Source organism: Antechinus flavipes, chromosome 2 (assembly GCF_016432865.1).
Source record: "Antechinus flavipes isolate AdamAnt ecotype Samford, QLD, Australia chromosome 2, AdamAnt_v2, whole genome shotgun sequence".
In the NCBI taxonomy this organism is placed as follows: domain Eukaryota; kingdom Metazoa; phylum Chordata; class Mammalia; order Dasyuromorphia; family Dasyuridae; genus Antechinus; species Antechinus flavipes.
In genome coordinates this window covers 579,644,762-579,933,119 of record NC_067399.1, presented here as the reverse complement: position 1 = coordinate 579,933,119, position 288,358 = coordinate 579,644,762, and the positions used below count along the sequence as shown (strand labels likewise).

At 41.0% G+C, this 288,358-nt stretch overlaps 7 protein-coding genes and 1 long non-coding RNA gene across 15 annotated transcripts in view; 6 read left to right on the top strand and 2 right to left on the bottom strand.

Annotated features, from left to right (window-relative positions):
• Positions 1 to 14,127, top strand: part of KCNIP2 (potassium voltage-gated channel interacting protein 2) — a 47,234-nt gene extending 33,107 nt beyond the window's left edge. For 3 of the 5 annotated variants that reach the window (XM_051981269.1, XM_051981272.1, XM_051981271.1), the window contains 7 exons: positions 10,625 to 10,749; positions 11,046 to 11,115; positions 11,408 to 11,478; positions 11,593 to 11,700; positions 11,914 to 12,018; positions 12,236 to 12,298; positions 12,617 to 14,127. In XM_051981269.1, coding sequence (XP_051837229.1) covers positions 10,625 to 10,749; positions 11,046 to 11,115; positions 11,408 to 11,478; positions 11,593 to 11,700; positions 11,914 to 12,018; positions 12,236 to 12,298; positions 12,617 to 12,664 — 590 coding nt within the window. In that variant the 3' untranslated portion in view covers positions 12,665 to 14,127. Of the gene's footprint in view, positions 1 to 4,000; positions 4,119 to 7,507; positions 7,604 to 10,624; positions 10,750 to 11,045; positions 11,116 to 11,407; positions 11,479 to 11,592; positions 11,701 to 11,913; positions 12,019 to 12,235; positions 12,299 to 12,616 lie in introns of those variants that run through there. The other 2 variants (XM_051981270.1, XM_051981273.1) reach the window with 2 other exon arrangements.
• An 11,902-nt stretch (positions 14,128 to 26,029) lies between these two features.
• On the top strand, positions 26,030 to 57,393 carry OGA (O-GlcNAcase). The gene is made up of 16 exons (XM_051981268.1): positions 26,030 to 26,766; positions 30,451 to 30,502; positions 30,801 to 30,898; positions 33,194 to 33,324; positions 38,688 to 38,859; positions 40,097 to 40,195; positions 40,916 to 41,200; positions 44,053 to 44,211; positions 44,908 to 45,518; positions 45,905 to 46,079; positions 49,713 to 49,798; positions 50,800 to 50,904; positions 51,682 to 51,767; positions 52,195 to 52,387; positions 53,468 to 53,627; positions 55,181 to 57,393. The coding sequence occupies exons 1-16, from the start codon at positions 26,553 to 26,555 to the stop codon at positions 55,315 to 55,317; spliced, it is 2,763 nt and encodes a 920-aa protein (XP_051837228.1). The 5' UTR covers positions 26,030 to 26,552; the 3' UTR covers positions 55,318 to 57,393.
• Positions 57,394 to 60,994: 3,601 nt separating this feature from the next.
• Positions 60,995 to 63,346, top strand: NPM3 (nucleophosmin/nucleoplasmin 3). Its single transcript, XM_051981267.1, has 6 exons — positions 60,995 to 61,144; positions 61,490 to 61,575; positions 61,876 to 61,995; positions 62,204 to 62,297; positions 62,735 to 62,846; positions 62,956 to 63,346. The coding sequence occupies exons 1-5, from the start codon at positions 61,021 to 61,023 to the stop codon at positions 62,836 to 62,838; spliced, it is 528 nt and encodes a 175-aa protein (XP_051837227.1). The 5' UTR covers positions 60,995 to 61,020; the 3' UTR covers positions 62,839 to 62,846; positions 62,956 to 63,346.
• A 6,629-nt stretch (positions 63,347 to 69,975) lies between these two features.
• On the top strand, positions 69,976 to 76,889 carry FGF8 (fibroblast growth factor 8). Of its 2 annotated transcripts, XM_051973962.1 has the most exons (7): positions 69,976 to 70,238; positions 70,410 to 70,446; positions 70,522 to 70,591; positions 70,963 to 70,970; positions 72,444 to 72,624; positions 75,165 to 75,271; positions 76,409 to 76,889. In XM_051973962.1, exons 1-7 carry the CDS (start codon positions 70,186 to 70,188, stop codon positions 76,694 to 76,696), a joined length of 744 nt encoding a protein of 247 aa, XP_051829922.1. In that variant the 5' UTR covers positions 69,976 to 70,185; the 3' UTR covers positions 76,697 to 76,889. The 2 variants fall into 2 exon arrangements, with proteins under 2 accessions (XP_051829922.1, XP_051829923.1); XM_051973963.1 differs by lacking the exons at positions 70,522 to 70,591; positions 70,963 to 70,970.
• Positions 76,890 to 109,575: 32,686 nt separating this feature from the next.
• Positions 109,576 to 134,854, bottom strand: LOC127551501 (uncharacterized). The gene is made up of 3 exons (XR_007951111.1): positions 134,773 to 134,854; positions 112,745 to 113,035; positions 109,576 to 110,328 (listed from the first exon to the last, which is right to left on the bottom strand). It is a non-coding gene; the product is annotated as an uncharacterized LOC127551501 (long non-coding RNA).
• On the top strand, positions 134,494 to 252,853 carry FBXW4 (F-box and WD repeat domain containing 4). 2 transcript variants are annotated; one of them, XM_051981264.1, is made up of 9 exons: positions 134,496 to 134,906; positions 146,394 to 146,489; positions 152,065 to 152,250; positions 152,740 to 152,872; positions 162,785 to 162,879; positions 235,415 to 235,480; positions 250,253 to 250,393; positions 251,694 to 251,835; positions 252,046 to 252,853. In XM_051981264.1, exons 1-9 carry the CDS (start codon positions 134,566 to 134,568, stop codon positions 252,160 to 252,162), a joined length of 1,317 nt encoding a protein of 438 aa, XP_051837224.1. In that variant the 5' UTR covers positions 134,496 to 134,565; the 3' UTR covers positions 252,163 to 252,853. The 2 variants fall into 2 exon arrangements, with proteins under 2 accessions (XP_051837225.1, XP_051837224.1); XM_051981265.1 differs by lacking the exon at positions 235,415 to 235,480 and having other exon boundaries at positions 134,494 to 134,906.
• A 943-nt stretch (positions 252,854 to 253,796) lies between these two features.
• Positions 253,797 to 276,800, bottom strand: DPCD (deleted in primary ciliary dyskinesia homolog (mouse)). Its single transcript, XM_051981266.1, has 6 exons — positions 276,685 to 276,800; positions 271,429 to 271,509; positions 265,478 to 265,602; positions 265,109 to 265,242; positions 254,377 to 254,479; positions 253,797 to 254,138 (listed from the first exon to the last, which is right to left on the bottom strand). Exons 1-6 carry the CDS (start codon positions 276,746 to 276,748, stop codon positions 254,034 to 254,036), a joined length of 612 nt encoding a protein of 203 aa, XP_051837226.1. The 5' UTR covers positions 276,749 to 276,800; the 3' UTR covers positions 253,797 to 254,033.
• An 85-nt stretch (positions 276,801 to 276,885) lies between these two features.
• Positions 276,886 to 287,798, top strand: POLL (DNA polymerase lambda). Of its 2 annotated transcripts, XM_051981262.1 has the most exons (9): positions 276,886 to 277,209; positions 278,396 to 278,535; positions 279,263 to 279,557; positions 279,937 to 280,075; positions 280,569 to 280,883; positions 281,660 to 281,833; positions 282,249 to 282,377; positions 285,735 to 285,903; positions 286,241 to 287,798. In XM_051981262.1, the coding sequence occupies exons 1-9, from the start codon at positions 277,178 to 277,180 to the stop codon at positions 286,603 to 286,605; spliced, it is 1,758 nt and encodes a 585-aa protein (XP_051837222.1). In that variant the 5' UTR covers positions 276,886 to 277,177; the 3' UTR covers positions 286,606 to 287,798. The 2 variants fall into 2 exon arrangements, with proteins under 2 accessions (XP_051837222.1, XP_051837223.1); XM_051981263.1 differs by lacking the exon at positions 276,886 to 277,209 and having other exon boundaries at positions 278,437 to 278,535; positions 279,376 to 279,557; positions 286,241 to 287,794.
• The last annotated feature ends 560 nt before the right edge of the window (positions 287,799 to 288,358 follow it).

The window sequence follows — 288,358 nt, the reverse complement described above, 5'->3', positions numbered from 1 at the left end:
ACAGTCCCAGAGGCACTGAGAATGGAAATCATTCCAGATGAACTATGACCAAGGCAAAGTACATCAGAATTAGCATAACTCTTGAGTTATAGAAATTACCTTAGTATTTCTTTTTTTTAATTTTTCATTATTCTAATACATTCAATATTAATAATACTAATATCTAAAACAAAGATAGTTTTCAACATTCACCTTTGCAAAACCTTTTGTTCTAAATTTTTCTCCTCCTCTTTTCCCTCTCCCCTCCCCAAGATAGCAAGCAATCTGATATAAGTCAAACATATGCAATTCTTCTAAGCATAGTTCCATGTTCATCATGCTGTGCAAAGAAAAAACAGATCAAAAGGGAAAAAAATACAAGAAAGAAAAATATATAAACAACAACAAAAAAAAAACTACATCAGTATTTCAATAGACATGAGATCTCTTTGACATGGATCCACTGTGCCATGATATCAGTCACAGCCCATACATGCATCCAATGTGATATTTGATTGTTTTCCCATAACTACATCAGTTTTTAAAATATATACGTGTATATACACATTATAGACATGTATAGATATATGTATGTAAACATATTTATGCATAGATATAAATAACTATATTTCAATATAATTGGTTTTCTTTGTAATCCTATGCATTTTATAAGGTTTAGAATTTTTGCTCTATCTACTTTACATTCCACAAATTCAGAGAAATCATCTGTACAAGTGCAAGGGATGGGGAGTGGAGAAAGGGGGAAAGAAAAGGGAGAGAGATGTGCCTGGCCAGAAGTTCATTTGAAAAAAACCTTAAGCTTTTTAGTAAGCACTACAAACTAAGAAAAGTCAACTGTGTAATAACAACCCAAAAAAGTAATAAAATCGCATTAAGAGAGGCAGAGGACCCAGGCCTGGAGAGTCCACTATCCCACTGGGATAATGCACTGTGGGCTGCTCTGCCTGCCAATAAAGGATTATGTTCAATTTTTGACAGCACAATTTAGGAGGGACATTGATAAATCAAGGACTATTCAGAAGAGACAGATAAAGCAATCATTTGAAGAAATTGGAAATAGAGAAAAGGCAAAAGGATTTGATATCTATTTTAAAGACTGTCCTGTGGAAAATGGATTGTACTACTGTTTCCTGATTCCAGAGGGCAAAACTATTAACAATAGGTGAAGGTTATCAAGAAGCAGATTTGGGGTCCTTCACAGAAGGAAAGATCTCCTAAGCAATCACAGTTATACCAAAGTAGAATGGGGCACCTCTGTAATAATTGCTTCTTCTTCCTGAAACAAAAGCCTGATGGCCATTTGCTGAGTCAATTAGGAGCTAGCATGGTATACAGTAAAAGGAGCACCAGATCTGAAGTCAGGAAAAACCATTATTTGAATCCCATCTCTGACACTTAGCAGTTTTGTAACGAGACTAAGTCTATGGCTTTATTTCTCTAAGCCTCGGTTTTCATCATCTATAAAATGGGAATAGAAATACCTCTGATACTTCCTTACAAGATTGTTAGGATGAAATGGAATGATGTGTATATATATATGTTTGCAAAACATTATACATATATAATTCTTTGCAAACTTTTATGTAATATATAAAATCACTCATTATTAGAGTGAATTCTTATTCAAGTATGGGTTGAACTGGTTAATCTCTGAGATGGCTTCCAACTGTGAGATTCTATGATTCAGTGTGTGGAGGAGTAATGTTGGAGAAGACAAAGCAGTGTAACTGGAAGGCTAAGTAGTGACAGATCATGGATGGCTTCTTATACCAGACTAAGGTGGAAACCAGGTTCTCCCTGACAAGTAGATTTGATAGATGCACATCAGGGGCACACCAAAGAGTTAAATCTATAAATCAATGTTTTCCCCACTGAAGCAACCTAATTTCCTTCCCCCCTCCCACAAAAAAAAAAAAAAAAAACTGGGAGAAAGGAGGCAAAGTAAGGAGATGGGGAGATGGATATTATTCCTTCCCACCCCACCCTCCATCCCTGTCTATAAGACAATAGATTTGGGGGCTGCGATCTCTTGTATAAGAAAAGGGTGACCCCCAGTGGTTTTGGTGAAGAACTACAGCACCCAGAGCTTCAGCCCCTTGGGCAGAAAGCAGGGAGGAGTGGTGGTGATAGTGGTTATTTATTCCTTTCTTCTATAGCCACCCCTTTACCAGTCCTCAACACCTCCAGTTAGATCACCGGAGCAGAATAGGACAAGTTACAACTGCCTCCTGCTTCTTTATTAGCATAGCATCCTTCTGTACCCTGACATTCAATCATCAGGTCCTGTGCTACTCCCACAACATGGTGACCCCTGGCCCTGTGAGTTCACACAGAGAGATCCAGTAAAGGACACAAACTTTACTCAGACTCCCTAGCTCTGTCCAGCACCGTGACACTGCTATGGAGGAGAAACTAGGGTAGGACCCTGTGTTATGTTCTCAGGGAAAATGATTGCCAGGAGCTATATCTTCTATTTGCTGTCACCCTCAAGCTTTGGCTCAATCTCAGGGCCAGATCTCATGATTGACATTATTTTGGGGGGCTATGGTGTTTCTCCTCCTCTCCTCATGAAACTATCCACTCCCTCATGACCTCCACTACACACATATGAGGGAAAGGAGACATCAGAAAAGCTATTTCTTGAAATGATGGAGGAAGCCATCATGGCATGAAACTGGTGGGCTCAGATTTCTCTGTTTAGCTTATTAGTTGGGACCAAAAAAATCCTGGAGATCCAGGCCCTGTGGTCACTGCAGATTCAGATCTCTCCCCACATCCCCTTCCCAGGTATAGGACACAGAGGAGGCCTAAGGAGGTAGTGCCCCAGTCTGCTATCAGGCTGATATCAGTAGCATTGATTTCTGTTGTCAGAGAACAGACAGCTGGGAAATACTTTTCTTTTGCTACCAAAGAGGAATCTGACTCTTGAGAGGGAACAGATATAATGAGCAGATCCAAAGGCCTTGAACTAGCCCCCTCATCACCACCTCTGTCCCCATTTACACAAACATACTTATCCTTTTTCCACATATTCGCAAAGGTGCTCATAGACAAAAAGCTGCCCGTCCTCACCTATGCAGATTTTGTTTTTGTTTATACTTATATCTATACAATATCTAGGACACATATATGGCAGGCATTATAGATATACATACACACCAGCCTCTTATATCACATATTCAGATCCATGTAACTTATATGCACAGACTATAATATCTCTCTTCCCTCTAGTTCTGTTATCTTCCCTGCTCTGCCCTCCATCAATGGACAGCAAAGAGTAGCCACTCCCATCCACACTTAGCCCTCCTCCAATTACCCCTACTATACCTATCAGGCTCCTGCTCCTTCTCCCCATTTCTCTGTCTGTCCATCTTCCTCTCTGGCTCTGTCTTTTATCTATTCTCCTGTCCATCTGTCTGTCTCCCACATTCTTCTGTCTCTTATCTTCTGCTTGTCCTAGCCCTCCATTCTCCATCTTCTCTGTCTCCTATTCTTCTGTACCTTTATATATCCTCCTATCCATGTCTATCCCTCATTTGCCCCTAGTCTCCTATCTGACTCCCTCATTTCTTTTTCTATCTCCGCCCCCCATCTCCCTGTCTTTCTCTAAGATCCTTCCCTACTATCCCATTGCTACCCATTAAAAAGGGGGGGGGGTAGTAGCTGAGATCAGGACTGACTTACTGAGATTCCTCTTGGCTGACAGGATTGGGCCAAAGCACTTCATGCCACAGCACCTTTCCCCGGCAGAGGAAGAGGCCCAGCCTGAGGCTAGGAGACTGGGAGAGGGGGTGGGGTGGGGGGCGGGGGATGAGGAAGGCGGAGGGTGGAAGGAAGGGAGGGAGGGGAGAGAAGCCAGTGGGAGGGTGAGATACAGGGAGAGGGAGAGAGAGAGAGAGAGAGAGAGAGAGAGAGAGAGAGAGAGAGAGAGAGGAGAAAAGGGTAGACAAGGGCAGGCAAAGCAGGGGATAGCAGCTAGGGGGTTCAGAGAAGGGGGCCATGCACTTCCCCCACCATGAATCTAGAGGGGCTGGAGATGGTGGCTGTGCTTGTGGTCCTGGCCCTATTTGTCAAGGTCTTGGAGCAGTTTGGCCTTTTTGAGCCTGTGTCCTTGGAAGGTAACCCAGGAGTCCAAATGGGAGCCAGGAGGGTGAGATGGGTTGGGGGATGGAGAGGCAGGGAGTTGGGTGGTTGTGCTCTGCACTAGTTAACACCACCAATGAACCAAAGACTTCCCTCCTTCCCTCTAATTTGGGTCAAGGAATGAGCTGGGGAGTGAGAGTGGTGTGGAGTTCTTGAGGAAAGATCTGCTTGGGGGGGTATATGAGGAAAATTGCGGGGAGCAAGGCTTAGGCTGCTAGCAGAAGGAATATGGTGAGGGGATTCCTGGGAGGATGAAGTTAATTTCAGTCTTAGTAGGGGAGCTTGAGTTAACATGTCAGAGACCACTAAATTGGCAAGATTGAATTATTACTATATGTAACTGAGTATGATTGTGCTTGTCTAGTATGTATGATTTCTGTGACTATGTATATAACTTTGGGTGTAATTATATATTGTTGTAATTGTATTTGTACCTTACAAGTTATATGTTCCATGGTCTTGATGGTAAATTTTGTAAATCAAACATCCATGGACTTTGGGATATTGAATACATGGGTGTAAGAAGAGAAACAGAAGCTCTGAGCTCTAGTTTGATTGGGGAGGAGGGGGAAAATATTATCTTGGAGGATCTGGATTCAAATTCCACCTGTGACTCTTATTACCTGTGTAATTTTATTCTTGGGCCAATCACTTAATTTCATTGGGTCTCAGTTTCCTTATCTGTAAAATGAAAGGAGGGGGTTGGATTGGATGACTCCTTTGATTCCTCCCAGCTCTAGATATATGTTCCTGTGATCTTTCCTAGTTTCCATGGGGGCAATTCATGGTGGAACTACCCAGTTCCATCTTTCCCAATCCCGGGACGCTCATCCCCCTGAAAGACAGTGACCTTCTAGGCTAAGACATGAGATGGGTGGGAAATCAATTCTCCAAAGACATCTATGGCTCTGGAGAGGAAAGGGGAAGTGATTGAAAGAGCCACAAATCCTCCCTCCCTTTTCATGAAAATCCTTGACCCTGTTCCATAACCAGAATCAGGTTCAACCCTATCCTACCTGCCTTTTTCCTGCAAATGGAATGGAAGCAGAAGGATAAAAACTAGACACAAAGGAGAACTCATAGACTCAAGTGGAGATTAGTGGGGCAAAACACTGAAAGAAGGAAACTGACCTAGAAATCTACGTAAACCCCAGTCATTTAAGTTTGAATCAAGGATCTTGCTATCTGGAGGCAGTGAATAAAGAAGGTTGGCTTCAGATATAATTCTTACCTCTTTTTTTATATTTCTATCAAATTTTATACCTCTCTAAGAACCCAAAGCACATTGATAAAGATAAAGAAAAAGGAAGAGTAAAGGAGAAGAATTGTTCAAATGAAATGGGCAGGGCTGACTAAAGAGATAGACAACTCCAAGACAGGAAAACCTGTGTGTGGAATTAAGAATGAAAGCATTCTAAAAGCTAGATATGGTCCCTGGCTCTTCCAAGATCCATCAGCTCTGTCCCACCTAAAAACCCACTCTCAGAGAGAAAGTAAGAAGAAACTGAGTCCACAAGTTAATGTGAAAGGATAAGAAGACAGAGAGTTTAGGGCTTGCTTCCTTCCTTCCCCATCCCCCACTTCACTCACCCCACTCCCGGAAGGCAGCAGGGAGACCACAGGCTCAATCTGGCCTTGGGGAAACCAGAGCCCCAGCTAATGGAGCCGTGGGCAGAAGGCCAGACCAGTCTATTGATCCTCTGCCCTTGGGAGGGGCAGAGGGGACAGTGACAGGGGCAGCAGAGGCAGTGATAGTATCAATATAGTATCAAACCTAGGTCTGATCCCTGAAAAATAAGAAAATAGTAGGAATCAGTGACTATTTTGTGATTTGCTATATGATTGTGTGTGGCTATGTTTATTAGTCTGTGTTTGTGGTTTTGCGTGTGACTGACCTGGCACTTAAGTGTCTATGTATAACTGTGTATCTTCTACACTTGTGTGTTTGGGAGATGGTATAAAGAGGGCTTTGTACTCATATGGGTGGGTATGGCTATTTGGGCATGTTCAACCGTATCTGTGACTTGGCCTATGGGACTGTGTGGCTGTAGATGTTTCGCCACATATTTCAGGCAATGAAGTTGTGCATCCTTATGCAGCTGAATGATCAAGAAACATTCACTGAGTATCTCTTCCTTCCTCCTGTTTCTCCCTCTATGTCCCTCCCCCCAGTCCTTGGGGAACCACAAGGAGAAGGAGAAGAAGGAGAAGCTAAAGGCTCTACTCTGAAGGGATCCTGGTCTGGGTAGGGAGCCAGTGTTCATACAGGAAAGAAACAACAGATTTTGTAAAGCAGTGTATGAAGAAGACCAAATTGGGGCTCACATGATCAGTGCCACAGGAGTGTGTCATTCTGGGTGTTTGGGTGTCCATGTGTATCTCTGTGTATCTCTCATTCTATGTGTGGCGTACTGTATCACTGTAATTGTCTTTGTCATTACATGTCATCGAGTTTCAATGTTTGTGTGTGATTATGTGTGGGGATTATGTGAGTCTATGAGTCTATAACATTATGTGTCTATCACTGTGTACCAACCTACGCTCACCTCCTTGAGAGCAGAGACCAGGTTTTAGCTATCTTTGTATATTCCTGGGCTTAGTGTGGTGCTTTGCTCATAATTGCACATCTAATAAATGTTGTTGAGTGAATGCATGACTTTCTGTGTTGGTATGTCTGTGTATACCACATGTTCATAGCAAACAGCTCAGATGTGTACTTCCACATGAGAAAAGTTGCCCCTGTGCCTACTGTGATCCCATCCTTTTTGGGAGGGCTGGGAAAATAATTAAATGGGAGGAAGAATTTGGAAATGATATTCGTACTCCCTTCCACTGGGTATCCAGGGAACTTTAGAGGCAGAGGCTATCTAAATTCTTCCCCACTGCAGTGCATCCTCCATTATGTTCCCCTTTCCCCTTTCTCCTCACTCTCTTGCAAAATAAGTTGAATTAGATGATCTCCAAGGCCCTTCCCTGTTCTGTGAAGTTTTGTCTTTGGATCCTTTATTTTTTTAAAATGCCTGAGCTGTTGACTTCAAATAACATATGCCAGTTTGCATGAGATTTGCATATAATTTGCATGCAATTCATTTAATGTTAGACTACAGTGAAATCTTCTGAGTCCAGCCCTTCTTTCCTGAATGTCCCTCAAGTATCCCACAGCCTCGTCATCTTCATCACAGTTCCTCTTTAGCCCTGAGTCCCCCTCCCCCAGACTGCTCCCTTCTATCCCAATGTTTTCCTCAATCTCTCCCTCTGCTTGTGAGTCTCTGAGTCTCTGTGTGAGGCAGGGAGGGGGGCTGGAGTATCTTGGTGTGTGCTGGGGGAGTTAACCTTCTTTCCTTGGGGTCTTCTTTTTTCCCAGGGAACCCACCCAGGCCCACTAAAAAAGCGCTGAAGCAGCGATTCCTCAAACTGCTGCCTTGCTGTGGCCCCCAGGCCCTGCCCTCAGTCAGCGAAAGCAAGTGCCCCGCTCCTCTCCTTCTGTCCTGGGGAGTGGGGGAGGGATGGGGTGGGCAACTGGAGTGTAATGGGGAGATCAATGATGGGAGTCTGGAGAAGAGGTGGGCAGCCCTGACTTTCTTATTGCCTTTGTTACTGCCCCTATCCCACTTCTATTCACCCAGATCCCAGTATCGGGAGCAGTTAGTGGGGCTGAGGATGGGCAAAAAGAGAGAAGAAACAAAACAAAATGTGGGGGCAGGGTCTAGAGCTGCATGTCTCAGGCCTATATCAATGGTATTGAATGCAACCTTGTGATCCACCCCTTTGGCTGTATGCCCTGGTTTGTATGCCTGGGAAACTCTTAAGTCCCTTTTTCTGAGTCTCAATTCCTTGTATTTCTGTATCTCTGTGTGTGGTGTGTGTGTGTGTGTGTTCATTCCTGTTTAGCTGAATCCTTGTGTACATATATCTTTCTGGGTATGTTGTATCAGTGTCTGACTGACTCCTTAAGAGAAGAGACAATGTTTCATTTATTTTTGTATTCCCCAATGCCAATCAGACTCATATGTGTGTGTATGTGTCCTCTATGTGTATCTGTTCCTCTCCATATATCCTCTTGTATATATGTCTGGTTCAATTCAACAAATATTAAGCATCTGCTGCTAATCAAGAGCATTGAGCTCAATCCTGGAGGCCATTAGACAATATATATTATACCTTTCCTCCTTTAGCTTATAACTTAATGGGAAACTGTAACACAATTTGGCAACAACTTAACCCTTCCTCACTGATTTCACAGCAAAGAGAGGGTTAGACTGGAGTTTCCAACCCTATGGAGTGCTGAACACAATAGTCTTCACTTTAATTCACTTTATGGCCACTCACATTATACCATTTCATCTTCCCTTCTAGGACTGTCTTCTGCCATTTTTGTACATATGCAGAGGCCTCTCCATCTCTGAAATAGATTTATTTGCCTCTCTCCTCCATTTATTGAAATCATTTTCCTTCTTGAAGGCTTGGCTCAGATATCATCCACTATCTAATCTCCCCAACTAGAATCAATTCTTTTTTTTTTTTTTTTTTTTTACTGACTCCCTCATGTTACAACACTTAATCCAGATTCAACTCAAATCCAAATCCAACAAATATTAATTGAGCAACTACTATGCATAAAGTATTGAATTAAGTGCTAAAACAAAACTTATTCTCTATTATCAAGGTGCTATAATCTAGTAGAAAGATATAGCAATACACAAATACAGTATAAAATAGTGACAGATGTATTAGAGAGGTTCTATGTAAAGTAATGGATAGAGGTAAGAGAAGAGCTTTAATTTCTGGGGATTGAAAAAAGCTTCTTGAAGGAAATATTTGAATTCAACTTTAAAGATCTGTAGCTCCTAAAGGGTTCAGAATTAGAAATATAGATTTAGGGGTCACCTGCATATTAGAGGTAGTCAGAGTTTTAGAAGTAAATGAGGTTTTAGAATGGAGAATGTAGAGTAAAAAAGAGAATAACAAATCTTCAAGGAACAAGGGACTGGAAAAAGAGCCAATGATGGAGACAAATTAGGAATAGTTCTAAAAAGAGGAACAATAGGAAAATATCTTGTTTTTGGGGCTGAGGGAGAAGAAAAAAACAGAAAGAAGGGACAATTGATAGTGTCAAATGCTGCAGAAGGATGAAGACTAAGAAAAGACCATTGTTTGGGGAGGTAGTGAGGTAGAGTGATAATCAATCAAACCAACAAGCATTTTTTTAAGCCAGGCACTGTGCTGGTTAACTCTGTGTTTTTATGGTTCCTGGTGTATTAATTAACAAGCTTTTGTAGGATGATGTGCCAAGCACTGTACCAGCACAGAAACATGAAGAGTTCAGTGTGTTTTCCTGTCTCTCATGCAAAGGTGTGCATCCTATGATATGTTGTGTTTCTCAATTTGGTATTTATCTTTAATGGAATGTCTATCAGGCTTGTTTGTGGTATCTTGTCTGTGTGCTGTGCTGTCAGAACATGTGTCCAGTCTTATGTATAATATGTATTTTTAACTCTTATCATATGTTAGGTGTGTTTGATGCATTTTTCTTTGTCTGGAGAGTTCTCTGGAACGTACCTGATTTACCATCCTTGCTAGGGTTGGGGGTGGGCAGTTGAAGGGAAGGCTGAAAAAAAAGGGACTTAGAAAAAAGTCCTAGAGGTAGAGATACATCCTTTGAGGTTCAGGACCCATATACAAGGGAATAAGAAGCTTGAATCTGAAGTTGGAATGTGTTAGGGAGGGCCTGGAAGGGAGAGTGAGCTCTGGTTTTTAAACTTGTTGATTCAAGTGAGGGTGAAGAGGCTAACTGGTGGAAATGGATCCAGGGATAGAGGTGGGGGAGATAGAATGGAGAATGGAGAATTCCTACAGGACAAGACTTGACAAACTATTGGGCATAGGAGGAGAGGGAGAGTGAGGAATCTAGAATTCCTCTGGGTTTGGGCACTAGAAGGATGGTGGTGCTCTTAAAAGAAACTGGAAAAAAGTAGGGAAAGGCTTAGAGAGGTGGGAGGTGAGAACAATTATTTTTGTACATGTTAAACTTGAGGTGAATATAGTGGGAAGGGAAGAGGTGAACAGAGGCAATGAGGATGAAGAGAGCTAGAGATGATGTAGTAGAGGGAGGTGCTGATGATAAAGAAGATGAATATGGAATTGGGATATAAGGAAGAGGAAGAAGGAAAAAAAGGGGAAGCAGGGAGGGGGATGAAGATGCGATAGGAGATGAGAAGTTGATCAAGGTAGGTAAAGCAGTATGGGGGAACTGTAGTTCCTCCTCTCTAAGCCTTTGTTTCCTAACGGGGAGGGTGTTTTTGTGGAGTGTGGAGAAAGCCCGTTCCCTGGGACTTGGGCATTTCCCAGAGAGAGAAGGGAAGATTCGTCGTGGTAAGAAAGGGGGAAGATTTAGGGAGAGGAGGACTTCTCAGGGTACTGGGTGGATGCGTCGGAGCCCAGATCTGAGGTGGCGCTGTCCCCCTCCCCCCAACCTCTGCAGATAGCGTAGAGGATGAGTTTGAATTGTCCACTGTGTGTCACCGGCCCGAGGGGCTGGACCAGCTGCAGGAACAGACCAAGTTCACCCGAAAGGAGTTGCAGGTCCTGTACAGGGGCTTCAAGAACGTGAGTGTGGGCGGGCCCAGGGTCGGGGTCTGGTGGGCTGAAGGCGGGGCTCCAAGAAATGGCATGTTTACTGCTGGGGAGGAGAGGGTCGGGCTTGAGACCGAGGGTGGGCGGAGCTGAGCCTCGAGAATTTGAGCTCTTAAAGGGATGATAGAGGCCAGAAGGTTCTGGGAGGAGGCTGTGGGTCCTTCACTCCTGCCTGGAGTGGGAAGGGCCTTCGGACATCCTTGGTGAGGGACTGAAGATGGAGTCCTAACCGCCCCCTCCCAGACTGCTCTCTTTGCTCTTTGTCCCAGGAGTGCCCCAGCGGCATCGTTAACGAGGAGAACTTCAAGCAGATTTATTCCCAATTCTTCCCTCAGGGAGGTGAGAACAAGAATACCAAGAAACCTCCCTTCCCACCCTCTGGGTGTCGCTGGGGGGTAAGTGGGTGGCTTTCTCTCCAATTGTCCATTCTCTTCATCCTCAAAGATCCTCACAGGTGGCACTCTGGACAGGTGGGTATCTGGAGGGAGCTGGGGAGGCTGGAGAGGTCTGATGCTGTCATGGAAGCACATGGAGGGGACTGGAGCTCTTAAGGGAGAGAACTTGAAGGAGAATGTGGAGGAAGCCACTGTCAGAGAAGTGTGCTCACGATCCTTTATTACCCCTCCCCCAGATTCCAGCACTTATGCCACCTTCCTCTTCAATGCCTTTGACACCAATCATGATGGTTCTGTCAGCTTCGAGGTAAGGTGGGGGCAAGGGTAATATTCCAGGGTTCCAAATTCAAGAGCTCACCGCAGAATCAGGGTTGGGAAGATAAAGGATCTCTTGGACTTTTTCTGCCCCCTCCCATTCCAGGATTTTGTGGCTGGTCTGTCAGTGATTCTTCGAGGAACCATAGATGATAGGCTCAATTGGGCCTTTAACCTGTATGACCTCAACAAGGATGGCTTCATCACCAAAGAGGTAAGAAGACCAGGAGAGAGATCACTAGGAAGTTAGGGATTAATAGGAAAGATACAAGAGAAATGTGAAAGCTCAAAAAGTTGAGGAGAGTAGAAGAGGAACTTATAATGGAGAAAGGAACAAAGGGCTAGAAGGGAGGACACTGTCCGACATTATCAAAGGGGGTGAGAGTAAAGACCAGAGAATGAACCTTCCATTTCTCATTTCCTCCAGGAAATGCTGGACATCATGAAGTCCATCTATGACATGATGGGCAAGTATACATATCCTGCCCTTCGGGAGGAGGCACCAAGGGAACACGTGGAGAGCTTCTTCCAGGTGAAAGGGTTAGGTGACAGGCATGGGAGGGGATTGAATGCATTGAGTTGGATGTGGTATCATGGATCAATGTAAAAGATTCCAGATGTTGAGGGATAAGGGAGGACCAAGTCTAGATTGGAGAGAATTAACATGACATTCTATACCCATATCATTGTCTACCCCCCCATCCTCATGTCTCTATCTTGTCACTGACCCTGTTTACGTATCCTTACAGAAGATGGACAGAAACAAGGATGGTGTAGTGACCATTGAAGAGTTCATTGAGTCCTGCCAGAAGGTACAGTCCTAATCCCCCTCTCCTAACTCTCAGTCTCCCTGGGATGATGTAATTCCACTTATCTCCAGATGAGATCCTGAAGGGGAGGTACAGGGTTGGTCTAGATAGGAGCAAAAGAGGGAAGAGCGTGGAACAAGGACACAAGCTTCTTCGCCCTCCAATCCCCTCACCAGTTTCTGTCTCTCCCTCTCTGGATCTGATTGCTGGCTCCATTTCTCCTATCTGGTTCTCTCTCTATGTCTTTGTCCCATCATGTGTCCATGGTAATCTTGTTTTCTCACTCTCTCAATCTATTTCTGTTTCCCTTTCTCCCACTAGGATGAAAACATCATGCGTTCCATGCAGCTCTTTGACAACGTCATCTAACTCAATGTAGAGAAGGGTTGTCGTGTGCCAAGGGAAGCTCCTGAGCCTCCCTGCTCAGATGGACCTCTCTCTTCTTTTCCCAGGTCTATCTCCACACTTACCCCCCCCCATCCTGTGTTTGCAGGAGCCCAGGCTATCCACAGTGATTTCTAGTACACTGTGACTCTTTGAGGTATCTGGGTTTTGAGATAAAAGGGGGTGGGGGTGGAGCTGGGAAACAAGGCAGAATCCTCAAATAGTGTTGGAGATGTCCATATAGTCAGCCTAGGACTCCTATCCGCTCCATATGATGAGAACCCACTGCCCCTACCCTGGAGTTTGATATAGAAATAAAGCTGCTCCCATTCCCATTCCACCTATACAGTAGAAACCAAGAATGCCCCTGCTATGGTGCTTCCCCAAACCAACCAATCTCACAGAGACCTCCCCACTGAGCACTCTCAGAGGAATTTCTAAGAAATCCTACTAGCAAGGAGGACCTTAGACCATAGGCCAGAATCAAAACTAGTCTGAGGTCTTCTGTAGTAGATGTTAAAAATGAGTCCAGAGAATCTCTTAGCTTCCAGCTTCTGAGTCTGAACATGATTGGGAATACTCTGGCTCTTAAAGGAGCTCTGCATGAGAAGATGAGCCTCCTTGGACAGGAGCCCGGGATTCCATATACCTGTGTTGTCTGCCTTGATTTTGTTCTGGGAACCCTCATATATTTTCTCTTCTCCCTGTTTCCTTGTATATGATGGTGGTGGGTGTAAGGCAGAGGAAGCTAGAGATGGCAAAAGGCCTAGGAATGAATAGCCCCCACGCCAGAATTCATTGAGGTCCTTTCATCTCTTACATATCCTGTCCTTCTGTCAGCTTTGCACATTTTAGCAGGACCAACTAGTGGGACCATTCCCTAAGTTCTAGGGGGAACTGCCAGAAACTGGGGAAGAGAGTGAAGGCCCTTCAGAATCTGAGATCCCAGAATGAACACCATCAGTCACAGGATTAAGGATGCCCAAATGCTGTGTGTGGGGGGGATTTCTGGAGCACTATCAGATGGGGGCCCTCACTACTACTGCCTGTCTAAGCCCTCTCCAGCACAGCTCAGCTGCTTCTTCCCCCAGCTCTGCACCTCCTTTTCTCTTTGAGAAGCCAGGGAAGCCCTGATGTTCTCAGCGGAGAACTCTTATTACCCCATCCCACAACTCCTCACCATTCCCCCTTCTGATGGGGGGGTGGGGTGGGCTCTGCAAGCCCAGTCTCAGTGAGGTCTCTACCCTCTGGGTCTCTGCTCCACTTCTAGTGTCTCAACTAGTCCTTGGTAGCTCTACCTTCTCAGAGATCTGAAGGGATGGGGGTTAATAGCCTCCTACCTCCTCTGTCTTGGGCTTGGTTGTGACTGCTTTGCATTTTCAACTCTTGTGTATATTTTGTAAAATAAGGAACCCAGAGAATCCAATAAAACACAATGGCTATGCATAGCCCATTGTCTCCTTTTCTCTGTGTCCCTCCCTATAACACTACTGCCCTCTTTGGTTTATCCTCCTGGAGATACATGGGTGGGCACACATATACACCAATACTAGCTCGCTGGATTATTATTTTCTTTATGTACAACCATCTGAATGGGGGAGTAGAGCAAATACAGAAAGGGAGAAGCAGAGGACTCTGCTGGGAGGAGGTTGGGCAAAGAAAGGTGGTACACAGAGGAGTGAGTATATGTAGTAGCCAGGATGAGCTCCTGGAGAAAGCTACAATGAGGTCTTGTTTATACCATCTCCCCAGGTCTTCTTTTGTCATTCCATTTCTCAGCTTCCCTTTTGTAAAGACAGGAAAACTTTGCCTTCTCATGAAGAGTCTTGTAGGGAAGCCCAGGAATCCTGATAGACAAGACACATTCCAGGGTTCAATAGCTGAAGGTTCAAGTTTATTCCATCTTCACTAGAAGAAAGTGGGGTGGGGATGTAAAATAACGGAAAATTGAAAAGAGCCTAACTAAGGAAAAGTGTGTGTGTGTGTGTGTGTGTGTGTATCTATCACATGTATCTATGTCTCCATTATAAGGGTAATATGGCATGTATCTGAATTCAGTTTAATCATTTATTAAATAGAACTATGTTCAAAGCTCTGTTATGCTCTGAAGGAAATGAAAACACAAATAGTACATGCTTCCTACCTTCATGGGGTTTATAGTTCGATGAGGTAGATATATTATACATAGCTATGATCCAATACAGAACTCATGATAAGTGTTTATGAACTGTACAAAGTGTTTCCTCTTCCATTTTCTTGGGGGGTGAGGTTGGGGCAGAGATGGAGAGCAGTAATAAATAAACTAAAGAGGTAATATTTGACCTGGGCTTTATGAGATAGGTTAGAATGTAAAAGGGAAGATTGGAGAGGAGAATCTGGGGAAGCATAGGGAAACAATATACTTCTGTCTCCTGTACAGCAGCAGAAGAATTAAGGCATGTGCAGATAATTAGGCCAATTTTCATTTAATGGTACTGATTAGTGAACAAGAAAATGATCACCAAGAGCCATGCATGCCTCCATCAAGGAGAGACTTAACTTCATCATGCCTGACTCACTTTGTTTTTATTAAGTTTACTAAACTGGTAGATGGGGGAATATTTGTTAGAGATAGAGATTACTTTGATTTTAAAACAGCATTTGATGATAGAGATTTTCTGCTATTGGTTTAGATATGATGAGATGGATGCAGTCCAATGAGATGGATGCAGAACTGACTGAATCAATCAATCAACAAACATTTATCCAGCATCTCTTCTGAGTCTGACATTTGTATGTACAGGCATTGGGGCAATAGATAAAAAGTAAATAATCCTCTACCTCAAGGAGCTCATATTGTATAATATATATATATGTACACAAATACAAAATTTATTGATTAAAATTTACCTTAAACAAAAAACAAATTTGATTGGGAGGTGGGGTTCCAATAGTTATGGGGATTAGGAAAGGCTGAAAATAAAAGGTTGTACTTGAGAAAATGAATTCTGAAGGAAGGGTAGAGATTCTGAGAGGCAGGGGTTGGGAAGGAGTATATTCCAAGTATTGGGACACAGCCTGGGCAAAAGCATGGAGACTATATTTCTTAAAATGAAATATTATATAAGTGGAACTGAAAAACCAGAACTGATTTACAAATGGAGAATTTGTGAAGGGGAGTAAAGTTTAATAAGCTCAGGAAGGTAAGTCAAATCTAAACCGAAAATCTTTAAATGCTCAAACCAAAGAATTTTTATTTGATCTTAGAGATAATAGAGAAACTTCTGGATCTTCTTGAAAAGGGGAATGACATCATTCTATGTTTTAGAAATCCTGCTTGGGCAACCATATGGAGAAGAATGATGAGGTTGAAAGGTAAGATTATAAGGGGCTGAGAAGTAAGAGGAAGCAGAGACAGAATAATCTAATCATTTGATGTTGCCTGGGAAGCGGTCTCCAATGGAGAACCCCAGGGATCTGTACTGAGCCCTATTTTGTTTTATTTTTACCATTTTTATTTATAACTTAAAGATGTCACATTGGCAGATGACCCAAAGCCAAGAGGAATAACTAACACTTTGGATGATTGATAAGTCAGGATTCAAAAAGATTTTGACAAGTCTAGAACAATGAACTAGATATTAATACAATTAAATTTACACTTGCATTCAAATCAATTCCACCAGTACAAGGTGGGTAAGGAACAGCTAGACAGCAGTTTGTCTGAAAAATATCTGGGGATTTGAGTAGACTATAAGCCCTGCTGACTCGTGTCAGCAATCTGACATGACAACCAAGAATGCTGATGCAATTTTTGGATGCTATGAGAGACATAGCATCCAGGACTGGATAGATTAGAATATCATTGTACTCTGATCTTTTCAGACCATATCTGCAGTGTTTGGTTCTTGACACCAACCAAACATAAACTGGATATGATAAACTGGATTCCATTCAGAGGAGGGCAACTAGAATGAAGAAGGACCTCAATATCATATGAGAACCATATGAAGGAACTGCTGGGATTTAGCGTGCAAAAGGGCAAAATATAATAGCCATTTTCAAACATTTGAGGAAATATGTGGAATCATAATAATTAGTATTTATGTAGTTTTATTTAAGTTTGCAAAGGGCTTTTATATTTAAATCCCAAGACCATCCTGCATAGTTACAATAGTCTGCAAAATTTCTTACGTTGAAAAGAGAATTTAGACCTACACCTCTTAGTCCAAAGGACAGAACCAGGTGCAAGACAAGAACATTAAAAAGAGACAAATATAGGCTTGATGTTAGGAAAACCTTTGACCAATCAGAGCTGGGAAGTGATGGGTTCCTCCCCAACTGGGACTCTTCATAGCACTCATCAGGGATGTTTAAAAGGATATTTACATTTAGGTGTTATTAGGATTCAATGACCACTAAAGTTACTTCTGACTCTGAGTTTCCGTGACTGCATCTGGCTAGAATGTAGAGTATGTGAAAGATTCTTAACAGATTAAGCTGTAAAACTAAGAGACAGATGTGGAAGGATCTATGAAAGAATGCCCACATATTAATATATATACATACATATTCATACATACATACATATATGTACAAATACATATGCAAAGTAAATACAAAGTAATTGGGGGGAGGAAAACTACCAACTGGAAAAATTAGAAAAGGCCTTGTTTGAGCAAAACTTTAAAGAAAACTAAAGGTAGAGGTGAGGGAGTACTCTATTACACCAGTTAAGAGGGCAGCTGAGATGGACATAATAGAACTCAAAGGAACATAAGAGTTATCAGCAGAACTGAAAGGAACAGACTTCCTTTCCTAGAGGAAGAGGAAAGTTTACAGCTTTCAAAAATGAGAATTGAGAAGCTTACTGAGTGGACTAAGTGAGGTCTTTAGCAGCTCAACTGAGGAAAAAAAGGATGCTCCTTCAGGGAATAGTGTTGGGGAAAGACATAGTTGCTGAACTATGACTAGATCTCATGAATCATAGTTCAGAATGTTGACCCTCACTGGTTGAGAACACAGATAATCGTACTTTTACTTCTTAGATGCTTGCTTACATTGGCTCTGGGTTAAACCCATATTCCTAATCTTCCTTTCCTTAAGCGTGTTTACTTTCTATATTAGGCTTTCATTTTTTAAAAAGAAATTTGTTTCTCTAAAATATCATTCATTGTCCATATGTATTTCACTGAGGGATTAAATTGGCCAGAGAGAGAGAGAGGAATAGGTTCTTTAATTTATGGAAATTGGTGCTGGGAACTCCTGCGAAGCAAGAGATATTTTATTGATATGTATTATTATAAAGGAAAGTAAATTAATCTGAACTGTCCTGGACATAAGGTGAATCAAGAGTTTTTTCATATGAGATTTAGTAAGTGAGCAGAAGACAGTCCCTCAGAAGCCATAGCTTCAAGTAACTTTTCTTCCCCCAGTCTTTCCCTTAGGGAGGTTTAAAGAACCCTCTCTTCCTCAAAAGGTGTAGAACTGTGGGTGGTGACAAAGAGAAAGTTAAGCCTGAAAGGAGGAGTTACCCCCACACACACAGAGATAAGAAAGTGATTAGTTCACTTATAAGCTTACAACCTCCTACCCCCAACCAGGCTAGACTTGTACAAGGGTAATTTGGAGGAGGAGGCACTGGCAGTTGGAAGGATTGTGAAATGATTCATGTAGGAGGTGAGACTTAAACTGAGCTTTGGAAGATTTTAAAAACTCTTGAGAGATAGATAGGAGAGAGTATATCCAGACATGAGGGATAACCTGTGCAAAGGTATGAAGAGAAGAGATGGTCAGAAAATCTACTTGACGGGACTGAAGAGTAAGGGAAGCAATGGAAAAGTCAAGTTAAAGCCAGATTGTGAAAGACTTTCAATGGAATTTGTATTTTATCCTAACTGTAATAGGGAAGCTTGTAATTTACTAAGTGAGTGAATAACATAGTCAGACCTATATGTAACTCACAGCTCAAGAAGCCCCAATTAAGGGAAAAGAATGAGAATGGAAGTGACTGAGCAGAGAGGGGAGCATAAGGAAGAGATGTTATGAAGATAATATCAACAGAACTCCATAACAGGGGACCGGGCAAAGGAGAAAGAGACAGGCAGAAAAACAGAGAGAAAGAGACACACACAGAGTGATGATACTTGGGTGCTTAGCCTGCATAACTGAGAGGATAGAGAGATACCCTCAACAATAATAGGGAAATTAGGAAGAGGTGATGCCTTGAGGGGAAAGATAATGAGTTCAGTTTTGGACATGTTGAGTTTAAGATGCCTATGGGAGAAAGTAAGTGGGAGTTGGGAAACAGTCTTAGCACATGCGTGTTTGCACATGTATGAACCAAACTGAATTCATGATGGGTGATGTTGAGAAGGGCAAAGAGATTTTCGTTCAGAAATATGTACAGTGCCACAGAGTGAAAGAGGAGTGGATTTTTTGGCCAAAAGACTGATTGATATGATTCCAGGATTCATTCTGTTTTATAGATGGCAACAAAATGAAAGACATCATAAAGAGGGTATACTGATGCTATACTTGCAAAACCCCAAGAAGTATATATCTCTCGAACAAAAATTATGTTCCCCAGCATTAAGAAGTCAAGAAGGGCAGATAAGACAGCATAATTTTTTAAATCACTGATGAATAATAGTTGTCCACTGCCTTACTATAAAATGGCTGTCTATGAGATTTTTTTATTTTACAAGCACCAGAATTCCATGGAACTAAATTGGTTTCACCACCAGACAACTTTTGATTGGCTGTTTTAAAATTGTGTTTATTAATTCTAATAAAGGAATTATGTAGATTAGGTAGGCTCATGTATTATTATATTTTCTGTGTTTAGTTACAATTCTACCCACAATCAAGTTACTATATTTTTCTATTTCTTTAAAAAGATCTGATTAGACTCAGCATTCAATTAAGTTGGTTAAGTCCAACAAAGTCAATACTCTACACTTCTATCACCTGGAAGATTGTTTTTATTATTTATTTATTTATTCTAGCATCATTTATTAAATAATGAGGAAGCTTACTTAATCGTTTCATGTAACTTTTACCTGTGGAATACTGGGGAGAGAAAATATTGCCCTCACTGCAACATTCCATTAACAAACGTGCTACAACATGTTCAAAAGCAAAGGATTAAGCAAATGCAGGTACTTCCCACTTAAATTTACTAGTTTTCTGTGAAGTAAACTGCTTTGGTTTAATTAACAGCTACCTTTCAAATTCTTCTTGTTCAGTCCTGTTAAACTCTTCAAAATCCCATTTGGGGTTTTCTTGGCAAAAATACTGAAGTAGTTTGCCATCTCCTTCTTCAGCTCATTTTACAGATGAGGAAACTAAGGCAAACAGTGTTAAGTGACTTGCTCGGGGTCATAGGAGAGGCTGGATTTGAACTCTGGAAAATGAGACTTCCTCCCACCAGACTTGGCATTCTATCCACTGCACCATCTAGCTGCCAGAGACATTTTATTGTGTTGTGTAATAATTCTGAGTAAAAAATGTTGCGTCACTAGAAAATTTTCTAGTGTGGGTGATCAAGTGTCAAGTGCACAAATATTCTTGGTTGAGGCTCACAAAAGAGTTCAGCTAGAGAAAGGACTTTTTGTTGAATTGATAAATATGTTTTAAGATAAGTTATACTTGTGGATTGACTTTTAAAATCTACTAAATTTAAAATTTGCTGACACATCATACAGTATTGAATGATACTATTGTTAACTCTTTTGGAGGGTTCGGCTATAAAGATGTACAAGCTGATAATGATGTAATCATAAAGCAACATCACTCTTTTGAATATTTAAAAACTGTTGGTGCAGCTAGGTGGTGCAATGGATTGAACACTAGCCCTGAATTCAGGAGAACCTGAGTTCAAATTTGATCTCAGACACTTAACATTTCTTAGCTGTGTGATCCTGGGCAAGTCACTTAATTCCATTTGCCTCAGCAGGAAAAAAAATGTCTATGGGAAATCCAATTTGAAGCAATAGGCAGTTGAAGATGCAAGATTGGAGGTCATCAGAGAAGTTAGGCCTGTATATTTTGGGGAATGATCAGCATAGTGATATTTTAATTCATAAGAGCTGATGAGGTCACCAAGGGAAATAATATAGAGAAAAAAAAGAGGGACCAGGACAGAACTTTGTGGGACATCTAGTTACCAAATGTGACATGAAGATCCAGCAAAGGAGACTGAAAAAGAGCGGTCAAATAGGTTGGAAGATAATTAAAATTTACCTCTGACCTGAACTAAGAAACTCACAAGAAACAGATCTCCTGTCCAGCCAGGTATGGCTTTTTTTAGTCTTTCAGCCCCAGGATTCTCCTGGCAATGATGCTGTTCTCTGAATAGCATATTCTTATAGAAATTATTTCCCATAAGATCACAGGAGCTCAGTAATTCTTTAATTCACAAGGAACTGTCCTCTTAGGACCATTGGTCACTGACTCATATTAAAGGAAGGAAACAGAAAGCAGAAGCAACATCTAGGGTGGCATATGTCCCTATTAAAACAGGTTACTGGTTGCTATTGGTGGAAAAAAATGGACAAATCCCCACTCTTCCCCTCCAGAAACCTAAGATAGACAAAGTGCTAGAAAAGAATCCCTAAAGAACAAGAAGCCTCAGAAGAGGAGATCTTTCTTTGTCCATCTGAAAACCCCACAAGGATCTGTGTTCCTGACTCCCAAAAGTTTATATATAATTGTGGCTGATCTAATCAATATGAGCTTGGAATTCTCTGCCGTAGTCGGATACAAATAGTCCCTGTGAATATTTGGGGTGGATGCTCTAATTTGGTGCATCTCATATTTATTCTGAGCTAATTCAATTCTGCTTTGCTTATAGAGCAGAGCATCTTCTCTGTTGAGGGCATACCATGCTGGATGGTCTTGTGCCAGTGTCTTCTATGTCATAAAACTACTTCTAAAGTTCTTGAGAGACCTCGTGTCCTTAAATCGATTTTTCTGACCACTTTGTGAGCACTTGCCTTGTATGAGTTCTCTATAAATGTCTTTTTAGCAGAATACATTTGGCATTCCAATATTGTGTCCAGCCCAATGGAGATACTTTCTCTATGGTAGAGTTTGAATGCTTGGCAGTTTATTTTGAGAAAGGATCTCAATGTCTGGTATTTTATCCTACCATGTGATCTTCAGAATCTTCCTAAGACAATTCAAATGGAAGCTATTCAGTTTCTTGGCATGGTATACTGTCTAGGTTTTACAGGCATTAAGAAGTCAGCACAATGGCTCTGGAGAGTGAGGATCTTCAGTCTGATAGTTTAATATCTCTCCTCTCCCACACTTTCCCTCAGAATTTCTCAAACCAGACTAGCTTTGGCAATGCAGTGTCAATATCATTATCAACGTGTACAAACCTGGAAAGTATACTGCCAGGAGCAAAACAGAGGTCTGTATACATTTGCAGATCTGACCACGTTCTTTGATACTGTCAGTCATGAGGGCTTATGGAAAATTATGTCAAAATGCCCAGAGAAGTTCATAAGAATATCTATTCTTTTTTAAAACAATAGCTTTTTATTTTTAAAATATATGCAAAGATAGTTTTCAACATTCACCCTTGTAAAATCTTATGTTCCAAGTTTTTCCCTCTCTTTTCCCTCATCTTCCTTCCATAGACAGCAAGTAATTCAATATATGTTAAACATGTGCAATTCTTCCATATATATGTTTCCATATTTATTATGCTGCGCAAGAAAAATCTGATAAAAAAGAAAAAAGCAAACAACAACAAAAAAAGGTGAAAATATTATGTTGTGAACCATATTCAGTCCCCATAATCCTCTTTCTGGAGGCAAATGGCTTTCTCCATCACAAATCTATTGAATCACCTTATTGTTGAAAATAGCCACTTCCATCAGAATTGATCATCATATAATCTTCTTGTTGCTGTGCTCTCATGGTTCTACTCATCTCACTTAGCATCAGTTCACGTCAGTCTCTTCAAGCCTTTCTGAAATCATCCGGCTGATTGTTTCTTATAGAACAATAATATTACATAACATTCATATACCATAACTTATTCAGCCATTTCCAACTGATGGGCAGCCACTCAGTTTCCAGTTCTTTGCCACTACAAAATGGGATGCCACAATTTTTTCACATGTAGGTCCTTTTCCCTCCTTTAAGATCTTTTTGAGATACAGACCCAATAGAAACATTGCTGAATCAAAGGGTATGCACGTTTGATAGTCCTTTGGGCACAGTTCCAAATTGTTCTCCGGAATGGTTGGATCATTTCATAATTCCACCAATCATGTATTAGTTTCCCAGCTTTTTTCCACATCCCCTCTAATATTTATCATTATCTTTCCCTGTCATCTTAGCTGATTTGAGAAACGTGTAGTGGTATAATACGTCCATTTCACAATGGCATGTTTGTGCAGGTTCTGAACAAAGAACATGGCTCTCAAGCTTTCCCAGTCACAAAGGGAGTAAACTAAGGCTGTGTGCTTGTTCCTGTGCTTTTTTAAGCATCATGATTTCAGCCATGTGATTAAATACCTTCAATGAAAATGGATCTGACAAATATTGTGAAGATAAAGACAAGCCTTAGTAACTGACTAGCTATAAGAAGTAATGGAAACTGAAGGGTTGAGGATGACTCCAGAATTAGAATCCTAATTAGAATTAGGATTAGGAAACTAGAAAGAGAGTGTTGCTACAAAAAAAAAAAATGGGAAAATTAGGAAGAGAGGTTTGTTTGACACAAAAGATAATGGATTCTGTTTTGGAGTTGCTGAACTTGAAATGCTATGAACAATTGAAAAATTCCACTAGCTCATTAACAATGTGGGATTTGAACTCCAAAAAAGAGATTAAAGTTGGATACTTGGACCTTGGAATCATCTGAATAGAAATAATCATTCAAACTATGGAAGTTGAAAAGGTCACAGAGAAAAAGAGAGGGTTCATAATTTGCATTATACTCACAACTAACGAGTGGGATATGGAAAATGATCTAGTTAGAATAAAGAGGACTGACTGGTCAGACAGGTGGGAGGAGAACTAAGAGAGTCTCCTAAAAACTCAGAGAAGAGAGAAAATCCAGGAGGAGAAGGTAATCAACTATGTCAAATACTGCAAAGAGATCAAAAGGATGAGGATTAAGAAAAATTTTTAAATACTAAAACTTTTGAGAAAGAATTTGCATTTAAGTGGAGGGAGTTTGAAACCAGACTGCAAGAGGCTGAGAAGTGAGTAAGAAGAAAGGAAGTATAGGCAATAATAGGAGACAGGTTGTACTAATGATTTGAAAAAAGAAATATAGAATGATAGCTTGAGGGGATGGTAAAATAAGAGGAGAGAGGTCACCTTTTCATCATCATCTGGGATAAAGGAGAGATGATATTGAGCTTTTAAAAATATAGAATAGGGGAGAAAAGGGAACTCACAGAGAATGGTTCTTTTCTCAGTAAAAATGAGGTGATGTCCTCTGCTGAGAGGGTAAGGAGGACGGTACAGGAAGTTTGAGAGGTATGAAACACTTGATTTAAAAGTATACTTGTCTAGTATAGGGAGAAAAAGTAATTACCTTGTTGCAGTGAAGGCTCAGCCAAGATTAGCAATTTTATTTTTTAAAGGTTTCTCTCTCCTTTTCTAAGGTATCCATATAAAGTCCAGTATCAATATGGTAAACTGGAGACCATCAGGTTGACTAAGGAGGGTCAACATAATGTAGTTTAGGTATAAAATAAACTCCCATGCAGACTAAAGCTCCCATGTTGATAGTGGTAGAATTGGGCCTTTGAATAACTTGAAGTTGGGAAAAGGGCCCCTAAAATAACCACTGTACTGATCATGGAAATGAAACATATGTGAGTGATAGTGAGATCAAGGGTCCTTGTACCGGTCATGGGATTTGAGGGGACTGAGAATCTAGGAAGTCAAGCAGTTGAGGGAACATCAACGTGTATATTTGAGGTTCTATTATATCTGGGTAGAAGTTGGAGTAGAGGAGAATGCCCTGAGATAGGTAGGTATTGAACTTTTTGAGGAGGGAGGACTGATAGATCCTCCTGAGGGATTAGTAGATAATGGATTCTGGATTTGATTGGATTTATCCATCTGGATAGAATCAATCACAAGAGGAGAGGTTGCTGAGTGATGGTGGTAGAAGGTGGTTCCATAAGTGATAATGGGAGCAGAAAAATATGTAGACCCTTTATCCAGGCTTAACTTTATACTTATTTATTTGGAGGTTCAATTCAATCCAACAACCATATTTAAATGCCCTGAGTTAGGCTTTCTCTTAAGATTCAAAGACTAAAAATGACGATAAATTGACAAGTCAGGAAACTGGGTATGACATATAGTATAGACAGGGTAATCTGGTGGCTACAAGGCTCTGCCCCTAATTTATACTAGGATGGAGACAGAGGTCAAATGGATTAGTTAATCCACTGGAAGTGGAAGTTTCCCAGTGTTTCCTAACAACTCTAAGCCTATAAGGGGAAAAGGAATTGCATCAGCACAAGGAGTTTATCCTGGGAAGTTCCATGTACTCATTGTATACGGATTGTGGCAACAACCACCACCAAAAATGCAAGAGATCACTTTCAGGTGAGGGGAGAGGAGGAAGATGTGGCCCCCACCCAACTAACCAGGGGTGGCTTGACGTGTTAAAAAGAGTGCTGTACTTCTAGGCCTAGCTCTTGATTCTTCCCAAAGTGACGGTGAGTTGTTTTCTTACCTGTAAAAGGTTAAAGGACGGGAGCGTGAGAAAAGCGCCGAATTACCTTTAAAGAGCTATATACCCGGTACCCCGAAGACTAAGGGCAGCAGTAAGTTTTACTAGCCTCAGGACTTTGGGGACCCCACAGTAAACAGCCGGTAGTTAATAACAATGATCTGTATACACGGAAATAAATAACGAAAAGGCCAAGCCCAGACAAGCCCCGCCATCTGTACTCTAGGCGGAAGGAGAGCATGTGAAATGGAGTAGCATGAAATAAGGCTGGAAAGTTAAATTACGGAGGCCAAGTTAACTAGAGGCCTAAACCCAGGGGGATTTAGTCAGAGAACTGCAGCAGCAAAAAAGTAGGTCAGAGCCTGGAGAGAAGGGCCACCTGTTTCTTTAAGAAACAGATGCTGAATTTTCGCGCCTGCGCATTGGAGAAATAAACACCTCTCCCCCTCCCATTCTCCCCTTCTTCTAGTGATGTAATGGTCCGTCCCAGAGTGCTCCCTTGGTTCTATGGGGGAAACTCAAATGGTATGATCTGTTATTGCTCTATTTAGTTTCCATCCTCACCGCTTCTTAAATGCTTCTCTCCCCCGCCAACTGGGCTCAGTGGCTTGGCCCAGAGGCGGGGAGGGAGAGAAGGGTAGAAAGGACCGGTCTGAGCCGGTCTGGGGCGCAAGCGCAGTGCGGATAAACAGGAAGCGGGCGGTAGCGGCTGAGGCTAAGTAGGGGCTCCGGGGAGAAGCGGCGGAAGGAGGAAGGGTAGTAGAAGGGCGGCGGCAGCGGCGGCAGCGGCGGCAGCAGCAACAGCAGCAGCAGCAACAGCAGCGGGTGACTGGGAGAGAAGAGAAGGGAAAGAAGTTGGCTCTCTATTCAGGGAACAAAAAGTTAGCTTGCCCCCCTATTCCGGCTCTGGTTGCCCGGATCCGGCTCAGGTGGCGGCTGACAAAGGGCTCGCGCCGGGCACCGCCGCCTTCTCATCCGGGCATTCGGGCCCCTGTGGAGAGGTGGCGAGGGAGGAAGAGGGGGAGGGGAAAGGAAGGCGTAGCGGGTGCGGCGCTCGCGCTCTCTGCTCCGTGGTCCAATCCGAACCTCTGGGCCGTCAGACCGACCAGGAGGACGGACGAAGGCCGGGAAGGGCCCGCAGTGACTGCGGCGGTGGCGGCGGCCGGGGCTAGGAGGATGGTGCAGAAGGAGAGCCAAGCGGCACTGGAGGAGCGGGAGAGCGAGCTCACCCCCAACCCCGCTACCGCCGCTGCCACCGCCGGAGGCCCGCTGGAGCCGGCTGCAGCCCCATCCCCCGGGGAGGGCAGCCAGGCTGGGGCAGGAGGCGGGACTGCAGCCTCCTCGGCGGCATCGGGCGGAGCGCGAAGGTTCCTCTGTGGTGTGGTGGAAGGTGAGGGCCCCTGCTAGAACTGGGTTAAAGGGGGAAACCCTGACCTTTATCTAAAGGATGGGAATTGGGAGAGGAGAAATAGCCCACGGCCCCGCCCTGTGGAGAAAACTGGGTTTTGGAAAGGGGGAGGGAAGTAGCTGGGGAGCCTTGTCCCTCTTTTTCCTCTGCGGAATAGATGTTTCCTGCTCTGGCGGCCTGACCGCACCCGTTTTGGGCACCTTTCCAAGTACCTTAGCTGGCCCTTTGGCGAGGGCTGGGAGAGGGAAAGGGCGGGTTCTGATTCTGGAACCCTTGCTGCGCAATCTTGCAATTTCTTTGGTTTTTTTTTTTTTTCTTCTGCTCCTTCCTCCCCCCCCCTCCCCCAAATTCCGAGTCCGACCCTCCAACACTTTTGTAATCTAGACCGAAGGGGAAGCAGCTGCTACACGGCAGTATTTTAAAATCTGCTTTGTTGTTTTGTTCTGCTGCCTTCATTCCCAAATTCCTTTAAGGGCCATACTGCCGGTTTAGAAAACGTCTTGAAATTGTTCCCTAGTTCCTTTGCCCATGTGCCATATGAAAGGCTTAGTCTTATTCTTAAGGAATTGAAGGTCTTGCATCTACCTCGAAGAGTTGGGAAGATAAGTGAGCTATCATAGTCTTTTAAATCCTTTATAAATGGTACCCACAATTATTAGAAATTAGTTTTAATGAATTAAGGAGATTGAAAAACATGGACGGGTTAGTTAGAAATGCACCTATAAGCTCCTTGACAGTAAGGGTTGTGTGCTTTGCACTTTGCAAGGTTTAATAAATATTTGTTGATTACTGTAGTTTTAAAAAGCAACAACTTTACTAGTTAGGAGAGCAGACAAAAAAATGTTACTTCTGTGAATAATCTAAATCGATTTGAGAATCTTGCCCTTCCCTTCCAAGCCTAAGGGTTTGCTGCTATTCTCAGCTCCCCCCTCCCACTGTGTATTTGAAACATTTTAGCTACCTAGAGTTTAACAGATCTTTTGTCTTGTTAGCATTCATCATTCTTTAAGTTATGTAACAAGTATGTTTTTGTATGTCAGAAAAAACACCCTGAAAGTGATCTGCCAAATAAATAAAGTTGGAACTTTCGAAATAGTTTTATTCCTAAGTGAAGATGAACATTTGTGAATTTGAAAGATGGGTAAAGGCCTTTTATTGTTTCTCTGAAATAGTCTACTAGTTAAAGCTTTATATTTTTGTGATACTAATGGTGTGAGGAACAAATGCTTTTCTGAAGCAGTGGAGAAAAAGGTCTTTTTATCAGTCACTGCAATATTTTTTGCTTTGCAATTACCAGATGCCAACTGCATTTGGCAAATGCTTATGAAAATATAATTTATACGACTTACTAGTTGATGTATTTTATTAGCACATGTCTAGTTAAATGCAACTAGAAAGATTCCAGAGGAGAATATACATATCTTTATCTTAGAGGGGTCGTGTGTATCGATAAAAATTGTGTGTATATGTATGAACATACAGTGCACACACATATGTTCCTGCACACTATAGTGTTAGGAAAAATCTTAGAGCAAGACAGTAATCAGATAATGAAGGGAAGATCTCTGGGGTCCATCATTTTGTTTTTCAAAGCAGAATTGTGCAGTTCTCCTTTCTACCCCTAGAGGCCAGTTCTCTTATGTTCCCTTGTGACTGCACCTGAGTCAGCACTGATTCTTTGTTCTTCAGGATTGGCTCCATTCCTAAAATAAATTAGGATGGTCAGTTAGTGGAACTTTTAGTACTTAATTTCCTCTCCCGTACCCCTCATCTCCCCTCTCTCCCACCCCTCCTAAAAAAAAAAAAAAGCCTTGCACAAACCACCTTGTGAGACATCACTGGTACATAACAACACATGTCCTAAGTGTGAAATAGAAATCTAGTGTGTCTGGTTCTAGTTAACCATAATAATTATTCTAATTGGTGTTATAGACTCTATTTTAGGATTCCTTAGAAAGTCAGTCTAAACCTAAAGAAATCTATGTGTTGTTTATTTTGGAATGACCTATCAAGAAGGATGTTCAGTGATAACATTTTTCTACTTAATGTCAAGACTATTTTATTAGGGAGCTGTTCTACAAAGGCTCCTTACAATAACTTGTAAATGATGAAGGAGGGGGGGGGCGGAATGGAGAAGGAGGGAAAGACAAGAGTAGAGGTTATCTTGATTAGGATGTCACCAGCCCTTTTAAGTCTGTTTCATTATTAATAAAAATTGGAACTTATTAAGTTTATATCTTTTTAGATAGCTTTATATAGATTACTAAATTTAGAAATATACAGGATTTGCCTAGGGCTGTATTAGCAAGTACATAATTGAATACAAAGGTTTAAAAACTTGTGTTATGAATACATTTTCTGTTGAAACATGTTACCTTAGTAGAATGGAAAAAATAGCATTTAGAGAGTCTTTTTCATCTTAAGATCATAGGACCAGAGCTGAAAGAATTTATAGGTTAAAAGATGCTCTTTTATCAATTATAAGATCCTTGAGTAGTAGCTACTCTCTTTTAGAGATGAGCTTATAACTATGAAGGGAAAAATTGATGTAATAGCATTAGGATTGGAGAATACCCAATTCTAGTTCTATGTTCATACAGCTGTTTAGGTCACCTATTTGTCTGGTGTTTAATTTTCTTCTTGTTGGTGGTTTGGGTGTGGCTTTTTTGTAGTGCATGTTGCTAGTTCATTTGTCTTTTATTATTTTGGGGGTAGGTCAAGTTCTTGGAGAATTTTGTATCTTTATTTACTCTAGCAATTGCTAGAAAATTTCCTATTCAGGCCTGCTTTCTACTATTTAATTTGTTGTGAATGTGGCTTTGGCAATCTCTTCTTTGATTGCATACAGTTTGGGCACTGAGTAGTTCAAGAAATTAAAAATTAAAAATAGAAATGATGATAATATCAGGTAAAGCCAAGTTCCTGTCATTTTTACTATTTCATTAGATGTTAGTTGTTCTTTGCCCTCAGCCATCCACCTCACTATATACTTTATTCCCTCAAAAAAAAAAAAAAAAACACAACAGTAAAAATTGGGGCAGCTAAGAGGCGCAGTGAATAGAGCACCAGCCTTCAAATCAGAATGACCTGAGTTCAGATCTAGAATCAGACATTTAACACTTTCCTGGCTGTGTAATCCTGGACAAGTCACTTAACCGCAGTTGCCTCAGCAAAAATAAAATAAAAATTACTAGATCCAAACCAAGGATTAATATAAGTAATTTAATGTTACCAAGAGTAGTTGAACAGGCCATTTTAAAATATTTTTTGTAACTATTAGCATAAGTTTTTTGTTGGGTTTTCTTCATTGGGTAATTCAGTAAATTTAAATGAAACTTATCTTGTCTACTATGGATAAGAAAAACAAGCTATTTCCCTTGGATGAAGTAGGATACTATTTAAAACTTCAAAGGGCCAGAAAGGATGGGGTAAATTGTAAATTTCCAGTTCCACACCAAATTGTCACAAGTATTTAAACACCCTTAGCATACCAATCTGGAATCTGACTGATTTGTAGATGATTATTTGATACCTTAGGGCATGAATTTCTATTTATTTTCTCCCAACCCTAATTTAGACTTGAAGCTTTCTATACAAAAGTTGAAAGGAAGGTGAGTTAGTTCTGCAATGTGGAAAAAAATAATTTGCATATTACTTTCAATCTAGGATTTTATGGAAGACCTTGGGTTATGGAGCAGAGAAAGGAACTCTTCAGAAGGTAAATCATTATTTTTCAAAGGAGAGAAATAAAGATGCTACTCCTTCTAAATATAATATTTTCCTTTCATGTGGGATTGTTAACATCATCATACAGAACTACTTGTAGTGGATAATTTGATGTTCTAACATACTTTTTATGTTTTAATTGTCCTTTGAATATTGGTACTTTTTGAAGGAGTGTAGGGGACTCCAAGGCAAGAAGAGTATATGAATGTTCAAACATGTTTAATTTTAATGTTAATCTATACGTATGCAGACAACTCTTTAAATATTTTATTCCCCCTTTTCCCTTAAAGGCTACAGAAGTGGGAATTAAATACATATTTGTATGCACCAAAAGATGACTACAAGCACAGGATGTTTTGGAGAGAGATGTATTCAGTGGAAGAAGCTGGTAATCTTTTTCCTTTTAAACATTGTTTTCTGAATATTTGTGTGCGTGTACATACACATACACCACTCTATACACACACACACACACACACACACACACACACACACTCTCTCTCTCTCATATATATGCATTTATATGGAAGAGGAAAATAGGTATTTATCCAATCTTTTATCCATTTAGTCATGTGAGGATTTCAATAATAGATTTATTAATACTTCTCAATTTTTTTAAATATTTCTTTGAACAGTTTCATTGGGTAGAATTAATTGAAGTCAAGCTTATGGGGTTAATTCTAAGTTTCTGAAACATGATTCTGGTGCAAAGGATATCAATAATTGTGTGTGTGTGTGTGTGTGTGTGTGTGTGTGTGTTTAGCATTTTAAGTTTTACATAGTGCTCCTTCACAACAAACATCCCTCTGAGATATCAAATGTTTTTATTCAAAAACAGAGGAACAAAACAAATCTAAGTGGTTTTGACTCCATAAAGTTAAAGCTTGAGCTTGTAGAGCATGGAGAGATTTAGGGTTAAAAATTCAATTGAGAAAATTATAGTCCACCCAAGAGAATCTAATTTAGAATCACACATAAAATTGGAGACCAAGTCATCATTTTACAGTCAAAAGAACTGAAGTCCAGAGAGTTTACATTAGTTACCCAAAGTTGTCAGGGCAAAATTGTAATTCAAAACCAGGGCCACCTTCTGATTCCAAAATAGTGTTCTTTCTACTCTTCTGTTCTAAGAATGTGAATAACTCAACTCAAAATCCATCTCTGCTATAGTGCCTTTCTGGTTTTGGCTCAGCCTCAAAACAATAAGTGTTTTTTTAATCTTTATAAATTAGAATATGAACTTCCCTTGCATCGGCTGTTGAGTCATTGAATAGAGGTAAAAGTCCTATCACTTTGACTTAAATTATTTTCATAATTAAATATCTGGAATTTGAACACAATATAACCCAGAGGACAAAAAGTAGCCAAGGAGATGGACTTGAGAACATTTTTATTTTTCTGGGGTTGTCTAGTTAAAAATTGTTCATTCTTTACAGCTTCCATTGTGTACCTTTGTAGTTAAACAATTTATTATCAAAATTGTTTTAAAACACTAAACCTTCAAATTAGTATCTTGAAGTGACTTTCAAAAAGTTAATGTTAAGACATGCAAAACAAAGTTTTGGTGGAATTATTTGGGGAAATATAGAAAAGTTATGGAGAATATTAAAAATCCCATTAAATTTTTAAACTTTTATGTTGAATGTAATACTGTTTTCCTTAATGAAAGAACTTTCATTCAAAACTTTGAACACTTTAAAGCACTAAAAAAAGTACTTGTTCTGAAAACATTCATTTCTATTTCTCCAAGTCATTTTTAATTATAGATTTTTTTGGTTTTAGGATTTTGTGTTTAAAACCATTTATCTTCTAGCTGCGTAAAGGGGCACATTTAAAAAATCTGTATTTACAGAATAGCTATAACTTGATGCTTTTGAAAAATAAGGGAATAGGAAGTTGGAAGTTTTCTTGAAGGTGTGAAAGAGTAATTTTTTCTTAATAAAGTTCTCTTGGTTCTGCTCATTTCACTTAGCAACAGTTTGTGTCTTTCCAGGCTTATCTGAAATCAGTTTGCTGATCACTTATAGAAAAATAATAATTCCATTACATTCATATGCCCTAACTTATACAGCCATTCCCAACTGATAGGCATCCACTTAGTCTTCCATTTCTTGCCCCCCTACAAAAAGGGCTGCTACAAGCATTTTTTCACATTTGAGTCCTTTTCCCTTTTTTATGATCTCCTTGGAATATAATGAAACACTGTGGAATCAAAGGGTATGCACCTTTGGGCATAATTTCAAATTGCTCTCCAGAATTTTTCATATCCCCTCCAAAATATATCATTATCTTTTCTTGTTATCTTAGCCAATCTGAGAGGTATTGTCTTAATTTGTATTTTTTTAAATAAATAGTGATTTAAAACATTTTTTCATATGACTAGAAATGACTTTAATTTCTTCATCTCAAAATTGTTCATAAGGAATAATTTTTCAAGTAAAAGAGGAATCTTTCTATGTTATTTGTAAATACTATTGTCATCATTTTATATCATGACTGTTTTTATTGTTTCCTTCTACCCCTAAATAAAATGTTACTTTGTATGGCTTGATATTTGATATGTCGCTCACTTTTAGCACAGTTGAGAAAGATTCTCTTCTTAAATTTATGAAAAATTTGAAAGCTTCATTTGCAAGATATGAAATTATCTGTAAACTTGTGTTTTGTTTTGTTTTTTTTTAAGAGCAACTTATGACACTTATTTCTGCTGCACAAGAATATGAGATAGAATTCATCTATGCCATCTCTCCTGGACTGGACATCACCTTTTCTAATCCTAAAGAAGTGTCCACATTAAAAAGGAAATTGGATCAGGTAGTTCTTTGTTCCATAAAGATTGGGTTAAAGATAGCTGGGTATATCTATATCAAGTTTAATGAATTGCAATGTCACATCTGAAAGGAAATGAAATTCTATGACTTCTAGGGCAATCACATTTTATGCTTCAGCTAACTGGTAGATAATTTTGTAAAATGAAGTTAAGAAAATTTCACCCCAAGAAACCATTTAGTTCAATTCAGACAGCATTTTAAAGTGCCTACAATGTGCCAGTGTACTATAAAAATGAACTAATCCTTGTCCTCAAGTAGTTTATATTTCACTGATGGAGGTGGCATGAGAGTGAGACAGGAATTTACACGAAGTAAGTACAATATATACATAGTAATTTCAGGGCCAAGTTGGGGAGATGGGATGCTAATAACTATTATAAACCAAAAAAATATCTTATTATAAATGGCAGTTGAGCCAGGTGTTGAAGGGAATGGAAAGACTTGAGTTTTTCAAGAGGGAAAGCATGCTAGGCATGGTGAATGAGCCTATATAAAGATGAGTACTCAGAGATGGAATGATATTAGCAAATATTGAGTTGATCAATTTGCTTGAAAAGTAGTGTTTGAAAAGAAATAACTTGTAAGTAAGCTGGGAAAGGTGGACTAGAACCATATTGTAAGGAGCTTTAAATGTCAAATACAGGAGTTGTTTGATCCTAGGAAAAAAAGAGTGCCACTAAACTACTTGAGCAAGGGAGTGATATAGGCTTGTTCTTTACTAATAAAAATGTTTTACTAACATAAAAAAAGTTTTATTTTACTTTAGTAATAGCTTTTTATTTTCAAAATTCACCTTTGCAAAACCTTGTGTTCCAAATTTTTCTCCTTCTCCTAAACAACAAGTAATCCAAAATAGATTAAACATGTGCAATTCTTCTAAACGTATTTTCACATTACTAATATAAATTTTAAGGCTGTATTGAAAATGAATTAGAAAAGAAGGAAAAACAATTAGGCTCTTGTAGTCCAGGTAATAGGTGATATGAGTAGAGAAAAAATAGATGGGAGATAACATTGCAGAGGTAGGATGAGGAATATTTGGCAATCAATTAGCCATAGAGAGAGGTAAATGGGTTGAAATTGGGATTGTTTTCATAGTGATTGATCTGGCTTTGGAAGGTAGTGACTTTCACTGAATTAGAAAAGATAGGACATCCTGCTTGATGAGTTGGGACAGAGATGAAAGTTGGGGGAAACAAATTTTAAGTTTGAGAATCATGGAACATTGAGATGTTCCATCTCCATCATGTCTAGCGTTTGATAATACCAGGAATAAAGTTTAAAGTAGAGAGAGACAAGAAATGAAGATTAATCAATCAGAATTTATTATTGTGTTCCAGACATTGGGAAGACAAAGACAAACATGAAAATATATGACCTTAAGTAACTTAATGTGGAGGATATGTGTCTATAATTAATGAAAAGTAATTCTGGGAGTACTTCATATAGAAACAGAAGATGGCAAGATGTCTGCGGTGTATGGAATAAAGCATGGTCTAAAATTGGTTAAGATAAGTTTTTTTACCAGTTAGGAGAGTGGCTCAACCTCAGGCAGTCTTAAAAAAAATCAGAGGAGAAAATATCTAAGAGGAGATGATTAAATGCATATGTACCTTGACATAGAGGTCAAAAAGGATGAAGACAAAAGAAGCTTTGAATCTGGCATTTAAGAAATAAGTATATTTAACAAATAAGCTTTGGAAAGAGCAGTTTTAGTTGAATGAGATTGGAAGCCATATTGCAATGGATTGAGAAGTGAATGAGAAGAACAAGTGAAGGCAATGAGGCTATTTTTTTATGTTTGGCTAATAAATAGATTGAGGGAATGTGTGTGTGTGTGGGTATCTAGTGAAGTTTTTTAAGGGTAGAGGGGATTTGGGCATATTTGGAGAATAGGACTAAATCAGTAGATAGGGAGAGTTTGAAGATTGGTCAAAAAATCCTCATTTTCCAGTGTACCTTTTTGAAAATTATAGCTTTTTATTTACAAAACATATGCATGGTAATTTTTCAACATTGACCCTTGCAAAATCTTCTGTTCCATCTTTTCCCTTCACCCCTTCCCCTAGATGGCAGGTAGTCCAATATATGTTAAATCCTATAGCAGTCTAGTGTTTGACAAACCAAAGATCCTAACTTTTGGGATAAAAATTCATTATTTGATAAAAATTGCTGGGATAACTGGAAATTAGTGTGGCAGAAATTAGGCATGGACCCACACTTAACACCATATACCAAGATAAGATCAAAATGGGTCCATGACCTAGGCATAAAGAACGAGATTATAAATAAATTAGAGGAACATAGGATAGTTTATCCTCTCAGACTTGTGGAGGAGAAAGAAATTTGTGATCAAAGATGAACTAGAGACCATTACTGATCACAAAATAGAAAATTTTGATTATATCAAATTAAAAAGCCTTTGTACAAACAAAACCAATGCAAAATATATGTTAAATCCAATATATGTATACATATTTATACAGTTATCTTGCTGCACAGGAAAAATTGGATCTAGGGGGAAAAAAAAAAACCTGAGAAAGAAAACAAAAATGCAAGCAAACAATAACAGAGTGAAAATGTTATGTTGTGGTCCACACTCAGTTTCCATAATCCTCATTCTGGGTGTAGATGGCTCTCTTAATTACTGAACAGTTGGAACTGGTTTGAATTTCTTTTTTTTTTTTTTTTTTTTTTTTTAATAAGTATAACTTTATTGACAGAACCCATGCCAGGGTAATTTTTTACATTATCCCTTGCACTCACTTCTGTTCCGATTTTTCCTCTCTCCCGGATGGCAAGCAGTACTATACATGTTAAATATATCATAATTCAATGTACCTTTTCTTAAAATTAGGCCAACACAAGCCTGTGGGTCCAGCATGAAACCCTTCATGGGCTCCACAAGATAAAAATTGTTTTCATGAAAATATTAAGATGTTATTTGCATATTAAAATGCTCCTCCTTTTTCCAGTTTCATATCTGTGTAAGGATTTTCTTCATCTGCATTTATTAAGCACCTATTATGTGCCAGGTACAATGCTAATTACAGATATTATCTTATTTGAGGATCACAACAACCCTGAGAAATAAATGCTATTATCATCCCCATTTTATGTTTGAGGGATATTGACTATATCATCTAGATATGCTTAAACAATAATAGTTAGCATTATATGTCACTTTTTAAATTTTGCAAAGTAGTTTATAAGTGTTTCATTTTATCTTCATAATCACCATAAGAGATAGGTGTTAATATTATATTCATTTTACAGATAAAGAAATGTAGCAGGAGAATATTAATGATTTGCCCAGGATCACATAGCTAATAAGTGGCCAAGATCAAGAAGAAGTATTTCTGTTTTTCTCAGTTAATTATAAGGCAAGATTCTAAAGTTGAGAGAAGGGAATGTATTATACTTTAAAGCTTAAAGGAGATGCTAAAAGGTTTCAAACAGCATCTGTGACATGTGATTTTTTAATTAGTGTATAAGGATTGCTTTTGCAGCCTGAGCCCAAGTGAAATTAGATAACTTATGGAATTAAAAATTTACATTATAATGGATTTATTACTGTTAAATGAATAAACAAATGTTTAAAAGTTTTATCAGTTTTAATTTATAATATTATAAGTATCAGTAGATATAGCATATATAAACTTAAAAATACTTTAAAAGTATAAAGGGATCTAAGATCACCTACCTGACCTACAGATTAAAATAAAATAAGGTCCCCTACAGTTTTTTTCCTATCAAGCTTTCTAGTTTTATTTCATATTTCCCAATTTGATAACTCTAGCCAAATTAAATTATTAATTGTTTCTAGAACTTAATATTCTGTCTTCTGTGTCCATGCATTCATTCCTACAAATCCCATACCTAGTGTGTTTTTCTTCCACCTTGTCTTCTTGGAAGACAACTCATTTCTCATCGACATTTCTCAGTGAAACCTTCCTCTCCCTCTCCTCCAAGTTAATAGTGTTCTTTTAGTTATTTATTTGGTTTGAAGTAAGACCTAATCACAATTATCTCTCAGAGAGGAATTGCTCTTATAATGAGTCAGGGTGGGCAAAGAGAAATGCCTCAGCATTAAGAGACTATTATGCTTTCCTGGTGAAGGTGGTTATCCTGTATCCAGGGACTTTTACCTAGAAGTTTGCCCTTTCTGACTTAAAGAGGTTGAACAGGAGGATCAGGATTGAAAGTATTATGGGCTACCACCCCAATGAAGAAAGTAGGGCACTTCAAGGTCTCTGGACCAGGCTCCTCTAAAAGGCTGGGGATGATTTCTCAGCCCATAAAAGTTCTTGGTTCACACTGCTTCCCAGCACAATCTGCCATGGAAAGAAGACCAGTTCGACAGCATGTTTTGGGTGAAGCAAGGCAGGGGAAGTAAATAACCCTAAATTTTCCTGAGAATGCCTCTAGTTTTGGAATCCCTCCTCTAAGCAGCTTTGCCATCCCAAATTGCTCAGTATTTCTTGTGGAGTTGAAGCAGGTAAAGCGAATAAGTTTGGGTAAAGATGCACCTGGAAAGACAAATTCCCTCTACCTCTTCTGGGTTTTGTCCTGAATCATAAAACAAGCAAAGGTTTCGTTATGTTCTGTAGTCACTTTTTCCCCCCGTCCTGTCTCCCCAGTTACTCTTGAATTGAATATCTTTTTTAAATATCATATACTTTAGTAAATTCAGGGGTCTTTTTCTGCTGATTTTATATGTGGAAGGCACATTGGTTAAATTGTGAGGTTAAGAAGAAGAATTGGGAAAAGCAGTCAGATATGAAGATATGACAGTAAAGAGATCATTGGTGAGCAGAGAGGTGGAGATGGCAGTTTTGAGTTCAATAATGAATTTAGAAGTCGGATAGCAAAGGTTGAAAAGTGGAAACAGTGAGTAAAAGGAGTTTTTTCAAGGATTTTGGCCAAGAAGGGGAAGGAGGATAGTAGCTGCGGGACAGGAGATTTGGGCATATTTAAAGGCATTAGAGACAGGAGAGAGATTGAAGATTAAGTCTGCTGGAGAAGAGGGTGTGTGATCAAATGGAAATGTAGAAGGGTTGACTTTGACAACTTTGTCAGAAAAAGAAGAGAGGATGGTGTCAAAGGGTATTGTAGTGAACATAGAAGGACCTCACATTCAGGGACCTCAATTTGTACGTAGGTACTTAAAGATTGGTGAATTAGAATGTTTTTATTGATATGAGAAATCAGTAAAATGAATTTAGCTAGAATTTAAAGGGCTACATTTTTCTTCAGGTTCTAAGAAGTAATGTCTTAATAGGAGTGCTATCATAGCCTAAGTATGTTAGACTTTTTAGTCTTAAGAATCTTAATATTTTCTTCCAGGTTTCCCAATTTGGTTGCAGATCTTTTGCCTTGCTTTTTGATGATATTGATCACAACATGTGTGCAGCAGACAAAGAAGTGTTCAGCTCCTTTGCTCATGCCCAGGTTTCTATAACAAATGAGATTTATCAATATTTAGGAGAGCCAGAAACCTTTCTTTTCTGCCCCACAGGTAAAAGCATCATTACCCCCTTTATAGTTTGTTACCTTCAGGGGGATGGGTATGTATGTACAACTGGCTAATAGGGAAGAGTCATTTCCATAGTATCTAAAGGTTTTGATGAAAATGTCTTAAATTGAGAAAAATTACATTTAAAAACACTCATATAATATTTGAAGAGATGGTTGAGGAAAATCACTGTTTCATATACAATTCTTTGTTATTTGTATATGGAAATGTTATGTTTGGGTTATTATGCTTAGAATTTTTAAGATATGTGTAATATGGTGATGGAAAAATCAAACAAGGACATTTTTGATTCCACTTTTCATTTCCATCGATTCCCTTCTTTGCCCCCATTTATGTTTGTACTTTTTTTTTCCTCTTGCACTTCTCCAAAATAAAATCCTGGGGCTTGAGGAAAAATTTTTTAAAATTTTATTTTAATAGTATATTATTTCCCCCCTACATGTAAAGATGGTTTTCCATACTCATTTTTGTTAAATTGAGTTCCAATTTTTTTTCTTTCCTTCCCTCACCTCCCTCAACTTCCCCAACCCAAAACAAATAAGCACTTTTTCCATTTTTTTCAGTAAGTAAAAGGTTAATTCAGTTGTCCCCCACAAACTCAACAATAAGTCTTATCTTTCCTTAGGAAGTGATTAAATTATAAAAGATTTGAACTGGAATAATTTCATTTTAATGAAATTATTTAATGAATTTAATAATTACCTTTCTTTCCTACAGCATATCACCAGGTTTAATCTACATTGATGGTCAAAGGCAGCATGAATGTTCAGTACTTTAATAAGATTGTATTAAGAATTATTTAAAACACATAAACTTAAATAACATTTAGAAGCATTAAACTTTGTTGGATAAAACCTGCATTGTCTGAGATAAAATTTAATTTTCATTGTCATTGAGATGAAAATTAAGCAATGTGGGCAATTCAAATCCAAGATTGATTGTTGTCGATTGTCTTACAATACTGACTACTCTTAGAATACTAGGAGGACTTCTGGAATAATATGAGGATAATTGTCAGAATTTGTTAGTTGATCTTTAAATGAGTGTCTTAGGAGATTTCAGTATTTTGAAGGACTAAACCCCATTGTATTCTGTAAATGATAGTTCTCAGACTTCTTTTTTTAAAAAATGGCATATAGGTTTTTTCAGAACAGAATTTTTTTTACTTAAAAAAATTTTTTTCCCCACTAATCAATGTTTTTGAACTTTCCTTACTCAGAATACTGTGGAACTTTTTGCTATCCAAATGTTTCTCAATCTCCTTATTTAAGGACTGTGGGTGAAAAGCTGTTACCTGGTATTGATGTGTTATGGACAGGTAAGTCTATTGTTTTAAAGTATATAAAATAAAGATTTTGATGAGATAAATTAGGAAAGGCACTTATCTGGTTAATTGGATTTTCTTGTAATCTTTAATCAAAAACTTTTTTGCTTTTACTCCTGAAAAACTTTACAAAATGTGTTATTTTCTTTTTAATAGTACAATAAACTGAAGGTCATTTTATTGAAAATTAAATTCAATACTACTATTACTACTGTGAAAAGGTATGACAACCAGTGGCTCCAACAAGAATCCCTATGATTCTAAATTGGTCACATTGGCCAGCTACCTAACTACCTCTGAAGATTTCTCCCTGTTCCTTAATACCCATTCGTGGCCACCCTATCCCACATTTCCTCCTTTTGTTGCAAGTTGTTTATTATTTTTCCAGCATTGTATATATAGATAATTAATTAAAATTGGAATAAATGTTTATTGACTTAAGTGCATGACATCAAGTCTTAAATAAAATAAATCTTTTGAGTTGTCTAATAAGTTGGCTAATGTCTGCCTCTTTCTCCTTAGTCATATTTTTCATATTTCTCCCTCTTCCCTCCAAAAATGTGAGATTTAGGTTAGTTTGTATTAATTTGTGGTAAACTAAATCAGTTTTATGAGCCATCTAGAAAGTTACTGTAATAGATTAAACTTATGTTATTATGTATACTTACATAGGCACAGATAAAATATTCTAATAGGCCTTACTTATGGTTATAGGTCCAAAAGTTGTTTCTAAAGACATTCCAGTAGAATCCATTGAAGAGGTTTCCAAGATTATTAAAAGAGCTCCAGTTATTTGGGATAACATTCATGCTAATGATTATGACCAGAAGAGACTATTTCTTGGACCATACAAAGGGCGATCAACAGAGCTCATCCCACGACTAAAAGGAGTCCTGACTAATCCAAACTGTGAATTTGAAGCTAATTATGTTGCCATTCATACTCTGGCCACCTGGTACAAATCAAATATGAATGGAGTGAGGAAAGATGTAGTAATGAGTAAGTAAATTTTGTGGGAGAAAAGCTGGGAACTATTCTCAAGTAGAATAAATATAACTTCTGCTTTCTTTTTTTCTGAGGTGATAAAGCTTAGATACCTTGTTCATTTGAGCCAAACAAGCAAATCCTTTAGACTTAGGAGTTTGTCTTAGCTTATACAGTTAAACATTTGTCTTTGAACCTCATTTGGGGCCAGCACTGCTTTACCGCACATCTTTTAGCCTAGATATTTCAATCCATTTGACTGAAAATAGTAAGTTTTATATGAAACCAAAATAAGATTGTTGTTTGTAAAATAAGTTGTGTAATCTGTATTAAAAAAAAAAAAAACTGTCCCAAAGTATGTCTGAAACCAAAGTATTCCTATTTCTGCCCTACCACTTCTTCCTTATTTCTCTTTATTATTGGCACAATCACCAATCTAATCAAGCCAGGTTAGAAATCTAAATCATCTGTAACTCTTTTTTCTTACATAACTAGTTTGTTTCCCAAGGCTTACCTATTGTACCTCTGAAATCACTATTATCTGCTCATCCCCTTTTTTTTTTTTCTTTCTTTCTTTTTATTTGGTAGCCCAACCTGTGTTTATTCAGGGGCATTATACCAAAAAAAATCATGGTTATACCAAATAGGAAAACACAACAGAAATAGTATTTTAGTAAAAAAGTAGGAATGATTTTTTTCCATATGCTTAAATTGGAGTACTAACTGGGCTTATCGGTCCTTTGGAGTTTTTGTTGTTTTTTTTAAAGTCTATTGGTTACTCATCATTTCTTAAAGGCAGTGTCATTTGCAATTTTCTGTGGAAGGAAAAAAGAAGGGATAAGCATTAAGTTCCTTCTTTGTTTTAGGTACTGTGCACAAACATTATCTCATTTGGACCATAAGGTTTTCCACTTATATGTCAGGAATTTCAAACCCATATTTCTCTTCCATGGCTACTATAGTTTCTGCTGGGTCCAAATTATCCAAGCCCAGGTCTTTCTTTTTCTTTTTCTTTTTTTTTTTTTTAAATAACTTTTTATTGATAGAACTCATGCCAGGGTAATTTTTTACAACATTATCCCTTGCATTCACTTCTGTTCCGATTTTTCTCCTCCCTCCCTCCACCCCCTCCCCCAGATGGCAAGCAATCCTTTATATGTTGAATAGGTTACAGTATATCCTGGATACAATATACGTGTGCAGAACCGAACAGTTTTCTTGTTGCACAGGGAGAATTGAATTTAGGAGGTATAAATAGCCCGGGAAGAAAAACAAAAATGCAAGCAGTTTATATTCATCTCCCAATGTTCTTTCTTTGGGTGTAGCTGCTTCTGGCCATCTTTGATCAATTGAAACTGAATTAGCTCTCTTTATCGAAGAGATCCACTTCCATCAGAATACATCCTCAAACAGTATCATTGTTGAGGTATATAATGATCTCCTGGTTCTGCTCATTTCACTTAGCATCAGTTCATGTAAGTCTTGCCAGTCCTCTCTGTATTCATCCTGCTGGTCATTCCTTACAGAACAATAATATTCCATAATGTTCATATACCACAATTTACTCAACCATTCTCCAATTGATGGCAAGCCCAGGTCTTTCACAAAGTAGTAATATATTCAGTTTTCCTAGATCAGGTCTTATATAATCATATGATAGAACACAATCCTTAAAGTTCTTCAGAGTCTAAGAGGACAAGATTTTTTTACTCTCACTGTCTTGCTTAAAGTACTATTTTGTCTTCTTTACATAATTTCTTTAGCTTTCTAATTGATGTCCTTTACTCTATTAATCCGTTTTTACTATTGCCCTAAAGTAATGGTGACAGTCCCTGCTTAAAGTTCCCCATTGTCTACAGACTATAATCCAAACTGCTTAGACTAGCATTGCATTATTTGAACCCGCATTTCTAGTCTTACTTACATTACTCACTTATACATCATACGTACCTATACATGCTCCAAATTTAGACTAGTCTACTGTTAGCCAAACACATTCATTTTTTTTTTCTTTCTTCATACTTTTACTTATGTCATTATGTGCACCCAAAGTGGTGTCATACTATTCTACTAGGGGAATGTAATAAGCATTTAAATATAGTACCCATGTACCATGCCCTGTACTAAGTGCTTTACAAGTACTACCTCATTTGATCCTCACAACAACTCTGAGATATAGGTGCTATTATTATATTATTATGGTTGAGGAAAATTAAGCAAACAGGTTAGTGAAGTAACTTGCCCAGGGTGACACAAGGTCTATTTGAAGTCAAATTTAACTGACTCCAGGCCCAGTGCACTAGACCCAGTGCCACCTAGCTACCTCCAACTCTCAGCTCAAATGTCATCTTTTCCACATTGTTCTTATCCTGATTTTATCAGATAGAAATGACATCTGTGCTCATGTTCCTTTTGTTCACATAACTCTAATGCCATTTAAATTTTTTTCAACCTTTTGTTACTTCTACATGTTTTATGTCTTTATAGATAAGGAGTTCCTTATGGATAGGGCCTTTGTGTCTTTTTTTTTTTTTCCTACCTACCTTTCCTGCCCCTGTAGCATCTAGCATAGAACTTGGTATAAATGGAGGTTCATTAATAATTTTTTTTTTGAGTACATGTTCTACTGATAACAAAATTACAGTATTTCATCATATAACGTAGTCTGCATGGGGAGATATTGGATAAGTTTTTGGTGGGTTTTTTGTTTTTTGTTATGCCCAAATTGTGTTTAAAATATATGTAAGAAAAATATCCTGTATTATGTCAATAGATAGTTCTAATTTCCTAGTTTGCTTTTGATCTTTTAATGCAGAGGCTAATATTTTGATAATCAAAATATTTCTATCATTTTGCTTTTGTTGCAGCTGATAGTGAAGACAGTACGGTGTCTATTCAGATAAAATTGGAAAATGAAGGCAGTGATGAAGATATTGAAACAGATGTACTGTATAGTCCTCAGATGGCCTTAAAGTTGGCTTTAACAGAATGGCTGCAGGAATTTGGTGTACCTCATCAATATAGCAGTAAGTAAGGTGGTCAAGATCAGGGAAGGGAGAGAAAAGTGATGGACAAGATACTTGAATCAAAAATACAGTCAAATAGTTTTTAATGACAGTAGTTAGCATTTTATTTGGAGTGCAAGAGCTATATCAGTTATTAGAGAAGTGTAATTAGCTGAACATTTGGAAGTAGAAAATATAAATCTGGGTGTAAGATTATGGTGATGATTTTTCCTTTTATAACCAATTGTACACTTTTCCTGGAGTGCTTATAAGTGCCCAAGAACCTGAAAATAAAACTATTCCATGAAACAAACAAACAAACAAAAAATCTAAACTAAAAACTAAATGAGTTAGCAATCCATTTTGGTTTTAAAGTCTCATACGAGTGAAAATTAATCTTTTAAAGAGCTGTCACATACATTCATGTAAGGAAAGGGACTAAAGATTCATTTGAGGAGAATTCTTCAGATTTTAAAATTTTATTTAATGAAATATCAGACTAATAATAGAGGCTAATCTTTTAGAGATCTTGGAAATCAGGCTTTGGAAAAAGAACAAGTAGATGAGAAATGGAGGTATTTTGGTTTTAGATTTATTATTGTTTTACTTGTGTATTGTTTGATTCCTTCATTGCTGATATAAAGATGTATTTGGTGGGTTAAAATGAAATTCTCAATTTCCTGATGGCTTTTACAGGTTATATGTCTGACTTTTCAGGTAGACAAGTGGCACACAGTGGAGCAAAAGCAAGTGTAGTTGATGGAGCCCCACTGGTAGCAACACCTTCTCTGAGTGCTGCCACAGTAGTGACAACTGTTTACCAGGAGCCCATCATGAGCCAAGGGACACCTCTGAACAGTGAACCTCCACCCCTCATCAAGGAAGAAGAAAAGAAACAGCTTGATGAGGAACCCATGGATATGGTGGTAGAGAAACAAGAGGAAACAGACAAGAATGATAATCAGATACTAACTGAAATTGTTGAAGCTAAAATGTCAGAAGAGTTGAAACCAATGGATACTGATAAAGAAAGCATAGCTGAATCAAAGTCCCCAGAGATGTCAATGCAGGAAGATTGCATTAGTGATGTTGCCCCAATGCAAACTGATGAGCAGACAAACAAGGAGCAATTTGTACCAGGTCCAAATGAGAAACCTTTGTATACAGCAGAACCAGTAACTTTGGAGGATTTACAATTACTTGCTGATCTGTTCTATCTTCCATATGAACATGGTCCCAAAGGGGCACAGATGTTAAGAGAATTCCAGTGGCTTCGAGCAAACAGCAGTGTTGTCAGTGTTAATTGCAAAGGAAAAGATTCAGAAAAGGTGAATATACCTTGTTTTCTTTTAATTCTTGCTAGCACCAAAACTGCCTGTGATGCCTCTAATATGGAAAAGGCCTCTAAAACTTCTTTTTAAGAAATAATACACTCTCTTGAAACTGACCTTCTGCTATACTTATCCTCCTTGCTACTTGGGAATGAAAAGAACTTGAAGTTGTTTTGTAATGAAGTTTGTCACTAGGTTGTTTTTATTGCTTGTTAACTATGATCCTCTGCTGCTTAGATTCAGTTCTGGTTTCTGCTAATATTTAACTATTTAAATATTAACATTTAAATTTAATATTTAACTGCTAATGTTTAATTTCTGATTTTAAAAAGTTACATTCAGAATAGTCTGAATTTTTCCCTTATGTGATTGATCCTCAATAGATTGAAGAATGGAGATCTCGAGCAGCCAAGTTTGAAGAGATGTGCGCACTGGTGATGGGGATGTTCACACGGCTCTCCAATTGTGCCAACAGGACAATCCTTTATGACATGTACTCCTATGTTTGGGATATCAAGAGTATAATGTCTATGGTGAAGTCTTTTGTGCAATGGTTAGGTAGGTGTACCAGGAACAATCTTCTCCCATAGCATAATGTGTGTTTGAAAAAATGTGATTAGTCCATAGGGGAAAACTTCTAAAGAATTGAATGTCTATTTTATTTTCTTTAAATTCTTTGCCTATGTTTATTCTAAATGTAGGCATAATTACAGACTTCAGTTGCAAGTCATGATTAATCACAATAAGCCGATTTTATTTTTCCCCTTGAGCTAATTCAGCATAAATATCTTTTTAATGAATTAGAAAGTACTGACTTGTTCTGACTGAATGCATCCTGGACGGAATTCTGTGAACCTCTCAACAGCCTTCTGCTGATTGGGAATTGAGACACTATGAAATATGATTCTCCATCAGCTTTCTGCTGCTTGCTGTGTCTTGATAACATAATTGCTGTGTTTTGATAGAATCATTGCTGAAATGACTGAAGGGCTTGGCCAAGAGGAAGCTGATCCTCCCAGCCCTGTGCGCATGCGAGCTTGAGGACAAGGCTATTCTGGTGCATTGTATCAGATTTTCTTCCTCCCTCCACTAAGTAGTTGGTTTTAGCAAGGGGTGGAAATAATTGTTCCCTGAAATGTTAATGTCTGCTACATTAAAATGACGCTCAAAATTGTGCGTCTTTTTTTTCTTTTCTTTCTTTTTTCTTTTTTTTTTTTTTAATTAAATTTTGGAAAGCCTCAACTTGGTAGAAAGCACCAGCATGGCCCAGATTACTCTAGGGACATGACTTTATTTTTCCAGGTTTTAATCCAGTTCTAAGGAATATGTTGTATACTTGCTTATGACACACAGCAGGCAGCAAGGCTGGTGACTTATGTCATAGTTTTCATAGCTGTCACAAATATCTCAGTTGGGTCTTAATTGTAAATAAGAGAAATCACTAATAAAAAGTATTTTTGATTTTCTACCTAAATATGATTAGCCCTTAAGCAATTTTTTTTTTAATTTTAAGAAAACTTCTTGTTAGTGCTAAAAATTTGCATTTCTTAAACCTTAATCATTTCTTAAGAAACTTTTTGGATTACTGTGTAAAGTGTAGTTTAGGAAAACATTTAGACCTTGTTCTTAAGAATAGTGCCAGGTCATCCTAGGGCAGGGGTGGGGAATGTCAATCCTTGGCCACATAAAACCCATGAAATCATTTGCTAAGAAAACTGCAGGTGATGATGAGCTGAAAGCTAGGTATGACAACCTTTCACTGCTTGAGTTGTGTAAATTGGCAATTTTGTATGGCCTTCAAATGTTATAAATACCCAAATGGTCCTTCAAAGAAAAAAGGTTTCTCACTTCTATTGTAGGGGACAACAGGCCCTCTAGGGGAAAGGGCCTCACAACTTTACTTCTTGCATTAGTGGTAAATATATCACTTTTCTTCCAAATTACTACCAAGGAAGATAAATCCTTGTTGAAATGTACACTAGTTTCTCAGAATATCACAAGGACTATTAAATTTAAGGGTGGTGTTTTTTTGGTTTTGGTTGTTTTTTGTTTTGTTTTGTTTTGGGGTTTTTTTATCAAGCGTGTTTTCCATACCTCTCCCAATGGGGAGAAAACTTTATAAGCAGTATGCACTTAATAAATCTCACATTTGGATAGTGACCTTGAAAGTATTCATTTTATATATGATAAAATTTTAATGCAAGTATAATTTTAAATTTTTGCTTCTTGACTCCTTGAAATGTACAATATTATGCCTCGGTGCTTCTACTTAAGCAGTGGGGTTTAATAGTATTTAGCTCTAGGTATAATAATTTGGCCAAAAAATGAGATAATTATTGTCCATTCCCCAGTGACAAAGATGCTTTAGTTATCGGGGAGGAGAGAAGGTGGTTACTGTGCCTGACCCAGAGCTCATGAGTCATTTTCAAAGCTAATTTGCTGAGTTTTCATAACAAAGTAAGATTTCAATTACATGTAGTATATATAAAATAGATACATAGAGCAGTATTCATTCATGGGGATAGAGATTGGAGCCCTTTTTTCCTTTGCTTTTCTTTCCAGTCCAGCTGGCATTCAGTCCCTTAAAAGAATGTGGTTATCTAGTACTTTTGATTACTAATGACTTCTATTATCTTCTTCCCCATTGTGTACAGATGGGAGAATCCTCAGCACAAGTTTCTACTGCTCTTGGATGGACAGCGGCAGATGTTCATCACGCGTCATGATTAATTAGTTTAAATTGAAAGGTTTTGACTGTGAGGTAGTTCAGGTAGATTGCTATTCAGTAGACATGAACTGAAGTCACATTTGCGCAGCGACTAAGGCATTAACAATGGTTTTTATTTACACAGCTCTTCATTCATGCAGCTTTTTATTGTCATAGTTAAAGTGCTAGTTATGTTGTGGTCTCAAAGTGGGGGGTAGTGAAGAAAAATCATCCAAGTTATTGGCTAATCTATACAAAGTGAGAGGGATAGCTTTTTGATAAGTGTAAATTATGTTGTTATGGACTGGGTCAGGTTCTAGTCAAAGCCTGAATTTCAAACCTTTTCCATTTTTCCAGATTTGTTTTATGAACTATGTCCTGTGCTTAGGGGGAAAATACCCCAACCCCAAACCCCCAAAATACCTCACACCAAAAAAACCCAACAACTTAGAAACCTGAACTTTTGATGGGCTTTTATCGTCAAAACTTGGTTTGCTTTGGGACTGTCTGACTAGCACACTGTATTTTATACTTATGAGATTGTTAACTTAAACAGGAGGTAGAATGCTGTCTTCAAAAGGAAAAGAACTTTTGCGCTGCTGATCTTGTCAGAAGACTAGGCAAATTGTTCCTAGTTTGTTCCTTAAACTTAACTGCCTTTTCCCTTTTAAATTGTCACATTGTTAACCTCAGCCTGTAAAATGGGTTAAATAATAACTTTAAGTGCTCAATATCAAATGCCAAGAAATGAGCTACTGTTACACTTTTTTGAAGAAAGGAGCATTTTAGGGCATTAAAAGCCCCATTGGAATTAAATCTCAGGATGTGGCAAGTATCCATGTCTGAATTTTGGTCTATCCTGAGAATTGAGGACCCTTATGTTTTCACTGTTCTTGGCTGTGTTAACTTATTGAGTTATTCTTTTTATTTTTCTATTGACCTTAGTTTTCTGACAAGAGTAACCCCTTTTTTCTTTCCCCCTACCCTTCCCTTTCCCTCTCTCTAAAAATATAAAATGTGACTTCAGACAGGTACAATTCTTCTTGGGGCTGTGATAATAGAATTTCTCTCTCCATCCATCTGGTAAAATTTGTGGTAGCAGGTCACTCCTTTTTGTAGTTCTATGATTTCAAGACAGGATGGATGGCATGATTTGTGAACAGCTGTTCTTAGAGAATATAAACTTTAGCCTGACAAATTGAGACAGTTTGTTTTTCTTCCTATATATGTGGAAGAATTAGAATCTGACTACTTCAAAATTTATTCCTGGGGCAGTTATTGTACATTTGAGGGGAGTGGGCATCAATAATGGTACTTGATAGGTTTAAAAAAAAAAAAAAAAGTATTATCACAGCCCTGACCTTGATATCCTGGATTATTATTGTTAGAGAGGTTTTCCACAAAGAATGTATTTGTTGGACGTTTGAGACGCTCAGGAAATCCCCTTTCTCGTAACGTTCTCCGCTTGGATCTGATTTCAACAGGGTGTCGTAGTCAATCTTCAGCACAGTTCTTAATTGGAGACCAAGAACCCTGGGCCTTTAGAGGTGGTCTAGCAGGAGAGTTCCAGGTATCAATATGAATTCACAACTGAATTGACATTTTCTTTGTTTTATGAGAAACCTTTTGTTGCGCATCAGATGGCTGGAAGGATTGGTCTGCCGAAGGCTTTCTAGTCCAAAATTCAATTTAGTTCTAGAGCTGGTTTTAAATCAAATTTTCCTCCCCTTTTCACAGTAATTTCTCAAGGAGATGCTGCAAATTCCCCCCGCGCCTGCGAAGCGCAGCGGCTTTAGGTGTACATTTCACATTGTTTCTTTGCAGGTCGCACAACATTTTAATCTGCGCCCGCAATGTACAATGCGCGCATGCTTGTCTGCCAGTGGAAATTCCATGAGCAAAAATATAAACAAAAACAAGCAAATAAATTGAATTTGGATCTACAGCAATTCTAGAAAAACAAAACAGAACAAAAAAACAAAGGAAAGAAATAACTTGGGTTTGCAATAAAGCTTTCCATTGATGAAAGTATTAAGTACAGATGGAGCTTCTTATTTGGTGGTTGGATTTGTTCATGGATTTTTCAGGTGCTCTACTTTTTCCCCCCAACAGGTGCTCTGCTGCGCACAGCAAACTGAAGCGCATTGCTTTGGGGATAAAGCGTCTCCTCTGGACAGTTAACCCTCTTCAGACCAAACCTCTCCTCCTGACATTATCTGTTCTGCCATCTTTTAGTACAGAGATGGTATAGATAAGATTGGTAAAATATATATACATATATATATATATGTATGTAAAATTGGAATAGACTTTACCATCCTTTTAAGTCCATTAATGAGCCACTAAAGTTGTATATAATATTCAGATTGAATAATTTCTATTCAGATATATCTCACCCTTGCCCCAAACCCCTGCAAAGTGGTGTTTGCATTAGTAAAGCATATCAAACCCCTCTTCTTTAGGCCTGCCTGCAGTAGCCAGTTAATGTTCATTTGGTAATCTGCAGTGCACACCCATGAACTATTTTACTAATTCTCAGTAGTGATGATTCTCTTCCCTTTCTTTCCACAGCGATTGTTGCCAATTGATGGGGCAAATGACCTCTTTTTTCAACCACCTCCACTGACTCCTACCTCCAAAGTTTATACTATCAGGCCATACTTTCCTAAAGATGAGGTAATGGTCGTCTTCTGTATTGACCTCTGGTGCACATGTATATCTCTACTTTCTGCCCAATATTTATATATTTTGGTTACCGTGTAAAGAGTAAGGACTTTTGCAGAATCTTGCTTATGGAGATTAGATAGGAGAAATATAAGATAATTGACTACTAGAGACTTAGATAGAATGTTCTAAAAAGTAGGACCTGGGAATTTTGATATTTTGTAGGACCTAGGAATTCTGATATCTGTTATCTCTTGAAAAAAGTCAAGAATGCAGAGCTGGGATTCCTAAACAATGATGAGTAATTTCTGAAGAGTTGATTTTCCTCCTCTGTATTAGTTATGAATATTCACTAAATTGTGAGATACCTGCTGTTAAAATACTACTTTTCCATTTAGTATTATTATATTTGATGTTGTAATTGTATTTGATAATTAAAAATAGAAAATTCTTGGGGCAACTGGTGAAATTAGTATTCAGACATAAAATAGCTTTATTATAAGCAAATGGGTAATTGAGACTAAATTATTTTTAAAACTTAATGAATTTTGCTATAACTATTTAACTTACCCCACAAGTGAACTCTAGCAATATTCATAGAAATTTTGAAGTTTTTCAGTAATTTCATACACCTCTGCCTCAATTTTTGAGTAATTCTAACTAATGAGAGCTTTGAAGCTAGTCTGGTTACTCCTTCCCCGTTAGCAGCTCCAGTTTGACACTTTTCTAACTGACATTACTCTTTTGCCACCTTTCTTAACCCATCAGCATACTGCATTGTGTTTTTAGGCATCTGTGTACAAGATTTGCAGAGAAATGTATGACGATGGAGTTGGTTTACCTTTTCAAAGTCAGCCAGACCTTATTGGAGACAAGTATGTACCCTCTAAAAACCTGGATATAGTCATTAAGAAACTGTTCTCGTTAGTGGTTGAGGAGAGATGCTCACTAGAGCAGAGATATGGAAGGAGAGTTGAATTTATGAAGTTCGCATTAAGCATTGAAATTGATATTTTCTTCATTGCCAAGATGCTACTCTTGAGGGTTGGGCTTTTGAATGATGCTCAAATTTCTCAATAGGTAAATGAAACTATTATCTCTGCTGATATTTTGGTTCATATCAAATATATACACTAAAGAGTTTTTAAAATGTTGTTTTGTAAAAGTTTTTTTACTTGGTGTTCTCTTAGCTGTTTTCATAAATTTTTCTGTTGTTCTAGTGAGGTTAGTGTAGGTGAAGAATAAAGTTTTAAATAATACTATGCCAGCAAACCTTGTATTGATACTCTTTCCTTAAAACAGGTTAGTGGGAGGCCTGCTTTCACTCAGTTTAGATTACTGTTTTGTGCTAGAAGATGAAGATGGCATTTGTGGCTATGCTCTGGGCACTGTGGATGTAACCCCATTCATTAAAAAATGTAAAATTTCCTGGATTCCTTTCATGCAAGAAAAGTACACTAAGCCAAATGGTGACAAAGAGCTTTCTGAGGCTGAGGTCAGTATTGCATATATTCAGAACGAAGTATAAATTGAGGAAGCTAGACACAGTCACATTACTAAATGGTCTTTACTTAGGGAAACTAATTCTTAGCACTTGTTTCTAACATTTCTCTCCCTCCTCACCTCCCCCCTTCCCTATTCTTCCCTCTTTCCTATCACCTTAAGACCATTTGATACCTTGGAAGGACTGTTACTGACCTGTACTTAAGTTGAAATTTTCTACAGCATAGCTTAAGATATTCTTCATTGAGAAGCACTAGAGTATAAACTATACCAACATAGAGATGTCACTGGACTTTGCCCAGTACTTGGCAGAGTGCTATATATATAAATAGATAATTGTTAAAGTCCATTTCTTTTTTGAGAATATCTTAATACTTTTTTTTTGATAGGTGGTTAACTAGTGCTTGCTTAAATGAGTTAAAATTTGTCATATATCATTTTCCCTCTTTTTTTTTTTTGCTAGAATCTTAACCTCTTTGAGAGTGGAGCTAATACTGCCAATAAACTTGGATCTCTCTATATTATAGGACTCAAAATTCTGCATAAAGGTGGAAACTTATTAAGTATTTGATTTAACTTTGGTTTTTGATCCCTATCTAATAGCAAAATCACTTCCATAATGCCTCATAGTCCTTTATAACTTTTTTTTTTTTTGCTCACTCAAAATGATATAGATATGTAATAAAGAATTTTGATTTTGAGTATCTCTTATCTTCAAAGTCACAATGGTAGACAGTTTGTGCTTGAGCCAACTGCATTATGCTACTATACTACTATAGGCAACCCTTCATATACAGTTTTGACAATGAGATTTTTACTTAATTTCTTAAAAAAAAAAAAAACAACAATTTTTCTATGACTTTTTATGAAAATGATGGTTAAGTTAGAATTATAAGTAAAGACATACTTTAGTGACTATATAAGGTGACTTAAAGAGTAGTGACTACAAAATCTACAAGGGCAAGAACTAGAAAACAGTTTTTTTCTTTTCTTTTTTCTTAATCCTGTTCCTGCACTTTGGCTGCCAGCCATATAACAGGAAGAAATTCATTCCATATTCTCTCATTTCTAGAAAATAATGTTGAGTTTTCATGAAGAGCAGGAAGTATTGCCAGAAACTTTCCTTGCCAACTTCCCATCTTTGATAAAGATGGACATTCATAAAAAAGTAACTGATCCAAGTGTGGCCAAAAGCATGATGGCATGCTTGCTGTCTTCTCTCAAAGCTAATGGTGAGTATTAGAGGTATAGAGAGAGATGTGAAACAAATATTGAACTAAATAAGAGGATTGGAAACTAAATTGACCAAAAAAAAAAAACCAAACTGATTGTAAACTGTTACATTTATCATTAAGGCTACTTTTTTTCTTTAAACTAATGTAACTCATTTTTATTTTTTCCAACTGCCTTTGGGAGGTAGTTAGATTTCAAATAAAGACCCAGACATTGAAAATATTCATTCTTTGTCAACTGCAAAAGAAAAATCACAACTCAAATCATTGTGATCCTGGCTAGATTAGTTGTACTTTAGTTTCTTTACCTTTTGGGGGGGGGAGGGGGGAGTTCACAATTTTAAAGTTATATTTTTCAATTAAGAGTCCTAGAATCTTAAAAATAATCTACCTCCACTTTAAAAATTTCTGTAGATTGGAAAGCCAAAATGGATTTCAGGATTGGGAAAATAATGCGGAGTATTTACTTTGTTAGTATTTGGTTTGTCATTACTTATGTATCCACAATGCAATGGAAAAACTACTTGATTTGGAATCAGAACATCTGGATCTACCAGAGGTAGATGGTGATGCAGTGGTAGATAATGTGCTGGGCCTGGAGTAAGGAATTCCTACATTCATATACAACTTCAGACACTTAACTGTGTGATTCTGGACAAGTCACTTAATTCCCATTTGCCTCTGTTTCCTCATCTGTAAAATGGGGGTAAATAAATAATGGCATCTATCTGGCAAGGTTGTTGTGAAGTTCAAATGAAATAATTTCTGTATAAGTACAAGTATTTAGCTCAGTACCTGGCATATGGTTAGAGGCTTATATAAATGTTTATATCTTTTCCTTCCCCTCCCCTTTAAATTACACCTCTTCTATATAGCTTATGTGTCTTTTGTGTCAAATCTATTTATAGGGTCTGTTTCTTTATCTATAGAATGAATTATTAGATTAGATCATTTCTAAGGTCTCTTATAATTCAAGATGAAAACTAACTGAATAGGTCCAAGGCTCTGTATTTAATGGATACCCTCAGGGAACTTGTTCCCTTTTGGAATGAGGCCCTTGTGTGAGTATTTCTCACTATTAGCTCCTTTCTGCTTTTGTCTCTAAAAGATTTTTGGAATAAAGGAGAAAATTACTATAAGATAAATCAGACCCTTGATCCATCTGAATGATGGCATTTTTATTGTGCTTTAAGGTTTTAGAAAGCTGGGTGGGGAAGGGGTGTGGTATCAGTCATTTAAATGAGAATACGCATGACTTAACCCCATGAAGTATTACATATGGTTGTGCACATCTAACAAATGAGTATATGAAGACTGGTGTTAAATGATTTGCTCATGGTCACAGAGCTAATAAATTCAGAGATGAGGATTGACCAAGTCTCACATGACTACAGCAATTCCTGTTAACTATGTTTTGTTGCCAGATTTTTTTTTATGGGATTTGTATCAAGGATAAATAAATTTAATATTAACATTGTATCAGAGCTTGTGCATCTGTATTATGAGCTCTCCTTCTTTACATTTTGAGTATTGTTTTTTTGTTTTATTTTCAGGCTCCCGTGGGGCTTTCTGTGAAGTAAGACCAGATGATAAAAGGATCCTGGAATTCTACAGCAAGTTAGGTTGTTTTGAAATAGCAAAAATGGAGGGATTTCCAAAGGATGTGGTTATCCTTGGCAGGAGCCTGTGACATTCATTGACATTGTGACCTGTCCTAATGTCTTGACAACTCCCAAGTGGGTGGGTGGTGGATGGGGTCTTCATATGGTCCAGCCTCAGGAGAGGAAGAAGTCAGTCAAAGGGATTGGAGGCAAGGAGGACTATGTGAAGCCTTACTCATCACGCATTCAGACTACTTGCTGTTCAGAAGAGAGTACTGCTGGAAATTCTGTTTAAATAAGAGTTGTGGTCCTCCCATTCAAGTCTTGTGTCAAGTGCCAAGACACCTTTGTTGCACCTTTAGGGAAGGAAGTCCTGTCATTAATGAAGCCGGCAGTAGTCTCTATATCCATGTGGTTGCATTTTTCACCCGGAATATCCAGCTGAAATCATCTCTTTCATCCTCATTAATTTGTTGAATGATGAGTCCCTTTCCTCTTTGGGTGACATGACAAAAGACAAACTGGTTTCCTTGGAATTCTGATGCTGCCGAATGGAGATAGTTGTCAATTAGCAACAGAAAATAAGTAGTGACACATCTGATTTGGGCAATCTTTTTTGCTTGTTCACAAACATGGCCAATGTCAGTGGGATGACCATTGGTTCAGGTATATTGTGCTTTGTAGGGACAAATGTGCAGTTGTCTGTGACAAAAGTCACAAAATACAAACTTGTATATTTCTTTGTATATAAACTAGCTGTATGCTGATTAACCTCTTGTGTTTACTGTTTTTGTAATTTTTCTTTGAAATGGAACGGTATTGATCTAAGATGGTACTTTTTGAATAATGTAAAACCATTATCAGAGGATGGAGCTAACTTTTCTTTGTCCTTGACTTTCTTTTTTAAAATTATTTTTAAAGTGCCTCCCACCCAGGGCTAGAACATAACCATTTTGGGTACAAAGTCTTGACTTTTGTAAGTGAGGCTGATCTTTTGCAAGGTTAATGCTATCACTACTGTCCTAGAAATTAACCCCAATAGGTTTAGCATGTTGATGTAAGTAAACCTTGACACCTGGTCAGGGAACAAGTAGGGCATAAGGAGATGATCAGGATTTGCCCTTAGTTCAGTTGTCCTTTTAATTTCAAAACCTGTTCATACTGGTTTGATTAAATCAGAGTCTTTAATTCTTGCATGTTCTTGTTTTTTAAAAACACCAGGATGAGCACATGTTAACCAATGATTTCAATGGTTACCTACTTTTTGCTGTAACCACAGATTCTGAAAGTTTCCTATTTAATGTATTGCCTCTTTTTTTTAGGGGTCTGAGATTGATGCTAGCAAGTAAACTCTTTGCAAGATTAGAGCTTTTCCATCACTGCAGGGAGAGTTCCAGACATAGAACTCGCCTATAATCATTTTTGTACCTTATTCCAGCTTTGTGAAGGAGGAAAGAGGGAAAAGAATAAAATTTGAAGCCTATTTTCTTTAAATGATTCCAGGAGTTTTGAGGAATTTTCAAGTGTTAAAGCCCTACTGGGCTTTAAGTTAATTGGCACATTGTGGAGTAAGGGCCCATTATCCCTATTCAGGGATAACCCCTACTCAGTGGGAACAAGAGCCCTTTTCATTTTCAAAGTGGAAATCTTTACTTGAACAGAAGAATCTACCCTGTTGAATATCTAGAAGCAAATTTGTGTTTTTCTTTTTTAAATGGGTCAGAGAAATTCAACTACAGCTTCATGGAAAGCAGAGTTAAGGTTGCTGGGTTTTGAGTGCATCTCATAGAATAACATATAGCTATCTTGTTTTCTCTGAAGGAACAATTATTTATGAGCGCCAGACCCAACTTTGAATTTAGTCAGGATTCCTAGTTTGCTTATGGCCTTATAGCCTGGCTTTATAAGTTGCTGATATCTCTTTTCTCTATCCTTATTAATTAATGTATAGATGCTAACTGTTATGGAACAGATGTCCAGGCCAATACCATCACTCTAGGATTGTAAAGTCATGTGTTAACACATCTTTCACGGTAATGGACTTTCATTAAGGTTGGAATGCCACTTTCATTAATCTGTTTAGATCCATCTGAATTACCTGTAGAAAATGAATTATAAACTGTATTTGAAGACCATGCAAGAAGCAAAATAAAACTTGAAGTGATTGTTTGTTGTTTGCTTCACCTTGGGCAAAGCTGTTACTTTGGCCCTAAGTCTTTGTCTTGCCCTACCTTAGAGCCAGGTCTTTCAGCTTCCATACTTTTCTTTCATTAACACTGATTCTCCAATCTCTCTGCCTAGAGTAGTAAATTAGGGAGGCAATTCTTCTTTTGACCCCAAGGCTTTCTTACTTACATGCTCTTCAGAACAAGATCTGGAAATTGGAGGGAAAGCTCCTTTGTACTGACAAAAACTTTCCCTTTTAGAGAACAAAGAACCACACTGAGTTTGAGGCCTTCTGAGGAGCATGCAACAGGGAAGGAGATGTTAATCCAGAAGGCAAGACCCTCTACACATGGGCTTGGTAGCCACATTTTTCTATTACTGAATTTGGGAGTAGGAAGTTCCTTGAAGGGTAATCTACTTTTTAAAAATCTGTAAACACAGAATTAATAACTTGTAAATAAATAATTTGAGGAACAAAGGAGCATGGCTAAAATAACTTTATGGAGGAAGTGGCATGTGAGCCAAGCTTTAGAAGGAAAAGTATACTGGGTGTTAAGGGAGGAATAAATACGGGGAATTGGTTCTGCAAATAAATGGATTGAAGTAGGAGAAGGTAATGTCCTTTTGTGGCATAGAATAATAGTCTGCTGCTCTCCAACTCTGTTCATGGTAACTAGGATTCTTTTAACTGGTGTTGGCTTAGTATCTGTTCAAATTGTAACATTTTCATTTTATAGATGTTACTTCTTAGAATAGGTCTTTCTTTAAAGTCAGTAAATGAGTGGCAGAACCAATACTTGATATTTTGACTAAACCTAAAAGCAGCAGAACTCATTCAACAAGCATTTAGTACTTGCAGCCACTCTGTTGTGGAAGTTCTCTGCACTTAAGGAGTTTACCTTTTCTGGGGGAAATAAATAATTTCTGCAGGAGGGCAACAGTAAAAGGGAAGCCTTGGGCAGAGCTGGACCTTCAAAGAAGATGGGGATTTCTAGAGGCTAAGATGAGGAAAGAAATGGATTCTGAGCATTTTCATCAGCCCATGCAAAAGGCAGGAGACAAGATAGAATGTCTTCTAAAGGAACCAACAGGTAGCCCATATTAGCTAGAGAAAGGTAATAACCTGAAAAGGGAAGTGGAGCTGTATTATAAAGAGATTTAGATGCTGAATAAGCTGTTCTGGAGCCTTTTGGGAGCCACTAGAACTTAAGCAGGGAGATGAGATGACTGTTTTAGAAATAACAATTTGGCAGTTGTGGAGAACTGATTGGAAAGAAAACAGGTTATTGCAGTAGACCAGGTAAGAGGCTGGCAATAAGGGACAAGAGCCTAGACTATATGGTACTTTCCAGTGTAGATAACTTCCCTGTACTATTTACTATGTGACCTTGAATGAATCACTGTCTTTTGGGGCTTTGATTTCTTCCTCTCTAAAATAATTGCAGTAGGTAGTTTCTAAGGTCCCTTAAATCCTATGATATTCTTTTTCCTTTGCTATGCTGAATTCAGGAAAATAAATAGGATGCCAAGGATTTGACCTATACCTTGGAGAGGTGTGGACCCAGAAGTTAAGATCTTCACTATTTCTCATTAGACCCAATCTCTAATTTGTGTTGTAGGTCTTAATGCCAGAAGACTTGAATATAAGTGTATTCTGAATTTTATAATGATCTTAGCTATAGGGAGAGAACCTGCAGATGAAGCCAAGTCAATTTTAGGTGCTTCTGGCTCTCTCACATGTTCCTCAAAAAAAAAAAATATTAGCTATGTGAATCTGGACAAGTCACTTAATCCCATTTGCCCCCCCTCTCCCCCCCCCCCAAAAAAAAAGGCAGTCTCCTCATAGGAACCATGTTGGGAACATCATAAGAAGACTTTTTAGTCATAGCTACAAAGTCAAAGTATAGATAAGTTGGGAGTTAGCTAAAGGTTTTGAATTCCAACTTTGGAGCCTACTCTCTCAGATAAATGTGAGCTGATTGGAAGCTGCCAGCTAGATCAGAAAGGCATAGGGTTCGTGAGTTACACATGATTGAAGTCCAGGAGGAGCCACACATTTAGAAATTGGGGCTTGGAAGAGATGTACAATTGGTCTTGGGCAAAGCTGAGGGCAGGGGCAGCAATCCGTAAGTCTAGTGTCTAGTAGTATTATCTGTCCTGAGCACTACCAAGGAATCAAGCCTACAGTGGAATACATTTCTAAGTCCCATGACACTACAACTTGTACTTGATGGTGTAATGGGAGAACAGAGATAGATGTTCCTGCCTGGAAAGGGCCTCGGATCTGTCCTAAGTGGAGGTGGTAAGCCCAACTCTGCCTGGCCATGAAGCAGTACTGAATCAGCAGGTCTTAGTGGCACAGGGAGTTTATAGAGTCTTTAATAAAAGCAGAAGGGTTATAAGACTTAGAGTAAGAATTGTTAAGGGGTACTGATGAATTTTGTCAAGTGGTTCCTTTGTCAAAAGTTGTGAGGTGTGGACAGAAAGGAAGAGTAGAAAGAGGAAAAAAAGTTTCTGAATCTTATCAAATAATGGTGGTGAGGGACACAAGAAGAGGCAAAAAGAAAAAGCAGGGAAATATGTCCCTTTCAGTTCTTACTTTTCTGAGATCGTCAAGAAGCATTTATTGAGCACCTAGTAATTGTGAAAACATTAAGTATCGCTCCCTAGGGATGAAGAATGCTGTCATCTCAGCTCTCAAGGCACTTCAATCGAAGGGCTAATGCAGTTTTATGCTCTTGAGGTCTATCCTTCTGGTACCTTTCACACTACCTGGCATTCGGAGGAGCATATGGACAGCTTAGGGGCCTTGCATTTCTTCCCCCACCATTCCAATTTTTTTTTTTTTTTTTTTTTGCTGAGGCAATTCGGGTTAAGTGACTTGCCCAGGGTCACACATCTAGGAAGTGTTAAGTGTCTGAGATCAGATTAGAACTCAGACCCTCCTGACTTCAGGGCTGGTGTTCCATCCACTGCACCACCTTGCTGCCCCTGAGCCACTCCAAGGAAGAGGACTGGCATCTCATTGACTTGGGACTCAAAGACCAAGAAGAAAGCCAAGTAGCCGACTCCTGTGAGAAGATACTGGCTCTGTTTTTAGGGCTGAAACGCTGGACTTTCTAATACAGAAAGACTGGGAGAGGGGAGTGTAGAGGGGGACGAGTAGTCATTCTCACCCCGGCAGCCCGTGGGACAAAAACAAGGTCAGCTGACTGAGGGAGAGATGCTCGAAGCTAAGGTCTGGGTCTGGGAACCACTCCCCTCCAGGGGCGGGTGTGGGTGTGTCCATCTTCTGGTATTAGTTCAGGGGGAAATCGACTCCCACGCTTTGGCCTTCGGTTTTGGCCTAGTAAGCAGTAGGAAGGGGAGAAAGTAGAGAAAAAGAAAAACCTCTCCCCAGTTTGTACTCTGGCCCTTGGCCTGAAGGGATAGACTTAGGCCCAAGAGGGGAGAGAGACTGAAGACGGCCCGGCTCCCGAAGCTCTTCTACTCACCTCCTTTAAAAGATGTGCTAAAAGTCCCCAAACTCGGACGAGTACGGCCCCTTTAAGAAACGTGGCCGGAACCGGCGACGGTCCCTTGCTTTGTGCGTGCTAGGGGTGGAGTTTGTAGACGGTCCCTGCAGCATGGCCGCCGCCTCAGCCTCCTTGGCGTTCCAGGCACAGGAAAGCCGGGCCCAGCCTGGGGGGTCCATGGGAACCTGGAGGCTTCGGGGCCTGGGCGCGGTCACCATGGACAGCTTCTTCTTCGGTACCTCAGGGGCCGGGGCAGGGGCAGAGAGGGCCGCAGCCAGTCGGCTGTGAGCGGGATGGGCGTGGGAAGGAAGACAGCTGGGGCTGATGACCCAGGGGTCCGAAGCGACCCCCACTCGCTGCCCTCCCCGAACTGTGCGGGCCGAGGGAAGAAATCGGGATTCTCCCCGGGATGTGGGAGGTGGGAGGGGTTGGCCTGTTATGGGCAGCACGTGGAGAGGGCGGAGCCGGAGGGAGAAGGAGGGGGTGACCCGAGCAGCCACGTGGGAGGCAAGGAGCTCTCCCAAGCGTACCCCAATACCCCCCATCTCCCTCCCGTTCACCACTGCACCCGCCTTCCCAGGTTGTGAGCTGTCCGGGCAAGCTAGGTCCTACACCTTCAAGGTAGAGGAGGAGGACAACACGGAACATGTGCTGGCTTTGAGCATGGTGAGGGGATCCCCGAGTCCTTGGTGGGCTTCCCCTCCTACTCCCACCTTCTGGAGAGACGCCCTGTCGGTGTCTCTGCCCCGCGTGCAAGGCTGGGGCTGCAGTCACTGTGCGCCCTGGACTGCCAGACTAACCAAGCCCTACTCGGCCACTTCCAGGACACCTTCCTTATAACCTCCTCCTCCCTGGGTATGTGGCCCAGTAACCTGGAGGGGTGGGGCGTGGGGGCTCACGGGGGCCCTGGCCGGGCCCGTCTGCTGAGGGGCTGCTGGGGCTCGGCCCTGTCCCCCCTCACCACAGCTGTGCCTAACGGAAAACGCCAAGGAGGAGTGCAACGTTGTGGAGGTGGTGGCCCGCAACCACGAGGATGAGGAGATCGCCGTGCCCCTGGCCAACCTCAGGCTGTCCTGCCAGCCCATGGTGAGAAGAGCCCCTTGCCCTCGGTGGGGGAGGGTCAGGGCTGGGGGGGGGGGTCGTTTCATGCCAGCCTGAATGAAGGTGCCGAGGATTCCGCTTCTGAAGCTCTGTCCTTCGCCCGCCAAATGAGAGGGCTGACTTCGGAGGGTGTTTGAGGCCCTTTCTTGGTCAGGCTTATGATCCTCTGACTAGGACTTCTCTCCTCCCCCAGCTCAGCCTGGGCGACTTCCCCATCCAGCCTCCAGTGACCTTCCACCTGAAGTCGGGCTCTGGTCCTGTGTATGTCACCGGGAGGCACCAGATTGGTGAGGGCACCTTCCCCCTTCCGTCTCCCCCGGCGGGGCTCTACAGGCCGCACCCTGTAATCGGCCACCTCCCCCGCCCAAGCAGACCGCTCCCCCCACCGCCGCCGGCTCTGCCGGACCTGGGTTTTGCCCTGTCCGGAGGCTCTTCCCTCACCCTCCTTAGACTAGCTAAATCCTCCCCATCCCAGCCAGCTCGGTCCTCTTTCTCCTGAGAAGCCTTCCCGGGCAGCCAAGCCCTGACCTTCAGGGCCGGCGGGGTGGTCAGAAAGCAGCTGTTATCCCAGGCGGCCCTAAACGTCCCGGGTACTGAGGCCGGCCGGAGCCCACGGCTGCTGCCTTCGTTGGGGCCCATTCTGAGTCTGGGTAGACAAGGGGGCTCCCTGGCACGGAAGGGTGTCCCCTCCCCCCATGATGCTGATGGTGGGCCTGTCCCCTAGTGTCTGTAGAGGGCAGCGATCTCTCGGAAGAGGAGGAGAATGAAGACAGAGACCCGGAACCCCAGCCCATTCTGCCTGCCAAGAAGCGGCAGGGGAGGCTTTAGCTGCAAGGGTGAGTGCAAGGGTCCCCACGGGGGAGCACAGTGGCAAGGAAAGGAGGCGCTCCGCGGATCCCACGGACTGCTGAGGGCTATCTGCCCTCTCTCTCTTGGTCTTTTCAGGCCTGAAGTCGTCTCTCCCTTCCCTCGCATGGCCCTGTTTCTCCTGGATGATTCCCACGTGGTGGCTCATGGTTTTCTTGACTTCTCATCTACAAGATAGGAGGGGATGGAGCCATTCTTGAGGACAAGGAGGAGGACCGTGGGTGCCCTTTCCCCGCAGAACCCCATTCTGAGGCCCCAGTATCGAGGGTGGGAGATTGCCTCAGCACAAACTCTATTCCTCCCTCCCTGACCTCTGCTCTCGGCTTTCCTTAGCCAAGGGAATGCAAGAACAAAGATTTTTCCTGAGTGGGGCAGATGGACAGGGAAATAATTTTATTCAGAAATCTAATTAAGTATTTCTAGAAGTTTTGGAATAAGTTGAAAATAAAGTGATTTTTTTTCCTGCAAATTCATCTGTTTATCCTCCTGGTGAAGATCTGGAAGTGTTCCTGGGGAAGTCCTTGGGGAGTAGAGTTCCTAGTGGGACCACCAGGTGGCAGTCTGGCCTCACGGAGGGAAGTAGGGCAGAATTTGTGAAGGCTGGAGGTGCTGCCTCCAGGGGGAGCCCCTTTTACCCCTCTCATCTATGACTCGGTGGGACACTGTATAGGGAGAAAGTTGTCCCTCACGGCAGAATGGACGGACTGCTGACTAGCTGACTCTAGTAGCCACCGCAAGTGGCAGGTACTCCCTAACACACCATCATCACCAAAGTTACCTCTCCCCCCACATCTGGGAGGGGGAGACGGGGAAGTTATCCCAGCCAGCGCCAGCCCCTTCTGTGGGAGCTGAGTCTCGAGCTTGGCCCCCGGGGACACTGCGGGGGGAGCACCGGGCCCTGGGGTCTCTGCTGCGGAAGAGGAGGAAAGAACATACTTCACAGAGGGCTGAGTCAGCCTTTTAGCAATGCTGTCCGGCTCCCACCCCCAACCCCCCTTGCGGACATCGCCGGGCTTCTAAGGACCATCCTGAGAAACCTGATTCAGGGCCAGATGGAGAGGGAGGAGGTAGCGGCCCAGATTGGGTGACTGAGTAACCAGAGTCCATCTCCACCCCCCCCACCTGGCATATGGGGGTAGGCTGCTACCAGCAGGGAGATTAGTTTACAGGTGCTCAGAAGGGACTCCCACCATGGCCATCCTCTCCAGAGTCCTGCGGTGTTGGGGAGAGCCAGGACAGAAGGGTGCCCTCCTTATCTTCTGTATATGTGGCCTAACCATGGTGTGATTCTCTGCTCCACCCTTCCCTTTGGTCTCTCTTTAGTCCAAAGGCCCAGGATGGTCAGCAGGCATATGTGCTGCCAACTCCTGGGTGAGCAGTTCAGGACAACCAGGACAGAAAGGCTCGGGATTCTGGAAACAGGTTTTCTTTCAGGGAGCTTAGGTGTTTCCTTTAGAGTGATGAGGTCTTCAGATTCTCCTTTTTCCAATAATGCCCCCCCACACACACACACACACATACATACATCACAAACGCCATTTTAGTATTTTCTGTCTGTAGTCTGAGTTGTCACAGTGAATAGTTAGGCTTGAAGTTAGGAAGACCAAATCCTATCTGGCTTCAAGCACTTGTCTTTATGAGCCTGAGCAGATCACTTAATCTGCCGAGGTGTCCTCATCTGTAAAATCAGAACCACAATTGCAGTCATCTCTTAGTTATTGGGAAGATAAACTATTTGCTAAGCACTTTGCAAGTGTTAAAGGGCCATGTAAATATTAGCTATTATTATTGTATTAGACTCCCCCAAGAAGACTGGGGGATGGGACTGAGCTGGGATAAGAAGGAAGTGTCCTAGGACTTTTTTTTGGCCTCTAAGGGAAGGAGCCAACCAGAGAAATGATTATGATGCTCCTTGGGACACAATTTTATGGATCTCCAAAGAAAAGGGTAAGGGGCGTTGACTCTAGATTGGCCCTCCTCAACCAAATAAAATCTTTAAAATAAACAACATATAAAATGCCCTACTGAGGAAAGTTATATCTTCTAACTTGATGAGGGTGAATGCATCCCCAAAGGACTGGGGACTAGATGGTCTGGGGGATTAGAATCTCCCCCTTAAACCCTGCCCCAACCCAACTGCAAATGTCTCCATATTCCTGCTGACCCTGTGAATCTGACACAATCTGACACACTCCCACCCCCAAAACCTTTGTACAATCATTAGAGCAGTCAACAAGTATATAATAATTTCTTATGTGTCGGGCACCTTGTTAAGCACTGGGGTATAAATAAAAAGAACAAAAACACAGTGCCTACCCTTGAGTTCATATTCTAATGGGGAAGATAATGTACAAAAATGTATATATATAAGATATAAAAATCATTTCAAAAGGAAGGCAGTGGGTTGGAGAGGGGGTCAGAGAAAGATGTTCTGCAGAAGGTGGTATTTGAGCAGAGAAATGAGGTTAAAAGGAAGAGCATTCCAGACATGGGGACAATTACAGATAATCCAGACTTGGGTTGGCTAACCTGGAGGAGGTATTTTCCAAAAACAAGTAAAGCTACACCACTGCCTCCTCCGTGGCTGAGTTAGGGAAGGGTGAATATGGAGGGAAGTATGGCCAGAAAACTGATCTCTTTCCAGCTTCAGAACTCCTAGGGACCGCTACCACCTGGTGGGCAAAGGTAGAATATTACCCAGCCAGAGGCACTGACCCCCATTCAGACCTCTCCCCACTCCTAGGCCACACCATCCTTCCACCCGCCTTGGTCTCCAGCAAGACTACCAACATTACTGAAGCCCTGTAGGAGTCAGCCCCGGGCTGAACTGTAAGGAACCCCTAAGTTAGGAGTTAGTCCCTGCAGCAGCGGCTCGGACACAAGCCTGGCCAGGGGAGAAGTAGGGAACAGATATGGGATAGGAACCAGTATCAAGCCTAGACCTTGTCCATCACTCCACAACTCACACCAGGCACTTAAATATTTATTATGAACGAACAGATGAATTAATCTGGAAGCATGAGGTATGCTTTGTGAACCTAGCACCTGTGGAATATCTTAGAACTTCATGATTGGGGAAGAGGAGTCCCAAGGGACCTATCACTGGGGAATATATATGGGGCTTCTGACGAGTCCTCCCATCGATTGTGGACGGTCATTCCCTCCCTCCAACACACACACACACACACACACACACACACACACACACACACACACACACTCGACCCATCTGCATCCCCCCACCTGTGGATTATACCAAGTATCTGTGGGATCTCCAGGAAGCTGAGTGTTTATTGCAAGTCTGGTTTGAAATCTGCCTTATATTGGGAGCCTATTGTATTTATGTGGCAACTGTGTGCGTGGAAGTGTCAGCCTGCATGTGTTAATAATGTTATTTAGCTCTTGTATTGTTATTTAACTTTCCGTGTGCGCCTTCTTTCCCAGGCAGACTGAGCTCCTGTAGGGCAGACACTAAGGCTTCACCTCTTCCTGTCTCCCCTACAGCTAGCCCAGGCAAGGGGCTGGCTGGCTGGCCCGGCCAGGGGTCGGGGAGAGAGACTGGAGGAAGACTGCCAGATTTCCCATGTAGGGAGAGGTGTTCCTAGAGTATTCCTATTGCAAAATGGATACCTCTTTGCAATGAATATGTTGATATTTGTAGAGAGGAGAGCGTGTTTTGAAGATTCATGACCTGAGTGTGTTTGTAAATATTTGGTAGCCAGAGACCTGCCTTATCTGTCTTCAGTCTCTCCCTCAGTGGTAAGCACAGGGTTGAGTACATAGAAGACTCAATAAGTAGAGGCTGGGTTTTTGTTTTGTTTTGTTTTTGACTGTTTAAAGAGTTTGTAAAGTGTATGTCAAAAGGGTTTTAGTATGTTTGTGGAGTATTTGTCTAAAGGTGCCTGTTTATAAAGTATCTAAAGGAGTGTATTTGTAGTATGTTTGCTGTTTGTGCCTAAATGTATGTGTCTCTAGAGGGGTGTGTGTGTGTGTGTGTGTGTGTGTGTGTGTGTGTGTGTGTGTGTTTTGGTAGAGAATGTGTGTGTTCTTAAAGTGTGTTTGTAAGGGGGAGGGAAGCCTCCAAGGGGCTGAGGCTGTCACTCAGGGATCAGGCTGACAGGAGTTCCTACTATCTGGAGCTGGGAGCTCGGATTGCTGATTCGAGGAAACAAAATAGCAATTGTAATTACGGGGCTTTGATAAGATAAAGGAGCGAGCAGGAGCTGGAGAGAGCCTGGAGGAATCCTTACAGGAAATTAGCATCTGTCAGTCATGGGAGGGGGGGAGGGAGACGGACCACAAGCTCAGGGGCAGGAACAGGTACCTATCTAGCTTCTTTCCTCTTCCTTGGGTGACCCTACCTTTCTTCCATTGTCTGCACTATGGGTGCGGGGTCACGCTCATCCTCTGATCACCTGACTGGAAGCTACAGATCTTGCTCAGGACTTGGGGGTGAGAGCAGCAAGGCAAGAAGGAAGAAGACTAGGCTTTCCCCAACCAGCCCTAGTGGGGTCTTCTTGGTCTAAAGTTGTACTTACTTGACTGGATTGGAAGTAGGAGTGGGATATTTAGGAAAATAAAATGATTGGGAAATTACAAAGAACATAAAGCTGTTGAGGTAATAGGAGGGAAATAGCTAAATATATGCAGATCTTGGGGATTAGATGAGGGTCTGAGAGTGGCATCCATACTAGAATCTTAACACTCCAGTCAGGTAATATAGCCCCATAATATTTGCCATAATAACACTCTGGTCCTAGTCTCAACCCTCTCCTCCTCCCCACACCCCCAAGGTTCAGATGGGTTACAGCAAGCTGGGACAAAGGAATGCATTGGACTACACTGGGTGCGCTTTTAAGTTCTCTGGAGATTCTGTTTGGGGAGTAATTCCCCGCCACCATAAAGATTTGGGACCTGGTGGTGGGGCCGTTCCCCATTCCCTCAGAATGCCTTCCCCAAGCATTCTCTTGCAGAAGAAACTAGGTTGGGAGTTAATATGTTAATAACCGGTCCAGTTTGTGGACCTGGCACCATGTCTCCTTCAGACTTCAGTTTTATCATATATAAAGTGGGTAGAGTCCAGAATTTTGTTGTGGGAAGGCAAAGAAGGGAGGAAGGGAGCTGATCTGAGTTGTCTTCTGGGGGGAGGGGGTAAATAAAGGAGAGAACACAGAAATCCTTTGATGAGAGCCCTCTTGGGTGTTTAGGATAGTGTCTCATTGTGACTTATGCCTGAGTTTCGATGGGATGGCACCACTTGTGAACAATAAGTGGCTGACTAATCCATATCCATACAGCTACTCATCTCCCAAGGCTCCCAAAGTGGGGCCCCAAAGGTGGTCATCTAGGGCAAGTGAGGATACAACTGGCGTGTTCCAGGCTGCCGATGGCTCCCCATCAAACCAAAGCCACTCATGGCTTTCCATCAGTCCTCTCTGCAATTCCCTCTGGTCTGGGGGGCCCTTGTCTTCTTTATGCCCAATGGCATAATCCCTCAGACCACACCTGATGGAGGTAGAGTCCTAGTGCGCCAAGATCCACCTGATGAGAGAGGGGTGCAGGACTAGGTTTTGAAGGAGAAAATGATTGTGCTTTAGAGATCTAGGGAAAGATCCCAGTTCTTTTCTGGGACAGAGCCTGGGCACCATTTCTGGGGTTGATGGCGGTGGTAAAGAGCAACCTTCCCACTTTTGCCTTCAGAGTACAGCTTCTCCTGGGGCACAAAGGATCTGTCTAGATCTGACCCTGGAAGGGACACTTTTTGAAGGTAAAGCTTATATAGTATTTGGCCCCACCTGGGGGATTCTGGGGCTCTCCGGAAAGAGACTGGGGTTATCCCGACCAGGAAGGACTCTGTCCTTTATCTGCTGTAGAGGGGGCGCTCTCTCCTACCTTAGGGACTGGGGCACAGGGAGCCCAACTTCTTAGTTTCTTGATAGCAGCAGAGTGTGGGGGGAGGGAGTTGGGGGGAAAAATTTTCCCCATTAACAAACACAGGTAGTACATTCATCCACAATCTTAAATCAGGGTGAGTAGACAAAACACTGGACCTACTGACTTGATGAACTTGGTAAAGTTGCTTCACAGATGGACCTCAGTTTCCCCTGTAGTGTATGAGACAAGTTCTTTAAAGCGCCATAGATATGCGAGGTCGTTTGCCCAAGGTCACATACAGTAGCTGTTAAGTGACAGACTAGGACCCAAGTCTCCTGATACCCAAGGCACCCTTTGCAACAATGTGATCTCTCTCTGATAAACAGAATTACAGACACCCAGGGCCTGTGACAGACACAGACACAGCAGGGCACTTAGTAGGCTTTTAAAATGTTTGTTGAACTCCAAGACGCATGGCTACAGCCTAGCAGGCAGCCTTAAGTTCCGGATAAGTGGGGAAACCGCGTCCAGAGACCATTAAGTTATCGCTGTCTGGATTCTAGAGACCACGGCTCGAGGGAGGGGTGAGAAAGCCCGGAAACCCCCTTCAGCTTTGGGGTCTCGGACACCGAAGGCCAAGCCGAATTTCCCTGGGCTCTTGAGACCCCCCTCCCTCTTTCCCCCTCTCAAAGCAAGAACAGGGCAAAGGAGGGGGAAAGGGGGCTGGAGTAGCCGAAGCCTACCCCACTGTACCCGAGACCCCTCGCCCCGCCTCCCAAGTCTTCTCCCCCCAGACTCCAGACCCCAATCCCCATCACTCGCCCCGCCCCATCCCCTCCCAGGGGCTCCTCACCAGCCCCGTTCCCAGCCCAGGCTGCGGGTTCCGACTGCTGTGCGCTGTGCGCTCTCCCCTCTTGGCGGGTGCGAGAGCCTGCGGGGGCCCCCCTCCCCTTTCCCCTCCCCCAGTCTTTCCCTCCTTCCCTCCCCTCCTCACCTACCCCCGTCCCCACCCCCCCACCCCCCGCCCCGGCTTCTCCTCTGGCTGAGGATCCTGTGCAGCCTCCTGCCACCCGCTCCACGCATCGCAGCGGGACCTGGCGGGGGCACCTCACCGAGCCGAGCCGAGCCGCGCCACGCCGCGTCCGACCCTCGAGCCTCTGCGAGTTGCCTCTTGTCCTTAGCTGCCTCTCCTTGGCCTCCACTTCTCTCTTCTCTCCTCCTCTATCTCCCCTGTCCTCCACTGTCCTGTCCCTCTTTTCCCAGCTGGTCGGTCCGTCCCGGACGCGCCGCTGGTCCTCTCGGGCTCCTCTGGGCAGCACGCCCCGATCCCGCTACCGCGCCCCCGACGCCGCCCCAGCTCCATCCCAGGGGACTGTGTCTCTGAGCATCTGGGACTTCGCGGGCCCGGCCCGGCCCGGCCCCTCCGCCGTCTTCATGCTGCCGACCCTGCGCGTCATGGGCAGCCCCCGCTCGGTGCTGAGCTGTTTGTAAGTAAAGCCGCCGCCGCCGCTCACTTCCACCAGTCCCCTGCGCCCGAATGCCCGCCCGCCCACTCGCCCCCGGAAAGCCAAATCACTTCCCTCTTTCCTTCCCCAGGCTGCCGCAGCCTCTGCTCACACCCCTCCCTCCCCCCTTCCTCCCGCTTTTGTCTCCTCCAGGCTGTTGCACTTGTTGGTCCTCTGCCTCCAAGCCCAGGTAAGGAGTCTTTGGCCGCCTGTCGGCTCCGCGCGCGTGGGGCTGGGCGGGGGTGGAAGGGAGGGAGGATGGGAGACTGGCTTGGGAACTGGAGCGGGCTGGAGACGGGACATGCTCCGGGCGGGCAGGCAACCGGCAGGGTTGAGTTGGGTGAAAGCAGAGCACGTCTGGGAACACTGGATGGGAAAATAATTAGATGGAGCCAGTTGGAAAAGGTCAGGCAGCGAGCGCACTGGCTCAGCCTGAGTCGGAGAGGAAGCACTGAGGTGGGACAAGATGCTGAACGGGGGAGGGTGGGCACAGTTAGTCCAGAAAAAGTAGTGCCCCCACTCCGGGTCTGAGCCAGTGGGGACAAGCCCTCTTATTTTATGAATGGAGAAACTAAACTCGGGAAGGATAACTTCCCAAGGTCATAGAAATCCGTTAATGACAAAAACTAGAAGCAGAAACCAGGCCCCTTGCCTCCCAGTCCAGCGCTCTTTCCAGTTCCCCCGGGATGGGCCAGAGAGGGGCCAGCACAGGAGGTTAGCCAGGTGGTGGCAAAGGCAGTACGGAAAGGAGAGCAGTGAATATGGGGCAGATGTCATGAGGGAGCTAAAGGAGACATTCTGGGGAGGAAAGAGAAAAGACCAAAGCAAGCATTAAGGCCCCAGATGTTGCCGTTCTAAGCTGCCCTGGATCCCGCCCTCGTGTACACACACACACACACACACACACACACACACACACACACACACACACACACAGAGTAGGGATAGGATTGGGAAACCGGGAACTGCCTTTATACATCTTAACAGGTGGGGGAAGGGGGGAGAGCATGCAGCAAACTTCTGGCTCCTGGGACAGTTTAGATCAGAATAAATTCCTGTGGGTGCTAGGGAGCGCCCCAGGTTGTAGAGGCAGAGAAATAAGAAGTCCCCAAACTAAACTGCCTGGAGCAGGAGAAAAACAAAGAATGCCACAGGAAAAAGAGAAGAGAATCTGGATGGGAAAGAAACTGTAGAAGCTGGGATTCCGTTCAGACACTCGGCAAAGGGAAATAGGCATCTTGACAGTGAGTGGGATTTTTCACAGAACTCCTTACAAATCCCCTTCACTTTGCCTAACAAGAGCAATTCCCCACAACCGGGAAAGTATAAAGTGGGAGCATTTACACTAAGTAGGGGAGGTATCTGGGAGTAGGTGACATGAGAGACAGGACAGATAAAGATTATATACTATCAAGAGAAGAAAATATATTTGTGAGGGCAGTTTACGACCCTCATACCACCTATTGTGCCCCCTCCAAAAACTTTTAGCTGTTTTTTAGCCTGAAGCAGGGCCAGGTCAGGCTAACCCCTCTTTCTCCTCCTCAACATTTGTTCCAAATACATCTTTATAAATGTCATTGAGTGAGGTCCATATTTAAAACACTCTGCCTGTCCTAAATGGGAAGAGGGAAAGCTGAGGGCTGAACCAACTCTGCTCTTGAAACCTCACCACCTCCTACTAAGAAGACCTGAGGGGAGTGTATAAAGACAGGGTAGATGAGCACCTTCTCCACGCACTTGTTCCTTTCCTTCTAACCTGTTCTGAACTCCCTCCTTCCCCCCCATTCATACTGTAAACATCCCAGTGCACAGGATAATGGGCTAGGGTACAGAGAATAGTTGCATAGTTCTTATGGTCCTGCTCTGAAATGTTCTTGATATATCTTAAGATTTAACTAAAGTATACAGTGATCCCAAAGAAAGACCCTTCTAAACTCCCAAGGTGTGAGACAATGGGAAAAGTAGTATATCCCAGCAGGATTGGAAGGGGGTGGGGGGTGCCTGGGAGGAGATGGGTGGTGAATTCATATGTAGGAACAAAAACACAGCTCTGGGCAACTGTGGTGCCCCACCCCTCTGATTTAGTGTCTGGGGCAATTTCTCAGGTCCTGGGTGGAGAGGGTCACTCAGACCCTTGGGAGGAGTAGCATTATAATGGTGTGTTGTGTATTTTTCAATTTCCTAAAGGTAACTGTTCAGTCCCCACCTAATTTTACACAGCATGTGAGGGAGCAGAGCCTGGTGACGGATCAGCTCAGCCGGCGCCTCATTCGGACCTACCAGCTGTACAGCCGCACCAGTGGGAAGCACGTGCAAGTCCTGGCCAACAAACGAATCAATGCAATGGCAGAGGATGGAGACCCCTATGGTAAGGCTGGGCTAGAGACCACCTACTAGCTGGGCATGGGGGCAATGGGCACAGAAACTGACAGGAATCGTGGAGACCAGATAGCAGAATCCTCACAGGATCAACTCTCAAAGGAGGGAAAGGAGTCAATAGGAATACCTTCTCCCACTCCTACTCTAGGTGTAGGCATTAGATGGCCCGGACTAGATGGTCTCTGACTATATACCTGGGGCAGCCACAGTCAAGAATTAAGGGGTGAGTGGGAAAGTGACTTGTGATTGTTGGGAAGGAAGTCCTCCTTGGAACATTAAGGCTTCCTGGGAGAGAAAAGCTCTCGGAGGCTCTGAAGCACTGAGGAGCAAGGTAACTCCAAGGTTATAAGGCATCCTCTTTTCCTAGATGTAAATAAATTTCCATCTTTCCCCACATTTCCCCTATCGCTTGAAAAAAGGAGTCAGGCATGGGATAGAAAAAACTCCACAATAAGGGATTCTTGAAAGGGGATACGACCGACAGGGCCCACAAGAAATCGCCCTAGATTCTTTTGGAGTAAAGGTGGGAAGAAAATGCTGTGGTTGGGGGTGGTTGGAGGGCGGAGGAAATCCTGAGAAGTGTGAAAGTTTAAATACTTTGATCATAAGTGTCAATTACAGAATCACTTGGTCAAAAGGACCACATTGGGCCTTTAAGGGAGGAGCTGGTAAAAGAAGCTCTCCTCAGAGTGAAGTGGGCAAACCGGAGGATAGAGGCTACAGTCCACCCCAGAGACCGGTGCCTTATTGATTTCTAAAACATGCAGTATTCCTGCCTTGAAGCTGGGGTCATTTGAGAGTTTTCAGTTATGTACCGAGGAGGGGGAGAAAGGGATCCCTTTGGGCCAGTGAGCCAGTGGGCGGGTGAGCATTGTTTCAGAGAACTATTATTCTGACTTTAAAAAAACCTCTTTAAATAATGACCAAGTTAAACCAGCTTGAGAGGAGAGAAGACTCTATTAAAATGTAATAAAAAGGTGAAGCATTTTCTGGGCTAAGAAGAAAAATGAGGACTGATAGAAAACAGAAAAAGGGCAAGCCGTTTTTCAGATGTAAAGTGTGAAAGGAATTGCAAGTCTGTAAATGTTAAAAAAAAAAAAAAAAAAAAAAAAAAAGACTTGAGATTGTTCTCCAGGAATCTCTGGAGAGAGCCCTCGTCTGGCAGAGCGATTAAAATCCTTCTGACTTTTGCCTTTTTGAATGTTTCCTGAATACTTTCTCCTCTTCTCAGGCTAGTTTGGGGATCGAGTATGTCTCGCTGCATTTTTTCTGCCTCTACGTAGTTGACTTTCCTTCAAAGCTCAAGCAGGAGACATCATTTTCCTGAGATAAATCTGTCACTTAGAGGAAAAAATAGGTTTGAATGCTCGGCTTTCTAAAAGCACAATTGCAAAATACTGCTGCTACTGTACCCGATTGGCCAGTGTTAGAAAAGGGAGCGAGACTCTCTCCAGCTTTGGGACCAGCCACCAGAATTAAAGAGTTGTACCTTTTGCTCCTCTCCCTTCGTTCTCCGATCAAACTATTTGTCCTGCACGTCATTGATCTTCCAAGAAAGATGCCAAGTGGCATCTTCTACTCAGCCAGCCTGCTTAAGAACATTTGAGAGTGAGGGCAGGAGTCGGTGAGGGTATATGCAGGAAGAGGTTAAATGGATCAACTGATTGTTTTCAATGTAGGGACCGAGGTACCTCCTGCAGTTTCCCCTTGAAGAGCAGGGCCACAGTAGGGGGCTTTTTCATAAGAAGAAGGCATTGACTCCCCAATCGGTTCTTCCTCAGTTCCCCCTCCCTGCTTTTCCTTTCCCTCTGAACTGGGATAGGATTCCTCATGGCTTCTGGCCCGGGGGCTCTAGTTAGGTAGTGGAAATGGAGGGTAGACTGGTTGCATGTGAGCAGTGTTTGAAATGAAGTAACTATATAATGAACCGAGAGGGCTGGAGGGAGGACCGGGGAAGAGCTTCCCGCCCTATAAATGAGCCCCGGGGTTTCAGGAAAAGGCTTGTGGAGGGAGCCCAAGACATCTTTAAGAGCAGTCCTATTTCCAGCTAGTTTCACCTCCTTTAATCAGCTTCCCTCTCCCCCCACCTCCACCCCAACCATCACTTACTTCTTTCCTCAACCCTTCAGCCTCTAATCTTAACTTTCTAATGTTTTTCCAACGTTCCTCTCTCTATGGAGCCCTTTAAAGATAGATCTATATAAGCAAAGATTTGAGGTTCTTTATTTAGTGAGGTCAGTAAATGGGGAAGAAACTTACTGGGGAGAAAAGTAAGAACACCTGAATTTTCCTGGAGTGTTGAGTGCTGGGATCCAGATTTGCAAATCTTCATTGGGGAAGAGGGGCACGACTGCTGCTGGAGTCTGGGGTCCAAGACTGGAAAAGTCCCTGAATTTTTTTCGGATGCGTATCACCGATTCTCCCTGGGTTTGGGGATGGCAGCTGCGGACTCTGTCTTTGGTCAGGGCAGAGAAGGGCTGCCCGTGAGCAAGGTGGTGATTCTGATGAGTGTTCGGTACTTTTTGGCAGCCAAGCTCATAGTAGAGACGGACACCTTTGGAAGCCGAGTGCGAGTTCGGGGGGCCGAGACAGGCCTCTACATCTGCATGAACAAGAAGGGAAAGCTGATTGCCAAGGTAAGATCTTGAGAAGCTGAAGAGCTTAGATTCTAAATTAGATGCCCCCACACACACACACACACCTGGACCAAGGACATCCTGGCCGCCTTTAGTTTCAGAGCGGATTGTCACCACTGGGGTCAGTCCCATGTTAATTGTGTTGGAGCGAAGGGGCAAATAGAAGAAAAGAAAGAATAAAGCTCCAAGAGGAAGAAAGAAGGCTAGTTAGTAAAGTTGGGGGGGGGGGGAGCTGCCGAATTCCATATATCTTCTTAACAAATCACCAAATTGCTTTGCTATTATGTCCAATTCCATGGTACAAGCATTTGCAATGTTCAGCAGCTCTGTGGAACCAGCCCCTCTGCAGAGCTCTGAAATACCCCCATTAGTCACGGCTACTCTGCCTCGCCTTGGGCCACCACTGCTTCCTGGGCTGGGGGCTCAGTCCAGCTCCTCGCTGGCTATTCCCCACCCCCAACCTCACTTCACTCCTGCAGCCTTTCGGTTTTGAGTGAGTCCTGAGGAACAAAACTTCACTGTAGGCGGGCTTTTAGCTGGGAATGAACGGGTGATCATTCCCTAACATTCACCCCACAGTCACCAGGAAGCTCCTGACGGGTCCTTCCCAGCCTCGGGATCAGCCAGCTTTCTTAGAACGCCTCCCCCCCCCCATGCCTTTGGCGGAGCAGAGCTCGATAAGGGGGTGGGGGTGGAACCCCCCAAACAGCCTCTACAGGTGGAGAAGTCCCACCCACTCCCCGGGAATTCTGGGACCCGGGCCCAGCCAGAGCGCGTGGATGCAGCGGCAGGATGCTAGAGCTGGGGGGGGGTGGGTAGGCAGTTCTCACCCCCTCCAGGCTCTGCCCCCTCTCTCCCTGCCTTGTCTGGGGCACAGCCCCCTCTGCCGTGCCATGTGTCGCTGCTGCCCAGGGGGGAGGAAGTTGCCGGGTGTGCTGCGGGCTGTGAAGGATTAGAGTCTGAGAGCCGGGGTGGGGGGCGGGGCTGCCGCTCCTGCCCACCTCCCCATCTGCCAGGGCGCCCGCCGGCCGGGGCTGCCCGCCTGCCCTCTGCCTTCTGCATTCGCCCTCCCCCTCCCCGGCTCCCTGAGCCGGATGCCACTTTGCGCCCACCACGGCGTCTCTCCCGTCCCCACAGGGCAACGGCAAAGGGAAGGACTGCGTCTTCACAGAGATCGTGCTGGAGAACAACTACACGGCTCTGCAGAACGCCAAGTATGAAGGCTGGTACATGGCCTTCACCCGCAAGGGCCGGCCCCGGAAGGGCTCTAAGACCCGGCAACACCAGCGAGAGGTCCACTTCATGAAGCGGCTGCCCAAAGGTCACCACACCACAGAGCAGAGCCTTCGGTTTGAGTTTCTCAACTACCCCCCCTTCACCCGAAGCCTCCGGGGCCAAAGGACTTGGGCTTCTGAGCCCCGATAGGGCCCCCACCCCTCCCCAGGACTTTGAGTAGAGACTTTTCTCTTAAGAGGATAACAGAGCAGCTAAACAGAACAAACGACGTGGGGAGGGGGGAGGGGATTCCTGGGTTCTAGATGTGGATAATTGTTTGCTGTTGGGTTGTTTTTTTTTTTTTTTTAACAAAAAGAAAAAAAGAGGCTTTATTTTTGTATTCCACTCGACTGTAGTTGTCTTTTTAACTCTTCACCAAAGGTCTCGTTCCTAGGGCCAAACCTGTCGGTGGTAGGGGGCTATCTTCCTAGGACTCTTCGAGAATGACTTTTCCTAGTCCCAGTGGGGCTGACTTTCCCCTTCGACTCTCTCTCCCCCATCCAGGGTCCCAGTTCTGCCCTACCTGACCCGGGTCTGGAAGCTGGTTTCCCAGGAGTAGGCAGGGTGGGGGAGAAGAAAGCTGTAGCTTGAATTGGTGGTTTGGATGTATTTGGGAAGTGGGGGAATCATGTATTGGCTAATATTAAATGATTGAAATATTTATTTAACATGTCTATTAAAAGTTTGTGTTTGGGTGACGAGGCACCCCATTCTCTGAGGGGAACCAGCCTGTATAGAAAGTGAAAACTGAGAAACAGCAAATCCAGCCTTCCAATTGAAGTTTTCAGATATCCTGCCGGGGGGCTCCTACTGGCTTGTTGTCAGCCTTCTCTCCTCATCCCCAGATCTCGAGAATACTTTCTGGTTTTAGCTTCTTTGCTCCCACAGTAGAAGGGATAGTGGCCAGAGAAAGCACTTTTTAAGCTGTTCCAAGAAACTCTCAGACAAGTATCTCCTAGCTTTTAACAGCTATTAATTACTGACACCTCAAAATATCATCTCTGGGCCAATGAGGATCATTAGCCTATTGCCTACTCTAAATCCCTACCAGGCTGGACCAATCCAAATGAAGGACTCTTCTGGCCAAAATCACTTGAATCCCCTGCCTTGGAATGGGCAGAAAAGTATGGAGTCTTAAACTCTCCCAATTTCCAACTCTAGAGGAAATGAAAGAAGAGTGGGGGTACAGGGAAGATGGGTGTAAGGATTAGGACTATGTGGGTGTTGACAGTCGAGACACGGACCAGGTGTTCACTTTGGGAGATAGGGTTAGCAAGTTGTGAACGGGAGGAGCTGAGCTGATAGTTGTCTAGGAGGAAGGAGAGGACGGTACAATCAGGACTGGATGATGACCAAGGCATTATTTCATCATGAGGAAACTCAGAAATGAAGCAACTTGTCCAAGACGAAACAGTCCATAACAGAATTGGGATTTGAATTCAGAACTTTAAACTTTAAAAGCAATGGTCTTCTCCATGTATTTCACCATATCACAGAGTCTCTAAGAACAAGTCATATAAAATGTCAAAAATATATAAATATCACATAAATGTCAGAAACTAATGAATACATTTTTAAAAATTACAGAATCAGGGCAGGGGTGAGTGGAATTGCCGTCTGTTAGCCTGGACCAATGCAAGAAACGGTCCTTTTCCTTATCTACAGTGTCCTGGGGCTCAAGGGTCACACTTACTATATAACCTACTTCCCCAGTCCATCTTAAAAATCCATCCTAGGGATGGATCTTAGCTGGATCCACACCAGACACTGGACTCTTCCTATTATGCTTTACTTCCCTGACGCCTTTCTGTCCTGGCCAGGCGTCTCCAGCTCCCAGGTTTTGCTTCCACAATGTTCAAGAGAATTCTTATAAAGGGAGGAAACCTTGGAAACAGGGTAAGGGCCAAGCTGGCCAACTAGAATAAGGGAGAAGATCTAGCCATATTCCATCACTCTCTGTCCCTCTCTACTGGGGGGAGAGGGGGCTGTCTCTAGAGACATGGATATTCCTTCTAGTAGGTTTTCTGGGATGGAGAGCAGGAAAGGATGAGGGAAAGGGGGGAACCTAAATAGTTTAAACATTTCTCTTTTAAGCTTCACCCCACCTCCCCATCCCATGCCTAAGCCCCTCCCCCGCTGTTCCCCTTCTCCCTTCTTCTCCCCCTCCCCCTTTAATTAATTCTGGGTGAGCAGCCTGGCTTTATTGTGCATGGAGCTGGGGGTCTCACTGTGGGAAAAGTCACACCTTCTGAGCAGCTTCTGATGCCATGTAAATGAAGGAAAAGTCCAGGAAATGCTTTCATCTGCCCTGCCCGCCGGCCCCGCCACAGGGCCAGCCCCCAGCCCATAATGACCCACATTCATCTGTTGGAGAGAGTAATTCCTGGGGGAGGCCTAAGGGTGGGGGCGGGGTTGAGGTGGGGGCAACGGCTAGTAGGGAAAAAGGAATGTGAGCTCGTAGGTCGTGATCCTCTGGCTGGACCGGCCTCAGTACTAAGGGACGATTAGTAGCAGGAACTAAAAGATCCAAGCCCAGGTCAACCTAGCCTGTGGTCCTGGGGAAGAGGGACTCTCTACAGAAACTGCCACCTCCTCCACAGTTTAACTTGTAGTAGTGCCAGGCAAAAGGAAGTCAGACCAAGCCAGAGCACCCCACCAACTTCTCCTTCGAGCCAGGGGAAGTCCGGAGAGGGTCCTCTCTGCCCATTCTGCTATGGGTCTGTGGGATCAAGAAGCATCAGTTAACAGGCTGACTCTCGAGGGACCCTCCAGGGACCCTGAGCTCCCCTTCAGGCTCCAGCCCTCCAGGAAGGAGGGACATTGGGCTGCCCTCTGGCAGCTTCTGTCCACGGGTAGCACACTAGCTTCTTCCTGATGGGAAGAGTTGAGAAGAGGCCCCATTTACAAGGACCAGGCCTTCCCTAACCCGGCCAACACCTTGGGAATACATTGGGGGAAGGAAGAGGAAGAAGAGAAGCCTCTGCCTCAGCCCCAGAAGGAGGGAGTTGGCCAGGAGTTCCTAGGTCCCAGCTCCTTCCTCTTTCTTTCCTGTTCATTCTCTGCCACGGAGTAACCCACCTGAAGAGAGAGGGCCAGGGCCTCAAGTCCCTCCTCCCTTTCCTGGGGTTAATATCAGCTCCCTGCTTGGTTCACCAGAAATAAATGGGCTGAGCATATTGGGCCCAGCAATAACCCCTTGAAATCAGTTGTTATCACAGTTAACAACCAGTTTGGCTTCAGTTCAGGCTGTTAACTATCCAGCTGCTAAGTGCTGGTAATGATTGATTCCTCGACAGTTGCAGCTTGAGTGGCTGTAAAACCCCATTAGCCAAGACTCTGCAGCGGCAACAACTCAAAGATAAATAAGCCAGTTGGGTGCCCTGGTCCAAGCCACCAGGCCCACCCCACCCCATCACCCCATCTTCTCTGTCTCCTCTCTGCTGCCTTCTCGCAGTCCTCGTCCCCGGAGGTATCTGAAACTCCTGGCTGCTCTCTTCTCCTGGATGCTCCTTTCTCTCTTAAGTCTACTCTCTCTGCTCTCCCTCTGTCTCTTTCTGTGTCTGTCTCTCTCCCCTCCTCCTCCTCTTTACCTGTCGGATGACTCCTCGTCTCTTCTGCTGACTCATCATCTAGTTCACAAGTATATCCCGAGACTCTTAATTTTCTCTACTTTCATTCATTTGATGACCCCAATCAGCTCCCATGATTCAATGATCAGCTCTGCAAATGTTTAGCAGATCTATATACCCAGCTCTAGTCTTTCTCCTGAGTTCTGCTGGACATTGCAAACTGGATGCTCACACTCGTGTTTGAAAACAGAATTCATTCTTTCCCCCCAAACCTACACCTCTTCCCAACTCTCCTATTTCTGATTAGAAATGAGAAAGATCCTCTTTCCAGACACCCGTATTCGTGACACCAGCCTTCTCTTGGGCTTCTTACTGTTCTTCATCCAGTATAACCAATCACTGTTGCCGAGGCTTGTCATTTCTACATCCATATCATCCTTTAGATCCAGTCCCTTCTCTCTACTCAGAATCACAAGTTCCCCTATCATCTCTTAATTGGACTCTTAAGACACTCACCTCCTGATTGGTCTCCACCACTCAAATCTCTCCTCTCTCCAAAATATACTCCACACAGTTACTAACACAATTTTCCTAAAGTACCTTAAGCAATAATCTAGAATAGCTTCTATTGCCTTTATGATCAAATTTAAACTCCTCTGAGTCTTCATACTACCCCCAACTTTATTATTCTGCTTCATATACTTTAAGCTGGTTATAATTACAATTAAGATTTACTTTGCTTAGGAATTGGAAACTGAGTGGATGCCCATCAGTTGGAGAGTGGTTGAATAAGTGATGGTATATAAATGTTATGGAATATTATTGTTCTATGAGAAATAATCAGCAGGATGATTTCAGAGAGGCTTGGAGAGATTTGCATGAACTGATGCTAAGTGAAATGAGCAGGACCAAATCACTTTACATGGCAACAAGAAAATTATACAATGATGAAGAGAGCCATCTATACCCAGAGAGAGGATTGTGGGAACTGAGTGTGGGCCACAATATAGCATTTCCACTCTTTTTGTTGTTGTTTGCTTGCATTTCATTTTCTTCCTCATTTTTTTCCTTTTTGATCTGATTTTTCTTGTGCAGCATGAAAATTGTGGACATATGTATGAAGAATTGCACATGTTTAACATAGATTACTTATCATCTGGGAAGGAGGTGGGAGAAAAGGAAGGAGAAAAAAATTTGGAACCCAAGATTTTGCAAGGGTGAATGCTGAAAATTATCTAGGCATACATTTTGAAAATAAAAAGCTTTAAAAAAAGATTTGCTTTGCTCTTCTTCACAAATGCTACTGCATTTTTTCAATAGTTGTCTCTCATTCCTGGAATGAATTTCCTCCTCAACCAACTCTTAGAAACCCTCATTTTCTTCAACACCAGCTCAAATGCTATTTTTCTATGTGGAGTCTTTCCCCAGCTGCTACCCATTCCCCATTACCTAGAATTTATTTTGCTCTTATTTAGTATGTATATGCATGAGTTTCCATGAGAAACACTGTCCTGAACCATCAGAATGGATATGACAATATAGATAGGGAATTAAGACTGACAGTTGCTGGAGATGCTCCTAAAACTGGCAAAGGGAGCCTTGTTTGGGGCGTGAGCTAGAGTGGGAGCTGGAAAAGCTTGGCCTGATGCTAGCGTGTTCTTTTTGACCCGAGCATAGATGTGTAGAAGGTTGGGGTAGGAAGAGATAGATACTGTTTGAACTCCTTGCCCATCTTAAAATAGTCTTGCCATGAGGGATAAACCAGATCTGTCCTTAAAGTTCTGGATATTTGCCTGTGAGGACAATGATAATCTCTAGAAGAAATTCTTTCTTTCTCTCCTCCAGATCTTTGTTCCCTACTTCTTGATTTCTTCAGCTCTTCCAGAAGTGGGCCCAAAACACCATGAATTTCTACCATGTAGAGGGACTGAAACCAGACCCCCATATCCAAGTAGAATAGAAATTCCTTAGGCACAGAGATTAGTAACTTTTAAAATCTCCATGCCTACATTTGTTCAATGTCATTGAATCCTAATGTGACAGCAGTCAGGTGAGCTACTTCTGATTCCCAGGGAGAAGAGCTATAACTAGACACAACTGTAGCCCCTGTGTACAGTGGAAAGAATACTCACTTTGGAAGTGAGCAGAACATGGAAAACATTATACACAGCAACAACAAGATTATGTGATGATCAACGATGATCAACTTGGCTCTTCTCAGCAATGCAGTGATCCAAGACAAATCCAAAAGACTTGGGATGGAAAATGCCCTCTGTATCTAGAGAAAGAACTATGGAGACTAAATGCAGATTGAAGCATGTGTATATTCACCTTTTTGTTTGTTTGCTTGCTTTTTCCTTCTCATAGTTTCTTCCTCTTTTGGTTTGATTTTTCTTGCACAATATGACAAATATGGAAATATGTTTAAAAGGACTATACATGAACTTATATCATATTGCTTGGAAGAGAAGGGAGGTAAGGAAGGGAGAGAGAAAAAATTTGGAACTCAAAATCTTACCAAAATGAATGTTAACAACTATCTTTATATGTATTTGGAAAAATAAAATACTATTGCGGGAATGGGGAAAGAATATTTACTCTGCAGTCACAAATTCAGGGTTCAAATCCTATCCCTGACACTACCTACATGACTATCTTGTGCTTCAGTTTCCTCATCTACAAAATGAAGGGGTTGGATTAGAGAGCCCTTAAGATCTTTTCCAGATCTGGATCTATGATCCCTCCCTTCCCCAGCTCCTAGTTTCTAGTCCCCAGCCCTCCTGTCCAATCCTCGAAGGTCAGGGATCTGTCATTCTCTGGAACAGATGTTTTCTATTCCAGACTCTTGTCTTTGGTCTCCCCTCTGCTGAGCTGCTAAGAGAATCTGTCTTCTCCCTTCTCCATCTCTGCCTTGATTCTTCCTGGTTTAGTAGATCAGAGGCAGTGAGATAGGGTTTGAATGCAGGACTAAGGCTGACCAAAGACAAGCTCTGGATGTGTCAGGGAGGTTATGGGATTTTAGACTGCAGAGAATTATTCAGGAACAGTGAGCAAAGGAGCACCAGGTTGGGCTATCCAGGAAGGGGAGTTCAAACCTGGTGAAGAGTTAGGGTTGGGGGTAAGGGGATCTTAATGGGTTTGCTGTGGGGGGGTTTCTTACCATATCCATGGTCCAGGAAAAAGAGATATGTCTGCCTATCCCACTCCTTCCTTCCTTTCCCAAGCTGCAGGACAAATTAAATGCCTATTCTGATGATGGCTGAATGACTGGTGTGGACATCCAGAAACCTCCCCAACTCTGCCCCCTTCCATGCCCCCAGAGTTTCCATAGCAACGAAGGTACTTCAAAGGAGGGCAGCAACACAGGAGATTAAGAGTCCCAGAGAACAGACAAGAGAGAAGGAATGATTGGGTGTCAACCAGATTGGGGGCTCTACGAGGGGAATGCTAGAGGAAATTTCCAACCTTCCCCCGCTCTACTGCCTGTCCCTCTCCCCGCTTGGCTTCTCTCTCTCACCCCGTGGAGTGAGCACTGAAATGGGGGCCCTTTCTAAGAGCCTGAAGGCTCCCTCCCCCACCTACCTGTGAGTTGGAAAGCTACTGAGTAGAAGTTGTGGTAGCTGAGGAGATAGGAGGAGCCCCTGGGCTCTTGGTTCGACTCCCTTCTTCCTCCCTCTCCCAAGCCTCTATTGGCCCTGGAGCTGATTCCAGTTGGATAAATTGGGTGAAAGAGGAGCTCTGCAGTTTCCAATGGGAATCCTCTCCCTCCTGCCCCCAAAGCCTCTTACAGCTAAGGGGCAGAATGATTCTTATTTTATATTGTTTATTGTTATAATTAATATATAATAATTACTTATTATATAGTATTATATATTCTTATGGCAAATTCATAGAGAGAGGTGAGTTTCTGATTCTCCACTTAGCTTTATTAGCCTTGGGTTTGGGGACAGAATTAGAGAGCAATGACTCTGTCCAGATTTAGGCTCCAAACTGAGGATCTGAGAGGGGAAATAAGTATTCTTTCTTTCTTAAAAGGTAGCTCTAAGCCCAGAACTCTATGAAATCAAAGATGATGCTCCCTTTTCCCTCCTCCTTTTTTCAGCCTGCCTGAAGCCATTATCGAAGGGAAGTAACCCCTATAGAGAAGGTGACTACTATCCTGATCATCACCAGTATCAACTAGCTGCTACTGTGGGTGTAAGTAAACCTAAGAGTCCCAGGGACAGCAGAGCAACCCCACCCCTCTACATTAGGCTTTCAGCCCTACTTCCAAACCAGGCCTGAAGTTATCATCCAGGGAAACAATTCTTCTGGAGAAAGGAAGTGGATATTGTCTCTGTAGCTCCTGTCTCCTGAGCATCCACAGCTAAAGTAAACCAGAAAAGAAAGTTCTCAATACCAATGTCCTTCGCACCATCAAATGGTTCATCATCAGAAATAAATATGATTTTGTTAATAAAACCAATATAAAAGAATATGCATCACCATCTGCATTCTGTACCCTAAGAACCATTGGACCTTTCCAATTGGCTTACAGTTGACTCACTTGCCTTGTCTCCTCCTATCAGAATTAAAATTAGAAGTCCCAGATTTGCTTTTCTGTTTGTATACCTAGTATTTAGCACTGGGAAAGAAGTAGTTTGGGGAAGTTTCTGGCTGTCCACACCAGTCATCATCAGAATAGGCATTTAATTTGTCCTTCAGTTTGAGAAAGGAAGAAAAGGAGAGAAAAGAGTCAACTCTTATTAAAAACTCATTCATTCTTTATTCCTGAAAATATAGAAGAAATTACTGAGGTTGGGTATGATTGGCTAGGAAGCTAGCAATTTTGCCAGTGTGTCTGGGATTGTTAAAGAGTCAAGATGAAGCAGCTAATATTCCCTGATGGCAACTACTATGCTTTTTTTCATCTATATATCCCTAGGGCCTAGTTCAGTGCCTTTTTCCAGAGTAAAAGTGATTAATAAAAGATTTTTGAATTGAGTTAATTCATTTAATTGCACAGGCCTAGGATCCTTCTTCATTGTTGTGGGTTTCAATTTTCATAGGCATTAGTTCTGGGGCTTGGAGTCCATGCCATAAGAGGATCAGTTGAAGGAATCGTGCGTGTTTAGCATGAAAAAGAAAAAAAAATTCAGTTCCTTGGCTGAACCTTCATCCAATTTGTGCCCTCTAACTGTGGATGTCCCCCAAAATTCTGTTCTGGGGAGAGCCTTCTTTTTTTCCTCTTATTTCACTTGGTGGTCTTATCAACTCCTATAGATTCAAACAATGGCTCTATGCAGATAATTCTCACATTATTCTTTCCTAATCTCTTTGCTGACCTCTAGTCTTATATCTCCAATTGCCTTTTGACAATATTGAACTGAGCATCGCATCTTAAATTCAATATATTCCATACTATACTCATTGCTTTATTTCTACTTCTAACCATTCCCCTCTTCCTAACTTCTTTATTACTCTAAAGGACATTCTCCCCATTGACATCGCAGGTATCACTCTTAATTCCTCACTCTCACAATTTATTACCAAGTTCTATTGTTTCTACCTTCATACAATCTCTCACTTAAGCCTCCTCCTTCCCTCTGACACACTGCTACCACCCTTGAACACCTCCCTCATCACCTCATTCCTAAACTACAGGCTGATTTGCCTTATCTTTTTGTACTCCAGTCCATTCTGTATTCATCTGTCAAACTGATCTTTCCAAAGCAAAGATCTGACCTTCCCCATCCCATTCAGTAAATTCCAATGGTTCCCTGTTACTCCTCCTATCTTTCTGGACTTTTTATACTTTATTCCTTTCCATATATTCTGAAATCCAGTGATACTGGTATTCTTGATATTCCTTGCAAAAACACTGGATCTCTTGATGAATTTGCACTGATTATTCTCCAAGCTTGGAATTCTTTCCCTCCTCATTTCTGTCCCCTGGCTTCTTTCAGGTCCCCAGACAAAAATCCCACCTTCTAAAAGAAGCTTTTCCTAATCCCCCTTAATGGAAGTTTTCTTCCCCTCTTAAGATTATCTCCAATTTGTCTTGTCAATATTTTGTTCATACCTATTCTTTTGCATGTTGCCTCCCTATTAGACAAAGCTCCTAAGGGCAGAAATTTTTTTTTCTGGTGAATTGTTGTTGGTTTTTTTTTGTTTGTTTGTTTACTTATTTTTCCTTTCTTTGTAGATCTAGTAATTAGCACAGTGCCTAGCACATAGTAGGTGCTTAATAAATGCTTGGCACCTTGACATAAGAAAAGCTCTGTTAGTTGTTTTCAAGTATTTCAACAGCGATCATGTTAAAGAAGGATTTGCTTTGTTTTGTTTAGTCTCAAAGGGTAAAAATAGCAGTAATGAGCAGAAAGTTCAGAGAAATCACTTTAAGGCTGATATTAAGAAAAACTTCCTACAATTAGCAGTATTTGAAAATGAAATGAGCTGTGTGGAGAGATGATGAGTTCTTCCTCACTGTTCCATCTCCCAGCAAAAGTTGGATGGTCACTTGTTCCAGACATTGTACAGGGATTCTAATTCCTGGGTCAACTAGATGACCTGGGAGGTCCCTTCCAACTCAGAAATTCTGAGATTCTATGAGATGTTCCATCTTCTCAGATGTACTTCTGGTTCAAGCCACCATCACTTCTTGTCAATGTTATTCCAGTAGTTTCCTACTTGGTCTTTTTGCTTTACAATCTTTCTCTGTTCCATTCTGTGCTGTTCACTGTGGAGACATTAATCTTAAAGGGGTTGTTTTTGTTTGTTTTGTTTTTTTAGTTGTGAATGGTCACTTCTTTCCTAAGAACATACTATGGTGATCCCTCTTCCTATAGAATAAAGACCAATTTTTTTAGCTAAGGCTCCAACATTCTGGATCTAGCCTACTTTTCAAAATCATCTTCTCCTTTTCCTAGCACAAACTCTCTCCTACAGGTAGGTTAGTCTCCTCATTGTCCTTTCAAATAGATCTAAAACATTTTTGCTTCTATCTTTGATTGTAATTCCTTCCCCTGCTCCAAATGTCAACTCCTTTTCTTTCTGACTCTCCAAATCCTGCCCATTTATTAAGGCCCAACTCAAGTCCCTAGAGCTTCTCTTTCACCATCTCAGCCCACACTAATCTTTTCCTTTTATGGTTATTTAACTCCTCCTGTGTGAGCCCACTCTCCCCAAATAGACTCTGCCATTCCTAAGAGACTAACCCATTTTCTCTCATTTCCCTCCACAGCATAATTGATCATTCATTTGACATGTATATCTTTTTTCTTAAATAAGGTTTTGTATTTTTATTTTTTTGTATTTTGTATCATTTAAAAATTTTTGACATGTACCACTTTAATTTTCTTTTTTAAATAAAAAATATTTTTATACCACACTGAAAAAAAAAGAAGAAAAACAAACTCCTTGTAACAAATATATCTTTTTTTTTTATAACTTTTTATTGACAGAACCCATACCAGGGTAATTTTTTGCAGCATTATCCCTTGCACTCACTTCTGTTCCGATTTTCCCCCTCCCTCCCTCCACCTCTTCCCCCAGATGGCAAGCAGTCCTTTACATGTTAAATAGGTAACAAATATATCTAGTCAAATAAGATAAATTTTCGAATTGATCATGCTTAAAAATGTCTATCTCCTTCTGCAGGTTGAGTTCATTACCTTTTAGGAGCAAAGAAATATGCATGTTTTATTATCAGTCCTCAGGAATCAGGGTTAGTTGTTGCAATAGTAATGCAATTTAACAAATCTTTATTAAAGGCTTACTATGTGACACTATGTTAGGAGTACCTGACACAGTAGGTATTCAGCAAATGTTCATGAATGAACGATGCTTCAGCAAGTCCGGTTCCAAGGCCCTTGCTGCCCTTTGTAATGAAGAACAAACAAATAAATCATTTATCAAGTGTAATATGGTCATGCAGGATCTGCTTGATCTCATTTCTGATAGGACAGGATGAGAAATTAATCTGCTGGAGTTTAGGAGCTACAAATAGAACTGGTCTTTCTTCCTTAGGGGCCAAATCCTCTATGCCTCTGTTAACCTAGGACTAATCCTAACTGTCTGGGGGATGGATTTTGAGACAAACCTTGTTTTCCTTGGTAGATGGTTTCTCTTAGGAGGCAGGAAAGGGAGAAGGAAGGGGATGGAGTCACAGGAAGGACCCTCAAATGGTTGTCAGAGCTGAGGATTGGAGAAATGATGGAGAGGAAAGCAGAACTTTGATGAAAGATGCTTGTGAATCTGGATATGAGAAAGAATTGTGATGTATGAATTAGAGCCAGAAGTAGAACTGAATTTCATCAAGAGAGAGTAGACTAATTTTAAAAATATTTTAAAGTGACAAATGCTTTGGGAGTTAAGGTGTTTTAAGGGTAAAGAGAAGACAGTTGGCAAAGTGGTCTGAGGCAGACAAGGTGATATTCCAAAATAAAGCCAGAAGCAGGGAAGAAAGTCATTGTGCTGCCTTTGACATAGGGTACTCATGGGGGGGAGGGAGAGAATAGAGAAGACAAAGAGTAAGAGAGGAAAGAGGGGTTGGGAGATAGATATATTAGGATTCTTCTTCCTCCTATATCCTAAATCCATATCTCAATATCCTTTGATATTACCTCTCCATTCTCTCTTCCTCCTTTGTGCTACTCTCCGAAGAAGACACAATCCTTGTCCTTCCACCCCTCTTCTTGGGCCAGATTTGATCTCATCCACTGGAATTACTGAAGGGAACGCTGAAGCCCTCTCATCTTTAATCTCTTCTTTACTACTGGCTCCTTCTCTACTGCCTGCAATATGCAAAGGGACAGATCTTCACTTAAATCACAGCATCTAGCAGTGCTCAACACACCACCTCTGGAATACTCTTTCCTTAGATTCTACACCACCATTCATTCTCTCCTGATTCTCATCTTACCCGTTTTTTCTTTCCCAATCTTCTTTGCTATTCTCTCATATCTCTATGCTCTCTTCTGTTGATCTCAATAGTTCAAGAGTTCAATAATCTTCTCTATAGAGATAACTCCCAATTCAACATAATTAGCCTTCAACCCTTTCTTTGATCTCTAGACTCATACCACTGCCAGGTAGACTCTTCCATCCGGATGTTCCATGATCATCTCAAAATCAGTGAGTCCAAAATGGAACTCATTATAGCTTCCACACCCTCACGCCCTTTCTCCGGATTTCCCCGTTTCCATGAAGAACACCATTATCCTTCCAGTGAACCAGGTTCACAAACTCATTCTTGAGCTTTCCCCATCCCTCAGTCTCTACAATTAATTAATTGCCAAATTCTGTTGGTCCCAGCTTTAGAACATTTTTAGTCTCTTCCTTTCTTTTCCTGCAGCCACCATCCAAGTTCAGGCCTCATCATATCACCTCAAATTGCTTTCTGTAAAAGTCTCCTCATTGGTCTTCTTGCTCCCAGCCTTTCTCCTCTTCAATCTATTTCTTGGCTCAAAATGTAGCTCCTCATTTTGCTTTAGGATAAAGGTATTTGCAGCAAGAAGAAGATTATGTGATGATCAATTCTGATGGACTTGGTTTTTTTCTACAATGATTGTGATCCAGTAGACTTGTGATAGAGTCAGAAAGAGGACTGTAGAGACTGAATGTGGATCATAAAATAGTATTTTCACCTTTTTTGTTGTTTGCATGCTTTTTGTTTTGTTTCTTATTTTTTTCCTTTTTGATCTGATTTTTCTTGTGCAGCTGATACATATGGAAATATGTATAGAACAATTGCATATGTTTAATATATATTGGATTGTATGCTGTCTAGGGGAGGAGGTAGGGAGAAAAGAGGAAGAAATATTTGGAACACAAAGTCTTGCAAGGGTGAATGTTGCAACTATCTTTGCGTATAGTTTGAAAATAAAAAGCTATCTATTAAAACAAACAAACAAACAAAAGGATAGTAGTGTTTAGCCTGGAGTGTGTGAACTTCTTTTCAAAACATTTTAGTAACTATTTCTAGTATGATCGGTTTCCTTTGTAATCCTATGTATATTATTTTATACATGGAAAAACATTTTTTCTGAAAAGGAGTCCCAGACTCCCAAGGGGTTTATGACACACGAAAAGGTAAGGACTATTCAAGGACATTAGAAGAACTCTTCATCCTAGAATTAAAATCTGCCATGGCTCCAGCTTTTCTGTCTAGATTAATATCCCAGTTAAAGAGGTTTATCTGAAGTTCCCCAAACATGGCATTTAATCTCCTGCCTCAGTACTTTGTCTAGGTTCTTCCTCAAGTCTGGATTGTGCTAGTTCTTGGCCTGCTGCTTCTAAGAAGCCTCAGTTTTTCTCTTAGCTCCAGCACCACCTTCTATGTTACCCCTTTCCAGGTCTCTCAGTTTGTGAGGGAATGCTCTATCAGATAATCTTGTATTTTTTTTTTTTTAACTTTCTTTGTTCCTTGGGTGCTTAGCTTAAGGCCCCACCAGTGAGTAAACACACAAAAAAAAGAGTATTTGTTTACTGACCATTCGAATTACTCCATAGAATGTAATCTTATTGCCTGGGACTTGTTTCCATTTTGATCTTTAATAGCCCTAGGACCTTGAAAAGGCACAAGCAGGTACTTAATAAGTGTTTGTAAACTTACTGAACTCCCCAACACCTGTTGTTAGTTGTTGTTGTTGTTGTTGTTGTTGTTGTTTGTGCCTGTTCTCAAAGAGGATCAAAGAAGTTGGAATGGTGTTATCTTAACTATCAAGTGAATTAAATTTAAGTGAGGTAATAAGCAAAATCTTCAGCTTCACTCTCTCCTCCAGAATGATCTTGGTCTAGTGGCAAAGACTGATCAAGATGACTGGAGATGGCCTCCATGCAGTGGGAGATCTTGGCCTTTTAGAGCTAAGGCTTTTCCTCTCTGCACATACAGAAGAGGGATGGAGTGCTTGAGTTCCTAGGGAAACAAAGTATCTAGTACTCAAAAGGCACTGAAAAAATGATGGATTGAATTTGTTGGATGCAGGGTGAAGAGAATTCCTACACACACACACACACACACACACACACACACACACACACAAACACACACACACTCTCACTCACTATTATAGTTTCTTTTTCTTAGCTAGATGTAAAAGAAAAAAATGCAGTCTTCAGTTTTCCTACTTTCTACTCATTATTTCATTTTTCCAATGACTCTTTTTTTTTTTTGAAAATTAGAAAAAGCTATTTTTTCTCCTTTTTATCTCTTCCCCTTGAAAAAAGAAAAGAAAAACAAAACCTTTGTACCAAATATGGATAAATAAGCAAAAAAAAATTCGTGTTTTTTTGTCACATGTTAAGTGACAAAAATTCCCAGACTGCTTAAACCTGTTTGGTCTTCCAAAGAGGAGGGTCTTCCTCCCTTTCGTACTGGACTCCTGGCAGTCTCTTGGCTGGGTAGAGAAAATAGCAAGGGGACTCTCTGAGTCTAGACCACCACTCCTGAGACAGCAGGAAGACTCCGGCTGTCTGGAAGGATAGGCTAATGTCTGCTTTCATAGCGACAGAGCTGGCTCACAGCATCTGCCTCACTCCGAAGGTCCCCTGTGTCATCAGCTGCTTGACATGATTTCTGACCTCAGTTCCTTAATGTCCTGAGGTCGTATAACAAACCTTGCCCACTGTCCCAGAGGACTTTGGGTGGAGTAACTGTGAACTCCAGCCCTCCTGGACTGAGCCTCAAACTTCATCTTAGGTGGTTTTGCCTGGGACAGAGGGATATCCCAGGCAAGCAGGATACAGGAGGGAGAATCATGAAAGAATAGCTCAGAGCCAGGACTCGGAGCATCCAGGGGCACCTTTTTATGCTGGCCCCTCCTTCTCAGCGCCTGGGCAATGGGGCTTTGGCTGAGATGGCTGATCCCCAGCTGGAAAGGTCACTCTGGGAAAGTCGGCCTTACTTCTCTGCACACCTGGAGAAATGAGGCTGTTCCAGCCTCTCTCAAGGGGAAGCTCTTTGCTCTTCCTGCACTGACCACTCACACCCAGGGATTATCCAAACCAGGAACTTCATTCCAAACAACCCCCAGGAGTGAAACCCGAGCTACCACTAAGAGGCAGCTCTTCCAGTAACTGGTAAGTGACCAGGAAAAGGGGGGGAAATGCAAGCACTTGGAGGCTCTGGGAAGCTGTGAAATTTGAAGACTAACAACCAGAAACTGGGATTGGGGGCCTGGAGGCCGCCACTGCCTTCTGCAGAACCAAAGGTCAGGGCTGCAAAGAGTGGGAAAAGCAAGAGAGGCTCTGGGAGGCAGGAAAGCACCCTCCCCCCCTTGCTTCAAGGGGAGAGTAATTGGTGCACCTGCAGCTGGGGACAATATCCCCTCCCAAGCCCCTGGTGGACACTCATACTGCCCTGCCCTGCCCCCAGCCCACAGAGCTCGGCTCTCCAACCAAAGCTGTTTCCATGAACACTTCCCTTCCCTGCAACTCCTTCTTGGACCAGGAAGGAGGCTGCAAAGAGCCATCAATAAGGGATACTGATTTGGACTTTTCTGGTAGCACACAGGAAACATTTGGAGGGAGTGCTTGGGGGAAGTGGGGACAAGGGAGGAAAAAATGGAACTTAGCATAAATAGGCATCTTGGATGCTGGAAGAGAATCTGAAACTAAGAGTGTCTCTCCTAGAAGAAATCCTAGAAGAAAACTCTATCTACCTCTTATTCTCTCCATTCTTTCCACCAATCAGGAGTCCCATAAGCTCAACAGCCTGCCTTAGTAGCTCTATGCAACCATACTCCAAGGACCTTCAAAATGTTTGTCCTTCAGGACCTCAGAAAAAAATTCTATTTTCTTGGCTTAAATAGGAACCTAAACCAGCTTCTAGCTTTTGCATGCAGGGGTCACTTGGGCAGGATTGATGCTTGTGGAGAGTAACAAACATCCAGCAGGTCAGGGTCTTGAACACTTGGCTTGGTCTCCCTTCTCCAGGCAAACCAGCACTTAGAGTTCTAGCTTCTTAACAAGATGCGATTAGTATGATGAAACCTCAAAATTTACTTTGGGTAAATTCTCTTTGCTGTATTAGAAGAGCTGGGAAGTATGCAAGGGCATACATCAGCCCCTTCCGCATCTATGTAGATTTTTTTTTTCTGTTTTTAAAAAAGGCTTTTTATTTTCAAAATACATGCAAAGATAGCCTTCAACATTCACCCCTGCAAAACCTTGTATTATAAATTTTTCTCCCTCCCTTGCCCCACTTCCACTAGACAGCAAACAATTCAATGTATGTTAAACTTGCAGTTTTTCTATACATATTTCCATAACTATCATGTTGCATGAGAAAAATCAGATCAAAGAGGGGAAAAAAGAGAAAGGAAACAAAAGCAAGCAAATAACAATATAAAATGGTGAAAATACTATGCTGTAATCCACATTCAGTCCCTATAGTCCTTTCTCCATCACTGGTCTATTGGAATTGGCCTGAATCAACTCATTGTTGAAAAGAGCCATGTCCATCCGAATTGATCATTGTATAATCTTGTTGCTGGGGATAATGTTCTCTTGGTTCTACTCACTTCACTCAGCATCAGTTCATGTAAGTCTCTCCAGGCCTTTCTGAAATCATCCTGCTGGTTGTTTCTTACAGAACAATAGGATTCCATAGCATTCATATACCATAATGGATTCCTCCATTCTCCAACTGATGGGCTTCCACTCAGTTTCCAGTTCCTTGCCACTTATGTAAATATTTCTGAGGCAGTTTTATATCTTGCTAAGCCATTCCAGCTCCAAGATTGGTGGGGATTGTTTGGGCAAGTCTTAAATTAGGTATTATCAGAAATTGGCCAAGGAAGTCCATGCCTCAGGCATTTTATGTAGAAGGAGCTTTGACCCCCTTCCTTTCCACCTCCTTCTTTCTTTGGTGTGTTTCAAATGGCAAAAACAATGGGGGCAGACAAGATCCCCTAGTTTTTCTGATCCAGGGAAGGAAAGCTGTCATTGCTTAATTTAATGAAAGGCTGTATTTAGCCATCTCCTTGCAGAGCTGAAACTCTCAGGCTGGTAGGTTGGTGACTGAGTAAGTAATCCTGGAACAAGCTTAGAATCAGTTTTGATGAAAAATGAGGAGAAAGCATAGTTGAAAGAAGGCTCAGGCTGAAGGTGGGGCAGACATATGAGTAAAGTCTTCCTGTATGGGAAGTTGTTGCATAAACTAACTTTTGTCTTTGAATTATTGCTCTGTAAGAACAAAGTGACATGGATGAAGATTTCAAGGCCATAGTTCTTTCCCTCAAATACTATACAGATTGAATGAAGTCAATAAGCACTTATCTTCCCATCTACTATATGCCAGGCCTTATGCTAAACTTTGGGGATACAAAGAAAAGCAAAAATCAAAAACAAAAAAACCACTCCCCTCCCCGCCAAATCCAATTAATCCTAGCTCTTGAAAAGCTCACAGCCTGATAGGGGAGGCAACAATGCAAACAACTATTTAAAACAAGGTATTTGCAGAAGAAATTGTAGATAATCTTAGAGGAAAGGCCTTAGCTTTAAGGGAAATTGGGAAAGGTTTCTTGCAAATAATGTGGCTTTGAATTCCCTCACTACTGTGGCCTTTTCCTATGGCTATGCTCCAGTTGGTCAATGTCTATCCTCAAACATGGTACCTGATACTCTCAATGGTTTCTGACCAGGATAGAGAATGGTGGGACAGACTATCACCTCTCTGTTCCTGGGCACTAAAATCTATTCCTGAAGCCTCAGCCTATCTTAGATTTTTAAGTATCCATGTCACTTTATTGACTGGGCCTTATAGGGAGTTTGTAATCAAGTCAATGAAAATTCTCAGGTCTTTTTTTGAAAGCCACTGTTTTTAAGCCCTGTCTTATCTTGTACTTATGCAATCAACTTTCAAATCTAAGATCAAACTTTATATTTATTACTGCTAAATTTTATCTTGTTATATTTGGCTCATCATTTCTGCTCATTGAAATTGTTTGGGGCCTGATTCTGTCATATGACAACAATTATTTCTCCTAAGTAAATATGAACTACATATTTGATAAATGTGCTATATATTTTCCTCCTAGACACTGGTAAAAAAAAAAAATTGAATAGGAATATCTCTTTGTCCTAAAGTCTTACAACCTCATCCAAAAATAAGTCCAAGATGTGACTTCAAGGGGAAAAAAGCATCTTTCAAAAGTGTATATAACCCAAGTAACAGAACAGAGAACTCTACAAAGTATGGCTAGTCAAGGGTAAATTAAAAATTAAGCAGCCAAAAGATTAACACCACACCTGAAAAGTGGACCTAAGCCACCAAAAAGAGATTTTTCTTTGAGAACCCTCACAGGGAAGTCCAGTAAGAAAATTTCTGGGACCTCTGGATGTTTGTGCTCAGGCATTAAAAGTAGTTGTCTGCCAGATTATATAAAGTCTTTGTCTTTGTTTTTTATCCAGAAAGATATGAGGAAGATTCCCACTTCCAAAATGAACTCCCAGAGTGATAAGATTGGAGGTGCAAGATCAAATAGTGGTAGATACCCTGGGTGTTAAAGAGCAAACTGAAAGAATAAATGTAAATAAAATATTGAGAGCAGATTAAAATAAATTAATTTCCAGAAACATTTATTAAATACCTATTCTATGTCAGGCATTGAAGGTTCAAATCTACAACCATTCTACTTCAGAAATAATGCATACATACATGAGTAAATATAAGGTCATTTGAGTAGGGAATAAAATATCAAAGGATTTTGAAGCAATTTCAGGATAAAACCGAGAAACTTTTAGTTGTAATGAACTGCATAACTTTCTGTTTGTACATTTTCAATTCCAGAAGACTGGCGGACTTTGAATATTACTCTTCTCCATAAGAAGGGTTTCCAGAGTAGAGCTATAAATAGGAATTCTGAGGCTCAGGGCAAAGTCAGTTAATCAGGTGGGGGTACTTCCTGGATCATTTGCCCTGATTGGATACAATATTGCTGAATAACCCTAGAAAGGAAGTAGGAGAAGTTGGCAGTAAGAATTGGGGGGATGTAGGTAGGTGCCAAGTAGAGAGGAATTGGTAGAGAATGAAAAGGGTGGATCAGAGAGCTCTAAGTCTGATATAAGAAACAAGCACACCTCATTGCATATTGGATGCAAATGCAAACACTTTCCCCCTCCTCTATTGTCCTACCTAGTTGCCATGCCCCAGAGAAAACCTAGAGAATCACAAATTGATGAGTTGTTCACCTAGATGTGGGACAGACTGATGGAGTCTATAATCAAGTATAGAATAATTGAATAGTTTAACAACAACAACAACAGAAACCTTTTGAAAGAAAGGCATCATGGTTTTGCAAGGAGAAATCATGCCTGACTAATTTATTGGAGTTCTTTGAAGGATAAATAGGCATGTAGATAAAGGGAATCAGTGAATGTAAAAAAAAAAAAAAAAAGACTTAGAGTTCAAAGATTTTCATAGCAACATTAATTGTAACTGCCAAAACCCCCCTGGAAGCAACTTAAGTATCCAATAATAGAGGAATGGTTAAATAAATTGTGCTACATTAATAGAATAGAATGCCATAAAGCAATTAAGACCAACAAGTGTGAGGAATGCAAAGAAATTTGGAAAGGCCTTATGGAAAAATACAAAGTGAAAGCAGAAACGTAATAGAGTACATGCTAAGATCACATAATAGGGGAAAAAAGAATTAAAAGGAACATACAAAATCTGAAAGAGGCATGAATGACTAAAAGTTATTATGCTATTTCATGCATTAAATTAGCTTAAATGTAAATAATTATGAAAGCAAATTTCATCTTTTTATTGCTATTAAATACCTTTAACAAGGTTCTATGCCAAAAGATATTTTAAGAATGTATTACCCATGGAATTTTAGAGACTTATCAGAGAGAACTGAATTAGAGAGAGAAAACAAAGAGTGGAGATAAATAAACACTTTTATAAGAAGGAATCCTCAGAGATTGATATTAGGAGCCAAATTCAGGCAAATTTCATGTGCCCTACTGGGTGGTTAGAAATCAAAAGACCTGATTCTAATTTTGTTTCTGTCTTTGGACGAGGCATTTTCTTCTTTGAATCTCAGTTTCCTCATCTGTAAAATTAACAAACCTGGTTTACTCATCTTATAAGGTTGTTATGGGGATTAAATAATATATTTGAATATGAGTATATGAATACTCCAAGGGTTCACATTACACCTTTTCACAAATACAAATCTTAACTTATTTATGCCTTAGTAAATGGTCTTGGAAAATTTCTATGGGCTTCAAAACTCATCATCCCAGTTGTGAGCCTATTCAAATTTAGTTTAGATAACTCACTTATTAACTGTAGTTAGGTCCTTCCTAGAAGCCTGTCACCTTAGTAGATTTTAGCACAGCTTTTATTTCTGCTGGTACAGCCTTCAACAAGCCAGGGTCACCTCCATGAAAAATGGTAAAGCGTCAGAAGATGACTCCAGTGGAAGAATAGATGTGACAGTACTTTGTAAACTACCTGTAAAGTAGTAGCAGTACCCTAGCCTCTAACACAAGAGGCTCTCACAAAATATTACTAAGAAGGGAGAAAATAAAGATGGAAGGGAATAAAGAAAGATGGGGGAAAGGAAGGAAGGAAGGAAAAAAGGAAGGAAGGAAGGAAGGGAAGGAGGGAGGAAGGGAGAGAAGAAAGAAGGAAGGAAGGGAGGGAGGGAGGGAGAGAAGAAGGAAAGAAGGAGGGAAGGAAGGGAGGGAAAGAGGGAGGAAGGAAGGAAGGAAAAGGAAAAGGGGAAGGAAAGGAAGGGAAAGGGGAAGGAAAGGGAAGGAGGGAGAGAGAGGAAGGAGGAAAGAAGGAAGGAAGGAAAAAAGGAAGGAAGGAAGGGAGGAAGGGAGGGAGGGAAAGAGAAAAGGAGGGAGAGAGGGGGGAAATTTTTTAAAAAATCAAGTAAAGATGCCAGTCACTAGGAGTAAGGAACTTGGGTATTTCCTACATGCAATAGAGAACCATCAGAAAGAGTGTAGTTAGCTATCTTATATGAAAAATCTTCAAATCTCTGAGCCCTTCAGAGTACAGAGTCAGAAGGTGAGGTAGGAGAAAGGTCCCCATCCCTCCTGGGCTATTGGGAATGGACATAAGGAGCCAGCAAAATCTTTGTGGGGCCTGCCGGTGATGGCAAGCTGAACTGGTGATGAAGCTGAGGGGAAAACTGAGGAGGGCAGGGCATGTGAACCAGGTCTGCTGGGCTGTAAGCAGCAGACGGGTAATTTCCAAATGACCATTTCAAAGGAAGGTTAAATTTCTCTGAGATAAGAGGGAGAGCGGAGAGAGCAGCCTTATATCTGTAACCCCCTGAGCTCGCAGCAGTGATAACAGCTGGGGCGCTGGAAACCTAATGCTGATGAAAGAGTTAAAGGGTGACTGGGGGCTGGCTGCTATCGGTGACACTCACCAACCCTCAGCATTGAGCATGCTCCTGGAGTGCGGCTGGGGACTGAGGCTGCTCCATGAATAGAGGCCACTCTCAGGGAGTTTTCCCTGGAACAGAATGGGGTCAGGATGCCGTGGGGGAACAATGGTTGCCACCGACTAGCTGAATTTCTTACAATCACACACCATACCCCCTGATCAAATAGCCCTTTGTCAGGCTGATATAAAAACATGCCATACAATGATGATCTGGAAGAATGACACGGGTTTGCCTTTCACAGAGATCAGAAGGGCTTGTTGTGCAGCAGGGGGACATCAGAGCTAAGGAAAACCTAGAGACTAAAAGGAGCAAATGGAAACAAACAGCAACTATTTAAAAAAGAAGGAGAAGGAGAAGGAGAAGGAGGCTGACATGGGCTCCGTTTCTTATAGGGAGGTGGCCCAGACTAGGGAGGCAGCATCTGAGGAAAGGAGCCAGCTACTCTCCTTTGCCAGCTCTCAGCTTCAGAGTGCACACACACACACCCCCGCCCACCCCATAAGAAAATTAAGGGACTTGAAGAAATGCCTTGGATAGGGATGGGATAAGGAGGCCATGGGGGGACATCCTTCCCCACCAGAGGCCAAGGTATCCGACCAGCTCTCAGGAATGAAGTTGTGACCCCAGACCTTTCCTTCTTACTCCTCTTTTAACTTAAACGTGAAGTAAAAGTTAAGCATGCTCTAGACCAGGACTTCTTAAACTTTTTCCACTCATAACTTTTTTACCCAAGCCATTTTTACATGACCCAGGATATATAGGTATATAAAACAGGTTTACAAGTTAAATAATTGTGATAATAAATCATAATTTCTTGATCCTTACATTTAGTTGTGAGATCCCATATGCTGTAGAGAATTGTAATTTAAGAAGCTTTGCTCTAGATCTGGGTTAGTTAACTTTTTTTTTTAATCATGGACCAATTATTAGTCTGGTGTAATCTATGAATTCCCCCTCAGGATAATGTTTTAGAATGTATAAAATAAAATGTATAGGTAAAATAATTATAAAGAAATAGCTATAAAATATATGTTTGGCAAAAATATTTTTAAAAAATAAAGTTATGAATCCAAGATTAAAAATCCCTTTTTTAGAAAGAAGATGTTGAGCTCTAGGTGATAGAAGAGGCCTCTAGAAGCTGGAACTAGGACTTCTGATCCTGGCTCATTCACTAAACCCCCCGATGAAAGTTACTTCACATTCTTGGCCTTCTTTCCCCCCTAGATATAAAACAGGGCTATCCATTCATTTGTTCACTAATTTCTTAATTGAACAAACTTTTGTTGAACATCCATATAAACTCTGTGGAAGATACAAAGAAAAATAAGTTTGGATCCCTCCCCTTGAGAACTTTATAATCTAGTAAATTTTTCCAAAACTGGCTCTGCTCTTACTGATTGTATGACCATAGGAGATCACTTTTCTAGATGCGTTGGTTTAATTACAAATTTAGAAGCTTGGATTAGCTAACCCTGAATCCTGAATGCTGTGAGTTATATTTGCTATGTGAGTTATCCATGGAGGGATGTTTCCAATGAAGAGTGCTACCCTGGTTATTATGTCTAACCAGTTTTAGACTCAGGCTCAAGGGCAATACATTGTAGCTTCTATCGGGCAATTTTGTAGTCTTGTTATCTGTATAATATTCTATTGTATAATATAACATTGTATTGTGGCTTGCCCGCTCTGACTCACTCTATCTCACCTGTTTGAGTATGTATGTATGGTCTCTGGTTCTAAAACCTCACTTGAATACTATAATTGGGTCAATTGACTCTGGTCCAGAGATCCTGGTTCCTGGGATTCAGAGTAAGTCATCTCACCTCTTGGGGTCTCAGTTTTCTGATCTGTAGAGTGATGGAAGTTGGCCTAGATGACCTCCGAGTTTCTTTAGCTCTCAATATAAGATCTTGTGATCCTATTGCTATGTCGCTTGGTTTTTAGCTAAGGTGCACAGTTGGTCAGGCCAGGGTTCCTGTCTGTGTCTGGCTGGTAGAACGGGATTTTGCTGTTCAAAGAAAGGAGGCTCATGTAGCAAGATTCCTCAAGCTCCTGGTCACCAAATAGGTTTACAAAGAAAATGACAATTGTCAATGTCACTAATTAACATTTATCATCAATGCAGAGAGTGTAAGTGGATCTGAAGCCATCAGATTAGGTTTCCCTGGAACTCTGTGGGGTTAAAAAGCAGGAGTATTTTGTGTTAATATATTCTCTTTCATTCCCAGATCCTAAGATAGCCATTCCCTAATTCTCCCCAGGGGTCTGTGGGGAGGAGGGATATGCCCAGTGCCATCCTCTCCATTTTCCAGCTGGGGGGCCCAGGTCACACAAAGGTTGTAAGTACCATAGCAGAAAGCAGAGGAAAGGACTGCCAGCCTCCTGTTCCCTGTTAGGTCCCTGGGGCTAGTTAAAGTTCTTAGGGCCAAGAACAAGCTCTCAGAAAATTAAATTGGGGGGGGAGGGAGAGGGTTTAAACCTGACAGTGGACTCTTACACTCCTGTCACAGGCAATGGACTTAGAACTGGCCCACAGGAAAATGAGCACAAAGTCCTTCTCCAGGTGTCTTCAGAATTTCCCAGAGGACATCCAGTGATTAACACTTTCTCTTCCTAGCTGGGCCCCCTCCTTTCAGACTGAGGGCCTATCATCCTTCTGTTCTACCTTACTTTTTGAACTTGGTGGTATTGTCCAAAGAAAACAAACAAATAGAAAGAAGAAAAGAATAAACAAACAAACAAATAAATAAATAAATGAAAATTAAAACCCTCTTCCTAGAGTTTGGGTGTATGACTCAAAGACTAAAATTGGGACTTGGAATACAACAACACTTTATGCTATTTGAATTGAAGGGGGTATAGGGTTCTTAATATCTTTATTATACATTAAAAAATAAAACTTTTTGTTTGGATCATAACCAAGAAGTCAGGGAATATCACAAATTCTCTAACCCATAAATTAACCTACTGAACATAACCCTGATATTATGGTACCATTCTTGTTCATAAACCACTATGTAGTTTTCTTCTTTTAACTTGTTCCTATTGTTTTCATGGAAAAATACTCCAAACCCAAGTCTTCAATTCTTGGGAACCACTACTTTCTCAGTTAGAGCACTGCAGTATCCTTCTGAAGTAAATGTTTGAAGAACTAGATAGATAAAAATCAAATATTTCAGAAAATTGCCATTGAGGGGAGCACACTTATCAATAGCCTAGAAGTGAATGTCTCCCCAATATTCTTGTTAATGTTCCTAGATTTCTTGTTGCTTTCCTTTTTCTCTCAGTGAAATGTATCTGCCTCAGTTCCCCTTTTGGAGACTTGTAAGGGAGAGGGAGATAATGAAAGGGAAAAAAATCCCCCACACATTTTAATCATTCTTACATTTTCTCCATCATCCAGTCATCCTCAACAGCATCATTACCCTATCCTCATCCATAGATCAGAAGATTGTAAATTCTAGAAATGATTTTAGAGATAAGTCTAACTCTTTAATTTTACAGATAAAGAAACTGAGGTCCTAAGAGGAAACCTAACCTAAAGGCTTGTGAATGGTGATAACCTGCATTTGAACTGAGTGAGATAATTGGTTACAGAATTCCTCAACAATATCATTTAGGATTAGGGAAGAAATATTGTCCAGATCAGAGATGAGTGGTCTGAGAAAAAAGCTTATATAAAATTTCAAAAGTCCTTTTACCACACACTCACACACAATCTGTATTTCTTTTATAAGAATTAACAGTATGGAAACTTGTAAAGTTTGCCATTTTGCAGTTATCATTATGACTACAGATCCCACTAAAAAATCTTGAAAGTGAAAAAAAATGGACTCCCTCATCCTTGCTAACTCCAAGTCTCCATATTTTACTCACATTTGAAACAAAAACACCTATGTGTTGGGGGTTGGAAAGTCCCGTTTGATGTTGGAAAGATAGCCCCTGGGTTTGGACAGAAAAGCAAAAGAAGGACGTTTCTAAGGGAAGATGAACCGAGGAGCCCAGCCCCATGGCATTCCCAAGCTCCAAGGGACCTGGACACCCATCACAGGCACATTGTGTTTGTGGCCAGCAACAGAAGCTTCTTGTCACTCCATTGCTGTCGGGAGGTAACAGGCATTTTCCTAAGGCTGAAGACACAATCTGAGAAAAAACAAAGGGGACATGAGAGAGGAAGAAAGGAGGGAGGGAGGGAGGGAGAGGGTTGAATTGATTGCAGTCTGTTCAGGTCTAGCTGGAAAACACAATGAAGTGAAATGCTTCTTGCTTGGTGTACTTTTCTTTATTTTTTTTCCCAGGGTTTCAAGTGGGGAGGGAGGGTTGGGGAATGAGAAAGGCAGAAGCCGAGAGGATGATGGCCCAGCAGAAGAAGCAGTCGGAAGGCAAGAGACCAGAGGAGTCAAAATAGCCAACAGCTTCTTTGGGGTGTTTTTGGGTTCATTCCTCCACCTCATTGCTCTTCCCTTTCCTGAAGCCAAGGTTGGTCCCTTGTCTGGAAAGCCAAAAATGAATATGCTTCTCTTCAGGACTGGAGTCTAGAAGGGTTGGTGTTTGTGGCCACTTTGGCAGAGGGAGACCTCCCTGTTGGCTGTTGGTTAACATCTCTACATCCTTTCAACAGGGAGGGTGGTAGGGGACAGGGTTGGATAAGTACATAACTGTATTCAAATGCCTTTTCACATCCATCACTTATCCCATGAATGAAAATAATGATAAAGCTCTGTGTTTTGTCCAAGACTTCAAAACAGCATCCATCTTCAGGTGAGAAAGCCAAACTTTTTGAAGCTGTAAAACTATTGTCATGAGTTGGATTCCTTGGTAACACTGTCCTTCACTCCCAGAATTTGGAACACTCCAAAAGCCAGAAGAAAAGTTTTAGTTAGCCTGTACAAATGTAAGAGGATATTATTGTCATTCTAAAATTAAAATGGATTCAAATGATAATAATTTTGGGACACTTCCTGTCCTCCTTCAACCCCTCATTCCCCATCCTACCGCCCTTAAAGTACCCAGATAATTGGAGAAAGAAAGGCCCCCTAGGGCAGCTCGAAACCAGACCTGAAAATCATTGGCCTGCCCAGTACAGAAGTCTGCAATCCACTGAGCATAGACCTGGGAGTACAGAGAAGAAACGGGGACCTTCCTTTCTGCCCTAAAGGGTTTTACTATCTATTGCAGCATCTAGGACAGCAATTCCTCTGAGTTTGGGGAAGGCAGGGCTATGCGGGCACTTTCTGTTTGAGGTTCAGAACCACTAGCCTAGGGCCCTAGAGTCCGGTGTAAGGGCATTAGCACCTGTTTTACATTCCTGTCTCTGCTTTGAAGTGGAGGGGGTGGAAGTGTGTGCAACTGCAAGCACCATTCGAACTCAGCACTGCTTTCTCTTCCAAGTGGACCTGAGAGAGCAATTGAGTAGGGTTGCTAGGACAAGTGTTTCTGATTCTCTTCTGGTTATCTCAACTGAAGGTGAGTTTTTGAGAGCTAAGTTGTTCTAGTTGAGTGACTGTTCAGCTGCTTCTAAAAGTGAAATGACCACAATTAGGTCTTAATGACCCAATTTCTCATCATCTTAATTATATTTCTTTTTGTTTGTATTTATATTCTCAGCTCAGCACATTCTCTGACTTGATGAATGTTTGTTGATTGACTGACTGATCTAGATGCATCTTATCTTCATGAGAATGCTTACGTGTCCTTGGAACCAAGAAATCCAGACTGGTCACTAGCTCAAAAACTCATTTCCATTTTGTCAGAGGTAACAAGTTCTTTCAATTTTGTTTATTAATTCTGGTATTATCATTTAAAAAATTTAACGGGACAGCTAGTTGGTGTAGTGGATAGAGCACCAGCCCTGAAGTCAGGAGGACTTGAGTTCAAATCTGATCTCAGACACTTAACACTTCCTAGCTGTGTGACCCTGGGCAAGTCACTTAACTCCAATTGCCTCAGCCCCCCCAAAATTAACAAACATCTGTTAAGTGCCTCCTGGGAGAGATGAAATGTTTAGATAAGATTTGTTCTCTGTGCTAAAAAATTTATAGCCTAGTAGAGGGATAAGATACAAAGACAGTATAATAAATAAAATTATTCTATAAATGGATTATGGAGGTCCAGAATAAACTGCTTTGTGAGGTCCAAGATGAGAAAGTCATTATTGATGGAAAGAAATCAAGGAAGACTTCATGGAGGAAGTGTCAATTGGGTTGCATTTTAAGGACTGTGTACTCAAAGTACTTTCTTTTTGAATGAAGCAAGGGACATATGGAGGGAAGTAATCTGAGGAACATAAAGCCTTAACAAAGATATTCAGATAGCCTAGTCACTGAAAAGCAAATGGAGAAGGAAAGAAGCTCTATCTCTACAGTAAAAGAACCTGGATTCAAATTCAACCTTCGTTCTTTGCTACTTACCTGTGTGACAACTGGTTGAGTGTCATTTAATTTTTCTGGACACCAACAAAATTAAGGGATTGTACTAGAATCTCTCAGAGGTCTCTTCTAAATCCACGATGTTCTATTTGTTTTTCCTCCTGACCCTGTTTCAGTATTTAGAGAAAGATTTTCAGATGTATTCCCTCCTTTGGTTCTTAGAATAGCCTTAGTAGGAAAAGCAAGTATTATTCCTCCTATTTTACAGATGAGGAAACTGGGACTCAGAGCATGTGTTCTTCACTCTCCCATTGAATTTCAATTTAATTTGTTACCGACAGAAATTCTGAGTCTACAGTCCCAAAGCAAGACTTCAATTCCTTTCTTGAAATTCTGGGAGTAGTGAAGCCTTTCCCTCCAGAAAATCAGACCGGAATTCTTTATATATAAATACCAAAATAGATGGACAAAGGAATAGAGCAGTTTATTAAGTTAATTATTGAGAGTTAAAAATCAAGCCAATAATAGGCCCAAAAATTATCTCAAGGATAACGATGACAATAATTCAGAATTATACTTGAGTCACAAAATGGTTTCCTAAAAACAACTCTAGGAGGCAGACAGTACATGTCTCCCAGCAAGTAAGTGTTATAGCTGGGATTTGAACTCAAATCTCTAGATTCCAAGCCCTCTAGGGCTCAAAAGGTAGAAAGGGGAGGTTGGGCTAAACTAGGCTTTATAGATTTAGATATCTATAGATATAGATTTAGGAGGGAGATAGGGGGAAGGGGAGGAGAGAGACAGAGACCGAGAGACAGAGACAGAAACAGAGAGAGAGAGAGAGAGAGAGAGAGAGAGAGAGAGAGAGAGAGAGAGAGAGAGAGAGAGAGAGAGAGAGAGAGAGAGAGAGAGAGAGAGAATTTTTTGTATTCATTGTTCTACAATCCAATTATTGTAATCCAGAGAGTACCAATACCTCCCCCTTTTGCCTAACTGCCCCACTTGAACTTCTGGGTGGTGAATACTTTTTTTTCTGAAACTCATATTTCTTTGCCTCAAAAATTCACTTGGTGGGTGTCGGAGGACCAGAGGTAGGAGAAAAAACTACAGAGAGAAGACATTTTCTTGTTTTTATATTCATGGATTTATCATCTGACCCTGTGCACTGTACATCTGTACATGTGTTGGTCACAAAAGTGTGTGAGCTGCCTGCTCCTCTGTCCATGTTGGTAGACAGATGTTAAAGCCATCAAGGATGTTTGCTCTCAGCTACAAAGAAAAACATTCTTTATTTTGAGATGTGTTTTTCCCTCCTCTTCTTTTCTGATTTAAAGGAGGACATATTTCTTCCAGCAGAGATGTGGGACTGTACTGTCCTGTCCTAGATTGTTAGAAATGGGCAAGATTGTGCTGAGCAAATCTAACTGTGTTGTCTGCCTAATATGTTCAGACTTTTTGTCTCCTGGTGAACATCTCCTATGCCTTAAAATGATCTGAGTGATAGGGCTTCTCTCCCTTGGGAAACCATTCCTCAGTCCGGCATCTCCTAGAGCTCTGATGTGTTTGTTAGCTAACTGAGTAGGGGGCTGTCAGGTGGAGGCTTTCCCATCAGCAGGCCCATCAACCAAAGTAGCTGCTGATGGACCAGGGAAACATGAGTACCCCTAACCTCTGCACAGACCCTTGGATGGAATGCACATACTTCAACCTTACTTCGGTGCATCAGAGTTGGACACCATCTGTAGTCAAAACTTCTCTTACTAATACTTAGTACCTCAGTTTGGGAAAGCAAGAACAATCTTACTATAAATGTAGTTTTTAAGCATGTTCGTGTTTCTATTGAGGGAGAACTATTTTCCCTCTTTCTCTTGGCATCTATTGCTGGCTTATCTGGATTGATTATAAAATCACAAGTCTTTGAAATGTAAGAGAGCTTAGAGATCATCTGTTTGTTGGGGGACCCCCTGAATGCTAAGCAGAAATCTTAAGTCACTATATGTATGACCTTGGGTAAATCATTAATTCTACCTTGAAAAACTGGTCAAGAAAAAAAAAAAACCCACCCAGTTTGATTTGGTGCTAGTTAGAACATGCGCAGAAGAAGCCAAACATGAGTATTAATTGATCAGAAATTAGAAAAGGCTTCAAAATGAGAGGATCTTTATTAAAAAAAAAAAAAGGAAAGAAAATGGGAAAATGGGAGGAGGAAGAGAAAGAGAGAAACGAAAGAGACAGGGATAGAAAGACAGAAAGAGAGTGAGAGAAGAGAAAGAGGGGAGAGAAACAGAGAGAAAGAAGAGACAGAGAAATAGAGAAACAGAGAAAAGACAAAGTCAAACAGAAAAAGAGAGAAACAGACAGACAGAGAGAGGAAAGAGACAGAGAGAAAAGAGAAAGAGAAGACAGAGACAGAGTCAGAGAGAGAGTGAGAGAATCTGTTCAGCCAAGCAAAAGAGATTCTGAGAAGAGAGTGCCTGACAAGAATCCAGTGAAGGTCAGGACAATTTAATCAAAGTGTAATATTGATGAAAGTAGGAAGACTGTCAGAACTTTAGAATTGGGAGGAGCCTTGAAGATCATCTACCTAGACAAAAAGCAAAGCACCCAACAACCTCTAGCCTGGGGTACTAAAGAAGGGATCTGGTTAGTCCTGGGGAGATTTGGGTTAGAACTGTTATGAATCTACCTAATTTGCTCATCTGAGTCAAAGGATAAGCCACCAGACTGTATAGAAATAACTGACTTATCTGCATTTCATTCCTAACTGGGATTTGCTATCACTGCAAATATTTATTTGTATTGTATTGCATTGTGGACCCATTACCTCAGGGGAAGGGATACTAATTAGAAATTTAGGGAAAAAACGGCTATAAACCCAAGGGCACAGTCTTCAGGGAAGGAACCTGAAGTTTTGAATGGAGAGGTCTCAAGAAGAAGAGAGATGAAGGCTAAGGTCAACCCCCCTGACCCCAGACTCTGCCCCTCCACTGAAAGCATATGTGGATTGAAAGTAAAGGAGGGGAGGGGGTTCTGACTGAGAGCACTGTGTAATTGGGTTGTAGATATGTTAATGTTTTATGCTAATGTTTATCTGAGAAAACAATGAAGCCTTGAAATGTAAGTTAGTTAATTCTGTAACCTAGGTATGCTAATAACTGTCGGGGCTTTTAAAATGGAGCTAATAATAGAACCTACCTCTCCCAGTAGTTCTGAGGAATCATACGAAATAATGTTTGTAAAGTGCTTTGCAAATTTTAAAGGGCTATATAAAAGCTGGCTATTACTGTTATTGCTGTTGTTATTAGCTGACATTTATATGCCAGTTTAGGTTCAAAGCATTTTTTCATCCATTATCTCAATTCATGCTCACTGCAGCCAGGGAGATAAGCAGGGCAATTATTGGGGTGGCTTGGGGGGTGTGGGGAGAAAAAAGGGACAAACATTTATTAAGTGTCAATTGTGTTCCAGAAACTATGATGACTACTTTACAAATATTATCTCATTTGATCCTTGCAACAACCCGAGGAGCCCGGTGCTATAATTATCTCCATTTTGTTTCTGTTGTTCCCTCATTTCAATCAAAGTATGTTCTGACGCTTTGTGATCCCATTTGGGGTTTTCTTGACAAAAGTAGTGGAATGTTTGGCCCTTTCCCCAGCTCGTCTGACAGATGGAAAAACTGGGGCAAACAGGGCTGGGTGACTTGTCCAGGATCGCACAGTTAGCAAGTATCTGAGATTGCATTGTTGAGTCAGATCTTCTTGACTTTAGGCTGGTCCAGCTAATAATTAGCCTCTTCCTCCAGATGAAAAAACTGAGGTTGAAAGTAATTTGTCCTAGATTATAGGGCTAGTCAGTGGCAAAGTCTGGAACCAGGTCTTTTAAAGGTCTTTCAGGATATCAGCAGAGAAATTGTGGGTTTGGAAATTATGTGAGTCATCAAGAAGGTTTCAAGAACAGACTATAAGAATGTAAACGGAAAGGACCAATGACATTAAAAAAAAAAAACACTCTAATTATTATCTTATTACAAATAGCCTAGGCCCAGAAAAAAAAAAAATGCACTTCCCTATCCCATCCTTTCTTCTCAGTAGAAGTGAGAAACTATTGGTGTGGAGTAATATCTATATATCCACATCTAACTACCTTTCTATCTATCTAGTCATACTCAGTAAACCAGTGGATATTCTGAGTTCAAATCCAACTTCAGACAGTTATTAATTGTGTTATCCTGGAAAGTATCTTAATCATTGCTTCAGTTTTCTCATCTGTAAAATATAGATAATAAAAGCACCTATCTTGTAGGGTTCTTTCCATGTACATTTCTGTGCACTTTTCTTGAAACATTTTTGATATTTGGCATCATTTCTAAACCTAAAATTTCTTGACTAATATAATGAAAATCAATTCAATCCAATAAATCAGTAATCTAATAAACATTTACTAAATGTGCAGAACCTACCTTCAGCAAACTAATAGGCTTCCAATCTTCAGGAAGAGGTAAGACAACACACAAACGGAGGCAGAAAAGGCTGGGAGCAAAACAAGGGACAGCTTAGAAAATAGGCAGGGCCACCGATGGAGAATGGAGTGATCTTGATGTGGGTGAGGTAGGCACCGGATGACGGTGGGCACCAAAAGTTGGGGTTCAGTCATATGAAGAATTCACCATAGCCATTTTCTTTGCCAAAGGCAGATTTATTTAGGGGAATAGGTTATAGACAAAGTGAAGGCATACAATAGGAATGGTAAAATGAAATAGAGTGGGAGAGCATATGAAAGACAAGTTCCTCAGTGCAACTCAGAATTACAGTAGAAAGGGAGCAGCCCATGAGGCTGGGGCATGTCCTTGGCTGGCAGGCTGACCCCTGAAAGGACTTAGCCCCGGAGAAGTGGGGTTGGGAAGCAGTGCAGTTAGGGGAGACACTACTTGGCATGGAGGAAGGGCAGAGTACTGCGTCAGATTGACCCAAAGGAAGGTAGCAGCCGTGAGATGGCCCATAAGTAGATTTTATGAGGAAAATTTCACCTTAGGGACTTCACTGGGATTTCTGTCAGAGTGTGGCAAGGTAAGGCTGCTCTGAGACTCCAAGAGGACGGGTCTCAGGGGTTTGACATACCTTGGATTTCTGACTAAGTGAGCTCCCCAGAGGGTAGGACATGGAGATAAATTGATCTCTATTAGTGCCTTCTCCTTGCTAGCCTCAGGGATCAATTCTTTAGTTTCCTTCTGTCCAACATCCCAGTCAAGACCTCATCATTCTGAGAGTATAATTTATTCCTTCTATAAAGAAAGGCATTGGGAGGAATTTGGTGCTCTAATCTCCGCTCCTTCCAAGTGTCTGCGGGAGGTGGAGTCAATCAAGATGGGAGTTGGCAAGGAGTTGGCAAGTGGTGAATTTAGACGTGAGGAAGTTCTTCTGTGAGGGGCAGCTGATCCCAGGCATCCCCTGGGAAGGGAACAAACAAAATGCTAATTATAAAACATAGGCACCTGGCACACAGTGATCACTATATAAGTGAATCTTTAGCTGTTCTTTTTATCAGTATTACAAGGGATGGCTCAGGTGGGGGGAGGAGAAAATGGGTTTTATAAATAAATAGGATATAAAAATAAAACAGATCAATAAATGTTTTAAATGATGAGTAAGATAATAATTTCCTCTGTACTTTGCCCTCAACCCGAGTACTGTGTTAGGTCTTGGGTGCCTCAGTTGAGGCAAAGTATTGATGAGGTGAAGATTTGGAGGTCAGAGGAAGGTGATCAGTTCAAGCATATGAAGAACAGTTAAAAGCCTGGGAAGACCTGGGGTGGGGAGAAGGGAAGGAATGGAAGGCAATGGGTAAAAGAGGAATAAGGCTTGTTCAGTTTTTGCTATAGATGGAAACGGTCTCAGTTTCTTCCACTATAAAATGGAGACAATAATAGCACTCACTTTGCAGGGCTGTTGTGAGGACTGAATGACATAATATTTGTAAAGTACTTAACACAGTTCCAGTTTCCAGTATTAAGCACTTAATAAATGCTTCTTCCTTTTCCTTCACTTTACTGAAGGTCCTCAAGCAGAAACTAAGTGACCAGTATTTGGAGATATCATAGAGAACCTCTTAACAGTCTTGGCCTAGACCTCTAAGGTCCCTTCCAGCTCTGAGATTCTGAAATCATTGAGCATTATCTGTGTCTTTAGGAAAAGGAAAAATGAATTCAGGGAACTTCTGTGGTCATAATGCAAGGAAGCAACTATATCTGAGGGAAATAATTTTCTCTTAGGTCTAATGAGACCTAGGCCATAGAGAGAAAGAAAGGACTTTGCTTTTTCAATGAGGAAGGGAACGGAGAGACATAGCTCTGGCTATAGATTGTCATTAGAAAAGAGGGCAAAATAAGATGGAAATCGTCTCTGTAGCCACAATTTACCTAATGCATTTAGGATCTATACCCCAAGAATTTCTTGTATTGCGGTTAATTCATAGTTAAACATCAACTGCTTGAATCTGAACTCATTTGTGTTGGAGAAGACAAATAGGTGAGCTAAAAAGTAAGTGTAGTAGTTGCATAATGGTGATAGTAGTGGGAAGAGAAGGAAGAAAGGAGAAAAAGGAGAAAGAAGAGGAGGAGAAGAAGTAAAATGGAAGAAAATAAAGAGAAATTTCTAAAGTGTCTTATGAGATAAGTATAATAACTTTTATTATTTCCATCATTGAACACTTTGATGGCAAAATGGATAGAGCCCAGGGCTTATAGACAGGAAGATGTCTTCCTGAATTCAGATCCGGCCTCAGACAGCAGAGTAACTCTGAACAAGTCACTAAACACTAAACTAAACTTTGGTTTCCTTAGCTGTAAAATGAGCTGGAGAAGAAAATGGTAAATCACTCTGAAATGACTCAGCAACATCTCCATCAGACAGATTAAAAACCCAAAGTCTGAAAGAGTGTCATATTGGTTATATAACTAGATATATATTGTGCTAATTATGTACTAATATGTATGTGTATGCAAATAAATATAACTAATGACTGTCAGCAGTGGCACTCCAACAGGGATCCTTCATAAATCCAAGTCTAATACTTAATAGATATTGAATTGAAGTTCTTAGTTCAAAGCAAGGCTTCTGGAGCAGAAGCAGGTAGCCTGGTTCTGATATTAGAAAACCTTTTCTGGGGACTGGTCTGAGCTGTCATTAATCACTATGTCACCAGGGGGTCATAGTGAAGAAAGCCATCCCACCAGGGGCTGGGTTTTGATGTTGATTCTCAGCCACAGCTACTGTCAATTGATTCAACTGTTTTGGAAAACAAATTGGAATTATACTCCAGAGTTCCCAGAAACACATACACACACACACACACACACACACACACACACACACACACACACAATCTCTCTCTCTCTCTCTCTCTGTTTCTCTCTCTCTGTCTTTCTTTCTCTCTCTCTCTCTGTCTCTCTCTCTCTCTCTCTCTGTATGTGTGTGTGTTTCTCTCTCTGTCTCTGTCTCTGTCTCTCTCTGTGTGTGTTTCTCTGTCTCTTTTTGTCTCTGTCTCTGTCTCTCTGTCTCTCTCTGTGTTTCTCTGTCTCTGTCTCTGTCTTTCTGTCTCTCTGTCTCTCTCTGTGTTTCTCTGTCTCTCTCTGTCTCTCTGTTTCTCTCTGTGTTTCTCTGTCTCTCTGTCTCTCTTTGTCTCTCTCTGTCTCTGTCTCTGTCTCTCTGTCTCTGTCTCTCTCTCTCTCTCACTCTCTCTCTCTCTCACTCATGTTTCTCACCCTCTCTCCTCTTTTCTTATCCTCACAGTCACTTAGGGGCTGCTGGGATATTAGAAACTCATCATTGGTAGAGGATCCCAAATTCAGTAATGACATTGAGGCACCTTGGTTGCATGATGGTGAGTTCCAACGAAGTCCAAAAGCAGCATAATTGGTGGGAAATGGAGGGAAAGTGTGCTGAGTCCCTTCTTTAAACATAAGTTCACGATCCTGCACAGAAGTTAAAGGATCCAAAAGGAGGGGCTAAAGTCCTGATGAGGCTTGAGTAGCAGGCAGATTCAATGGTCTTGCTAAGGAGTTTGCAGGTATGATAAAGGCAATTGAGAAACACAAAAGGTTTCTGAGCAGAGTAATGACAGTCAGGTCTATGCATCGGGAAGATTAAATCAGCAGCTCTGTAAAGGATGGAAGGAGAAAGAGACTGGAGTTAAGGAAGGACAATTGGGAGATTAAATGGTCCAGGTAAGAGGCAAAGAAGGCCTAAACAAGGACTGTAGCTGTTCAAAAGGGGGAGGATGTAGGTTGTCAGATAGAATTGATGAGTCTCAAAAAGTGACAGAATATGAGAGCAAAAGAAGAATCAAAGATGATATAATGAAAGGGATTTAACAAGGTTAAGAGAAGGTTATTAAATATTCCTGAGTTCAGGTTTATTCTCTCTATCTATTATGCCATCTAGCTACCTAGAAATAAAGGATGGAAAATAATTAGAGATATTCATTGTTTATTCCTGGGTCAATAATAACAAATAATTACAAAAATGACTATACTAAAAAAATGTCCATTGATTGGGGAATAGCTAAATAATTAATGTAATAGAAATATTCTATAAGAGAAACAAAAAATATTTAAATGAACTTAAGCAAAGTGAAGTAAGCAGAACTAGGAAAACAATCAATAAAACAGAATGACCTAAACTGAATGCTGTAAAGTTATAATGACCAAGTTTGACTCCAAGAAGAGATATAAGAAGACATTTCTCTGTACTTTTTTTTTTTTTTTTGGTGTAGAACACTGAGTATCATGAATGTAGAAGATTGCATAACATGAATTATAACTTTTTTTTGTTCATAAAAAACCTTTATACTAAGTTAGGGGCAAATTGGAGGAAGAAATAAAGTTGTAAATACAGATGATATTAAGACAAAAAGATATCAATAAACTTTTAGTTTTTTTAAAAAAGGAAAAATGCTATATTGCCTTCATTAAATTTACTGATTTATCAATTGGAGAATGGCTGAATAAATTATGATATATGAATGTTATGGAGTATTATTGTTCTGTAAGAAATGACCAGCAGGATGATTTCAGAAAGGCCTGGAGAGACTTACATGAACTGATGCCGAGTGAAATGAGCAGGACCAGGGGATCATTATACATGGCAACAACAAAATTATACAATGATCAATTCTGATGGATATGGCTTTCTTCAACAATGATTCAAACTAGTTCCAATTGTTTAGTAATGAGAAAGAACTATGGGAAATGAGTGTGGACCACAACATAGCATTTCCACTCTTTCTATTATTGTTTGCTTGCAATTTTTTTTTCCTTTTTGGGTTTTTTCTTTCTTTCTAGAATTGGTTTTTCTTGTGCAGCAAGATAGCTGTATAAATATGTATACATATATTGGATTTAACATATACTTTAACATATTTAACATGTTTTGGACTACCTGCCATCTGGGGAGGGGATGGGAGGAAGAAGGGGAAAAGTTGGAACAGAAGATTTTGCAAGGGTCAATATTGAAAAATTACCCATGCATATGTTTTGTAAATAAAAAGCTATAATTCAAAAAAAAAAAAAAAAGAAGATGAAGACAGCAAAAAGGATGATGGAATTTCCTTTAACCATCAGACTGGTCATGCATGGGCAGACTGAGAAAGAAACTATATATATGATAAATTACTGAGTTGAATATTCAACATAATGTGGGGAAAGAATCCAGATATGGTTGGTGGAGGAAAAGGGAAATTTGCCTTGAAATCTTCACAGGTTGTTAAGGTAGGAACCAAGAAAATGTTTTTTCCATCAACTTCACAGATATCTGTAAACTATGAAATCACCAGTCTAAACATTTCCTAGCATTTTTATTGGTTGAAGTTGGTACAAGTGGTTCCATAAAAGATACCAACCAACTTATAATCAAAGGAAGTTTCTAACAGACACAGAGCATGTCTAGAGAACATATATCAAGGAAAATGGCATTTGCCACATATGTTGGTTAGTCTTATAGAATAACACATGATTATTTTCTACAGTGTGAGATCTATTACTTTTGCTTCTCTGTTACCATCATCAAAATTGGGTTCTAAACCATCTAGACCATCATTACACCATTACACCACCATTACAGTCATGTAAAAATTGCTTGAGTGAAAGGTGGTCCAGGATAAAAAAAAGTTTAAGAAGACTGGCTTTAACAAATATAACAAAAATTATAAACAAATTAAATTAAATAACAAACAACATTGATAATCTATCGATATGCCTGTGATGTGCTGAGGATAAAAAGAATAAAAAGGACAGCCTTTTTTCCTCAAAAGGGGTTTAGGCAGAAGCATACTACACACATGTAGATATGGTAGACCACAGATGCAGAATAGGCATATGTTTTTAGACATGACTACTATGTTGATTATTTTTACTTAAATATACTTGTCACAAAATGATATATGTATGATGGTGTATTGATTGAGGGAAGGAGGTCTTTGTGAAGTGTTGACGATGTGGATTTTGGAGTCAGAAGACTTTTAGTCTTTAGTTTGGACTAAAGACAAAGAACAGAGATGTGTATCTCTGGGCAAGCCTTTTTTTTTTTTTTTTTTTTTTTACTTATCTGGACCCACTGTCTTATATAAAAAGAAGGGGTTGAATCAGATAACTTTGGTGGTTCTTCCAGCTCTAAATATAAGATGTTATGAATATTTCTCCCTCTAGAAATATCCAATTCATGGAATTCAAAGGGATACACATCAATTGGGAGAACAGCTAAATCTGTATGATTGTGACGGAATATTATTGTGCTATAGAATATATATGTGCTAAGAAAGGACAAGCAGGATGATTTCAGAAAAGCTTGTAAAGATTTACATGAATTGATGATGCATGGTGAAGTGAACAGAACCAGAACAATTGTACCCAGTAACAACAATATTGTTTGATGAAGATTTGTGAATGACTGTTATTCTCCGCAATACAATAATCCAAGACAATCCCAAAGGACTAATGATGAGACATATTATCTGCTTCTAGAGAAAGAACTATATTGTTTGAATACAGACTGAAGCGTGCCATTTTTTACTTTATTATTTTTTTTGTTTGAGTCTTCTTGTACAAGATGACTAATGTGGAAATTTTAATATAATTGCCCAGGTATAATCTATATCTGATTACTTACTGTCTCAGGTTGGGGGGAAGGTAAGAAAAGAGGGACAGAATTTGGAACTTAAAACATTAAATAAAAATGTTTTAAAAAATAAAATATCCAATTCAATTTATAGGAATTTTTTAAAGACCCACTATTTGTAAGTCACAGAATTAGAGACAGACTCGAGGAGAAAAAAGGTGCTTCCAAATGGCCCACCCATAGCTAGTAAAATTGTGAAATGGAATTCAAACTCAGGTATGACTCCAAACCAAGCATGCTTTTCACTATGCTCTATTGTCTCTCAGACAGGTAGAATGTGATGAGGGTAAAGAGGAGATCCAAATAAAGAATTCTAGGAAAATTTGAGGAGGAAGTGAGGAAAGGGGAGGGGACACATGAATCAGAGAAGGAAGGTTTCATGGAAGAAAGAGCATCTAAGCTTAGCTTGTTCTCAAAGGAAGAAGATATCAGCAGGCAGTGATGAGGTCATACAATTCAGGAATCAAAAATAATTATGAAATGTGGTCATCTTTATTTCTCAGATATGCTTAATTTGATTGATATATTTATTTAACTTTTTTTTTTTTTTTATCCTGGAAGTATCTCAGATCCCTTAGGCTGGTATTTATCGGTTTTTATCAATATAATACAAACCTGAAAGTATTTTGTAGCAAAGTTAGTTTAGGAAATGAGGCTTCAGAAAATATACACACATTTATCGTAAAGAAACTACACAAGGGGCAGCTAGGTGGCACAGTGGTTAGAGCACCAGCCCTGAATTCAGGAGGACCTGAGTTCAAATTTGGTCTCAGACACTTAACCCTTCCTAGCTGGGTGACCCTGGGCAAGTCACTTAACCTCAATTGCCTCTTCAGCAAAAAAAAAAAAAAAGAAAGAAAGAAAGAAAGAAAGAAAAAAAGAAAGAAAGAAAGAAAATACACAAGTTGGATACATCTCTACCAAATATCTAAGAAATTAATCTCTGTGACAGATCTACAGACTCAGGTTGGATTTTGGGTGGGAGCAGAATTGGTGGATGATTGTGAGGGCACAAAGAGAGTAGAAAAAGCCAGTCTCTCATCAGTCATTAAACATTTATCCATGGGCAAGACTTTGCACTCTAAGCTGGGACTACAAGATGAAGTTCCTGGCCTCAGAGAGCTCACTGTGTACCTGAGGAGCTAAGAAAGAAGTACAGAATAAAGAGATGATATAGGCTTCAAGACAGAATGAAAGTGGTTAAGTGGTAAAGAAAATAGTTATAGGTCATTATGACCTAGGAACAGACTTCATGGCTTTGAAAAATGGGTAGGATTCTGATGGAAAGGAAGAGAAAGGGCATTCAGGGTGTGTGTGTGTGTGTGTGTGTGTGTGTGTGTGTGTGTAAGAGAGAGAGAGACAGAGACAGAGAGAGAGCTGGTATTCACATAAAATAGTACAATAATAATAACAGCATTTATATAACACTTTGAACAAAGACAAATTACTTAATTTCTCAGTGCCCCAGGCAACACTAAGATTTTTAGCTTCTGAACAGTTTTTGATCTGCTTTACTGGAAGTTTTCATCACACAATTCACTATATGAAATCACAACTCATGACCAGGAAAAAAAAATCAGGACATAACACTGAACAGGTCATTTGAGACTAGATTGTCTGGGCCTTGGATGCCGAGGTTAAAGAATTTTATTCTTTACAAGTGAGACAAATTCCAGGAAGTTTTTTGAGCGAAGGAAATGACATGCTCAGATGCTCCAAGTGAGATTGTCTAACCCTGGGCTGGGGTGGAGTGGGGTGGGGTGAGGGAGAATGGGATCTAGATGAGGTAACAGCGCACAGAAAGAATTGAACATGTTACCTTTTACCTGTAGATTAATCCACTAGTAGAGTATATTCCTATTATATATTTCCATCATAGATTATTCTTGCAATCTGCTGATTTGTTTTAGTTCTTTCTGAATGGCTGTGCATTTGAATAACAGGTAAAGGAATCCATATATAGATGGGTGTTAGGACCCAAAAGTGAGAGAAAGGAGTAAGACAGTCATTCATCGGGCTAATCCTTTCACCATCTTTGCATAGTAGAGCAAAGCTTTTTAAACTGAAGTCATGATCTCATATGGGGTTGCAGTTTGGGGTTGTGAAATTATGATTTATTATAAGCCTTCATTGAGAACACACCTCAAGCCTTCCCTTTGACAAAGCTTTTCTTGTCTGTCCTTTGGTGAGAGATGAGTGGAGGAATATCAATCAATACACACTCTTTAAGTTATGTGAGGGAATAGCCTTTCAACCATTAGCAATTTGCTTAGGAAGCAGCTCTTCCCTCCTCCCTCCCTCTCCCAAACTCCCAGCTTTTTCTTCAGAAAGTTTAGGTTAATTAATATCCTTAACAAAGTTGCAACTTGTAAAAAAAATCCACATAAATCATTTGGCATTTCTATATTTTGCCAATAAAGTCCAGCAGCAAGAAATAGAGAAATTCCATTGAAAATAACTGTAGGTAATATAAAATATTTGGGAGTCTACTTGCCAAGACAAAGCCAAGAACTATATGAATACAATTTTAAAACACACAGAAAATTTAGATGGTTTGACATTTTATGGATTAAAAAAATTTTTGTAATAGTGCTATCCCCTCTTAGATACTCAATGGATATTTGGTCCCACTCTTTGTGCTTTCTCTAGGCTTCAGAGATGTTCATATATAGTTCAGCAAAAGAAGCTGCTAGGTGGTACAGTACATGAATTGCTAGATCTCAAGGCAAGAAGCCTTGAATTCAAATTCCACCTCAGATACTTAACTGACTTTGTGACCCTGAGCAAATCACTTAATCTGTGTCTGTCTCAGTTTCCGCATTGATAAAATGGGCATAATAATAGCACCTACTTGGATCCACTTTATAAATCAAATGAAATAATATTTGTAAATTGCTTTGCAAACCTTAAAACTCGATAAATATATTATTTAAATATTCAGTTCATCTGCTAAGGGCATATTCTATACAAGATCTTGTGCTAGGCATAAGATCATTAAAGATATAAAGGCAAAATCAAAAAGGTCAAAACAACACTTCTTGTTCTTGGAAGTGACCATTCTACTGAATCCATACAACTTTAAATAGATAAATAACAAAGTGAGGAATGACAGAGGTAAAGAAAGGAGAGGTCCAAATGAAGTGCTCTAGGAATATTTGGAGAAAATGAGAGGGGAGGGAGAAAGAGGGACAAGAAGTTCATCAAGGGGCCTAGGGAAAGACTAAATGGAGAAGGAGACTCCTGGACTGAGGGTTAAAGGAAGATAAGGATTCTCATAAGTAGATATTGGGAGGGAGTGCATTCCAGGACTGAAGGATAGCTTATAGGAATTCTGGAAAGTGGAAGATGCATAGTTGTGGAATAGCTAGAGGTACAGTTTGGCTGGAATACAGATTGCTTAAATTTAAAATAGGCTGGGATAAGGCAGAGACTGACTCTGTGGTTCTCTGAAAAAAGTCATATTAATTACAGAAGGAAAACTTAGCCTTTACCTAGCATCTTTCTCCTAACTAACTTAAGGTAGTATAAACATATTAATCTGCCAACTTTCAGGAGCCACAGGCTAACAGCCAAAGACCAACAAATGCAATAGATAAGGGTAGATTCTTATTCCCCTTGAGTACTCAAAAGGAGCTATTCCCTGGGAAGAAATCTTTGGTCCCCAGAGGGGGGAGAAAAAGTGATAAGATATATCACAGCCAGGGTAGCCCATCAGAATTCTTTGCTGAGCTAGACGGGGCCATCACTACAATACGTACCACCTGGGTTTCAACTACCAATATTAAACTTGCAGTGCTGGAGATTTGTGTATTTGTGACTGAGGATAACAATTGTTATATAGCATCCCCCACATACACACACACTTAATCTAATTGCATGTAGTTCTTAGACAAAAGTATAAGCTGATTGCAAAAATTCAGAAGTCCTTACATTTGCTAAAAATAATCTATAACACAAAGGTTCCCCTGTAAAAAACCTCTCCTCTCCTTTTAGGCAACTCTCACCCACCATCCCCAGGCTCTAATCTTGAATATATATAAAAAAAAGAATTGTACTTTACTGTCCCACAAACCTGTCTGTTTTCAAAGTAAAGCAAGAATTGTCCTATTAGGGAGGCCGTCAGTAACTGCGGTTTGTGAATGCTGCTTGTTTATAGAAAGCAGTAGCTGAGGACAGACACTTTGAAACCACCTGTGAAAGAATTAAAGACCAAGGGGGGCAAACCCCCCGTCACAAACAGAATCTCACTGATCAAGTGTGAAAGAAAGAAAGAAAGGAAGAAAGAAAGAAAAAGCAAAGGAGATCTTTGCAGGCCACCACTAGATGGACATAGAATTCAAAAACATTCTTTAGTGAGATCAAGGATGGCCAGCTTTGAAGCCTGGAGGGTTGGAGAATTTCAGAAACTGGCTGGCCATGGCAGTCATTACAGTGAAGAAAACTAAATCTTGCACTTGCTGGACTAAAGCATTTAAATTGGAATGATGTCAGATTTCACAGCTATCTTATGTCCAGTGACTTTAGGGAACTCTGTAAGGGAAAGGGGGAAAAAAAAAGATTGTTTTAAATAGCTGCCAGATAGGAAATCAAATAAGTACTCTCTAGGAAAGAACACTGCCAAATTCACACATTCTCACTCTTTCTCACTCCCTCTCTCTCACTCCCTCTGTCTGTCTTCCTCTCTCTCTGTCTCTATCTTTGTCTCTCTCTGTTTGTCTTTCTGTCTGCCTCTGTCTTTGGCTCTCTGTCTCTGTCTCTGTGTCTCTGTCTCTCTGTCTGTCTCACTCACGTACAAGGCAGAATATCAAGAAAGTAGCTTTCTAATTGAGTGTTCACAGCATGCTAGGTACCAAATGAAACATACAAAAAGATGTGGCCTTATTACAATACCCAGTCACATAAGAAAAGAATGCAGAATTACTATTAAAAGTCAGTCCAGCAAAGTAGAGGGAGATGTGGACAGTTTGGCTCACTGAACTGCAAAGTATTGTTGGTATCTTTTATTTTTTTTTCAACATTTAAGGAACATTTTAAAAAATGTTTATGTACAAAACCTTGTTCTGGACATTTGGGAAGAAACATGTGACAGTATAAAATATAACAAGCCTACAGTTTCTGACAAAAATCAATGTGCAATAATAATGAAGCAATTATATTTATGGTGATGAAATCTTAGACTTTTATAGTGCTTTCAGCAAAACATTTCAAAGCTATCTCCCAACTTGTAATCTCCTTATGCTCATTGATACAACTCAATATAACAGTTTACTGAGAGACAAACGTAATTCAATTGAATAAACATTTATTACTTGTCTACTATGTATAAAGCTGCTGTTAGATGCTGGACATACAAAGATAAAAAAGAAGCAGTCTGAGTTTAGTCCCTTACCTCTTGGGTTTTCTGGTAGTGGGGGAAGGAGATAGAATATGAGAAAAAGTATACAACACTTTCTAGGTGGGTATTGGGTTGAGTATTTCATGTGCATAACTGTGTCCTGAGCTGCCCAACTCAATTATGGGAAATGAAGAGTTGATAAGAATCAAGTTGCCTTGATCAAAAAGGCTTCCAGGAGAAGGTGGGTTTAAAGCTCAGTTTGTGCAGGAGGTAGACTGAGATAGAGCTGTGATTGGCTATTTTAGAGAGTATAACTAGAAATCCATACCTCAATTTTGGATTGGGAAAAGGCAGATAATTTAACTCCAATACCTTTTTTTCATTATTCAAAGTAGGCATTATGGTGCTGCTAATATGCTGGGCAAATTGACAGTAGAAAAGAAATTTTTAAAAGGAGTACTAAACTCATTCACTACAAAATTCAAAACTGCTTCAGCAAAAAACCTTTAAAACTTGAAGTCTTTTCACCTTGTAGGTTGACAAAGTAAGGACTGTGAAAATGAACAGTAATCTTTTTAGTAACAAAATATATTTTATATATTTGCATGTGTAACCAACTACATTTAAAATGCGTTTGTTTGTTAAGGGTCACTGCACAGCCCATGCTAGTTATTTTCTTACTTTTTTTTTTTTTCTAGTTAGCAATCCTGAGCACAAAAACTAGGGAAAGTGGGTTTTAAACTTTGATTTGTTCGGTTTTCCTTCAGGAGGGGTCTTACAAACAGAATCCTTGAAGCATGATTTGAAAAAGATGGATAAGATATTCACCCAAAATTCAACATCACCTTTAATCTTGCCCTCCTCCTCCTCTAATCCCTAGGTAATGTTTTGTGCTTCTTTTGCAGGAAAGCAATTTTGCTAATCACTTTAGCACCAATTCTTGCATCCCTGGCAATACCCAGAACAGCTTCCATCCAAGTCTTTGATGTGGGAAAGAAACACACACACTCTCCTATGTAATCTGAAAACAATTCACCTCTTGCCAATGAATGAACAGCACTCCACTTTAATGGAGAGCAAGTTCTGTGGAGGTTTCTAATCCTTTCTGCCAAAGAAGAGAAGAGAGAGAATCACTCAGGTAGCCAGCCCAACCTCATTCAGGAGTTAAAATCACATGGAATGTTTTGTGGTGTGTTTGGGGCTTTTTAAAAATATCACTTGCTGAAGATTACTGCTCTCAGGAAAATCAAAACAACTCAAGATAAAAAAAAAAAATAAAAAGATTCCCCATCACCAACTCAAACAGGATATTCTTCTCAACTCAGATAACTCTTGATCTAAGTGTATTACAAGAAACCTGCTTTAATCCCTCAAAGCAATGGTGTTACAGATAAGTAGCCTGTAACTGAGGTGGCTTAAATTCCAGAAATGTACAAAAGAATGGGTTGGAAACCAAACTAAAAAAGAAAGGCTCAGTCTGCCTGACTGTGACTTGAAGAGAAGGGGTAAATTTAGGGCAGAGAAAATGCAAAGAATGACCCCTAAAGGGGAACTTGTCATGAAAGTCCGGAGTTATCTGAATGGTCTTTCAGGCTTTTGCTGCTGTTGTGTGTGGTGTGTGTGTTTGGGAGCTGCCAAGGTTTTAACAAACCAATTTGCTTTAACAAACCAATTTCAAATTGTTGCCCTCCTTTAGGCTATGTGGGGGAGGGGCTTTGAAGGTACACTTGCAGACTTCAGAGTGGCTTTATAACATTAGCCTTTAATTCCTCAGAGATGTTCTTTTACTTTTTGTATTCTCTAGTTGCTGGTTAGAGTGGGAATCAAATAATAAGGCCTCTCTCAGCATTGGCCTGGCCCTGGATGACACCTTGTTACCCCACTGAGTGCCTGGTCAGCATGTTTCTTTAGGGCTGTAGTCTGGGGGCCCCCTCAAAAAGCTTTCCTTAGAGGCCCAGAAAGGAAAACTGATGGCCACTGCGTGTGTGCTTGAAATCCCCACAGTGCGGCTAATTACTCAGAGATCTTCAGAAAGGTAAGTCTGCCTTAGTCTAGGAGTTAAAGCTCAGTAGGTTCTCAGTGATGAAGCTTTCCATTGTCTTGCCTTATTAAAGAAAAGACTATAGAAATGAAGTTTATCCTTCTTACTTGTAGAACTTTGGAGAGCCCTTTCTCTCTCCCCACCTACCTCACCATGAGATTCCTACCTATTTTTAAAAGTTCAATTCAAACGTCTCCTCCTCCGGGGAGCTTTCCCAGATCCTTCTCCCTTTTGGTAATGACCTTTCCCTTCCCTTGGACCTCGCCCGACGCTTTGCTTGCACTTTTTATACACTTCTTTGCTTCTGTTGTGCCTCCACTAAAGTTGTGCTGGGATCCTTCCTCCTAGGGTAAAGGAGACCCCGGGGTCTTGAAGGCTTTGCTGATGGGATACAAGTTCTGGTAGTCCTATTTTATTGAAGCCACTTTGAGTATGGACTCCAAAGGCCCGCCTAGGTAATTCAGAAAGGCCCATCATACGCATCAAGTTCCTGGCACTTATGTACATATGATTTTAAGGAATGGAAGGGATCATCGCAGTCCAAGTCCTTCTTCTCTGCTTTGTTTTGTTTTGTTTATGAGGCAATTGGCGTTAAGTGACTTGCAAGGTCCCACAGCTAGTGTCTAGGAACAGATTAGAATTCAGGTCCTCCTGGCTCCAGGGCTACTGCTCTACTGTGCCACCTAGCTGCTTTACAAATCTTTCCTTTGACTGCTTATAGATAAAATCAATCAATCAACGAACATTTATCAATCATAGCCTTGGAAGGAAGTTTGGAGCTCATGAATATTAAAGCCCAGAGAATTTAAATGAGATATTTGCTACATTCAGGTAGTGAATAGCAGGGCTGGGATTCAGGCCTGGGTCTTTTGAATAAAAATCCAGCCCTCTTCGCATTGTGCCAGTGTGTCTCTGGCATAGAGGAATTGTGACCTGAGTACATGGAAAGAACACTGATGAAAGCTCAGATTTATTTTTTTTTTTGAAGGGATTGACTAATGTATAGGAGCTGGTCCCCCACTGAACTATAAATTCCTTGAGAATACAGGAATTTATCTAAATTTTGCATTTCACATAGGATCGTATTCTTCACGCAGGAGTCAGTTAATGTTAAGTGAATCATAAGATAAGATAAGAGGTCATTTAGTCCAACACATACAAAGCATAGCACCTACAGTATTCAGTAGAAGGGGTCTTCCAACCTTGGTCTGAAGAACTGCAGTAAACTTACCACCTCCAAAGGTAGCCCATTCCATTTCTAGATAGCTTCATTTGTTAGGAAAATTTTCCATGTACTAAGCCAAATCTTCTCTATAACTTCTACCAGGTGGTCCTAGTTTCATCCGTAAGCACCAAGCAGAACATGCCTAATCCTTCTATCTCACAGCCCATTAAGTATTTGAATATAGCAATCACATCTCCCCTAAATCTTTCAGGCTAAGCATCCCAGCCTTTCAACCAACCCTTGCTGAAATAAGCAGAGGCATAGGAGAACCTTAAGATCTCACACTATGACTTAATATGTCTGAGAAATATTGAAAAGGACAGTTGTTAAGTGATTTGAGATGTGATAGGGGAACTTTGAGGGTAATTTTTAAACTTTAAAGAATTATTAAGTGCATGAAAACTGTATATGATTTCCAAATTCCTTTCTCTTATCCATATCCCAGTGCTAGCACAATGATAATAGATTTGGGAGGAGGTAGAAGGAATTGATGAAGACAGGATATCTGGAATCATGTATTTATTTAAACAAACATTTATCAAGATCTTAATGTGTTCAAAGTCTTGTGCTAAGAGCTCATGAATGAGGAACATAAAGTTATTATCAAGTTTAGCTATAGCACAGCTTTACTCTGGGACAGACTCTTCTCTTCCCTCCTTTCCTCCCCGCCCCTTCCAATCTTAAACTTTGGCGGTTAACTCAAGTTCAGGGAAGTGAATTTCTTCTCTTTCTTTGCCTCTAATTGTATTAACAACTCCTCTCAAACTCACAATCTGAGACTGGGAACTCTTTATCGTCTGCAGCCTCAGCATGGGTGTAGCCACTTTTGTCAATGTGTTCTTGAAGTTATCTCTCAAATCTCCCTTTTCCTCTTTATTCATTACTATAGCTCCAATTTCTTTTTAAGCACTGGTTAGCTATCATTTCCTCTACTCTTTTGCTGAAGATACTGTTTGTAAAAATCACTCTCCATTTGATGATTTTCAGAGCTCTCCTTTTCAAAGTCTTAGTTTCCCTGTTGCTTTTTTTCATTAAATTAAAGAAGTGTTAACACTTTCAGAATCCGCCTCTGTTTCTAGCCTCATTTATTTATTTGCTCTACTTCTGAGAATTGGGGGTGTCAGTGGGAGTGGACTACTGATCAATTCAATGATTGTCATTCACAATGACTTTTCAGAATTCTTTGAAATTGCTTCCTCCTAGAGCTTTCATATATATCTTTCTTAAACTTTTAAAATTCATTTGTCCATACAATTTGTGTATGGCACATTATTTTTAAAATGAATAGAGAGTTTCTTATCCCAGCAGCGACAGGTTTGCCTTCTTGGAATCTTAACCCATGGTTAAGCTTTCCGCTGAACAGCTAGTGGCATAGTGGACAGCTAGATCCAACAGACTTAGAGTCAGGGAGACTCATCATCCTGAATGCGAATTTGACCTCAGACTTACTAGCTGTGTGCCACTGAGCATAACTTAACTCTGTTTCCCTCAGCTCATTTGTAAAATGAACTGGAAAAGGAAATTACAAAACCAGTCTTTGCCAAGAATCAGATGCGACTCAAAACAACAACATCTTTTATCTTAGTGATATCTTTTTCCTTCTGATCCTGTTAGAAATGAATGTATTTTCCCAGTCATATCTTGCTCATATATTCTTTATAAGAATAAAATATTCTTATAATATTGGATTTAAATAGAGAGGGAAATTTAAAAAATCCATTCTGAATGAAACTTTTACTAGTCACCTGTGGTTTCTTTGAAAAAAATTGATTATATATAAAAGTTATTCAAGGTAAAAATGGCAAATGGAGTTTTAGAACATCCTTGATCTATTTAGCCTGAAAAATCAACTATGAGTTTATTTGGGAGTTCGTATATGACTCCTTAAGCATTCAAACCACTAAAGTAGGGAATTTTGTAATTCATTAAATAACCTCCACAAAGTAAAAAATCTGATCTCAGCAATTCTTTAGGAAAGCTCTGGGACATTCCTATTATGGAGCCTCTCCAGTTATCAAGTGGTCCAGCAGATGGAGATGCTGAGAGATTATGAGGTTGACTAGAATTCTGCATTCCTATAATATCCTTACCCAGCCTACCTCCTATTTTTAAAAAGGTAGTCCACTTATTCACTTGGCCACAAACCTTCTGAAGAACAGATTTGAGCCAATGGTTATTCTTGGGGATTCTATGCTTACCAAATAAAATGGAAGCTCACACAGAAACTAAAGGAGGGTTGGAATCTTTATTTCTCTAGAGAACTAAGAGGGATATGCGTTTATTTGACTATTGAATAGCAGCCTGACTTCTGTTTTATGTATCCAGACTTCTCTTTTTCCTCCCAAGTAACTGTTTCTGTTGCAAGTTCTCACTATAGAACTGAGAAATGAACCCTCTATCCTTGGTCAATGCCCAGGCTTTTGTGGGGAAGAAGTTATATTGACCTTGAGGCAACCAAGTTGGTGGTCCAGTGGCCATTGTCAGGGAAGCAGGTGGTCTGGCCAAGTTCCACATGCTCTGGAATTTTTCTGTTCAGAAGTTCTAATTTCCAAAGAGAAAAAAGGGACTCAGGCTGCACTTCTCATTTCCAGGTCAAACTGCTGAACCTGGGCGAGATTCCAGGCCATTGGAGCAATACTCCCTCCCCCAGAACCTATCTATACTTCTTCTCTTTGCTCCCTATGGTAGATTTCAAATCTGCATATCTTTTTCCTTTTTAGTGGAGAGGGCCCTTGTCTTTTCTGAGAATGATTGGTACAGAAAAGGTGTGTCTGTATGATGAGAGAGCATTAATATTGACATGTGTGTATCTAGTTACACAGGGTCTGCAAACCAGTACTAGTGAGTAAAATTTGGATTCAGCTTATTTCAACACCATATTTTACTTTGTACAAAAATATTTTACTTGTCATCTATACTTATACTTTAGTACCCGTTCCCTAAAATGAAAAGGCTTTCTTTTTGTTCCTTTGTTGTGAATTTTAGGAAGTACAATTTGCAATCTATTCAGAATGATGTAATGACTTTTACTTTAGAGAAGTTGGCTGTCATTCACAAAGCCTGTTCATCCCCAAGGCTGTGGTAAGGACAAGGTGAGTTCAAAGTGCCTTTTGTTGTTTCAGTATTGCTATCACCAAGTCTCAAACTTCTGCTAATGACTTCAGTGGCCAAGAAGATATTAATAATTATTAGTGATAATCATGTAATTGAAAATATTTTTGTTTTTTCCCCCCCTTTCAGTCAGTAAGCATAGATTGATGGTTGCCCTATTAACTTTACAGGGTTGTTTGCTTTGTAAAATGAAATTATTCTTTCCTTTTGAGGAAAAAAAAATTAAATGAAAATTTAAACTCTGAAATTTAATACTTATCCAAAATAACAATTTTACACCATCATTTTTAGATGGTGCTTATTTATTTTTTAAATGTCCTTTCCCCAAATTAATCAATATTTTAAAGCTGTAAATTAAAAAAAACATCCTGTCATGATCTCAGAAATTTCTTTAGGACTTGAGGTTCCTTCCGTCTTTGTCATTTGTGGTTTTTTGCCAGCTTCATCTACCAAGATTTAAAGAACCTTCTTTTTATTCCCAAAGGTATTTTATAGACTCTTCTCTCTTGTGCCACATAGCAATGTAGGATTTTATTCCTAGAACCCAGGGCTAATGGTGAAATTCATGTTTTGCTCAAGATCACTTTAAATACTGCCTATTGACACAAAGATGCATTATTCCCCTGGTATGCATCAGCCTGACTAATGATGGCATTATTCAACTAGCAAATATTTCTTAGATATCTGCTTTGTAGACATAGTTAAGAGTTAATATTTCTAAAATGATCAACCTCTAACTGTTCCTACCTCCCTATTTAAAAAAAAACATAACTACCAAATTATTAGTAGTATTTGCACTTAAACAACAAAATAAAGGACTTTGATGCTTGGGGTTGTCTGTTTTCAGCACAGTTGTGAAGTCAGTACTATGTCCTGGGGTGATGTTATCCGTCCTTTGGAAAATGGATTCCTCTAGCACAGCTGTTACTTTGGATGACTGGAGACTTTAAATACAGGTTTATTCTTTTACTGGAGTATTTCACAGGAAGGTCACTGGGCACCACTTTGAACACATTTTTTCCTCTGCTTTTGCAAGGACAGGACAGGGATTCATTATATCATGAATTGATACAGCTTGAGAAATACTATTCTTTTATGTGTACACAGTTTTTATAATAAAATCTCAAAAGAAGATTCTTAAAATTATTGGAAAAATGACTTTCAGAATATATATACTACCTATCAAATGATGAATAATTTTAGTTAACTTCTGAACTGCCTACTAAGGCATCAAGAGAGTTTAATTTGTTTCCAAAGTAGAATGCCCAATTAAATCAGCAGTCTTTTGAAATATTGAACATGTTTCCTTTAGGCCTGATTTTTCTTGCACATGACAAATATGGAAATATGTTTAAAAAAACTGCACATATCTAACCTATATCAGATTACTTGCTGGGAGGTAAGGAAGGGAGGGATAAAAATTTGGAACACAATCTTACAAAAATGAATGTTGAAAACTATCTTTACATGTATTTGGAAAAATACTATTGAAAGTTTTTTTTAAAAAATTGAATTTGCATAGTTTTTAGTTTTAATTCTTTCCTTTGGTATCAAGTTTTTTTAAAGTGTGTGAAAGAAAGTAATACAAATTAATAACTGAGAAAATGCATTACTGTATTCAACAAACTATTTTTTTAAAAACTTTTTATTATGTGAAGAACCTCTTGCTAAGTATAATATAGAATTTGGAATCTAAGAGATGACAGATCAGACAGCAGTACTTCAATAAGATTTTAGAAGATAGAAGATACTGTATCGGTATACTTAGTCTTTTTCAGAAAAATAAACATTTCAGCTTGACTCTCCTCTTCATACTAAATCCTCTAATGTTTTTAATATAGCATTCATTTACTGCTAGGTCTCCTAACCTTCTGTCTTCAAAACATAAAATCATAGTATTTCAGAATTATATGGGACCTTAGAGATCATTCAATACAATCCTCTCATTTACAGATGAAGAAACTGGCAGAAAGAAATTAACTTGGATAAGATCACACAGAAAGTCAGGGATAGAGCCAGGATGATCACCTTCCAACTCTTGTTCTGTCTTTTCTTCAAATATTACCTTAAAAGCTAGTTCTTTATTTTGTTTTTAATGGACATATTTTATAGAGGAATAAACAAGGATTAAAGGAGCCCAAGGGACTTTCCAAAAACCCTTGATAAGGACTTGGGTTTTAAATCTCAAATTTATTCTTTAATATTAACTGATAGTTATATGGTACTTTAGAATTTGCAAAACTTTGTGTTATTTTATTTGAGCCCCTAACAAACTTATAATACAGTGATGATTAACCTGATTTTACAAAAGAATAAACTGAGGCTTAGAGAATTCAAGATCATGATTGTATACTATATGAGGTGACATTTGAACTCAGGTCTTCCCGATGACAGATTTGTTATTTCCCCTCTTTTCATTTGGATAATTTAGCACAGCTAATATTTTTGAACTTGGTACAAGAAGGAAGATTGTGTCTTTAAACCATTCTCTTTGTTAGGCCAGGTGCAGAGTCATTTTAAGATCAAGGGCCTTTGAGGGGATGAGTAGTCACTAGCTTGGGGAGGTGGAGAGAGAGAAAGCTGGTCTCTTAGTTCCCTGATTAGAAGAGAGGTTGAGATAATGTTGGCAGACTATCTGTACTTCAATTCTTTGATTATTTTCCTATTATCTGGAAGGTTAAGGGTTAGTATTTGAGCCAGTATCTGATAGGGACAAAAGATGATGGCACACAATATTACTTATTACTTTTCCATCTTTTCAGATTATTTCTCCTAATTTCAAATGCAAAATTTAAACTCTAAGATGAGAGGCAATATGTAATTGTGGATAGAAGCTTAAGTGTGGAGTCTAAAAGATTTGGATCATTTAATGGCTTTGTGACCTTCATCAAATAATTCATCTTCTTTGGGTCTTAGTTTTCTCCTGTCCAAAATGAGAAGGTAAGATTTGATGACTCGCACTTTCCTTCTAATTCAGCACCTTAAATATGGTTGAAATGAAATAAAAGAAATACACAAACATACACAATACATATACAAACATATAAGTTGAAAATATCCTGGGGGTTTGTCTAATGGTCACTCTACCTTCAATCAAAAAGCATTTATTAAGGATCCATTATGTGACAATAATGGAAAGCACCAGTAGTATTGATGCTTGTCCTGAGACTTTGGACTACTTCATAGTTCATGTGAATCATAATGGCAGTAACCTAGCATTTCTTACTTGGCATATGATTAATAGGCTTAATTAATATCTATTGACTTTTAGATTATCATATGAAAAATTTTACATAAAGCACATAATTATTACTTATAACAACAACATTAATACTCTTTAAATGTGTATCCACAAAGAAACTTTGTATCTGTATGGAAAAAAAAGATAAAAGGATTTTGTGTAGATCAGAAAAAATATTTTTAAGGATTTAAAGACAACAACATATCATGACATGTATATTAGTTTTCTTTTTTATGGTCTTCCACATTTATGGTATTCTAAAATTAAAAAATAAGCTCAATGTTTAGAGTTAATTTGCCAGTTAAAAAAAATTGCCAAATGATTGTTATATGACACATGCAAGACCACCAAGAATTTAACATTTTTGTAGCACTTTACAATTCTTTATAAAGTACTTTATATATATTGTCTCATTTTGTTTTTACAGTGTATGGTGAGTATTATTCCCACTTTACAGATGAAGAAACTGAAGCTCTGAGAGATTAAGTTCAAGGATTTGTTGCTAGTTTGTTGGAGGAACCAAAATGTGAACCAAGGTTTTCTGAGCTCAGAGCTAAATCTCTTTTTCCTTCCTACTGTTTCATTATATTTATTGAAGTCAAGTATTTAGGGGGTGAAGGGATGGGAAGAAGGGTAAGGAAAGGAGGAAAAAGAAAGAGACAGTAAGGGACTGAAGAGAGGGGAAAAAGAAGAAAGAGGGAGAGAGAGAAAGATAGAGTGCAAAAGAGAATTGATCAGTTTTCTCTTTGGTTCTCTTTCTCTCAGAGATTTTTTTGAAGGCTAAAGTATTCTCTTTTTTCAAGATACTAATAGTTATACTTTTAGAGAGAGTAAATTTTAAGGAAATTCCCTGAGTAGAAGTTACAGATTTACTTTTGTGACAAGCCCTTTAACTGCATGACTCCAAACTTCTACTCCCTAAAAAGAACAAAAGAAAATCCTTTTTTTGGGAGGGAACAAACCTTTCCCAGCTTGATTTAAACCTCAGAGGGATGTTTGAAGAGAAAAATAATCATAGAGAAATTACTTAGCTTTTTCTTTGAGGTGAGACAAACTTTTCAGGGCTTTGAGTACATTCTTACTGCATTCTACAATGTTTCCTTGATTTACTTGGCCATAGAACACTTCTCTACTTGAAATATATTGATGGAATCCATAAAAGTCCATGTAGAGTGAAGGAATGGGTTGGAAAGGGAAAGAGGAGAATTCTGAAATAAAAAAAGCCATTGGGTCTATTTTCATGATGAAAGAGTGCTTTTTGTATATAAGTATTTTCGATACCTACATAACATTTGTATTTACTATGTTAAAGGGAAAATATTGCTAGTATTGGCATTAATGTCTTCAGAACACTGTTGCCCTTCCTTGGAGAAATCATAAAATTTCAATTCTAATCTAAATGTTTTCTTTGTTCTATTGTTTTGTTGTTGTTGTTGTTGTTTTGGTTAAGGACAAGACAGAAAAGTTCTGATTTTAAAAAACTATGGTCATTTTTCATAAAGATGGGTGGCCTGAATGACTGGAATTTAGGAACTGGTAATCTAATCATGATTTATTCATTTCAGCTGGATTGGATACAGTTCCTGTGCCACTAATTCTTGCACAATGAGAATGTGCTGCTCTGTACTATGCTATGAAAAACTATTATAATAATGATAGTAAAACTCTTTGGAAATATGAACATGTTTAATGTGTATCTCAAAATAGTTAGACTGATTGTTTTGCATCAGTTTGAAGATATTCCATCCCCATAGCTTTGTAACATGTCAAATTTCTTTACAATAATCTTCAAGGGCATGTCTAAATTCTTTGGTTGTACTGAAATTTTGTTGTATTGAATATTACCTTAAATAAGGAAACAATCTTTTGGGCTGGGTTTTGTAAAACCATTTCTAATGCAAAGGGATTTGTTGTAAAGGTATTTGTTATAATGGAATTTGACCTATGGTGATTATTTGGAATTTTCTTGGAGTAGTTCAAAGCATTTTACAGGGATCATCTAGTTTATCCCCCCAAAGTAAGGAAGAGGCAGGTATTATTTTCACTACAGATTTAGGACACTGAAAGGCTAAAGTTTTTGTTTAGGTTTTTTTTCTCCTTCAAGATCAAAAACTGAGCTTGTGACACTGCCAGATTCCAGGTCTGCACTCTGACTAGCTGACTAATCACCCACGCTATAGGAGGGAGAATGACAGAAATGCGGCAGTATTTTTCAGGTTAACCTTTCTGAGACCAGTGGCATTTCTACAGGTACAGTAACTATGATGCAGTTGACTCCAGATCTACAAAGAAATAAAAAACAGATAATGTAAAATCTTTCCAATTTGTGGCATTAAATATATTTTAGACCAGTGGTCCTCAAAGTGTAGTCCAAAGAATTGTTGGGGTCTCTGAAACCCTTTCAGAGGGTCTACAAATTTATTTCTAATATAGTAAATAGCTATAAATATAACCCATGTGAACAAAAACTCTTTGAACAGATCCTCGATAGTTTTTTTTTTAACAACATGAAGATACTGAGAACACAAGTTTGAGAACCACTGTTTTAGATCAAGTACTCAATCACATATATGATCTTCAGTCCTAGTGCACTTATCTCCTTGACCTGATCTAGGTGATGGTTTTGCCTTAATTTTGTTGCCCAGAAACTGGGTTAAGGCAAAAGGGGGAAGAGGAGTAGGGGTTGAGTCAGGTAACTGATTGGATCGTGTTTGAAGAATTCTGATCTCTATTCCTTTTTTTCTGCAGTATCCCAAATAAACGAGATGATTTAGGAAGATCCTGATATTATCCTTCACAGCTGAAAAGTCTTGTACCAGGCTTGAGAATTCTACCTTCATGAAATTCTTAAGTAGTTCCTCTGGTGAGGGCGGAGGAGGGATATCACTATGAAGGACCCTGACAGTCTCTGCCCTCAGGGAGCTTACAGCTAGGGGGAGTAGGACGGGAGCTTAGAAAACGGAAGAAATTGGCAGGGCAGTAGGAGAACTCGGGTAAGCACCGGGCAGACTACCCTCTGGGGCTTTAAGTGTAAGGCAGGGTGGAACGGATGCTTTCTCCCTCTTCCAAGCGCTCTCCAGCACACAGACACACAGAGACACGGAAACAAGCAGACGCACAGAGACATAGCCACAGACATAGACACAGACACTCCCATACATCCCCGAGACCTGAGAAGGTCACCTCCAAGGGCGATTGGGAGGACGCGGGGTCACATTTTTTGGGGGGGTGCTTCTTACGAATCTGCTCAGGGTTGGGGGGTGGGGTTTGCACCTGGGCAGGGCCTTGCCTATCGGGGCCCAGTCCCCGCCCTCTGGCTAAGGGCCCGGAGTCCCCGTACTGGGGAGTGGAGGGGGGGGGGGGAAGAGAGGCGGTGATTGACAGGCGGCAGCGACGGCGGCGGCCCGGGCTCCTGCCGCCCCATGTGACTCGGGCCAGGATGGCTTCGCCTTCCCCTTCCCCCCGCGGCGGCCGCGGCTCGGGCTCGGGCTCGGGCTCCGGCTCCGGGTCCTTGTGAGCGGCGGCGGCGGCGGCGGGTCGGCCGGGCCCTGGGCTTTGGCCTCATGGGGAGGAGGGGCACCCCGGGCCCCCACGGCGAGGCGGCGGACGCCGACACGGACGGCGAGGCCGAGGCGGGGCAGGCGGCGGCCGGGGCCGGGGCCGGGGCCGGGGCGGAGGCGGCGGAGGCAGAGGCCTGGCCTCCCGGGGCCGGCCCGGGGCCACCGCTGTGGCGCCTGCCCGAGGAGCTGCTGCTGCTCATCTGCTCCTACCTGGATTCGCAGGCCCTGGGCCGCCTGGGCCAGGTGTCCCGCCGCCTGCAGCGCTTCACCAGCCGCGACCTGCTGTGGCGCCCCATCGCCCGGGCCTGCCTCAACTCCGGCTTCACTCGGCACGGCACCGACCTGTAAGCGCGCCCTCCAGATCCCGCCCGGCCTCGGGCCGGGGCCCGGGGAAAGAGCGGGGACGCGGGGCCTAGTCTGGCGGCTCCCCCTCCCCCAGCTGGGCTCGGCGGGGGGTGTGGTCGCTAGGGAGCCACCTGGGCCCGGCTCCGCTGTCCCCCTGGTGTCTTTGCCTTGCCCCGAAGTTCAGAGCCTCCTGCTGTGAGCTCCCCTTAAATCCTCTAATTTATCCTTCTCCCCACTGGCCACATTGGCGAGCCCCTCCTCAAAATGACCCGCCCTGGGATCCCTTCGAATGAGTGGCCCAGACCTTCCAGAATACCCCCCCTTAGAATACCCCCATCTACCCCCCCCTCCGGGAACCATTGAAATTAATTTCTTCTGAGAGTCTCTCCTAATATCCTCCTCTTTGAGACCCCTTAAAAATATGCCTCCCAGATGAGGACCTAACAACAATCACATTCACATGGTACTTGCATTACAAATACCCTGGTTTCCGTCGAGGTAGGTATTATTATTATTATTATTACCCCCATTTTACAGATGAAGTAACAAGGTGTGTTAAATGACTTATCCAGAGTCACACAGCTACAACTCGTTTGAAGTCGGATTTGAATTTGGGGCTTTCCCCGCCAAGTACAGCACTCCATCAACAATGCACCAGGCTTTTAAATGTAGCAAACTCCTGAGATTCTCCTAAAATGACTGCTTTTTTTAGACACACCCCCTCTCCCCCCTCAAAATAACCCTTTCTGAGATGATTTTTAATGTAGTCTTCTCAGAGGTTGCTTAAAAATAATCTTTCATTTCTTAGCCTATCCTTCAAATAATATCCAACTTAAAAAATCTCTTCGGATCCAATCTTTTAGTTAGATTCTCATCCAAGCACTTAAGGGCCAAAGCTTCCTTCATTATTTCAAATCTTAAAAGGCGCGTGTGTTTGTGAGGAGGGGGTGAGAACTAGCTGGACAGACCAGCTCTGTGTGTGGCTCTGGTTTCTCCCAGCCCCTTTGCCTTTGACTCTTACAAACTATGCTAGGGGCCCAGGCATAGTATCTGGAACCATCATTTACTAGTATTACAGATTTAGTTGTGGATAAACAAAGAACCCTTAAATATTTTCTTAGCCAGGGAGCATTTGGTTAGTATGAAGAAATGGCTATGGGGGAGTGGGGCCTGGGAATCTGGATCTTGAGAAGTTCTCCATAACTCTTACTTTGGTTCAGGCATAGGCACAACTTTTAGAATTCTGGAGGAGAAAATTTATTCTTGGGCCATACTTCTGTACCCATTAGGACACAAGAAGGTGGATGGAATGCTGCTTGTGTTTTAGGACTGGTTTCATAGATACATATGCTACATAGGAGATATATATGCTATGTAAGATGTGTGTGTGTGTGTGTGTGTGTGTGTTGCAGTTTTGCATGTGAGAAGAGGGCAGGAAGGATGGAACTCTGGGACCTATAATGGACATGGCATGGTTTAATTGACACTGAAAGTGGAAATTGATGACCTTTTCAGGTGGGCTGGCTACAGTGGAAAGTGATGTCCAACCTTTGGGGGGAGAGGGGGTGACTTTCCCATATAAGTAACTATCCCCTATCCCGTATAACTAAAACACTTTTTCTGAAGATTACCCATAAAGAAAGCTGATTAAAATGACTGGAGCCCAGCCCAAGAAAAGGGTTGATTTTCTTTCTTTCGGGTAATTAAACTGATAGCTTGAAAATGTTAGCTTCATTTTTTTCCCTCTAATATACTTCTGAAAGGGAGGGAACTAAGATAGGCTAAGTACTTTGAAAGCCAAATTAATATTGCCAGCATTAAAGTACTATGGTTTTGGTTCAACAGCTATTTATTAAAGTGCCTATTTTGTGCAAGTCACTATAGTAGACTTTATTATTTATTATTTATTAGTTGGGTCCTGTGTCCCTCTGGTGAGGTATTTCTGGCCTCCCAGAGAAGTTGTTTTAATATAGCATTTGATCAAGAGCAAGGTCAGTGCTCCTTTCTGGGTTCAGGGGAAAAGTCATATATGCTACAACAGGTGGGGAGAGTGTTTATCAGTGTGGTCTGTTTCTGGACAGCTGCAGTAGGGGTGATAAGCTGCCAGAGGTGGTTGTCTTCTTTAGAGAAAAAAGGCTTGTGGTCTTCCCCAGGTTTCAATAAGTAGTGAGCATCATACCTCGGTGAAGATAAAGTGAGACAGCTGGTTTATGCATTGTGTCATTCTCCCACCTCCTTTCCTCCTTTCCATTCTCCAGACTGAACAAGTGAATGCCTTTTAATGGCAGGAAAACAAAACTCTCATTTTGTTCAATTTGATAACTTTTAAGTATTTTACTTCAAGGCAGCCTATCAAATGAAGTTGAGGATTGGGAGTGTTTTTAGAAGATGGGAAGGGGAAAGCCAAGAGATTAATTTCTCACCTGCCCCAATTCTTTAGCTAGAATACATGGAGTTACTTCAAATACTTCAAGAGTATCTATGGGCTTGGACTCTCAACTTTAAGGTACCCTGTTTCTTAGCCCCAAGGAAACACAAAGAGATCTGTTTTACTGACCTTCCGGCCCAGGGCAAAGTAGTTGTTTGGTTGTTCTAACTGATCATGGCTGTGTTGATTAAGATGAACTGCTCTGACTCCTTTTGATTTGTTAATGGCCTTACTATTGTGCTTAGAGGCATTTTGGGCACTTAAAAAACAAAACCTAAAAAACCTGAAACAAATAATTTGCCTGCTTTTGAGTTCTTGCCCAAACAGTGGACATTATTGATCATATGCACCTCACAATATGTGGATATGTATTTTTTCTGGTGGACTCTGAAGGTTTTCCTTGAAAACAGTTTTGTTTGATCCTTTTGGAAGGTATTATTTGGGGAATATAAATTTTTTTTTATTATAGCTTTTTATTTACAAGGTATATGCATGGGTAATTTTTCAGCATTGACAATGGCAAAACCTTTTGTTACAATTTTTCCCTTCACCTTCTTCCCCAGATGGCAGGTTGACTAATACATGTTATTTATGTTAAAGTAATTATAAGCATTTTGAATATAATAATCAACACTAAGGAAATGTTTTTTCTAGTGGCATTTTAAGTTTTCCTTGAGGAATTTGGGCAATCAGCCTGGTTTAGTGCACTAGAACCAGAAATTGAAATTTAACTAAAGTTCATAATTGGGGAGGGGAGGAGAGCCAAAGTAACAGATGGAAGAACAAAGTTTATACCTGGAAACTCCAAACAGTTAACAGTCTAGATTGGGATTTTAAAGAAGTTAATAAATTTGTGGGATTTATAACCTTCTAATCCTCCTTAAAAATTTCTCAGAAAAAGTAAACACCACAAGCAAAAAGCTATAGTGTTTCAAAACTAAATTTTAATCTTAGTATACTTTAGAATCTGTTAGGGTAGTCTTCCAAGCCAAGTGTGATAGAATTGAGGGAAAATATTAAGAAGTGGGGAATATTTGTTACTGGGCAGTTAATGTGTTGTAAAAAATACTGAAAACATCAGTGAAACATTTTTTAAAAAATGCAACTGTTAGGTAGTAAAGTTATTAAAGTGTATTTAACTGGCATGTTCATTCATTAATTCATTCCTTCTTGCACTAAGACTGAACGTGTGGAACTTTTTGTGACTGGGGTATCCATTTCAGTGATGATTAACATCCAGAGTGAAGAGATAGAAACAGATAAGCTTTGTGTGTTTGTTTTTAAAATAATTGAACCTAAGAGCAATTAAAAAAAAAAAAAAAAACAGCGTAAAGTTTCTCTTCCTATCTCAAAATACAGAAGACTTTGCTGGCTGGTTATCTTTTGAATTTAGCCAGTGTTTCTCAGAAGTCACCAAACTTCAGTGACTTGGGCCCTTTTCAGCTTTATCTGCTGAAGAGGGCTAGCCAGTTCAACCAAAGAGTTGTTTTTTGGATGTATTTGTCTTTTTTTTCCTTTTCCCTAAAGGCCTTGTTTAATGGTTTCTGTGATTTAATAAAAGCAGAGTTCAATTTACATGCTCAAAATAAATAAAACAATACACTTGTGAAGGCAGGAAGCAATGTAGTGAGGCAACTATCTCCAACAGCAAATGAGATTTGAGAGATGGCCTCTTCTAAAATTTTGGGAAAAAGCAAAACAAAACAACTCAATCTTTCTTAAAGCTTTTCCAGCCCAAGCCTGAAAGTTAGAAAATATTTCCATACTTTTGGGATTATAGTAGTATATTGAGATCCTTAAACCCCACAAAAATGAGTTAGCTATGTGTGTTGGCAGATTTTTAGCCAAAAGAAAAAAGAAGACTTAAGGTAGGGAGTGTGATAACTGTCTTCAAGTATTTGAAAAGCTGTCATGTGGAAGAAGAATCATTCTGCTTGGCCCCAGAGGGCAGGACGAGATGCTTTGGGCTCCAGAAAGGTAAATTTCAGCTCAATGTAAGGAAAGACTTCCTAACAATTAGAGCTGTCCAAAAATGGAATGGACTGCCTCAGGAGATAGTAGTTTCCTCTTTACTAGAGGTTTAAGCTTGATGACCACTTGTCAAGGGATTTTTGGTCAGTCAAAGGTTGGCTTCTGAAGTCCTTTCAAACTCCGATTTTGTGAACAGATGAACAGGGTGGGGACAGTTATCCTTCTTTTTTTTTTTTTTTTTTTCCAACTTTTGTTCCTTCTATCTGAATCTTAATTTCTTTGAAAATTTTCCTAGATCTTCATTTTATCTTTTGAATACAATTAATCTTATTTCAAGACTAGGTTTTTTTTTTTTTTTAATTGAGACAGTGTACAAAATGAATAGGATTCATAAGGAAATGTCTGAAATAAGGAAAAATTGAGTGTATACAATATAGAAGTATTTACCTTCCTTCTTCCTTCCTACCTCCCAATTAAATTAAAACACAAAAAACTGAGAGTAACTCTGAAACTGATTTGGTGTTTGGTTCAGAATAATTTAGCCCTCGATCTGGGCTAAAACTAAAAGACATGTGTGCATGTATAGATTATTCTTTTTGAAATTGGACTTTGATAAAAATTTGTGAAGTTTAGGAAAAATGAAGTTATAACATTTTTTTAGAGCTAGGGAGAAGATGAGAAGTTGACTTTTGAATGAAAAATATGTATATAATAAGTATGTGTATATATAAGCTCCTCTAATACATACTTAAAACCCTCAACAACCTTAAATGTTTTAATAACCAACTAAAGAATAAGTTTGCTTAATGGATAGTAGATTTTTGCCTGTATTTCTTAATTTGCCTTCTGATACATACTTTAAAAAACAGCAACTCTGTATGTTTTAGCAACCAACAAAAGAATAAACTTGTTTAATGGATAGTAGATTTTTGCCTGTGTTTCATAATTTGCCTATGATTTATTAGAATATTGAATTCTTAATGAATCCAAAGTTTTGGTTCAATTCCAAGTTGGTGTGTCTCATGACCAGACCTGCCTAATTGTAAGCATTGATTCTTATTCAATTCTTACTTCAATCCAATAGAAATAGTATTATTTAGACACACTGAATAACAACAGGTTCCTTCCTCTTCAAGATAGGTCAGCTTCTTTCTAGATGACCAGGAACCATCTCCAGACAGAAGACAACTACCTTTTGAAAAAAGTTTGACCAATTTTTTCTTAGCTTACAAGTCAGTACCATATTTCATTTTGACCTGCTTCACTCTGTTCAAGTTTCCCTCCCTGGAAGTCCAGGCCACCCAATTGGTCCCAGTACTTGCCCCTTTTTAGTCTACAATTAATTGCCAGCACATTCCTTCTCTTTTGCTTTCTTTTTCTTCTTCTTTTTCTCCTTTTTTTTTTTTTTTTTGGTATTTGACACGAGCTCAGACTACTGAGAAAGGTGACAACTGTGAAATGAAGACAAGGTTTGGAGACACCTTAAAAAATACAAGAGGCAGTAACTAAATGACAAGAGCAGACTGTTAGGCACTTTCAAAACACTACTTCGTCTGTTGACTTTCCATTCTTTGTCCGCAGCACAAAATTGGAGGTCAAAGAATCATAGGAGTTAGAGATGGAAAAGACATTTGGGGTCACCTAGTTCATCCCTCCTCCTTCCTCTGCTCCTGATTCAGAATCATTCCTTACATTATATTTTCTCCTCCAGCTCTTGTACAGTTTTCACGGTCTTCACTCAACTCCGGCTGTTGCCTTTGGGAAATGACGCAGGAGGCTCTGTTCAGTTTCTGTCTAGCATAGAGAGAAACTGCCTCTGCCCACAATTGACACTCATGAACTTCTTTGTTGGTGGTCTTTGCAAAGGAATTGAGGGCTAACTGGATGTCTTATTCTTCTCTATTGCATAGGTTTATATTCTGAAGAGTATTCTTTGTGTTGTATTAGGCATCTACATATGTTTGAGGGGTAGGTGGATGAAGAGATATGATATAGAAGTGACTGTGTGCATTAAGGCTTTTGATTTCTTGCCATCTGAAAAGCAAGAGATTGGAAGTGATGGGAAAGACATTGAATCTCAGTTTGCTAGATGGTAACCAACTTGGAAATAGTTGATTAAAAAACCTAGCAAATGGCATTTTGACCACTAGTTGTTATACACTGCCTTGTCAAGTTATGGAAATAGAGTGAGAAGGATGCCTTTTGACTGAAAGTATAATCTGGGAAAGAAAAACAAGAGCTTAGACCAAAAGCAGACTTTTTGGGACTGAGGGTGTTATTTCTGGGACTGCATTGCCAATAGCTTCTTGACATCAGGGAGCTAATAGTCACTGATTGTAATATTCTTGGAAGGAATTTGGGGATGGTCTCTTCTAGAGGTAGCATAGGATACCTTCCCCTCTCTTCTTAAGCAGCTGGTGGGAACTACCCAAAGGGGGTATTATGTTTCTTCTGGTAACTGCCAAGAATGAGAGGAAATCTACAAGCTGTGGGATTTTGGAGTGGAATGAAGGGGGGGGGGTGAGGCAGGTGATGGTAATAGGAGGGAGGGGGAAATGAAATTGTTTTATAGTAAATATATTGAGATGTGTTTTTTTTTTCCTGAAAAGTTGTTTCATTGTAATAAATGATGGACTCTTTGCCTTTTAGCTCTGTTTTAAATTCTTTTCTTCTTTCAGCTCTCCTTATTCCATTCATTTTTCCTAACACCAAAACCCTAACTTCTTAGGCTTCTTTGAATTTTCATTTTGGAAGGGCATGTTGATGAGGTAAAAGAGTACTCTAATAATATACACAGTGAGTTGCAAGGGAATTTCTCTGCAGAACAAATATATTAAAGGAGAACTTCTCATTCTTCTATCTTGCCTGCTGTTTGACTTTATCTTAACGCCCTAAAGATGTTAAAAGCTTTTTAGACAGCAGCTGGCATATGTTTTCTCCATTTCCACAATCAGCTTTGTAGAGCCAAAAATGAATTTGAAGCCTAGTCATTTAGACTGAGAACCTGCTTGATTTATTAATATATGTCATAGTAACAGAATTTTAAAATAGTAGGATTAGTGATGCCAGTCCCAATCCTACCTCCTCTCAGGAAGGCCTAGATCGATGCCATTCTGTGGAGTTAAGAAGTATGTATGGATTCCTATTCAGTTCTTCCTTCGTGGAACTGTAGCTTTAGTGTTTATTCCTATTCCCATTTGGGGTCCCAAAGACCAAAAGTAATTTTCAGAAGAGGATGATTCTATTGTCCAGAAAAGGTACTGCTGGACTTTCATTACTGTCATTCAGTTTTGGGGACAGTTGATGGCCCAGTTGAAAGGGAAAATATGAGAAGGGAGGTCTGGATAGTGTAGTGGCCCTATATACAAAGCCTTCATAGTGATGCCTATGTTGACACAGGCATTCGTTATGTAGCCCAATTTTCTTGGTTGCTGTGCTTTTTCTAAACTAAATATAAGGGTAAACTAATTTATAATTCTTTTATAATTTTGTAGTTATCTTTGAGGGTTCTTAGTAGATAACCTTTCAAGAACTGCTGGGACTGAAAAATTCATGGTTCTCTTGTCTTCCTCATGATGAGTCTCCTCAAACTTAGCTAGGCTATTCCTTAGATGAGAGATACACAGTTTGTTACTGGATCTGTACCAGAAACCTTTCCAGTTTTGTAGGATCTGCCCAGAATTGTGGTCTATTGGCATAGCCTTTGAGGAGTTAGGGTTACCTCCTTATTTTGATGAGGCATTGGAGTAGATTTTATTTTTTATGGCCATGAATAAATTATTTAAAAAATTTTAATAATAGATTTTTATTTTCAAAATACATGCAAGGATAGTTTTCATCACTCATCTTTGCAAAACCTTGTGTTACAAATATTTTTTCTTCCTTTCCTCCTCTCTCGTCCCCTAGACAGCAAGCAATCCAATATAGGTTAAACATGTGTAATTCTTCTAAACATATTTCCACATTTATCATGCTGCATAAGAAAAATCAGATCAGAAAAATGAGAAGAAAAAAAGCAAGCAAACAATAAAAAGACCTGAAAATACTATATTGTGATTCACATTCAGTCCCCATAGTCCTCACTCTGGTTGCACATGGCTCTTTCCATCTCAAGTGTATTGAAATTGGCCTGAATCACCTCATTGTTGATAAGAGTCATGTCCATTACAGCTGATCCACAGAATCTTGTTGCTTTGTACAATGTCCTCTTGGTTCTACTTACTTCACTTAGCATCAGTTCATGAAAGTTGGAGTAGATTTTAGTGGAAGATATTTGTGCCGATGTAAATGAAGTAGTGATAGAATGCCAGGATTGGAGTTAGGGAGACTCATCTTCCTAAATTTAAATCTGGCTTCACACTTACTAGTTGTGTGACCCTGAACAAGTCACTTAATCCTGGGGTTTCATTTTCCTCATTGTAAAATGAGCTGGAGAAGAATGGCAAAGCACTGAAGTTATCTTTGCCAAGAAAATCCAACATAAGGTCACAAGAACTCAGACATGACTGAAAAACAACCAAACAAAATGGCTCACTCTGTTAGTGTGCAGCTGACGGTGAAACTAGCCTAGCTAAGTTCCTTAAGTGATAAATATTTTGCCATATTAACACTATTGACTAAAATGGAGTTGTAATTTATATCAATGATGATAGTGACTCACATTTCTGAAAACAGACTATTGAAGCATTGTTGTACATGTATGTTTGTATCTATCTATATATATGGATATATCTATATTGTGGCTATATATCTCCTTGTCTCACTTTTTCTCTCTCTGTCTTTCTCTTTGTCTCTGTCTCCATACTTCAGTAGATTTATAATTTCATGAGGGTGAGTCTTCCCTCCAACATATAGTTTGCAACTCATTCATGCTTGTCCATTTAGTGGAACTCATCCATGTTCTCCCCTAAGTTCTTCAAAGGGGGGAGTCTATCAAATGTGCTAGAGGCTTTCCTCAGTTCTCTTGACCAATCCATCTTTTCTCAATCACACATTTCTTTGGTAGCACCCTTTAAGCTACTTCTCTTCAATGCCCTTTGCTAGTTTTTCAGTTTTAATATCATATATAGTAGGCTAGGTTTATTTGCTTTGTTTTTTTTTTTTTTTTTTTTTTTGGTGGGGGGGGGGAGAGCACAAGGTACTAGAGGTCATGAAAAGAAAGGAGAAACTTTAGATTACTTCCTAAATTAATTTCTACCCCACTGCAGACTCACTGTATGTGTTGTGTTGTTTTTGTTTAAAATAGGTTATTTGCCCAGGAATGCAGTCAAATTATAATGGTGACTAAGTGCCGGAAAGTGTGGTAGAGGGAGAAGAAGTGGGTGGGTGGGGGAGAACCAGGAGTGGAAAAATGAGCCCCAGGCTAAAGAAAGAGGGCTGGGAAAATGGAAATCCAGGCAGGCCGGAGGCCAAGTTAGAGATTCCGACGTGCATTAACAGCTATGTGAGATGTTTATTTACAGGAGACTAATCATTTTTGGTTGCCTCTCCCTACTTTTACACCTATAACTGTTCAGGAGAAGTAAGCTGGAGGGCATCTCAGGGATCTGAGCAAAGTCATTTTTGAATTCCAATGAGCACCTGCTCTTGTCTTCTGAGATTCTTTTCCTACTGTTTTCTTCCCCATCTTCCTTTTGCTGATTTTCAGAGAGATTTTGATCAGTACCTCTGATTTTGAAGGAATTGAAATCAGTAAAATTCTTTATAGGCATAAGGAGTAATAATTAGAGAAATTATATGTGCAACTTTTGTGTAATTCGGGACTAAAGGAGAAAGAAGTTTATAGAATTGCTATTTTCCAGGAGTTATTTTTTAATATGTAAAAACCAAACTCAGTAATAGAAAGCTTAAAGGACCATAGGTAGGCATGGGTAAGTTTAAGGTTTTGGAAGAGAGGATAAGAAAATTTCTCCTAATCAAAAAAGCACTTTGACTTTGCTGTAGCTCTGAAAGTTTCCTGCTGTCAGACCTGAGCTCCTGGGGGACAAGGTTGTCTTGGTGGAGGAAAGTACCTTACCTTAACCTTTGGGGAAGCGTCACCAAGATGGCAGAGAGTAGAGGGTAGAGATAAGAAAGGCTATATAGCTTGTGCTGATTTTTTTAAAGAGTATGCTCTATGTCTCAATTTAGTATGCCATATAAAATGAACTAATAATCACTTATTATAACATTAATAACAACAAGCATTTATATAACACTTTAAAGTTTGCAGATCACTTTATGTCATCTCAGTTGATGACCACAACAACCTATCATTAGGCATTATTGCCTTCATTTGCAGATGAGAAAATTGAAGTTGAGAGAGAGGAATTGACTATCCCAGGCATGGTCACTAAGTGTCTAAAATGGATCTAAATTCAGATCTTCTTGACTCAGAAGCCTGCTGCTCTCTTTACTAATGCCCCACCCAGGTGTTTGCTTATCTAGAATTTCCTATCATTTAAAAAAATCTTCTTTTAAATGTGAAAGGGATTTGTTAGTCAAAAATCTTACTTAAGCAGCAGTATTCACAATAAAAAGAATATTAAACTTGGAATTATAAGAGTTATATTCTTTTTTTTCTGTTTTTTTCCCTAGCTGTATGACCACGAGACAGCCTTGCTAAGTTTCATTCTTCTCATCCAAAAAAACAGAACTAGATTTAATACCTGTCTTACCTACCCCAAAGAATTACTGTAAAGATCAAATCTTTGGAATTGTTGCTGCCTTCTATTTTCTAACTTTTCCATACTTCATTATTAGCTTCTGAATTTATTTATTGTTTTTAAGTGAATGTCTTATTAACACATTAAAAAAATTTGCATCAACTTCCTAATGACTCTTTTCCTTCCCCAACAGAAATACAATTAAGCACAACAAACCAACACACTGACCATGTTCAATATGTGTCTTGAGGTCACTGAATTCATCAGTGTTCTAATGTTTTTCCCTGATTGTTATTCTTTATGTTACTATTGCACCCAAATCCAGATCTCTCTGGGAGGTCTTGTATCCTCCTTGTGGCCTGGAGGTGATCCTTGGGAATTTTTTCTGAGTGTAGAGAGAGGCCTTGGTGACTTATATTGTTTATTCTCTCCTCTATATACAGGGTGACCAACATTCCAGTGAAGGAGAGAGTGAAGGTCTCACAGAACTGGAGACGGGGGCGCTGCCGACAAGGAACATTGCTCAAGTGGAGACGCAAGCAAGTAGCCTGTTATCTCTTTCAGAGCTTCCAGGGGCACAGGCTAATGGGGTCATGTTGGAAGAAAAAAAACCGACCCGGTTGTAGTTTGGCTGGCCTTTCTTGTCAAGAAGGCCAAGAACCCCACAGAAGGGGTCCAAAAGGGCAGAGGTGTTCCTTGCCAGTTTGCCAGAAGGAAGACTGAACAGTGAATGATGAAGCTAGTAACCAAATCCATCTTGTTTTACTGTCGTTTAAGTCTTTCACTAACGGGTTTTCTGCCTATCTCTTTCCCACCTCCCTTTGTAAAAAGGCAAAATAGAATGTAAATGAGTTGGACATGTTGCTCCCCACACTATCGAAGTTGTACTTTGTAGTGCAGACTAGAAAGGGGCTGACAATGCCATCTTTTTTCCCCTTGGCAGTAATTGTTCTCTAATTGTTTCACGTATGCTAATTTTATTTTTCTAGTTAAATTGTAAACTTCAGAAGGCAGAATCATGTCTTACTCTTAAAAGGACCTACAATGCTGGGGTTATAGCAGTCATTCAACAAATACTTGTTGGTTGATCAAAAGCGATGGGGAACAGAAACCTTAAGCTCATTTATTCTTGGCAGGTGTCATTTCGAAGTATATCTTTTATTTTTTTTTTCCAAGAGGAGAGTAACTCTATAATTGACAATTGTTGTTACTTATTCATGTACCTGCAGCAAAAGGAGACCAGATGATTATCCTAAGGTAGTGGTTATAGGAAGAAATCTTCTGTTTCATAATTCATTCTTTTGCTTTTGCTTCTAAACCGCATTGGTTACCTTGTCATGATCTATTGCTGTGGTTAATGGTAATAGTGATGATATACATTCCCATGATGGTGGTAGGTGATTTATGAGGAGATCCACATCTCCTATCCTTGCCTTAAAAAAAAAAAGATACTTTTTTTTCCACATTCATTTTTCCCTTTTATTGTCCATCTTCCAGTCACTTGGACTCACTACCTACGTATCATCCTAAATTCCTCCCTTTTTCTCTTACCCCTCATATCTAATCACTTGCCAAATCTTGTCATTTCTAGCTTCACTGCTTCTTATGTACACTCCCTTCTCTCCACTGACACTGACACTACCCTGATATTCGCCATTATCACCTCACACCTGGTTTATTGCAGGAACCTGCTGGTGAGTCTCTTCCTTAACCCTCTTCCCATTCCAGGCTGTCCTCCACTCAATTCTCAAAGTAATCTTCCTGAAATGAAAGTTTGACCATGTCATCCTCCTATTCATTCAACTTCAGTACCTCACTTGCTTTCAGGATCAAATATAAAATTCTTTCCTTGGCCTTTAAAGCTCCTATAACCTAGCCCCAATTACAATTCCAGTCTTTTTACTTCTTAACACTTCTTTGCCTACGCCATGTACCCTGCAGTCCAGTGACACTTCTTGCTGTTTCTCAGATATGATGCTTCATCTCTGACTGGCATTTTCACTGCTTGTCCTTAATGCCTGGAACTCTCTCCCTGTCCTTCCTCATTTCTGCCTCCCAACTTTCCTGACTTCTTTCAAATCTCTGCTGCCTTCTGCAAGAGGCTTTTCCTACTCCTAAATACTGGTACCTTTCTGCAATTTATCTTGTGTATGTTGTTCATATGCAGTTGTTTATGCATTGTCTCCTTCATTAGACTGAGATCTTTGAGATCAGGGACCATCTTTTACCAGTTTTTGTATCCCTAGTATTTAGCATTGTGCCCATTTGTTGTTGTTGTGGAATTGGTCAGTTGTATCTTGCTCTTTGTGACCCCTTTTGGCATTTTCTTATCCATTTTTTTTTTTGGCTGATGCAATTGGGGTTAAGTGACTTGTACAGGGTCACATAGGAAGTGTTAAGAGTCTGAGGCCAGATTTGAACTCAGGTCCTCCTGACTTCAGGGCTGGTACTCTATCCACTGTGCCACCTAGCTGCCCCTTCTTCTCCCCCCCACCCAATTTGGGGTTTTCTTGACAAAACTATTGGAGTGGTTTGCCTTTGCTTCCTCCAATGAATTAAGGCCAAAATAGTTCTAATGACTTTCCCACGATCACATAGTTAGCAAGTGTCTGAGACTGGATTTAAGCTCAGGTCTTCTAGACTCTATGCTCCGATCTGTATTCCTGGAGCTGTCTAGCTGCCTCTTGAGCCATCTAGCTGCCTTAGCCTGGCACATAGTAAGTGCTTAATAAGTGCTTGCTGCCTGACTGAATATATATCCTTCTGGCCTTTCCTGCCCAATAAGTCTTTTTTTGTTTTTCAGTCATATTCTACTCTTGGTGACCCCATTTGGGGTTTTCTTGGCAGAGATACTAGAGTGGTTTGCCATTCCTTCTCCAGTATTTTACAGATGAGGAAATTGGGGATAGCTGGTGAAGTAATTTGTCCAAGGTCACACAGCTAGCAAGTGTCTGAGGCCAGATTTGAACTCAGGAAGATGAATCTTCTGCCTTCAGGTAAAGATTAAAAAAAGAAAAAAAAAAACTACATTAGCAAAACTAATTAACACATCAACTACATCTGACAGCATATATGATATTTCATGCCCATAGTCCCCATCTCTGCATGACATTACATTTTTCTCAATTCTTATCTGGGGCTAAATTTTATCATTACATCATTATGTACTCAATTTCATTTTATTCTTTTGGTTCCTTTGTTGCAGTAGTTTCTTTGTTCTGCTGGGTTAGTTCATGTAAGTCTTCGCATATTTCTCTGAATTCTTCATATTATTGTCAGTAGCTTCATATGGTTCAGTAGTATTCTTATCAAGCAATCACTGAAAAGCATATATTAAGCACCTATCACATGTCAGTAATGGTCATAGACACTAGGGATACAAAGTCAGAAATTTAAAAAAAGTTATCCTCTAGCCCTGGGAGACAGGGCACAAGATAGGCTTAAAATGTACAAATATACAAAATAGGCATACAGTGATTTTTGAGAGGAAGGCACTAACAGCTGAGGGAGTGTATAGATGAGAAAAGGTTTCATGTAGATAGTATAGACTATCTGTGTACATAGATAAGGCATAAGATATGCAAATGTACAAAATAGGCATAAGATGATTTTTGAGAAGAAGGCACTAACAGCTGAAGGAGTGTGTAGATGAGGTTTCATGTAGCTAGTGCAGCACTTTTTACTTCATTATCCTTCAATCAACAGGTTGCTATGTATTTTCTAGTCATTTACTATCACAAAAAAGTGCTGCAATGAATATTTTAGTATATGTAAGACCTTTCTGTCTTTGACTTTTTGGGGAACATAAATCTAAATCAAAGAGTATGGATATTAAAAAAATTCCATATTATTTTCCACATGATTGGACCAATTTAAACTCCACACCTGTGTCTTAGTGTGACTAAGACTTAGTGTCTTAGTCTTTTCAAAATTGACTATTCCTGATTTTCATCATCCTTGCTAATTTACTAGCTGTGAGGTGAAATCTTAGAATTCTTTTGAATTGCATTTCTCTTATTAGTGATTTGAAGCTGTCTTTGATATGGTTGTTAATAGTTTCTAATTCTTTTGAAAATCATTTGTTCATCTCCTTTGATACCTTATCTATTGTCAACCTTGCTTCTTAATGATCAGAAAGTAAGTTACTTTGTCAATCAAGATTCTGTCCCTGGAATGCTTTTTCTTGCTCACATTAGACTGGTCTTGATCAGTTTGGCAAATAAATCACAAGCAATTACTAGCTTTTCCCTGAGAGTCTTCCCTATTCACATGACCTGAACCCCGTTTTTTATTCTGTATATCTTATAAATATAGTTATTTACAAGGCTGCTCTAAACTTCTGATTATTGGGTCCCTCATTTACCTTCTTATCAGCTACATGGATAAACCATATTTATACAAGAGTTGTTGAGCATAAATATACATCATGATGTATATAAATATGGATGTTTCTAGATACTTAACACATGTTAGGTGTAATATATGCAAACACTTGTAAAAATCTCGTGAGTAGACATCCAAACTGCATTTAATGGCCCGTCAAGTCAATTTGCAGAACTTTTTCTCGTTCCCATGGCAATTGTTCTTAACGAGTAGGGGTGGAAAGCTCACTGTCTCTCTTCTTTACGTAGGACTTGTAAAAGACTAGGACTTCTCAAGAAAGTAGACTTTTACACGTTTATCTTAGTTTTATTAAATACTTCCTATATGCTAGACTCTGTTTAGACACCTTGTTGAAGTGATCCTGGTAAGATGTGAGCAGTGGTGGATTCATGGGGAAGAGACTATTCTTGGTGTCTGGCCATATTCTTTTCCTGAGTATCTTGGGACTATCCTTAAGCTTCTAACCCTTCTTCCTCCTGTACGACCTCTAAGAGGATTTAACTATATGTAGATTATCAGCCATTCTGTGAGAGCTGACTTTTTCTATAGTCTCTGCGCTGTTGAAGACTGCTCTGTAGCTGTCTTTATCCATTGTCACACTTGTCCACTAATACAGAAATGCATATCTGTCTACTTACTGAGAATCTAGTTATCTTATCAGTATATTAGCATCCTTTCTTAAATAGTTTTATGCTTTACACTGACAAATGGAGCTATTACTTCAATAGGAAGAGGAAAGGGAGGGCCTATTGGCACCTTCTTTCTTTTTGTCTTTCTTCCTGACTGCCCCCATTTTTCTTTATAGGAAAAGATATGGGACTAGAAATTTCACAACTGAGCATCTAAACTTTGAGTTAGAAGATAGAAAATAATGGGGAAATAATTTATTCACCTGACTGGAAATTTTCATTTACCCAGTATTTGCTAATCTCAACTTTCTCTTCTCTCTTTTTCCAAAAACCTCAGGATATTAAGTAGTGATTCACAACTGGAATGATGGTTAAGAGAAAAATGATTTATAGTTTGCTTTTGAAGCTTAATTATCTCTTTTTAAAAATAATTTGTACATCCCAGGCCATCTGTGATTGTCTTGACTTTTGCCTTGCTACTGGACTTCAGTGACTCTGGAAAAGAGAGAGGCAAATGACTTTGTGCAACTGTGCCTCACTTAAATCCAATTCACGAGCTAGTCAAGATATTTCCCCATGATATCTTTGGTGTTCTTCTTTGAAAATGGAAGACAAATAGCAATATTTGTTATTTGGGTAACAAATAACAGTGTGGGTAGGAAGAGGATAGTTGTTATATATCTTTAAGATAACTTTCACCACTACCACTTTTAAGAGATGTAGAGGAGATATAGAACACTGAAACTTTTTGCCATCCCTTTTTGAAAGACAAAGAAAAAAATTATAGGACTCTTTTGTCAGAGAGAGATGGAATAGGATAGTGAAGCGCAAGAAAATGGTTTGATTGTAATATCCTGGATGATACTTCAGCGGGTGTGATTAGGAGACACTGTCAATCACAGATGATAACCAATTTGCCTTTCTCTGGGATTTTTTACTATTTGCCTAGATAGGTATTTATTTTCAAGAAAGAAGGGGAGGGGACTCTGACCCTCATAAATCATTGCTAGATGGAGATTATCTAGTCTCTCCCAAAGGGTACAGTTGAAGAATTTGTTGATATTCTTGTTGATCCATATCTTTTTGCTTCCCATGTCTGCAGTCTGATGCCCTGGATGCAGCTGGAGGGTGGTTGTCTGTATCTATCCCAAGCTGAAGATATCCATGCCTACCAGCTCTGCCCAGATGGTTCCAGTTTACACCGCCGGCCCCTGGCCATCTTTTCCGGTCATGAGGAGGATGTGTGCCGTTTTGTGCTGGCCAGTTCACATGTTGTCAGTGGAGGAGGGTACGGTTTCCCCTGCCTCCTAACCTTGGCTCTCATACCATTAAGATCTGTCTTTGGTTAACTTAAAGGCCTTTTTGCCTGCTTTTGGAATTTCTCTTTCTACCACAAAAGACTGAGGTAAAAGACCACAGAGAAAGGAATAATGGCTTCTTCTAAGAGTAGATCTCTTTAGAGAGATTTGAACCAAGGTATCTAATGGTGAAAAGTTAGAAGAAGGAACTTGAATGCAAAGTGGAGCAACTTTGAGTAATCTTTTGTGCTGAACAGTAGATAATTTGATATGATCCTTGGCTTACTAAACTCTAAATATACTGATAGGTGAAGGTATCCAGGAGTAAAGGGCTTTACTGTGAACAGTCCTTCTGAAGCTCAATAGGGTCAGGGCATTGGAGAACTGGGGTAGTTGTCCAACCATCTTGTCCTTATTCACTGGGCATATCCAATTGGCTATTGTGTATGTATGAAGATGTTGCCCAATTTGTCTTTTAGAGATGGGAAGATTGGCCTTCATAAGATTAATGGCACCTTCAGCATCAAATTCTCAGCTCATGAACAGGAGGTGAACTGTGTGGACTGTCAAGGTGGAGTCATTGTGAGTGGCTCCAGGGATAGAACAGCAAAGGTGAGTTGGGTCTTTATTACCTACATGTTGTTAGCTTCTAAGTTGTTGATGAGAGTGTGTGTGTGTGTGTGTGTGTGTTGTGTGTGTGTGTAACAGGGTATGAAATGGATAGGAAGGAACCTTGAGTCTCAGGATTGGCTAACAGGGTGGAGAGCACAATAAAGAGCTTACTTGTGTGTACCTGGCATGCTACTTGTCATGCCAGGTTGTGTCCCAGCCAGCTGGCCCAGCAGAGGAGCCAATGGTGGTTGGGAAGGTAGCCACTCACTTGAAATGTGCTGTGAATTTAAAAAGAACAGCCTGGCTAGATTTTCTTATTGGATTTCCTCAAGATTGTGGGTTTAGTTCTGACCTCAGAAGGTTATTTTAAAATTTTCCTTCTCCCAGTCACTTTCTTTTGGGTGGGCTAATTTTTATTTTCTTGTTTACAAGTTGTCAGGTTAGCAATATTACTACTACTACTACTACTACTGCTACTATTTTTTAGTATGAAATGGTTAATGGATGCTACAAATACCTTTGGAGAAGGTCCTTATGTCTTCCTACATCATCAAGCATCATCAAGCTTCTTTATATACCTTTGGATGAGATTAGTAAGGAGAATACCCAGTTCCTGATCAAATAGATTCCATCTACTAGGCATGGAAAAGAGTTCTCTGTTTTTGTCTTCAGCAGCCCTACCTTGTAGTTAAATTTTCTTCATCTATACTTACTGTTTGTCTTCTGAGATCTGCCAGTGGAATTTTGCTGACAATTTGGTTCACTGTAGGAGCTTATTTGCCCCTTCAGAACTCTGTAGACTCCATAGTGCTAACAAGGGTAAGGTACTTGTTTGTGTCAGCAAGTGGGGCTCTGAACCACACAATGGTTAGGAAATGGATAAGGAAGATTCCCTATGCTTGTTGGTGTTCATTTCAATCCATCCAGCATTTTAAAGCTAAGCATTGTTTTAGGCATTGGGGATTCAAAGATAAACATAGGCATGAGCAGAATTAAGGAATATCAGTGAGTTTACATTAAAAAAAAGGAGGCAGATACAGTAATCTCTAGCTATGTAAACTCTTAAAATTCGTATGTTGTAGGATAGTCACATAAACATAGACTTGAAATATGTGAGAAATTATTAAAATTTAAGCTAAAATGTATATCATAGCTTCTGTCTATCTGTCCCTGGAATTATACCCCATAATGTTATCCAGACCCATATTTACTCATTACTTCTATGGGAACACTGACCTCAATATAGTAGGCTGGTCACAATAAAACCAAATTAAAATGAAATGAAGATATGGCTTCTTACTCCTTTTGCTACTCCTTCATATCTTGGGTTCCCTTAACATAGCTGCTACTACCACGGTGTTCTGTTAAAGATCAAACCCTGGAAGTCCTATGTTTAGATTTTCCTCTTTTTCAGTCTTTTTCCTTTTTCCTACTCTGTATGCTGTAATCTAGAACAATGATGTCAAACTGCAATGGAGATGAGAGCCACTAAACTGTATGTAAGCATCCCTACAGACTAAATATTAATTTGGCAATTCCAAATATTTCTTCCTAATTTTTTTGCCTCTCTTCTCCCCAAGACAGTAAGCAATCTGATATAGATTAAATATATGCAATATTAAAAACATATTCCATATTTGTTGTCATGTAAGAAAAATCAAATTAAAGGAGAAAAAAATTACAGAAAGAAAAAAATCAAACAAACAACAACAACAATGAACAAAAAGCTGAAAATAAGATGTTTTTAATCTACATTCAGTCTCCATAGATCTCTCTTGGATGTTAATGGCACTTTCCATAACAAGTCTATTGAAACTGCCTTGAATCACCTCATTGTTCAAAAGAACCAAGTCTATCACAGTTGATCCTCACATAATCTTATTGTTCTCTAGGTTCTGCTTGCTTCATTCAGCATCAGTTCATATAAGTCTCTCTAGGCTTTTCTGAAATCAGCCAGCTGCTCATCACTTCTTTTTTAATAATAGCTTTTTTCCTCCTTTATTAAAGTTTTTTTTTTATTTTTCAAAGCATATGCGTGGACAATTCTTCAACATTAGCCCTTGCAAAATCTTGTGTTCCAATCCCCCGCCCCTCCCCTAGATGGCAAGTCGTTCAATATGTTAAACATGGTAAGAATATATGTTAAATCCAATATATGCATACATAAATAATAGCTTTTTATTTTCAAATATGCAGACAGTTTTCAACATTTACCCTTGCAAAATCCTGTTCCAAATTTTTTCTCCCTCCCTTCCCTCCTCCCCTAGACAGCAAGCAATCCACTATGTGTTAAACATGTACAATTCTTCTATACATATTTCCACAATATCATGCTACACAAGAAAAATCAGATCAAAGAGAAAAAAATGAGAAAGAACAAAAAGCAAGCAAGCAAACAACAACAAAAAAGGTGAAAATACTATGTTGTGATCCACATTCATTTTTCATCGTTCTCTTTCTGGATGCAAATGGTTCTCTCCATCACAAGTCTATTAGAATTTACCTGAATCACCTCAATATTGAAAAGAGCCAAGTCCATCACAGTTGATCATCACATAATCTTGCCACTGTGTATAATGTTCTCTAGCTTCTGCTTGCTTCATTCGACATCACTTCATCATGCATCAGTTCAGTATCATTTCTCCAGGTCTCTCTGAAATCATCTTGCTGATCATTTTTTACAGAACAATAATATTCCATAACACTCATATACTACACTTTATTCAGCCATTCCCTAGTTGATGGGCATACATTCAATTTCCAGTTCCTTGCCACTATAAAAAGAATTGCTACAAACATTTTTGCACATCAACGTGCACATTTTGCACATCCTTTTCCCTTTTTTAATGATTTCTTTGGGATATAAGCCCAGTAGAGATACTGCTGGATCAAAGGGTGTACATAGTTTGATAACTTTTTGAATATAGTTCCAGATTGCTTTCCAGAATGGTTGGATCTGTTCACAATTCCACCAATAATGTATCAGTATCCCAGTTTTCCTACATCCCCTCCAACATTCAGCATTATCATTTCCTGTCATCTTAAATAACTCAGTTTTTGTTTTTTGTTTTTTGTTTTTTGCTGAGGCAATTGGGATTAAGTGATTTAAGTGACTTGCCCAGGGTCACACAGCTAGGAAGTGCTAAGTGTCTGAGACCAGAGTTGAACTCAGGTCCTCCTAACTTTTGGGCTGGTGTTCTATCCACTATGCCATCTAGCTGCCCTATAACTCAGGTTTTTAAAAGTTTATTATGCAGTCTCATCCACTCACCATGTATATACCTTCACTCTTTTTAATTGCTTAGATTTCATGCAAGTGTGGGACAAGTGATTCTAATTTGTTTGTTTTTTTTGTCAGTCCCTGGATTCTATATTTGGCTCTCTTATCTTCTCACTTAACCTTTCTGAAAATTCAGGCAGAACTTGTCAAAGTAATCTCATGTTTTTGAACATTTTTCGTAAGAGCTGAAAGGGCCCAGCTTTAGAACTGGAAAGGGCCTTTGAAAAGGCCATCTAGTCCTATCCCTTTGTTTTATAGATGAAGAAACTAAAGCCCAGATACAAAGTAAATAGAACTCAACCCCAGGTCTTCTGATTGAGTCTAATGATGTTTCCGTTGCATTACATTGCTAGACCTGGAGAATGCCATAAGCATAGTATGCATGGGCTTAATTGAGTCATTTAATCAAGTCTTCAATGCTAGCTTTGTAGACAAGAAGATGTATCCTAGATCATAATACATTTATGTGGATTTGGAACTTGTTGAAAGACTGGTCCCATAGAATAGTCTTTAATCTTTTAAACACAAGTTTAGAATGGAGGAGATGTGACTAAATAACAGTTTGTGTGAAAAAGATAGTTGGGAACTTAATAGAATCTAAATTCAACATGAATCAACAAATGTGAGATGGCAATCAAAAAAGCTAATGCTATCCTAGCCTGTTTTAATAGAGATATAGTATCTAGCACAGTGGTTCTCAAAGTCTGGTCCAGAGCATCATTGGAATCTCTGAAATCCTTTCGGAGAGTTTATAAATTCATAATTGGTTTTTATTTTTAATGTGATCAGTATCTATAACTATAACCCACATAAACAAAAACTCTTTGGACAGATCCTCAATCATTTTTAATAGGATAAAGATACTGAAAACAAAAGTTTGAGGACCATTGATCTAGTATAAGGGAAATCCTATTCCCTTGCCCTCTGCTTTTGTCAAATCACGGACTGTTTAGTGTTTTGTTTAATTCTGATTGCTATATTTTGGGAATCACTTTGACAAATGGAAGCACTTCTATAGAAAGATGACTAAAATAATGAGAGTCATGTGCCAATGGCTCTTCTAGTGCTGAGAGGATGTCAAGAAAAAAATGAGGTCTCTAACAGCTTACAATCTATTACGGAAGACAATCTTTATCCATAAGACACATAAAAAATGAATACAACGTATTTATATGGGAAGGGTACTAGCACTTGGGGGAAGGGGAAGGGAGAAGGATCAGAAAAAGCTTTATGAAACTTTTTGAGCTAGGTTCTGAAGTAAAATGGACATCCAAGAAGTAGAAGTAAGGCAGAAGTGCATCCCAGGTGTGAGGGCTGGCCCATGCAAAGACACAGAGTTAGAAAATGGAAGTAAAGTATGAAGAATAGCAAAAAGACAGTTTGATTAGAGTTTTTCAAGTTGTACTTTAAGAAACCCTGAATCATCTCCTTAAAAAAAAACTATGTTGTTTAATAGACATGAAAAAATTTAATTTTAGAGCATTTTATTACAAGAGTTCTGACTAAGTTTTGTTTAAATCAATTGTGTTGAAATGTTTTATTTTTTTTGTTCAGCCTTGTGGAAAAGTTAAGAGAAGCACTAGGCAATATCATAGAATACATGAAAGGGTATAATGTATAATAAGCCTAGAAAGATGGATTGGAACCAGGTTGTGAAGCACTTTAAAAGCCCAAAAGAGGAGTTTATATTTTATAGGTAACAGAGGACCACTGGAGTTTATTGAGCTGGGGAGTGACCTGATCTGATTTGTGTTTTAGGAAAATTACCTGGCCAACTGAGAGGTAGAAATGATAAAATTTGGCAGTTGGTTGACTGTGGATTGAGGGAGAATGAGTAATTAAAGATAATTATGAGGTTCTGAATCTAGAAAAGTTGTGCTATCCTCAACAGAAATAGGAAATTTGGAATAATCAGAGTGTTTGCATGATTTTCTTCAGTGCTACTTCTCAATGGATGGGTAGGAGCTTAGGAGATGGGTGATGAGAGTAATTCAGAGCATTAGGGTGATGGGACCAACAGACAAGAGATATGAGAGTAGAGAATGGTGTAATGTTGAAGTGATCAACTATAGCTTCAAGTTTGGGAGGAGAGGAAAATGAAACCAGAGTAGGTTTGATCATTTGAAAGTATACCAAGAGGTAGGGGGGCTGGAGAACAAAGAGTAGGTTTAGGAAAAATAAGGTATATGCAGAAATGTAAAGAGATTATACTTAGATAAAGGAATTTCAGGGTTTATTATGGAAGCAGAGTGCTTGTGGCTGATGGTGAGGTTACAGAGGTGACTTTCCCTGCGTGTGGCTGTAGTAGAGTGAAAAATAAGTCCTGGGAGTTTGGGAGAATAAGGAATTGAGAGGCCAAGATGTTTGATGGGGTGTCAATTGTGACTATGGATGTCTCCTAACACAAGAGGAAGAATTGAGGTAGAGTGGAAGACTGTAAGGCCTGTGCTGAACTCCTGGAGAGAGGAGAATGACTTCTGGTCATATAACTGGTCAGTGACGTTAAAGATGAAAGTCTTGTTCTGATATGGGTTGTATTCATTGACTTCAAAGACCCTTTCCAACTCTGACATTTTGTAATCTCAGCAGTTTCTGGGTAATTAGAATTTCTTGGATTTCATCTCTCTTCATGCCTTCTTGTTCCTTTTTATCTGTTCTTCCATTTTAGCACTTAACACACTGTTTGACACATTGTAGGTATTTAATTAATATTTATTGAATGGAATTTTCTTCTCTTTTCTTCCCCACCAGTTCTCCCACTTTTCAGTTCTTCTTCATGTTATGTCTCCTGCTATTAGAGTGTTTCTTGAATATGTATCCCCAGTGCTTACTTAGCACAGTGCCTGGCATTTATTAAGCACTTAACAAATGTTCACTCTGTATCTGTCTGTATATATTATTATCCAGCTTCCTCCATTTAATTGACCTAAATTCAGCATCTGTGTGTCCCAGCTCCAGCTACTACTGACCCTTTGATTATAGAAACTTCATTGTTGCATGGTACTATCTCTACTTTTCTAAGAACCCAATAGACTTCTAATATATATTTTAAAAGTCTTTAATAATCCAGAGTATTATATAGTTACTCTTTTACTTCTCTGAGATACTCCTACAAAAATGTAACTATCCCCTTTCCCCATTTTTTCTTTTCTTTTTTTATATAAGTTTTTATTTTCAAAATACATGCATAGATAGTTTTTTAATGTTCACCTTTGCAAAACTTTGTGTTCCAAATTTTTTTCCTCCTTCCCTTCCCCCACTCCCTCTTCTCAACAGCAAGTAATCCAATATATATCAAACATGTGCAGTTCTTCTATACATTTTTCAACAATTATCATGCTACACAAGAAAAATCAGATCAAAAAGGAAAAAATGAGAAACAAAACAAAATGCAGACAACAACCAAAAAAAAAGTAAAAATACTATGTTGTGATCTACACTCAGTTCCCACAGTCCTCTCTCTGGGTGTAGATGGCTCTCTTCATCACAAGATCATTGGAATTGGCATCAATCTTATTATTGAAGAGAGCCATGTTCATCAGATTTGTTCATCCTATAATCTTGCTGTTGATGCTTACAATGTTCTCTTAGTTCTACTTACTTCACTCAGCATCAATTCCTGTAAGTCTCTTTAGGCCTCTCTGAAATCATTCTGCTAATTGTTTCTTATAGCACAATAATATTCCATAACATTCATATACCATCACTTATTCAGTCATTCCCCAATTGATGGGCATCCATTCAGTTTCCAGTTTCTTGCCACTACAAAAAGGGCTGCCACAAATATTTTGCATGTGTGGATCCTTTTCCCTCATTTAAGATCTCTTTGGGATACAGACCCAATAGAAACTGCAGGATCAAAGGATAAGCACAGTTTGATACCTCTTTGGGCATAGTTCTAGATTGCTCTCCAGAATGGTTGGATCAGTTCACAACTCCACCAACAATGTTTTAGTGTCCCAGTTTTGCCACATTCCTTCCAACATACATTATTATCTTTTCCTGTCATTTTAGCCAATCTGAGAGGTGTTTATTGGTACCTAAGAGTTGTCTTAATTTGCATTTCTCTGATCAATAGTGACTTAGATAATTTTTTCATATTTCTACAAATGGTTTTAATTTCTTCATCTGAAAATTATCTGTTTATATTCTTTAACCATTTATCATTTGGAGAATGGCATAGTTATCCCTTTTTAGGGAAAAAGAATGTTTTTCACAGGAGAAAAGAGAAGGGAAAAAAAAACCCTGTTGGGTTGCTTTAATGTCTTTGTTTGCAATTGAAATCTGGGGGAGGAAAGGGGGGACTTTTTTATTCCCTAATTTGTAATTGTTGTTTCATTTGGCCTGATTCTTTTTGAGGTGCACTGACATGGGAAGGCTCTATTCTGAGAATATATCAAGTTGAGGTCCCTGATATTTATGTGTTGCAAAGAACAAAATCAGACCACTTGTGCTGCTAACTCAGTGGTTACTTCTTCAAGCTTAGGCAAGGGTGAAAGTGTTAGAGATGTAATAGTCTTATCTTCCAACCTCCTATGATTATTATGCTTATATTCTTAGGTGATGGAGCAATTCCAAATACGTTGGAAGGGCCATTTTTTTATGGGCATTTTCAGAAGTAGCACTAGGATTTCTGAGTTACTTTTATAATCCAGGTTTCTCTTCCTAGGATTAAAGAACTTTCTTTATAGTATAGTGGCTAATTCTACCCCTCTAATCTTAGTAATTTATTACTTAATAATAATTTATCCTTATTATCTTGTTTATTTCATTGAAAAAGATGAGAACTAGATAAAGATTATTGAAGCACTAGTAAAACGGATGACATTTTTCATTTATTATTTGAAAAAGAGCAGTAATATTAGAGATTTAGAGCTGAATGAGATTTTAAAAGTCATTCAGTGGAACTTCCTGATTTTATAGCTCAGAGAACTGAGTTACAAAGAGGTTAAATGATTTGCCCAAAGTCACATGGGTAGTAAGTGGCAGATCTGGGAGTCTGAATTTGGTCTGTTCTCTAAATCTCTCATTTTTCACCTGCACCATGCTGCCTCTTTGAGGATCTCCATATAAGGTTGAACTTTTTCTCTTTGGGAAATGTTTCTCTTTGCTAGTAATTGGTGTCCAGCACCACTGAAGCAATGACTTTCAAAGCTGAATGCACAGCCTTCACATCCATGGAGAAAATAATAGGCATAGGTAGGGCTACATTTTGAATATCAGATCTACTTGAAATGGAGAACAGTTATTAGTTACTACAGAAATGAAAAGGATAATAAATGAGGGAGGACACAAAGTGGAGAAGAAATGATTAAATAGAGTGTGTAGTATTTATTGTTTCTTCTTTCCTAGGTTCCCTCAAAAAAAAAAAAAAAAGAAATCCATCTAAAAAGTATTTTCCTTTTCTAGCATGGAAGAGATCTTATGACCTTAAAAAGGCAAGGATCATCTCTGTCACCACTTCTGTTCACAAACCTCAAAGAATGTTTTCTTTATATTCTTCCAAGATCTTGATTGAGTTTAGCTTATTCTCTTTTTGGGATGCTGAGAGGTCACTTGGTTCATGTTCTTACTTTGGGATTTCTTTTTTCCTTATGCCTGGGGATAGCTCTGTCCATTTGTGGTTTTCCTTTCTGTTTGGGTAGAAGCTTATGTTCCTGTGTATCTTTTCTAAGATTGGGGGGTGGGGGTGGGGAGTGGAATGAGTTGCCTTGTGCTTAATGGGAAGCCTTTAAATGCATTGAATCCTGAGAGGGCTCTGTGAGTGTTGATTAGTGTTAAGCTCAGAGTAGCTGCTAATGTACATTCCTTGCTGATAGGGACCAGATAGTGTGCTCCAAGCAATATTTTTAACCTGTGGGAGATATGGAATCTTAAAAGAGTTAAGCTTCTCTGTTGCTTTTGGTGACTCTAGGTGCTAAATTCCCTGCTGACATGAATAGCATTGGATCCTAGTCATTATCAACAAATAAACAATAAACACACTAGCTTTAAATTCTGCCTGTTTTTATTTTTGCCTTTCTGTTTGTCTGTCTTTATTTTTTTTTTTCTGTGTGTAAATAAGTTAATTATAGTGAGGGGCAGAAGAGGGGAAATTCACAAACTTTGGGTAGAGTGAGAATGATAAATACCCTCATCCTACCTGTGTGGAACCAGTTTAAATCATTGAGGCACTTAGGCCCTGGCAATAAACAAACTATTTAGAAAGTATGGCTTGTTTGGTGTATATATAGGGGCAAAAGTGTGACTTGTGCCTGGGAGTTGGGGCTTTTTTGGTAGGAAGCTGGGAGGGATGTGGTTGTTAATGACATTGGCAATTTTCATCCTGTGTTCCTAATTGTTGTTATTTCTCCAAGAGGACCATGACATCAGGGAAGTGATGTCATGATTAGCAAGTGAATTGGATTTAAGTGAGAAAGGGCTGTGCAAAGCCACCAGCCTCACTCTCTCCTCCTGAGCCATCTGGATCCTGTTGCAAGATATAGATAGATAGATGGAGGTGGCCCTTATGCCTTTGTTCTAAATTTTTTGGAGGACTGAGAGAATCCCCGGAAGTAGTTTTCCTATTCCCTGATATCTTCCCCTGATTCTAGGCAGTGGCAATGAGAGCAGTCACTCTGTTATGTTTTTAGGTATGGTCTATATCCTCGAGCCAGCTGGGGCAGTGCTTACACACCATACAGACTGAAGACCGAGTCTGGTCCATCGCCATCAGTCCTTTACTCAGGTAAACATTGCACATTTTTGGAAAGTCTTGTCCTTTGAGGCTTATGTCTTTTTTTTTTTTTTTTTTAATTTTTCTGTAACAAAGGCAGCTTAAGATAAAATTATGTCTATCTCTAAGTCTGCATTGAGCATCTCTCCTTGGAGAGTTTCAAAGGTTCCCTGGTTGATGGGAGGTGGCTTACGCCTTAATCAATATCCCAAACTCTGATGTAGGGTTAAGATGGCCTTCAGAGAACTTTCTTCTCTAAGTACCTCTGATTGTATCATCAAGGCAAAGATGTTAAGGTATGATGTAATTAGAAGGCCAAATTTTCCTTTAGGGACCTTATTGAGTCTGAGATTTTAACAGGAAGACAGTATCTCTGAAATGTGGAATTTACTAGCTATCCTTGTGTTAGTCTCAGCAGTCTGAGTTGATACAGAAGAGGAAAGATATGAGCTGAGGCTCTAGTGGATATCTTGTTTTTTTCCCCTGTGGGAAGAGGACCACTGAAGAGAAGTTTATAGGCTGAGGCCAGATAAGATTCCTAAACCTCTGGAGTTCTAATCCTGGAATATGTCGGTAGGGGTTAAGATCATCAGTAGTTGTAGCATTAAATGACCTAAGCTTCTGAAGCTAAGATCTTTGCTGGATTTGTCCCTTCCCTTAGGCTAAATTGAGTCTCTTCAGCATAGCCTTTGAACAGGTGGGCTTTGTTGTCACCTTGGCACTTTTTTTCCAGGGCCCCCTGGGCTCAATGAGTTGGCCCCCAGTATTCCTTCTCCCCAGCAGGGACCACAAGCTCTTCCACACTTGTTCTGTCACAATATTTACCTAGCATCTTTTTCTCCCCAACTCCCCTCCCCCCAACATGATAGATGATAAGACTACAGAGACTGCTACTCTCTAACTCTGAGTTAGAGTTACTTTTTTTATAAGAATAAATCTGTCCTTCCCCATCCCCCTCCAGCCTCTTCCTCTTCATTCTATAGAGTCTTTACCTTGCTTCCTGATACTTTTCACAGCTTCCTTTCAAATTTTTTTTTTCCAAAGAATTAGAGCCGATTAGCCACGTCATTAATTCTTCAATTTGACGGCTGATATAGCAAGGCCTGAAACACACTGCTGATTCCAGAGAATGGAGACCCCATTCTTTAACATACTGACATGGGAGAAGTTAATTAAAATTCCACAGAGCGAAGGTGTCGGCTAACCTATAAACCTGTCGCTTTTTAGAACAAATTATTCAGGCAATCTTAAGAAAGAGAGAAGGAATGACCAGCAAAGAGGGAAAAGACCTGGTGCAGGAGCAGAGGATTAAAATGGGCAACTGATATCTGTTTTCTTTCAGTCCTCCTTAATGATGTCTTCTTCCCAGGCTAGTTAGTTCATCTCAGTATTTTATTGGCTAACTCCTTATGAGGAATTGGGGAGGGAAGATGGTTTCTAGGGAGTGCTGACTCTTCTTTGATGTGTCAAAATTCACGCTAGATCAGATGAGACTCTACAGAGCTGGAGATACAGGACCATACCTATTTGATGCTGAAGAGTTAGTTAATGTGGATAAGAGTGTAGAAAAGCACACTCATATCTCAGTATTCCAGTTGGTAAGATTGTACTTGCTACTGGAATGTAATATAGCAGCTGCTAAACAATTGTTTTACTTTGGATCTCACCATTAAGGAACTAATACAAGATGAATGTCAGTTTGGCCAGCAAATTTAAGTCTGATCTTGGCAAAAGACCTAGTTAGGAGCAATTTGATAAAGACTTCAGCTCATACTTACTCCAACAGTCAATGCTTTATCATCTCTCCTGGTCTTATTGCTTCTCATCTTGTTCTGATCTGGATAGGTTAGAATCTACTTAGTTTAATTTAGTTCTTTTTTCCTGGTTTTGACCATCTTTAGGATAATAATTTTTTCTCTTATTAATAAATTTTCTTTCAAAAAGTCTCTATCTTTGTTAAAAAAAAAAAAGGAGAGGACTTTTCATTAGCTGGCTCATAGTTTCTTGAAACTGCTTTTTGCAGTTCCCTAAATGGCCTTCTTTGGGGAGATTTTGAGATGGGAGCTTGGTTTTCATATAAGAATATCCTAGTTGTAGTAGACTATGTGAAATTTTTTGCAGTTAGCCCTCTCAGATATTTGCTTGCTATTTTTCCCACCTCCATTGTAGTTCTATACCAATGCTTTATCTCAATTAGGAGTGACTATGGATTTTTTAACAACTTACTAGGTAGGCATAGGCCCAGGATTATGTGTCTGTCATCTAACAGTTTACCTTTTTAGGTTTGAAGAGGTTCATCATTAGAGAACTGGTCACCAGATGATTTTTTTTGACCACTGAACTAAATCATTTATGGAGGAATTGTTACTGATCTTAATGAATGGAGTACCCATCTCAATGAAATTGGGGCTTCTTGAAGAATTGAAGTAGGGGTCTCTGCTTTTTTTCCTGCTGTCTCAGTCAGAAGACCCATTGGGATTCATGTCTTTTCATCTTTATGCAGAAGCAACTTCTTTGTATTCTATCTCCTAAGAGCTTTCCCCTAAATTTCCTTTCTTTGCCCTGAGTAATACCATTTTCATTCCTAGAAGTTTACTTCTTATCTGTAAAAGAGACTGTCTTTAGGTGCTGTGAAATTTGTCATTCTGAATTTTCTTAGTAAAGGAGTCAGGAGACTTGGCTTTGGTTCCATTTTTACCAGTTTATATACCAGTTGTATATAAGTCATTTAAAATATTTAAGCTGAATCAGTCAAATGTTGTATAATATAATGACAAAGCTTGACCATGGAGAATAGGTAAGAGAATGTATTGTCTCTTTCCCTTCATTGCAGGCTATAGAGTGGTACCTATTTTGTCAGCCATTGGTTTTGCTAAACTGCTTTTTTTCCTTTCTTTTTTAATATTTGTTTTAATAAATGATATCTCACAGAACAGGAGCCAGTGAAGTGGGTGGTATATATTTGGAAATGAATGAGATGTAAAAGCAAAAGTCATCCCATTAAAAAATCAATTAAAGTTAAGAACACTGCTAAAATATACCTAAGACAATTTCTTTCTTTGGGGAAAGAGGGGGCTGGCAATTGGAGTTAAGTGACTTGCTCAGGGTCACATACCTAGGATGTGTTAAGTGTCTGAAGCTGGATTTGAACTTGGGTCCTCTTGACTCCAGAGCTGGTGCTCTATCCACTGAGTCATCTAGCTGCCTCCCTGAAACAATTTCTTGTCTTACTATCACTATTGTATAGCTTGCCTCATAAGGTCACTAATAGGATGAAATAAGAAAATGTATAAAAGAATGCTATAAAAATTTAAGAGCACTAAAAAAAATCAGTAGATATTTTTATTATTGAGAGTCATCATGGGCATGTAGCAGTTCTTAACTATAATGTGACTTTTTTCAATAATAAGAGGATTCTGGCCAGTTCCAATATTCTTGTGATGGAGAGAGCTGTCTGCACCCAGAGAGAGGACCGTAGGGACTGAGTGTGGATCACAACATAGTATTTTCACTTTTTTTGTTATTGTTTGCTTGCATTTTGTTTTCTTTCTCATTTTTCCCCTTTTTGATCTGATTTTTCTTGTGCAGCATGATAGTTATGGAAATATATATATATATATATATATATATTATATATATATATATATATATATATATATATATATATATATATGAAGTGCATGTGTTTAACATATCAGATTACTTGCCATCTAGGGAAGTAATCTGATATAGGAAAGGGGGGGATGAGGGAGAAGAGAGGGAAAAAATTGAAACACAGGGTTTTGCAAGGGTGAATGTTGAAAATTATCACGCATATGTTTTGAAAATAAAAGGCTTTAATTTAAAAATTTTTTAACCATAGTAAGCACTGATTTGAAGACATGGTTTCAGGTTCTGCCTCTGACACATTTGTGTCCCTGTGTGACCCTGTGTGTCTGTTAACTTCTCAATGCTTTAATCAACTCTCCAAGACTGTATGTTTTAGAAAAGATGTTGATCTGCTTGGAAGAGGTTGTTTGTTCACTGAAAGCTTATTATGCCACTGAAATCACAGATATATATGTGTGTATACATAATGTACATAGTGATCACAAAAATGATCAACTGATCTGATTACTCAGAGAGGAAGAGTTAGCTTTTAGCAGATGGATCAAGCGTCTTAGGTTAAAGCCTTCTATCCTTAACTCTCTTACATGACTTTTCTTTAATTTTCTTTGGATTTTTCAGATTGGGGTCTACATAGCTATTTGTGATTAGCATTCCTGATTTCTTTCCTTTTTGTTGTTCCTGTCCTTGTTGGCTATCTCCTCTTTTTTCTCCCCTTCCCTCTCCCTGTGGATTGTTGTCTGTCACTGTTAGTGTGATGATTCCTTTTCTTCAGCAGCAGACCCACAGGAAGATGACAGTTCCTCAACCTCTTGGTACTTGCTGTGCACAAAAATCTTTGCCTTCAGAAAAACTAACCTTCCTTTCTCCTTTCTTTGTCCTTCCTCTCCACCCCACCTTTCATGTAAGCCCCACCACTGATAGCTGCTTCTGTAGAATTGTTAAGAATTAATTTAATTTCATCAAATCACTTACTGTATTCAACATATGTTTTTAAGTTTCTCTGTGTGTCCACAATTATATTACTTTAATTGTCATACTAGTGGAGTGCTTAGAGCCCCCATGGGATATTTGGGTGGCTCAAGTTGTGCTTATGCTTTTTACCTTCTTATTTAAAATCATTTAAATTAAAATAATTTAAAATAATTTAAAAAAATTATTTATATTGAAAACTGAAACTATCTTAAAAATGTTTTATCTTTTACTTTCTTATCTTACACATTTACTTGCACAGAGTATAAAATCTAGAATCTTCCAAGCTTGAGTCCCATTTGGGCTACCAGTGACTAAGGAGCAGATAGACAGTGAATCTCGTGTGGGTCTACATTGCTCTGTCTTTTTTTCATGACCCCTTGTACTCATTCTTGTTAAACAGTATTGGAAGAAGTTTATTTGTATATTTAGTATATATGATATATACCTTGTAAAAAGTAAGTGGTTAATATTTGTTGATTTGTGTTCATATAGTCAATAGTCAGTATAGTCAGTAAATAATGAATAAATCAGTCACAAGGATTTATTAAATTCCTATTATGTGCCAGAAATTATGTTAGGCAATGGTAATTCAAAGACATAGATGAAAAGGCTCCTAACTTGGCCTTAATGATTGCAGTGTCTTTAGGGGTTCAGTGGCTCAGACAGAGAAGACCATCTTTGATTTCTGAAGCCTTGCTCCACAAAAGCTGCTTGCTTGGTTCATTCCTGGATCTAGCCCTTCTTTATTGTATTCTTCTATCATTTGGGAGCCAGCTTAAGTCCAGTCTCCTACACGTGGAGCCTTTTCTGATAGTTCCAGCTTACAGTTATTTCTTTTGAACTATACGTTACCAATACTTGATATTTAACAAGGGCTTATTGAGTTGAATTAAATAGTTGAAAACTTGTACCTTTTTATCTACTAAATTTGAGGCCCCATAAGAGCTTTAAGACGTAGGAAAGATAAACCACCTTGGACCAACTTCTGATTGACCCAACTTTTTCTGATTTGCTTTTTCTAACATGCTGTGAATGAAGAAACCAGATAATTTTACTCATTATAGTTGTATGTCAGATTCATTGATAAATATTTATTGAGTAGACTCTCTGATGTGCTCATATATGTGAAGCATTTTGAAGTGCTTTAGAAATTCATTTATTATTAATATTAGCATTGTGTAATGTTTATTGATTGATGTGTAAGATACTAAATTAAGTAAGAGTGAATGAGCTCTAGGGAAGGTCCCAAGGCACTCTGATATAAGTAAAATACATTAAGTTTTGATAATAGAGTTCGTGACATCCATCTCAGTTGCTCAGTGACATTTTAAATTCCTTCCTGGTTCTGTTGTGTTTCAATTGGATAATATTGTTATTGTAGTTAACTTTTCATAGAGTCAACAGCCAATAAATATTTATTAAGTACCTACTTTGTTCCAGGCACCATGCCAAGCACTGAGGGTAGAAAAGGAGATAAAAGACAGTTCCTTGCTTTCAAAAAAACTCACAGTCTAATAGGGGAGACAACAAAGAAATAAATATGTGCAGACAAACTAAATGCAGAATAAATAGTAAATACATTAAAAAAGGAAAGGAATAAGGAAAGGCTTCCTGTAGAAGATGGGATTTTAGTTGGGACTTAAAGGAAGCCAGTAACCAGAGAAGAAGACAGAGAACATTCCAGGAATCAATGATAGCCTGAGAAAATTCTTCTAGCTGAGATGAAGTATCTTGTCATTGGAAGGAAGAACATATAGTAGTTGTTCAGTCATTTCAGCCATGACCTCATTGAGGGGTTTCTTGGTAAAAATACTGAAGTTTGCCATTTCCTTCTCCAGATCATTTTACAAATGAGGAAACTGAGGCAGAAAGGGTCACACAGTTAAGTTGTATAATACCATATTTCTCAGGAAGATGAGTCTCCCTGTCTCCAGTACTGAAATTCTATCTACTGTACTACTTAGCTGCCTCATATGTGATAAGGAATAAGGTATTAGACTGAGAAAGGTAAGAATATGTTAAGACATGAAGGGTTTTGGACACCAAACTAGAAAATCTTTGTATTTGATCCTAGAGCTAATAGGGGGCCACTGGAGTTTGAGTGGAGACATTTGTATAACACAGTCATACCTACATTTTATTTTATTTTATTTTTATTTTTTTATTATAGCTTTTTATTGACAGAACATATGCATAGATAATTTTTCAACATTGATCCTTGCAAATACTTCTGTTCCAACTTTCCCTTTCCTTCCCTCCACCCCCTCCTCTAATTGGCAGGCAGTCTCATCTCATACATGTTAAACATGTTAAAGTATATCTTAAATATAATATATGTCATACCTACATTTAAAATCACTTTAGTAACTGAATAGTATCTAGATTGTAGTAGGAAGGAGACCTGAGGTAAGCACATTTCCCAATAGCCTATTGTGATAATCCAGATGTGAGGGGATGAGGAGGATCTGCACCAGAGTAGTGATGGAGTTTGAGAAGTGAAGTGGGCTTATTAAGAAAGGTTGTAAAGGTGAAATTAGTAGGCCTTGGCAGCAGATTGGATATGGGGGCGGTGTGAAAGATAGTGAAAAGTCAAGGATGATTTCTAGATTATGAGCCTGACAGACTCAGAGGATGGTTTTGATTTCAAGAGTATTCATATAGTAGTTGTTCAGTCATTTCAGCCATGACCTCATTGAGGGTTTTCTTGGTAAAAATACTGAAGTGGTTTGCCATTTCCTTCTCCAGATCATTTTGCAAATGAGGAAACTGAGGCAGATAGGGTCACACAGTTAGTGTGTAAGACCATATTTCTCAGGAAGATGAGTCTCCCTGACTCCAGTACTGAAATTCTATCTACTGTACTACTTAGCTTGCCTGTTTTCCCCTTCCCCTCTCGCCTCCCCCTTCTCTTCCTCTTTCTTCTCCCTCTCTCCCCTTCTCTGTCTTCCTCTTCCTCCCTTCCTCTTTCCCTCCCTCCTTTTCCCTTGCATTCTCTTGCAGTCTTTCTCTTTAAATTTTATTTTTCCAATTACATGTAAAGATAGTTTTCAATATTCATTTTTATAAGATTTTGAATTTCTATGCTCAAAAAGTTATCAAACTATCCATACCCTCTGATCCAGCAGTGTTTCTCCTGGGCTTATATCCCAAAGAGATCTTAAAGAAGGGAAAGGGACCCTTATGTGTAAACATGTTTGTGGCAGCCCTTTTTGTAGTAGCTAGAAACTGGAAACTGAGAGGATGCCCATCAGTTGGAGAATGGCTGAATAAATTATGGTATCTGAATGTTATGGAATATTATTGTTTTATAAGAAATGAGCAGCAGGATGATTTTAGAGAGACCTGGAGAGACTTACATGAACTGATGCTAAGTGAAATGAACAGAACCAGTTGATCATTGTACATGGCAACAACAAGATTGTACGATGGTCAATTCTGATGGATGTGACACTTTCCAATAAAGAGATTATTTAGATCAGTTCCAATAATTTTGTGATGAAGAGAGCCATCTACACCCACAGAGAGGACTGTGAGAACTGAGTATGGACCATAACATAGTATGTTCACTCTTTCTGTTGTTGTTTGCTTGCATTTTGTTTTCTTTCTCAGTTTTTTTCCCTTCTTGATTTGTTTTTTCTTGTACAGCAAAATAACTGTATAAATATGTATACATATATTGGGTTTAACATATATTTTAACATATCTAAATGTATTGGATTACCTGCCATCTAGGAGAGGGGGTAGGGGGAAGGAGGGAAAAATTTGGAACACAAGATTTTGCAAGGGAGCAATGTTGAAAAATTACCTATGTATATGTTTTATAAATAAAAAGCTTAAAAAAAAAGATTTTGAATTCCAAATTTTTTCTTCTCTCTCACTGAAACAGCAAGTAATCTGATATGTACAATAATTTAAAATATATTTCCACGTTTGTCATGTTGCAAAAGAAAAATCAGAACAAAAGGCAAAAATCATGAGAGAAAGCAAATGAACAAAAAAGATCAAAATGGTATGATTTGATCTGGATTCAGTCTCCATGGTTCTATCTCTAGATGGAATTCCATCTTAATTCTGCAGAATCTCTCTTTAGTTATTGCATTCAGTCTGTTCTTAGTTCTTCATGAACTGCCATAAGCCCTTGCAGTCCTATGGACACTGTGAAGATATAGATAAAAAGGTCCCTATCCTCTAGTTCTCAGAAATTTACAGGGTACTCCTCTTGCCAAGGGGGAGGGGAAAGGAGGCTGAAGTGGAGGGATACCCTTTCTCCTGAAAAGCTTCTCAGGAGCTTAGCTGGGACTGCTTTTTCCTGCCTTTCCATGCCTCTCCACTTGCTCAAAATCTTTAAAATGTCACTAGCTCAAAAGCTATCAAAATAGTTCTCAACTATTCCTAATTTTGTACAAGTCCCTTAGGGCTTGTCCAAGTCCCCCACCCAATTGGAGTAGACTTTCTGTCAACATTAGTTCATTTCATCTGAACTTTTTCATCCTTACTTAGTCTGAAGTTGTGATTTCTTAATTCCATAGAAGAGTGTTAACACTTGGTTAAGATATCATGACTTAGTATCTTGCTTGACACTTTGCAGAGGGATGAGATGATAAGACTGATCTACTCAGTTGACCTCACCATCCTTATCCAAACAGACAGAAATAAGAAGATGCCCCGCCATCATCCCCCCTTCTGCGCGCGCTCAGCTGAACTGAGTTCAGACTTGTGTTTATATTGGATTCTCAAGGCAGCTGAAATCTGTTCTACTCTTGTCTTCCTCACTTAATGTGACTTGTCAGTGTCACACAAAGGCCTGGAAATTTTAGATTCATCACCCTGGACTGAATAATCTCTGTGGGAATGAGCATCATTCCTCCCTTCGAGGCCTAAAGAGCAGTTAAGGCACAGAGAAGGAAGACTAGCTCCGTGCTTCATTCGGTCGGCTCCGCAGGCTGCCCATTCTCTCGTCTGCCGCTGTCTGGGTGCGCTTTCTGTCGGGCTGAGTCCTGGTCACGCTGAAGGAAGGACGACGTCTAGGACACAGCTACGTGGTGCAGGTCTTTGTCTAGTAGCTGCCCAGACTAAGATTTAATAATAATCTTTTTGGGCAGCCAGAATGGAGAGCATGGGTGGGAGAAGAGTGGAGTGAGGGGGCTTCAAAAACACAGGGGCGGGTATAACGTCCTCTGCAAACCCTTCTAGTGTACATCAATGCTACTTTTCAGCTTGCAGAGCTAGCGACCCAAACAACTTTTTACCCTGACCTGAAGGGCCGTGCTGGAGAGGGCTGGTCTACATGACTTACCTGTTCTTTTTTTCTGGTGGGGCTGAGAAACCCACAGCTTCGCTTTCCTTTGCTATCGAATTCTTTGTTTTCCTCTAAGAGCAAATATAGATCCACTTAGCCCAGTCACTTTTCCTGTTTCTGGATAGTGCTTTTTGTCACATGAGCAAGTGTGGTCAGGAAAGTTTTCCAAGACACTTGTGCTTTTAATCCCTTCTCTCAGTTCCTTGGGACCATATCCAGCTTGTGTCATGAGGGAAATATATGTGTGGTGTAGGTGTAGAGATTTAGTCATGTTATTAAATATATAATGTGATTTTGGGTGACTTTGCTTATTGCAGTGGCTTGTTTGTTTGTTTATTTTCTTTGAGGGCATGGAGGGGTGAGTTCAAGCCTTCATGAAATGCACCAATTCAGATTTGCAAAGTGAGTCGAGGCCTCTGGGGGTTTCTCTAGAGTTGCTGTTCCATCTTACTTCATTCCTTCCAGAAGTAAGGGGGGAGCCTGGAAAGAAAAGCAGTCACTGTGTACTCTTTGGCTTGGGTGGGGGTTTCTGGGGAAAGCAGGGTATCTCTGTCCAATAGCCGTGGCTTCAGAAACACAAAGTTTATAGCGTATGTGTATGTATGCTTGTGGCCATAGCTAACTGTTGTTATTTATTTATTTATTTATTTTTTAATGAAAAGGATGGGAAAGAATTAGCAAATTTTCAGGTTGGATTTGGGGGGCTCCCAGTGGAGTCATTTGATTTTGTTTTGTTTAACTTTTTTCTTTTTTTCCTTTAAGAAGGTTTAAGCCACTGGTTTTTGCCTCTGTTTGCTGGGGGAGACACAGGGTTTTAGATCAGTATCTAAGTGCAATATTATAGGGGTGAAGGAATATTCTGATGGCTCCTCAGTGGAGAGCTATGACAGCTGAGAAAAAGAGCAGTAGATCCTGGTGTGCTCCTTCTGTTACTGACAGTGTGGTATGTTTAGATTGTTGGATATTTCTATGACTCTCCATAGAATATCTCTGCTTTTCCTTCCCATTAACTGTGATAGAGGGATCCATCCTGTGATTTATGGAGGAGAGATGACTTAGACCCTGAGGATGAGTGATATTTATGTTTCTCTCTGACTCTGAGCTAAATAAGGACTAACCTAGGAATCCTGCCTGCAGATTACCATTGATGGGATAGGAGAAACATCCAAAGGTATTGTGGGAGTTCAGATGGACAAAAATGTATGAGAGCTTGGAGAAGGAAGCCTTGTATCTTGCTGAGCTAGTATCAAATTAGGATTATAGCTAAAGGAGAATAAGATTCAATTAAATTGGAATCCATTACACCCCAGGAAAAGACCGCGTAGGTCACATTCCTCTGGGGCTCTACCCGCCATGCCAGTTTATATGATCTACTGTAGCACAGATAACGCCCATCTTCATGTTTGAGATTCTGAAGTTCTTCAAGTTCCAGGGCAAAGAAGGGAGACAGGGTGGACTTTAGTCCCGGGAGCCAAACCTCTTGGTTCTTGACCCACCCTTCTTGTTGGCCCATCACTGAGAAGTGCTTGGTTCTGAGAAGCTGTATGCCTGAGACCAACAACCACACCAGCCCTTCCTGGCCTGCGACCGATTTGGGGGGCCGATTCCTTCTCTGGTACAGCTGGCAGAGTAGCAAAGAGGTGATTAAAACACAAACAAACCACAAAATGAAAACAGTGGCAGTTGCACAGTGTTGCTCTGTGTACAGATTCAACACGTGTGCTTTCCCTCTCCCCATAGGCAGGTGCATACTCCCCAGCTCCCATTCTGACCTTTGAAATTCATGTTCTCATTCCACTCTCTGTCTCTGTCTGTCTGTCTCTGTCGCTCTTTCTCTGTGTCTGTGTCTCTCCCGCTGTCTCTCTCTGTTCTATCTTCCTCCCTTTCTACTTCCCTCTCTTTCTTTCTTTGTCTCACATTCTCTCTCTCTTTTTCTTTTCCTTCCTTTTCTTTCCTCCGTCCCTTCCTTCTTCCCTCATCCCTTTCTTCTGCCCCCCCCATTTTTATTGGTTTCTAAATTTTTTATCATAATAGATTTAGACCTTAAAGAAACCTCAGAGATAATCAAGACTAATTTCTTTATTTTACAAATTAGGAAACTGAGCCCCAGAGAGATTTGCATGCATGGCCTAAAATTACGTAAGAGTCAGAGTCAGAATTTGAGAACATTTTCTGTGGCTCTAAATCAAGGACTTTCTCCCGTAAAGAGCTATTTCTCTCCTAAATTGTGTTCTCTCTTTTTGCAATGTCTCTCTAGTTTTCTCCTTTTTTTCCTTCCCATTTTCCTCACATCAGGGGGAGGAAGGTAATTTTCCCGGCCTTAGCTGCTGTTGACTTTTGCTGGGGTTTTGCAGCGCGCCTGTGTTTTTCCACCTTTGATCACTGTCCTGCCGACAGATAATTTAGCAATTGCATCCCAGGGTGGAAGTGTGGAGTTAATGTTAAAATTAGTTTTTTTTTTCCCTTTAAACTTCAGTGGGTGATGAAGCAGAGAGGGAGGTGGGAGGGTGAAGGGGAACCATAAATTCTGAGACTGGTGTATCTGTTCTTCACTAGGTAGTAGAAGCCTCTGATGTCTCCTCAGCACTTTCATTAACATTTAAATTAAGGGTTTGTTTTCCAGTGAGCTTTATAGGCAGGGTCCTTTCATGGCCTGTCACACGCTATTCCCCCCTTCCAAGTTAGTGTGTAATTGTAATCCCTGCCCTGTCCCTAACTCAGGCCTGCAGCCTGAGGTTCAAAGAGAATTCCTGAAGGTAGAGAAGGGAAAGCAGGGAGTTCTCTCATTGTGAAATGATGGAGCTGAGCTGGGGCTCTTTCTCTAGTCTTCCATTTGTTTGCAGTTTTCTGTATTTATGGACAGTACACAGCCTCTATCCCCACCTCCAAGTTTTTTTTGCCTTTTCCTTGGGGCATGATAGCCAGTGTTTAGATGCTGGCTATCCCATTATGGATGGAATTGTTAATGGTGACCACAGCACAGTTTTTTTAAATGATAGTTTAGGACTTGGGTTGAATTGCTTCAAGGGTGCAGGCTTGAATGGTTGATCACCTTCCTCTTCCAATTAGATTTGTCTAAATTTTACTTGAAAATGGTCTCTGCTAAAGCTTGTTAGCTTCGTCTCTGATAGGGTTCTCTAGAACTTATGTTAACATGTGTGTGCCAGTGTTTAAAGACAGTTTAAAAACTTGGCTTTGAGTCCTAGATTTGCAGCTTGCTATTGGACTTTGTGCACATTATTTCATCTTTCTGTGTCTCTCCCCACCTGTAAAATATGATTACAGAATCAGAGTTAGAAGGGACCTCAAAGCCCATCTGGTCCACATGGAGTCTGAATAAGAAGTCACCCTGCAAGGCACTGAATAAGTGGCCATCAAGGTTTTGTTTGGAGGTTTCTGCCGAGGGCAAAGCCACTCCCCTAAGGCAAGGTCTTCTGATTTGGCACCATTTATATATGAAATTTCTGTCTATGAGTTCTGCCCTTTAAAGCCAAATAGTACAGGTGATAATCCTTCAGATGCTGGAAGACAGGGTCATGTTCTCTGAAAGTCTTTTCTTCTCCAGGTTAAATCCATTCAGCCAGTCCTTATGGCATATACTAAGGCTCTTCATTTTTTTGTTCACTTTCCTTTGATTGCTTTGTCATATATCAGTATATAGATTCATAATACTCATATTACCTACTATATGGATTGTAAAGAAGAAAGTGCTATAAAGTTTGAGCTGTTGTTGTGTGAGTTGAAAGTTAACCATGTAAACATATATATCATACATGTATGCTCACATCTATTTCCATGCTCACAAGCTATTTCTTCATTCCTTTACTAGAAAAGAGTACAAGAGTTGTATTATCAGGTTATCATGACTTATTTTAAATATCACTAAAGTACTTTGTTTCCCCAGATATTTGGAATCTGAGATGTTTAGATCCCCTATGGACTTTTGGGGAATAAAGTTACTTCTGCACTTCCTTTCACATAGAACTTTAGACAGTACTAAGAAGTTTTATGATCAGGCACACTTTTACTTTAGGTTTAAGTGTGATCCATGAGCTACCACTGAATATATATGAGTCTATTTTATTAGTGCTTAGTTGCCTCATACCTTGGCGACTTATGGCCTCATTACTTGGAATTTCACCCTAGATAGTGGGGAAAGGAGGAGGCAGGTAGAGTATAGAGAATTCCAGAGATGACAAAATTTCAGCTTTCAGAGTCTTGGTCATATGAACTCTAAGGTTCCTTCCGTCTTGTAATCTTTGGCTCTTCAGATTGTACAGGGAAGGTGCTCAGTAGCCACCATTCCAGACATTTTCTAATTCCTTCTTCTGGTTATATAAAGCCATCCATAGCATAGGTGCTTTTGGCTTTATTTATGAAGCTAAACCCCTTACTCTTCATGTAAATTTTAGTCTGTTCCAGGTAACTTAATCAGCAGGTGGACATCCTCTTGTTACGGGGACCTGACCATGGGGAGGGTGAAGAGGTGGCTGTGTGACCCCTTTGCAGGTGCTTGTGAGGCTCAGGTTGCAGGTCTGACATTCAGACTGTACTGGTAGGTGATTAATATGGAGCAAAAGCTCTGCAGAGGCACAGGCAGGGAGGCTTGGTTCTTCACTGTGAAGACCTTTGGCTTAGAAACTAAACTGATCTCTGCAGCTTGATTCGGCTTGGGGTTTGATCTGTCAAGGCTAAAGAGAGACCTGATGGCAGGGCGGAAACTTCCAACTTTATCTGACTTATAGCACAGATCCATTCCAGTGGCCATGTCAAAAGAATACTCGTATATTTTAAAAGGTTTTCCCACCTGCTGTTCATGACACTCAGATGAGTCAAAAGAGGAATGCTAATGAAATAGTGCATTTTAGGCTAGCTTGGCTGTGTGTGTGTGTGTATGTGTGTGTGAGAGAGAGAGAGTGTGTAAAAAGTCCTACAGCCAAGGATAGGGTGTGACAAACTAAGAAAGCTGATGTGTAGTTGCAGACAGATTAATTTTGCTCAGAATGTTTGTGGCAGCCTTCTTCATAGTGGCCAGAAACTGGAAACTGAGTGGATGCCCATCAATTAGAGAATGGCTGAGTAAGTTATGGTATATGAATGTTATGGAATATTATCGTTGTGTAAGAAATGACCAGCAGGATTATTTCAGAAAGGCTTGGAGAGATTTACATGAACTGATGCTGAGTAAAATGAGCAGAACAAGAGATCATTATATAGTTCAACAACAATACTATATGATGATCAATTCTGATGGACATGGTCATCTTCAACAGTGAGATGAACCAAAAATCAGTTCCAATAAAATAATAATGAACTGAACCCACTACACCCAGGGAAAGAACTCTGGGAAATGACTATGAACCACTACATAGAATTCCCAATTCCTCTATTTTTGTCTGCCTGCACTTTTGATTTCCTTCACAGGCTAATTGTACACTATTTCAAAGTCCTATTCTTTTTGTACAGCAAAATAACTGTTTGGACATGTATACATATATTGTATTTAATTTATGCTTTAACATGTTTAACATGTATTGGTCAACCTGCCATCTGGAGGAGGAGGTGGGGGAAAGGAAGGAAAAAATTGGAAAAAAGGGTTTTGCAGTTGTCAATGCTGAGAAATTATCCATGCATATATCTTGTAAACAAAAAGCTATAATAATAATAAAAAAAGATAATTTTGTTCTTCTGTAGTTGAGTGGCCATGTTAGGTGAATTTCAATTTGTGGTTAAGTTTCCACTGTTAACTTTTTTTCTGGTTAAAATAGTGTTCTGTGACTGTTGTGTCCACATTCTGTGCTCACTGGAATCCTGATACTCTTTATCTTAGGTTGGTAATGTATAATGATGACTGAATTTCTTCCAGTGGCTATCCTGTAGAATAGGAGCATATGATTTTGGATGGTGAAGGACTTAGGGGCCAAGTAATAAAAATTATACTGCTCTTGTTTCATATATGATATCCTCTCTGGAACCACCTATTTCTCTAACTGGGCACTTGGGGAGCTGACTGCTTCTCCTTTTGGGATTGTAGGGGTAATCCCAAGGGTATGGATTTTCTAATACTTTTATTCCCTACATGCCCCACTATACCCTTATATTTCCCATTGATTATCAATCAGTAGCTTCAGTTGACATTTTGGCAAAGTGATTTCCTGAGAAGGTATAGAAACAGCAGCTGATAAAACATTTTCCCTAATAATGAGAGGAAAGGGAGTGTACACTCACTTCTTGCACATACAAGGTCCCTGGGATTATTTGGCTCCAACTTATAGTAAAATAGTGGTAAGCCATCAGAGTGGCAAGGATACTTCTCAGCCTCCTGTTGACTGGAAGTCCTTTTCTCACTTTTTAGAGTCCTCATAAGGTTCCCTGAATTTAGAAGATGAGTGCTTTTCTCTGGTCCATAGCCATCACTCTCTCTTTAAAGAAAAGGGTTGGGGGAATGGAGAGAAGGATGAAAAGAAGGAGAAGAAGAGAGAGGAAATTCTTTTTTTAGAATTGAAATTCTTAGTTCCTGAACTTAAAGGCATCCATCATTAGACTGCTCCTATTGTTGAACTCTAGACTGGCTAGCTGTTTTATAATAACCCTATAAGATTTGACAAATTTTTTTTCAATCAATCTCAAGATATTTCCTACAAGGTATTTCTTTTTTATCCAGTGACCTTGAGCTATTCCTCTCAACTTAATTAAGGACTTATTTAAACCTAGTTTATACTTTTGATTGATTGATTCATATTGCTTTGGTCTTCCCTGATTTATATTAATTGAGGTCAGGGAGAAATGGAAGCCCCTATCTTTAAACATTATAATCTGGTGATATGATAGTTTGATTTTTACAAGGGTCTAAATTGAAACCCAAGAGACTCAAAGTATCTTTGACTGTTCTTTCATCCTACTTAGCTAATAAGCTAAGTTGCCAAGTCCCTAAAATAAACAAATGAAAATGCATTATTAAGCACTCAACTTTGCACAGAGCATTATTCTATGTATTAGGAATACAAATATAGTAACAAAGACCCTCCTGCCTTCAAAGAGTTTCTAATGGGGAAACACAAGCAAAATCACAAGTAGTGGCTACAAAGGACTCTGATCCTTCAAATTACTAGGATGGTAAAGGGGAATAAGTTGATATGCTCTGTCTGGGAACTGGTAGAGTTGATTTAATCTTGTTTCTAGTTCTAGAAATAGAGGATGGAGGGGCTGTAAAGAGACAAAAAGGTATTTACATGGTAGCAAGATGAATTGGAAGGCTTGAATTAAGTTACTAGTCTACCTCTCAACATGTTGTTGTTTTTTTAATTACAGCTTTTTATTTTCAAAATATACACATGAATAATTTTTGACATTCACCCCTACAAAACCCTATATTCTACCTTTTTCCCCTGCCTTTCTCTCATGCCCTCCCCCAGTCAGCAAGTCATCCAATATGTTAAACATGTACAGTTCTTCTACACATATTTCCTTTTTTTTTTTTTTTATTGTTGTTTATACTTCATTTTATTTATTTATTTATTTTTAAACTTTTTATTGACAGAACCCATGCCAGGGTAATTTTTTACAACATTATCCCTTGCACTCATTTCTGTTCCGATTTTTCCCCTCCCTCCCTCTCCCCTCTCCCCCAGATGGCAAGCAGTCCTTTACATGTTAAATAGGTTACAGTATATCCTAGGTACAATATATGCTCTACACATATTTCCACAAATATCATGCTGCACAAGAAAAATCTATGTTGTGGTCCATTCAGTTCTCACTCTGGGTGTAGATGACTCTCTTCATCACAAGGTCTTTGGGATTGGTCTGAATCATCTCATTGTTGAAGAGGGTCACGTCCATCAGAATTGATCGTTGTATAATCTTCTTATTGCTGTGTATAATGATCTCATTTCACTTAGCATCAGTTCATGTAAGTCTCTCCAAGCCTCTTTATATTCATTCTGCTGGTCATTTCTTACAGAACAATAATATTCCATAATGTTCATATACCACAATTTACCCAGCCATTCTCCAATTGATGGGCATCCATTCATTTTCCAGCTTCTAGCCACCACAAACAGGGCTGTCACAGACATTCTTGCACATACAGGTCCCTTTCCCTTCTTTAAGATCTCTTTGGGGTATAAGCCCAGTAGTAACACTGCTGGATCAAAGGGTATGCACAGTTTGATAGCTTTTTGAGCATAATTCCAAATTGCTCTCCAGAATGGCTGGATTCATTCACAATTCCACCAACAATGTATTGGTGTCCCACTTTTTCCACATTCCCTCCAACATTCATCATTATCTTTTCCTGTCATTTTAGCCAATTGGAAAAGTTCAACTTGATTTCTTGAATCTGTCTACATCTGTTCAGTTCCAATACTCATTATCTTAATTTAGGCCTTCATTGCCTCTTATTAGGGCTATTATAATAGTCTTTTAACTGGTTGTCCTTCCTCTGGACTCTACTTTCTTCTACCGTGTTTCCCCGATAATAAGACACTGTCTTATTATTTTTTGGGACAGAAAAACACCAGAAGGCTTATTTTCAGGGGAGGGCTTATTTTAATGAACATTGACAGCAATTTTAATAAACAGGTAGATGTGAACAAAAAAAACTATCTTTATTCAATAATGATCATGTCATCTTCTTCAACAACATCGTTATAAGTGTCCATACCCTGAATTCCATCCTGGATGTCTTGCGCCTCTATTTCCTTCAGAGAAGTGGACCCAATCTGTCATGTCCAGCAATATAGCTCTCTTTAAATGAACATGTCTTGTCCAGGTAACCTGCTCGTAGTACCTTGGCAACACAGCTGTCAGTAATTTTATCCCATGACTTCTTCACCCAAGTCACGACTTCTTGCAGACAGGGCTTCACAAAGTTTCCACCCTGATTTCTTTCCATTCTATTTTCAATGTAGTCATTGCCTTCCATATGCAAATGGTCCTTGAATGGCTTGTTTATTGCAATATCAAAGGTGTGGAGATAGGCAGTCATTCCTGCAGGGATCATTACTTGATCTATTCTTCTCTCTGCAAGGAAGTTCTTCATTTCTTTAGCGCGGTGAGTGCTGGCTGAGTTCTTCTTTTATCCTCCATCATGCCCCTTTTATCCTCCCTCATGCCCCTTCACTCCCGCTTACATACTGGGTTTTTATGTTGTCCTGCCTCAGCTCTCCTCCGCAGCACTGCTCTCAATAGCGCCAGCAAGCAAACCACTGGGGAAGAACAGGAGAACAGGATGACATGCTCACTGCTGCAGCTCTGATTGGATGCAGCTCGGAGCGGGCGTGCGTTTCGGGGGTGGGGGGGTGGTGCATACAGAGGGTACCGTAATATAGCGTGTAGTGCAGGGGATCACCTTCACTACAGTAGCAATCTCAATAGGGCTTATTTTACAGGAATCTTACACAGTAAGGGGAGGGCTTATTTTCAGGATAGGTCGTCTTATCGGAAAACACGGTACTCTGTGTCTTCTATCTAACCTTTAGATTGTTGTCAAAGTAATCTTTCTAGTGTACAGGTGATGACATTGTTTTTGATCACTTACTGAATAAAATATGTATATGTATACCTACATTTTTATTGACATCTTTTGTTTTTATGTCATCTTTATTTCCCAACATAACTCCTCCCCCTTCTCTTTCCAGTAATCTGTTCCCTAATAATAAAGGGAAAAAAAGAGGATAAGCAGCTCAGTAAAACTAACTCAACATTCTATATGCTACATTCCATCTCCAAAGCAAATAAAGGGGACGGTACATTGTCTTAGTTCTGCTTTGGAGCCAAGCTTGGCCATTATAACCACAGTGTTCAGTTTCAATTTTTGCTATTGTTCTTTACGTTCACACTATTTGGCTTACTGTATGTAATTTTCTACTCTTTCTATGTTGTTGTTGTTCAGTCTTTTTATTTGTGCTGACTCTTTCCAACCTCATTTGGGTTTTCTTAGTAAAGATACTGGAGTGATTTGTCATTTCCTTCTCCAGATCTTTTTACAGATGGGGAAACTGAAGCAAACAGAGTTAAGTGACTTGTCCAAGATCACACAGCTAGTATGTGTCTGAGGCCAGATTTGAACTCAGGAAGATTAATCTTCCTGACTAAAGGTCCAGTCCTGTATTATTGTGCCACTATTCTTTCTATATTTCTGTTGACTTGAAGAATCAAAGAAATTTTGTGTATTTTTTTCTAATATAGTAGTGTTCCTTTACACTCATGTGTAACATTTTGTTTAGCCATTCCCCTCTTGATAGGCATCTGTTTTGTCCCCAGAGTTGTAGTTGCTACTATAAAATGTGCTGCTATATATATATATTTTTTCTGTATGAGAAACCTTTCCTTTTTATCTTTGATTCTACTAGCTGTGTTATCTCTGGGTCAAAGGCTGTGGACATTTTAGTCATTTTCCTATCATAATTTCAGTTTGTTTACCAGAATGGTTAGACTGCTTAATTTAGCTTTTAAGTATTTTCATATGATCTGGTACCCAGCCTATCTTTCCAGCCTTACTCCATGGAATGATAGGAAGACATTAGAGATATCTGTTCTTATACTCTTATTTTTCAGGTAAAGAAACCGAAGCCCAAAGAAGTTAAATCAAAGTCCCATAGGTAGCAAGTAACTTGTAGTTGACAAGGTCAGGAACGGAATATATTGGTAGAGGAATGTGTGTAAATAGGCTTATGCACCTTAATTTGGGTTTATTCTATTTTTTTAATACTGTTTTTTGTTTTTACACTTGATGATTGTGTAGGACACATTTATATTTCAATAAGCCATCTAGTGCTTTTTGCTTGTTCTTCAGGCCACTTCTCAGAGATCACCTGCACTTGTGAATTGGACATCTGCTAATCTCAATGGCATTGCACCCCTTCTTCTTCCCCCACCCCCAGCTACTTCTCTGTGCTATGTTCATTTGGGAATTTGTGATTGTGAGTTCTTTGGGGCTAGGATTTCATTTCCTGTCTTGGGGTGTGTGTATGTGTTTGAGTGCATGCTGCAGTGAAGTTCTCTGTGTGTCAGGGGTACTATATTAGATTGAGAGTCATAAGTCTTACTGCTTTTGCCTAGTCTGTCTTTGTTCCCATCTTTTGTAGTGATGTTATTATAGGTGATCTATGATGTCCCTGTAGGTTATAAAGGAGTAAAAAGAGGACAATCACTTAGAGATTCCATTGCAGAAGGTGTTCAGAAAGAGAAATGAAGGGAAGAGTGAGAGGAGAGTATATGGATGCAGATAGTTGCAATAATCACAAAGGGAATACTGTATAGAGAGTGACTGGCCCAGGAAATTGCTTTTTTGTAGACACTTTTCTCTTTTCAAAGTTTACTGTGCAAATTGAAAACATATATGGGGCACAAGAAAAGGTGTAATAGGGCAGGTGGGTTACTAGTGGGAAGGTGAGAATGTCAGAGATTCTCAGAGGGGACTTTTCACAAAGAGGAAATTTTTCAGAAATGGAGAAAACACTATGGGAAATTAAAAAGTTCCAGCTGGTATTTTTCTGTGACCTCTCTTCAGTACGTTTGTTCTGAAATTCAGATCCTTCCCCTGCCCAGCCCACCCTGCTGTCTTCTCTGTGCCTTTCCTGCAGCAAAGTCATAATCTACTGCTGATGACATCAGATTTCTATCCTGGGAACAATTACTATGGTATCTTAAGTGCAACATCTTGATTTTCACTGCGGGATCAGGAGGAGGTAGAGGAAGAGATGGGCTGGAAAAACAGCAGTCCTGTCTAAACTCAAATAATTTCAGTAAATCTCAATGTGCATTTTGTTGAGGGAGGAGAACAAAACCTTCCACGTGCATCTGAGGGAGCTCACCTTAAAGGCAGTAACTTCCTTGCTTTAAAGAAGCTCTAAAACATGCAATCCAGGCAGAACTGTTTAACCTTATCTTAGTCTTAAAATCCTAGTATCACAGCCTAGGTTTCATAGAGTAGAACTGCATGGCCCCTTGGGGTTTTTATTTGCTGTGATTTTCCTTGCCTCATTTGCTTCATCCAAAGTAGAATTAAGTATAATTTTGAAACTCATCTAAATACATATTCCTTTGTTTGTGTTTTATTTCTTCAACCAGTCTTCAAATGTTGTGGAGACTTTTCCTTTGCTTATTGGACAGCAGGTGAGTATTATAAGCATGGAACTTTGTCTTCTTTGTGAGAACAGATTTGTGGAAAACCATGAGGAAAGACAAGAAGACAGCAGGAAAGATACCAAGGGCAGTATAGATATAAAACTGCACAAATATGAATGTGCCCCAGTGGTGACATTTTCTCTGCACGTCTATATCCATGTTGTACCAAAAACTGTTGTTGGATTTACTGCTCTGTTCTTTTTTGGCTCCCTTTGTCTGAGAATCCCCAAACACTTTGCACACATTGTTTAAATGTGTATGGCAGGAAGAACTGGCAAAGTAAGAAAAAAAAAAAGCATTCCTTTCTACTTTTAAACACTGTGAGTGTCTTGACTTTAGTGCAAAGTTTAAAAATGGATTTTCAGTTCTAGCCCTCTCTACTTCCCAACTCCTGTCCCTATTGTCTTTTGTCAAATTAGGACTACCTTTAACTTTAAAAGAATAATTTTCCAACAAAGAGCTAATGGTGGGTATCCTTCCCCAAGGTTCAATCCTGTTTTTTTTTTTCCCACTCTATTCCATCCCACTAGGTAATCATCAGCTTTCATGTTTCAGTTATGTATATGTAAATGATTCCTATATCTATGTATCTAGCTCAAGTCTATCTCATGAGCTACAGTCATTCATCTTGAACTGTATGTTTATAAACATCTCATACCCATCATGTCTAAAACAAGTCATTATCTTTTCCTTTCTCTCCCTACCCTGCCATCTTCTTTTTAAAAAATCTTCTTTATTTAGTATTTTCCCAGTTACATTTAAAACAATTCTTTCATGTTTTTTTTTTAAAACTTTTGAGTTCCAGACGCTCTCTCCCATCCCTACTCTCAGCCCTCTGCAGAAATCATGTATGAAGTCATGCAACACATTTCCATGAGAGCCATGGAATTGATTGATTGATTGATTATTTTCTAATTTTAAAAAGCCAAGAAAAATAAAGTTTTTAAAAAAGAACGAGAGAATAATTCAATCTGTATTCAGACATAATCAATTTCTTTTGTGGATATAGATAGGATTTTTCATCATAAGCCTTTCAAAGACCAGTTGTGTATCATTATACTGCTGAGAATAGCAGTCATTTACAGCTGGTTATCTCAGAACATTGCTATTAACTTTGTATACAGTACCTTTTACTTTGCTTGAGTTCATGGAGGACTTTCTAGGTTTTTTTTTTTTGCTAAGAGTATTTGCTCATCACTTCCCATAGAACAACAATATTCCCTGATAGTCATACACTGCAATTTATTCAGCAATTCCCCACATGATAGGCATCCCCTCAATTTCCAGTTCTTTGCCCCGAGAAGAGAGGTGCTGCATATATTTTTGTTCCTGTAGGTCCTTCCCTCCCCTTTAAAATATCTTTTGGTATTCATGCCTAATAGAGGTGTTATCATGTCAAAGGATATGCATAAAATTATAGCCCTTTGGGCACAGGTCATATTTTTAAATCATTTATTAGTTGGGTTGTGCCTGCCATCTTTTTAACTTCTCTCTTGCTATCTCGGGCACTACTGTTTACCCAGACCTAAAACTCCAGTGTTGTCTTTGAATTAACCTTCTTTATTATCACACATAGTTAATGAGACTTTACGAAATCTCTCTTCATGCCCCTTTCTCTCTTCTCCCACAGCTACCACTCTAGTTCGGGTGCTCATCACTTCTTACCCGGACTATTGCAGTAGTCTAATTGGTCTCATTATCTCAAGCTTTTTTAGTGCAATCTAGTCTGCACTCAGCTATCTAAATGATTTTTCTAAAATGTATATTTAACTATATTATATCACACAGCCTCTGATTCCATAAACTCCATTTTTGAATGGATACAGAGCTCTGTTTGATATTTAAGGCTCTTTATAACAGAGCTTCTTTATATCTTTCCAGTCTCCTAATGTTACACAATAGATGCTTATTGATTGACCAACTGATTGAAAGGCTACCTTAACTAATTAAATAAAATATCTCAGCACATATTCTGCACAGTCTTATCCATTGAATCTTGATGTTTAGAGACTATGGATAGGATCACTGGGGAGCTACCCAAGCCATTTTGCTAGCATATGTTCATCTCTCTCCTTTTCTCTTGACTTCTGTGTTTACATTTCAAAGTTTTTATTCTGCTCTGATCTTTTCATCATATTTGAAAATCCTTTTTCATTCCAGATCCATTTTTCCCCCTGTAGGATTATACTAGTTTTCGTAGGTAAATTATTTTTGCAGGTAAACCTAGATCTCTTGCCTTCTGGAATAGTATAATCTCTGTTTATTTATAGTGGTAATTGCTAAACTTTGTGTTATCTTGACTGTGGCTCCTCGTTACTTGAATTTTCTCCTTATTTCTGGTGGTTTTTTTTTTTTTTTTTGACTTAGGAGCTCTGAATTTTGGCTATAATGTTTTATGGAGGTCCCATTTGGGTTTTTTTTTAAGTAGTTATCAGCAGATCTTTCCTCCCTCAGTGTACCTTAAATGAAAAATACAATTCTGAAGGAATGAAATTGAAAAGAACTGCCAGGATAATTCAAACTTTATGGATTTATAAAAAAATAAAATAAGCATTCAAAAAACACTTACAGGTACTTTTCTAAGAATTTAACCTAACATCAATGATGCGAAAAAATAATTTCCAAAGCTATTTTGATTTTCTATAGAAGGCATTCATTTTAATATCAGAAAAAGGACATTTTAAATGGTTACCAAACCTATTCTCTAAGACTAAGGATTTACACCATGTGACAAAGAATGGGAAGTCAAAGCAAATGTAAAATTCTATCATACATTATTGATACATTTTAGAATTAGACTCAGTAGTTTACAGTAATTACATTTCTGTTTTTCAGGGGGGAAAAGCTATTAAGAGAAGCTAGAAGCTGAAAAAGAGTCTTTGGCAGAACACAAGGGTAGGGGTAAAATAAATAAAACACTGGAATTCAAATAATGACATTAAATCCCTAAAAAAGATGGCCAAAGGAAGTGTGTGTGATGAGTAAGCAGCTTATAAAACAACAGTAATCATATTTTATCTATTATATTACTGTTACACAGATGAAAATGCCCAAATCATTAAAAATGTAAATGTGATGGAGACATTTCCCTATCTACTTTCGTAAGTAAACTATCTCAATATTCATCATTTTTTTTTTTTTTTTTTAGGGAAAAATTAACATGGACTTGTTCTTCCCCTGCCATGTTCTTGATCTGGTCTACCTCTTCCTTGTCTGGTTCCTTGATCTTCTCCTACAACTGTTTCCCTCTTCTTAGATTTAACTTTAGATTCATTTTCAAAAAGTAGTGTATATAGAAGTAAACAATCTGAAAAAAAAAAGAATTAAAAGTTATTCCTTTGAATACTCAGTATTAACAATTATATTGGCTCTCTATTTTTCACTGTACCTTTAACAATTTTAAGATGTGTGATCAGACTGACATCACTCCCATAATTGTTCTATGCACCTGGCTGCAGTTCTTGAATTCAACATTTACAGTTTCATTAGTCTATTTTCTTTAAAAAAAAAAAAATCTCACTAGCTTTAGCTTCATCTTAGTGGCAATATGGCAGTATGGTTGTTGTTAAGCCATCTGCTATATAGAACCTGTTCCCCTTCAGGGCCATTTTGGGAATTGGCCAGCAGATTCAATTTCTACTTTGCCTCTGGTTCTAAAAGATCTAGACAGTTTTCTTCTTGAAACATAATGTCTAGATTGATTTTTTAGTTATGATTTTCAAGCAGTCTGATCATTCTTGAATTATCTTTGTTCTATTTTCCAGGATATATATAATTTTTTAAGCTATGAGATAACCTTACTACCTCCCTCCTCCATTCTTTAGAGTTTGTTTGACTACTTCTTGCTGCCTCTGGCATCATTACCTTCTATTTGATCAATTCTAATTTTCAGGGAGTTTTTTCTTAGATTAAGTTTTATATCTCTTGCTCTAAGCTGTGATTTTTCTTTCTTTTTCTTTCTTTCTTTCTTTCTTTCTTTCTTTCTTTCTTTCTTTCTTTCTTCTTTCTTTCTTTCTTTCTTTCTTTCTTTCTTTTTCTTTCTTTCTTTTTTTTTTTTTTTTTTTACTAATATTCTCATTTGATTTAAAAAATCTTTTATTTTATCTCTTAAACAACAACAAAACAAAACAAAAACCTTATTTATAGCTTCCAAGAATTCTAGGATTTGTGCCTAAATTACATTTTTCTTTGAAGCTTTGTTGGGGATATTTTGGAGTCATACTCTTCTTCTAAGTTGAGTCTTGAGCTTCTCTGTCATCATAATAACTATGGTGGGATTATTTTTATTTATTTGTTGCTCATTCTTTCAACCTATTTCCTAACTTTGGACTTGGTGTTAAGTGCAAAGGCTATGTGTACTTAGTGGAATATCTGAGGTGTGTTTCTATTTTCTTGAGTCTTTCTGCTGCTTTCTTGGCATATTGAATTTTTTATGTTATTCCAGGAACTCAGGGACAGCTCTGGTTAAGGACATGCAAGCTTACCATACTTCCAAAGTGGTGCAATCCAGGATGAAGTTGCTTACTGCTCTTTGTACATTTCTGGCCTGGGTTTGGGCCTGAGCAGTCTGCCTGTAGGCTTGTTCCTGATTACAAGTTCCAGAAGACTCCACCAGCTGGAGAACTCTACAGGTTCAGAATGCCAAAATTGCAGGTTCCTCTTTGGTCTGGGATTTCTGTCCTAATTTTCTGTTGTAAGCTTCAGACTTGGCTGGTGACTAGAACTGAGTTCTTTGTCTACTTCCCGGTTTAGAGCCAGACAGTTATTATTTGCTTCAAAACTTCTGCCTTTCTCAGTAAACAGCTTAGCTGCAGCCCTGACTGTCACCTCTAGTTTCAGGTCCCCTCCTCACTCTGTCCTGGAATCTGTGACTGGGTAGGGATTGGCAGAGCTGCCAGATAGCACCTCTTCCTATATCCTGCACTAATTTACGGAGTTCCTATGACTTCTTTCTATATGGCACATAGTCTCTGTCTTCTATCAGTTCTTGGGCATTGTAGGGGTCTCCTTGTAGATCTGGTCTCTTTTTGTCTCCCTTATGTGGATCTAGGCTGAAAACATGATTTTTTTCTTATTTCCTTATCAGTACTAGGCTGTACATTTTTTCAGATCTGAAGTAAAATTAGTAACATCCATGCACATGTCAAGTGTTTAGAAGTTTTGTACTGTGGATGGTTCTCCTCTTGGATATTGCCTGTTCTTTTAAATCTTCTAAGTACTTAGTACTCAAAGAGAAGTAGAAAATGAACCACAGTTGAGAGTGGAAAATTAACCTTAAAATAATTTGTCAAAATTCTGTAGATGTAATCTTTGTGTAGCAGTATGCTATGACCTAGGAAATCTCTCTCTTTATTTTTTTAATTATTAAAGCTTTTTATTTTCAAAACATACATATAGATAATTTTCAACATTCACCCTTGCAAAACCATGTGTTCCAATTTTTTTTCTCCCTCCTTTTCCCTCCCTCCCTCCCCTAGATGGCAAGTAATCCAATATACATTAAAAACGTGCAGTTCTTTTGTACATATTACCACAATTATGCTATACAAGAAAAATCAAATCAAAAAGGAAAAAATGAGAAACAAAACAAAAAATAAGAAAACAACAAAAATAGTGAAAATATTATATTGTGAATCACACTCAATCTCCACAATCCTCTCTCTGGGTGCAGATGACTCTGTTCATTACTAGACCATGGGAACTGGTCTGAATCATCTTGTTGAAAAGAACCATAATTCTTTCAGAATTGATCATCACATAATGTTCTTGTTGCCATGTATAATGATCTCCTGGTCCTGCTCACTTCACTCAGCATCAGTTCATGTAAGTCTCTCCAGGCCTTTCTGAAATCATTCTGCTGGTCATTTCTTATAGAACAATAATATTCCATAACATTCATATACCACAATTTACCCAGCCATTCTCCAATTAATGGGAAGCCACTCACTTTCCAGTTTCTGGCCACTACAAACAGGGCTGCCACAAACATTCTTGCACATACAGGTCCCTTTCCCTTCTTTATGATCTCTTTGGGATATAAGCCCAGTAGAAACACTGCTGGATCAAAGGGTATGTACAGTTTAATAGCCCTTTGAGCATAGTTCCAAATTGCTCTCCAGAATGGCTAGATTCGTCCACAACTCCACCAGCAATGTATCGGGGTCCCACTTTTCCCACATCCCCTCCAACATTTGTCATTATCTTTCCCTGTCATCTTAGCCAATCTGAGAGGTGTGTAGTGGTATCTCAGAGTTGTCTGAATTTGCATTTCTCTGATCAATAGTAATTTAGAGCACCTCATATGACTAGAAAGTCATTTTTTGAAGAGTATCTAGGTTGGTGCCAAAAGATGCTAGATGAAAAACTGGTGCTATTAAATTGAATTAAAATGTCTGTGTTCATTCCAGATTACTATATATATGGACATCTCTGGTCCTTCTTAGTTATTGATACTAATTATTAAGGTAAATATTAATTTTGGTGGAATTAGAGATGAGGCTGACTCAGAAAATGGTGGCTCTGGAGTATGTTACCCATATAACCTTCAGTAAGTGACGTGACCTTGTTGTGTCTAATTTTCCTTATGTATAAAATGAAAGTAAAGGCTTCTGGATTTCTTTCCAATACTGTGTCTGAGCGTATGAAATATGATTCTAAATCTTGCCATGTTAGTAGCTGTATAAATAAAAAGAAAGGCACTTAAAAATGCCAGAATGGACTTTTAAGAAGTACATATGATTACATGTATCTAATTGTTGAAACAAGTCAGATATACAAAGAACCTTTAGAAGCAGTCTAGCATAATGGATATCATGTTGGACTTGGAGTCAGAGAGATTCAAATCTTACCTCTGACACTTGTGTGCACTTGAACTTCTCTGAGCCTGATGGTTGCGATCTGTGGTGTGGAGGGGCTTCATACACTGAGGAAATCAGAGGTCCTTGATGTAGTAATTCAAATAATTCTTTAAAATTTAGTATGCCATCCTGACAACACTTCTAGACAAGCACTGTAGATACTATCCCTTTTTTTCTTAAAGAGGTAGAGAGACTTCCCCATAACCACTTAGCAAGTGTGGGTATTAGGTTTAGAACCCATTGCTGCAGGTGAAGACTCTTTTCAAAGGGAGATCCCTGAAAACCTTTCCAGGAGGTCTGTGGATTTAAAATTTTTCAGGGTAATACTAGCTTGTTGTTTACTTATTAAAGTACTCCTGTTTTCACCTACACATCTATATAAAGTTTGATTTTATATATTTTCTTTAATCAAAATAACATATTGCAACATATATGCAGAATGTAGAAGCAGATATGAGAATCAGTCTATCTTCTATTAAGACAGACATTAAAGAGATTTACACAAATATGTAAAACAGTACTAGGTCTCACTATGGTTTTTATTTTGGAAAATATAGTTTTTTCATAAAAATTTATATTATCATGAAATGGTTTTATTATTGTTATTTTTAAATGAATTAATAGATATCCTAAATTTTTTATTCATTTTACTATCTAAATGGTAAATAGTGATAACTATAATTCATATAAAGAAAAACTCTTTGGTTCTTCAGTAAGTTTTAAGCATAATGGGCTCTTGAAATCAGAAAGTTTGAGTACCATATTGATTCTCCATGTAATATATGATAAACGCATTTGTAGAGGAAGCTTAGGGGGGAATAAGACTGGAAATGTAGATTGGGAGCAAATTATGAAAATCTTTGTATGACTGTTTGAGGTATCTGGGATTCATTTTATAGGCGCTGGAGATTCACTAAAGGTATTTGAGTAGGGGAGAGACATAACCAGGTCAGTGTTTTAAAAAGCTTCATTTGGTAGGATTTGATGGAAGGAAGGGAGACTGTAGGGGGAAACTGGAGATAGGGAGAACATTTAAGAGGCTATGACAGTGTTTTAGGCCTGATATGATGGGGCCTGAGCTAATATTAATGAGCTAAAATTAATAAGAGTGGGAAAGAACGCATGAATATAAAAGAAGTCATGAAGCAAAATCAATAGGCATGCTAATCAAATATAGAGAAAGAGGAAAAGTGGAAACCCTGATTCCTAGCTTAGATGACAGCAAGAATGCTGGCATAAAATAAGAAGAAACTGAGATTGGGGAAGATGGCTGGTTTGGGGGGGAAGATGAAGAGTTTGACTTTAGACATTTTGAATTTGAAGCACCAACAGCTGGTTGTGTGGAGGTATTTAGAAATGTGGATTTAGAACTATGGAGAGAAGTCTGAGCTGGAAACCATTAATATATAAATGATCATTGAAGTTTTTGAAAGGGAGTAAGTTGAGAAAATAAGAGAGTATAGTGAAGAAAGGCAGCTGGCCCATGGTCAATCAGTCCTGATATGTGTCCCCATATGGGAGAGAGCTGAGGTGCACTGGAAGGTCTGGTAAAGGAGATAGAAGAAACAGCCAGAGGAGAATCAAGATAGTCTGGTATGATCTAGAATCTAAGAGAGGGTAAATGAACACTTTTCTGGAAATCCAAACTTTTTAATTGATTCATATATTGCTTTCCTACTCTTTTTTATTTTGAAGTCAGTTTAAACATCCATAGCCTTAATATTGATTTCCTTTTTTACTTTTTAAATACATATTGTTTTTCTGTTTTCAAAGGAAAGGGAGAACCATAATGTGCCATTCCCCTTTTCTCTGATTTTTCTCAATTTCTCTGTCTTAATTTCTTGTTAAATGCTGTTCTTATCCTTCCTTCCTCTCCACCAGGAGTTGATTTAGTGAATTATTTTCCTTTCACTTCCATAATCTTTCCTATATGGGAGATTTAGAAGGTTACCCACTGAAACCAAAAAGTGGCAGAATCATTCATTGATCCACCAATTTTTCCCATTTCATCTATGTAGAGGCACAGTTAGGAGAGACAAAACAAACATTTTTTCATTTGGAAGAGAAATTACACCAAAAGTTTGTTAATTGTCTGAAGGGCAGGTGATGACTAGTCAATGTGCCTTTGGTCAGATCCTAGGCCCATTGGGAGTAGCTATGCCCATTTGTATACCACTCCCTTTCTTTCTGAAGGGAAAGAATAAAAATCTGCAGGACCTACTTAGATGTGGTTTTGCTAGTATTTTTGTGGGGTTGGGAGGATAATTCTGTGGAACTTGTTCCCATCTGAAGCTGGTGGTGAGAAGGGCAGACAGTGGAGAAGTGAGGGGGTGGGGATGGGAATCAAGGAAGGAATCAGAAAAATTTTATTGAGGGTGGGTCTACTGGGTTTATGGGAGGGAATCTCTCCCCTCCTCCCCATTCCTATTTGAAAGGGCCGGTGAATCTTTGATTAGGTGCAGGTCAAAAGAATTTACACATTGTGACCTTAATAACTGGAGGTGATTGGCAGGCGGGCGGTGGGGAGGGGTGGCGGGCCTCTTTCATCTCACTTAGCACTGCAGAGAGACAATGGGCCAGCCTATTTTCCTTGTTGTCCCTTGTTTGAAAAGGTCTGGTGTCTCTACTAGGTACCTGTGACATGGGGGTCTTGATTGGGGTCTCATAAAGGCCCCTGTCAGTATGTCCAAAGGCCAAGAGTACAAAAGCAAGCAGTGGGTGGGGGTCTCAGCTGACCACTGAAGAAGGGAGGGGAGGACCCGGGAGGCAGTGGAGGGAGAAGCAACCCCCGATGGGAGCTCTTAAAGAGGGGAGGGGAGGAGGGGGATAGAGAAGGGCCATTTTTGTCCCTAACTCATCAAGCACATCTGCAGAATTGTCCAAGCCGCTGCCTCCTGGTTTCAAAAGAAAAAATGATCGTTTGATAAACCGTCCCGATTCACCACTTTCTCACAAGGGTGGGAGACCCAGCCCTGACCTCTGTATGATTTCACATCAAGCTTAGCCTTTCTTTCCCCACCCCCAAATTGCTGGAGAAACTTTGAAATGAATCTCCTGGCTTTCTCTCTCCCTTCCTTCACCTCCCTAATTCCCACTCTGTCTCCCCCACTGGCCTCTGCTCTTTCCCTTGTTGCTCTAGAGTTTAGGCCAGTAATTAGTCCACTCTTTCTGGGGCACAATGAAGCCATAGCATTCACCAGGCCCCTTCCCAGCGTCCACATCTCTCAGGCCTGGGGGAAGAGCCAGGTGGCACGGAGGGAGTGTGTCACTGCCCGAGCAGGAGGGAGAAGGGGGGCTCTGTGCTGGGAGTCCCTGCCCTTCCCCGAGGAATGTGCGGAGGCGCATACATTAACATTTCTCTGCACAATGCTCATATTTTCCAAATGGGCTGAGGCATCTTCCCTTTGAAAAGGCAGACCCAGCCCCGATCCCAGGCCAGTACTCTTGCTGCTATGGCGTTACTTCCCACCCTGCGTTTAGTCACTTGGAGCTAACATGGGAGACAAACAGGCCGCGTCCCCAGAGAGCCCGATCTTTGTATACAATGTGTGTTCCCCCCTCTCCCCTGTCAGCTTTGTGTGCTCACGGAGTGTTGATTTTAATGCGGGCTTGTGTTGGTTGGGAAGAGCAGACTGGGGGGCCCTTGGATTTCCTTTAGAAATAAGAAGGCTTTGTCTTGTGATGGCTTCACTTTACTGAGGGTGTTTTGCTCTGGGAGCCAGGGGAAGATGGAATAAAATCTCGATTCTGGATGCCAAAGTGTTGCCCATTCCTGTGCAGCGCAGGCTGCTGGGGGAAGCCTCCAAAATGAAGCGTGTTGGGACACACGGACACACGCCCAGCATCCCCACTGACCGGGCACTTTTCTCAGCTGTGTGCTGAAGCTTGCTTAGAGCAAGTGAAACAACTCCTGCCCATCAAGGAGAAGAAGCCAGAGGCAGTGCGGTATAGTATAAAAGCCTTAGGCTTGGAGTCAGAGGACTTGGATTCAAATTCTGCTCAAATAGCTGATTACCACTGTGACTTTGGGCAAGTCACTTAACCTATTCAGTATGACACACATTAAGTACTTTTTGTACTCAACTTTTGCCAACTCAAATGTAGAAATCTATTGATAAGATCTCACATTTGGCAACACTTGCCCAGGATAGAGATATATTGAGATACAACTATCGGCCTGAAAAACACACCAGGCCCCCCACTCCTAGTCTGCTTCTGACTCGTTCCATCATTCTTTCCTTCTCTAGATTCAAAAGCAAGTAAAGAGTATAATCTGAAATTATTTAAAATTGAAAACCTCTCTAATTAATGAATCAATAAATTGGTTGGCAACCTTGCTCCAGGAGAACTGGGGATATCATTCCTCTACTAGGCTACTTCTTTCACTTTCAAACCCCAAACTTAGAAGCTTAAACAAACATCACTTTCTTGGCCATGTAATTTATTAAAGGTAACCAGTAATATAGAAAAATTAAAGAATATTTAAATAATATGTATTAGCTGTGCTGGAAATTGCAGCCAAAGTCATCTCTGTGTCTTGGGATAGCTGGGGAAAGAAGTTGTCCATTAGAATTCCTTTTACCTGTTATCAATTGTTGCCTCCTCCAGAAACTAGAACCATAAACCAGATCTCTTCAGAACTACAATTAACTTAGGTTCTGTTAGAATAACATTTTATTCGGATCTTTTCACATGCCACATTAACTGCTTTTCTTCACAGAATAGAACTTCTTGTCAGACATTAAAGTTAAGCTCACTCATTTCTCTCTTAGGAATCCATATTCATCTCCAAATATTTTCTCCATAGAATATCTTTTCTATGAAATCTTTTCCCAAATGTAGTTAATTCAGAATTTACTCAGAAATGACTGTTCTTTTGGTCCTGTGCTTTATGCAGACTCTGTCACTCTCCAAGAATTTCATTCCTTAAAAAAAAAAAAAATGGCAGGCATTTATTTTCTATTTCTTCCATCTCTTCCTTCTTCCCACCACAGGGGGAAAAAAAACAAAAAACAAGCAAATGAAGCCTTTATAACAAATTCTTATAGTTATGTTGAACATTCTTCTCTCTTTGAGACCTCTAGTAGTATTCTAAGTCTTTGTGGGAGGGGTTGTTGAACCTTAAGTTAGGCAAGTATTTATTCCTGGTTTGGACCAGTCATTAAGCTAGCACTGGAGAGACAAAACTAAAAAAATCTGTTTCTGCCTTTAAGGAGTTTATATTCACCTAAAGTGAATAATAAGAAGAACTTAGAAGAATAATTTGAGGAGACTGCAATGACAGAAAGATCATGAAAGTCTAATAATAGTCTTGAAGGAAGCTAAGGATCCCAAGAGGCAGAGATGAGGACAGTTACATTTCAGGTATTGGGAACAGACTGTAGAGAGGAAAGACAGTATGAATTATACTTGGGGTATATACCAAACACTCCAATTTGAAGTGAACAGTGTATGAGAAGAGGAATAATGTAGAATATGTCTGGAAAGGTAGGCTAAAGCCAAATGGAAAAAAGAAAGCTGAGAACTGTCCATGTTTAACCTAGAGAAAAAGATAGGCACTGAAGATTTTTGAGCATTTAGTGATATGGTTAGACATGGACTTTAAGGGAAGAGCATTTTTTGTAGCTATTTGAAAGATAAATCGAAAAAGGGACTAGATTAGAAGCAAGAAGATCAATTAGGAAGCTATCGCAATATTCCAGAAAAGAGATAATGAAATATATTAGTGGCTGTGTGAGTGAAAAGAAGGAACCTGATGCAAGAGATACATTTGGCAGTTAATTGGACGCTGGTGATGTGATCTAGGAGCTCAATTTTGGCACCAAATGATGTATTTGGGAGAGTGATTGTTAGTTCCAAATGATGTATTAGGATTTAGTACCAAATGATGAAGTTGAGATAGGCACCAAATATTGGAGTTCAAGTCATGTGAAAAATTCACAGTGGTCATTCTCTTTGGCATTGGTTGGAGTATGCCCTTAATTGACGGGCTAAAATCCACGGAGGAGTTTAGCACTCTAAAGGAGTAAGCTATAAGAAAGAGAAACCCCATGAAACATGGTGGGGAATGAGAAGACACCATGAGGCATGGGGATGCGAAGAAAGATGCCACATGGTGTGAGGGAGGGATGAGGAGAAAGACACTACAAGGCAGAATGCCATGGACTGACTTGAAAGGGGTTTAGCAGAAATGGTGTGGGCCATTGACATAGGAGAAATTTAACCTCAGGGTTTTCATATAACTTGGATTTCTGGCTGGACACAGCAAGGTGGGGCTACCCATGACCTCCACAGGGGGTGGGACTGTCCTGCTAAACTGATCCCCATCAATGCCTTTCCCTGCTTGCCTTAGGGAGTAATTTTATCAATACTTCATGTACGGATCCAAGACCTCCTCATAGGGACTGAGAGAGAGGGGAAAATAAAAGATGTGTGAAAATTGTAAAGATGGTAGTATCCTTAAAAGGAAGAGAGAAATTAGGAGAGGTTGGGAACAGGGCAGGGGACATTGAGGTAGAGACATGAAGTAGGCAGCTGGTAATGCAGAATTAGAGTTCTGGAAAGAGACTATCTAAGATAGATATATTTGAGAGTAATCTGCATAGAGATGTTCATTGAACCTATGAAAGTTGAGAAAATCACCAAGGGAGAAGATTTTATATATATAAAGAAGGGAAGATTTTCTAGGACAGAGTTACAGAGTTTTAAGGAATGCTTATATAAGATTGTAGAATATGAAGGGTGATCCAGCAAAAGAAGGTGAAGACTGGGGTCTTAATTCTGTCCCTGTTACTTATTATCAGCATGACCTTGGTCATTTATCTCACCTCTTCGAGTCTTAAGCTCTTGATTTGTAAAACTAGGATAATTATACTTTACTTACTTCATAGAGTTGTGATGAAAGTGCTTTGTAAAACTATCAATGCATTGTGTGGTATATTATCTGTTAAATGATATTTTAGATCTGATAGTTTTTAGAACTCTTGATCTGATGTTTGTAGATTGTAGAGCTTGGCTCTGAGGTGTAGATTTTAAGCTTAAGAGATTTTGAGTGAAAAAATTATAGAGTAATGGGAGAGAGGGCAATGTGACAAAGGTGAATGTGCCTAAGAATCTACTGTGTCTTTCTAGAGAATGATGTGTGGGTGGAGATTTTAGAAGGCAGTAGAAGGAGCATGGCAGAGTGAGGGAGCTGACAACTCTGCATTATAGAAATTAAGAGTGAAAAAAGTGGAATTTTGCCATCCATAAGATAAAGAAATGCCATTTGAACAGGACTGTCACTAACAAGTGGCCCATAATAATGAAGATAGCATTTTCCCCTCCCCTCCACTTTGGAGAAAGAAAATATTTGATAATATGATTCATTTAGGACTTGGTGATCCAGTGCTCAGGGAGCCATCTGCACTCACATTCACTGAGTTCACTTTTAGTTCTTTTGTTTTCTCCTAAGATGGTAGGGGCTGATGCGCCGTCAGGACCTGTATCATGTGGGGAGTGTGTCCTTAGCTCCAGGTCAGGTTTGATGTCTGAGGTTCTACTCCTAGAGAACTACTTGGTGTAAGATGCCTAGTATTTAAGGCTCTGATTCTAAGATGTAGTTTGTGCCTGTGTAATCATCAAAGGTTATATAGGTTTAAGGCAGTATTTCTTTTTCCACATGATTTGATGAGGCAGACCGCAATAGATAGCGCCTCCATATATGGCAATAGACTCAGACATCCGTTTCCTGGGTATTCAGTAGAAGAGTTGCAGTATTACCATGGTGATCCAGGGAGGAATAAATCCAGCTTTTACACAGTCTTGCAGTGAGGAAACTTTTCAGTTCTATTCCTCAGATGAGCCCCTCTCTCTCTCTCTCTCTCTCTCTCTCTCTCTCTCTCTCTCTCTCTCTCTCTCTCTTTCTCTCTCTCTCTCTCTCTCTCTCTCTCTCTCTCTCTCTCTCTCTCTCTCTCTCTCTTTCTCTCTCTCTCTCTCTGTCTCTCTGTGTCTGTGTCTGTCTGTCTGTGGCTTGGAGGGGGTATGGGAGAGAAGAGGGGTAGGTGCTACAGCTCAGCCTAACTCTTATGTGTTCAGTGTTAAATGAAGGGCTGTCTTTCTATTACAGTGATATAAGGCATGGTGACCTCCAAACAATGAAGTGAGTGGGGGCAAGATATTCCAAGGCAAGGAAGCCCCTGATTCTTAGTCCTGAAGGACTATGAAGGAGAGCCATGTCGGGATTCCCACCCTCCTGCATCCCGTAATATAGAACCTAGGGGAGGGTAGTTACTGACATCAGAGCCTTGTTCTTAACGGAGTTATCATCAGTGGAGGCTCCTACCTAGCTGGGCACTTAATAGTAATGAAAGCATAAAAGGCTACAACATTGTTATGTTGACTTAGGACAGAATAACAGTAGTATCCAGGACAATTGATTTCCCTGGGGTGAGATTGAGGATCTCTGAACAGGTTAGGGCTGTGGCTTTTACTTTTATAGTCAAGTAGTTCTGCCCCAGCTTCAAGCTGGAAGAGTGGAAACTCTGGCAGGGGGTTACACTCTCTTGCTGTCTCATATGTTTTTCAGCCACGGATAGTCACCAGAGTAGTCTTCCCTTAAGGAGAGATCTGACCATGTTGCTCTCCAGTTCAAAAGTTTTCATTTGCTTTCTATTATCTGTAGAATAACCCTGGCATGTAGTGTCTGCCATAGTTTGATTCCCACCTGACTTTTCAGCCTTATTTCATATTATTTCCCTTCAGTCTTATATGTTCTTGCCAAACTGAATTACTACTTGTTACTCTGACTCCGTGTTCCATCTCTTGCTTCACAGCATTTGCTCAAGCCGTACCAGTTGCCTTGAATGTAATCCTTCTAATTTCTTCCTCTCAGAATCCTTATCTTCTTTCTTTTTTATTTATTTTTATTGAAGTTTATTTTCAAAACATATGCAAAGATAATTTTTCAACACTGACCCTTGAAAAACCTTGTGTTCACATTTTCCCCTCCTTCCCCTAGATGGCATGTTATATGATAATCATGGTAAAAATATGTTAAATCCAATATAATCCTTATCTTCTTTCGAGCTTTAGTTCAGGTGCTATCTCCTCTATTCTTCCTTGGTTCTTGTCCAGTTACTAGTATTTTCTCTTTCTCAGACTGCCTTATATATACATGTGTGTGTTCTTCAAATGTAATTAAGATAAATACTTGAGGGCAGAATTTTTTTTGGTTTGTTTTTTACCTATTACTAGCATCCAGCACAAAGCTCTATTGGGGTTTTAATAAATATTTGTAAAATTGAATGAGCTGATAATATTTCAGCTCCATTCATATTTGACACTCACAAAGGCCTGGACACTTTCCTCAACTTTATGCCTCCTTATGAATGATACTCTTCATTTTATTTTTTATAGTATTTTATTTTTTCCAATCACATGTAAGGACAATTTTTAACATTTAAAAAAAATTAAGTTCCAGATTTTCTCTCTCCTCCTCTCACCTTCCCTCTCCTTAAATATAAGCAATTTGATGTAGTTATACATGTACAATCATGTAAAGCACATTACATGTCGTGAAAGAAAAAACAGATAGAGAGAAAAAAAACACAAAAAATAATATGGAAAAATAGTCTGCTTTGATCTGCATTCAGACTTTATCAGTTCTTTCTCTGGAGGTGGATAGCATTTTTCGTCATGAATCCTTTGGAATTGTGTTAGATCATTATATTGCTGAGAATGGCTAAGTCATTTACAGTTGATCATTAGCACTTTTCATTTTTTACAAAGTCTTTCCTTTGCAATTTTTAGGGTCTCTGTACCTTTTTCCTGATCTATATTATGAACAAGAAAGGCTGCTTATAGACTTTTTCATAATAACACACACAAACTTGCCAGTTGTGTCTCCTGGGATAACTGTGCAGGAAAAGGAATATCATAGAAATGAAATGGGAAAGTAAAATCAGATATATGGGAGCAAGTTATTTAAAGAACTCCAGGCCTGACCAGCATAGAGACAAATAAAGACAGAGAATCCTGGTTGCAATCCAGACAGACATCCATAGATATATATGTTTATGTAAAATACAAACATTCATGCCTGGTGTGGAGAAGAGATGAGGAGCCATCTCTTCTGCAAGATGAGATGCAAATACAAGTAGCAGTACTGGTTATTACTCTTTAATTTTTATGATCTTTTCATTGCTTGTCTTTGATCACCATATTTCTTCTCTTTTATTTGGGAGAGTAGATAGATTTTTTTCCTCCTTCATTTTGGGAGGAGGGAGAATAGGTAGAAGAAGGAGATGGAAGTAGACTGTTAGAGTTTCTTAAGGCATGCACTCCAATTAAATTTCTAGACTCATCTATCAGCTTGCTATGTTTTCTTCTCTCCAGAAAAACTGGCTTTTTCCTTCCACTGATGGTTTGGGTCTGCTAACTGACAAAATAACTCCAGGACATTTTGAATCCCTACCAATCACAGGAAGACTTTCTTCTGAAAATAGATTTGTTGGGTGAAGAGAGAAGAGTATGCTCCTTAAAGATCTGGGCATTTGGTAGAGAAACCATAAAAGTTTATACTTTAGCACTCTCTTTGCTGATGTTAGTGACTCAGGATTCAGCCCCCATATTTACTGAGATCCCAGTGGTAGGAGAAACTGCTAACAAAATTGGTTCTATAACTGAATCTGAACCTTCTAATGTCATTTCCTCTCAGTTCATCCATGAACCATGACTGTCAGGAAAACTATTTATTGGAGAAATTTTGCTTAAAGAGCTTCTTTTTAGAACCACTTCAGTAAGAATTTTCTCAAATGGTTTCCACATATTCAAGGTACAGCAATTTTCCAATGAGAGAAGGAACATAGTTTTATAACTTTAACTCCCATAATTCTAGAATGCCTAGAACTTCATTCCTCTGTCTTTGGTCCTGCCATGTGCCAATTGGAACTTTTCCAGACTTGTTAACATATCTGTTGCATAGTCTCCCCATCCTTTCTATTGACTTCACCTGAAATAAAAATGAACTCCTTGATGCATTCAGTCTCTACTATCCTTCACTGGAATTTCCTTTCAACCCTTCCTCACATTGAAGACTCTCTGAATCTTACAGGAATACTTCTTTCCTCCTTCCTCTTCCCCTCCCCCCAAATTCAGGTATTTCTTTTCTTTTTCTTTTTTTCTTTTCTCTTAACAACTTTACTTTTAGAAGAAAAAAAACAGCTGATGAATTCCCCAGAGGTTTTTTGCACTCTTCTTCTTGTAATGAAACTTTGTAATGAAATGCCCTGCACTCCAATTAGTAAGAAATGCTAATTTTCTCCAGTTCAGCACCCCCTATAGATGTATCTAATTTGTTTCAATGCTTCCATCTCTCTCCTCCATCAAGTTTGCATTTAAAGGTTATGATCTGTCTGTGCCCTTCATGCTGGGTTCTAGTGAGACACCCATGGGGGAGAGCTGGGGCTTCCTGTAACCTTTCTAAAGCTGGCTCTGGAACCTGCCCTCAGCTAGCCCACAGGAGGGCTTGTCTTTCTATCTTTTGTAGTGCCAACAAGAGCAGGGAGGGGAAAGGGGGGAGCGGGAGGGGAAAGATGGGGCTTTTTGTGGGAGGTAGGGACGCAGCGGCGTTTCCAAGGAAAAGCTCCCCATTGCAGAACAGTGAGTGATGGGGAAAGGTCCTGTGCTGTGGCAGTGCGGAAGCCCTCGTGTGTCACTTAATCTTTCTCTCAGACCTTGTGACACACCAGTAATAGAAGGGGGAGGTTGAGGAGAGGCAGCTAAGGCATTCTCCTCAGGCCCAGGGAGTGCTTTCCGTGTCCCTCTGTGAGGTCACCCATCCTCACAGCGGTTGGCCCATAGAAAATAACCACTTTCTGAAACGGGATGGCCATGCACAGGGAGCGCAGCTCTCGGCGTCCACCGGCCAGAAGCTGACTTTTCCAAGAGCCCCAGACTCTGAGCGCGTCCTGCAAGTGGCTCTGAGCCCGCGGGGAGCCCTGGGGAAGAGGGGTGGTGGTTCTGGGCCGGGACCTCTGTACTTGGAACCAAGGAGGGGAAAACAGGATCCCCCCAAGCCATCCCCTGTGGGGGAGCTTTATTCCCTCCTGCTGGCCTACAGAGTGCCCAGCACAGATCCAGGTTCAGCTCAGGATTATTGTCGAGGAAAAGAGTGTTTGTCATGCAGACTCCTTCTCCCTCTGGGGGCTGAAGAACCGGGCACACGGGACTGACTAGTGAGGTGTCCCAGAAGGCTTAGTCAAGTTTGAAGCTTTAAAAGTATGTATGCCTGGGGCAACTAGGGGGCACAGTGGGTAGAGCACTGGCCCTGGAGTCAGGAGGATCTGAGTTCAAATCTAACCTCAGACAGTTAACACTTCCTAGTTGTGTGACCCTGGGCAAGGTCCCCCTTAACTCCCGTTGCCTGGGGAGAGGGGAATATGTATATCTGAGAACAGCAGTTTTGTACAATGATCCAACAGTGAGTGACTTGACTATTCTGATCAACACAATGCTCTAAGACAATTCCAAAAGACTTAATAATGAAAAAAATGCTATCCACCTCCAGAGAGAGAATTGATAGAATCTGAGTACAGACTGAAGCATACACTTGTCACTTTTTTTGGCAACATGGTTAATATGGAAAGTTAACCATTATGCCATTAATCATTATATATAATTTCACTTGTATAATTGGTATCACATTTATTGCCTTTTCAATAAATTGGAAGAGAAAGGGAGAAAATTTGGGAGTCAAAAATTTTTTAAAATGCTAAGAATAAAAATTAAAGAAAGTTTGTATATCACATAAATTTGACTTAGAGTAGCCTTCTAGGGAAAAAAAAGAAATTGCCTTTTAGAACAAAGGAGAAAGAAGCCTAGCGATGACAGTCCTTGTAAATTATGAATCTCCCCTTTTACCTGTCCAGATTCCTGCTCTCTACATTATATTCCTTAATCTTTTCCTACTTGAACTATCCTAAGAAGAGAGAGGACCCCACTAGTTCTCGTGCCCTCTTTATCTATTGACAGAGAACTTTCAATGCCAAAATTCTGGTGTAAAGTGTGATGACACCATATCTCACATTATGCTCAAATCCACTATGTACCATAAATCCAGAGCATTGGCTCATTCCCTTCCAGGAGTACAGTTGTTGTCAGGAAAGGTCTATAAGGAAAGAGGTAAAAGGATGTCTGACAGAGAGACCACTCCCAACATTCCATTCAGTGGATGTAAGTAAGAGGTACTAGCATTTTTTAAAAATTCCCTGGTCTTTTAAAAACATTTTCATTCTAAACTTAAATATCAAATAAGATTATTCCATATACAGAGCAGAACAAAAACTCTTCCTCCTCCTTCCTCCATGTTTGTATGTTCTTTTGAGATACCTGTGGGCATTTAGGTAGAAATGTTCTACTCGTAATGCAGGCCTGAAGTTTGGAGGAGAGCTTAAAGTTGGGCCTATAGAATTGAGTTATTAACATAGAGACCACTAGTCATCTGTGTAGAGACTGTGGAAGCTAATGAGGTAATCAAGGGAAGATCCGGTGTGATTGAGGTCAGACATGGTCATAGTTAGCATAGTAAACAAGCCAAAGCTTCATTGAGAAGCAGGCTGAACTTGAAATTATTTAGCTTTGTACTAAGAAATAAAGAGATGGTCCAAGAAATCTGGAGACTCAACTAGTAGTTCAGGGGCAGTTGTAGGAGAATATGCTTTGGAGGACAGAAATGATATTTCTTTCCATTTGTGGGAAAAAGTGGGCTCTTGCATTCATAATCTCCAATCTAGAGAGCAGCGTCAGAGTTGGCAGGGACCTTAGGGATCTGTGGGTCTAATCCTTTCATTTTATAGGTAATGTAACATATTCTAAAAAGTGAAAAGTGATTTGCCCAGAGATACTTTGCTAACAACGGGTAAAATGGAAATTTGATCCTAGTTTCAAAGTTCCAAATCCAATGTTCTTTCTGCTGCACTTGAACAAACAAGATAGTTTGGAGACCAGGAGAAATGTGGATGACTGTGATAGAAATGAAGATGATTTATAGCTGAAATCCTTTCCTCTACCCTATCATTTTAGTAAATCTGAGACAAGATAAGATGAATCATAGATGCTTTTCTGCCCCATCTTTTGGTTGAGAGATCTGGGGTTTTCCTAAACCTTGTTCTGTCATACGCAAAATCTTGCACTACCTTAGACTTTAGGTCCCAAATGGTATGCACTGTAGTAGATTTAGTGATATCACTGTCTACTGATAAAAGTGCCGATCATTTAGTGAAATTAGTTGGATTGCAAAAATAACTTCCTTTTATAATTATTTTAAAACCATCCAAACATCCCCAAATCAAATTTGGAAACAAGCAAATCCTTTTAGTTTTCATCCTCCTTTTCCCTGTGGTTTTATTTGCTAGGTACTTTTTTTTTTTTTTTTTGAAAAGGTACTTTCTCCAGCTGACTTCAGACTGCTGATCCAAATGGTGAGAAACTAAGCAAAAAAGTTGGCCACTGTCAGAAGTGTAAGATTTCCATCATTCCCCTGACTGTCCCTCTCTCTGGGCCTGAGCAAACAAATGAGCCCTGACCAGCAACAAGCCCTGGCTTTGTTGGGCTTGCAGGGGGAAATGCTTTCAGGAGTCCAGGGATCTCCTCTGAGAACCACCTGTGCTGCCTGCTTTCCCCCACCCGCTTGCTAGCCCACCTTCAGACTTCTGGCAAAGGTGTTTTATGCAGTTCCAATAAGCAAAATGGCTGGGAGGCAGTGGCTGGTGAGTGGAGAGAGAGAATTGAATAGTCTGGGCTACATGGGGCTTGATATAGCTCAAGCTAAACCCAATACTCTTATGAGCCCTTAGCAGCAGCCAGCTGACTTGGAATATTTTGGACAAATGAAATTTGTTCTGTGATGCAACTCCCCATCATACCCATAATTGGCCATTAGCTGTGTTTTCGGAGTATGTCCAAGGGTGGGCTAAGTTTTCTTCATTCCATGTTCTCAATTCTTGATACTAAGGGAGGAGAGCTCTTGTTAGAATCTCAAATTACTCTTGATAATGCCATTTTCCTATTCAAGTACCTAGAATATCACTCTATTGCCAAATGAATTTCAAACTTCTCTAGCCTACAAAGCTACAAAGCAGCTTTGTCCTCACAGAACCTCTCCAACTGCATTTCTCCTTTTTTCCCAAAATGGGCCTTCAAACTCCAATTAGGCTCATTTCCTCACTATCCCCTGTAAAGGCCATGCTTATTGCTGCTTTGGAAATTTTGCTCATGCAGTTTGGCATCAGCACCCAACTCAAGTGCTCTCATTTCTCTGAACCATAGCCAGTGATTTCTCTGTTCTTGAAATTCTAATTTTTTTTTATTTCCTTGAATTGGTTTTTAGTTTTTCAGTGCTATAGGTACAGAGCCAAAAAGAAACACTGCCTGTTCTCAGGCTTGCTCTGTGATGAAAGAATACAAAATCTGTACAAATGAGCATAGTGTCAAAAAGTTGGGAAAGGAGAGAGCATCAACAGGGACAGAGGGGACATCAAGGGAAGCTTGCTTTACAGAGAATGTGGCTATGGAGCCAGTCCTTCAAGGAAGAGAAGGATGATTAGAGCAACAGTGAGGGCTCATAGGGGATGACCTGGAGGATGGAGCTGGAGCATCTGGTTCAGGGAAGACTAGCTGATAGTCTCACTTTGCTAGAACTCACTTTGCTAGATTTTTGAAGGAGAGTGGTATGAAGTAAGGTTGGAAAGATAATTGGGAGCCAGATTGTGAACAATTTTTTGTGCTAAGCCATAGGAATCTTCTGGTTTTTTTTAAAGCAGGAGTGTCATGGTCCAAATACTCAAGACTTAGGAAAATTATTTTGGCAAACTTAACTATAAACTTATTAATATTTATACAATTAGGATTTGAAAGGAAATATAGTGATCTTCTAATCTAGTAATTTTGTAAATGAAGAAACTAAATTCTTAGAATTTTTTGGTGTTTTTCTTCTTCCCCCTTCCATTTTCCTTAATATAGCTGAGCCCTAAACTAGGTGTATTCTAAGTGTTCATTTGCCTTTTGAATGGATGAATGACATTAATAGAGAGCTTTGATGTTACAGAACACTTTCCTTGAAATATCTATATGATGTATTGAATATTATGAATATTATTAACCCTGTTTTATAGATGATGATAAAACTAAGATACAAAGGGCAAGTAACTTGCTGAGAGTTGCACAGCTAGTGTCTTATCTGGGACTTTAGATCTCTTGACTCTAGCCATTTTCCCATTCTACCAAACTGCTGCCTTGAGTGAATGAATAAAAATTAGTATCCTTGCTAACTTTCTGTTCTGGCTATGGAGTGGAAGGGAGAAATTTAAAAGATTTTGTTGTGGTGAAATATTGGATCTAAGATCTTGACTATAAGATCTGTAGACTAGAAACATCTTGGTGTATTTGGTGAAATGGTTAGAATGAAATTTGGGGGGATTAGTGAAAATTGGTGGTTAGTAAAGAAAAGAAAACAACTTAAATTGTGTTATAAAAAGAAGCAGTCGCTGAATAAGAAAACACAAGGCAGTCCAAAGTGGGGTTGGAAAGCTCAGCCAGTTGTTCTAAGCAGATGATTGCAAACCTTCTGCCTTCCTTCTTATAGGCTTATATAGGTTGCCAGATGCAGAGTGTATGGAGGAGGAGGAGAGGGGACAAAGAAAGGAAGGGAGGAGGAAGGAAGAAGAAGAGGGAGAAAAGGAAAAAAAGAAAAGGGGAGGGAGAGGGGGAGGTGAAAGAGGAGAAGGAGAAGGGTGGAAGAAGAGAAGGACAAGGGAGAAAGAGAAGAGAGGGAGAGGGGGGAAGAAAAAGAGAGGGAGAGAGGGAAGAAGAGAAGGAGAGAAAGGAATAGAGAGTGTGAAGGAGAAAGAGAGAGAAAGCGGGGGGAAGAGGAGAGGGAGGAAAGGAGATAGGGAGAAGATGGTTACATGTGCAGAAGGATGATGTGGAGGAATTAATCTTTGTCATCTCTTTTGTCCCCTATGCCAGCTCTGACTGCCTTTTGGTTCTGAGGGATTTGGACATTTTCCTGAAATACAGTGTCTTGGCTTTTTTGTCTCGGGTATTCCAGTGATTCCTAATTTTTCTTGATTTGTTTTCTAGATCAGTTATGAGATACTGTATTCTGTAAGTTTTCTTTTGATTCTTCAGTCATTTGATTTTGTTTTTAATATTTCTTGTCTCATGACCTTATTAACTTCTGCTTGGTCTGTTGTAATTTTCAAAGGGTTTGGTGCAACTGTTATAACTCCAAGCTGTTAATTCCTTTTCTAATTTGTTCTTCACAGCTATCATTTCTTTTCCAAATTTTTTCTTCTAGTACTCTCATTTATTTTATAAAAACATTTAAAACTATTTTTAAAACACTTGCTTTATCCTTTCTAGGAATTCTACTTGAATTTATGTCCAAGCTGGGTTTTTTTGTTTGTTTTTATTTTTGTATTGTTTTGAGGCTTTGCTTGTAGACATTTTCTTTTTTTGGGTTTATGTCTTGAGTGTACCTGTCACCATGACAAGTTTTTATGGTGTGATTCTTTTTTCATTTGCTCATTCTTCTAGCCTATTTACTGCTTTTGGACTTTATGTTAGGGCTAGGTTTTGTGTACTTCTAGAGGAAATGTCTGGGTTGATTCTAATGTTGCCACTGCCTTCTTGCTCTGGGCTTTGCAAGTTCCATACCCACTTTTGGATCTGAAAAACGACTTGTGGACTTATCTCATTTGGAGTTTCAGTAGACTCCTGTTAGACTTGGTTACCATCAGCCAGCTAGAAAGTTCTGCTGGTTCAGCAGGAAAGACTTTTTGACCCTTTTGGGCTCAGAATCATATCCTGCCAGATATGGTTCCTCTGCATCCTTCAGACTGGATCAGAAGTTGAATTGAGACCCTGTTCCAGTCCTGTAGTCTGAACCACACAGCTTTTGCTGGCTTCTCAACTTACTCTTTATTATATAGCTTGGGGTTCTCATTGTCCATTTTAAGGAAGAATCACAGCCAACTGTGTCTTCATTTGTCTCCAGGATATACTGCTGACTTCTCTCCATAACACTTTTTCTCCCATGCTATAGAGTTCAACCTGAAAACTCCCTGTACTCCATGACTCTTTCTTATATCAGAGGGAGGCCCATAAACTAACCACACCATCATTCTTGTCTGGAGGGCATTGCTGATTCATTGAGCTTTCTCTATGCTCCTAGGCTTGGATCTTCTCCCTTTCTTTAGTTCCCCTTTAGATGTTGTTTTCCCCCATCAGAATATAAACTTCTTAAGGGCAGGGATGCTTTTTTTTCCTGCTCAGACCTGAATTCTTTTTTTTTTTTTTTTTAATTTTTTTTTATTAAAACTTTTAATTTTTCAAAACATATGTGTGGATAACTCTTCAACATTAGTTCTTGGAAAACCCTGTATTCCAATCCCTCCCCGTTTCTCATACCCTCCCCTAGATGGCAGGTAGTCCAATATATGTTAAACATGATAGAAATATATGTTAAGTCCAATATATGCATACTTATTTATACAATTATCATTCCACACAAGAAAAAATAGAAGGAAAATAAAATGCAAGCATAAAACAACAGAAAGAGTGAAAATGCTGTGTTGTGGTCCAAACTCAGTTCCCACAGTCCTTTCTCTGGGTGAAGATGGCTCTCTTCATTACTGAACAATTGGAACTCATACCTGAATTCTTAATGATTGCCACCATACCTGTCACATAGTAAGCACCAAACAGATGACTTGTTATTTCATCTGTTCCTTACTCTGAAATGCCCTCCATCTCCCACCTCCCCCTCCCCCCCGCCCCAATATGACCTAGAGCTGGATAATGAGCAACAGAGCTGCCAACTGGGCCCTGCTCCTCCAGCCTCCATCTGCGAGCATAGGACTGTCGATCTGGGAGCTCTTGCCCTGGGACACAGCCCTTCCCTGGGTTGGAAGGCTCCAACAGAGCTTGTTCCTCATTTCTGGTGTCTGTACAGCATTTTGCTGGAAAGATGACTGAGTGTTATTTCTCCTTAGATTTCCTGTTAGGGACTCTGGTACCCCATTTTCTAGATTTGTTTGGCACTTAGGGGAGCTCATTGTACTTCTTTCTGCTACTCTGCCAGCTTCTCTCTCCATCATTGTATGAAGTTTTAGGTTACCTCAAAGACACCTTAGAAGTCATTTCATCGGCCCTTCATTTTATATGTGAAAAAACCTGGGCTCCTAGAAATCTAGTTATGTGCCCAAAATTGGCACTGAGATAGTTGCAGGGGCAGGATAAGGGTTCCTGTCCCTTGACTCGGTCCGCTGCTTCCCCTGCCATGCCCGTAACTTGGGAATGTGGTCCTAGTTTTCATCTGGAGCGTTCTTACGTTGTCAGTCTTTCTTGACCTAATGCCTAACTGGTCCCAGTCATCATTTCAGCAAGTCCTTTTCTCTCCTCCTGTATTCCTGTGAAACAAAGGCTAGAATAAATATACTAGGTCTGTGTGAGACGATCCGAAAAGAGCCGTCCCCAGCTTGGGGTGCCCTCTCCTGTACCGAAGGCCGCAGAGTGCCACTTCCAGCTGTTCCTTCCTTAGGGCTTTTTGTTATCTCCTTGTGGGACAGTCTGGCTATTAGCAGGAGAGGGGGCTGTCTTTTCTGAGACCCCAGCCTGACGCTTCACCTCCCAAGAGAATCTCCTTCCCTGAAGCTGTAGGCTCTAAGCTAAATACAAAGGTACCATATGGGAGGTGAGCCCCAGGCTTGGCTTTGAGGACAAGAGTCAGAGGCACTTCTGTGCTTGGACTCCTCCTCAGTCCGTGCTCAAATCACCTTCTTGAGCTTCCCTCTCCTCCATGACACTGGTCTTTGGGTCAGAGTAGAAGACGGGCCTGGGGAGAGTGGAGATTTTTGTGCCAGGCAGTTTGTAAGCAGCACCTTCCTTTGCTAGGCCAGATCCTAACTGCCCCCACCCCCACCACTCCTGGCCTGACTCACCACGAGGCCCAATTCAGAGGCCCCTTTTGTTTGCCCCGCACCGAGCCGACCCTAGCCCACCGTTCCCACATGCCAAAGCCTCCCCACCATTCACGGAAAAGGCTGAAAGGCCCTTGGCTAATTGCGTTGGGCTGAAAATTACCACTTCCCTGTGTTCCCCCTGCTGCTGGGGACATTTGTGTCAGTGCTGTATTTAGGGGAACAAAGGCCCCCTGTAGGGAGAGCCCAGGTATGAGTGTGGGATGGGGGGGAGTAATTGCCAGTTTCTCCAGGTGAAAGCCCCTGTTAAACTTCAATAAGTCAATTAGACTTTTAGGGGGGAAGAGACCCCCACAATAAACTGTTCCCACCGAGCAATTAAAGAAAATCATTTTAGCTTTGAGGACAGAAACTGCTTATTAGAAATTGTTTGTGGGTCTCCCTCCTTCTTCTCCTCCCACTGCCCCCCCACCCAGGGATGAAACAACAAAACGCCTTCGTCTATAGAAGTGTTTTCTCCTCCTCCTTCTCATTGTGTGGCCTGAAAGCGCTTATGGTGGGAGGGCAGAGGGAGGGAAAGAGACAGGCAAGAGAGAGAGAATAATCACTTGTGCTTAACACCTGGACTAACTAAAAAAAAAATCAGCAATGTAAAAGCCTATGAGGCTGTGTGGACATATATGTTCACCAGAAAACCATTCTCTTAACTGGTCATGTTCTGTGTCTATACACAATGGACAGTGAGTGCCATCCACGTGGGTCAGTATATGGCGTACTGAATATGGATTCTATAGTAACTCCCACAGGCAAGAATATGTCCTATATTCTGTACTGATTCCCACAGGCAACGGAAAGCCCCAGTCTATATCTATGTATTCCATCCTGGAGAAAGCTTGGGCCCCAGGAAGGAGGGGGCGGTAGGAGGTCCAATGGACCAGTCAGACAGGGTATCTTCTCGGTGAGGTAGAAGGTAGAGCCTGAAGGCTGTCTTCTCTGTGGGCCAGACTTGACCCAGCTGCCATCTTTGCATAGAAGCCAATACAAGCAGATCTGTAACTTCATCTGTCGCATTGTGTTGTTTTTACTCAAGCCAATTGGCAATATGAAATTTCTCTAGCTACTTGTGTTAGTTTTGTGGACAGCAAGTGCTAATTTCACTTAGTCTTTCTCCTCACGTTACTCTTGTAGGTTTGTTGAAGGGGATTTATTGGGGGAGGGAAGAAAATAAACTGAAGGTGCAAGGAACCAAAAAAATCCCAATTTGGGCTGTCAAGGGCATTCTTAGTATCTGATGACAATGTTATCGCTATTAAAAGTTTCCTCTTGCAGTATCAGTTTGCTACTGGAATTCAAGAGTAGTTCAGGGGAGGTGTTTTGTCAGCAATTTTTAGAGAATTCAGAAGGTATCCTTGAATATTAAAAGACTACTGTGATACTGTGCTTGTGTTTGTGACATGAGTGGCTCTATGAATTTCCTGTTCCTATCTCTTTGTCCAGTGCTTGCTTGGTAGAATTTATGATGGGCATGACACTGTTCTGGCACTAACATTCTTCTGTAGCTCTTGATGTATTTGGCCTTTATTCCAGTGTTCCAAAAAGATGAAATCAAACAGTGAAGGATGGATCTTTCTCGAAAAACAAATCTGTCTGGTTAGTTATTTACCTAACATGGTGCCTTAAACAGTGGAATTTGATGCCTACAGGCTAGCAGTGGGTGATGGGGACTATTGGGAAAAATCCCTGATTTGGTGCCCAGAGGAGAGTTTTGGTGGTGAGCAAAGACAGGAAGGGGATTGGGTGTGTTAGACATGGAAGGGAGCTAAGAGGAACAGGTAATTCTGGCTCAAGATTGCTACTTATTGGTAGCCTTTTCATGTAGCTGAATTTTGGTGGTTTCCTAAGTTCAAGGGACCCAAATTAAGTGAACATATTTACAAAGACACAGATGAAGAGAAGTTACATTTGTTCTTAGGGAAGTTTCTGATGGGAATAGGGGTCATTGGGAAGTTAAATGATATAAAAAAAGAAAAGAATATCAATAAAACAATGAGTAAAATTTTTTCAAAAAATAAAAAGGAAGCTATAACTTGATATGTATAACATGTAAATAGAAAACTTTGTGATTGCATTAATTTATTTTCTGATCCTGACTGTGGTTTTCCATTTAAGAGCTTTTATTTCTTTATATTTCATTTCCAACCTGTTACTTCAGCAGTTGTCTAGACTAAAGGCCAACTCAATTTAGAGAGGAGAGAGGTTATTTATTTATTTATGTTTTAATTTCAGTGCACTATTTGTGTGAAGTTCTGTGTACTGCACCTTTTTCTTTATGTGTCATTCAAAATAACCAGAAGTAGAATATTTGAGTGTTTTATATATTAACATTTATTTTTTCTTTGGCTCTTTGGCTTTGAATACATGGTTGGTGAGAAGGGATTAAATAAACTAGGATTAAGAGGAAAGATTATTCTATTTTTCTTCCCACTTAGGTCTACCAAATATTTGTAATGCATCTATCCCTTTCTTGACTTAGTAACTGTGATCAATTCAATGATTCTCTATAACTTTAAAGGACTCATGATATAAAATACTATCTACCTCCAGATAGAGAATGGATTGACTCAGAGCACAGATTGAAAAACATATCTTCTTTTTTTCCTGGAACATGGCTAATGTAGAAATAGGTTTTGCTTGTTTGTATGTGTTTGTATGTATGTGTATGTATGTGTGTATGAGAGACAGTGAGTGTGTGTGTGTGTGTGTGTGTGTGTGTGTGTGTGTGTAAGGGGGGTTATTGTCTATCTTTCTCAATGGTTGGAGAGGAGTGGAGGGAAAAATGTGAAACAGAAAATAAAATGAAAAATAATTAAATATCACTTTCTCAAACAAACAATATATGTTACTTTAGAAAGTTAAGATTAAAAATACTGAGAATAGACAGCTCTTTTTAGATTTGTACTTTTTCTTCCTATGGAGGAAAAACTGTTACCTGGTTTCAGATAGTCTTGTTATTCCAATTAGTCCCCACAAACCCAGTTTGAGACATATCTTTGAAGGCAGTGGGAGGTCTGAGTCTCCAGCTTCCATTGCTTTACCTCTGAAACTCTGATCCCATCCCATCCACTGGCTGCTTTGTGTCTGCTCTTGTTTCTGCCCACCTCTCAGTGGGGATGGATAGAAGGATTTAATGAGGCTATATTTTGGAATATATGTTCCTAGGCTATACTTGGCAGTGATACCAAGGGCTAGGGCCTAGAGTATCATATCTTCTACAGGACACAGCTCTGAGCCTATCAGTGGGCAAAGTCTTGGAGTCTTGGAGAAGTTGCCACTATTTATTCATTTGATCTTTGAGTTTCATGACAAAGTTATTCTTGACTCTTTTCTCAAGAAGCCCTATAGTAAGGAAGATAGCTAAGTCTGCTGTGTCTGTCTGTCTCTGAGATCCCATCTTGATTAAAGAAGAAATAGGACTAATGGAGCAGCCTAGAAAGCATCTCACAAATAGTTGCTAACCCTCTATTAAGATAGTGCCTCAAAATCCCAAAGAAATTCAACTCAGACGTTTCTGGTAAGTGAGCGCAGGGACTTCCACCAGCCATAATACTTAATAGAAGACATCTTTGGGAAAAGTTATTCTTGCCTGTGTCCTCTGTAAGTACAACTTGAGTGTCTCATTTCTTCTTCAATTCATTTGATGCTCTTTTGTACAAGTCCTCATCTGTCAGTTACTGATTGTGCCTTAAAAGAAAAAGTGCCCATCCTCTCATACACCTTGCATGCTTCTACACCTTGGGCCCAGCCAAAGACTGGGGAACAAGGGGGTGAGAGCAAAGAAGTGAAATCAGCTTCTGAACACACTTGGGCCAGAGCCCTGCTTGTCAGACAGTGGGAGTAAGAGAACTAGATCGGAGTCCAAAAATAGTGAGGGGTCTGTCTGGGCTTTCTGCAGGGAAAGTAGCCAACAGGTTCATGATTGGAGATTGGGTTCCTGAATGTGGGAGTTTATCACCTGACAGTAATTAAATTCAAGGTAGTTGATTCAAGTTAAAATAAACCAATCTGGAAATAATGAACCTTGAAGGACTTCTCCTTCCTGTGTACTACTCTATAGAGAAACCTTTCACAGGAGACTCCCACACTTCCAGCCCCTCCAGCCTTTTTTCCACCATCCCCCAAAGTTCTCCTCAGTTTGCATAGCCAATATGAGGGTCCCAGAGTCCTCATGGCTTACCAGTATAGGGAAGGGCTCAACATAAGAATTATTAGCTGTATTTTCATGACAGCTTTGCTACTGGCATTCTTTAGAGAATGAAACATTTCTTCCTCTGGAGAGGAGGAGGCTGTAAATTTTTTTGGTAGAGGGGTAAGTAGAGGGGCCAGCAAAGTTTCATGTTTACCTGGCCTCAGTGCACACACATTCAGACAGACATGTTTCCCTCTTCTTTTTTCCTCTCTTCTGTCAAGGGTCTCTGACAGCTGTCTGCAGGGACATAGCAGGCGGCCTCTGTAGCCCCTCTGTGTACAATTTACGATGCGTATCAGGCACTGCTTTCCTATCCCATGCCAGCTGATGACGGAAAATACTGTGGCAGACAGGCTGGATTGAAAGGAGCTGTATCCCCTGTCTTGATTCTTCCCTTTTCACTCCCCTCCTCTCACATCCACCTAGGGGATGGTCCTAAATAACTGTTCTCTTGCTTGGGATATGTCATGACCAGTGAAGGGATCTTGATTGGTCCCTAGACCTAACCTATCCTGTTTCAGAAAAGCACACCTGCCTCCTTCTTTTCCATTTTTACCTCCCTGGGACATCTGGTACAAGCTTTCCATCAGCCTTTCGCCAGAGCTTCTTTGACTCTTAGAATTCCCAGTCATGAGACTCTTGGCTCATAGACTACCCTACAGACTCTGCCAACCAAAAGAACCTAGCTGTAACACTATTCACCTCTACCCCTCTCCTACAGCCATATTGTGGGCTAACCCAGACCTAGAGAAATGGGAAAAAGTGACTCTATCCCTGGCAATGATACCCCTTCCGGGCTCTGAGCATTATTATTTGTCTGACATCCCTTATTTCTCCTGTGACTAACAATTTCCCACCACTTGTTTCTTTTCCCATCTCTACATTATTCAGACATTGCCACTTAGGCACAGGTTATTTCTGATCCCTATCCTTCTAAATCATATTCAACCTTGATCACTCCTTCCACTGTGCTTTCTGGAATTCCTTTTCCATGGTGAACAGAATTCCCTTTGCTCTAGATGTCCTTCCATCGACTACCTTTACTGAGATCTGGCTTCCCGCAGATGCAGTCCTGGCTATCTTTTCTAGCATTGTATCTTTACTCAAAACTCATCTATAATAAATTGGTCCTGGAGGGGTAATCATGATACTACTTGTTTCCTATTTCCATTTCCAGAGTCTTCTTTTACTTTCATTACTAAGCAAACTCTCTTTCTATGAAGTTTAGAGGATTGAAATTTTCCATGCAATCTAAACTATGGTGGCTATTGTGTACAGGTTTCAGGTCATTCTTTGTCTTTTGTCAAGTTCAGCACCCAGCTAACCACCTCCTTCTCTTCAATCCCCTTTATGCTGAGGCATCCCATATGGAGTCTCTTCAATTTCTATAATTCCCCAATTCTTCATTTTCTTTAAACCTCATGACTTATTCCACACATGCCACACACACTCTGGGTCTCCCCAGTACCTACTATTGTTCTGCTTTCTTAATTTAAAAAAAAAAAAAACTCTTGACATTTCTCTCATTCCCATCTCTCTCTGTCTTACCCTCTTAAATCTATTCTTTGCCCTCATCATGACCTCTAAACCCTTTATCCTTAAGTATTTTCTTGGGCCATTTCCCCTGCTCAGACTTAATTTTCTTCTCTTTGAAATATTGACCTTATAGTTAGACAGTTCAACTGTGCATTTTCTCTACTCTCTAATATAGGAGTATTTAGGTAGAGGCCTGGTGAACTTTTTTTTTTTTAAAACTATTTTGGTAATCACATTGCAATATAATTGATTTCCTTTGTAATCCTGTGTGCATTATTTTCTGCATTTAAGGGAGGAAGGGAATAAGCATTTATATATAGTACCTACTACCTGCCAAGCACTGTGCTAAGTGATTTAGAAATATTTTTCCTTCTGAGAGAGAATCCAAAAATTTTACCACATGGCCAAAGACATCTGTGACACAGAGGTGAAAGAACCCCTTTCTTAATCCTTTACTCAATTATTGCTTTGATATTCATCCTTTGTTAAACCTCAGGCCTGGATTATATGTATCATCTACCTCCTCTGATGCTACATGTGCCATAGAACTGACCTGGACGAATTCACACAGCTATGCTCACTGGATATATTATAAATTCAGGGCATCAGTCTTTACCTGGACCTTCACTGCAGGAAAGCAACCCTCATTTTCCTCCTTGATTGAGTCCCTTTCTCATTTCTGCAGAAACCATTCTAAAAGTTCTCTTGTTCCCCTCCTCAAACTCTTCATTTTCTAACAAAATAAAAGTTATTCTATGTTAGCTCCCTCTTCTCTTTATCTCAACCCCCCCCACATTATCCCTCACTCTTTCCCCTCCTTTCTCCCAGTCTCTGACAATGAGATGACCTTTTTTTCTTGCTACAACCAATCCCTCTACATATACTTATTTTCTAGAGCAAATTACAATCTGAATCATCCTTTCTCATTTTCTGTTTTCTTGCCAACTGTTTCCTTTCCTCCTTCCTTAAATCACATCTATCCCACCAAAACAATAACACTTCAGTAGACCCTTGTATCCTTTTGAGGACTGTCCTAAAACTCTCCTCTATTTCCTAGCCACATTTCTAGAAAAAGCCAAACACAGTTGTGTCATCTCCTCTCACTCCACAACCCTGTGTAATATGGCTTTGGACCTCATCAGTCAATTGAAACCAGTCTACAGAGTTATTAACAGTCTTTTGATGGCCAGAGCCAATGTTCTTTTTTTAGTTCCTATACTTCTCGACTTTTGACTTTGCCTCTGTTGATCACCCTTTACTCCAGGACAGTCTCATATTCCCCACGCCTGGGGCCCATTCACCACTGCTTCATAGAATTTCTTTTTATATGAAGCTTTTCCTAATCCCTCCCAAAGGACTATTTTGTACTTAGTTGATTCAGTATACATGCATACATACATACATCTGTATATGTGTATATACAGGTTGTATTCCCCCAATCAAATATACATTTGAAGTTAGAGATTGTCTCTTTTCTTTTACTTTTGTATTTATAGCAGATAGGGTAATGCCTAGCATAGCATAGATGTATGCTGTTTTATTGATGTAGAGAGTTACAAGGTCCTTTAAAGATTATCTAAACTACCTCCATTTTAAGTTGGAAAAATTACTGATGAGACCAAGAGAAGGTAAGTGACTTGCTTAAAGTCACTCAGAGACCACAAAGCTGGGATGGAGAAAGTCCTTGTTGCCATGGCAATACTACCAGTGTCTTACGCCCTTTCATCTTGGTTTTGACCATGCTTTGGAGACAAGATCTCAATGATGACTCTCTCCCTATTCCTGGTAATTTAAAAATTCCCCTGTAGCTTCGTTGGAGTAGTGTGAGATAGAAGTCAGTTTTATAAATACTTTTTTAAAAAATGCCCTCCATTTGACCAGGCTGTTGTCTCAAGCTCAGAATCCTTTCTAAGTCTTGTTAATGTATGTTTAAAAGGAGTCAGGTTTTAAAGTAAACTAGTTGTTGAGTTTGTGTTGGGCTTATCTGTGTGGCTCTCAGACTCAGCTCTGCTGTCCACTGTTTGTTTGTGGAGCCTGAGTCAATCCTAATGTTTTTCTCTTCAATCCTACTGCCCCCACCCTGTTTAGATGCCATCTGTTTAGGATTTATCTGCAACTCTGTAATAACATGAATACTTGTCCAGTCCTATTTCCCCAGTAATAGCCAGTTAGTGTGTGGTTCTTTGAATGATACTTTCAGTAGCTCGTTACTGATGATGTGCAGTATTTACGGTGAAAGTTTGGGGCATGAAACCCTTCCCCTTCATTTCCAAACAATCAGTGACAGTATTTGTGGACTTCAATATTAAACATCCACTGCCTAGCTTTTGTTACTGGGACCCATCCTTGCCATAACAGGATAGATGGCCTGCCTAACACAATACTAGTTTGTATTTTTGAAAATGAAAAACTAGTTTAGCTTTCAGATTTGTCATTATCATCATAATTTTTATATTTGTTGTATAGCTTCTCTTTTTGTTGCATATTTTCTTTTTGTTTTCTGGAGATAGAAATGGATTCTTACTGTCTAGTTGTGGAGACAAAATGCATAGCTAGAAACTTCTGAAGGAGTGGTTTTGGTGAAGAGCAGAGTGAGATTGTGGCTGTCTTACAGGTATACAATTGATTCTTAGTTTTTAAGGCATCGTCTAGAAATTACCCTATAACTAAGGATCTTCAGGAAGGCCCAAAACAAGTTTGTAATATGGGAGGAGAATATGCATGTTATTTAGCCATTTTGTATATTATTTGGATCAAATAATTGGATAATATTGACTAAGAAATAAATCTCCTTTGTCAGTTTTCAGATGAATATAACTGTTATTGTCAATCCTTGGTTTCTCTCCTTACTGCTTCTTAAGTACATTGAGCCAAGTCTTTGAACTTGGAAAGAGACAAGAATAAACTGGTATTTGGGAATAAAAGCATTTAATACAGATCTTTCCCAATTTTTATTACCCACAACACTCTCGTTTCTATATCATTGGCTAAATTCCCTTCATAGTTGTAAAAAAAAACAAAAACCCTGACAAATCCAGAATAGCTTTCTCCTTCTCCAGGATAATGAAGTGCATGCCTAGAGTGTCTTGCAAAGAAAGATTCATATACCTTAACCATCTTCCCCCACTCCCCACCCCCTTCAAGAGATTAGGATCTCACTTTTGTCACTATATGTTCCATGTTGGACAAGTTACTTAACCTCTCTAGACTTCAGTTTCCTTATCTAATTTGGAGATTGGACTAGATAGCCTTTTTGGTTCCTTCTGTCTCTAAACTGATGGACCTAAGTGGGATAACAGGAGACTTAGCTCTGTATAATGCAGGCCTTCTTAGGGGTTGTGCTTATCTTGATTGGAGAGGAAGAAGACCTCTTACCTTGTTTTTTCATAATTCTGAAAAAGAACCTGATTGGAGAGGCAAGCTTTTGTGAGCTAGAAAATGATTGGGACCTGTGTGATCTCATCAGTTGGGGAATAATTTATATTTTTATAAGTTTGTCTTAGTTCTCTATATGTTTGAGAAATGAGATCTTTATCAGAAAGTTGCTGTAAATTTTTTTCAGTTATGATTACTGTGTATTTTCAATTCTGTCCTATTTCCCCCCATTTATCTTACTTTCTGCTTCCCTTTCCCATCCTCAAAAAAAGTGTTTTGCTTCTGATTACTGGCTCTCTCAATCCTATTTTCCTTCTTTCGACCCACCCTTCCTTTCTTTTATGCCCTTTTCTGTAAAGCATAGATTTCTATATCCAACTGAATGTGTAAGTTATTTCTTGTTTGAGTGAATTCTGATGACAGTAAGGTTCCACCATTTTTTCCTCTCCCCACTTCTTTACCTTTCTTTCCACTTTCAGTCCCCTTTTATATGAGATAAATTACCTCATTTTACCTTTCCCTTTCCTTCTTCCAGAGCATTTTTCTTTTCTTTTATTTAAAAATTTTACTTTTTTAGATATCATTCTATCATATTCACTTCCCACCCATGCCCTCTATCTTAACAACTCCTTTTAACTGCCTTAATGATAATGTTCTTAGGAGTTACAAGTAGCCACCTTCCCATGTAAAAATGTAAACAGTTGAACCTTACTGAATTCCTTATGACTTCTCTTTTCTGTTTACCTTTTCATGCTTCTCTTGAATATCCTATTTGAAAATTAAATTTTCTATTCATCTCTAATCTTTTCATCAGCAATTTTTGAAAGTTCTCAATCTCATTGAATGTCCTTTTTTTTTTTTCAGATTAATTATACTCAGTTTTGCTGGTGATTTTTGGTTGTAATCCTAACTCCTTTATCATTCAAAATATTCCTAGAAATTTTCATTTGTGGATCTCTTTCAGGAGGTGATTAGTAGATTCTTTCAGTTTCTATTTTATTTTTTGGTTCTAGATATCAGGGCAGTCTTCCTTAATAATTTCTTGAAAAATAATTTCTAGGTTCTTTCTGGGGTCATGGCTTTCAGGTAGTCTAATAATTCTTAAATTTTTTTGCCTTGATTTATTTTCCAAACCAACTGTTTTTCAAAATGAGAACGTTCACGTGTTCTTGTATTTTTTCATTCTTTTGATTGTTTTGTTGTTTTTTGATGTCTCATGGAGTTAACTTCCACTTGTACAATTCCATTTTTTAAGTAATTATTTTTTTCATTGAGTTCTTTTCTTCAGCAAATTTTTGTGCCTCTTTTATCATTGTCAATTGTATTTTTAAGGTTTTTTTTTTTTTACTTCATTTACAAAGCTGTTAATTTTCTTTTTATAATGTTCTTGCATCACTCATTCCTTTCCCCAGTTTTTCCCCTACTGCTCATCTCTTTAACCTCCCAGGAGCTGTTGTTGGGTTTGGGTTTAATTAACATTTTTTTGGAGACTTTTTTGGTAGTTCTTTTCTCAGTGTTGTCTTCTTTTGAGTTTGTGTTTTCATCTTCCCTGTCATCATAGTAACTTTCTTTGATCAGAGTTTTTTATTGTTGTTGTTTGGTTATTTTTCCAGCTTATTTTTAAACTTTATTTTAACTTTATGTTAAAGTTGGGCTGTGCTCCTCAAACACTGTCCTAGGCCTGTCCTAGGCCTCGGGTGTTTTCAGAACTAGTTCTGGAGGATTTGTAAGTTTTCTTTTCTTCCAACATAGTATGACCTAAGCAGAGGTGTGCTTATTTCTCACTGGGCCTGTGACTGACTGTGAGCACTCTTTTCTGCCCCACTGTAGCCTTGTATAAACAGTGCAGATGCATTCTGCACTCAGTGTCACCAAAGAAACCTTCATAGATATTCTCCTTCAGCTGGCGGTCTGACCCACTCACCATTGTGGGCTGGGAACTCTGGAAGTCCTTGCTGACAGTTTAGCCTCCCCAGGCCTGTTGCTGACTTGTGTTGCTTGTAGTTCCCTCCTGGAGCCTGGTGCAGAGCCCCAGCAGCCCCGTGCTTCCTTCTGCCTGGTTGCTGCTAGCTCGGTGCTGGCTTGCTGGGGGCAGCCTGTGCTGCTCTTTCACCCCAGTGAGAGATCTTTCCTGTCGCTCTTCTAAATGGTCTCGGCCTGGAAAACGATTCCATCCTTTCCTTTGGTGAGTTCTGTCACTCCAGGATTTGTTTTGAGGAGTTATTTTAAAGTCATTTGCAGGGGATTTGGGGAGAGTTTAGCAAGTCCCTGCCTTTTCTCTGACATCTTGGCACATGCTTCAGAATCAAAGTCTGACAGGTTAGGAATCTCCTATTAGCCCTTGACAATTTTTTTTGGCCAGATCCATGTTTCTATTATTTTTAAATTCATCTAAATTAACTTTAAATCTCTGTTATTATTCTGTACCATTTCCTCAAGGCTTTGTTGTGTTAAACAGAATTTCCATGCCTGTCTTAAACATGCTCTGCTCAGATTCTTTTTTTTTTATTATTCAATTTTATTTTATTTTCTGGTTTAAATTCTCTCCCTACCAACTTTTTCCTCTTTCCTCTGCCCTTTGAAAAATTGAGAAAGACCATTACACACATGTAGAGTCAAGCAGAGTAAATCCCCCACATTAGTGATTTTTTAAAAACGCCTCAGTTTGTAATTTCTATCTGGAGCTGTATAGCATGTTTTAACATAAGTCTTCTAGAATTGTAGTTGGTCACGGAATTGATTAGAATTCATGAGTTGTTCAAAGTTTGTCGTTACAACATTGTTATTGTTTATGTTGTTCTCCTGACTCTGCTTATTTCACTTTGCTTCAGTTCCTAAAAACATTCCTAAGTTTCTCTGAACTGTGCGTTGCCATTTTTTAGAATACAGTTGTATTCCTTCCCATTCACATATCATAACTTATTCAGTCATTCCACAATTGATGGACATTCCCTCTGTTTTGTGCTCAAAAAGAACTTCTCTTCAAGCTTCAAAGGAGCCTTCTAGTTTTAATACTTGAAGATTTGATTCTCTTTAACAAATTCACATTTGTCCATCCATTCCCTTCCCAGTCTTGGCCTTTTGTGACTAAGCAGCCTTATCATTGTAGTCTTTTATCCCATGGCTCTTGAAGTCTCCTTTGTTTGGTCTTTTGCAAAGAAGATCCCAGGTTTAGGCTTCTCGGCTTTGCATTAAAGGGACTTTGGACTAAAATTCATAGTATTTAGACCTGGAAGGGATCTTAGAGGTCATGTAATACTTTCTTATTTTATAATTGGGAAGTGACTTGCTCAAGGTCACATACAAAATAAAGAACAGAGAAAATATAAAAAAACAAACAAACCCAGGCCTCCTGATTACCAGTCCCAGGCGCTTAAGACTCCTTTTGTTTTTGTTTTTTCCTTTTTGCCTCCCAAACATTTGTTTTCCTTCGCTTTAGGAAGGTGGCTAGCCTGTGGCGACTAGCAGAGAACTGTTTTTCTCCCTGGTATTTTCTGTCATCATCTCTTTCCCACTCTGCTGATACCTCCATCACAATGTTGTTACTGTTGGAGCTGCTTCGCCACCATCCCCCTCCGCTTGCACTGAGTTTATGTGACCTTCGCACTACATTCATGCTTTGGGAATTACCTTCCATAATGATGTCAACTGTTGGGGTTAGCGGACACCAGCAGCAGCGATAAGACCTGACATGTTCTAATGATTCCCTCCTCCCCTTCCTCACTGGCCGTGCTGAGGAGGGCAGGGGTTTCATCGAGGTATTTGAGGAGGGGAGAGAGGGAAAGGGGGGGTGCCCACAGGTGCCTATGAGGACTTTGACCTTTGTTGCTATAATATCAGTGTTTCACAGGCAAGGCGGTTCGGGAGCCCACTTGCAGCCCATCAAAAATTGATTTAATTGCAATTTTTCCCCCAATTAGGAGCATTGGAGCTTGACTAATTGGAGTAATAGAGAGTAATAAGGCTCAGATAAAAAGCCTTCCTCGGCTGCCTTTGTATCTTGTGTCAGTGCCTGTCAGAGGTCAGAGAGCTTGCATATTCTATTAGGCAGAGTTACCTTCATTTGTACAAATTAGTTTACCCAACAGTAATTAAAATGCCAGTGTGGGTTGGAGAGAGCTGAATACACTTGATGGGCATGTTGGTGAATGATTTGACAGCTCTGGTGGCCTCCCTTGCCAGAGTTTGTCAGCAGAGGCTTGAAGGCTCCGCAAGCCTGGGGCACTGCTCGATGCGGCTGGGGCGGAGTGGCAACCGCTGCCCTCCCACTGTCCCAGCCACCCAGTCCCCCTTTCTCCTAGGAACATCCACTGCTCCTTACCTCTACAGCACTTTGTCCCGCCTGCTCCCGTGTGCCTCTCACCACTCTCGCTCCATTCTCTGCCTCCTAGTTTTCATTTTAACAAAAACTTCAGTAAGTGCCCAACACAAACAAAAGCACATGGCCTAGGTGTCAGTGATGCAGAAATTAGTTAAGGCAATTCCTGTCTTCCATGAGCTTACCACTTAATGGGGAGCTTAGTCACAGATACACATATAAATATACACACACGTATTTTATACATACATGCATATGCACACAAAAATGTGCGAATGTACATGGACATATAACCAGAATTCAGATTGCTGTGAAAAACTTGGAGCTTGAAAAAAGACAAACAGCTGGAGGCAGCTAGGGGGCACAGCGGATAGAGAGCACCAGCCCTGAAGTCCGGAGGACCTGAGTTCAAATCTGGCCTCAGACACTTAACTTCCTAGCTGTGTGACCCTGGGCAAGTCATTTAACCCCAATTGCCTTAGCCAAAAAAAAAAAAAAAAAAAAAGACATAACAGCTGACATTTATATGACATTTTAAGGTTTGTAAAGAATTTTATACATACGATCTCTTTGCTCCTCACAATAGCCCTTTTAGACATTTTTGTAAAGAAATTGAGTGGGGGGTGGGAGAAATAAAGTGATTTGCCCAGGGTTACATAGCTAGTAAGTCTTAGAGATTTAAAAAATTCAGGTCTTTCCTACCTTCTTATTCAGTTTTTTCCCTCCACTGTGCTGTGTTGCCTCTCACTTTTAGTTGGGGAAACATGCTTCTTTCCCCATCTTACCTTTCTCTTTCGCATCAGCCCCCCCCCTCATTAAATTCTCTTCTTTCACTCCCCATCATCTATTCATTCTCTGTTCTAACAAATTCTGATCTTTGATTCCTTCACTATCATCTCTTTTCTCTACCTTCTTTTTTTTTTTTTTTTACTTTTGCCATGACCTTTTTTCTTTCTTCTTCCCATTATCATCCTCCACCAACTTCTCTATAAACTTAACATTCTTTCCCTATCTCTATCATCTTCTTTTTTTTTTCTTTCCTTACCAAAATCTAACAGAAACAGTATATACTATTGTCAATTGTAGTCATAATATTGGAGTTTAAAAATTTTTTTAAGGAAATACTTTTATGGCAGAAGAGTAATCATTTATTGGGAAGTGACTATTACTTTTTTGTGATTATTTTAAAAAGCAAAATATACCTGTTTTCGAACCCAGCATGTGAAAAGAATACTAGATTTGGAGTCAAAAGATGTGTTTAAGTCCAAATTCCATCATTTGCTAGCTGTATAATTTACTTTCTCTGAGCCTTAGTCTTCTGATCTGTAAAATGTGAATGATAGTAATTGCTGCCTATTTCACAGAATTGTAGTGAGGACCAAATGAAATAATGCATATAAAGTGCTTTATAAAGTATAAAAGCATTATAAAAATATGAACTGTTGTCGTTGTCTGTTTCTTCCCATTATTCTCATGTTTTTGTGCTTCTCTTTTTCTCAAACCTTGCTTGAGTTTGAGATAGCTATAGTATATATTCCCTTCATCTCATGTTTCCCTCTAGCCCATCCCTATTTGAGTAATTTCAACATCATTCAGATCTGAGTCTTTAAAACTTCTAATACTTTTCTTTAGATAGAGGTACTATTGCTTTAGCTCTTGATACTTGACTTTCTGGTCAGGTAGCCATTTTAAACTCTTGCAGACACTTAAGCTAGAATTGCCTAGCTCTTGGCCAACCTGCAGTTTAGTAGACAATGTATACTTTCCTCATCTTTAGATAGATTGATTGCATGGGGGCTCATGAGTTGTATGAGACTTCTACCTCTTTCTTTTCACCAAAGAAGTACTTTTGTTCTGCAGCTTTAGACCCTAAATTGGATACATTCGGAAAGAAAATCTCTATAGGTAGCTTTTAAGAGAAACAGTGGAAATGTCAATATGTGTTTGCTCTTTTAATCAATCAACAAGTATTTATTGAGTAGCTTGGATAAGCTTAAGGCTCTGCTCTACACTGAGAGAATAGAGTAGGCAGGTAAAAGATGTGACCTATGGCTTTGATTAAATGAGATAGCTATAAGAAGGCTTCTTGTAAATTATAAAGCATTCCTCAAATTATTTTAAAGTATCTTTCTGTGTTTTTATCCATAGTGTCAGGTACATAGTAAGTGATTAGTAAATGTGCATTGGTTGATGGTTGAAACAAAATGATCCAGGAAATAAAATGTATGGTATAGGCAATACAGAAGGAATTCAGAGAAATGAAGATTGGAATGGTCAGAAAGGGTTTCACTGATCAAGAATCCTTGATCCATTTCATGTCCTTTCCTGATGAATAAAACTCAACTTTTAACAATTGCAATAAGGGACTATTAGAAATTTTCCAAAACACTTTCTGAATAAGTAGACTGATCTGCTTTCTAAAGGGCTAAGTTTTTAAATACACCTGCAGATTAATGGCTTTTCTTCTTGAACAGGAATATTTCTCTTTTGCAACTTCTTATATCTGCAGTGTAGACTCCTGCCATAATGGACCACATGTGGATGTTTATTTTCATTTCTGGCTACTATGTTTTAGGAGAGACACTGATAAACTGGTATGTGTCTATAGAACAGTGGGAGAGGTAACGCAAAACTATTTCACATGAATAAGTTGATGGAACTCCAGTCACTTAAGGAAGAAGACTTTGTATAGAATTGTAGAGTAGGCTTAGAAAAGAGGTGATTGCAGTCTTTAAATATTTGAAGAGTTGCTGTGTGGGAATAGAGAGCTTGACTACAGAGGAAAGAACTAGTCCAGTGAATGGAAATAATAAGCAAATCTATTCAGTATGCATTAGTGAGGACCTTCTAATAATTAGAACTTTTCCAAAATGCAATTGACTGACCCATAGAGGCAGAGTATAGATGACAGTTTATTAGGAATGTTGTGAAAAATTGTCTTGCTTCAGGTATTAATTGATGTCTGTAAGATTCCTTCCATTTCTGAGATCTATGATATATCAGATTCTCAATCAGTTTTTCTAGTTTCAATGAGGTGATTCATGCCAATTTCAATAGACTTGTGATGGAGAGAGCATTTGCATCTGGAAAGAGAATTGTGGGGTTTGATTATGGATCACAACATGGCGTTTTCACCTTTGTTGTTGTTTGCTTGGTTTTTCTTTTTTCTTTTTTCCCTTTTTGATCTTATTTTTCTACTGCAGCATGATAAATATAAAATATACTTAGAAGAATTGGGCATGTTTAATCTATATTGGATTATTTGCTGTCTGTGGGAGGGGAGAGGTAAGGAGGGAGGGAGAAAAATTTGGAACACAAGGTTTTTCAGGGGTGAATGCTGAAAACTATTTTTGCATGTGTTTTGGAAAATAAAAAGCTATTATTACAAAAAATTTTCTAGTCACAAAAATTTTTTTAGTTTCTCTAAAAAAAAGTTATTTTCTGACTATTAAAAGTTATTATGGCATGCCTCTCCACCGAGATCTATTTAAACAAGCTTTAAATGCCCTGCCCTCCAAATGCAAAATGGACAAAGGAGCAGACATAAGAGACTATTAATATTTCTGATTCTTTGGAGAGTGTTGTATTCCACAGTTTGCAGCTAGATAGCATTATCAGAAGAATATTGATGTTAAAAGTTGGGTTTTGTTCCAGAGAAAAGCTTAGGATCATTAAAAGTGCCCATATAAATCAGTCTTTACAGAGAGGTGACCAAGAGAGCCTAGAAAGTACCTTGGTCAGGGAAGATTCAACTTCTTGCTGCATGGACAGCTGTGACAGTCAAGGGCAACACTGGTTTAGAGTATAAACTTGTATGTGAAAGTCTCATGAGGGAAGATGGCAGAATTTTATGAATAGTGTTGTGTCGTAAAACAACAGGAAGAGGTAGAGAGAGACAAAGTGACAGAAACCTTTGCATGAAATCCAGTTACATACACCACATCATCCTGAGAACACATAATGATGAAACTGGGAGTACAAGTAACAGACAAACAATAATAGAAAAGATCTGCCAAAGATTTTTTAATGAACTCTTTTCTCTATCAGTGACATTTTGAAATTCTAACATCATTTTCCTCCTATGCAATATGAGAAAGTTTAAAAATGGCCCCAAAGAAAACAAAGAGCAGCTGGATAAGACCTATTGCACCCAGAGGAAGAAGTTCATACCAGACCAAACAGTTTTGAGGACCCTAAGGGATTGATTTTCAAAATAATTGAAAGATGCAAGAATGTCAATTTTTTGGGGGAAAATCATGAATAAAATTACTACTTCCTTCCCCAAAAGGCCAATCAAGAAAATAAGTACTGGTAACTACAGATTTTTATTTCTTTAGAATCTATATGAGAATAATATGCATACATACTAAGACTTTCACAAATTATATTCTACACCAGATCACATCTTTTTAGAAGATGTGAGATTAGAAGAAGCTGCTAAGTAGGCTGTTGATTAGAGGTAGGAATAGGAACTCCTTTGTTTTCATTGTTACAGAGAATTCCTAGAAGAGGAAACTTCCTTGACAAATGCAAGTTGACTGGCATCTTTCTGCAGTTTGTGTTTTTAGAGAGTAGCTTTTAATTCTAAGAAAATGAAATGACTTGTCCAGAGTCACACAGTCATTATGTATCAGTTTTCTATCCATTATATCATGCTGCTTCTGCCTGTTGATTTAAAAAAAAAAAAGGATTTGGAATCAATGTGGAATATGACATATCAGATTTTTAAAAATTTATTTATTGGTTTTACTCATTTTTTATTATTCTTTATTAAAAATTTTTATAAGAAGTGCTCTGGAAGGGAGAAGACAGGAACACAAGGGGAAAATATTGGTAATATGAAACAAAAAGCATCCATAAAAGTCTTAATAAAAAATGGGTAGATATTGTATATGTTAAGCATTTTCTCTATGCCAGGAACTGTTTTGGAGTGCTAATATATAAAAAAGGAGCAAAAAGGAGACAGTCCTTGCCCCCAAGGAATTGAGCAGGTAAAAACAACCCAAAAAAGAGAAATGAAAAGTACAAGGTGATAAAAATGGAAACATATTTGCCCAAATAGGGACAAAATGGTCTGGGATGTCATGGTCTGGTCTGAGTTTGAAAAGAACATGATGGCAATAGTAGAAAGTATTTTCTCAAGTGGAGCTCAGGAAAGAGCTCATCAGTGGAGGAAAAGCTATAGGGCTGAAAGTGTTGCTGCCAACCATTGAAAGTGATTCTGTGGACTGCATTAAAAATTCTCCTTCAAGAAGGGTATCTTCCATGCTTTTGTTAAAATTATATGATTTCTTGGAAGATTAATAGCAAACATAATTTTTTTCAATCGTATTTTATTTTTCTAAATACATGTAAGGATAATTTTAACATTCATTTTTGTAAGATTTTGTGCTTCAAATTTTCTTTCTCCCTCCACCAAGACAGCAAGCAATCTGATAGAGTGTTATACATGTACAATTCTTTTAAACATATTTCCATATTTGTCAGGTTGTACAAGAAAGATCAGACCAAATGGGGGAAAAAAACCATAAAAAAGAAAAAGTAAATAAAAAGGTGAAAATACTGTGTTTCAATATACATTCAGTCTTCATAGTTTTCTCTCTGGATATGGATGGTATTTTCTATCCCAAGTCTATTGGAATTGTCTTGGATCCCACATTGCTGAGAGGAGCTGTCTGTCATAGCTGATCATTGAATAATTTTGCTGTTATCTGTGCAAACATAATTTTGAAGACAGAAAGTGTTTGCTACTGTAGAAGACAGAAGGAACATGGTACAATAGAAAGAGAACTGAATGTAGAGTGCTAACATGGATCCTCCAGTCCTGAATTCAAATGTAGATTCTGTCACTTACAAGGGCAAGGCACTCACCACTCTGGGACTTAATTGCCTCATTTGAAAAATGAGGGGATTGTACAAGGGCCCTTCCAGGTCTAGATTTTTTATTCTGCCATCCTCTATCACACACACAGGCAAAATGGAAAAGGAATTCCTTATAGATGAACTCTTTTTGATATTGAAGACATGCTAATTTCATTATGCCCTAAAACACTAGAGCTTCCTAAATGAGCTCCATGATTACTCCAAAGAGTTTGGCAGACCATTGTCCTGGTATTCTATGACAATACTATTGAATAGATAGTTCATAGAGCTGATTCATTGTTTCAGTACAGATGGTCAAAAAATTGGGCCCAGAATGTAATTGGAAGAAGAAAAGGTGCTTTTAATGAGCCCAGTCTTCTCTTTTTTTTTTTTTTTAAATTTAATTTTTATTTAATAATTACTTTATATTCACTCGTTTCTGTTCCGATTTTTTTTTCCCTCCCTCCCTCCACCCCCTCCCCTAGATGGCAAGCAGTCCTTTATATGTTGGATATGTTGCAGTATATCCTAGATACAATATATGTTTGCAGAACCGAACAGTTCTCTTGTTGCATAGGGAGAATTGGATTCAGAAGGTATAAATAACCCGGGAAGAAAAACAAAAATGCAGATAGTTCACATTCGTTTCCCAGTGTTCTTTCTTTGGGTGTAGCTGCTTCTGTCCGTCATTTATCAATTGAAACTCAGTTAGGTCTCTTTGTCAAAGAAATCCACTTCCATCAGAATACATCCTCATACAATATCGTTGTCGAAGTGTATAATGATCTCCTGGTTCTGCTCATTTCACTTAGCATCAGTTCATGTAAGTCTCACCAGTCCTCTCTGTATTCATCCTGCTGGTCATTTCTTACAGAACAATAATATTCCATAACATTCATATACCACAATTTACCCAGCCATTCTCTAATTGATGGGCATCCATTCAATTTCCAGTTTCTGGCCACTACAAACAGGGCTGCTACAAACATTTTGGCACATACAGGTCCCTGTCCCTTCTTTAGTATCTCTTTGGGATATAAGCCCAATAGAAACACTGCTGGATCAAAGGGTATGCACAGTTTGATAACTTTTGGGGCATAATTCCAGATTGCTCTCCAGAATGGTTGGATTCGTTCACAACTCCACCAACAATGCATTAGTGTCCCAGTTTTCCCGCATCCCCTCCAACATTCATCATTATTTTTTCCTGTCATCTTAGCCAATCTGACAGGTGTGTAGTGGTATCTCAGAGCTGTCTTAATTTGCATTTCTCTGATCAATAATGATTTGGAACACTCTTTCATATGAGTGGTAATAGTTTCAATTTCATCCTCTGAAAATTGTCTGTTCATATCCTTTGACCATTTATCAATTGGAGAATGAGCCCAGTCTTCTCAAAATGAAGTCTTTTTTTTTTTTTTTAATACTAGTATGCTTTTGGCAGTAGAATCATGGAATGCTATACTCTCCAAAGAATGAACTTTATGGGCCACCCAAAGAGCAGCATAGAGAAATTTTGTGGACATTGATAGGGTATATCATATCCCCAATCAAAAACTGTACAGAAGTGTAAAAGATATCAACCGAAAAGGCAAGTGAGGTGAAGAGAAGGGTTGGGGCATATGCTGCCTCGAGACTTAAGAGGAAGGCCTCTACTTCATTGAGTACACTCTCATGGAGGTTTTATGGGAAAACAGTGACAAGAATTGTACAGAATGGGAAGACTTAAATCTGTACCGCTGGAAATAATAACCACAACTGCAACTATTACTAAAATGGGGCCAATCAAGACTTTGTTCCAGGGCACTGAAATTTACCAGTTTTTTTAATAGCAATTGTATACTTTCCATAAGACACAAGGGGAAGGGTGAATGGGAAGAGAATAAACATTTATATAGGCATTTATGTGCCTACAAGGTGCCTGACAGGCATCTGTGATAATTACTTTTTACAAATATAATTTCATTTGAAAACTCAAAAACTTGTTGTCTAGTTGGCAAGAATAATGAATTTTATAAAGGAAACTACAAAAAGATAGTGCTTTCTTCCCTTATTCTATGGCTGGCTTCTATACCCCAGAGAGACTCTTGCCTCTATATTTTTTCCACCCTTCATTCCCTGCTCTCTTGTCTTATGGTATACTGGAATTTCTGTCCTATAGAAAGTAGTGTCTTGGGACCTCTGTCTCCTCCTAGCCATCCCTTCCTCTCCAAGACTCTTGTGTAGTCAGGACTAAGTTCCTTTTGTAAGATTCACTCCCCCCATTCCCTCCTACCCTAACTCAGTTTACCTTTGGAGTTCATTTAAAGGCACCATATGCATTGTTTGTCTTGGGACTTTAGAATTGTTAGTTATGGCTCTTCTCATATTGATGAGATCACAGACTCAGTGAGTATTGAAATAACTAAGTCACTTATAAGCACCACTGTAATTTAAGAAACACAGAAGGCAGAGGGGCTACTGAGAATAGGAATTGGATTTGAAAAGACAATCACCCGTTTTACAGAATGCCTCTTAATAGAAGAAACCGCGAGGCACCTTGAATCTCGGAGCCATTCCCCTTCTTAGAGCCGGGACAGGGCAGACAAAGTGGGGAAAGGAAAAGGAGGCTGGAAAGATGGGTTCCAGACCTTCCACAAGCCCGCTGGGAGGTCAGCATTGCTGGAGTGGCAGGGATTAAAGTTTCAGGTTCCTCCCATCTCCCTCCCTATTGACTTACCTTGTCACTAATTTAGACCTATAGCCAGTCAGAGGTCTGTTACAGACCTTCTTAAGAAATGCCTGTGTCTCTGATGGCTTTCTCCCCACCCCCTCAAAGTTCTGAAGAGCCCAATTGCTTGCTTGAATGATTTCCAAGCAGCTATTATGTTTCCGACCCCAGGTAATTGGCTTTACTAGTTATTAATGGATTATACTAAAGTGAAAAATGTCAGGGCAGGGGGTGGGCGGGGGCATGACACCTCCTTGGCTTTGTAGTTTGGGGCTTCATCTTTCAGAGTGCTCCCCAGAAGGAAGGTGCTTCCCAGGTTGGGGCTCACAATGGCAGCCCCAGCGAACTCTCCCTGACGTGCACTTTTGTCTCCTGGCTTAAGGACAGCGGGAGGAATGAGAGCATACACATAGCTTGAGGAATTAGCTCCAGGTAGCTAAACAGATGGGGTAAGAACGGCTCAAGAAGAACTTTTATTGGTTCTAGAAAATTTAACCTACAGCTCTGCCATTTTGATTATGTCAGTGACTTGCCCATGCTCCACCCCAATACTTCCTTCCCTGCCCTGGTGCTTTTGCTTTCTACAGGATGGTTCTTAGAATTTTATCTCTCCCATCAAACCAGTGGGATCAGAGAGCAGCAGGTGCTGGGGCTGGGTGCTGTTGAACTGCTGTTTCCCCACATTGTTAGCAGGGTATCATTATCATTGTTTGTTCTTTGCCAAGCACCAGCCTGGAGAGCTGGTGTCCAGCCCCCCCCCCCCCCCCCCCATGCTGGACGTGTAGGGACATGGCCCTCAGGAACTCGGGACTCTGTTGTTCTCAGCTTTTGTGCTCTGGCTACCCCCATTTCCCTGCCCTGTGGTCATGTAACAAAGCAGCAGCCAGGCCTAGGGACACTGCACAAAGAACATTGCTGCAGCTGTGATTTCTAATTCCAGGGCTGCCACCAGCCAGGTTCACTACTCTGGGCCTCTTCCTCACGGATGCCGCCGGCCCATGAAACTGGCACTTGGCTCAGAACACGGGAGCAAAAACATAGACCAGGAAACTTAAAAACAGAGTCATATTTCTTGCCTTCCACATAAAACTTTTCATTGCCACAATTTCTAGCTTTTCCAATTTATTATATTTCTCCCATCTTTTTTATTATATTCCCAAGCCCTTTTAGCATTCCTTCACCCTGAAAATATGAGTGTCCCCCCAAAATGAAGTTATATAGAAGAGAGTTTTTACCTAGTATAATTAGGATGGGAAGGAATGCAATTTGCATAGGAAACTGAAATAATACAGAATAAATTCACACTCTCCCAAATGACCAGATTGGATTTCCGTTAGAAAGTTGTAGTTATCTATTTTGTTACACGTATGCTGCAATGTTGTTTGACTGGGAATCTAGTCTGGGGCAAAGTATCATGCTTACAAATAACATTGATGAGCACATTTTATAGTGATGTAGATAACTTCCATTTTTGGTCTCTGTGCTTTCCCACAAGCCAGGGTACTCCCCCCAACCTCTTTCTTTATTCCTTCACTGGTCTTCCAATTCTAGCTTGACCTCGAGATCCATTAGAGAATGAGGAAGACATTTCAGATTGTGTTGCCATTTTTTTTTTTTTTTTGCCACAAGTTCCAACAAGCTAGGCCTGACTGTATTTTCACTTTGTTTGGCAGCTCCTTTGTGACAGGGACGGCTTGTTGTGGACATGTCTCACCCCTAAGAATCTGGGACCTCACTAGGTAAGAGAATTTTCTGAGTTGCATGCCTCCCTCTGCATCAGGGATTTGGGGGATGGGAAACAAAGAAGGTGAAAAAAAACTAGGCTCTTTCTGATTCTACCTTTACTCCAGGTGGATGGTCCAAGGACAACCTCATATGTGGGAGACATAATATCCTCAGTCTTTGTCACGTGGTTAGGAGGGTGTTGAAATAATTTATAATATGTAAATAATTGGACTTATAATTTATTATTATAATAGCTTGGATTTATAGACCTTTCTCCTGAGGAACTCCTAGCACTGTGTCCACACAATCCCATTTATCTTTACAGATTTTTTTTTAAGAAGAAACTTGTGCTGCCTTCAAACAAATGAAAAAAGTTATAAAGAATATTTAAACTAGGTACCTACTATTTTTAACAGTAATATGTTTCCATCTGATTAATTTTTTAAATCTTTTTTAAAAACCACATTTCATTGAACTGGTGAAAGCATTTTTCTAGCTTGCTGTCTTCCTCGTTTTCTCTAACCTTTGCTTGTCTCCTTTACTTTTCCTTTGATAGAATTACGGAGTGTCAGATTTGGGGACTTTATAGATAGTTTGGGCAAAGTCTGTCCTTTTACAGCTGACATACTGAGACTTGGAGCTGCCAAGAGCAAAGCTGATGTCATGGGACTGATAAGTATGTATTTAGAGTTCTTCTGCTTGGTCACAAGTTCAGCTCCTCTTGTTTTTAGAGGTTTAATGATTTCTCTTTTCTTTTTTCATATCACTGTTTAGTCAGTGATGTCCCTGCCCTCACCATTGGAATGAGTGCTTTCTCCCTAGTAATAAATAAGTCCAGCAAAATCAATCATTTAATTAGCCATGTCTGAAAATATCTACAGCTGCCTTTCATTTTGAACTAGATGGCCAGTAGACATCTTAAATTCATTCCATCCAAAATGGACCTCATTGTCTTTCCCTTTAAACCCTCCCCTCACTGCCCTATTACTGAGAGAGCCACCCCATTCTTCCTGTCCCTCGGGCTTGATGCCTAGGAGTCGCTCAGGATGCCTCCCTGTCTCACCTCCTCCCTTCTACCCAACCCTGTGGATTTGGTCTCTGCAGTATCTTCTTTTGACCCCTTTTCTCCTCTGAGATTGCTACCATTCTTATTCAGGCCTGCTCGCCCCCTTCATAACCAACTGCAGCAGCCAGCTGAGGGCCCTGCCTGCCCCAAGTTTCTCTCTTTAAAACTTAAATCTGATCCTGTCCCTTCCCCAAACTCTTGAGGCTTACTATTGCCTTCAAAATCAAATACCAGATACTTTGTTTAACATTTCAAGCTACTTTCCTCCTGCCTTTCTGATCTTTTTATACCTTCTTCCTTATGAAGTACTCTTCCACCCTGGCTTCCTGGCATTTAACTCCTCGATTTCTGGCATTGACTGTCTCCCACTGAATCCGTGGGAGAGGGTGAAGAGGAAAGGGCCAGAAAGGAGCCTCAGGTACATGTGTTGTGACTGTAAGCTGGAGAAAAAATCACCCAAAGACATTGAGGAGGGATCAACCTGAGGAAAGGAAAGAGAGAGTGGGGATCTTGAGTACCATGTCCCTCTGTGTGCTTGTCATATTTATTTTTCTTTTTAGTGGCTTGGAGTAGTCTGTGAGAACTATCTTTTTTCAGACTGCCTGCTTGTGCTCTTTGGCCACTGACCTAATGGTCAGTGGCCTGGCTTCTTTTCCAACCCTGTGGTCCCTGTGACTGTTTGTTGTCTCAGGAGGAGTCACTCTTCCATATCCCCTTTTTCCTGAAGATGCCCTTGCAGTTTAGACATTTTGTTTGTTAAACACTGTCTGCTTTGGGTGGCATTCCTGTGCCCACCTTGCACCCTGTCATTAAACTGCCTTGCCTTCCATTGTCTCTTGACTCTGAAACTTTGTGCTTCTTGTCCAAGAAGAGCTTGGGGGGAACTGTGCAATGTATTTGTCTTGTATTTTTGTCGCTTTGAAGGAAAGGGAAATCTTAATGCTCAGTGCTTAAATGTCATAGTTCAACTTGTTTGTGAAGAAGCCCCTGAGATCTTTTAGCTACTGGGAATCAGATCTCAGTGATCTGCCCAGAGGGTGATAGCGATGACAGAGCCTCGTAGAGTGGCAACTGCTCCGTGTCAGAGCCAAGTGGAGGAGCTAAAGACCTTAGTGCCGTGGCTGGGAGGAGAAAGATGGTAGATGATAGAACTTCTGAAAAGTTAAAAGTCAGCAGGGATATTGTACTTGGCCAAAATTCTAAGGACACCTCAAAGACTTTAGGTCCCAAGAAGCCAGTTAGTCCAGGACTTTTGGATCTCTGTGAAATTTAGGCTAGGTCTCAGCAGGGCTTCAGCTAACTGGAAGGAGCAGGGCTGGTCTCTGAAAGGTCCAATGGAAGCCAGAATTTCTTTCTTTTTGTGGGAACCTGTTTTGATTTTGTATTGTCTCTTAGGACCATGACTGCTTTTCCTCTAGATCCCAATTCTTTCCAAATTCCCTTTTAATATTAACTTATTTTGACACTGATTTAACACTGCCTCTATCTTCTGTCTTTGCTACATCTTGTGCTGCCCTCCACTTTCAGATATCTTTTAAAAATTTCTTTTTCATTCTTTTTTTATTTTGACCTTAACAAACACCAGATAAAATGAGAATATCCATATCAAAACATAAAGAGAGGATAGCATATGAAACTGCAAACCTATTACATAGAGCTTACTTTTCTATTTACTTCTTTAATAAATTTAATATGTAACTTTCAAAGCTCTCTTGTCATTTTTTTTTCTGACCTTTCTTAGCCCAAATGCCTTTTGAAGCAGCCATCCAAAACATCCCTTTGCCAAGCTCCTTCTGATTTTCTTTTTTTCTCTCCCAGATTTCTCCATAATAACTTTCCCTTCTTCTTACCACCAAGAAATAACCCTACTGCCACTATTCTTCCTTTTCCCTCCTTTGTTTTTCTCTCCAGCTTTTTTATTACTTTCCTCAATTTCATATTATATCCCTTCTATTAATTCTTTATTGTTGTCACTCTTGGTCTCTCATCCACATTTTCTTACATCATCATTGTGAATCAGAAAGGTGCTTTATACAAGAATAAACCAAGGCTCTGAGAGAATCGGTGACCTACCTGATATTACTTAGTTGAGTCTTTTGGAACTATTATTAAATCTAGTTTTCCTGTTTTACCCAGCCCTTAATTTTTAATTAAGAAGATGTCATTGTTAATGCATTATCAGTCATTTCACATTTAAAAGGCTTTCACTCTTTGAGGTGCTTTCTCAGGGACCAGTTAGACATAGACTTTGAGGACAGTTTATTTCAGGCATCACTGTGTTGAAGCCACCCAATAAATGTGTGTGGGAAAGCTTCTCAAGTTGGGGAAGAATCTTTTAAAGAATGCCTCTCTATAACTAAATACAAGGTGTATTTGTCCATTGTTCTCTGTGGAGTAGAGGTCCTCTGTTAATGTCTCTCTGTCACCTAGTAAATAAGGAAAAAAACAAAGAGCAGAAGGGACTTAAGGATATCTCTCAAAACAAAAACGAGAATATATAGTATGTGCTTAATAGATATAATCAGAAGAGGAAATTAGGGTCAGAGGAAAGAACTGGGGCAGGAATGAGGGACAAATGGGTGGGATAGGGATAATTTGTCACCTAGGAGAATGCTATTCATTTGATTGAGATAATGAGGGGATGAGCCCTCCAACTTGCTTAAGAAGGTTGAGGGAAAGTAGTTATCCTGAGGATTGAGTTATGTACCAGTAAAGAAAGGATTGGATCCAACTGTTGTCTTTCATATCTGGAATTGTAATCTTGGGATCCATGAAAACTCAACTGAGTTGGTCACAGCCATTGTGACCAATGGTTAGTGTAGGGTGAAGTCAGTACAGATCTTAGGTCTGTTGGCTCATTGTTGAGTGGAGATGTGAAACTTTTTCCAGGTATTTTTCTTCCTTTATTCTCCACTCCAACTTTTGTGTACTTTTCATTTCAACCCGGTCTGTCTTACTCCAAGAAAGAGGGTGAGGGCTACAGCCACTCCACAAAAGCAGATGCTGTAAAAAATATTTTTTAATTGTATTGTTAGATTTTATTTTTATTTTCCAATATTTCCCTTTCCTCTCCCTCATCTAAAGAGCCATTCCTCATAACAAAGAATCAAAATGAACAAGAAAAAAAAGTCATTTGACAAAACAAAACAACATGTCAGTGTCTGACATTTTATGCAAAGTTCCACATCTGTATCCTCTACCATCTCTTTTCTTGGGAGCCAAATTTGGTCATTACAGTTCAAGTGTTTTGATTTTTTTCCCCCTATTTACATCATTATAGTCATTATGATAAAACATTATTTTTACATTCATATAATTTGCTTAACTATTCCCCACAAGATGAATACTTTTGCTTTTTAATTCTTTACTACAACAAAAAGCACTGCTAACAATAGTTTGTTATCGATAAGAGCTTACATTTTATCTTTGATTGCCTTGGTGTATTATACTCTAACAGGTCCCACTGGGTCAAATGAGATGAACATTTTAGTCACGTTCTTAGCATTATCACACCAGAATGACTAGATTAATTCATCTGAGTAGTATATTAAGTGGAGTCAGGAGGACCTGAGTTCAAATCCAGCCTTAGACACTAACTAGCTGTGTGACCCTGGGCAGGTCACCCAGCTTGTTTGCCTCAGTTTTCTCACTTGTAAAGGTTGTTGTGAGAATCAGATGAGACAGTAAATAAAGTGTTTAGCACAGTGCTCAGCATATAGTAAGCATTATATAAATGTTAGCTGGTATCTTTAATTCATAGATCCATCAAGTGTGCCAGAAGGATGATACACCAAGTGTGTCGTTCCATAGTCCTTCCAATATAGACTATTCCCCCTTTTTTGTCACTTTGCTGGGTGTGAAGTAAGAAGTCAAAATTATATGGATTTGCATTACTAGTAATGCGTTATTTTATATTGTTCTTAATGGTTGATGATTCTTTTGAGAATTGTTTGTTCTTGATGAGAGACAGTGTGGTGTAGTGGGTAGGAAGCCGGCCTTGAAGTCAGGAAGGTCCCAGTTCAAGTTTGACTTCTGACATATCCTGGAGGTATGAATATGGGCAGCTCTCTTAGACTATCAGTGTTAGAGGAGGTGCTAACCTGCATTAGTAGAGGAAATTTCCCTCACCTGGGGAATTTCTTCTATCATTGAAATTAGACATCCAGTCCCTATCCCTTGTTTGTCTCCTTTAACCACTTGTCCATTGAGGAGCAGTAGCCCCGGTGTCACATGTTTATGGACGTTCTCTAGATATCATGACTACCTTAACAGATACTTGATGCAAGTTTTTTTCCCCCCTTCAGTTAACATAATCCCTTCTCCTAGTTGCCCTTTCAAGTTATCCATCAGAAAACTTAGTTCCTGCAAGGTGCTAAAAATGGAATGGTGTATTAGTGGCTCTGCTGATGATAGAAGTTTTATTCATTCTTTAAGAAGAGTGGGGTGGGGCAGGGTGCAGATCTCCATGTGTTCTGTGGATCTTTGGGTTTCTGACCTGAAGCAAGTGCTGCGGAAGAGGCTAGATACCTTGGCTTTTATTCCTAGTGATGCTGGTGCAAATCCTGATTGAATTGGCACCTGAAAGTGAGTTGGACTCTTGTCTGCTGCAAAGAAATCATGGTGTCTGACAGAGAAGTTCATGAAAATGGGACTTCAGGGAATCCTCTTTGATGACCCTTCCATTTCACAAAGACCATATATGATCACATTAACGCTCCCCCTGAAGTTTGCTGACACCATAATTACAGTAGGGACTGTTAGTGAGAGGCTTGAAACTCTGAATTGAAGAGAGAAAGAACCCCAAATGTCATACCCTTAGTTACATTTGAATTCAAATTCTGTATTTTTAACAGAATCACAGGATAATAAAATTTATAATTAGAAAAGACTTTAGAAATCATCCACTGATCATAGCAACAAGCCCAGGACCTTGCACATAATAGGTACTCAATAAATATTTATTGGAAGAAAACAAGCTTCTTACATCATTATTCAAGCTGGACCTGAACCTGTATGTTTTGAACTAGATTTGTAGAAAATTGAATTTGAGCTCCTGTGTTAAACAGAGTGAGTCTTCCTTCTCTACTGGAACTGGGCTTTCTCCTTGAGTCTTCCTGGAATTAGAAGCACTACATTTACTTGGATCAGGGGTGCTATCTTGGAGGTGACATACTGTTTTCCACTCACTGGCCCTATTTTACTTCAAGTTCTGACCTAAAGAACTAGAGCCAGAAAGTGTGCTTTGGACTTGGGGTCCTAATGGACTTTGCTGTTGAGGGGGTTAGGCATAGGAGCGGGGTGGGGGGCAGGTGGACAGAGACAGGGTGACTTCTGTTGCTGCCTTTCCCAGAGAAGCCCAAACAGATAATAAAGCCATGTAGAAAATAGGATTAAGGTAATGAACAGGCAGGATGGAGTTTGATCTTTCAATAAAGCCAAAGCCTGACTGACAGGCCAATCCGAAAGGTGGAACAATATTGCCGGCAGGACCTGGCCGGCTACTCTGGCTTCAGTGTGGGATGGATTCTTTGCTTTTAACCTGTCACAGTTGAAATGCGAGGAGCCACTGGATTTTTCCTTTCATGTATGTTGGGAGGGGGGAGGAGTACAGAAAGGAGGAAGGGTCTTCTCTGAGCAGTATTTCTCCTGCCAGCGACCTGCTCTGAGACTAGCGTGCTTCTTGCCAATTTCTTACTTCTTAAAATTTCCCTTCATGGACTGAAGAATGAGGGACAGGGCTGGGAGTGGGAGGGGGCTGAGGAGGCTGGACCACGCTGTGCTTGGCCCCAGCTCTCAGGCCACCTCCTGAAAGTGGATGCTGCCTCTCCCTGAAAGAACAGAAGGCCAGAGTCTAGCCAAGCATCTGGCTCATGGCAGGCACGTAACCAAGGCTTTTGAACAAATGAATGGTGGGCAAGAAGTCACTATGTATAACTATGTGCCTCGGTATAGCTCTTTAGCACTAACGCTATTACTGTGGGGAAGCAGGCCCAGTGAGGATCGCACCCCTGCCAGTGTCCGAGCCGATGGTGTTTGCCCTCTAGCCTCCCTGACTGTCCCTCCCGAGTCCTTCTGTCGCTCTCCAAGGTCTAGTACTCCCCCCTTAGGAGTCTTCTGGGTGGATGTTCATCCTGTCAGGAGCAGGAAGGTCCCACCACTTCCTGCACTCATTACTCCTTCAGGCTTCCTTTCTGGGAATTCCCCGTTTCCTTTGCATCCAGAACTCAGCACTTTTGGGGGAGTGATGCAGGTGTGGAGAGTGGTAGGGAGAAGAGACACAGCGCCTGTTCTGAAAGACAGCTCGTTCTTTTTCTTCTGGCCCCTCAGTGCTAGCACTTCTGGACATCTTGGATTAGGAAGGAGATCCTGCTTTTGTTTTCTCTCCTGACGTTACCTGTGAACACAGATATGGGGTCATTACTGAACTTTGGGGAGTTTATAAATTGACTCACCAATATTCTCTGGGGTTGAGGGGAACAGTAGCTCCCAAGTGGGCTTCCCTGACCATGGGAGTGGTAGGTGGTCTGGTGGCTCTACCTCTGGGGCTCAAATACACTCCCTAAGGATTTAAAGCTGATGACCTTTGTGCCTTGGTCTCTTTCACTTCAGACAGTATTGGCCTTTGGTTATAGAGATAGCTACTACGGAGTGTATGTTTTTTGGGGAGACCCCAGGAAGAGGGGCTTGCCAAAACTATCTTACTCTTGAGATGCTGGGCGGAAAGAATCCCTGAGAATAAGCCCATCATCTCCTGTTCCTCTAGCCATATGTGAACAAAATCTTGGGTTAATTATGTGTCCTGAGCTATGTGAAGGGCTGCAGAGCTCAGCTACCACCTATTGATCTTGTCAGCTGCCGTCTGAATGCTCAACATGCCCTAAAGGCTGTGCGAAATACAGATAGTGGGCTTTATGGAAGGCATAATATTAAAATGTTGATGTGGCCTATGCCTCATGTACTCTCTAGGGGGCTTTCCTAACTTGTACATTTGGTTTCTTTTCTTAAAAAAAAATGACACTGCTGGTCTGTTTGCTTTTAATCAGATATTAGTTAACATAGCCCAAAGCCCAAATTTGCATATCCCAACTCAGCCTTACTTATTGGCATTGGCCCTCAAGTACTCCAGTGTCCATTAATTGATAATTAATTTGCCATTTACTGCCTTAAGACATATGTACTCCCTCTTAACCTTGTTGAAATCTTTTTCTTCTAGGGCCAAAGGTCATAGGCTATGAGGCCCACTATGATTCTCTCTCTCATCCCTTTACTCTAATTTAGAACAATCTTTTCCTTTTCAGGCTATATTAGAGTTTTAGACCTTTTTACTAGGTTTTACACCTCCTTGTCACATTTATCTGTCCTACCTTATACTGTATTTATTGTGTTCATATTTATCCCTCTTGTAAAGGATAAGCTCCCTGAGCATATAGGACTGTCCATTTCCTCTTGGAGTGTGCTTTGCCCATAGTAGGCCCTTAGTCTCACTCAGAATTGAGCTGTGACCATTCATGAATTCTAATCTCTCTTAAGTTTCTTAAACAGCCTCTGCTGGCTTTTGTTCTTGGGGTCTGCTCCAAGACCTAAGAAACAACAAGCTGGCCAGTGGGCTCCCTTTATTTCTCATTTTCCGCCCTGGGGATCTTGGTTCTTTGAGGACCAAGTGTGGCTCCCACTTACTCTGAGCTTTTTAGGTATTTTCCTTCTCTCTTCTCCCCTTAAGCTCCCCTGTGTCTCATAAAAGTAGAAAGAGACAAGCTGGGCACCCCCTCATTCTTGCCTTTCCCTTTGAGTCTTTGTGCCCCCTCAGCCTCTCAAGTACACTTTCCTTTTTCTCCTTGAAAGTCGCCCTAAGTTTAAGGCTTGTTTCAGCAAGTGAGGAGAGCCCTCTCCCAGGTTAGCATAGTCAAAGCCTCCAACAGCTGCTGGGCTCTGGAGGCTGGGGAGGTGGGGAGGGAGCTTTCTGCCGCGGAGAGGAAGGCTGCCTCTCTCCTTGGGGGCACAGGCAGGCCGTGGATGTGGCCCCTGCCCGATCTGGGATGGCTTGTGACCCTCGGGCAGGATGTTTCCATCCCATCCCTTCCCCTCCCCTCCCCCAGCATCCCTGTGCACCGGAGGCCTCAGCTTCTGCTTAGAGCGATTAGGGGAACAGCCCCTCTTTAAAGTACCTGCCCTCTCCTTTGAAAGTATTAGTGACAACAGCTTTTTTCATTTTCTTTTTACCTCTTTAAGGAACCCTGTAATTTCTTTCTTTTTTTCCTCTCTCCTTTTTCTCGCTCCCTCCCCCCCCCCCCCCAGTCCCCTCTTCCCTCAACTCTTTGAAATCGGCTTTTTGCCGGCTCTGACACCAAACTGATACTTTGCCGTTTCACTTCTCCTTATCCCTTTATGGCAACAGATGTTGAAATTTTGTATCCTTTTATCTGCCCGGCTGCCCCCTTCCTGTAATTACGTTCCCCTTGTTAGCAGTACAAAGTGGGCTGCTTCACGACTGGGCCTTTGAGCCATTGTGTCTAAACACGTGTGTGCACCCTGGCCTGGGCGCCTCTGGGTACGCGCCTGTGCTTTCAGGAGAGGCCCTTCGGGCCTGTGGGCCAGGACTGCAGGGCCTCCACCCGCCACTGCCCGGGGACCCAGCCTGCCGGCCCTCCCCCATCCCTCTCCTCAGGTGCGCAAAGCCTGGAGAGAGAAGGCTCTGGGCAGGTCAAGGGGAAGTGAGGGAAACAAAGAGCCAGAATGGAGAAGGGACAGAGCTCACAGATGGCCGAGGAGCCAAGGAGTCCGGGGGACTGGCAGGACCAGCTTCACGGGTACGGCTCTGGGGCAACTTAGAAAAGTCCAGCGGCTCCGTTTGCTTTATAGTGGAACATCCCAACTCTATGAGCAGCCAAGTGCCACAGTGGATAGAATACTGGACTTAGGTTCAGGAGGACCCGAGTTCAAATCAGCCTCAGATCCTTATTAATCATGTGACCCTGGGAAAAATCACTTAACCACTGTCAGCCTCAGTTTCCTCATCTGCAAAACGGGGATAATATTAATAGCTGCTACTTTCCAGGGTTGTTGTAAAAGTCAAATGAGAGAATATTTGTAAGTGCATTGCAAATCTTAAAAAGCTCTACAGGGTAGTTATAATCATCATTATTAAAGAATTATAAAGCATTTTTTCTAATATCCCTGTGAAAAGGCAAGGCAACTTTTAATCCTATTTTACAAATGAAGAAAATAAGCCTTAGAGAGGTAAAGGGACTTGCTCTTAGTCAATATAAATAATACATGGCAGAGTTGAGAGTTGGACCCAGGTCTCCTAATTCCAAATCCCTGGCCCTATTCTATTGTCCCTTCCTGTCAGTCACCCACCTCTAGCAGTCTCTTCCCCACCTACTTGAGATCTCTTGTGCCTGCAGGACATACACTCACCGATGTGGGACCCTCTTCCACTCTCTCCCCAGAGAGGATAAGGGTTTCATTTGTTTATACTCTTCCATTCTGATCTCTGGAAGTCTTTATTGTACTTAAATGTACACTAGTTGGATGGGGATGCTGATGATTTAGAATTTTACAATCATGTGCAGACATAAAATGTGAAAATGACATCAAAAACATGGTGATGTAGGGGGAAAGCAGCAAAGCCAGAAACAGGACAAGGATTAAGTACATGGGATGTGGAGTAAGGAGTGAAGTGAGAATTTTGGGAGTTTCCTTCTCAGGTAAGTTTTGGTCAGGGAAAGCTTCCCCGTGGAATGGGTTTTCAGAGAGGAACTGCCCCAGGAGTAGAAACTTCCTGAGGTTTATACAACTTTGGGGTGGACTAGACAAAAGGAGCTTGTGAAATTTAGGAAAAAGCAGGAGAATTTGCGTCTAGGGAAGCCTTGGGTTTGGGACTTTGAGGAGCATCTCCTCTTCCTCTTGGCATGGATGGCTACTTTGTCATTGATGCATCAATGGGGGTGGTATGAATTTCTCCATAGGATCATGTTCTCTTTAGATCTCTCCAGATAGCTCTGGTTTTGAGGCTGTTGAAAACTTACTCTTCAAGGAGGCTTTCTTTATGCCTTCAGGTCAGCCCTTAGTTTATCTCTATATAGCTACAGCCCCATTTGTCCTAAAGTAAAGATTTTTCACCATACATATTTTTTAATCATTTCCCTCTAGGATGGATTGTCAAGATATTCCCTTTTGGAGCCAGCTAGGAGAGGGCTACCATCCTTTTTTCTGATTCTCACGAGTATGAGGGCAAAATAGAACTAGCTTCTAGCTTTACTTCTTAGGCCTCTTGGAAAACAACGCCTAAAAAGAGGGAATGAAGAGAAGGTTCCATCCCAGGCAGTGCCTCATTCATCAGGCTCACACACATGGTCCAATCTGTCTTTATCTTTCCCTGGGTCGAAAGAGAATTGGTGGTTGAGAGAGAAAAGGAGGTGAATGGGGAGTCCCCCCTACACATTAGCCAGATACCTAACGAAAGCAGATGGCTTTGTTTGCCTTGGGATCCAGATTTTATTTTAGGTTTTTGTCTGTTCCACTAAAGGAGACCCCCAGTGCTCTCCCTCCTCCCCGCCCAACCCAGAGGGGCTCCGGCATGGCTGCCCAGTTCCCACACAAGTGGTGCTCGAAGCCAGGGACTCAGCCCTCCTCCCCGCCTCCTCCTCTGGATGGTGAGAGGCTGAGGAGCATTCTTGACATTCTTTGCAGAGAAAAGGGGTGAAATGTCTGAATTTGGGGGTCACTGTGTTATACAAATTGCAATCTAATCGTTTTTTCGAAGAACATACTTGGGCTAAGAAAAGAGGCCTGGGAGGAGGGAAGACAAGGAGACAGACAGCTTGTTTTGTCCCCTTTTCCCCAAAGTTTGGGGCCATTGTCAGGGCAGTCCCCCTCCCCCTTCCCTTAGCCTTCTTCTGCCCCAGCAGTCAACAGTGGTTTTATAGTTAAATTGGTGGTAGGGATGATCATGGGGAGAGCTTTGCAGTGGGGGGGAGGGATGTCTACGGTGCCATTTTTGTTTGTTTTCCCAAATCAAAGCCCCAGCAGGAAGCCTGTGGCACTGCTGGGGCTCTATTTGAAGAGAAGGGCCATTTCCCAGAGCCCAATGTGTCCGTTTATACTCTGAACTTAACCTCACGGGCACCCACACAACAGAACTTTGAGAGTCCTGATGCAAGAAAGTAAAAGAAATTGTATCTTTTTTATTGGACCATTTGAAGTGTGTGTGGTCAATTCAGAGAACCCGAGTGCGAAGGGGGGGGACCAAACTTCCAGCCTGACCACCTCTGTTCTCCAGTCCTGACCCCCTTCACTCCCAGCCTTCAGGGCTCTGCAGCTGGCCACCGCTTGGGTCCACAGTGTTTTGTAGGGGTCTCTGCACTTGTCCCTGATTCCTAGGGCCCCCGGTGCTGACATTCCAGCTTGGGGCTAGGGGGCATTTCATCAGCTGCCCAGAGCCTGACACTCCCAGCTGTTTGTTGTGCCCACGGAGATCTGCAGGTCTCTAGAGCCGTGGCCCTAACTTCTGCTAGATAAGAAAATAGCACTTGTGCTCTCCCTTCCTCTCCGACTTTGGCAGGGTACCTAATGCCTCAGAATGGGTGAGTCAGTCCTCGCTGGGCCCTGCTCTCCCCCCTCTCCCCCAATTACCCTCCAAGCCAGCTTCCCACCCCCGTAGCCTTTCATCTTCTCTTTCAAACAAACAAACATGAAATTACTTCTCCAGATTAAAGGAGAGAGCCCCTCAGTCACTCATCACCACCTCACTAATGGGAGGTGGAGAGGGGGAGGAGTACACCAAATGGGACCCAAACCCAGGGGTGGGGGGAGAATTGTGTCCCCCCCATTCAGTAGCACAGTCCCCAGAGCCTCTGTGCAAGCGCTCAAGGGCCAGGTGCCGGTGGGATTATACCCACTAGAGTGAGAACAGCCTGACTGTCAACTGAGGCAGCCCTAAGCTAGGCTCCCACCTAGCCAGAGAACCACCACTTGGTCAGATTAGGAGGTGATTTTATGAGACAAGGTTCTTGCCCAACCTTGCTCTGGACTCCCTGGGGGCGTGAGAAGTCTCTTTACTGAGCAGACCTGTGTCTTCTGCTCATGTTGTCTGTTGTCTAAGTTGGGCAGTGACATTGTGTGCAGGAGATGCTTCTCTCTTGGTCCTGGGTTACACCAAAAACACAGCAATGAGGGAAAGGAAAGTCCTCTCTTTAGTAGTCCTCTCTCTTAAGGTGGATGCTGAACAGGGGTGGGAGTGGCTTTCTTATTAAAGGGTCTTCCTCCTGATTCTCTAGTGACTTGCTAAATTGTCCCCAAGTTCTTCAGTCTTAAAGGCAGTGTGGCTGAAGGCTATAATTCTGAAAGTTCTGAAAAGAATGATAATCAGAGCATGTTACAGGCGGCCATCCCATCTCCTCTGGGCTATTTTGGTGTTCTTCAGGGTCTCCAGTCAGTTTTTCTTCCTCTCCCATAGGATTTCTTTTTCCTCTCAGGGTTTCTTTCTCCCATTTCCCCAAAGCTAAGGTCTGGAGACCCTTATGATTTGTTTACAGGTATGAACACTCTACTCTCTGTCTCCCTGAAGGAGTTAATGGGTCAGGCCCAGAGACTTTCTGGCGTTGGGAGCCTTCAGTACTCAATGTCTCCTTTTTTCCTTTCCTATCCTGCAAAAACACAAAATCCAATGTCCTGGCGGCCCAACCTAACCCAGGGTGGGAGGGATTAACAGGTGCACTTGATGTTGGGGGGCGTTGTTAGGACCAGCAGGCCTCCCTAAATGGTTGCTAGGGGTCTGGCATCAGGGACTAGGTGGCTGCCCACTGCCGCGGTCACGGAGGGAATTACACAGCCACAAAGAAATTGTTATTCCCTGTAATCTGCTCTCTGGAGAGCAGGGGTGGGGGAGCGGGCTGGGCCCAGCAGGCCAGGAGCTGTGATCACAGAGGCGTGCTGTTGCAGAGAGAAGGATGGGGGCCAGGCCAGGGCCGGGGCTGAGGCTGGGGGGCTTTTGCCTTCTGAGCTGGGAACGACAGGGCCCTGCTGCTAAGCTGTTTTCTCAGCGATTTCTCTCCCCAGATACAAAGGTGTTTACTTGTTTTACCATCTCCCGAAACTCCCCTTTTCCCTTTGTGTGGTCTTTATCCCCGACGAGGTTTGAGCCCCAGATTACAGGGAGGAATTAAGGCATTGGGCTCGGGCAGCTCAGAGCTGTTGTGACCCATGGGATCAAGGACTATAAAATAACCACATGTGTGTGGGGAGATCCTGACCTCTCTGGCACAGCCCATTCATTGTCCTGAGCGGGAGTCAGCCTGGGCAGCAGGCGGCCAGGCAAGCAGGTGTGACTGGCTGGGCTGAACCTCCCTGCTGCATTTGAACACTTTTCTAGGGGGTTGTGAAAGGGCCTGAGCAGGGAAAGAGGCAGGCCGGTCCGGGCTGTGGAGCCAGTTCCTCTGGCCCCTGGTACACAGGTGTAGAAATAGCAGGGAGTCCTTATGGCAGGGAGATGGATCTGGGGTGAAGTTGTTAATTCACCATCTTCCCCAGACCAGCTCAGTTTGTTTTGTTTATTCTAGGAGGCCCATGGGGAAAGGCGGAGCACTTCAGCCCACATAGAGGCTCCAGGGGAGTTTGTCTGTTTGCAATCACTTGAAGGTTGGGGGGACATCCCTAGAATTAGACAAGATGATGATGCCCCGAACTCGTCCCCTTCTTACCTCTTGCTCTGTCTCTCCAGTGGGCAGCTGATGACACACTTGGGCCGGGACTTTCACCGAGGGGCCGGAGTGCTGGATGTCCTGTATGAGACACCCTCAACCCTGCTGTCCTGCGGCTATGACACCTATATCCGATACTGGGACATCCGAACCAGCTCCCAGTGAGTGCAGCTCCTAGAGGGGTGGGGTTAGCTGCTCTGTGCAGCTTTTGCCCGCTCTTCCCGGCTGTCTCCCCTCTCAGCTCTGGGAACTATAGCTGGGGCCAAGGAACACAAAGCTCCAGGTTGTTTCAGCCATTGTGGAGGAAGGCTTAAGAGTGTAACTAGGGATTGTGTCACTACTCACAGGCATGGGTCAGGCCGTGTCCGCCCCAGGATTCTGCTGCCCAGGGGACGTGATGGCAACTGTCTTGTCTGCCTCAAAGGCCAGGCACATTCCCTGCTCCTTCTAGCAAATGTGACTGGCTCTGTAACTGGTCATTTTTTTTCTGAACTCACTTGGATCCATGTGTATTTCCTGCCTGTAATATATCTTCTAGAAGTAATAAGCCCTCTGGGTGAATTAGATCTTCCTTTAATTTGCCCTAAATGTCACATGTTCTGGCTTCAAAGCAGATAACTCATTCCAGAGTTTCTGGATTTTTGGATACAGACAGACATGCTTTCTCCGTGTTAACCATTTTACAGATGATTTTGACCCTTCTTGGCCACCTTCTTTCATGATGGAAATCACTGGCCTTTCAATTTGTCCTCAGCACTGTCCCTTGTTGCCCCTAATCTGGGAGTTATTCTAGGAGCCCGTCTTTGGGCCTTACCTCCTTGAGGAGCAGCAGACCCATGACCTGTGCATAGGAGCAGATGAAGACCTAGGCCAGGAGAATGTGTGGGGCATCTGTGCATACCTTTGTGTGGCCTGTGTGGCCATAACCTCCCAGGGGCCAGTCTGTCTGGTGGTATCAAGTCCCTTTCCTAGGGTCCTAGCTTGGGAGTTCTCCAGCCCCTACATGTATGATATTGTGCTTTTCTATAGGACTCAACTGCCACTGCCCCTATCTGACCATTCACATAGCCCTAAATGGCTTTCCCATCATCTTGACTTTCTTTTATTACCTCAAAGAATTATTATATCTGCAGGCTTGGAGACTTCACACAGAAGACTCCTTGTATCAAGAGCCCCCTGCCCAACTCTTTTTTTCAGCTACATTTGTTTTCACCCTCAAAAAACTCTGGAGTCAGACACAATTACTCTTGGGAGAAATTATGTTTTGGGGTTTTTTTCCTGCAGTAGGTTGTTTTGGTTAAATATTTGAAAGCTCATTCTTCCTCCTTCTCTTAGGCCAGGCTCTATAGTGCTGCCATTCTCTGATACAAAAGCACTGGGACTCCTTGGTGCCGAGTCCATTAGCTGGTGGGTTTGGGTAAAGAGGTGTGCTTGACCATCCTGTGTTCCTTTTTTGGAAAGGAAATGCGTGATGGAGTGGGAGGAGCCCCATGACAGTGCCCTCTACTGTGTCCAGAGCGATGGGAATCACATGTTGGCTAGCGGCTCCTCCTACTATGGCGTGGTGCGACTGTGGGACCGACGCCAGAAAGGCTGCCTGCATGTGAGTCTCTTGCCCCCTCCCTGTTTCTGCCAGGTCTCTTGGCTCCTGCCCCAACTTCCCCCTTGGGCCCGGCTCCCACTCGGCCCCAGCTGCTTGCAAGCAGGGAAGCTCCGGGAGGGAGGGATGAATCCCGGAGATCCAATGGGAACCCACCCGTGCTCTCCCCTCCTTTACCTGGGCGAGCCATCCCTCCTTCTTATGTCCCCACAGGCCTTCTCGCTGTCATCTCCGACCAGCAGCCCTGTTTACTGCCTGCGTTTCAGCACTACCCATCTCTATGCAGCAGTAGCCTCTGCCCTCCATGTTCTTGACTTCAAGACTCCATGACTGGCTCCCCTTCACAGTAAACTGACCCCTCCCCACACAAGATCAGGCAGAAGGCCTACTCAGGATCAGCCTCCCTAGTCCTGGCCTGAAGAGAGCAACCAAATGACCCTGTGATCACCGGGCTCTGTGCTTTTAAACCAAAGACCATTGGCATTTGGTAGTCTTGATGTTTCCATTTGGGAGAAGGGCTGTTCCCTGTGTCCATACCCAGCCAGCCAATCACTTTGGAAGCTGCTAATCTAAAAGAGTGGGGTCTGGACTGGGGACTGTGTCTTTGCAGGACCCTGAGGCAGTTTGATCAGTACTCCAACATGTGCGCTAAGCCTCCATGATCGGCCTGCAAAGACATAAGAAACCTTCGTAGCCTTCCCCGTTGGCCTGTCATCCCATGTATCCTGTCTACCTTCTCTAACTATCCTTCCTGCTGGACGGGATCAGTCTTCAACTCTTCAATCAGGACCATGTGTAGATGAAATAAGCCCAGCCCCTGGGGAGGGAAGAAGAGTAGGGACTCCTTTTTGGAAAGCATTCAGATCCTGAGCTCCTTAGGCAGACCAGAGGACATTGGAGATTCAGCTGGTTTGATTTCTGAGCCAGTCTCTCTGGCCTGGCCCTGTTTGTGGGGTTCTATGGGAAATTATATTTTTAATTTAATTTATTTTTTTAAATAAACCTTAGCTGTTAATGTGGATTCTGGCAACTCTATTAGCAGATTGAGATTTGGCTTGCTTTTAGGAGTAGAAAATTAGGTCCTAATTCTTAGCTTCCATTTCCCACCTTGACCACAAGAGCTTCCTCAGTTAACTTTGGGCAGGGAAAGTTTTATTTTTATAGAACAGGGCCACTGCTCTGTGTTCTCCCGTCTTTTCCATTTTTTTATATATATCCTTTCTAGGAGCTGTAGCTTCTGCCTACTAGGGTCCTTTTTTGTAATTCTACTGGTAAGTCTTGTGAATACTCATTCTCACCCCCTTCCCACCTTGGAATGAGGGTAGGTAGCATGCACTACAACTCTTGTCCATCAGCCTATCTTTCCAACTGATCAGGGTATGCAACTTCCTCCTTGGGCTTGAAGGATAGTTAGGCCTTGCTCTGTGTGTTTTCATTCTTGAGAGTGTGATGTGCTCCTTGTTAAACTAACTTTACCAGGCTTCTTTCTAGCATCAACCTTGACTTTACATCACATTCAGAAAGTCAGAAATCCATAAGAATTTTGCCTCATCACATCACCATATTCTTGGCCACTGGGCTTCCTGCTCAATTACACCAATGCTACTGGAGACCAGGTTGTGCTGAAATAGTAGATGACTAGATGGGGTGTGAAGGAGGAGGAGGAGAAGGAAGAGTATGAATCACAAGCTTCCTCTACAGAGTTATACCATCCCACTCTGCCTCTTAGCTCCTCCTAAGCCCCAAAAAGAAATGACAGAAGGGGGGCATTTATTGCCCAGTAGTGTCTATTTAAGGACTTTGGATTAAGGCAGGGGCTGAGGCTTGTGCCAAAGTTCTCATACTAGTAAAGGGATAAAGTGATTCATCTTTGTGATCCCCAAAGATTCTTGGTTAGGTACAGATTGGACCAGATGGCTTATGAAGTCTCTCTGAGGTTTTGTGAAAAGAAGCTCCACTGAGAATAAGGGTAGCAAATCAGCTTTACTCAGGAAATTAGCAAACCTATATGACCTGGGAGGAACCATTTTTTAAGTCAGGGCCTGTCTCCAGGGCTCATTTTATCTGCAAGTATAATAAATCCTGAAATCCTTCCAAGTCTTCGTTCAGGTTAAGGGCAAAGGCAAGGCCTGGTCATCAGAAACCTTTGTTGAAATGGCCCGTATCCACGAGCTAGAAAGTCTGTAGACAAGGTGATCTGGTTACTGGGTCTTACAGTCCCCATTCTGGCCATTGGCTGTCTTTACCTTCTTCAGCTCTCTCTGCAACTCTTCCTCTGCATCTAGGACCTCTTTTGGCTTTTGGTACTAGGGATGAGAAGGATAAATCAGGACAAAGAGTGAAAGCTCTTTTACCTTTCCTAAATGGTACCACAGTTGCATCCCATCCCACAAGGATGCACACTTGCTTCCCCCTCCCCAACTATTCTCTATTCCCCATGTATTACCCCTATTCATCATGCTCTCAGATCAGAAAAGAAGCAGGGATTTTTGTGTGAGGGAAGGAAGGAAGGAGAGAATAAAGGATATTGGAGGTAGGTCTTACAGTAATGATTAGAGTACAGTTGGCATAGGCAAAGTTCAATGCAGAGCTGTTCAGAGGAAGCTGGTATCGGTCCATGTCAGGAATGGAGAATTTCTTGTAGTACCTGTGTTAAATGTCAACATAGAGCAAGTCTTGTGAGAAACAGGATGTGGCCCTCTTTGGACCTGGGGGGGTCCTGTACCCCTACCCAGGGCTAGATCAAGGAAGCCTGGGAGCTCTTGCCCCAGTGTTCCTTTCTGGGAGGAAAGTGGTAAAAAGGCGCCAAAGAGAGCCAAAGGCAAGCCTGGCCAAATGACTGTAATTGTGGCACTCTAGACCTAACCACAACAGTGGGCACTCCACAAGTCAATGGGGCCTTCCGGGAGTTCACAGGGACAGGCTACAAATGTGTTCAACATCCCAGTTCTGTGGTACTGCTTCCCCCTTTACACCAACGAGCAAATTCCTTAATAACTCTGGTTTGTGTCCTTAGGACCCATTGTACTTGGGAAATAACTCTTCCCTCTCTTCTCCCTCAGGCACCAAGTAAAAAGATCACTTGTACTAGGAGCTGCGTTGGGATGTGGAGCCAGAAGGTCTAGGTTTACATATTTGTGTGACTTTAGGTAAATTAAGTCCCCTCCCTTCTGAGCCTTCAGATTCCTTACCTAGAACCCAGACAGGATACCTAGAATGTTGGGAGGTTTTAATTAGATTATGCAAATAAGTCCTCAGCAAGTGCCATTTTCATCATACTGCTCTTTGGATTCTTGGCAGCCAGCCTTTGATAATGTTAATTCCAGAGCCTGTAAGGTCTATATCTGCCCCTACTGTTCTGCAAAAGGAAGGATAAGAAAATTTACCCCTTTCTAAAAGGATTATCTTCACAGCCAAATGACCCCACATGATCATGTATTATAATGGTCCAGTAACTCATTTTGGGATCCTTGACTTCCCTTGCTAGATGGAGCCTGTTACCTGTTACCCTCAACTCCCCTCAAAATTGATCTTCAGATAATTCTGTCTAGACCTCAGCAAGAACAAAATTATGTCTACTCAGTCACTAGGTTCTTCATTGCCTTTGGGGACTTTTAACAGAGGGATATCACTCAAAGGATGCTGACTGATAGCTTTAAGACTATTCCCACTTTTGGGGACACTGAATGAAGCTCTTAGAGAGTTAATGACTCACAAGTTGTCACACCCTGAGTAATGGAGCCATAACTAAAGTACTGGAATAGTTATCTCTAAAATAGACATTCGAGATCATCTAGTCTGTAGATGTAATTTTGTAGAAAACAAAGGGGGGGGGCGGAATTTGCCTAAGGCCATAGTTCATGGCAGAGCTGGTATCCAGAACTCATTCTTTGTTATTAACAATATTCCATTAGTAAACATTTATTAAGCACCAACTATGTGCAAGGCACTAGGAATATAAAGAAAACCAAAAGACAGTTTGCTCTCATTGGAGGAAATAACATGAAAAAAAAAACATGCATATAACAAGATACATACAAGATAAACTGGAGATAATCTACAGAGAAAAGTCTTCATGAAGGTAGGATTTTCATCTGGGATTTGAAGGAAGCCAGGAGGCAGAACCATGAGTATTCCAGGTATGGGGCAGAGGGTGGGCGAGGATACACAGCAAAAATGCTCGGAGATGGGAGTTTCTTGTTCAAGGAACACCAAGGAGGTTGCTCTAGCAATTAAAGCCATGCAAAGTGTTTATTTGTGGTATCTCATTTGGTCCACTAAAGCCCCTGACTCATCCCCTGGTAATAGGATTACATAGGTATTATTGCCCTAACCTTTACCAGGTTGGGCATCCGAAGGTCCCTTTAGTGGGCTGGTCCTGGCCAGCCTGGAAGCTCAGCCTGGAATGCCAAGGTGTGGAGAGAGGGGTCCTGGGGAGAGGTTCTTTGTTGCTTTCCCAGAGGCCCTCGGGAGCCCTCGGCAGGTAGAAACCTGTGGAGGGGGTGGTAGGGAGGGCTTGTGGATTCAGGCTGGGGGTGGGGAAGCTACCTCTCTTAGGGATCACTTCAAAGGCCTTGATGACCAGGTACATTTGGCTACAATTGCTCTACTTTCCCCCTCCTCCCATCCGGGCTGGGTCAGGGGAGGGTCCCAGCCTTCTCCTCCCCAAGACTCTCCCTCACCCACTGGAGGGACAGGAGAGGAAGTGTGTTTACTTAAAGGTTGACAGTTCAAAAGGAGAGGAACATCCCTTGTTCCTTCCTCAGCAAACCAGCTTTGAGGCACTAATGGCACAAAACCTTTAGTTTATTTTCCAAAGCTCTGCCCCAGAGAAAGCCGATCCATCCGCCTGCCCGCAGGGGTGGAATGCCGGCCTCCTCCACTCTTCCCAGCTCTTCCTAGCTCTGCCTGGGGCTACAGGGTCACTGGGCTGGGCCGCGGAAAGGTGGCAGACACCGATAATAGGGAAGTGTCAAAGGTTAAACAGCAGAGATTAGATGAACACAAAGACTTGTTAAGGAAGTGTTAACTTCTTACCAACAGACGCAAAAAAGCTGGGCGCAGAAAAGGGAGGCTAAGACCCAGAGAAACACGCACAGTTCCCGGGGTTGGAGACAGTATGGAGGCTGGCCCTAGCACTAAGGAGGGTAGTTGGGCAAGAAGCCCCAGGCAGCATGGCGGGCACTCTCACCCGTGCCTCGTGGGGATGGTGGCATTTGGAAAACGGGAGGAGACCGTAGAGGTCAGGGCTCCGCAAGCTCAGGTGTCAACTTGACAAAAGCTCAAATCCTGAGTATGGGCAAGGGCCTGGCTTGTGCTGGCAATCTGGCACCCGGGAGAGCTTTCCAGAGAGCCAGGCCTCAGGAGTCAATGGCACTGGCTCCTGGACCAGGAGTGGGCTGGTCTGTGGGAGCCTCTGTCGGATTCCTTGCCCTTGGAGCTCACCCAGAGGATCTGAGAAGAACTGCACTGGATTCTGTAATCAGTCTGAGGGGGATTCACTTCAAAGGAAGCCTCCTGCCTTGTCCTCTGACAGCCTGACCCAGGCCACTGCCCCAGAGTCCTGCCTGCCACCATCAGTTACAGGGCTCTGGATCCCGTGGCTTCTATCTCAGACACACAAAATCTTCTGGGCAATTACCGGGTCAAGGAAAGTGGACCTGTATTCTGGGCCCTTGAATGTGGCATCTGTGGGAGAACCCCTAAGCATGACCGCGGCACGGACCTTACACCTAGATCGGTACACACACACTGCCGCTGCTGCCTTCTTCAAGCCCTGGCTCACCCCCTCCTCTTAAAGCCTAATGGCCTATGGAGGAGAGCTGAAAGGAGGCACCATAAAGTACAGGAAACCCAGAGAAGAGAATGGCAATTCCCATCCATCCTGTGCTTTAGGATTTTCAAAGGGCTGGGCACACCTTTCTCAAATACAGGCCCCTCCAGAACCCAGAGACCCTCACAGAACTCTAAACTTATCAAAATGGAAAAGAAGAGTAGGGATACAGCCCCAGTCTGCCACGTGACCCTCTCAGCCAGTTTCCCTCTTGTGTACACACACAAGTAGCCCTATGTATACATATTTTCTCTCCACCCTTCCCATATTCACACACCACTGAACGTTTGTACACAGAGGCCCATAGGGAGGTGCCTCTCCAGTATGGAGTCACTGGAGCTCTGAAAACAAGCCTGAGACATCTTGTTGAGGGACACAGAAGTCATAAGGGAAAGGGTTCAATTGGGACTTCCAAATCTCCTGCACCTCGGGCCCCAGAGCTTGCTTCTTTTCTGGTCAACCCTTCCTTTTTGACATACATTATAAATAAGAAAATGATTGGGTTGGATACAAACAAGGACTACACCAATGCCAATGAAAAAGATTACTAAAAGAAAGCTGAACCCTCGATTAATGGAAAAGCCACTGAAAATCTCAATGAAGAAATAATGAAACACATCCCCTTTTCTCTTGGCAGGAAGTACTAAGTCAGGATACATGATCATTGTATTTGGTGTTTGCATGCAAGCATAGAACTAGAGAATTTGAGAACAAAAGGACCCGAGCAATAATCTAATTGGACCAAAGCTGGAAGATGCCCCCATCAAGACAGACTTGATAGGGAGACCTCCAGATCTTTAGGGAGAGGGGACACAATGCCAAAGAAGGCCCTTCCTCCATTTCTGGGCATTTTAAAAGACATCTAAACTAAATTTGTCTCCTGTTATTGGTTCTTCCACATGGGACCAAACCTTAGCAGTTTAATTCATTTTCCACAGAACAGCCTCTTTACACACTCTGCCCACACCCCACTTTAAAGCTCACAGGAATTTCACCGTGCCCTCTGGAATGCCTACTCCATAAATAACTAGCCTTCATTTTAACCCTTTTCCTCTTGCTCCTTTTATCTTCTCACACTATGATCCCTAGCTCCCCAGGGATGACAGAGATTCTTCAGCTGCCATCTCTAACACTGGTACTTCACTCAAACCCTTGGAATTGCTGCTCCTGGGGAGGGAATTAAAATACTCCTTGTTCCCTCCATTTCCACTTCCAGGTTCCTTTTTGCCAGCCCTCCTCCTCTGAGATTCATTCAATTCTTATTTATTACCCATCAAGCCTCCACCAATCTCCAGGACATTCTCTTTCCTTTTCAATATGGTACATGCCCAGCTCCTGTCCTCCCTTCCCTGTCTACACTGATATTCCCTTAAGTATTCTAACCCCAGTTTCTATAATTTATTCATTTCCCATGATCCACCCTCACTTCTGCAGCTGTACAAAGCAATAGCCTCACTCCCCCAAGGCTGGCCTTCCTCCTGCACTGGGACCTCCAGTTCCTTCAGTGCCTGCCCTGGCCCCATCCCTTTCCCCTTCCCTGACCCCTTGGTGAGCCAGTTTGGCTCTAAGACTCTCTCTTCTCCTGTGTCTCTTGCTCTCTCATCCTAGTGAAGATCTTTCTCTGCCAAGCATCAGCTTTGGATCACTCCCACCCACGTTCTGCAAAAGCGCATGGCTGCGTCCTCCACATAATCTCAAGGGGAGGGGACCTCTCTCTCTGGCAAGGCAATCATTTACTCTTCCGAATCTAATTTACTTACTGTCCTACTTGCCACAGTAGCTTTTCAAAGCCTTTTCATCCCCCTTCAAATCACCCATGACTCCCTCTCTCACTCCACTCTCAGCTGAGAACTTGCCTTATACTTCACTGGGAAAAATGAGGACATTTTCCCAAAGCACCCTCTTTTCCCTCCTCCATCACCATTCTCACATAAAGAGTCCTTTCTCTTCTAAGGCAAACTCCTCTATGGATTCAAGTGTACGCATGTATAAGACAGCCCTGTTCTCCCCACTCTCACTCATCTCTAGTCTCTCCCCATCTCCTAAGACCAGCCTAGGAGCGCATTTCTATCTCTTTCCTCCTTGACCCACCTTCCACGAATACTCCCTCTCTGCTGGCTCCCCTCCTGCATCCCACCTCCCCTTTGTAGTTACACTTTGCTCCGGTAATCAATGCCCCCACTCCCTTTTCTCTCAACTCTCTGCGGTCTGGCTTCTGGTCTTCTAACTTAGCTGGAAGAACTGAATTCAGAACTGAATCTATACCTTTTTCTTTCCCTTCAAACCCTTCCCTCTTTCTCATTTCCCCATTATATAGTGAAGAGTTCCATCACCATTCTGTTACTCAGGCTCTCAAACTAGGCATCATCCTTGATGCCCATCCTTTCATTCTATATATTCCATCATTTGCCAAGTGTGTCATTGCTTCCTTTACAGCATCTCTGGAATATGTCCCTTCTGATGGGTCAGGCCATCATCACCATACTCCTAGATCATTGCTATAGTTTATTCCTTGGTCTCCCCATCCCATGTTTCTGCTGCCTCTAGTTTATCCTCCACCTATCAAACTGATCTTCCTAAAACACAAGTCTGACCATGACATCCTGCAATTCAATCAATTGCAGTAGGTCTCGTGCCTCCAGAATCAAATATAAAATCCTCTGGTTTCTAAAGCCTTCCATAACCCAACCCCTTCCTACCTTTCCAGTTTTTTCTATACTTCACATTTCTCCTGCTTGTACTCTATAATGCCATGGATTTCCTTCTTTTCCTTAAACAAAACAGCCCATCTCCAAACTCCAGCCATTTTCACCAGCTGACCAGAGGCCTGAAGCTCTCCCTCCTCATCTCTACTTCCTAGCTTTTCTGGCTTTCTTCAAGTCTCAGCTTGAAGTCCCAACTTCAACAAGCATTTCTCAAGCCTCTTAAAGCTAGTGCCTCCAATTTGTCTTGTCTGTATCTTGTTTGTACCTTGTAGTTTTCCTGTTGTCTCTCCCATCCAACTGAGTTCTTTTCTTTCTCTCTAGCACTTGGTACAGATCATGGCACTTAGTAGGTGCTTTACAAATGCTTGGTGATTTGACAAACTTGAAGTCAGCTTTCCTGTTCTTCCTGAGTCTCTGCTCCAGGTGAAACATCGCCCGTTCTTTTAACAGATCCTCATAGGGCTGTCTTCCTTTGGACACTCCCCAGTTAAATAACATCCTCCTTAAACTCGTATAACCCAAAATGAACACAATACTACAGGTATTATCTGACGGGGGCTGAGTAGAGGGACGATTTTACCTCCTTCCTGAAATTCATATTCAAGCGTGTAAGAGAAAACAGAGGAGTGTGGTGGGAAGAGGATGTTGGCTCAGACCCTCATCCTCTGGGGCTTTAACATCCCCATTTGGGGATAAAGGGATCTGGGGGAGAGGGAGGCCCTGGTGCTGGCTCTCGCTCTAGCTGCATCCACCATGGATTTCCTGTGATCCTGGCTGGTCACACCACTGTCAGGCCCAAGGGATAGAGTCCAGCACTCAGACTTACTAGGCTAAAAGAAGCAAAGGAAGCATTCGCTTAAGGCTGCTTTGAAGAAGTTCACACTCACCAGTTTTACCACAGCTCCCCATCAGCAGTGAGCTACAAACACACAACATGGGCCATTCCGCAGGCAGGAGGAGAGAAGCTTCTGCCCCTCATGTCCGCCATGGCGGCGGCCCCCAGCCCAAGGCTGGACCAGCCACCTTTCACGGACATCCATCTGAACCGGCTCATCACATATCCAGGCTTGGCCATGGACAACCTTTTTTCCCCACTCTGTTAGGGCTGGGCCAATGAGTGGGGCTCCTTCTGGCCAAGAGCGCCATCTATGGCTGGGCTGGCTCTAGGAGGAGGCCCAACAGTGTGGGGTTTTTTTGTGGGGGGGAAGGGGAGGGGTTGGTAAACAGTTTTCTTTGCTAGTAATCACATTTCTGCTTTATATCTGTATTCAACAGTGACCTCTGGGGGAGAAAAAGGAGGCAGCAGCTGGCTTCAGGAATTGCTCTGCAGCAAATTCAAGTGCTTTCAGAAGCATTTTTGTTTCCATATTAGAACTAGGGCCTTCCACACCAGGGAATACTCACTGAAGAGCAGAGTTTGTTTTCCTAAAAGCAATTTCTGTGTTGTCTGGAATTGCTAAATTCCACTTCAAGCATAGACTCCTGTTAATGATGAGAATAATAACAGGAATAAACTGCCTTTTATCTGAGGACTTCAAAGTGCTTTATAAACACAAACCCCTTATTATTATGACTTTGTATTTATAGATGGGGCTAACCATTGGGGCCACTGGCTGCATGTGCAGCAATAACACTGAAATTAATTCATTAATCTCCTCATGCCCCAATGAGGCAGGTGGCTGGTCACCCTTAACCTGCTGCGGTGGAGGCAGGGAGGAGAGAGGGACGGGGCACAGGGAGCAGCTTAGGGCCTGTCCCTGATCACAGGCATATGCCATTCCCGTGGGATGGAGATAGGGCAAAAAGAGACTAGGAAGAGATTCCCACTGGCCAAGCCACAAAGTTTCCAATAATGAGCTGGCAGGGAAGGGAGGGCCGCCCCGAGTCTCACACCCTCACAGAGGCTGAGGAAGAATGTTACAGTTTCACCGGCCATAGGCTGGCAAATATTAAAGACCTAATGTCTCAACACCCTCAACCCTCATTTTATTTTTCACATTAGTGCTTTGGTTCTCACCTAGGAATGGACTTTGTACCTAACTACTCTCAGCACCCTCCCTCCCAAAGGTATCAGATAATAGCCCCAGGCCCAGTTTCCATAGACACCACTGCTCCTTCCCCCCACCCCCAGGTCAGAAGAGCACCAGAGGGCATCCTTGAGTCCGCTGCGGCTGGCTCCTCTGTATTTGCTGTGGGGCAGGAGTCTAGGGTCAAGATCACAAAACCATGGCAGACCTTTAACTGTGTGATTGTGTGTTAATCTCCATAGACCTCTTCTCCTCCATTGACGTCACACTTGCACTCCTCGCTCATTAGCTGATACTCGACCCCCACTTACTGACCCCTTCCAGTCTTAGCTATCCTTTCTTCCCTATCTCTCCCACCCCAACTCACTAGTGGGGGGAACGAATTGGAACACTGCTCATATTCATGCTACTTTCAGACTCTCCCTTTTCCACCATCACCACCTTTAATTTTCATTCTGTTCAAATTTATCGACCAACCCGGATCCTGGTGGCCTACGATGTACCAATTTTCCTCATTCCTCCAGGAGTTTAGGACTCAGCTCATAGTCCCCCTCTCTGCCCGAGCTCCTGCTTCCTGCTGCAGGACTTCCACAAACGTCCTGATGTTGCCTCTAGCATCCTACCTCTTCAGATCCTCACTCAGCTGCTTTCCTATGACCTTCTGATCCTTTCCACCTCAGCCAGACAGAGTCAGATTTGAATCTTACTTCACTTCTATATCTAGGACTCCAAGATTCCAGAATCTGATCATAGTCTCTTGTCGTACCTTTGTTCCTTCTGCTTTAAAATCTCTTGTTCTTGGTGCTCATGGTGACCTCTGATCCCGCCTTCCTTCCTGGTCTCAATCCCTCGGTTAATCAGTCTGATGGTACCTCCCTTGCCTCCCTCAACTACTCCCATGGCTTCCTCTTTGGTCATCCTCACCTGGTGCTGACAGAGCCAAAAGACACGTTACCAGGCTCCTCTTCTCCTGTCTCTCCCTCCTCCCCACCCCCGCTTCAGCCCTCACCATGCTCTCTCCAAACGGCTCTCTCCAAAGTTACCCAGGACTTACCTGCCGGACCTCCCAGTGCTCCTGTTGGCAGCTGGCGGCCACATTCTCTTCCTGACTACTTTTTCTCTTCTAGTTTTTCTTCTCTTCTCTGCTAGGTTCCTCCTATCTATCTGATCATTTTCTGTCTCTTTGGGTAGACCTTCATCCACACACTGCCCACTAACCTCCAAGGTTCTCTTGCAGCCTCACTTTTTTTTTTTTCTTGTCTTTACTATTTCCCTTGGTGACTTCATCAGTACCCATGGGTTCAATGATCACCTTCATGCTGATGATTCCCAGGCTTCAAATATCTACTGGCTATTTTGTGCCGGACTGCTATGGGCATCTCAAACTCAATGTGTCTCCTACGGAGCTCATTCTCTTTCCTCTCAGAGCTACGCCTCTCCCACAGTTCCTTATCTCTGTCAAGGTTACCATGGGACTCTGATACCCAAGTGCAGAACACTGGTATCATCCTGCCTTCCTCACGCCCCTCATCTCTCTAATCACTTAGCAAATGGTGTCATTTTTGCCACCACAATCTCTTTTGATACATCCTTACCCTTTTCTCTGCTCATGCTGCTACACTCTAGTTCAGGCCCTCATCCCTTTTTGCCTAGACTTATGGCAACAGCTTTACAAAGCTCTCTGTACTCCGATGCCAGGGGAACTTTCCTAAAGCACAGGTCTGACCATGTCTCCATCCCTCCTGCCCACTCAGTAACCTCCAGTGGCTCCCTCCTGCCACTAGGACAAACATACAATCCTGGGTTTGACCCTTTGCGCTCCTCTACTTTTCTAGTTCTTGCACTTTACTCCCCTCTGTGCAGTCTACGCACTGGCCACATGGGTCAGTTTGCCAATACCCCATTCTCGTTTCTGTGCCTTTGCCCTGTCCCTGTTTCCACGGTCAGAACACGCTCACTCCTCAGCTCTGACTCGGTCTTCTGGTCTCCTTCCAGCCTCTGCTTAAATCCTTATCTTGTATCAATTGATTTATAGGCAAGTGTCTCCTTCATTGGAACATAAGCTCTCTGAAGGAGAGCTTTGCCTTTCTCTAGCCCCAGCACCAACCTTATTCAGGACAACTGACTGACAGGAGAGACTTGACCAATGAGGCGGCTCCTCAGTTTTGAGGGGAACCAGGTTCCTCACTCTCCAGTCCATCGCTGATCAGACTTTTCATAAACTATTGCTACCGATAGGTGGATCGTCCCAGGATCACAGAAGCCAAAACTACGGCTATCCCCAGCACCAAAAGTTTAGGGACAACAAAGCTAACAGTCGGGATCAGTTTGCCAAACAGCACTGCCCAGGAAGCCAAAGGTTTTTCTTTCAGTTTTAAGTCTCGGATGGGGTTTGGGTTTGTCAAGTCAGAGGCCACAGATTTCTAACTGGAGGTGACCTTATTTTACAGGAGGGGAAAGAGACCCAGGTCAGTGAAATGGCTTATTAAAGGTCACAGAGGCAGTCACAGGGCAGCACTGCAGCTGGAACTCAGCTCCTCCAACTAAATCTGGTGCCCTTTCAATCCTTTATCATGCCGCCTCCTTCCCTTGCTCCATCTTCTCTTCTCCCTGGCAGAAACCTCAGCTGAAAGCTGGGACTGCTCCTACAGGCCACATCAGCACTGAGCTCCACCCAGGCTCTGTAGCCCCCCACTCATCATGCAACTTACTTTTTGTTGGTGGTCCGGACAATGAGGCAGCGCTCACTCTGGTCCACGGAGACACTATAGACATCCTTAGGATAGGGAAGATTACGAATCCGCCACTGAAAACTCATTTTTGTGTCCTTCCGCATGAAGATAGGCTGGGGAGAGCAATCCAGTTCATGACGTGTGGCAAACATGGGCGACCAAATGATAGCTCCAAACCTCCCCACTTCCAGCACCCCTGGGGGGATGCCCTTTCCCCATCTTCTGCCCCTACTATCACCGTTGACAAAACCGTGGCCCAGAGCCCCTGTCCCAGAGAGACAAATTCCCTCGTTCTGATAGGAATACCCTTAGCCTGGCCCTCTCAGTAACCTGGCCAGAGAGACATACGTTAGAACTGCTTTCCTTGATGAGCTCTGATCCCAGGACTCCACCTGCAGAGGCTGTTGGCTCTCCCACTTCTGTCTGCCATGGGCTCACAGCTCCTAGAGCATTCTTTACCCGCCACTTTCTAACTAGAAAGAAAAGAAAGCAAGTGAGTCATCTGGAAAGGGAACTCTCTTCTGCCTAAAAGTGCACATCAAAAATGATAACACTGGTGTCGGAGAAATCTCAAAGTGGCAGGTTAACCCTTTATGATGAGCCATTAATGACCCTACAGAAAGCCCTCAACTTAAGAAAACTTGACTTTAGAGAATGAAATTTTGCTTTGTAAGAAAGGCAGTCACCCTCAGGCCCTTATTTAGACTAGTTTGTATAAAACAGATTAGGAATAGCATTTCATGTTGCTTCTCAAAGACAATGTGACAGCCACTCATATGGCGGCTGACAGCAGGTAAGGGAAGAGATCCCAGGACTACAAATGGAGCCAGTGACTCTAAGGGCAAGTTTTCCCCAGGCCCTGGGGACATCAATGTCACAAAGGAAAATAATAAAATGTCAAAACTGCAAAGTGAGCATCTAGTTACCATGATAGCAAAGCAGTGTAGTATCAAAGAAAGACTTGTCCTGGCATAAGAACCTACTATTTGACAAAAACTGCTGGGAAATCTGGAAAACAATATGGCAGAAACTAACGATAGATCAATATCTTACACTGTATATACCAAGGTAAGGTCAAAATGTATACAAGATTTAAATATAAAGGGTGACACCATAAGCAGATCAAGAGAGCAAGGAATAGTTTACCTGCTAAGATCTATGAAGATGGAAAGAATTTATGACCAAATAAGAGACAGAGAACATTGTAAGATGTAAAATGGATAATTTTATTATATCAAATTAAAAAGATTCTACATTAAAAAACCCAATTCAATCAAGATTAGAAGGAAAGCAAAAAAAAAAAAAAAAACAAAAACCTGGCTATTTTCATAGCAACTATCTTTGATAAAGCCCAAATATATAGAGAACAGAGTCAAATTTATAAGAATATAAGTCATTTTCCAATTGATAAATAAGCAAAGGATATAAACAGGCAGTTTTCAGATGAGGAAATCAAAACTACCTATAATCATCTAAAACATGCTCTAAATTCATTACTGATTAGGAGAAATGAAAATTAAAACAACTCTGAGGCACCACTTCACACCTATCAGACTGGCTAAAATGACAGAAAAGGAATATGATAAATGTTGGAGAAGATATGGGAAAATTAGGATACTAATGTACTACTGCTGGACTTGTGAGCTGATCCAGCCATTATGGAGAACAATTTAAGAAATACGCCCAAAGGGCATATTTGCATTTATATGCATACCCTATGATCCAGCAATATTGCTACTAGATTTATATCCAAAAGAAATGATTTAAAAAAAGGGGGGGGGGAGAAATCTACATGTACAAATATATTTATAGCAGCTCTTTTGTGAAGGGAAAGAATTGGAAATTGAGGGGATATCAATTGAAGAATGGCTGAACAAATTATGATATATCAATGGAATAGAATACTATGTACTATAAGAAATGATAAGCAGATGGATTTCAGAAAAACCTCGAAAGACTAGCATGAACAAAGCAAAGTGAAGAAGGCAAAACATCATACACAGTAGCAGCAACATTGACTTAATTTTTCCTCAACAATAGAATGATTCAAGAAAATCCCAAAAGAGCTGTGCTGGAAAGTTCTATTTACATCCAGGCAAAAAACTGAATGCAGGCTGAAGCACACTATTTTCACTTTATTTTTTTGTTTTTTTCCTTTTGTTCTGTTTCTTCTTTCACATGACTGATATGGAAAAATATATTACATGACTGCACATATATAACCTATATCAAATTACTTACAGAATATCAAAACTTAGGGGAAAGAATTTGGAATTCAAAATTTTATCTAAAATGATTTTAAATTGTCTTTATAATTGGAAAAATGAAATAATATTTTTAAAGAAAGGGGGAAAAAAAAAGAAAGACTTGTTATTGGAGGACCTGAGTTCAAATCTAGATCTGACTCACTTTCTCCCTATGACACCTTAGAGAAGTCATTTAAACCTCATTGTGTCACTTTCTTGACCAGTAAAATAAGGACATTCCTTGACCTCTGACATCCCTCTGTGCTCTCAATCTATAGTGCTATAATCTGAACCAATCTAGACCCCTCATTTTGTAAATGAAGAAGCTGAAGTTTCATCTTTCAATTCTTTCCTCTTCCCAATCAAATGGCTTCTTAAACTTTTCCCATCTACCACCCCTTCTTAGTATGAGAAATTTTTACGTGACCCTGTCTCCAGGTGAGGGTTTTCTGGTAGCATTCATGCATGCTCAGTGCAAAGTACCCATGCATACCCAGAACCAAAGCTGCAGTGAAGGTGTACAATACAATATGGGCAAATGCTGCCAGAAACCAAAATCACCTTGGGTTTATTACACGTTTGATTCATAAATCTAATATGGTTGCCAAATTTTCCATGACCCCCATGTTCAGTTTTGCATTTGGGATTGAGATCTACAGTTCAAGAAGCTTTGATGTAGGCCATTCCCAATTCAAAATATGGTTATAAAGAATAATGAAAGCTCAAAACTGAAATAAGAATGCTGATTTCTTGACCCTGAGTTTTCAAAAAAAGTTCTATTTATTACACTGCTAAATAAAGGAAGGACGTACACTTGATAAGTATTTCCATCAAAAAAATTTTAAGACTTAAAAGAAAATAATTTTGGTAATGAGGTGGCAGTTATCTAGAAAATAATATTATCTCATAGGGAACATTCCCTGACAATGTTGGAGTCAATGTAATTATGAGCTCTCATAGTGCATTGCAACTTAGGATTTCCTACCGACTCTTTTTGATTTTGCTTCAGGAAATACCATGTTCCCATAGTTGCTGCTAAATAGCACCTGATCTCTTCAACATGAATCCCAAAGCTATTTATGACTGGAACTCAGAGTTCTTAGTGGATTTTCTTGTCTCTTTCCCAAGCAAGCCTTTTTCCACCAAAAGAATGAAAGCTATCGCTACAAATTAGTAAGACATCACTCCATTTCCTCTCTCCAGTAACAATAAGGTCCAGAAATGACTTCAGGAAAGTCCTCATCCTCTCTATGAATACATGTACACACACTTTATCTGCTCATCCCTTTGCCCCCTCTTTATTCCTGAATTCAAGGACAGTTTCTATAGCAATAAAAGAATATTTTCCACCTGCTGTCACTCTGATTTGATTATATGTTAAAGCCAAACCAGTGTGTTCAAGGCCACTCCCCAGCAAAGGCAGGGCCAGTCCTTGGAAGGGAGACTTTCAATGAATCTCAAAGAGTCTGAGGAGAAAAATTCAAATGATGCAGAGCCAGAGGTGGGGGGCAGGAAAGGAGGGAGGAGGTGGGGTGTCCAGCTCCCTCTCCAGAGTCAGTTTGACCCAATCTAAAGGATCAAACTGACTGCTGATGGCTCCACCATTCAGGTGGGATAGAAAATGAAAGTCCCCAAAGTCTTTTCCCCCAAAGCTCTCAGGCCTGGCCCATTTCCAATGTGGATAATTACATTCCATGTTCTTAAATACTCCCTGCAGTGTAAACTGAAGACAGGATTCTTCTTTTCTTCCCTAAAACTCTGCTGTGCTGCTGTATGACTATTAAACAGCTGCCACATCCTGTCCCCGAGGAGGCTGAAGTGAACCGCATGGGTCATTTATAAAGTTGGTGAAGTGCTTGAGGTTGAAGATGCTCAAAATTCTCCACAGACAGCCTGGGCTGGTTAGATTGGTGGTCAAATATCAGGGCAGAGTAAGCCAATAAATGAATGTCATCTAGCACAGAAGGTTGTCCCACAGTTATGCCTTCTCTGAATTTCTGATCTTTGTACCTGGTCATGTACTTTTCCCTCAGTGAATAAAGACCATTTACATTTTTGGGGAGTGGAAGATGGGAGGAATAGGAGTGAAAAGGGTAAAATGGTAGGAATCTTAAATATAAAAGGTTCTTAACACATATTTCCTCTTAGGCAAATGCTATCATTTACTTTCCGATATTTCTGCCGGAAAATTACCCTGGCTTATTATCAAATCTGCATAAGAAACTGGAGAAAAGAGGGAAGGTTTTGTTTACTATCATGGCCACTACTCTCCATATCACATTTCACTTTCTGTGTGAACTGTCACCCTAGTTTATTTAGATTTTCAAGCTTAAAAGCAACAAACAGTGGCCTGGGAGAGAGGGGGGGGGGGGGGGGGGGGTGTTCTGACCTTGAGTGACTAAGTGGCAGTCTCAGCTGCCCTGGGGTTGGCCAGAGACATAAGCACAGCCACAAAACCACTCGAGAACTTTGGGGGCTAGAAGGAAAATGTGAAGGATAAAGAATGTCTGAGAGTCAAGAACACTGGACTCGAATCCACTCCATTTCTCAGTGACCTTCTGGCTAAGCTTTGATCTCCTGTCTCTGGGTTTCCTTTTTTGCTTTGAGAAGTAGGTGGCTGGGGAGCCACGATTTTCCCTACCTTCCAGTATAAGTAATGATACACAATAGGCCAAAATTCTACAGCTTAAAGGACCTGTATTTTAATCTCATCTCCAGGTAAAGCAGAGACTGGGATTTGTTAATTTGCCACAGTTAGAGTTTCCTGATTTGCTCCACATGGAAAACACAGAAAGCTGGAGCTGGAGCTGGGAGTGTGGCTTGGAGGCCGGCCTGGCAGTGGGCAAGTCACGTGACCTTTTGCTTTCCTATGTTCTCTCCAGTTAGGCATTCCAAGGCTATCCCCCCTAGGGAGTGCTATAAATTACAATGCATTGTGAGGATATTACTACTGTGCTGGTTTCCACTGAACTGGTGTCACATGCTAAACACATCAAGATTTTTAATAGCAGCAGACTAAACCAACTGGGACTAGAGCCCAAGCTGTTCATAATAAGGAGGGAGCCACACTTTGTGTTTGGTCCGAACATGCGCAGAACACATACCTTAAGACTGGAGAATAGAACACAAGTCAGTTTAATCCACTGTGTTGACTCAGGACATTTATGAGCTGTCAGAAAAGGGAAAAGAAATTCCCCATCCAATACTGGCTGTCGATCAGACCCAGGAAGGAAATAACCCATCCCATGGTTCCATCACTGGTCTTAGCATTTTCAGATGGAACTTAATAAAGGGACTGATATCAGAAACAAACTGCCAACTCCCAAAGCTGACAGGCTCAGTCTGTAGGTCAAACACTGACAGCACAGGAACTCCAGCATTCAAGACAATGGTTAATATGGATATGCATGCCCGGAAGAGAAATTGAATAAGCCAAATAATTCCCAGAAATCAGGCCATTAGACTGTATTCACGATCCTGTTCTTGGAGAGGAAGAGGTAGAGGAATTAAATTTAATTGGTGAAAATGAAATGCAAGGGATAATGCTGTAAAAAATTACCCTGGCATGGGTTCTATCAATAAAAAGTTATTAAAAAAAAAAAAAAAAGAAAATGAGAAGGCTACATACATAGTCACAGATCTTCCCTGGAAACAAATGCTCTGCAGCAAAATCAGACCAAAGGAGCCCTTCCTGACCTGGAATGGAGCAGGCTAGCTGGAAGTTGGCCTTTGACAAGATGGCCAGACTTAAGCTGGTTATCCCAATGTAACTGAGCTTTGGTTTTTAGCCCAAGGTTTAATAGGAAAATGGGAGGCCTTGGCCCCAACTTTGCCATTCCTTCAATTTTCAAAAAGACAGGGCTTATACAGTGCTCTGACCCTTGGTACCATTTTACTTAAGAGTAGGTTACTCTGGAGTTCTGGGGTCATTACCTTGGCCTGATTTCTTCCAGAACTTGATCCTGAGATCCTCCTCAGAACTAGGGAGAAGCTGATACTGTGATTTCCACAGTCCTATCTGCCCACTTTGCCTAGTGAGATCCTGTTCCTTACCTAGTAGTTCACTGGTTTTGACATCATACTCTTCAGCCATCTCCTTTCCATCAGGGAACAGGTAATGCACTTTCCTCCTTCCTAAAGAGAAAGCATACAAAGAACTATGTGTAAAAGCTGACCCAGGTCTCCCCTGCTGTGTCACTCCCACTAGAGAGGCTGTTGAAGGCCCCACAAAAGTCCCTCCCTGGGGCTGCCTTTGCCACTACCTCCCTACCAATTCATACACATCATTCCTTCAGAGACTTGCTTTAAGACTCATTTACCTTCAAGACTTTCCTGACTGATTGCTAGTGCCTTCCCTGGAAATTATTTTACAATTGTGATCATAGAGCCAGAGAAGGAAGGGACATCAGAAGCCACACAATTCAACCTCCCCCACCCCCTTTTTTTTTTAGACAGATGAAGAAGCTGGGACTCAGAGAGGTAAAGGGGTCACATAGCAAGTAAATGTAAGAGGTAATATTTGAAGCCAGCCCCTCTGGATCCATGCCGTCAAAGGCAGAATAGTATAGCAAAAAAAGAGAGCTGGCCCTGAAACTTTCTATGTTCCAGGCCATGCTCTCTGACTGTAAGTCACAGAAGCAGCTCGGAAGGCAGTCCCCCAAGCTAATTCCCACCTTACCCCATCTCTCCTTTGTATTTACCCAGAGTGTCTAGTTAGTATGACTATCAATAGTTAAGTATAGTAGTTTTGCGATTTTATTTTCCTGTTTGTTTGTTTTTTTTAGTTTGCATATATATTGGTTTTTCCAGCTAGATTCTAAGTTCCAAAAGGACAGCAATGTCTTCTCTTTAGCATTCTCTCTCCCCCAGGAGCCCACAGCAGGCACCAAATGAATGCTGACTGAGTAAATATTTCAAGCCTCCCTGACTACTATCACTTAAATCCTGCCTTGATTTTCCCCACTTGACAAATAGCACAATAGGAAACAGAGCAGGAAGAAACCACAGAAATAAATCATCTAGCTCAATTACTTCAATTTTATAGATTCAATTCAATTCCATAAATATGCTTTAAACCTCTACAATCCACTAGATACTGTACAAGGTACAATGGATACAAAGTCAAAAAGCCTGGAGTCTTTGTCCTCTGTCCTACTGAGGGAATAGGACATGTACACAAATAAGTATAACACAAGATCATTATTTGCAGGAGTCAAAACACTAACAACTCAGGAACTCAGAAAAAGCTTCACAGAAAAAGTAGCAAAGTGTTGTCTTCACATTGTACATACATAATTTATATCAGGTTGCTTGCTGTCTTGAGAAGGGAGGAGGTAAAGGAGAAAAGTAGAAAAAAAAATTGGAACTCAAAATCTTACAAAAATGAATGTTGAAAACTATCTTTACATGTAATTAGAAAAATAAAATATTATTGAAAAAGAGTTAAGCTTTCAAAGGATATAAGGATTTTGACATTCAAACAACAAAGGTTAAAAATAGGAAGAAAAAACAGAAACAATCCCTGACCACATGAAGCATACATTCTAAAGTGGGGGGAGGGAGGGGAAGACATATGCATAAATCAATACACAGAAGATAAATACAAAGTACATGGAAGGTAGTCTTAGAGGAAAGGCACTGGCAGCTGGGAGTTCAGAGAAAAGCCTCCTGTGGAAAGTGCATTTAAGCTGAGTCTTAAAGGAAGCAAAGGACTGTACAAAGAGGGGGGAGCATTCCAAACATGAGCAGCACATTGTGTGTAAGGAGCTTCGAGCATGATAGTATGGCTGACTCATAAAGTGCATTAAGGAAAGAAGTTAAAAAACCAGGAAGATAGGAAAGGATGAAGTTATGAAGTGCTTTAAAGCCAAACAGAAGAGCTTCTACTTGATCCCAGAAGTAGAAAAGAAATCTGGCAGGGAGAAATGACATGATCAGACCTGGGCAGCTATGGGAAGGATGGATTGGCGTTGGGGGTGGGGTGGCACCCCTAAAGTCCAATTATAAAGTAATTGGGACAGTTTAGAAAAGAGGGATGTGGACAGATGCAAGAAATGTTGTAGAAATAATTATAAGATTTAGTAACTGGATATGAAAGTGATGAGTCAAGGATGACAAACAACAAGGTGACAAACTTGGGTTATTGGAAGGATAGTGACACCCTTGACAAAAAAGGGGACTTGATAAGAAATATGGGCTTCTGGGAAAAAATAATGAATTCTATTTTGGCCATGTTGAGTTTGAGATGTTTATAAGGCATTCAGTTTGGCGCTCAGGAGAAAGAGCAGCAATGAATAAATAAATCTGGAAATCATCTATATAGAGATGAAACTTGGTCCCTGGGAGATGATGAGATCATCAAGAGGGAATTTAGAGAAAAAAAGAGAAAAGGGCCTTAGGGGACAACCAATCAGTGGGTATAAACAGATGAAGATCCAACAAAGGAGATAGGAATTAATAGTAAGAAAAGAGATAGGAAAACCAAGTGAGAACAAAGTAAGGGAAAACCGGAGAACAGAAAGTATTCAGGAAAAGATGGGCAATAGTGTCAAATGCTGCACAGGAGGTCAAGAAAAATTTGGAGACTGAGATTAAAAAGGCTTGGCAGTTAAGAGATCCTTGGTAACTCTGGAGAGAGACGTTTTAGTTGAATGATCAGATACAAAGCCAAATTGAAGAAAAGCTTAGAATAGAATGAAAGAAGAAATGGAGGCATAAGTGAGAATTTTTTCAAGAGATTTAATGGAGAAAGGAAGGAGAGATATAGAAAGACAATGGACATATATGATAAAATATGTATTCCAAATAGATAGGATAATTTGTGTGAATGCACTGAATAGGAAATGGACATCAAGTTCAGAAAAACAACATTTAGTACAATTTGACTGAAACTTAGTACATTGTGAAGGAGTCTTAATGGAAGAAAGTAAGAAAGGCAGTTTGGAGTTAGAGCATGAAGAGCCTTGAGCTAAGCTAAGAAATGTTTTTCATTTTTAGAGGCAACAGAAGCCAAGGTGTAACACAGACCTCTTATGTTACAAGAGGGGTTCTGAATGTGGGACTTATAACTATTTCAATAGAACTAATTTCCTTTGTAATCCTATACATCTTGTTTTATGCATTTAAAAACATTATTCTGAGGAAGAATGCATTACACAGAAAAGTTTATTAAGTATTAAGTATTACATGAACTGATGCTGAGTGAAATGAGCAGGACCAGGAGATCATTATATGCTTCAACAACAATACTATATGATGATCAATTCTGATGGACGTGGCCATCTTCAACAATGAGATGAACCAAATCAGTTCCAATAGAGCAGCAATGAACTGAACCAGCTACACCCAGGGAAAGAACTCTGGGAGATGACTATGAACCATTACATAGAATTTCCAATCCCTCTATTTTTGTCTGCCTCCGTTTTTTATTTCCTTCAAGGCTAATTGTACACTATTTCAAAGTCCGATTCTTTTTGTACAGCAAAATAATTGTGTGGACATGTATACATATATTGTATTTAACTTATACTTTAACATATTTAACATGTATTGGTCAACCTACCATCTGGAGAAGGGAATGGGGGAAAGGAGGGGAAAAATTGGAACAAAAGGTTTTGCAATTATCAATGCTGAAAAATTACCCATGCATATAACTTGTAAATAAAAAGGTATAATAAAAAAATTTTAAAGTATTAAGTATTATTAATGTGGCAGCCACGTAGAGGATAAATTGGACAATGTAATTTGGAAGCTCTATTACAATGGTCCAGGGTAAGTGGATTCTGTAGGAGGACTATGGCTACATGGGGGGAAAAGTGATAGATAAAAGAGATGTTACAGAAGTAAAATGCCTAAGATTTTGCAAATGATTAAATATGAGACATGAGAAAAGAGGAAAAAATCAAGAATGAGTGTCTTCAGTAATCAATAACAAAGTTACAAGGAGAATGAGTGTCCTCGATGGAAACAGGAGTGTCTGGGAGAGATGTTCTAGAGGAAAGTAAGTTAAATATTGGACAGATAAAGACAGCAAAGCTGCAGTTAAAAGGTATGAGAGACATAAGAAAGCTCTGAGCCTGGAGCTGGATCTGGGAATTGCTGAGAGAGATCGATCTGGTAGTCCTTAGAAGTTAAATGACTCGTCCAACATCATGTGGCAGTAACTAGTAGAACCAAGAGTCTAACTCCGGTTTTCTGACGCCAGATGTGGTGTTTTTTCCCGCTGCGCTGAGGTAGATGGTGCCTCTCTCCCTTTGCCCCTCCAGCACCTTCCTCTGGAGGAATAGCTCACGATGTGCTAAGTACCCCCACCAGGCAGCTCCAAAGGTCGGTATTCTATCTCTTCTCCCTTCCTTTAGACAGCCCAGAGGGAACAAAGCCCTCCCTCAGCCTGTCCGCTTCCTCCACCCCAACTCCGTGGGCCCCCATCAAATAACCCAATCACAGAAATCCACACGGAAGAGCCCGAGGGGCCAGTTAGGCCCATCCCTCCCTTTTACAGGTGACACAATAAGTTCTCATAGTCAATCAGCAGCGATTCCAGCAAGTCTTTTAATGCTAAGCTTCAGTTTCTACGCGGCTGCTTCTAAGTGAATTGCGTCTGCCTCGGGCGGCCCCTTCGCTCCCCGAGGGCTTCGGACAGACTGGGAAGCCCGGTGCTACAAGTGGCCCAGAGCCCCTGGGGAGCAGGTCCCGCACACACAGAGACAGGATGGGTTTTCCCTGGTAAGAGACGAGCTGAATTCCGGGCTGACTCCCCCAAGGACCCAGAATCGGCTTTGGCCGCGAGTCTGAGCCCCCTCCCCGAAAGAAGAGCTCTGTACAGCGCTGACAAGCCGCAAGGAACCTGTGGCGGCGGCCATTCCCAGCAGCTCTTCCCTGCCCTGGGCACTGGGGAGCCCGGGGGGCTACAAAGGCTCCGCATCCGCCTTCCGGAGCAGGTGGGCTTGGGGTGGAACTGTGGAGCCCCTTAGACCAGAGCCGCGGCTCGCGAGGGGGAGGGGCTCCGGACTTCTGGACCCCGAATGCCTGCCCGGTCCCCTCACCGAACGTGAGCCACTAGACAGCAGGGCAGGGGGACTGGGCAGAGAACGGCGCCCGCAGCAGCCTTCCTGACGCTGACCAAAAAGGGGTTGGGAGCCCACCCTTCCCCCAGGTGCCCGGCCCTTTCCCCCTGCACCCCGCCGGGCAGCGGAGGCGGCGGCGGGGTGGGGAGGAGGGAGAAACGGGGAGGCAGACGCCGTCCCGGGGGTTCGAGGCCGCTCCCGTTCCGACGGCCGCGGGGAATCTGCAGGGCTACTCCCGTGTTACCGTCCTGCAACAGGGCCGTCTTCTCCGCCGCCCGCAATCTCTCCAGCCAGCCCGGTACCGCCATCTTCCCTTTCCAGGGCTGTGCGACCCGGCGGTGCCATGGCAACCGCCGCCGCAGAGCCGCTTCCGGGTGACCCGGAAGGTGTCCTGTCAGGGAGGGGTGGCCTCTCCCGGCTCAGTCTCGCTGATTCCCTAAGGTGGGGGTGGGGCGCCTTTTAAAGAGGCTGGACCTCGGGGTGATCGCTCGGCTTTCCGGGGGGCCAGGCCCGCGGGGGCCGCCCCTGCCGGACCAAGAGATCCCTGCCCCTAGTGGGCTTTGGGGGTCCTGGGGTCGGTGTACCCACGTGGTTCTCGGGCCGGGCGGGTGGCTGCCAGTGGCCGACACCCCAATTTCCTCGGGGGGCCCTCCTTCGGGGCGCCGTCTCCCCAGAAGGAAGGATTTATTACGCGCCTGCTGTGTGCCAGGCACTGTGCCAAGTTCCTGGCACGTATTATGTCATCTGCTCCTCACAACCACCCCGGGAGGTAGGTGTTATTCTAAGGCGGAGTATCACGTACCCCCATTTCACAGATGAAGAAACTGAGGCAGACCAGTGAAGCGCCTTGCCCAGGGTCACAGGGCTGGGAAGTGTCTGAGGCTGGATTTGAATTCAGAACTTCCTAGGCTCCGGAAGACTCAGCGCTTTGCCCGCGGTGCCAGGGGGCATGACTAAAACCAGATCTCCCCGCAGTCTGAGCTCTCCAGGAGAGCCCTCAGGAGGATGGACCCCCATCCCTCTCTGGTTCTTGGCGTCCCCAGGCTCAGGGGTGGAGAGCCCGCCCCCCACCAAGGAGACCCAGCTTGAGGAGGATTCAGGCAGCCCAGGCGGGGGTGGGTGGGTTCTGCCCCCACTTCTCACACATGCCCCCCCCCCAAGCCCCCATCTCCAGGGCTGTGCCAAGTTCTCAGCACAAAGTTGGAAGGCTTTTCTTGCTGCGGCTCAGGTGCCCTGGAACACTTTGTGTCTCTTATTTTTCCTGTCCTGTGTGTCCGGGGGAGGTTATATGTACCTCACATTACTGTCATACGGTCCTGAATTACAAACTGGAAGGGGCCGCAAAAGCCATCTTCTTCCCCTGGCAACACCCGCATTCAGGTGCCCGGCCCACCGGGGCGCAAAGCCCTGTGTGAGAGGCCTCAGTCTGCGCTAACCCTTCGCTGGGACGGTGAAAACCGAGGCGACACGCTCAGTGACCCAGCTAAGCTGGCGGCCGTTCTAAGTGTAGAACTGGAATTCGAACCTCTCCGATCCAAAAATGAGCTCTCTTTTTTTTTAAATCCTTATATTCTCTGTAGGTAGCAAATGATAGCAAATCTACCATGTGAACTCTGGTCCCTGCTCTAAACTTTGCCCTCTGGGTGAAATACAGAGACTGTATGGTTTTCTCTAGGCTTTCATTTTCCCTCTGAATCACCTCCACATCCTTGCTTTGGAAAGACACTGAGAATTAGAAGTCAAGTGAGAGCCGCGTTTGGGTTAAGCTTCCTAGGGTCCCAGTCTCTTCTCAGAAGAATAACCCGCTGGTCCCACCCTGCTCCTGCGAAGAGAAACCAGTCAGCTAGGACGGAGGCCTCGTTCATAGGACAGCTACCTCACCCTGACATCTGTAGGGTGCAAGAGGGGAGCTCTTTGGCTTCCTCCCTTGCTTTTCTGTCTTACTTTATTCTTAGAGAGAACGGGCTAAGCTCAGCCTTTACAATGGAACCTCGAGGGATCTTGAAAGCCTTTCCCAAACGGAAGAAAATGAGATCTGACTCGGACAGGAGCGAACTCTTGAAGATTCCCAAGAAGGAAGAAGTAGAAGGTGGAGGTGAGCTCTATTTCCCCCTCACACACTCTCTTTCTCTCCTTCTCTCTCCCATCCTTCCCTCTTCCCCACGAAGTCTATCTAGAATTAGCTTCCAAAAAAGCCCTGCTTTCCAACTTGTCCTTTAGAGCATCTTAACCTCTTGTACTTCACTACTCCCCCAAACCTGGTCCTGGATTCATTTAGACTGATGTGCCCAAGCCCTCGATGTGAATAAGATTCATCAGAGTCCTAGAAAGGATTTGAGGAGCAGAGCTCTGAACGGGGTCCCTTGGAAAGGACCTGTACCCTTAGGGAGACTCCTGAGGGAAGACGGGTCAATTGCCCAGTTTCCCTTTCTGATAGAGTAAGTAGAGATGGGTCTAAGGGCAATTTGAAAAATGGGTGAGGCCTTCCTGGAGGGGGCGGCCCTGAACCTCCCCTTCAGAAAGAGGTGTGATGGATGAGGAAAAAGAAAAGGGAGTTTTCCCATAATAACAACCCGCCTGTTTCATAGACAAGAAAAGACTATTCTCCCCATTTTATAGGTAAGGAAATGCAGGGCCAGAGAGATGAGTGACTTCTTACACAATAAATTTTTATGAAGCAAACTTTGACTCCAGGTCTTACCTGACTCTGTGTCCAACACCTTTTGCCCTATACCTTGCTCACTCTCTAATTCATGCTTTGAATTGGAGAGAGAGAAGAGAGGGGGCAGATGATGATGAGGATTGGGGTGGTTCTTATGCAGAGTGGCTGAGCCCACTGCAAGTCCATGTGTTACCCGCGGGCATCGGTCGAGCCCGGGCAGAGATCTTTGAGAAGCAAATCATCCAGCATGGGGGCCGAATCTGCTCCCCTCAGGCCCCAGGGATCACACATATTGTGGTGGATGAAGCTGTAGACTGTGAGCGAGCCCTCCGCCTCCTGAAATTGTCCCAGCTGCCCCCCGGGGTCCAAATGGTGAAGTCGGCTTGGCTGAGCCAGTGCTTGCAAGAGCAGAAGCTGGTGGACACCGCTGGATTCAGCATCTTCATCCCTGACAGGTGAGCCCAGCCACAGGGCCTCACCTTTCATTCGTGGTAGCAGATGTCCCACTGACTTGACTTCAACTGAGCCACAAAAGTGCCACTTGTCCAGGGTTTTTGGCTAATTCTTTTCTTTCTTTTTTTTTTAATTGTAATTTTATTTATTTTTGCTGAGGCAACAAGTGTCTGAGATCAGATTTGAACTCAGGTCCTCCTGACTCCAGGGCTAGTGCTCTATCCACTGAGCCATCTAGCTGCCCCTTGGCTGATTCTCAGAGAAGTCAAAGTTCTTTATTCCCACCAGACAAATGGCCAGACTAAGGCCCTGCCAGGAAAGGTCTCATTGCAGCCTGGGACTGTGGTGGCTCAGTGTTCTGCTGTCTCCCCGTCCTTCCAGGTACCTGGACGAGACAGGCAATCAGGTTGCATCTTTCCAGCCCGGGTGTTCTGGAACTTCAGCCCAGGCGGGGCTTCCTTCCGCTGCTCCCTTTGTCCCACCTCAGGAGCCACACTCAGAATTGAACACTCAGACACAGGTCAGGTGCTCACCCAAATCCCACTGTTTTCCTCCTCAGGTTGTTGGAAACTGGGGGACCCTTAGGAAACTGGTCATCTCTCAGTCAGTGCCCAAGGGTCAGGGCCTGAAGATAGTCTGGAAAGTTCCATCCACGTGGGGGCAGGCGGGCTTGTTGTTCTGGGAGGTCTTTCCCCTGCATTTGGTCAGCAGTCATGGGTCACCTCATTACTGTCCCAGGGCAGAGCCCTGGCTGGGTTGTTGTTGGAGGAAGGGAGAGACTCGTTCCCTTCTTTAGGGAATCCCCTCAGATGGAGGGAAGCCTGGGCCTTCCCTTCTTGGAGCTCCAATATGTTGGAAGAACTCTTCTGAGAAAGGTCAGGTAATTCCCAAGCCCAGGAAAATCCCAAACTAAGGGAGCAGTGATAGTGTCTGCCATTGGGAGCCACTGGTCGGACAGAAGGGCAAGAGAGGGGAGGGCCCGGATTAATTATGTGTGCTCTCTCTATTTCAAGCCTAACACTTATGAAAGCAGTGATGAGGAAGAAGTACAGGTTACCCCGGCTGACCTGGAAGCCCTGATCACTGGCCGGTACCCAAGTACTCCTGAGGGAGACGCTGAGCCCTGCCTGGCCCCCACGGTCAGTGATAAGTGGGTGTGCGCCCAGCCCTCTAGCCAGAAGATGACCAACCACAATTCCCACATTACCGAGAAGCTAGAAGTGCTGGCCAAAGCCTATACTGTCCAAGGTGACAGGTGGCGGTCACTGAGCTACTCCAAAGCTATTAATGCCCTCAAAAGCTTTCACAAGCCTGTTACCTCCTACCAGGTAGGAGCCCTGAACACCTCAGGGCAGGAGTAATGACTCCCACCTTCAGGGATCTGAAGGAGGAGAGCCCTTCCTGCTGTTGGGGAACCCCTATTCTGAGTGGGGCTCCAGAGGGAGGGAATGCAGAAGTCTTCCAACTACTCAATAAATATTAAGCATCTACAGTGCCTGGGAATACAAGTACAAAGTATAAAATAATCCCTATTTATAAGAAACTAACATTTGAAAGAAGACAGAAAATGGGTGTAACCCATAAAGTTGACAAGCAAAAATATGTGCCAGGTTGTTGAGTCCAAGGTAGTTTGGAAAGGAGGGAGCCAGAAGTGGGAGGACCAGGAAGAGCTTGGCTGCTTTTGGGACTCTCAGCTGAGAAATGAGAGGGTACTCCAGACATAAGGGGTGGAGGGGTGCATGGCTAGAGCAAAAGCAAAGAGTTGGGAGTCGGGCTGCCAGGGGTGAAGAGCAGAGGAAAGGTCGGTTTGGCTGGATTGTCCCTGGGTATTGCCCTATATACACACCTTGTATACCTTAGGTATATTACCCTATAGCCAGCTCTGTCCTGGCTTGATCTCTGCCCCCAACTCTGTATAACCGTGCAGCTTTCTACCATCCTGAACTCACCCTTACCTAGTTTTGAGCTTCAGGGAACACCCCTCCCCCCAAGCTAGCACAGTTGTTGCTTGTTATTTGGGATCCCCACCCCCACCCCGCCTCTTTTTTTTTTTTTTTTTTTTAACCGTACTTATTTCTTGTGTCACTATTACCACATTCCGCAGGAAGCCTGTGGCATCCCTGGGATTGGAAAGCGCATGGCAGAGAAGATCATGGAGATTGTAGAAAGTGGCCATCTTCGCAAACTGGACCACATCAGTGACAGTGTGCCTGTCTTAGAGCTCTTCTCTAATATCTGGGGAGTGGGAAGCAAGACTGCCCAGATGTGGTATCAGCAGGTCACTCCTCTGCCCTAAGCCCACCCCCACTCCCTCACTGCTACTTTGTGGGCGACTTCACTTGATTTAGCGGCAGTTCAGATCTGGGACATGAAATCCAGCTAGTCCCTTTCCTCAGATGGAAGTCAAAGTTCATTTGCACCTGCTCCTCTTACCTTCTTCCCTCCCTCATTCCTAGAACTGTTCTAGTAACTCAGGATATTTCTGTTATTTTCTTCCTGGGAAAGAAAAGATTCTGCTTTTCCTGATTTTCTCTGGGCACTGACCCTGTTCTCCTAAGGATGACCTCCCATCCGCCCTTCCTCTGAGAGGGGGAAGATGTCCCTGTATAAGTGACCCGTATCTCCCAGTGGTGGCTTAGTGTAACTGGGTCCCAGAACCTCACTACCTCCTATTGTGTGGCCGGTTTTTTCAGGGTTTCCGGACTCTGGAGGACATCGAAAGTCGGGCCGCCCTGACTTCCCAGCAGGCCATCGGCCTGAAGCACTATGAAGACTTCCTCAAACGCATACCCAGGGAAGAGGCCGCAGAGATTGAGCAGACTGTGAGCAGAAACCCCACATGGGGGAAGGAGGTTTGGGAGGAAAGGGAAGGGGCTTTCAGATGGTGGGAAGCACAGGTGTCCTCTGCCTACCTCCCCTACTGAGTCCATAACGGGCTGCCCAAGGAGGCTGGGAAGCAGGGGTCTGGCAGACTGGAGGGGCTGAAAGGTGAGAGTGAAGGAGGGAGAGCCGGCTTTTGTGGCTTCCCCCAAGGCCCCAAATCCACCATATCATCTTCAGAATCAGAGGGAGGGACAGAGAACAGTAATGGAGATCGGAAGCATCGGGGAGGGAAGGACTGTGGCCCACGCTGCTTCTGGGCAGAGCCCCGGGTCTCCTCCCCACCTCTGCTTATGGATTTGTCTTAAGGTGAGGTTTCGGTTAGAGTCAGAGCGTCTAACCTCTGGTCCCCTTTAGCAGAAGGCGTGAGGTTTGGGCGGACAAACAGATCTGGGCCAAAGCCTGCATGTCCCAGGCCAGGCTTACCCTTAGTCCTGGAGGCTAAAGCTAGCATAGGGTTGTCCCTGAAGTGGGATTATATTTGAGGTCAGGCTGGAGGTTGATTTGGGCCAGAGTTATCACTGGGGTAACTATTTTGAGGCAGGATGAGGTCAGGATGACAAGGCAGTGCTGCCTCTAGTCGAATTTAAATGGGCACATCCTTCAACATAATAGGCACTTAAAACATTTTAGAAACTGAATTGAATTTGTCTTCCTTTCCCTCATCCACAAGCCTTTTCCCCTTTGACTGCCAGAGTCAGACCATCTGAAAAGCCCATTAAGCAGGACAGGATGATCACTACAATCATTGTGGGAGATAAGAGGGACAGACAATGTGGGGTATAGAGTGAGGATGGGGAGACCCCTGGGGACAAGCACCAAGATTAGTTTGTGCTGTCCCGCTGTCCATCCATCACGGGGCAGTCCTGTCCTTGCTGACGCTGTCACTCATTCACGGTGCCCAGCCATAAAGAATACCCTCTCCCACCCCCCACCCCCAACTTGAATTAGATCAGAAGCACTTCTCTTCTATGTTTGAACAGACAGAAGCTTTGGGTGGGGTTCAGAGGCCTTATTGATAGAATTCTGCATCCCAGTCCCCTCCTCCCTTCCCTTGGGATGGGCCCAAGAAGGGAATTAAGGGATTAGTGGAAGCCGCTTGTCAGGAGACCACTGAGGAGGCCTGCTCCTATCCTTTAGAAGGCCACAAAAATCTTCATTTCCAGGGGAGAAGGTGGGAAAGGCCATCTGCATGAGAAAGACCTCAGTGTCTTTGGGATAAGAGTCTAATGAGTTTATCTCCCCTTAATGAAGGATAATCCTAGGATTGAAAATTACCCCTTGTTTTAAGCCAAAAGGAAGCAGGGTATGGATCTTCTCTCTCCCCCCCCCCCATCAAAGATTGGACCCTGGGTGCTAGGCACCTGGTTAGTCCTCAGGCCCCATCCCCTTTCCTACAGACCCTCCTCTCATAGATTCATAGATCTAGAGGAGGAGGATCTAGGCTTTACATAGCCCATCCATCTAGTTAGATTTGAAGGCAGTGGGGGAAGGAAATCTTCTGCTCTTCAGTATTTCTAGAGGATTGGTTCTGCATTCTCCCTCAGGGACATGTTACAGTGCTAAATCAGTCAGTTAATCAGCAAGGATTTATTAAGGGTCTACCGTTTTTCAGACACTATGCCAGATCCTGAGAATACTGATTAAAAAATGAGGCAGTCCATGCTTGCAAGGCGTTGTCATTCTATTGGAGGAATATGATATTTTCATAAGATAAGAAAGTGCAGCATTTGTATATACAGATTCGATAGTGAAGGTAGAAGTAGCAGGTGCTAACAGCTGGGGGAATCAGAAAGTGTTTTCTTGAAGGAGTTGGCATAGAAGCTGAGCCTTGAAGGGAGTGAGGGTCTTCAAGAAGTGGAGGTGAAGAGAAAAAGCATTCTGGCAACAGTCTGGGCAAAAGCAAGGGGGTAGGAAATAAAATGTGATTCGTGGGGAAGCTAACACAAGTCTGTTTGGCTGGATCCTAGAAATAAACTTTGAGTCTAAGAGCAGGGGACCACTAAAAAGCTGATCAGGAGAATGAACAGAGTAGAGCTCCAAGAATATCTGTCTCCTCTGTGAAGACTGGATTGGAGACAAGAGAGATTTGAAGGAGGAAGTCAGTGTTATAGTCTAGGTGAGAAATGGTGAGGGCTTGCATCAGGTGGTTGTGGTGAGAGTAGAGAGAAAAGAACATGACATGGAGGTGGAGTCAATGATACTTGGCAGCCCTTTGGCTTAGGGGAGTGAGAGAGTAAGAGTTGAGGATGGCTCTATTGAATCTGAATTATTGGAAGAATGATGGTTCTTTTGATAAAAATAAGAAAGTCAAAAGGAAGGATGCATTTTAAGGAGAAAAATAATGAATACTGTTTTGGACGCATTGAATTTCAAGTACTTATGGAAAATCTGGGTAGAGATGTCCAGGAAATATTTGGAAATGCAAGATTGGAGTTTGAGATACTAATCGAGGAAGGACAGATATGTAGACTAAGTCATTTGTGTAGAGATGATAGTTGAATTCATGGGGGTTGATAAGATCACCAGAAAAGGAGAGAGACTGAGAGACAAAGAGAGAAGATAGAGCTTAGGACGGAGCCCTAAAGTGCATTCATGCATAGAGGGCAGTTTTTCCTCTTTCTACTGCAAAGGAGATTAAAAAAAAAAGGCTTGGTCTGATAGGCCAGAAGAGAATACCAATAGAATAGATAGAAGGGGATATTCTAATAGAAGAATTCTCCCATAGAAGAGATACCAGTGGGGCAGAAGGACCCATGGAGAAGAGTCTCCAGCATGAGAGGCAGTCAGCATAGTCAGATGGGTCATGATGAAGACTGGGAGCAATGAGAGCCCTGCAGAGAGTGGCAATTTTGTATTAAGAAGGGAGGCCAAATGGCAGGGAAGTGTGCCCAAATTAGAAAAATAGGTGTGAAAGGGAGGAAAAGGACAAGACAGGACGAGAACTAAAATCAAATCAGGTGAAGATTTTAAGGATGAAGATGTGGACAAGTTTGAAGGCTGAGGGGAAAGAGTCGGTGAATAAAAGGAGGACTTAGAAATGGGCCTTCCACCTGTCCTCCAGTCTCGGTCTCTCCTGTTATTTCAACCCATTGTCATCCTTTTCTTATAAAAGGTGGAGTCCGGCCTGTGCCCCCTGCCTGCCCACCCTCTTCCCTGCCCGGGAGCACTTTCTGTTCCCTGTTCTCTCCCCCCTCCTATAGGCCGTGGATTAGGAGTACCCCGTGCCCAGAGCAGGGTTGGCTTGAGGCCTGCGGCTAGCCCCTGGTCACTAGTCCCTCTGCTTTTCCATCCTGTAGGTCCGAGAAGCAGCTCACACTCTCAACCCCGGGCTGCTGTCTGTGGCATGTGGCTCGTATCGCCGGGGAAAGGCAACATGTGGGGATGTGGATGTGCTGGTCACTCACCCCGATGGACGATCCCACCAGGGGATCTTTGGTCAGCTCCTGGATACCCTTCGGCGGCAAGGTACAGCCCCAGGCCAGCCTTTGGGAGGTTCCCCAAAGGAAGAGAGCGGGGAGGCATCTCGGGCTCTCAGATGGGAGCACCCGTGGGAAGGGAGCACAGTGTGATCCAGGAGACCTGGAGGGGATTAGGAGGCCTTCGCTAAAGTCCTGAGTTTTATTAGCCCTCTGTGTGATGTTGGAGAGGTCACTGCCCTTCTCCAGGTTGTCTCAAAGGGGCTTCTGGTCCTAACAATCTAGATTTCTCAGAATCTAAGAAGAAATGGGATTACAATTGAGTGGTGGGATTTTAGACTCCTACCCCCCCCCCCAATTTCCTCTTCTTGGCTTTCCTGGCACAGGGTTCCTGACAGATGACCTGGTCAGCCAGGATGATAATGGGCAGCAGCAGAAGTATCTGGGTGTGTGCCGGCTGCCAGGGCCCGGTCGGCTCCACCGACGCCTGGACATCATTGTGGTGCCGTATAGCGAGTTTGCCTGTGCCTTACTGTATTTCACTGGTTCTGCCTACTTTAACCGCTCCATGAGAGCCCTGGCCAAGACGAAGGGCATGAGCCTGTCGGAGCACTCGCTCTGCACTGCTGTCGTGCGTGATGGCCGCGGCCTCAAGGTGGGGCCGGGCCGGGCGTTGCCCACCCCCACCGAGAAGGACATCTTCAGACTTCTGGGCCTGCCGTACCGCGAGCCCTCTGAGCGGGACTGGTGACCCCGTCTCCCTGCCAACCCTGGGCCATTCTCCCACAGTGGGGCTCTCCCTGCACCCTATACCAGGCCTTTTCTTCAACTCACCTTTGGGTTTCTTTGCTCGGTAAAGAACCAGAGGGTGATCACCATCCTCCCTAGCTCATTGTGTGGGTGGTCTGACTGTTCACGAACCGTTGCTTTTTCCTGGAAGTACATCCATCGGCCCTCACTTTTGCACTAGATTGTGATGTGTGAGGTTTTTATAAGCTTCACTCCTCCCCTTGCCCCAGTTTAATAAGCAGCAGGTGTCTGCTATACAGCCTATCCCACTTCCTGTGCTGAGGATGCGGGCATACCTAGAAGGGTCTCACAGACTCCTGGCCCACTTCTACTTAAGCACCAGGAGGATAGAGTGTCTTTTATCAAGGGGGATGCTTGGCTTGCTTTCCCCTTTTTTACTTGCTTCCTGTGCTTTTAAAGGGTTAGAGGAAGAGGTTGGTCCAGTGCTGGAATGTATTCTGTAGGTCAAGAGTGGGAGGGGAGACTAGGAGAATAGCAAAATCTATGGGACATGATATCTTCTGATGTCTGTGATTCCTGCCTCCCACAACTCCTTTTCTGGGACAAATTTCCCAGATGGGGAGAGGGTCCTCTTCTATATATATATTTTTTAATTTATTGAAACTTTTTATTTTCAAGACATATGCAAGGATAATTTTTCAACATTGACCCTTGCAAAACCTTGTGTTCCAATTCCCTCCCTTCTTCTTATCCCTTCCCTAAATGGCAAATGAGCCAATATGTATTGAAAAATGGTTTAAAATATGTAAATTGAATATAGGCATATAAGAATATATGCCTATATTCAATTTATATATTTTAAATTTTAATTTTAAATATTATACAAGTATCTTGTTATATAAGAAAAATCTGATCAAAAAAGAAGAAAAATGAGAAAAAATAAAATGCAAAAAAACAGTAACAAAAGAAGTGCAAGTGCTATGTTGTGGTCCACCCTCTGTCCCCACAATTCTCTCTCTGGGTACAGATAGTTCTCTTCATTATAAGATCATTGGAACTGGCCTGAATCACCTCACTGTTGAAAAGAGTCACATCCATTAGAATTGATCATCATGTATAATGATCTCTTGGTTCCGCTCATTTCACTCAGCATCAGTTCACATAAGTCTGTATTCATCCTGCTGGTCATTTCTTACAGAACAATAATATTCCATAACATTCATAGACCACAGTTTATTCAGCCATTCTCCACTGGGCATCCGCTCAGTGTCCAGTTCCTTGCCAGAGAGTGGTCATCTTCAAAGTTCGGCTGTCAGCAGCTCATACAGGACCTGAGTTGGCCCAGGTGGACTCAGGAACTAGACCTCCTACAGCCAGAGAGTTAGGGGGTGTGGAGGAGAGTGTGTGCGGTAAAGCTCCTTACCCATCAATCAGATTGCACCTGTCAGCCCTACTGTGGAACTGTGGGGAGACAAGGAGGAGAAGGTGGGGTCCCTGGCCTGAGGGGGCTCCCATGCTGGTTAAGGAGCACAGACAGTCGGTCAGACAGACACACACACCATTAAGTGCTAACTCACGAGATGTCGGCGAGTGCTCTAGGAGTTTGGAGGAAGGGGAGCAGAGTTGTGGGAGCCGGCGGTCAGGGAAAGCTCCCTAGAGGTAGAGGAGCTTAGAGATTCCAGCTGGAGGGGTGGGGAGGTGCGTGTTCTAAGCAGGGCAACATCAGGGGGAAGACATAGTTGTGAACGTGCCCC

Coding starts and splice junctions, on each gene's coding strand:
- NPM3 (XM_051981267.1), top strand. CDS start 61,021: ATGGCCGCCGCCTCAGCCTCCTTGGCGTTCCAGGCACAGGAAAGCCGG. Junction 61,145..61,489: donor CATGGACAGCTTCTTCTTCG/GTACCTCAGGGG, acceptor CCGCCTTCCCAG/GTTGTGAGCTGTCCGGGCAA. Junction 61,576..61,875: donor ATGTGCTGGCTTTGAGCATG/GTGAGGGGATCC, acceptor CCCTCACCACAG/CTGTGCCTAACGGAAAACGC.
- OGA (XM_051981268.1), top strand. CDS start 26,553: ATGGTGCAGAAGGAGAGCCAAGCGGCACTGGAGGAGCGGGAGAGCGAG. Junction 33,325..38,687: donor TAAAAAGGAAATTGGATCAG/GTAGTTCTTTGT, acceptor ATTTTCTTCCAG/GTTTCCCAATTTGGTTGCAG. Junction 52,388..53,467: donor AAGAGCTTTCTGAGGCTGAG/GTCAGTATTGCA, acceptor TCTCATTTCTAG/AAAATAATGTTGAGTTTTCA.
- POLL (XM_051981262.1), top strand. CDS start 277,178: ATGTCATCTGCTCCTCACAACCACCCCGGGAG. Junction 280,884..281,659: donor AGCCTGTTACCTCCTACCAG/GTAGGAGCCCTG, acceptor CACATTCCGCAG/GAAGCCTGTGGCATCCCTGG. Junction 285,904..286,240: donor GGATACCCTTCGGCGGCAAG/GTACAGCCCCAG, acceptor TTCCTGGCACAG/GGTTCCTGACAGATGACCTG.
- FGF8 (XM_051973962.1), top strand. CDS start 70,186: ATGCTGCCGACCCTGCGCGTCATGGGCAGCCCCCGCTCGGTGCTGAGC. Junction 70,239..70,409: donor CGCTCGGTGCTGAGCTGTTT/GTAAGTAAAGCC, acceptor TGTCTCCTCCAG/GCTGTTGCACTTGTTGGTCC. Junction 70,447..70,521: donor TCCTCTGCCTCCAAGCCCAG/GTAAGGAGTCTT, acceptor GGAGGATGGGAG/ACTGGCTTGGGAACTGGAGC.
- FBXW4 (XM_051981264.1), top strand. CDS start 134,566: ATGGGGAGGAGGGGCACCCCGGGCCCCCACGGCGAGGCGGCGGACGCC. Junction 152,251..152,739: donor CATGTTGTCAGTGGAGGAGG/GTACGGTTTCCC, acceptor TTTGTCTTTTAG/AGATGGGAAGATTGGCCTTC. Junction 250,394..251,693: donor GACATCCGAACCAGCTCCCA/GTGAGTGCAGCT, acceptor TTTTTTGGAAAG/GAAATGCGTGATGGAGTGGG.
- DPCD (XM_051981266.1), bottom strand. CDS start 276,748: ATGGCGGTACCGGGCTGGCTGGAGAGATTGCGGGCGGCGGAGAAGACG. Junction 265,243..265,477: donor TCAAGGAAAGCAGTTCTAAC/GTATGTCTCTCT, acceptor TGCTCTCCCCAG/CCTATCTTCATGCGGAAGGA. Junction 254,480..265,108: donor GTCCGGACCACCAACAAAAA/GTAAGTTGCATG, acceptor CATTTAACACAG/GTACTACAAGAAATTCTCCA.